The sequence below is a fragment of the Chlorocebus sabaeus genome, chromosome 24 (genome assembly GCF_047675955.1).
Source record: "Chlorocebus sabaeus isolate Y175 chromosome 24, mChlSab1.0.hap1, whole genome shotgun sequence".
In the NCBI taxonomy this organism is placed as follows: domain Eukaryota; kingdom Metazoa; phylum Chordata; class Mammalia; order Primates; family Cercopithecidae; genus Chlorocebus; species Chlorocebus sabaeus.
Genome location: NC_132927.1, coordinates 31,018,359 through 31,285,808, shown reverse-complemented (window position 1 = coordinate 31,285,808; position 267,450 = coordinate 31,018,359). Strand labels below are relative to the sequence as shown.

At 43.4% G+C, this 267,450-nt stretch overlaps 1 protein-coding gene and 1 long non-coding RNA gene across 6 annotated transcripts; one reads left to right on the top strand and one right to left on the bottom strand.

Annotated features, from left to right (window-relative positions):
- Positions 1 to 36,418: 36,418 nt before the first annotated feature.
- SAMD4A (sterile alpha motif domain containing 4A) lies at positions 36,419 to 264,014 on the bottom strand. 5 transcript variants are annotated; one of them, XM_007986735.3, is made up of 13 exons: positions 263,740 to 264,014; positions 261,935 to 262,551; positions 126,482 to 127,000; positions 91,287 to 91,550; positions 79,605 to 79,714; positions 76,716 to 76,802; positions 68,813 to 69,146; positions 64,994 to 65,079; positions 59,317 to 59,435; positions 54,418 to 54,619; positions 53,002 to 53,128; positions 45,064 to 45,147; positions 36,419 to 40,843 (listed from the first exon to the last, which is right to left on the bottom strand). In XM_007986735.3, exons 2-13 carry the CDS (start codon positions 262,128 to 262,130, stop codon positions 40,815 to 40,817), a joined length of 2,157 nt encoding a protein of 718 aa, XP_007984926.1. In that variant the 5' UTR covers positions 262,131 to 262,551; positions 263,740 to 264,014; the 3' UTR covers positions 36,419 to 40,814. The 5 variants fall into 5 exon arrangements, with proteins under 5 accessions (XP_007984926.1, XP_037839927.1, XP_007984932.1 ...); XM_037983999.2 differs by lacking the exon at positions 263,740 to 264,014 and adding an exon at positions 262,693 to 263,697; XM_007986741.3 differs by lacking the exon at positions 91,287 to 91,550 and having other exon boundaries at positions 263,740 to 264,005.
- LOC103229022 (uncharacterized) lies at positions 174,858 to 177,999 on the top strand. Its single transcript, XR_005235360.2, has 3 exons — positions 174,858 to 175,046; positions 175,708 to 175,851; positions 177,563 to 177,999. It is a non-coding gene; the product is annotated as an uncharacterized lncRNA (long non-coding RNA).
- Positions 264,015 to 267,450: the final 3,436 nt, after the last annotated feature.

Sequence of the window (267,450 nt, the reverse complement as noted above, 5' to 3'; positions counted from 1 at the left end):
ATAAGTGATTGTCTCTTTAAGAGAGGGGGTGGGAAGGAGAAAGACGAAGAACTCTTGCTTAGATTATAAAACTTCTGTTTGTCACTATTTGATTTTTAAAAGTTAGGTGCCTGTATTTACTTTGTTAAAAGTAAAAACATTTATCTACATCTACATATATGGGAGCCAAGAGAATAAGGGTAAGTAGGATGTCTGTAATGATTATTTGAAATATCCTTGACTGTTACAACTAAAGTGATGTTTTGGGAGAAAAGGATAAAAGTGAAGTACAGTTATGTGTTGCTTAATGACAGGGATTCCTTCTGAGAAATGCATCGTTAGTGGATTTCATCATTTTGTGAACATCATAGATTGTACTTCCACAAACCTAGATGGTATAGCTCACTACACCTAAGCTGTACAGTATGGCCTATTGTTCCTAGGCTACAAACCTGCACTGAATACTATAGACAATTGTGATACAGTGGTAAGTATTTGTGTATCTAAACTTACCAAAACAGAAAAGGTACACTAAAAATAGGGTGTGGGACCCTATGAGACCGCCGTCATGTATATAGTCCATTGTTGACCAAAACGTCCATATGTGGCACATGACTATATATAAATTCTTAGATGAAATAAAGGAATCACTGCTCTCACTAACCTTATTTGGCCTGCATTTTGCATCTTTATTTTTCTGTTGTTCACAGTGTTTGGTACTTCAGATTGGGGTTGGCAAACTTTTTCTGGAAAATGCCTGATGGTAAATCTTTTAGACTTTGCAGGTCACGGTTTCTGTTATAACTTCTCAACTCGGCCATTCTTGTGTGGAATCCACAATAAACAATATGTAAATGAATGAGTGTGACTGTGTTCCAATATAACTTTATTCATGGACACCAAAATTTGAATTTCATACCATTTTTGTGGCCGTGAAATATTCTTTTTTTTTTTTTTTCATTCATTAACAATGTAAAAAGCATCCTTAGCTCATGGACCATACGAAAACAGATGGTGAGTAGGATTTGGCCAGCAGGCCGTAATTTGCAAACCCCTGCTTCAGATCTAACACATTTGTGTGGTTCCCTCCCATGCATAGCAAAGAGCTCCAGCCATCTGGGCTGTAAAGAGGAATTTACATGGAGCAGGTAAGCATCAGTTCCCCCACCATTTGCAACTATGGAGATTTTGTCTTAAAGGGCTTCAAGGTCTTGATGGGCTCTAAGGAGTTAAATTTCATGCTTCTCCTTTTCCCCTACCCTATTCTTGTTTGTTTTTACTATCTAAGTATAGGAACATCCCTAAGAAGCTCTATTTCAGTGAGTATTACATTGTTGGAAATTTCATTACCAAAGAAAAAAATAATGTAGGAGGTCATAGACATAGAGATGTGGGCTCTGAGTTGGGCCCCTTGGCATCAAAAGAAGCTTCTGAAGGGTTGGACATAAAGGAGACTTCATGAATGTCAGGCCCCTGTCTCCACCCACAGGTGACCAGGCCAGGTGGGTCCTGGAAGTGAAGTCCTGCCTGCCCTGAGAAGACTCCCCAGAAGACAGCACCCATAGCTTCCTTCCTTGTCACCAGTAGTTGCCATTGATGGGGAGAACACAGATCTTCCAAATGGCTTTGTTAAGGCTTTGTTTCCTTAGGTTTAACTGTGCTGCATGCTGGCGTAAAAAGATGAGTGAGACTTCCCTGTGCTCAAGTCTAGGGAGAGATATATGTAATGTAAACAAATATTTCAAGCACACTGAATAAAAGCTCTAATATAGGTGGATCCCATGTTGGAGAGGGGAGTAGTGGCGATAGAGAGCTGACGAGATAGGCAGAGGCCAGACGACAGAAAGTCACACATATGCCCTGCTCAATAACTGATATTGAAGCTGCGAAAGGCTGGCGGAAAGATTTCAAGCAGAGCATTGTGGATTATAATCAGAGTTGGAGGATGGACATCTTAGGAGGCTATTGTATTAATTCAGGGGGGATAATGAGGCTGAAACTAGGTCAGTGGCAGTGGAGGCTGAGACAAGGGAACAGCAGAGAGATTTAAGAGGGAGAAGCTGAAGCGTTTGTCTACAACTGGGTGAAGATTAGTCCAGGACAGCCCCCAGTTTGGGAGTCTGGGAATCACAGCAGCATTGACCACTGAGATAATGATAATGAGAGAAATGGGCATGTGGGAGGTCTTGGAGGGAGTAAGGGTGAGCAGGGGAGCCTTCGGTTTCAGACATGTTGTTTGAGGTCCCTGTGGGATGCCCAAGTGGAGACATCCAGTAATTAGCCAATGCTTAGGAGAGACGTCTGGGCTGGAGGCAGTGATCTGAAGTCAGCTGCAGACCAGTCAGTACACACATGGTGCTTGGAGCTGAGGTCAGCTAAGGAGACAGTGAAGAGAGAGAAGATTGGAGAAAAGATAACTCTCCAAAGACCACCTACAATCAGAATTTGGGGAGCCATGAGAGATGGGTGTGCCCAATGTCAAGAGTGTTGTTTCCAGAAAGAGAATGTGGGTGAATCAAAGTGGATGTGTGTGCACATATGTACCTATGAGAATGTTTATTCTAGCATTGTTAATAATATTTAACAGTTGAAATAACTTACCTAACAACTGGAATAAATTACGGTGTGTCCATGTGAAGGAATAAATACTATGCAGCCATTAAAATGTAAAAAAAAAAAATTCATGATTTATTAGTGAAAAGAGTTATTATTTAGAAAATATTTATTTAGCCACTACTTTTGTCAGGCACCATGTTAGGTGGTGCTTATTACAAAATTGTGTGTATGTGTACATACATATACACCTTGTTTTATATACATATATACATTGTTTTATATATACACATTATTATATATACACACATTGTTTTACATATATATACACACACATTGTTACATATATATACACACACATATTTTTATATATATATACACACACACACACTCACACACTTTTTTAATATATATAAAACAATGGCAACAGTCCAGGCGTGGTGGCTCATACCTGTAATCCCAGCACTTTGGGAGGCCAAATCACTCGAGGTCAGGAGTTCAAAACCAGCCTGGCCAATATGGTGAAACCCCGTCTCTACTAAAAATACAAAAAATTAGCTGGGTATGGTGGCAGGTGCCTGTAATCCCAGCTACTCGGGAGGCTGAGGCAGGAGAATCGCTTGAACCCAGGAGGTAGAGGTTGCAGTGAGCTAAGATTGCACCACTGCACTCCAGCCTGGGCGACAGAGCAAGCCTCTGTCTCAAACAAACAAAAATCAATGGCAACAAATAACATCAAAATGCATGAGCAATAGAAAATACTCTTTTAGGCTGGGCGTGGTGGCTCATGCTTGTAATCTCAGCACTTTGGGAGGCCGAGGCGGGGGTATCACAAGGTCAGGAGTTCGAGACCAGCCTGGCCAACAGAGTGAAACCCCGTCTCTACTAAAAATACACAAATTAGCTGGATATGGTGTCAGTCGCCTGTAATCCCAGCTACTTGGGAGGCTGAGGCAGGAGAATCACTTGAACTTGGGAGGTGGAGGTTGCAGTGAGTCGAGATCACGCCACTTTACTCCAGCCTGGATTACAGAGCTAGACTCCATCTCAAAAAAAAATAAAAATAAAAAATAAAAAATAAAAAAATAAAATACTATTTTAATATTTATTATTTAATATTTATTTAGTAGTCATGTAAGTTTTCTTATTTGCCCTCTCTCTTTCCCAAATTCTATACAATGAGCTTGCATTACATTGGTAAGAAAACCCATCTAAGTAGGTAGGAAAATACCAGAGAAATGCCATTGAATTTAGGAAATCATTAACCTGATAGTGCCAAAGCTACTGGAGGAATGAATGTTCCCATTCCATTTTTTTTTTGTAATATTTCTACTTGCAAGAGGAAGTAGAAACCACAAGTTTAGACTTTTCCTTGAAGAAGACTGGCTACAAGAAATACTTAAGAAGTCCTACACCTCCCTGGGTACCCCATGACCCACTCAAATAAAAATTGGTTTAGTAAAGTAGATTTTCCTCCCTAGTGTGGTTGGGCATCATCCAACCCACTGACGGCCTGAATATAACAAAGATGAAAGGAGGAATTGCCTCTTCTGCTTCCTGAATGCGTGCTTAAGCTGGGACATCTCATCTCATCCCTCAACTGGGATTTACATCTTCAGTTTTCAGGTCTTCAGACTCAGACTGAATTATATCACTGGTTCTCTTGGGTTTCTATTTTCCACATGGCAGATTATGGGACTTCTCAACCTCCATTATTGCATAAGCAATTTCTCATAATCAGTCTCAATCTCTGTCTGTCTCTACACACACACACACACACACACACGAATATGTATTACATGTATAGGAGTGTGTGTGCATGCATATGTCTTTCAGTTTCTCTGGAGAACTGGTACTAAAACAATATGATTTGATTCTTTTCTCTTTTTTGTAACTTCTATAGGTATTTCCTTGGGGCTTATCTAGAATATCTTAAGCTGATAACAACTTAAACTCAATTGCATACAAAAATCCTACACTTTTAATTCCCCTCCCACATTTCATGTTATTGCTGTTACAGTTTACATCTATTCACATCATGTATCCTTTAACATACTTTTAGTTAGTTATTTTAAATATTTTTATCTTTTAACTTTTATGCTAGAATTAAAAGTTATATACTCCCCATCATTACAGTAATTAAGTATTCTGTATTTGTCTGTATATTTACTTTTACCAATGAGTTTTAAACTTTAATATAATATTGTGTTGCTGTTTAGCATTCTTTTGCTTTAACTTGAAGAATTCCCTTTAGCATTTCTTTTAAGGCAGGTCTAGCAGTGATGAACTCCATCAGCTTTTGTTTGTCTGGGAAAGTATCTCGCCTTCATTTCTGAAGAACAATTTTTCTGGGTATTCTTGATTGTCAGTATTTTCTTTTGGCCCCTTGAATATATCATTTCACTCCCTTCTGGCCTGTAAGTTTTCTGTTAAAAATTCCACTGATAATCTTATAGAGGTTCCCTTGTATGTGACAAGTCACTGTTTTCTTACTGCTTTCAAAATTCTCCTGTCTTTGGCTTTTGGCAATTCAATAATAACATATCTCAGTGAGAGTTGCTTTGGATTAATCCTGCTTGGTGTCCTTTAGGCTTCTTGGACCTGAATGTCCATTTTCTTCCCCCAAATTTGGAGTTTTCAGCCATTATTTTTTGAGTAATATTTCTGGTCCTTTCTCTGTCTTCTCCTTCTGGGGCTTCCATAATGCCTCCACTAGTCTGCTTGATAGTGTCCCATAAGTTCAGCAAACTTTCTTTACTCTTTTTCATTCCTTTTTTAATTTCTTACTCCTGACTGAATTATTTCCAGTGACCTGTCTTTGAGTTTGCCGATCCTTTCCTCTGCTTTATCTGGTCTGCTGCTGAATCCCTCCAGTGAATTTTTCAGTTCAAGTGTTATGTTCTTTAGCTCCATTATTTATGTTTGGTACTTTTAAATATTTTCTATCTCTGTTGAAATTCTCACTTTGTTCATGCATTGTTCTCTTGACCTCACTGAGCATCCCTATGACAGTAATTTTGAATTATCTGTCAGGTAAATCATATAACTCCATTTCATTAGGGTTGGTTTATGGAGATTTACCTTGTTATTATACTTTGAAACATCTTTGCCTGACTCTTCATTTTTTCTTGACACTCTGTGTCAGTGTCAGGGCTTTAGACAAAGCAGGCACCTCTCTCAGTCTTCACAGACTGACTTTGTACAGGAGAAGCAGACTGATCAGAGCTTCATACACCAATTAGCCCAATCAGAGATTCTGGGGACCTTTACCAACTCTTTCCTTCTCTGTGGAGAAGCAGGTGTCTGTGGTTATTGTCTGCTCACTCTGTGCTGAGCCAGTGGGGTAGAGAAGGCAGTTATGGCATCTACCAGGCCAAACTGCCATCTCTCTTTTTCCCCAGGCAGCTAGACTGTGCCAGACCCATCAGAGCCCCTGGACTGGCAGGACAAATGCCAATTCTTTGGGCAGCCCTAGAGAAGTTGGGGCATAGAATGCGTGGATCCACTGTTCCCGTTCCCAGGGGGAAGCTGAAAGCCGGGATTTTTTGTCCGTTCACTCTTTGCTGAGCATGGAAGAGAATCTATGGCATCTATCAGTCAAAACAGCCATCTTCATTCTTCTCCAGGGGGCTAGACTGTGTCAGACCTGTCAGAACTCCAAGACTGGCAAGATAAAAGCCAGACCTCTGAGGAGCCCTCTCAAAAAAGCTGGGGTGATGGACATGTGAACCAACCCTTTCCTTCCCCTGGGAGAATCTGGGAGCAGGAAGGGAGTCTTTCCCTGATTATATGGCACTGTGCCAGTGATAAGAATTATGGCAAGAAGGTGTCTCAAATCTCCCTGATGGCTTCAGTGAGTTTGGTTTCATGTTTGCCTGGGGCCCAGGAACATTTCAATTAGTTTCTGGATTTCTTTCAAATGGAATTTATCTGTGAATTGTTGCTGAATCAGTGTATTTATGAGGGGAAGGAGGGTCCAGGGCATCTTACTCTGCCATCTTGCTGGTGTCACTGTTGCTTAGACTTCTTTAAAAATACAAAGAAAATCCTCTTCCATAAATTACAGAAATAATGATAAAACTTATTGCCTTTGTCTCCCACTTCTATTTTACCTCCAACTGCCCCAGAATATACCTCTTCATAATCCCAGCTGTCCCCAAATACCCATTTTCTGCTGCCTGTCTCTTACTCCCCTCAACTCCATTTCTCTATTATGTCACTTGACTTGTCTTTCTTCAGAAGAAAGGATCCTCCCTCTTTGGGAAGAGGAAGAAGAAAGGAAAATTAGACTGGCAATTACAGGCTTCATTTTGGCAGGCTGACCAAGGAGGCAGGGCTGTGGACACTCCCATAATAACGATCTGTGCCATCCTCAGAAGAGTAGCTGAGGGTGAGACAGTAGTAGTGAAAGGTGTGTCAAACGTAATATCTTTCTCAACAAACATTCAAGGAAATATATCAACTTGAGAGTTATGTGACAATAATGAAAAGATGTTGAGAGAACAAGACTTGGTGGCATACAGAGAAGGTAGTCAAATGGAGATGCCTTTTTTGTTTTTTGTGCTAGATCCCTCAGCAAATAACAAATGGCCCAGCTGCATTCCCCATCCCTTGCATAGAACTGGACTACACCTCTGAGTACCCTTCTAGAACCTCTTCTCTCAACCTTAGTGTTTGTTGGAACTTCTAGTTGGATGCTTTTCCCTCCCTTGCATGTGGCCATCCTCCCTTCCTGGGTATTCAGCTTTGGAATGGGCCATCCTGGCATCCTAGCATACTCTCTTTGTTAAACTGGAGCATTTGGTGGCTAAGAAAGGACAAGCATCCAGGGAATCACTTGTGGCTAATCAGGCAGGCCCTGCCATAGAGCAAAGTGTGTCTGGATCCTGCTGGGAGCTGATCATACTGTGCTGGGTGTGAAAGACCCATGGTATCCTTGGAGGGAACTTGCACTCAATCATTGCAGCTATGTCCAGATTTTATGCAGGACCTGGATGGAGTTGAGATCATACAGCCAATATTTCTCTGTTTCTGTCTACATGAAAAAAACATGAGGAACTCAACCATATCTACCTTCCTAGGATATATGTGCTTTCAAATAAATACAGAAATAAAAATTGCCTGGTATGGTGGCCCATGCCTGAAATCCCAGTACTTTGGGAAGCTCAAGTGGGGGCATCACTTGAGCCCATGAGTTCAAGACCAGCCCAGGCAACATAGTGGGGCTCTGTCTCTGCAAAAAATTTTAAAATTAGGCACACATGATGGTGCGTGCTTGTAGTCCCAGCATCTTGGGAAGCTGAAACAAGGGCATTGTGTGAGCCCAGGAGGTTGAGGCTACAGTGAGCTGTGATTGTGCCACTACACTCCAACCTGGGTGACAGAACAAGACCCTGTCTCAAAAATAAATAAATAAATAAATAAATAAATAAATAAGGCCAAAGAATCTGCAGATAAATGAGTAAAGCCCTTTTATCCAGTCTTATTTATTTATTCATTCATTTATTTAGAGACAGAGTCTCACCCTATTGCCCAGGCAATAGGGTGAGCTGAGAGTGCAGAGCTGAGAGTGCAGTGGCGTGATCTCAGCTCACTGCAACCTCCGCCTCCCAAGTTCAAGCAGTTCTCCTGCCTCAACCTCCCGAGTAGCTGGGATTATAGGTGCATGCCACCACATCCAGCTACATCCAGCCTTATAATTAAGGATTAAAATGGTTCACCCTCACACAAAATCTGCCACCTCCTATCAAGACTAATTATAAAACTCATCAGCCTCATGACTGAGCTGTTGCTGTATCCATCAAGGGCAAGACACCCATAAATGATAAGCTACTACTTGATACAGCAGGTAGGTGAGAGAAATGATTGTCTCCTTGTCATTTTTCACCCAGTGATCAATACAGAATGATACTGCACTCACATTGTTAAGCCATGGCCATGGTGCAGGTGATAATAGCTAGTGGGGAGTACTCCTCTCTCTCAGGTGCAGATGGAGTAAAGAGGAAATAGGGCAAGTCATGTGCAACATTCGGAGAATGGAACTGTCTATCATAAGGCACGATTGTGTGGACCATTCTTTATTTAACAAATATTTAATGAATTTTGGCTATGTACCAGGCACAGTTCTAGATACCGGGGATACAGCAGAGAAGAAAACAAATTCCCTACTTTTATGGAGCATACATTCTAGCTGGAGAAGAGAGACCACAAATAGATAAGTGTATGCTGTGTGGCAGAGATGCTTGGTAAGGGAAAGGAGAGGGGGAGTGATTGGGAGATTACTAGTTTGGATAAATTGTCCAGGAAGATGTTTCTACTTCAGTGGAGACTGAACAGAGCAGAAGAGGGCAGAAGTCAAGAAGACAGTGGAGGGGAGGGTTTCTGAGGGAGCTGCGAGTGCCCAAGGCCTGAGGTTGGAGCATATTTGATGTATCTGAGCAACAGCAAGGAGGAAGCCGAATGTCTGTAGTGCAGGGAGGGAAGCAGAGAAAGGTGGGAAGGGGCCAGGTCATGAAGGGTCTTGTGGGTCATTTAGGACACTGACTTTCACTAAGTGAGGTGGGAGCCAGTGGAGGGGCTGAGCAGAGAAGCACAGGATCTGACTTAGGTTTTACAGGGGTACCCCAGTTCCTCTGGTGAGAACAGGGTAAGGGAGAAAGTGATGTCAGCTGGCGGCTCATGATATCCAGGTAAGAGATGCTGGTGGCTTGAACCAGGGTGGCCGTGGTAGGGGTGTGAAAAGTGGAGGGATTGTGAATACATTTTAAAGGTAGAGCAGACAGGATCTGTTGACAGATTATGTGAAGTGTGAGAGATGGCAAGGAGCCATAGATGACCCTAAGATTTGTAGCCTGAGCAACTGGAAGAACAGAGCTCTCACCGAGGCTCTGGGAGGAATGCAGCTGGAGGGAGGGTGAACAAAGGGCTGGGCCACCAGCAACTCACAGAAGCCAAGCTATACAATTGGAGAGTATTTATTGATGAACATGCTTACTTGTTTGAATGAGGTGGAGATTGCAAACTGGTGGCTCAGGGGCCGATTCTGGCTGGCCAATCTGTTTGGTTTGGTTCTCACAATATTTATTAAACAATTAAATTAGTTGTTGATGTTTAAAACTCATGGCATTTTATATCAAAATCTGGATTTAGGGCATCTTTTGGAAAAGTGAAAGATATGGCAATGCTAGGTGGTGATGAATAACAGTGCGGCTCTTCCGTAAAGTGTGCTGTGCTCAGTGGGCCGTCCAGTCCCCTACTTTTTCATTGTCTTACAGCCAACTGCTATCCTGTCTGTGCCCTGATTTCCTCATTTGAAAATAGGAGTAATAGTAGTTCCTACCTCCCGGGGTTGTAAGGAAAATTAACAGAGACGAGTTATGAGTGGTACTTGAATAGCATTCAGAAATGTGAGCTATTATTGTTATTGCTGTTTTTATTGATATTGTTATTATTTATTACCTTGCCAGGCTTTGAGTTTGCGTGAGGATTTCAGAAAGCTGGAAGATGATCGTAACAGGGGTTGAAAGGTGAGTGAAGCTTCCCTTAATCAATGATGGCACCAAACCAGAAAGCAGGAGAGACGGAAGCACAGCTCACAGACACTTAGAAAATTGCATCCGCCTGAGCGGTATCAGCCCCACAAATCAGAGTTAATTTCTCTTCTTCTGCAGAGCCCGGCACAGTGGCCTGGATCACCCAGTGACTCATCTAATAGCCCTGTGAGTTTGCCCAGCTTGCAGCATCACAAATTACACTTGCAACCCCCTTATCAGGCAAGCTAGGAAATTAAACCTAAATGGCTATGGTGTTGCTAAGTAATATGGCTGCGTACACAGACACCCGAAGCTGAGACCATCACAGGCCCATTAACGCATCATTTCCCGCTGTGGCTAATGAGGTTTGAATCCTTCAAAGGAAACCTGCTGTTCTTTTTTAAGGTCAGAAAGTGGGGTAACTTGGTTATAAACGAGAGATAGAATTTCCTTTCCTAGATGCTAGGGGTGTGTGTGTTTATGGGTATATATTGGAGCTCTATGGTCTCATGGCTGGCTAAGTTGGGGGGGGTGTGGGAGAACACAGACAGCCATCCTGCCCTCCCTGGACCCCTTGGCCCTGGGCCAGGAGGGGCCTGGCCAATGGTACTCAGGCCGTGTTAGCTGAATGCCTATTGGCTTCAATCTGGGAAGCTTCTTAGGAATATGGGGCAAAAGGGGGGTGACGGCATTCCTGGCATTTTCTTCCTCAGGACAGTTTTTTCTTTAGGGGGCTTTTCTGTTTCTACAACAAAGTCCTAGAGCCATGAATGGGGCTCCTGGCCCCCAGGATGCTTGGGCAGCTGAGCTAGACCTGGAAGTGGACTTCATTTTCCCATTTCTTTCCAGTCAGACCATCCAGGTCCATTTCAGAGTTTGGTTCCTCATGGACACGCAAAGGTTAGAGCCTGGGGCACAGCCCCAGTGAATAAGGCAGTGGCTATATGTGGCCCCCTGAGTTCACTCAGGTAGGGACTGAGCATGTGTGTCACCAGCCCAGTGTGATGCTTCTGAAGCTCCACAGCTGTGCAGGCAGTTAGCAGTTTAGTAAGTCAACACACTGGGGCTGCGTGGTCAGGGGTTGGGGGCCTGGAGCCCATGGGTCTGCCCCAGCTCCCCTCTGAAAGGATGCTCTCTACCTTCTCTGCTCTGGGCTCCTGAGATGGGTTGGAAGAGTGAATTACCTCCCCTTTAATTAGTATCTTTCATTGCATCTTCTCCACAATGCTGATGATTATTTTTCAAGACTCATTCAGGTGGGTTGGGTCTCACATCACTTCTGCATGGTGACCGGCGTGTGGGGCTTACCGGCTGCCTGGAGGACAGTGCCTGTGGTACGGTGGGTGTGTTTGTCCCGTCCAGGTCTGAGCAAGCCCTGATCCTCATCTGCTGGGAGCTTTTGATAATCTGGCCCAGCCAGTCCCAGTCTTCATGAAAAGAAGAATATGGAGGAGAATTCCAGAGCTGCTTTCTGGCATTCATTGTGTGATGGGAGACATGGCTGTCCCCAGAGGAGGCAAGTACTTTTAGATTGGGGATGTTTCTAAATCAAACTCTACATAATCGAGTGCATTCTTTGCATTTTGTGAGCTCGCTGCAGGCCTGGACCTCTCTCCCTAAGGAAGAGCTGTGCTCTGCTGGAACCGGACGGACGTGTGGGGACTCACAGGCTGGTCACTGATCTGACTGTATTTCCTGTATCCCCACACACCATCCTCACAGGGAGGATGACACATGTCATGCCATGAAACACTTGACCAAGCACAGGTCAAAGCCACCAACACATCTCATTTTGTAGTGCCTTGCAAATCTTGTGTAGCTGTGAGCTATGATTTATTTTGTGTAGGGTACTGTGGTGCTTGGGTCCTAGTGGTTACTTTTCATATCATTATTTTTACCAAGTGTTTTCTTTCCTAAATTTGATTAAAAGCTGTATGATTTCTATCCCCTCTACCACTGTTTCCATTCAAGGAAGGAAATGTTGGCCAGATTTAGAGAGTGCCCGTTTCATTTCTTTGGCGGGCCATCATTTGCTTGGTTGCATATGTGTTTTTCCTTGGTTGGTTCTTTTTTAAATTTATTACTTTATTTTATTTTTTTTTTAGCAATATTCCTACCTCACCCTCCCAAGTAGCTGGGACTACAGTCATGCGCCATCAAGCCTGGCTAACTTTTAAAATTTTTTGTGGAGACAAAGTCTCTCACTATGTTGCTCAGGCTAGTTTCCAACTCCTGGGCATAAGTAGTCCTTCTGCCCTGGCTTCCCAAGGCGTTGGGATTACAGGTGTGAACCACCATGCCTGGCTTAAATTTTTTGGTTAAAAACAAAGACGTAAACACACACACTAGTCCAGGCCTACACAGCGTTGGGATCATCCATATCACTGTCTTCCATCACCACATCGTGTTCTGCTGGAAGGTCTTCACGGGCAATAAAACGCATGGGGCTGTCATCTCCTATGACAATAATACTGGAGTGGACCCTGATGGACCAGCCTGAGGCTGTTTTACAGTTAACTTTTTTTTTTTTTTAAGTGGAAGTACACTCAAATAAAAAGTGATAAAAGGAGAGTATTGTGTGTGTGTGTGTGTATAAGCTAGCAATATAGTCATTTATTATCAAGTATTCTGTACATGCTATACTTTTATACATCTGGGAACATATACTTTTTTTGAAACACCAGCATCACCACAAACACACTAGTAATGCATTGTATTACCACATATGTGGCTCCAACATCACTAGATGATAGGAACTTTTCAACTCCATTATAATCTTATAGAACCACCGTTCTATATACATATATATGTATTGTATGATCCCAATAATGGGATCATACAATTTTGTACCCTACTTTTTCCATTTAACATCATATTATAAACATTTTCCCATGTCATTAAATTATTCTACATCATCACTTTGATTGCTTATAATTCATAATATGGATACATTCTAATTTATTTAACCAATCCTCTGTTAAGTGACAATTAGATTAATTCCAATTTTTTTTTTTTTTGCCATTATAGTCATTGCTGTAACGAACATCCTTGAGGTTCCTCTTTGCAGCAACATTTTTTGAAGCACATTTTTAAGTCTTTGATATTGCTACATTCCTTTTGAAAGGCTGTACATATTTCTAACCAGCTGTGTATGGATTCTTCTTGTTGCAATTTAAAATATATTTGTCAGTTCGATATGTGAAGAATGGGCATCTCGATGTTGATTTTAATATCTTGGATCATGGGAGGTTAAACATTCTCCTTGGGGGTAATTACTAGAAGGGATATTTTGTGCTCTCCTGCTTCCAGATGGGGGAGGTTAAGTGTTGTTAGTGATCACTTAGGAAGATGAAATTGAAGCATGCTGCCAGGAAGCTGAGGGCAGTTCAAGTAGTGGCTATCAGTCTTCAGAGCCCAAAGCCAATCTTCCTGAGCGTCAGTTTTCAATCTCCTTGAGTGGGCCTCCTAATCTGGAGGAATCTGGCTTGTGCAGGCCTACAGCAGCGCAGACCTGGGAGGAGTATGCGGCGGGACCCAGGAGGCTTGGGGTGGCGTCAGGAGGCAGAATGGGTCTGGCTACCTCGTAGATTGATTTTCGATGCCTCCAGGCTTTCCCCTCTGCTTTCCCCTCGGTCATGAAGATAATCAGGTATCAGCAGCTTTCACTGGGTTCTGTGGCTTCTGCTACCTTCCGTGAAAGCACAGCTAGAGTACTTGGTGCGGGTGGGAGATTTTGAGTGTGAGGTTTGTGGCGAATCTGTTGAATGGGTGGTTTAGGACTGTCAGTGCTGCCAGGCTCTCTAGGTGGGGAGAGAGGTCAGAGCTGGGACCTTCCAGTGAGAAGGCCCAGGGAAGGATCTGATCCCAGGAAGACAATATCACCAAGTGTTTTTGCCAGTTTTAATAGCTGGGTTTATGAGGAGAAAACGGCGTGAGGACGATCTGGGAAGTGGTGGCGTCGGAAGTCAGGGAGGCAGCTGGCAGTGTGTGCTCCTCCCTGGACGGCCCCTTCCTCATCCAAACTGGCAGGTGCTCCCAGAAGAGCGGTCAAGGTATGACAGAAACTGCTTCATTTCCTGGAATGTGGGAAAGAGAGTGGAAGTTTAATGTGTAATTTGCAGTCCTTAGAATCCATTATGGGCATGAATAAGCCCAGAGAGGCTATGGGCAGGAGAATTAAACATGAATGCTCACCGAGACCGAGGTGCTGGAGACTGAGAAGAAGTTCAATTGCCAACATCTTTCACTTTGGGTATTGACTCTGAAGTCACTTGGCCAAAGCCAACTGAAGTCAGTTGATGAAGAGGACCCTGGAAGGTAATGTAGTGCCACAAAGATTTCTCACAACGGAAAAACCAGGTTTGGCACCGGTGAGCTCTAAATTCTTCTGAGGTGGTAAACCTGGACCCTCCACAGCTCTTTGAGAGCTGCTGGCTAAGAAAATCCGAGAATGGGGTTTACATCAGCCCTCCTTGCTGTGAAGGAACTTGGGTGTTTTGGTATTGAGTGCACAGTGGAGTCAGAGGAGAGGATGTGGTGGGGGCAGCGGCACACACAACTGGCTGCCATGGAGAGGAGAACTGCTTTTGGAAGAATCTGGAGGCATTTAGTTGAATTTAGTGGTGCGCCTGCATTTATTATTAATCATGGTGACTCTGCTTTGTGTTTTTCACAGTGCATTCTTATAGATCTGATTTGATTTTCATAACATAAAATATTTTCCACAAGTTTATTGAGTTTTAATTTTTGGCAGTGTTTGCCAGTGTTTGAACAACTGCTCAGCCTCATGGGAGGGTGGTTTTATAAGCTTGTAGAGGAAGCTAAGTGTGCTTACAAGCCATGGTGGCACATTTGAGGGGTCAGGCATGGACTCCCCCAGTCCTGACGGGGGTGCTGTGGGGCAATCGTGGGCTGAATGTGGCTTAGTGAAAGTCCCACGTGAGACCACAGTAGACGCCATTGTGGAAGCTTAGCTCCCACTCCACCTTGGAGGTGTCCAGGCCTTGTTTTCTGCTCCCGGATCTGTGTGTAACTAGAGCAGGAGATCCTTTTACCTGAGAACTGTTGTCTTTGCTGTGTGATCTTTGGCAGGTTATTTAAGCTCTCCAGTCGTTAGTTTTCATTTGTAAGATGAGATAATAATAGCTTCGATCTCAAGGAATTGTGTGAAGGTTAATTGAGTTAATGCATTTTTAAAAAGAGAGAACACTCAATGGGTATAAACTATTACGATGACAAGAGTAGTAATGACCACGCATATTGGACTTCATAGATGGAGGAAGCCCAGGCTGGTTGCACAGCTTCCCGGTCTCCCAGCAAGGTTTTAACAAATCTAACAAATCCCCATTCTCCACCTGGGTGGCCTTGCCAGGGACGTGGTGACAAGCATAAAGAGGAGGAGCTATGGTTCTTCAGGAAGGTGTTGATGGAAGGATAACCAGTCCTGTGCTTTTATGAAATAGCAAGCCAAAATGGGGAACTTGACCTAGAAAATTTGATTAACCTCTTCAACTACATCAAAGGCGCAGTGAAGCAACTTCTCTAGTGGGATGCCAAGAACTGAAAGAGTGTGTGCTGTCCTCTAACTCTTGGCCCTGGCACTTACCAGCTATATAACCAGGGCCAGTTACTTAATCTCTCTGAGCCTTAGTTTCCTCATCTGTCAATGGGAATGGTACTATTTTATAGGGTTGTTGTGGTTGCTAAATCAGGTGATATCTGTAGAATACCTAGCAAGTTGTTAAATTCTTGGAACCAGGTGAAGGCTCAGTAAAAGCCAATCCTTATGTTCATTACAAATCCTCTTATTACGAGCTACCTTACAGCTTATGATTTACAACTGAGGAAGCAGGTTATTTCATGGCAGGACTTGTCCTGTGATAGTTCTCTTCCTTGCCATGAAAGATACCAACAGCACTCATCGGGATTCCCCCATCTTGGCTGGACGTATCTTCTGGCCTTGGTGGTTGCCCCATGTGAAGATTGGGAGAAGGTGATGTCCTTCTGGTTGCCCAAGGGCTGGGTCTAAGTCATCCTGTCTCTGTGTGTATCTACAGCCCTAGGAATGGGGAATAGCTCATGGCTCCTATTGCATGATCAGGAATTTTGAGGATATTTGAGGTGTCCAGATTCAAACCTTCCTTGTCATTACCTCCTTCCTAGCTTTTTCCCTCTACCTAACAATTCTTCTTTCTCAGCTTCTCTTGAATGTGTCCCCCTTTTCCACGGCCTCAGTTGCCTCTCACTCCCTGCCTGTAGCCTGCTCTGTCTTTGCCCTCTTCTGCACCCTCCCTGGAATTGTTTTTGCCTCTCCAGCTCCCCATTCCTCGGATGACAGCACCCAGACTTTCCTATGCGGATGGATAAGTTAGGAATGCATTCAGCTGTAAATGATAAGAAAGCTGATGCACAGTGGCTGCAACATAAGGATTTATTTCATTCACGTAGCACTAAGTCTGAAGGTAGGTGGTTGCCTGCTTTGGTTCAGTGTTTCTCTCCTCATGCTCGCAGCTCCGGCATCACATCTGCACTCAAGGCAGGATGAAGGAAGGGAAGAAGGAAGCACAATTTGCATTTGTTCTTTTTCTTTTTTTTTTTTTTAAATCAGAAAAGCCAAAGTTTTTCCAGTTGTCCCCACCATACTTCCATTTATATCTCATTAGCCAGAGCTGTGTTAAGATTCTCTCTAGCTGCAAAGGAGATGGGGAAGGCTAGCATTTCATTTTTCTAGCCTCCAAAATGGAGAAAAAGAGAAAAGGAACTTGGGGGTGTGGGGTTATGCAGCCAACGCTGTCTACTATAGAAAACTTCTCCCCAGTCTCAGCGCAGGTAGTGGAGTTGACTCCCACTCCAGGCATGTCACTGATGACCAATCAGAGCATGGCATCACTCTGGCCACAGGGATTGTTTCATGAAAGGGGATGTGACTAAGTTGGGGAAATTAGAGATGATGAGACTCAATTTCAGGACTTCAGCTGAAACTATTGGGAAAGAGAATTTGGATTTAAGTAAGGCATAAACTGCTGAGATCCTCAGGCTACCTCTTAAAGAAAGCTGACCTGAGATGGTCCCAACCCATAGGAAAGCAGGGTTGAGAGACAGGGAGCAGTGCTGATGACATGGATGGAATTCCTGGATCCAACTGTACCAGATGCCCCCATGAACTTTCATGTATGTGAGCCAGTAAATTTTCCTTTTTACTTAAGCCACTTGGTGTTTGGTGTCTATCACTTCAAGTAAAAGAATCTTGGATAATACGTGCCCTTGGAGGCTCTGCTTGAGGCACCAATACCATTTGGTTTTGTTTATGTGTTTACATATCAAGATCTCTCACCAGATGCATGCTCTGCTGGCAGGGGTTTTCTTTGTATACCAAGGCCCCCCCCCACTGGACGTGACACATGGCAGGTTCGCAGTAAAGGTTTAATTAATGAATGAGCCATGTTTTTCCTCTGCTCTCCATGCCTGCCTCATAAATCCAGCCTCTGTCATCTGGCACTCAAGGATTTCCGTCATCCGGCCTCCATAATGTCCTCCCATTACTCCCTTTGATGGATTTACCATTTTTCTTTCCTTCCTTCCTCCCTTCCTCCCTCCCTCCCTCCCTCCCTCCCTCTCTCTCTCTCTCTCTCTCTCTCTCTCTTTCTTTCTTTCTTTCTTTCTTTCTTTCTTTCTTTCTTTCTTTCTTTCGCAGTGGCCCTTCTCCATCTGTACATCTCTTCATGCTGGCCTTTCTGCCTAGAACACGGCTTGCTCCATCTTCATCTTTCAAAACTCTATATACTCAAGACACAACTAAAATGTTGCTTCTTCCAAGGAGCCTTCTTTGATCATCTCAAGTCCTAACCCCTGCAGCTCTTGCTGATATTAATGAGACACCTGTCACGTCGCCCTGTGGTGGTTGGTGTGTCTCTTATCTCCCCAATTAAACCATTAGCTTTGTGCCTCTTCCAGCACGTAGCAGCATGCCATTCATGTTGTGGGGCTCAGGAGACACAGATCGTTGGAAAAAACCTGGTTTGGGATGAATTTCTGTCTCAGCCCCTGAAATTTTCTTTTCCTGACCACATTTTGTTAAAGCTATTTTTCCTATTAAATTTTTTTTCCCCACAAATTTGTTGACGTACAATTGATGTAAACTTCACGTATTTAAGGTGTGCAATTGGAAGAATTTTGAAATATGTATATACCTGCAAAGCTGTCCCCACAATCAAGATAGTAAACATATTCTTCACCCCTGAGCAGTACCCACACTCCTTTGTAATCTCTACCTCCCTTTTCCCCCCAGACAGACTCCAAAACAGATCTGCTTCCTGTGACAACAGTTGATGTGCATTTTCTAAAATTCTATGTTGATGGAATCATATGGTTTGTATTTTTTTGTCCTGCATCTTTCACTCAATAGAATTACTTTGAGATTGGTCTCTATTATTGTGTATATCAACAGTTTTTTCTGTTTCACTGCTGAATAGTGTTCTCTTGCATGAATATACCACTATGTATCAGTTCATCTGTGGACATATGGGTGGTTTGGGTCGAGTTTGGGGGTTTTACAGATAAAGTTGCTATGAACATTTGTGTATAAGTCATTATACGAACATATGCTTTCATTTATCCTGACAAATATCTAGGAGGGGAATGGCTGGATCCAAAGGTAGGCATGTATTGAATTGTTAAACTCTTTTATGTTGCTGTACCATTTTACATTCCCAGTGGTTCTAGTTGTACATACTCCCTGGCCACATTTTCATTTCTTCCCCATATCTCAAAGTCAGTGCTTTTCAAACTTTAAAAAATTTGGGTTTGTTTTTGTTTTTGAGACAGGGTCTTGCTCTGTCATCCAGGCTGGAGTGTACTGGCATGATCTCAGCTCACTGCAGCCTCCACCTTCTAGGGTCAAGTGATTCTCCCATCTCAGTGTCCCAAGTAGCTGGGACTACAGGCACGTGCACCATCATCCCTGGCTAATTTTTGTATTTTTAGTACAGATGGGGTTTTGTCATGTTTCCCAGGCTGGTCTCAAACTCCTGGCCTCAAGGGATTTGTCTGCCTTGGCCTCCCAATGTCCTGGGATTACAGGCACGAGCCACCTTGCCTGGCCTGTTGTGATTTTTTTTTTTTTTTTTGAGATGGAGTCTCGCTCTGTCGCCCAGGCTGGAGTGTAGTGGCACGACCTCAGCTCACTGCAAGCTCCGCCTCCCGGGTTCATACCATTCTCCTGCCTCAACCTCTCCAGTAGCTGGGACTACAGGCGCCCGCCACCACGCCCAGCTAATTTTTTGTATTTTTAGTAGAGACGGGGTTTCACTGTGTTAGCCAGGATGGTCTCGAACTGCTGACCTTGTGATCCGCCCACCTCGGCCTCCCAAAGTGCTGGGAGCCACCATGCCTGGCCAGCCTGCTTTTATTTTTTGTTTGTTTGTCTGTTTTAGAAGCAGAAACCTTAAAAAATGAAAAAGGCCATACCTAGATCCCTAGTGCGTAAAGTGCATAAGGAGATAGATGCTTTGGCTGAAGGGTTGTAGGAGACATGTGGCGCCTGAGACCCTGGGCCACCTCTTCCAGCTCTGGGGCCCCAGGAACACATACATGTAGAACACCCGCTCTAGGTGACAAGCGTGACTCAGATTTGACTTCCACTTAAGTTCTGGGCCGCAGCACCTGCCAGCCATGCTGAGAACCTCACCTCACCAGGGCCTCCAAACTGATGAGCCTTGGAGGTGGCCCGGATGCAGCAGCCTGGACTAGTGGGTGATATTTCTCGCTGGATGGAATAGGTTTTTCAGGATGTCAATGCTACCTTTCCACCACCATGGCATGTCAGTCAAACTTCCTCCATCTCCAAGACAAATATCAGACACTGCGTGACTCCAGATACCAGGAACAAAGAAACAAATTGGGAACATCGTGCACAAAAAAAGATTTTAATAAAGATTCAGTCGGCTCCGTGCGTAGATCCTGCCACGCTGCTTATTGTGATCTCAACAGTGATGCTGGGTGACAATGAATAGACTATAAGGCCATTCATATTCCTGGCACTGACGAGCCCAGTGCAGTCTAAATGATGTCTGACTATAGACAGGGACCCTTTACAGGGGCTGCTCCAGGGGACCTCTGGCTTCAACCTCTTGGGCTCTGCAGGCTCTGGGACCCTGAAGATGAGGTTTCTCACTGGCCTGCAGGGAGCCTGAGAAAAGCAGATTCCGGGGCCCTCAACCTTCATTCGCCCTCCTGGTCCGGGACCCTGAAGAATTGAGTTTTACCATGCTCTCTGTGTGTTTCTTCCCCCTCCTCATTCTGCTTTTTGTTATAGAAAACTTTAAACATACACAAAAGTAGACAGGATAGTATAATGAACCCTATGCACTCACAGCCTGGCTTCAATAGTTACCCATAGACGGCCAATCTTGTTGCATCTCCTACTCACTGTCCCCAGTATTATTTTGAATCAAATCCCAGACACTAAATTATTTCATCCATAGACAGGTCCCCCTATCTAAACCATAAGCGGATCTTTTTAAAGACATAACCACAATATTATTATCCCATCTAAAAATGAGCACTAATTTCTTTCTGGTGTCTAGTCAAGCGTGAGGACCATGGTCCTCAGCTCTCTCAGCCAATGGGGAGGTCACTTCCTCCGGTAGTGGGAGCTGCGCCTGTGTGCCTGACACGTGTTGCAAGAGGGTGTGCAATTTGAAAGGAAGCCAGCAGGAGCTCTACTTCTGGAAATCCAAGCCCGTAAGAGAAAAACAGCACCAAGTTACGCGGACCATCTGTTTTGCAAAGGGGGCCTTGGGTCCCAGGCAGGACCATTATCTAGAATCTTGTTGTCCACGCCTTCTATTTATTTTTAAAGGCAACTTTGCATTTTAACCTGAGGGGTGCAGGGAAGCCACTGTCAGTTCCCTATGGAGTAGTTCCTAAGGGCTTACCAGTATTATGTCACTCTGGGCAGTCTTTGAATATCCAGTCAGACCCCCTGGGTTTGATGTGTGGCTCTGCAGTTTATGCACTGTGCATTAGGAAGCTGACACTTCCTGTAATCGGCTGGCAGGGGTGTTTTTTGAGATCATGACAGTAGATGACATGCTGATAAACATGCTGGATGCTGGAGTGTGTGGTGACACAGATCACCCATCTTCCCCTGTGTGCCCACTGCCTACCCAGGAGCCCATCCAGATGGTTTTCCAGGCCCTACCTTTATCCCAAGAGCTGGATTCATGGTTTCTTGCAGGTGCCAAACAGGAACCAGCTGAGCTTCCCAGCACTCGGAACCCCCAAGGTTGGTGGGCAGAGCAGGCCCTGCTGGAGCTCTTGCTCCAGCTGCCTGCCTTGGAGAACACTCTGCAGTGTGCAGCGAGGCGCTCCTGGGCTGATTGTCTTCCAGCCCTTGCTCCTGAAGGCACCATTTCCCACACATCTAAGGCCCCTCGGAACTGAGATGGCCGTGTCCTTGGCTGACCAGGTGTCCTTTGATTCCGGTGAGGAGCAGGAACATAGGAAAAGGAGCTTTTTTGGTGGAGGAGTCTGCACAGGTAGCAGTGGGATGCCAAGCTCTCCTATTGCTGTCCGTCCTCAGGGCTGAAGGCTGCTCAGTAGGAAGCAGCCAGAAGGTGGGCTCATGGGGGCTGCACCCAGTGCAGTGGGGCCAAAGTCTTAAAGGCTCCCCAATAACGGGACCTATTCCTCTAGCGGAGGCCAGAGTGTGTGCAGATTGCTGGACGGTGGACAAAGGATAGGTTATGTCTTTGAAGGCCTAGGAGTCAAAGCTACTCTGCCTCCTTTAGCTGCTGGGGGTTGGGGGGCTGAGGAGTGTTCCATGAGGGCCCAGTCTGTCCAGGAGCTGCTGCCTACTGGCTGGATGGACACAGCTTGGCTCACTCATGCCGAGAGACAGAGAGAGAGAGAGAGAGAGAAAGTTAAGCTGCTGACCCTAAAGGCAAGGGAGAGCTGGCTGTGCAGCTGTGGGTGGGAGCTGGACTAAGCAGCTGAGACAGGACAGACAGTGTAAGAAAGCTGTTGATGAGAGACGCTGCTGAGTAAAATCTTATTTTACCTGTCTACGGCCCCCCGAGCGTTCTTTCTGTTCATCCACCCACTCCCTTTGGACCTCAACATGACATTTGGCATAGTCATGAACCTGACAGGGGGAGACAGCCTTGACTTTGGAGTTAGGAGGTCCTGGGTTCTACTCCCTGCAATGAGGGGGTCAGTTGGTACAACCATAATAGGGGGAAGTTTGATGGCATCTTTTAAATTCACAAACACACCTGTGTATCCTTTGACCTAGCAATTTCACCTGTGCAAAAGGGCAGGTGTACAAGGAGGTTCACTGCAGTGTATTTGTAACTACAGAAGACTGGCGACATCTCAATGCTCATCTGTAGCGGGCAAGTTTAATAACCTGTGGTTATTTCATGCAATAATCTCTTGAAAGGAATGAGGCAGTTCCACGCACTCATTGCTACAAAACGATTGTCAGTGATATTAGAGTGAAGCTCTACTTCTGGAAATCCATGCTCATAAGAGAAAAACAGCACTAAGTTGGGCTGACCACTTGTGTTGCAAAAGGGGGCTTGGGTCCTAAGGAGGGCCATTATCTAGAATCTTGTCATCCAGGCCTTTTTGTGTATATATGTATGTATGTATTTATTTTGCGACGGAGTCTCCCTCTGTCGCCTAGGCTGGAGTGCAGTGGTATAATATCGGCTCACTGCAATATCCACCTCCCAGGTTCAAGTGATTCTCTTGCCTCAGCCTCCCAAGTAGCAGACATGACAAGTGCCTGCCACCACGCCCAGCTGATTTTTGTATTCTCAGTAGATATATGGTTTCACCATGTTGCCCAGGCTGATGTTGAACTCCTGACCTCAAGTGATCCACCCTCCTCAGCCTCCTGAAGTGCTGGGATTACAGGCGTGAGTCACCGCCCAGGCCATATTTATTTTTAAAACTAACTTTGCATTTTGACCTAAGGGGTACAGGGAAGGTGCAGGGGTGCAAGGCTGGGAGCAGTGTATGGTATGCAGCCTCTGTGCTTTTAAAAAAACTCCCTTTATACCCATGGGAGATAGTTGAACGAGTTCACGAGAAACTAAAAACGAAGGTTGCTCACGGGGTGGCAACCTGGCAGAACAGTGGTTGGAGGGAGATGTTTTCATTATAGAATCCTTCAGAAAATTTGAGTTATGTGTTATTTATATGTATTTAAAATAAAGTAAATTTAAATAAAATCTCTGGCATCAAATGGGCTGTGTGACTTTGGGAAAGTCACCTAGTTGCTGGAGCCTCATCTGTAAAACCAGGTAAGATGAAGGCACAGAGTTGCTGTAAAGGTGACAGCTAGTGGATACTAAGTGCCTTGTTCAGGACATGGACTTAGCGGGGATTCAGTAGGCGGGGCTCCATGATCGTTTATTGATTATGTTTAACTTACTAACATCATGATACCAGGGCTGGAGAACAATCCCAGGCTAGAAGACACAGTGATCTGAGAGATTATGAGCACCTCGAGGGCCAGGATGGCATCCTTCTCATCCTGGTTCCCTACACCGCACGTGGCACGGGGCATAGCAACTTGTGCAGATTTGAATAGAGCTGTTCTGGTGCCGCCTCCCCAGAGCAAGCGCTGAGTGGGAAGACACTGACCACCAGAGGGCGCCAGCTGCGCATGGCTTTCCCTCTCCCTTCTGGAACCTCCTGGGCCGCCAGAATGTGTCAGATTTGCGGGGGATGTTTAAGGTGATCCTTTCCCTCCTTGCTAAGGCCACTAAATACATTGCTTAACTGATTCATCTTAGGGCTAGAGGGATTTGTAGTCACCAAAAGTGCTGCAGAAACGGCATAACCACCCTGGGGATGGGTGTGTGGTGTGCATGAACCTGTGTAGCGCACATGTGTACATATCAGGCTGTGCGGTGTGGCTAGAGGACATCTTGTCTCAGTACACCCTGTGTTGCTTATGGCTTCCGAGTCTTGGATCCAGCCTTCATGCTGGGTGCTACGGCAAGGGCTGTGGGTCCCAAGCGGAATGGAGAACCGTCTGTCTACAGGATGCCTGATTTTGTGGTTGCTTCCAGGCTGGGGAGAGTGCTGGGAATTGCCCGAGGGAAGACTTTGTAGCTAATAACTCCTGTCATCGACTGACAAGGTGGGGACTGGACAGTGCTTGAGGCTTGCAATCACGATGACAATACCCGCTGCTAACACTCAAGAGCACAGCCTATGTATCAGGCTCTGTTCCAGGTGCTGTGCACACATCAACTCACTTCACCCTCCACGACGCGCCACTGGGTTAGTACCCCTATTGCACAGATGGGGAAATGGAGGCACAGAGAGGCAAAGTAATGCACCCAAGGACACCTAGCTGAGCTGGTAAGCGGCAGAGCTGGGAACTGAGTGGAGGAAACACAGGCTTGGGCTTCAAAGCCCCAGGGATTTGAAGCCGGTGCATTTAGGCTTGCAGCACATTTTCAAGGTACCCAGATGGGAGAGCTGCCTGTTTTAAACGTGAAGGAAGGTGGATTTCAAAATGAGCCCCTGCTTCCAGTTTTGAGGTTCTTCCCCAGCCTCCTGGGCAAGGAATGCTCTGTTCAGTATAAATATTAAAAACGAAGGCTGCAGGAGTGGCAAAGCGGGGAGGGGATTTTCTGCTGGGGAGCCAGGGCCCAACCCCTTTCCATACAGGTGCAGTGAGACCTCGGAGGCAGGGCCAGGAAAGGGGAGTCCTCAGCCCATTCAGCTCCACTGGCTGCAGGGAGGGCGGAGCGGAGGCTGCTTCACTCCTGGCGCACCGCGGGCGGTAGGCCGCTGTGGGCACTTCTGCTACTCTTTATCACCTATTTCTTTTTATTTTCTTTTTTTGAGTCAGTCCCTCAGACAGTCCAGTTTGTTAGCTTCCTGCGGGCTCTCCACTGAACCCAGCCTTTGAATGGGAGACTGAGTCAGAGCAGCCTCCAACATCCCCTGAAGGCGAGAGCCGCTGTGCATGAAAGCACATTTCAGAGCATTACATTTCCCTGCTTCTGAGTCTTTGAACCAGGAGTGATCCACAGGTTGCAGCCCAGCTGGAGGTGGATGATGAAAGAAACTGGCCCGCTCAGAGTCAGGTGGGAGCTAACAGAGAAGGAGAGTTTGATGAAGACACGGCTGGGCTTGGCCCTGGGACCCTGGTGATCTTGCAGCACAATGGGAGCAGAACAGGAGGTCACCCAGCCACCCAGGACATGACCTCATCTGATGATGCCACTTTAAGCTCCTCCAGACTTTGAGGGCCTGAAGAGAAGCAGCAAACCCAGGTAAAGTGACCAGAGTTTGTCTTTGCAACAGGCCCACATCCCTCAAAAATGGGGAGGGGCATTGGCCGGATGGGGACCCTAAGACCTTAGCCGTCTTGAACATTCGTTTGTGCTCTGCTGGGGGGGCAGCATGCGGTGACAGGGTGGGAGACATTGGCGCTGTGGTCCAACCCTGTCTGTGAGTCCTTTGTGGCAGGGTAGGATTGTACTTCCCAGCTCCACTGAAGTTAGATGTGGCCATGTGACTGGCTTCGGCTGATGAAGTGTGAGTGGAAGTGACACATGGCACTTCTAGTGGAAGGCATGTCCTTTTTTCCCTCTGCTGTGGCAAATATCAGTACTCCAGTAGGTGGCAGCTGTGCCAGAGGCTGGGTTCCGGAGGAAGCTGTAGAGAGCCGATGTCCCTGATGACCTGTGATGGACATGCAGGCCAGTCTTTGTGGTTTTAAGGCATTGAAGTTTTGGGGAGTATCCGTTAATGGGGTGTAACCTAATCTGCATTGACAAACAACCCAAAACTATGCTGGCAGATACCTGGATAATCAGGCAGCTGAATTCTGGTTAATAGATCACTCAGCTGATAATGCTATGCAACTGTATGGTAGATGCACCTGTGCACGGCAGACACACCTGACAGCGATAACGTAAGCAGTCCCTGAGACTCACCGTGTATGGCAGATGCACCTGAATGTGTGTTCAGCGTTCCAGCGTGGCCAACCTGGAGATTCATTCCTTATCTGTGAGGCGTATCTGAGGCCCCATCCTGCCCTGTCCCATAAAATGTGGGCCATACAGAGTACTGAGGCCCTTTGTTTTGGGTTAAATGAAGGTTGCCAGGTGATGGTTGCTAGGAGGAATGTGTTAAGTGAAAACGTTGTATCAACTGCATGCTTTGATAAGTGGTGGTTCTCCTGTCCAGCCCCCACCACTGGGCTGCTCTGTCTGTAAGTTCCCCTCAGTAAGCCCCACGTCTCATCTGCTGGCTGTGGGTCTCTTCTTCAGCCTCTCAAGCCTGGTGCCATCCCTATTAGAGGTGATAGGTGTCTGGCATGACAGTATCCCAGGGAACAATTCATCAACTTAATTAAAGTACACGTAGCTTACAAAACTGAGTCTTTGCGGTAGGCATTGCAAGCACCATTGAAGCCAGTGGGAAAGAAATTTGAGAAATGACTGGGAGGGTGCTGAAACCCCACTGCTAATGCTGCCTGGCTTAGAGGATTCCCACAGGTGAGTACCCAAGGCACTGGATGGGTCAGGTGCTTGCTCTTAGTTCTGTAATGAGTCTGTGGAAACAGCTGCCTTTTGCCCTTACCTACCAAGGCTGCAGATGCACTTAGCCTCGTACACCAGTAAGTGAGGAGACGCAGTTTCCCTTGATGTGCAGTTTTCCCACTTGGCTGCCCATTAGAATCACCTGGGAGCTTAATAACCTCATGCCCAGTCACGCCCCAGAACAACTAAGTCAGAGTCTCTCGGGATGGACCCCAGGTATCAGTAGTTGGTAAAGCTCCCCAGGTGATTCCCATATGGAGTCAGGTTGAGAACCACAGCCATGTCGGCTCTTTCAATTAGGGGCTATATTTAAACAAATATCTCAGGATGGTCATTTTGCAGAATTCTGCTGCCTACAAGTAACCTCGTGTCTCAGGCTGCAACAGATGTTGGAAAGGGAAGGCCTGGAGGTTCATCACAGTCTCCTTACTGTGTGTGCTCATATGGGGTCTCCAGAGCCTAAGACAACTGGCCATTGTCATCTCCTAGCAATATTTAGGGTAGACAGACCTGGGTTTGAGTCTTGTTGTGGAGCCTCATTCCATAACAATTCTGTGATCTTGGACAAGTTGCTTAACATCTCTGAGCCTCAGTTTTTCCATCTGCAAAGTGGGGGCTAATCTAACAACACATGTATCAGCTTAGCAAAACAGTGTTTAGTCTGGATGAGGAAGTGGGTTATGTAACATAACGAATTTCATGCCCTTACCCCTAGCCCTATCCTTCCCCAGCGCCTCAGCTGGCCAAGCAAGACACTCTGGGAGGCGTCCTGGACTCATTAGTTTCTTCCCTACAGCCCAGGTCTGATCCATCAGCAAGCACAATGAGGCTATGTCTTTTTTTCCTTGTTGATATCTGGCTTTATTATTTTTTAAATTTTTTGTTTCCATAGATTTTGGGGAACAGGTGGTGGTTGGTTACATGAGTAAGTTCTTTAGTGGTGATTTGTGAGATTTTGGTGCATCCATCATCCGAGCAGTATACACTGAATTTAATTTGTAGCATTTTATCCCTCACCCCCCTCCCACCCTTTCCCCTGAGTCCCCGAAGTCCATTGTGTTTTTTAACTTTTAAGTCTAGGGGTACATGTGCAGGTTTGTTACATAGGTAATTGTGTGTCACGGGGATTTGTTGAACAGATTATTTCATTATCAAGTTATTAAGTCTAGTGCCCATTAGTTATTTTTCCTCATCCTCTCCCTCCTCCTACCCTCCACCCTCCCGTAGGCCCCAGTGTGTGTTGTTCCCCTCTGTGTCCATGTGTTCTCATCATTTAGCTCCCACTTATAAGTGAGAACATGTGGTACTTGGTTTTCTGTTCCTGCATTAGTTTTCTAAGGTTAATGGCCTTCAGCTCCATGTTCCTGCAAAAGACATGATCTTGTTATTTTTTATGGCTGCATAGTATTCCGTGGTGTATATGTACTATTTTTTCTTTTTCCAGTCTATCATTAATGGACATTTAGGTTGATTCCACATATTTACTATTGTGAATAGTGTTGCAATGAACTTTCACGTGAGTGTGTCTTTATGATAGAGCAATTTATATTCCTTTGGGGATATACCCAGTAATGGGATTGCTGGGTTGAATGGTATTTCTGTCTTTAGGTTTTTGAGGAATTGCCACACTGTGTTTCACAATGGTTGAACTAATTTACACCCCCATCAACAGTGTATAAGCGCTCCTTTTTCTCCACTACCTCACCAACATTTGCTATTTTTGACTTTTTAATAACTATTTTGATTGATGTGAGATGGTATCTCATTGTGGTTTTGATTGGCATTTCTGTAATGATCAGTGATGAGCTTTTTTTCATATAAATGTTGGTCACATAGTATGTCTTCTTTTGAGAAGTGTCTGTTCATGTCCTTTGCCCACTTTTTAATGTTTTCTTTTCTTGTAAATTTGCTTAAGTTCCTTACAGATGCTGGATATTAGACCTTTGTCAAATGCAGAATTTGAAGAAATTTTCTCCCATTCTGTAGGTTGTCTGTTTACTCTGATAGTTTCTTTTGCCATGCAGAAGTTCTTTAGTTTAATTAGATCCCATTTGGCAATTTTTGCTTTTGTTGCAGTTGCTTTTGGCATCTTTGTCATGAAAGCTTTGCCTGTGCCTGTGTCCTGAATGGTATTGCCTATGTTGTCTTCCAGGGTTTTTATAGTTTTGGGTTTTACATTTAAGTCTTTAATCCATCTGGAGTTAATTTTTGTATATGGTATAAAGAAGGGGTCCAGTTTCAATCTGCATATGGCTAGCCAGTTATCCTAGCACCATTTATTGAATAGGGAATCCTTTCCCCATTGCTTGTTTTGTCAGGTTTGTCAAAGATCAGATAGTTGTAGGTGTGTGGTCTTATTTCTGGGTTCTCTATTTTGTTCCATTGGTCTTTGTGTCTGTTCTTGTACCAGTGTACCATGCTGTTTTGGTTACTGTATCCCTGTAGTATAGTTTGAAGTTGGGTAATGTGATGTCTTCAGCTTTGTTATATTTGCTTAGGATTGTCTTGGCTATTTTGGTTCCATATGTTTTAAAATAGTTTTCTTTAGTTCTGTAAAGAATGTCAGTGGTAGTTTAATGGGAATAACATTGAATCTATAAATTGCTTTGGGCAGTGTGGTCATTTTACCAATATTGATTCTTCCTATATATGAGTATGGAATGCTTTTGTTTGTGTTATCTCTGATTTCTTTGAGCAGTGGTTTATAGTTCTCCTTGTAGAGATCTTTCACCTCTCTAGTTATCTGTACTCCTAGGTGTTCTTTTTCTGGCAGTTGTGAATGGGAGTTCATCTGTGATTTGGCTCTCATCTTGACTGTTGTTGGTGTATAGGAATGCTAGTGGGTTTTGCACATTGACTGTTGTATCCCAAGACTTTGCTAAAGTTGCTTATCAGCTTAAGAAGCTTTTGGGCTGAGACAATGAGGTTTTCTAGATACAGGATCGTGTCATCTACAAACAGGGATAGTTTGATTTCCTCTCTTGCTATTTAAATGCCCTTTATTTGTTTCTCTTGCCTGATTGCCCTGGCAAGAATCTCCAATACTATGTTGAATAGGAGAGGCTACATCTTATGAATCTCACAGATCTGTCCAGTTCTCTCTGTCCCTGCTGCCACACCCTTGAGCTTGTGAACTGTCTGGATCATCTGTCCCCTGGGGCATCCTCACTCCTCCACTTGGGCTCTCCTCTAATCCATTTCCCAAAATGCAGTCAGAGTGACCTTTCCAAAATATAAATCTCCCTGTTAGGTATTAACCCAAAATTTAAAATTAATAATTAAAATAGTGGGAGTGCTAGTACATGAATAGACAAATATATTGATGAAAAGAAAAATAGGAAGTGCAGAAATAGATCTAAATACATAGAGGAAGTTGCTATGTTAAAGGGGTGGCATATCAGATCATTGGAGGAAAAATATATTAGTCAATAAATAGTGTAGGCACAACTGGGTACCCACCTTTACATAGAAATACAATTGGTTCCAAACTTCATATTTTATACTAAAAATGGTTCAAATATATATAAATATAAAATGAATCCATGAAAGTACTAGTGGAAAATATAGCTATCTCAAAGTGGAAAGGGTCTTTTAAAATATGATTTGAAATCCAGAAGACATAAAAGATGAAGAAATTCAACCACATAAAAATAAAAATAAGTTCCTTATGACAAAAGACCAGCTGGGAAAAATATTTGTAACTCATATCACAGACCAAAGGTCAGTTTCTACAATATACAAAGAACAGCTACAAAAATAAGAAGAGGACCCACAGCTCAATGATAAAATGGGCAAATATATGAACACTTAGTTCAAAGGAAAATATAAAAGACTATTAAGCATATAAAAATGCTCAAACTCAATTTGAGAAATAAAGGGTGCTGATAACATTTTTTTCATGTATTAGATTGGAGAATATACAAACGTTTGGTTTATGAATTGCTGACAGTATAGGAAATAAAGCACTCTCACCAATTGCTGCTGGAAGTATAAATCTATGAAAGATGACTTGGCAATAACTAGCAGGATGACCAATGGTACTTGTGATGATTAGTTACCTGCATCACCTTGGCTAGGCTATAATACTGTTATTTAATCACACACTAATTGATGTTGCTGTGAAGGTATTTTGTAGCTCTGATCAATATCCACAACCATTTGACATTAAGGAGATTACCCTTGATAACCTAGGTGGGCCTCATCCAATCAGTTAAAGGCTTTAAGACCAAGAACTGACGTTTCTGAAAGAAGTTCTATCTCAAGGCTGAAACACCAACTCCTGGCTGAGTTTCGAGCCTGTTGTACAAATTTCAAACTTGCCAGCCCTCACAATTGAGTGTTTCCTTAAAATAAGTATCTCTCCCCCTCCCTCTCCCTTCTACCCCTCCCTGAGACTGGATCTGTTTCTACAGAGAACCCTGGCTGATATAATCTCCTTTAATCCAGCAATCCTGCTTTCTCACAGTGGGAACCCTTGCATGACACACACATAATTTATTCATCAGAGCCTTGTCCGTAATAGGGTAAAGGAAACCTGAGTGTCCATCAGTAAAGAGCTGGTTAAAGGAATTCTGTTCATCCACAGCATGGAACACTGTGTCGCCGTCAACTAATATAGAATGGTCTCCAAAACTGATTTAGTGAAAACAGAAAAATGCCACACCATGATGAACAGAGTGTGTGGTATGCTCTTGCGTGTGTACAAAGGGGGAACAAAATATAGATCCATGTTTGCGAATGGAGAGAACATCTCTTGGCGGGTACACAGGAAGCCTACACTGGGGGCCTCCAGTGAGGGGAACTGAGTGACTGGGACATGGGACAGAAGGGAGACTGTTCACTTATGCCCTTCTCTTCCACAAGACAACAAAAACCCTTCCAGCTGATGATGCCACTTGCCAGCAGCACAGCTATTGTCCTTCAGGGACAGCCTATACTTTTTGCCATGGCCCTTTAGTACCGGCCCTGCCTCCATCCCCAGTCCCCACTCCTACCCACCCAACACCTCCAACTCTACATTCTCTGCATTCAGAATTCCAGCTGGGTATTTACTTATTTCAGTTCTTCCAGTTCACATGTTCTTTCTTGCCCCTTAATCTGGACTTTCCCTGAGGCTGTCTCCAGGAATTCCTGCTTTTAGTTCTTCTGGTGTTGCTTCCTTTCTTCCGCAGGACCTGGGTGGCTTGGGTGGTGTCTACCTTCCAGGCAGTGAGCCATGGGCGACGAGGCTTCCCCAGGGAACCCGAAACCGGGGCAGAGCCCTGCCCACTGTGGGGGGTGTCCGCCTCCTGCCTGGGGAGGAGCGTAGCAGGCTTTATTCTCCCTCCCACCTTCTTCTAGGCATGCTGACTCCTGGGCTCATATCATTCGGGCTAAGAGACTGAAAGGGCCCCAGGGGCCTGTGGGGGCATCTCATGCTTTCTCAAGTGGCCTTAGGGAAGATGCCTCACTGGAACTCTGAACTTCGCCTCCCATTTGCAGAAGGAAATTGGTGCTTGTGTCCTGCAAGGTATCTTCTATTTCCAGACATCCAGTTGGTTAGCACCCTGTCCTCATCAAGCCCTGTGTACAAGGAAGATAGCCTGTCCCCTTAAATCTTTGTGTTTTGGAGGATGGGTTGGATATAAACACTTAAGATGCATATCTGGTCAGGTATGATGGCTCACTCCTGTAATCCCAGCTACTCAGGAGGCTAAACCAGGAGGATTGCTTGAGCCTGGGGGTTCAAGACTAGCCTGGGAACATAGACCCTCATCTCTTTTTTTCTCTTAAAAAGGCACACACTGGGTAAACTCAGTGAACTTCAGGTGAATGAGGGCTTGGATTCTGTGTCTTACAAGAGAAAAATGGCTAAAAGATGAAGTAGTCCAGACCCCAGAGCACAGGAACAAGAGAAAGTACGTAGAATGTGCTCACTGCCCTGGAATTGGATTGGCACAACTGACAATGGATGGGGGGGAATGATTCATCACATATGCATTTTCTCTCATCCACAATTTGCTGTCTTTATACTCATCCATCTTGGATGAGTAACAATCATAGGAAATCAATGTTTAGCCTCTTCTCAGTGAAGAGATCTGGGATAAATATAACAGAAAGCAAATTACTGAGGTCCAATTGGACAGATTTGATTTGGGTTTGTATGTGCTCCTGACCTCACTTAAATGAGGCTGTTTTACGGGGCTTGGTGTGGTGACTTACATCTGTAATCTCAGCACTTTGAAAAGCTGAGGTAGGGGGCTCTCTTGAGCTCAAGAGTTGGAGACCAACCTGGGCAACATGGAAAAACCTTGTCTCTACAGAAAATAAAAAAATTAGCCAGGTGTAATGGTGCGTGCTTGTAGTCCAAGCTACTCAGGAGGCTGAGGCGGGAGGATCACCTGAGCCTGGGGAGACTGAGGCTACAGTGAGCTGTGATTGTGCCACTGCACTCCAGCCTGGGTGACAGAGACCCTGTCAAAAAAATTTTCTGACATGGACAACCAGAAATATGTCCCAAGGACACTGGAGAAAGCCGAGGGACACCCAGGCCTGGCTGTGGTTCCTACAGGAAGATTTAACTGGAGCCTTTTGGCAGTCCCAAGTTCCAACAGCTCTGGTAGGACCATTTCACTCACCAAAGCTCCAATTTTGTTTCTCCTGGATTAGACTTAAAAAACAAAACCTCAAAAAACTGTGCAACACACTATTTAAAAACATGCACTCCAAGTCAAACGTAAACAAAAAGGGATATTTTATAAAGCACAAGTTTTATAAGGCTGCCAGAATGTTTCTCTGTTGGTTTCAAAAATTGAAGTAGAAACCACTTAAGAGTGAAAAATATTCCATGGAGGAAATTCTTGGACACTGAATTCCCAGGTTTATGTCACAGAGAAGTCAATGTCTGTGGACAAGAGCCCCATGGTCAAGGCAGGTTGTGGGAAGCCAGTGGGCTGGGTTGAAGTTTGGGAGGACACTGTGTACTGTGAATAATAATTTGCTCTAGTGGGGCTCCAGGTTCCTCAGTGATGACTGAGATGTCATGCTTAAGTTTTGCCAAAGCTTCCCAGTTTCCCAGTCGTGTCTCCCAAATGTACACACACACACACACACACACACACAGACACACACACACACAGAGTCATTCTCTGTTCTTAATCCAGCCAGAAACTGATAGTGGGAGGTCTAAAGGCCACAGTCTAAGGGTGGCTCTGGAAACCACCTCTAACGATTGACCCATTTCCAAAGACTTCCAGTTCAGGCTCTAACCTCCCACCACCAGTCCTATTACCTCCTGGACCTTCCTCTTCCTTCCCCATGTGCCCTTTCCCAACTATGTTGCTTTCAGCTTTTAGAAATGATGAGTGAAGAAATCAGTCACCATTCTTGGGCCAACTTTGAGGCACCCCTCTGACCTGATGGGTCCCTCTCTATTGTATTGAGGGCATTCTTGGCCTGGTTAGGGGTATGTTGGCATCAAGATTTCCATCATCTCATCTTGAGAGCAATCTCCCACACTGAATTTTGCAGGTTGACCTCAGAACTTAGGGAGCCAGAATAGAGCTACTTTATAGCAATTGGACGGAATACTTTTGTCTGTTAAATAAGATAGTAGGGGAGGGAGTTTATTTTTATTGTGTTTTACAAAAGAATTGGACTACGTAAATTGGAAAAAAAACCAACCAGTGTCACAGCTAGAATTCACAGATGGTTTGAGACTCACTGGATAAGCTAGGAGGACCTAGAGCTACTGCTAAGGGTCCAGAGGTTGAAGGGCCCAGAGAAGGGGTGGCTTTCAAGTGTTAAGAAGTATGGATGGAAAATAGCAAACGTGGAAGTGCTTACAGAAGCCTGTGGAATGATATCTGTGAGATCGGTGCTGGGGTGCACTGTGGGGGAAAATGGCAAAGTGTGGGCTACCCCAGTGGTGCTCCTGGGTTGGCCAGAGCCACCCTAAAGGCTCCATATTTTCCTAGAGAAGGATTAAGTGCTGGTTAGGGATGACATTTTCACTGATGAAGGTGCTGTCCCCCAACCTTCCCTACAACCATTGGGGACAGAAGGTCTTGGGTTGATTATGAGTCAGGGCCAGTGATAGATGTAGTGACTGTCCAAGGGAACAAGGAACTTTCATGAGAATTTGAATTCCTGGCTTGTGTTGTCTCTTCAGCTCCTGTCGGTGTTAGCACATGTAGTATGTGTGGATAAGACCCAGCTCTGGACTCCTGGATTAAACTCCCTGCAGCCTCTTCCGAACCATTGTGCTATATACATGTTCATTCCCCTCTAACAAGTGGCATTAAATCTCACTTTGGAATGGTGAGATTGAGGGGCATCCCAACTGCTTTACTGTGTGGGTAATGTTTTCTCCAGGAATGAACATTCTATAACAAAGATCACTGGCAAAGAGCTACAGCTTTGCTGATAAAAATCACTAAGCAACCCCACTTCAGACACCATGCTGAGCTCTTCATGGTCCCTCTCCTTTAATCTCACAACTCTTACATTTACCCTCATTCCACACATTTCAAAGTGAGGCTCACATTTTCTCTTGCACACTTCTCTCTCCTTCCTTTATAATACTGCAGTCATACTGAGATATAGCTCATCTGGGTTACAAGGATTCAACTTTGTGAGGAATTATATTTTACATCTCAGCCTGTGAGAAATTTTGTTTCCAGGGACCAATTTCGATTTTACATGTCAGTTGAGCAGCTGAGCCTGATGAAAAGGGAGTCACTGTGTGGTCACTGTCATAATGTCAAGCTGTGGCTGCCTCTCAGAACTCTGGGGTTGTGAGGTGGCAGTAACCTCTCTATTAATACGGTTTTTGTTTTCACCTTTTATTAGAGGTTTAATTATATAAACTTTGAATATCATAAGCCAAAAAACAAACCCAAGGCTCAGAGACGTCAAATAACTTATCTAAGATCACACAGCTAGAGAATGCTTGAGCCAGAATTCAAAACCAGGTGCATCTCTCCACTCATATGCTTAACTGACACAATAGTTAGAATACATATCATACTGGAATTAGAAATATTAGAATGAGATTTAAGTCATGGATAGGTAAGCTCCAAAGAGGCTGCTGTTTCTTGGTGCCATGATTAAGGTATGAAATATTTCAAAGGCAATGAGGGGAACAAGCTATAAATAGGTTTGTATTTAGAGACATGCCCCTAAGTCTGGTGACACATTTGTTGGCTATTATGGGCACAGATGAAACTGCATAAAGAAACCCCTCTCTCCATATTTTTGTTAAAAAAAAAAAAAAAAAAGCTCATAGCTGAAGATGTGGCATGTGCAGAATGGCAAGGTGTAGGAATAGTTAATGGAGATCCCATTCTGGTTTTTCCTTGAGGGGGCTATTTGACTCAGATCTTCTTTTCTTCTTCTTTTTCTGATCTTGTCTTTTTTTTTTTTTTTTTTTTTGAGACAGAATTTCCCTCTGTTGCCCAGGCTGGAATACAGTGGCGCCATCTTGGCTTACTGCAACCTCTGCCTTCTGGGTTCAAGTGAGTCTCCTGCCTCAGTTTCCCTTGTAGCTGGGATTACAGGCGTGCACCAGCATGCCTGGCTAATTTTGTTTTTGTATTTTTTTTTTGTATTTTTATTTGTATTTTTAGTAGAGACAGGGTTTCACCATGTTGGCCAGGCTAGTCTCGAACACCTGACCTCAAGTGACCAACCTGCCTCGGCCTCCCAAAGTGCTGGGATTACAGGCATGAGCCACCGCACCAGGCCTCAGTTCTTATTTTCTATTCAATCATGTATGTTGAAAAAAAAACAGACACACACCAGTGTTACAAAACCTTGTATTAATCATTTCCCTTCACTTTCAATATAACGTTGATATGAAATATAGCCATGATTCTTAGTTACATGGGAGGAAATGAATAATAAATACATTGTAGCAAGTTTAAACCACAAGGGTGTTTCACTGGTAACAACATTTGAAAACTGTACACTTGCAAAGAACAGCATCTTCAAACATTAGTATATCTGTATATCAGTAAAGCTTTTACATGTAACAAACATGCTCTTTCCATATATGACAAATTTAAAAAATATGCATTGCTTGGCAACATGAACTAGGCAAAAATATTTCTTTGTTCACTAACTTTATACAGGAAAACAGGACGAAAGGCATGCATGTACAATACAGATGCCTGCACAGGGCATGCAACAAAAGAAAGCTTTTTAAAAGTCAGCTTACATTAGGCATAAATACATGAGGATTATATATTAATAAGGGAGGAAGTTTTCTGTTCGACATTATTAACATTCCTGTTTTCTTCCTATTCCTCCCAGAGGAATACACATTCACCTTTAAGTAAAGATAAAGGAATTACAAAAAAATAAAACTCACTTTGCAAACATCTCTGATGACTTGTAAAAAAAAAAAAAAAATCAACATTAGTGTTATCACAGCTCCATGTGCAAATTATCCTTCTGCAGGTTCTTCTTGTAACAGGCACACCCGAGCGCCTTGGTCAGGCTGCTTCCCCAGGTCCAAGCTGGAGCTAACTGCTATAGACATCTCCAGGGACCAATGAGACCGGGCCTGCTTTTTGTCCCCTCGCCTGCCTTCTGGTTGCATGCCTTTGCATTCAGCCCAGCTCATCCCCCCAGCCCAGGCTCCTGGGGAACACACATCTACAACCTTGCACCGGCAGTAGCTACAAGAGGTGCAGAAGAACAAAAGACCCGGAGAAGGCTCCCATCCCGTAAAAGGCAGCCAAGGACACCTCAAAAGAAACCCTTGTTTCCCTCAGTGTCTCTTCAAACGAATGGGAGAGAGGGGGGCCCAGCTGTAGCTCCAATCCTGAGTACCAAAAAGGAACCCTCAATACACAGGATTTGAGAGCTCGGTGCAAAGAGCCGCCCCAACAGGCAGACCCAGCCACGTCTATTTTGCTTGCTGGCTCTCGTTTAAAAAGTGAAAACTCAAAAGCATGTGAAAAAACAACAACATATCAGCAGCAATGTTTCATGTCTTGTACACAGTTCATGTGTTTCTTCCTACTGTTTCTGGTAAGAAGCCACTATGAATAAAAAGCACCAATAAAACATACATGATAACAATATTGTAGAATACCACTGTCCCTAGGACAATGTAGAGATGCCAAGTACACACTGCTTAAATCAGAACAAGGGGGAAAACATGTAGTGAAATAGATTTTACTCTGAGATTTTAAAATTGTTACTATTTTCTTAATATAAAACAGTTGCATTTGGTGGGGGTCAATGGGTAAATACAAAAAAAGGCACTGCTGCTTTTATTACTAAATATCTGACTTCACAGCCTTATGCATGCAACTGTTTGATTCTTTTATAAATAAAATTCTTTTGCTTTAGGATTTTTAAATTGAGCTGTATACCTGTAGTCAACACAGGACTCAAAACAAGGTGGGGACAGGCTCTTAAAATTTATCAAACACTCAACTTAAAAAAAAAAATTAAAACACTAATAGCAAAACACAACTAAGTAGATAAATCTATACACTGTCAATGAAAAATAAGCTTTTCTTCTTTAAAAAAAGAATTATGTTGTTATTAATAACAGACTTTATCATGGTTACCAGCCATAGCAAGTTAATTAACATATCCAAAATAATATCTCTAATAATCAGATAACCATTGTTTCTATATTCAGTGAAGGAATAAATAGAAATTCAGATTTGCAAATACTTTAAGGTCTTCTTCCTTTTAAAGGATTCATGCGAATGTGATTGTGTTCACAATCTGTTTTCTGAATAACATGAGTCTTTATGGATATATGTGTTTTTGCAGCAGATCCGAATGCTTTCCTTTCTCAGCGAGATGTGTAACACCATGGTTTTTTCTCCTCTTTATTCGCTTTCTCAGTATCCTACAAATCCACATTCACAAACCCTCTGGTCTTACCTTTGGCCTTCAACCTTTGACCTATTCTTCCTGCCTTACATGTGATCATCCATCCCAACACATTCCCCAAGTAACACTAAGCTTGTTTAGAAAAGGGATGTGGGGGACGAATGTTAATGGCACTTGGTTAAAAATAATCAACTAAAAAATGCCATCTTTTTCTGCACATGGATTTGCATCTTTAGAACTTAGTCACCCAAGGAGAGGTCTGAAACTTTTTTTTTTTTAATTCATTGCATGAAATTGTGGCTTCAAGCCTTCTATGCTCACGAAAGGCTTTCTATGGTGACATTGTTCTCACCTTCTTAGACTCAAATTGACTTCAAAAACCTGGTGGCGGCATCCAAGACTGGGTTGGGTGTATGTTTTTGATCTTGAAAGTAAAAGAAAATTGTTCAGATTTCATTAAGGCCTTTTAGGTCTATATGTAGTTCATTAGCTTTAAAAAAAAAAAAAAAAAAAAAGTGATTTCCATAGTCTGATCTTCTGAATTTCAACTGACTTCACATACATACACACACATACACACAAACACACACACACACACAAAAGAAAGGCACCCGACTCATCCATGTAACAAACAGGTCTTGTACCATCTCCCTGATCTTGCCTCTGGCCGAGCATTCATACCTTCATTTACACAACCTGATTTTCCACACAGTTAACTCCTCTTTGATTTCCTCTAATACCCTCCACTGCGTCAAATTCTGAAATGTAGCCTTTCTTGCCCTTCATAGACAGAGCTATTACTTTGTGGTAGGTACCATAGTTTCTCAATCTCCCACCAAGTAACCAGTGTCTTTTCCCTCCCCTCTGTGTGGATGGATAAATCAACCAACACAGCAAATCCCTAATTCATACTGTGCGGATAGCGCTGTCATTCCATCGTGAAATCAACCTTTCCTACATCTTTCATCGCCCACCGAGGATGGTGGGGCTGCGCCGTGTGGGCCAAACATCTCCCTTCCTGCACTCTCTGGCACTTGCTGACGGACCCTCTGTACACTGTTGCTGGGCCTTTCTTCCCTCCTTTTCCTCAGCAGTGATGGGTGAAGTGGATGCGGCCTCCAGGCTCGAGTTCCTACAAGCGATCCTAATGTAAAGGTTTTGAGCTCGTTATCTGGGTATCAAACCTCTCACAAGGGGAAAAAGTCCATCCTTGCCTCTTCTCCTCCAGTGGAACTTGTACCCACCTGTGTGTGTGTGGGGCAAGGCTGAGAGTGACAGGATAATGCCCCATGGGTGGGGAGGAAAGGGAGGGAGGCCTCTCCATGACATGCAAATCCAGCACAGAAAGAGGCTGCAGGATTCTTTGAGAATCTCTGGGTGCCCTGCGAGCAAACCCATAACTGATCACATGATGTCCTCATCCTTGTGCACTCACCCAATGCTGTGCTCATTCTGGCCACGTCCATGTCCTTCAAGTCCACCCACACGCTCCTCCCGCCTAACGGTGAAAGACGGACAGCTCAGGCCTACGTGACTGCATCCATCTTCCCAAGAAACAGAGCTCAGCAGCCGTTTTAAAAAGACACTCTGCTGCTCTTACCAAAATAGAGGAAAAAAATGAATCCATAACAACAACAGATCCTTTACAAAAACCATAGTATGAAGAGAGGTTCTATCCAAACTCTTTACACATTATGTACCCTTTAAAATGATTATGTAAACAATACACAAATCAAAGTTTAGCTGAAGTTTTGTTGGAGGGAATTTCTTCCTTCTTTCCCCCGTTGCCATGGGCCCTCTCCTATGGCTGCTTCCAGCAGGGGCCTCAGGGAAATCTAATCAGGATTGGATTGGATATAAAAGGCAAGCCACTATCTTTCTTTGGGTGCACATGCCCACGATATCCTTCTGTGGCCTGCCTGTGAAGCCAGGCCTTCCGAGAAGCCTCCCCAGGGCCAGGGCTTCTGCCGTCCTCTTGTGTGTCTCCCATCTCTTTCATGGCAGTACTCCTTCCCCTGCCCCCTTTCCATCCAGGGAGCTACCTGCATTCCCTCCACTCCCTCCGCCCCCCTCCCAGTCTCATAATTCCCTAGAGACCCCTCCCCACCCCACACACCAAACCATCCCATGACAGAAACAAATGACAAAATAACCAACCCCAGGTCTACTGATATGTTTACGAGGATGACCTACGCTCTCACAAAATCAAAACGGGAGAGGGACCAGGGGAAAGAAAGGCTGCAAAGTATCTTGGAGGATTCTGTGCAACCCTGAAGATGGCGGACACTGGACCCGCAGCAGTCGATTTCACGGCCAGCGCGGTCACTCTCATCTTCAGCTTCTAGATTGTGGAGGTCCGGTCAACCCCGTCTGGGAGAGAAAGCAGCAAACAAAGGGCACAGGTGAGCAAAACAATCCTGTTCGTGCCCACCTATGCCAACACCATGCATGGTGGGCCTCCCAGCCTCTGAGGGCAGAGAAAGGCTCCTGTGTTCATGTGTTCATGCATTTATATGCCCACCCACACAACATCTGGGAAATAGCTATTTTTGCCAGGAACCATATTGAACCTGAGAACCAAGATGAAAATATCTAATCCTCACCTCCCAAGTACTTATATTTGAGGGTAGACACAGACATGTAGCCAGACAATAATGCTGTATGTGATCATTGCTATAATGATCCAAGATAGCAGGAACATGAAGGAAGGAATGATGGCTGCCCAGTCGGTCTGGGAAGTCAAGGAGTTTCAGAGAGATACAAAGTGACTTTTGTAGCTGGTGCTGGCAGAAGAAGGAGGAGGGTGGGGATGGCGTGCGGTGCACACATAGGCGGGATGGTAGGTCATCCAGTGGTGGAGCTGAGGGTGCGTTGGAGGTTTAGGATGAAGGGTGAGGAAAGGAGTAGAGGAGATAGGGTGAAGAGCCAGGCAGGGGCTGCGACAGACACGCAGGTGGACTTGTCTAGCTCACATCCCTTTCTTTGGCAGCCTCTCCTTCTCACCCCATGTCTCTGATGAGAGACTGGGGACAAGGTAGCTGTGACGCTGTCCACAGCTGAGCAGACCATGAAGGATGGATATATCTGACCAAACAAATCCAGATTCTCTGTCTCGAGAATCTGATCAAAGGCAGAGATGTCTGAGGTAGGTGCTGTGGGCACTTAGAACTGAACAGTCTCGGGGAGGTGGGAGAGTGCTGAGGCCGCCCAGAATCTGCCACATCTACATTTTGGAGAAGTGGAAAACCCAAGCTACAGAGAAGGCAGGTGATATACCCATCAGAGGTGTGAGGCCTGCCCGGTCCCTTTTTGGCTATCTGCTTACACGTGGGTTCTAGGAGGGTCCCCAGGAGCAGACCATAGGGTCTTACATACCATTAACAAGAGCTTAGAGGTAGGTAGTTGGGGAATTATAAGCAGTAGAGTAATCAGATTTAATTTGAGAATGGTTTATCTGGTAGTTGCATCAGATAACCTGAAGAAGGATAAGGCTGGTGGCGGGTGGACCAGTTAAGAGGCCCCTATAATGGTCTGTGCCAGAACTGACAAGGGTCTTTTCCAGTGAGCAGAGAGAGGCATGGATTAGCCATCACAGGCGGTAGAAATAATGGCATTCAGTGACCACTAGATGTGGGTGAGACAGGGCTGCGGGGTGCCTCCCTGGCTTTGCTGATGTCTCAGTCCAAGCCCCAGTATCACAGAACTGGTCCACCAGATGCAGCATCTCTGCTTGGCAGAACTCGGGTGTGAGAAGGGAATGGTAGTGTGTTCCAGGGAACGCTGGAGGACCCAAGTGATAGAGGGGGCATGCTGAGGCCACCACAGGGGGTTCCTGGCCTCCTCGTGGATGCAGCCAGGCTGGCAACTCTGCCAGTGGGGCCTTGGAGGAGAAGCACTTCTTCAGTCAAAACTTTTGAGATCACTGTAGGTTCATATGCAGTTGTAAGAAATAGTCCAAACAGACCTAGTGTACTTGTATATAAGTTCTGTATGATTTTAGGGGAGATTTTAAAGAAAGGAAGCAATGGTCCCTGCGTGTGTCAGTGGTGTCAGATCACCAATCCTAGAGGCCAACAGATGTGAGCCTCTCTTCCTCCATCCCTGAGTCGCAAGCATCCGAACCTCTTTTACTGTGCTTTCCTCTCCCTGCCCATTCCTCTTCCCATAAAATGACTTAATTCATTGGCATACTGTCTCCAGCAAGGTCATCTTTCCTGGCATCTGGAAGGGGTCGGCCAGGAGAGAGGCTCTGTCATATTGGGAGGGCACACTGCCACTGTGCCCAACTAGGCCACCCTGAACTTAATTTGCATTCTCTGCTCAGGAAACTGCTTACGAGGCTTCCCACCAGAGGGGATTATTGGGAAAAAACACAGCAATAAAAAGGCTTAGGAGATTAACACGATGAAAACATGAGCAAAAAACCCATCAGTTCAGAGAGGTTTTCTGTAAAAATAGAACAGACTGAAAAAAATGAAGTCTTTTTCAATGAAAACCTTCCTTTAATAAAGAGCGTTTGGTATTCTTGCTGCTAATGATGATAATGTTAGTACTTAGCAGTTTGATATGAGCCTCCAAAATGCCAATTGTCTGAGATGTATCAAGCCCTGGGAGAAAAAGTCAGTTCTCCTTCTTCTCTGGTCAAAACCAGTGAAAGACTGAGTCAGTCCCCCACCCAGCTGGCCACTGTAGAGCAGGGGAGCACAGGGACTTCCCTCCCCGTGTCAGAACTCTGGCAGGCGCCAGCTCAGGGGACTCACTCACCAGCTGCCATCCTAACTCTGGTCCCAGGGAGACTCTCATTACTACTTTTAATTGAGATATTTGCATATCATAAATTTCACCCTTTGAAAGTACACAATTCAGTGGTTTTTAGTACATTTGCAAAGCTGTGCAACCCTCACCACTATCTAATTCCAGAATATTTTCATCCTCCTCCCTTCAGCCCCTGGCAACCACTCATCTACTTTCTGTCCCAGTAGATTAGTCTATCCTGGACATCTCACATAAATGGAATCATAATGCTCTGTGGTCTTTCATGCCTGGCTTGTTTCACTCAGCATGTCAAGATTCATCCACTGCGTTGCATAGGCGGTACTTGTTTGCTTTTTAAAGGCTGAATGCTGTTTCACTGTATGGCTACACATTTTCTTGAGCCATATTCATCCTTTGGTGGACATTTGAGTTGTCTCCCATTACTCATTAGGGGGCTGCTGACCCAGTCTCCTCTATGAGGTAAAGATGAGCTGGTGGCACCTCCTGCCAGAGGTGCCAGGGATGGCCCAGTGATGTTCCTGAGATCTGAATGGCCAAGGCAGAGAGCAGTGGTTCGCAAATGAGGCTCTTTATAGAGCCCTGGGGGAAGTCATAGAAGGGGCTGTGTCTTCCACCATCTGTTTGGTGAAGCCCTGTGATGCCCTTGGAAGGCCTTCAGCTCCCCCTGGTATGGAGGTCAGGTGGGTGTGGTCCTGGCCCACCCCTCTGCTCCATGCAGAGCATTGATCTATTTCATATTTGGTTTCAGGATAAGATTGTGTTTGCAGAGACTAAACATCTAACAACCTTAGGTCTGGAGGACAAGGCCCTCTGAAGCAGCAGAGGATGGCAGTCTTTTCCTCACACTGCCAGGGGTGGTGCACATCTTGGCTCTAGGTGTGCAGACAGCCCTTCTCTGGGTGGGTAAGTGTGTGTAGACTGGATAGGGCTATTGGAAAGGCTCATAGGAGGCCTCTCTGTGGCATAGAGCCTCCCAGGAAGCTGGCAGGAAATGGCAGGCATCTCTTCTCTCCTCTGCCTGCCAAGCATTGTAAATATCCAGGCCCAGAGAAAGGTGCCCGCCTAGTACCAGGAGGGAGCTGAAGGCCTCCCAGGGCTGCTCCCAAGCATGGCTTCCAACCAAACACATGCAGGAGCACGGCTGCTTCTGTGAGCTGCGTGTGGAGCTGCAGCCCTGCACAGCACAGCCCCCATTCCTGGCTTGGGCAGTGGATGTGCAGGCCCCTGTAACTCAACCTGTCCCTGTCACACAGGAAAGGACACCTCAGCCTGCTTTGGGCTCCAGGTGTCAAGAAAGCTGTTTGCTACTGGGAGATACACAAACAAGCTGGGTTTTCTGTTTTTCAAAAATTCTATTTTTAGGGCAGCTGGGCTACGCTTGGACCAGGCCGGGGGATCTAGTGCAGAGAAGGGAAGCATCCAATGTTGTACAGGATATTCCCACTAAAAGCCATGTCTCGTGTCCCTGACTCCTCCAGGCCTGGCACTTGGCTGGGACAACTGCTGTGGTGTGATTCCCATGTGCACTGGGAGGTGGAGCTTCTGGGGACAGAGGGACAGCTCTGATCTCCAGGTCCCTGACTCACCTCCCAGAAAAGGAGGAGGAACAGGGCACTGACCATCTGGCATGGTGCTGCTGGAAAAGGGTCCAATAGTACCCTAAGGCCACTCTTTCTCCCTGTCCCCTGCCTATCCCTCCTTGTCCTCCCCCAGTTCTCCTGAGCTCCTGCCACAGTGTAGACAGCAGATGGCCAGAAGTTCTCCCAGGCACGTGGTAACAGGGACAAGGGGACATGCAGGAAGAACACACTCACCTCCCAGGGCGTGTTCGGTCATACTGAGGCACAACGACTCCAGCCTGTTGTTGATGTCAGGTTCGGTCACGGGAAGCTGGAATTCTGCAGGGGATAAAGGGTTATGTTTGTGACAAGGAGGAGATAAGCAGGGTGCCACCTGGTTCCACCTGCAAGAGAAGGGTCTGGTGTGCCTCCCCGGGAGGACTTGGGGACTGTCAGCGCTGGCATGGAAGGGGCTCCACTCAGGCTCAACCAACCTCTAAGGTCTGTTAAGCACAGTCCACTGTGAACTTGGGAACCTGAAACGAAACAGAGACTAAAAATAGCTGGTCATGTCACAGTCTGTGCTTCCTCTGCTCAGAACCCTCCAGCGGCCTCCCATCCTGCAAGGCCCCGTGTGATCCAGGCCCTTGTTATCTCTGTGCCCTCACACAGCTCTCTCCTTCCTCTACTCTGCCCCAGGCCCCCTCCTACCTCAGGGCCTTTGCACCGCTGTTCCCTGGAGTGGTTTCCATGGCTCTCCCTGCCTTTACATTTCTGGCTCTATCATCTCCTCAGAAAGGACTTTGTTCCTTGTATGAGCCATGCCCCCACACTATCCCTTTCCCGTGCTTTATTTTTCTTCATAGCCTTCGCCCACAGCTATCATATTTGATATTTATATTCACTTTCTACTGTCCCCCTCCCCTGACCCCGCTGAGTGCCCACCTCATTGGAGCAGAACTTAGCTCTGCCCCCTGTGCCTAGAGCAGGGCCTGGCCCGCATCTAGAGCGGGGGCGGAAGGCCAGGGCCCGGCACACACCTCTTCTGAGTGCGAGACCACGTGGGGGGCTTTAGGTGTGTGGGCTCCTTAATCCACCCAACAAGCCCAAGTGGGGTTGGGAGAGGTGAAGCCACGTATCGGTTACCCAGTTCACATGGAGCTGGGGCCAGGCCGCCTCTGACTCCAGAGCCGGGCTCTGCCACCTGCCACAGCAACTGCAGGTGGCGGTCAATGCCCTCAGCCTTGAGGGCCTCTAGAACCAAGGGCTGAGACACCCACTCTGCAGGCAGTAGGGTCTCAGCTCCCACTGCCCGACAGTGCTGTGCACATTCTTACCGCAATCTCCCCTCTATCTCCCCAGGTTCCAGTGTTGCCTGTCGTGAGCAGGAGGCAGCCCCTGGGAGCCGCCTCCTCTCCCCTGCTGGAGCTCTTGCTGTCATCACCTCCACAGGCCTCATCCGGTGGCGACTTTAAATGTCCTCGACTATCTGGAAGTGCCTTGCGGACAGTGATGATGCTTCCCTATCTCTCTGAATCTCCCTCAGCGCCTGGCCCTTGCCTTCTGCCTCATACATGTCTACTGAGTGAAGAAAAAGCGAAAGAAGTAGAAGGAAACTCTGACAGCTAAGAGTTGTGAAATCCCTTTTTTTTTTTTTTTTTTTTTTTTTTTTTTTTAACATTTTGTGACACTAGTTTGAAAAGAATTGCAAAATCCTACAGGGAAAGGCAGAAAAAAAAGTCCCAGAGGCGGTGTCCAGAGCAGGGTGTGTTCCAGGTGACCGAGAAGTCTCCGTGTTGCCACCACCTTCCTCCATGAGCCTGGGAAGCTGTTCCCTGCTGAGGGCCTTAGCTCTTCTACTTGTCAAGTGGGGAAAGCATTCTGGGGTCCCACTGCAGGCCACCTGCCTGCTCCTTCATGTCTCCACCAAGGGAGCACATGGGCCAGAGAGAGAAAGAGAAGTGAAACGAGGTTGGTGGCTTGGCGGGATAGGAAACTGAAACCAGTGGTTAAACCAAAGTTTTGTTTTCCTTGATTTGCTATACATTAAGATAAATCTCTGCAATGTGTGTTCCCATTGTCAGCTAATTCAGAGGCAGATGTTGCTTCCGTTATTTAAACATTGCAAAGAGAAGGCTGGCAAAATGGAACGCTATGGAAAGCACCAGAGAGCTGACTGTGTTCTTCCTGACCCACGTTCCGGCGTCGATGGGTTTGGAAGACAACCGTGCCAATTCGTGAGCAGACGGAGGCTGACTGAGCTTCCAGGGAAGTGGGGTGCCGCAGAGAATGGCAGGAGTCTCCACCGCCCCCACCCACTAGTTGCTGTTAGAGTAGGGTCGGGGCAATTAGACAATTCCAGGGGGAAGAGATTTTAGTATTTTCATCCATTCATGTGAAAATCATATGCATGCAAAAATTAGCAGTCTGCAGGGTGTGAAATCTATAAAATAGAAACACAATTTTATATATAGCGAGTTAGCAAATACGAAAAAAAACAAACCTCAGCAATTATAGCCATCCATATGCTCATTGTAAGATTTAGTTTACTCTCCAGCGCTCCCCTTTAAACAAACACTGTGGAGAGATTTGGATAAATAAAGATGCTCGACATTTGGAGAGAAGTGTTTCAGCTGCAGGATTTCTTGCCAACACGCAGCAAAATGCCATTTTCCAAGCCTGGGATTGCGTGTTCCAAAAAGGGGGCTGAGAAACGCAGGGCTCTCCACTCCAGAATCCCCAAACCTTCATGGCTGCTCTTTTAGGTGGGAAGTGGGGGTGTTCGCTGCTTCTCTCCAGCTCTTTGCTTCCAGGCGCTGGGGAGCCATGACCCCCACCACTCTGAGTGGCTCTGAAAAATTCTAAGTCTTGGGAGAAGCCCATATGTTCACACTGCAGAGTTTCCTAATAGTGTGACTTTTTAATTGTGTATTTGATAAAAACAGATCCATGCCATCTCGCCGCACGTATAAGACAGAAAGACCAGTTGGGTGGAAAACAGCTTCCATCTCAGGCTAGGAACCCTCAGCTGCACGGGGCTTGGTGCCCCAGAGGGGCATTCGGGCAGCTTTTGCCCCACAGACCAACGTAAACCACCAGGCCAACCCTTGCTGTGGCTCCTGTTAACCCTGAGGGCCCGTCTCATTTATCCCAGGCCCCTGCCCCTACCAGCCACAGACCAGGCAGATGGAGATCTGAGTCCTAGGAAGGCAAAAGTTAAGACCCCTTTTTAACTGAGCCTCCTCTGCTGTTTCCCAAAGGGGGCATGTTTCTTCAGCTCAGATGGCATCTCTGAGGACCGTTCCAGTATTCAGTAAGGACCCCCAGTTTTGGAATCCCCAAGGTCTCGGCTGACTTGAAACGTTAATTGTATCTTTTCAGAAGTCTCACATGTATGGAGTAGTCCTGTGCTCAGGCCCAGGGTCAAGAAGATTCCAGAAGAGAACGCTACCCATCCCTAATGAGGTGTTGCTGTAGCACCCCCCTGAGGAGCCCACAGGGCTTGTCCTTGGCAGTAACCGTCCATCCCTACTGGGTCTCATGTGTGGCACCCTTGGTACAACTCTGCAGTGCTCTTTCTCCAAGGCACTGAGGGTAAGGAGCCAATTTCTTTAGGACTTTAGAATAAGAAACAGGCTGGGGAATTCCAGGAAAAATCTGTAGAATCCCATTTTGCCAATGACAGCTGAGGCAACTCTGTTGGATAACTAGAAAGGTGTGGAGTCTGGTTCACTGAGGAGCAGGGTTGCTAGGAGGAGAGAAAGCAGGGAAGACAAAAAGGGACAGAGAAGTGGGACCTGGACCACTGTGATGAGATGAGTAAAGAAGAAAGGAAGACAAGGGAACTAAGAAGAAAGGGGGAGGATGGTAACAAAAGGGAAAGAAATGGCACAGGTAGGGAAACAGAGGGGCGGGGCAGCAGGCAAGCTGAGGATGGCAGAGACGGCCATGGAGGGTGGCAGGAGGGTATGAGTAATAAATGGCATCCCTGAGTTGGCTATGGGAACACACCTTTTCTCTGGTGGCCTCTTAACATTCCTAAGCCTGCAGAAGAAGGTCAGTGCCTGTGGAGGTCCTCTGGGACCAGAGATTTCACAAAAAGTGATGGGTACATGGTATAAGATGATATTGTACCATCTTGCCCCAAGTTGATGCTCAGAGGGAGGAGGCTGTGGGCCCAGCTGGGTTCTTGGAATTGATTTATCAATCTCCCTACCCATTGTCTGCCAGTCCTGAACAGGGATGTCTGCCTTGATTTATTGGAAGACATGGAGGAAATATTTATCCAGTACTGTACGTGGGTCCCTGTTCTGGTTTCTGCCTCTGCATGGCAGCCCCTTCTACTCCCTAATGGACCCAGTGCACCAATAACTAACTCTCTATTCTTTCTAAAGGCAGTTCTCTGGAAGGAAATGAAAAATAACAGCCTGGAGTACTATGATCCCGGATATATGCCGAGTGCTTACGGTAGAAGAATCCCAATTGTGAGCTGGTGCTTAGAGGAGGTTTGCTGTGGTGAACAGGTAAGTCACACCATGAAATGCTGCCACGTGAGGCGCCACTGGACCCAGCTCACATCCAGCTGGTTCACTACCAAGGGTAGTTTGCATGTGGCTTTGGGCAAGGGAAGGATGAGGTTTCCAGAAGGCTGTGCAGCCTACCCTTCTGAAGGTTTTCCTTTGAAAACTGCTATGGGGTTCCCTGCCATTTTCTGTTAGGCCCTCCAGTGGGTAAAGAACCTCCATGATCTCCTACTGTTGAGCCAGAGCCACTGCAGGATCCTCTCCAACTGGTCCCAAGGACAACTAAGCCCGGGTCAGTAGGAATTAGTTGCTTCCAAAATAAAAGATCCCTCTCCAAGCAATTGCCAAACCAATTATCTAGTTGAGAACACACCCTGCCTCCATGAAGAACGTGACCATTTGCACAGGTGCCACACTTGTTTTCTGGTGAGCGTATTATACCTCGTAGTGTTTCTCCGGCAATAGCCACCTGAAGGCTCTCCTGGCTGGTCCCAGGAAACAGCTAAAACTTGTCCGTGTGGAGGTGGAGTTTGCAGTGAGCTGAGAGCGCGCCACTGTACTCCAGCCTGGGCGACAGAGTGAGACTCTGTCTCAAAAAGAAAAAAAAATTAAGAAAACTTGTCCGTGTGGCAATAACATGAAACACCACTCCCGAGGGGCCTCCAAGTGCCCGTGAATTGTGTAGAACCAGGAACAAGGGAAGTGTCCTGTAAACCCGAGCAAGGTGACTGATGAACTGATCCGCAACTTGGAGGTGGGTTCTAGCCCTCTGTCTTCTCTGTATGAGACGTTTAAAGTCTCCCATCAGTAGAGTTATTTTAGGTTTACAGAATCAAAGCATCCTTCAAATGCATTGTAGTCTTCAAGATTTGCCCAGTTTACAATGGATTCTCTGAAGACATCTAACAGCCAGGAGGAAAACACTGCATTCATTGCATGATAACAGTTTTCTGAGTATTTACTTTTGGGCTGGTTACACATCTCAATTTCATTTTGTGTTCGCTATTACTCCTGTTCATGTACAGATGAAAGCCACTTTCTGACTTTCTGATTTTTGCTGTCCTGACATGATATTTGTAGTCTAGTTTTAACGCCTGGCCACAAGCCCCGGAAGTCTCCATAGCGAACCAGATTGTACTGCTTCATGTGGAAAGGCCCATCTGCAGAAGAGGCTCTGAATCCAAGATGAGGACCCTGACTCTAGGATGAGCCTTCGTTTGGACCTGCTTGGAGGTCAGAGGTGTTGTCCCTGGGTAGGAGGCTGCCTCCTTGGGGGGAAGGAAAATTCACTACAGTGACCCGTGGCCTTGACAACCAGCATTTGATTGGCAAGGGCTGGGGAACCGCAACCCTGTGCCCTTAAGCAGGGACCTTCTGCAGCTTCCTTCCCCTTCAGCGAGGGATCCTCAGTCCTGGCCAGGCCCTGCCCTGCCGTGCCCTTTATGCATGTCCTGGAAGAGCCACCCAGCATGGTGCTGAGCGTGCTGGGCAGGCCCTAGGAGTGGCTCCTGTCCAGCGCTCAATGGTTTATTTGCAATCAGGAAATTTAGAGCGGGCTTTTTCCTGTGCTTTGGCTGTTATTAAAAATGCTGTGTGAGGACCTTTAAGGCCTTGCTGGAAGTGGGTTTGTAATACTTGAGAGATTAAAAAGAACACGCAAAGGGTTCCAGAGTTTTAAGTCCAGTATGCGAAGCACATTATTTAGAGACTTGTAGGTAACTACAGTCTGCTTAAAGGGGTTGTGCCTGTGGGCTAGGAAGGGGAGGGGAGAGGGACAGTCACTTTTGCTTACAGGCCCTTCTGTATTATTTGATTCTTTAGCCACAGGAACAAGAGGCTTCATATGAAGAGTAAAAATGATATTAGGTTCATAGTTGCCCTGAGCACAAGCCAGCCACTTGGCACTGCTGTGAAATAGTGGAGCGGAAACAAAGGTATAGGTGGAAGATTCTATCAACAAACCCAAAGTGCTCCGGGACGACCCAGCTCTTAGAAGGGGGACTGTCTGGACCTAGTCTTCCCAATTAAGATGGAGAAAGCTCAGGGAAGATTCCGTATGAACAAAGAGGAAGGCTGAGAACTGGCAAAAGTGGCAGGAAGAGAAAAAATCAAGAAGGCCTTGAGAAGGTATAAAGAATTGAAGACAGCGGTCACTCTGCTGGTGACACTGAGGCCAGGGTGAAAGACCCATTCAAGGTGAAAGATCTCCTTGTGTGCAGGACCTCTTCAAATCTTGTCCAGAATCTCTTTTATTGGGAATGGATTCTACATAATTCTGTGTGAAAACAGAGGATGGGATGAAAGGACCCCGGGCAAAAGCCTTCACAACCCCCAAATGTTGTCATGTTTCTTCCCAGGAAGAAAAATAGCTACATGTATAGAAATGGAGAAAAGGAGCTTTAAAACAAAAGTGAGCAAATAAGAGTTTTGGAAGTCAAGAAGCAATGTGAGCAGGCTTCTGCACTGTGGTGGCTGTCGTTCCCCTCCCTGACATGCCGTTCCCAGCGGTGGGTCCTCTCCTTCAGTGTCCTCCTCCTCCCTGGCCTCCCAATTTCAGCCTACCTCCCTTCCATCCTGCATCCTCCTGCCTGACTTCTACTCGGAATCCCCCACATGGAGGAATCCCCCCAGGGAGAGTGGCCAGAGTCCAAGCTCCTCAGCTTTGGATTCCAAGTCCCCCACCATGGGCCACAACCTTTACAGCTCCCTGGGTCCACTTTCTGCTACCTCAGCCAGACCCTTCAGCCAGCCATGGCTTCTGGGCCACGCTGTGGTATTCTGGACCTTTGTGGTCTTGCTCCTGTGTTCTTTCTGCCTGTAACTCTGCCTTCCCTCTCTCTACCCTCTGCTGTGCCCTGAAGCTCAGCTCCAATTTCAAGAAGCTTCCTTGCCTATTGCAGGCCACAGTGACACTTCCCTTCCTTAAACTCCTATAGATAGGACTTACTAGACAGAGCATTTCTACTGTCCAGGGCATTTTCCTACAGGTATAACACATCTCTGGTTTGCCTGCCTTGGGTGGGGGGTCCATCCAGATAGGTGCAGTATAATTGCCTGAGTGGCTTGTTATTACCCTTGGAGTCTACAAAGTCTACAAGATCACTGCCTGCATAGAGAAAGGGTTCAAGTATTCATTAGCTGTGCATAATTCCAACCACTCTGTTTTAGGAAGCATGATGAAAGCTGAAATTGACTTGAAGTGTGCTAAATTGCGCTTTAACCAAGTAAAGGAAAGATGGCTGGTACAACAGTCATCACTTTGAAAGAAAAAGCCCAAACCAGGGGGAAGGTCTCAGCATCAACAGTTTTCTCTTTCTCTGTCTCACTCTCACTTTCTCTTTCCACACACACACACTACACATGGAGCCCTCCCACCTCCCCACCACCAAAGCCCTCTTGTGCTATCTCTGGTTTAATCAATCTAGAAATATGACTAGTATCAAAAATATCCCCATCAGATTGCAAGCAACTCTGGGGCTCCACGTGCTGGCTCTCAGCCAAGCCGCCGCTATTCATGCTGGCAAGGCACAGTTTAAAAAAGGAAAGGCTTCTATAAGCTCCAAAGAATGCACGGTGACAGTCAAGGCTAAGCACTTTCTGGCTGGGTTCGCTGGGGCATCTATTTTGGCCTCCCCTCTGTGTCAAGGGGACGTGAAGCGCCGGGCCCTACCTGGCTGCTGGAACATCAGCATGTTCTGTGGGGAAGTGTGCACGGGCAGCGAGCGGGTCCTCTGGACTGAGCTGTGGGTGCGGCTTGGCATGCTATTGCTGCCCCCGGGGTTGGCAAACCACAGGTTCTAGTGAGAAAAGCAAAAGGGGAACTCGTTAGTTCAGCCCCGCTGGGGTGGACAGCAGAGCCGCCAGCAAGAATTTGGGAGGCAAAGATCCCAGGAGAACTCTAACTTCTAGAAAAGGGGCTTGCAGGCCAGCGCTAGCATCTGCATATTTACAGAGAGAGGGTTTAGATTCCATTCACTGTAATTTCTCTTCACCTCCTCAGTGCTGGCCTTGCTGTAAGCCTCAGCTTCATCTGGACACCTCTCTCCCTGTCTGCAAAACTCTTTTTATCCCAGTTGTTGCTTTTGCTTTTTCCCTGCCACTCTTCTAGGAAATGGGGGAGTTCTATAAATGTATGCAATGAAGAGCACAAACTATTTCAGGGCTCTCATTTTGATTTTTTTTTTTTTTTTTTTTTTTTTTTTTTTTTAAGATTCTTACAATGTACTTCAAAGCGAGGGGGAGAGAAAAGAACCTCTCAGCTGGCAATGAGCTGGCACAGCTTAGCTTGTGTGTCCCAGCAGTGACGTCTTCTTGAACTGATCTGGGGGCTGGGGACAATGGTCAGAAGACAGGGCTTTCTGGTACCCAGGGGAGTGAATCCTGCCCATCTTGCCTGAAGCCCTTTTCCTGTTTTTAAGCTGATCTGTCATCCCTTAGTTTCTCCTGAGACCCCAGAACCTCAGACCTACTTGTGTCCCACCGATGCTAATCCCCACCCACAGAGCTTCGAGCAGCTCTGGACACGCAGGCAGAAGGCACTAGGCAGGGGTGAGGCCTGGGGCTAGAGGGGTATGAGCGACGGGCCAGAGAAGTCAGCTCTAAATTGCACAGCAAGAACCTCTGGGCAGGCTGATAATGTGTTAACTTTCCCCCTGGCGCACACTCTCAGACTGTGTCCTGTGGATGCTCCACCAGAGCTGGGACTAATACAAGGGAGCTTTTTGCCACAGATAAAAAGGGAAGGAAAGTTCTCTAAGTACCAGGCTCTCCTGGAGCCCAGATTTGGGAGGTAGAAGGTCAAGCACGGGGCAAGGAAGAAATAGGTCTTGCATTTCTTTCCAAAGAGCCTCTTGTGCAGGGTCCCCAAGGTTAAAGTGGTCCTCTGGGCATCCTAAGCACAGCTATGGGGTTGCTGTGTCTCCCAGAGAACAACGCAAACAATGCTGTTACCTCTGAGGAATGGTGGCAACTGCCCCCAGCATAGTCCCCCTTGGCTTCTCTCCCCACCCTGGGGTCACCTGGGGGGACATCTGCAGCCTCAGGCCTTGGCTTGGCCATCCTCCTCCCTCCTTGGGGCAGAACAAACCTGTCTTCCTTGTTTCATGATGGTGGGGGCAGCTGTGGTGTTGCGCTGGTTGGAGCTGACGAATCCACTGGTGCCCAAGAGGCCCAGGCGGGCGGAAGGGACGTTCCGAGAGGGGATCTGGTACTGGCGCGGGTTCCGTCTGCCCATGCCACTGCCCATAGAGCCAGCCGTCGGGAGGGAGTTGGACTGCCCAAAGCCTCGACTGTGAGAGCCAAGAGAGAAGGAAGAGACGATCAGTTATTATTCAGCCCTTTTCAAGCCACAGGCTTCCCATGGGATGCTGCCTTGGGGGGTCTCTTCACATTTTTTTTTTTTTTTTTTGAGGCAGGGTCTCACTCTGTCACCCAGGCTGGAGTGCAGCAGTGAGATCTTGGCTCACTGCAGCCTTGACCTCTTGGGCTCAGGTGATCCTCCTATCTCTGCCTCTGGAATAGCTGGGACTACAGTCATGTGCCACCATGCCCAGATAATTTTTTTTTTTTTTTTTGGTAGAGATGAAGTCTCACTACGTTGCCCAGGCTGGTCTTGACTTTTCAGGCTCAAGCAATCCTCCAAACTCAGCCTCTTGAGTAGCTGGGACTACAGATTTTTATATTTTTGTTGGAGACAGGGTCTACCATGTTGCCCAGGTTGGTCTGGAACTCCTGAGCTCAAATGATCCTCCTGCCTTGGCCTCTGAAAGTGCTGGGATTACAGACATGAGCCCACCGCGCCCCGCCTCTGCTCATACTTTGATAGTTGTAAGGCCTACAGGGAGCTCTGTGCCAGCGAACAACTAAAAACAGCAGCTAACATCTGAGAAGCTATATCACATGCAACTTCCTGGGACTTCGACATTATTTTTCGATCCTTGCAACAACCCTATGAAGTAGGTGCTCTCTCCTTTGTAGCTGGAGAAGTAAAACTGTGTGTAATCCTTGTGCACAGGCCACACAGCCAGCAGGGGGCAGCACTGGCACGCAGGCCCAGCAGGTTCACCAGCACTCTGCCTTCTTCCGCCTCCCCGCCGCATCTTCTCCAACCCATCCTGCTGCAGATGAGGACACAGGTCTTGAACACTCACATGCTCTCGAGAGGCCACATAGCAAGAAAACAGCAGAGCCAGGGTCAGAACTGGGTCTGACTCCTGTCCCAGTGCTCCCTTCTTTAATCCTATCATTGTTTCTCCTCAGCCTGTGTGGCAGACGTGGAGAAGCCTGTGAGGCCCACCCGGATGTAAGCTCCATGTCTGTCCTCATCCATCCTGCATGTCCGGTGCCTGAATCAGTTTCTGCACAGGGAATGCAGTTAAATGAAGGAACCAATGAGTCTCTGCCATCATGATGCATCCTCGAATGGGAGAGCCAATGCCACCTGTGGGGCGAGGGATATAAGGTCGGAGAAGATGTTTGGGAATGTTCTGGAGCTAGGACACAAATTGCCTTCACTCCACAGGCTCTCCCTGCAGAGTGGGCCGCAGAAAGGCCAGGGCAGGTCCATGCTTCTCCTGGGTCCGCGCAGGGAGGCTGCCAGAGCCCCTAGCATCACATGCAGATGCCGGCGCTCCCGTTTGGGTTGGTTGACCTCAGCACTGAAGAATGCATCCTCTCCGACACGCCTCAGGTCTGGGAGGTTACACAGCAGCCGGCAGGGTTTCAGGAACCAGCACATTCTTTCCAAGAAGAGTCAGCTTTAGTCATTCACGGATGAAGTCGAAATGCATTACCTCCAGTGGCCACAAGATGGAAGAGATCTGCTTTTCCAGCGGGAGGTTTGTACCAAGCCTGTGGGGAGACTCCGGGAAGCTGGGCTGACGTAGTTTAACCAGTTGAGGGTGATAGGGGCCTGCGAGCAGTCATTTCCTGAGAAGCAGAGCTGTGCCTGGGTGTAGGGGGAGGGGCATCTGAGCTAGCAGTGCAGATCTCAGAAAATAAGTTTCTCTTCTCCCCAGAATTCCTAAATTTCCCAGGGGGAGAAGGGGCAGGAGGGAGAATTCTGGGCTTGTGCCTTTCTACTTCCAGGCTTTGGTGGCCATGGAAAGAGTTCTAGATTCTGGTCAGAAGTTCATTTAAAGGTGGTGAGGAGGACACTCACGGGTTCTTGGTATCTTTATCTTGGCCTTTCTTCCTTTTTTCTCCTATTTTCCCCTTTTAAAAATTTCGTTTTTATTTTTACTAAGGCTTAAGACTTTTTGGTTTGAAAGAAGAACTCAGGGCCAGGAGGGGTAGAATAAATTTCACAGGATGAGAGACCTCCTTTGGTGGAAGGACAATCTGACTGTGTGAGGTAGAGACAAGGGCTGAGTGTTTTTTTTGTTTGTTTTTAACGATGAAAACTAGTCCTTTGAGTTCTGAAGTCGGAATTTTGGCCACCTGGTAGATGATTCAGTATTGTGCTATGATCTTTCCTTATTTAGTGTGGATAGCATTTTCTCACTTTCCTTTTTGGTTGGATTTTTAAAAAGTTATTTCATATGCAAAATACAGAGTCAATGAGTGATGCTAAAATGATATGTGCTTCCAGGAAGGCAAGACTGTATTCTTAAGCAATGTAATCTGGGCAGAGGACTCTGTTATGGGATACTTAGTCACTGGAGAAAGGAGGGATCCAGGGACTCTTAGGACTCAGCTGTATAGGGGAGGGGAGTAAAGCGAGAGAGTAGGACCCGTCATGTCCTACTCTCACGCTTTACTAACGATGGCCTAGATTGGCTAGGCCATCTTTCTCCTGATGGTAGGACCCTTCGAGGGTTGTTACAAAGCCAGCTTTGCAGAGGGTTGCCACTGCTGGCAATCAGAGTGAATGCTTGGATTACTTAAGATTGCTAAGTTTAATGAAATCATCGATGCTTTCTGGGGAGAGAACAAAGTGACAAAAGCAAGTTTTCCTTTCTCATTATTTTGCCTTACATTTCTAAATCTGATTTCATTACATTGAAATGTTGAAATGCATGAAAAGTCTTTGAGAAAGTAACATTAATAAGAATCAATTAATTTGGGATTTATAATAATCCAAGCAGGGGCTGGGTTGCAGTAAACTTTGTATTATTGGAGAAAGAGGTCTTCAAAGCAAATTAATAGCACAAAAAGATCCCAGAGGAAATACTTATGAGTATAAAACATCTTCCAGCATTTTGAATTGAATTCCAATTCCAATTGAATATCCACAAGCAATTCATTCTTATCTAATCAATAAAAAGATGTCCATTAGGACTCCAACCTGGCAAACCTTAGGTTAGCCCAATCCAAGTGTTACTAACACCCTGGAGAGGTCAAAGTTCATGCCCCCTGCTCCACCTCCAGAAGGCTCTCAGATGTGGACCAATGACAACACAGGGCTGACAGAGGCCAGGGTGGGACTTTTGGAGGAGCAGCAAAGAGCTTAAAAGCCCCATCTTCATCTCCAACCTCCAAATGCCTTCTTCCTCTTGGAACTTGTCTCCCAAGGGCCTGGTGTTGCAAGAGGAGTCTGGAACCTTTTCACCTGGGAAAAGTATTGCTGCTCTTAGAGAAAAGCCACTTGGGATGGGGGTAGGCCCCAGGGCAGGAGGCCAAGGAAGCAGACCTTGCCTTTCATCTGGGTCATTAGGAATCCTCAGGGCAGAGATAGTCTAGTCCAAGAGCTTGGGGCCAGGGAACTGGTCCTGAAGTGTCGCTTTGCCTGAACCATCTTTTCCACTCATCAGCCTGAGACCATGAGAGTTGTCTGGCTTCCACAGGGTTAAGAGCATGGAGCTGGAGCTGGTGCCAGCCTGCCTGGTTCAAATCCCCAATGCTGCTGCCTACGAACTTGTCTGTAAACTGGGGTCAACAACAGCAGCTCTACCTCACGTGGTTGTCACAAGGATTAAATGTATTAATATTCTTAAAGTGCTTGGATACCACTTGGCATATGTAAGTGCTAAATAAATGTTTGTTTAATAAATAAGCGTTATATATGCTGGAATGTGATCACACTTCAATTTTAAAATTAATCTTTCATGAAGTCTTTTCACAAACTCCAACTGGCCTCATCTCCCTTAAATACAAAACAGTGATGTTTTAAGGCACACTTATGCAAATAAATGCCCCAAATTTTAACACCACGGGCAAAGAGCTTCTATACATGCACGGAGAAATGAAACGAATTCAGAACCTTTCAGGTGCAAGTGAAGACATTATCTGCTCATGTTTTAAAAGTGTAAAATAGAATGTTAATTTTTCAGGATGTTTACATTCTCATTCCCTTATGTCCCAACAATTCCCTATCAGTGTTTAAGGCTTAACCCTTCCTCTACCCTTAATTTTCTCCCACAAATTGTCACTGTAGTTCATCTTTAATATGCATTTGGATTCCTCAATTTAAAACTATATTAAGGTAATGGGTTCTAAAGTACAACCAGGCTTATTTTTAACTGCGTGCAAGAAGCTGAAGTACTATGAAAAAAATCAAGAATTGTACTGCTCCACTATGAGACTGCAGACCAAAATAGACTAGCCCTGGGCTCTTCACCCTGCCACCAACTATAATTAGCTTGTCTACAGCTAGAAGGGGGAAAAAAATTACCACGTAAGGTGCTGATAGAACAACCCATTTTTATCCTTTCAGATCCTCCTTTTGTGGGTAAGCCATCCTGTGTTTTGCCTGCATTTGTTAAATCATACCCACTCTCCCCTCTGATACCCATCCGGACTATTACCATCATTTTGACAATGCAAACGGAGTTACAAAAGCTCACATTCAGCTCTTCCCCTGGGAGTGCTCGCTCTTACAGCCTTTTCCCAGCCCCACCTGTTTAAGTAACGCAATTTGGAACTCGCCACAGGGCATCTTCATGAACAAGGAATGGTGCCCTGCCATATTCCTGCCCCAGGAACTGAGGTAGGCAAGAAGGTGCCAGGGGAACCACCGTGCATTACAAAGAATGAAATCCCAACATACTTTCTTTGCTGTCGATATCCTGATATGTCTAGAAGGGTTTTCCGAGGGAAAGACCGAAAGAGCTTCTGCACCTGCTGTTTCCATGACAACAATCTTTTTTTCTGTGTCTCTGTAAATGCCTGCAAAAACAAACAGGACTTTTAAATGGGTGACACAGCCTGGCATTAGAGGGAGAAACATGCAATTAATAGGAGAAAACATTGAAGTCTCTGCAGTTGCCATTTCTTCACCTGTTTCTAACCTGGTCCAAACAGTAGTCAGTTTAATTTGGGAGCTGCCTACTTTGAAAATTTAAATTATCTGACATTGGAGGTGCTTGGTAAGGTACATGCATCAAACTGTTGATAACCCTTATTTTTGGTTATATTTCTGGCAGATCCATACCCACATTCCCCCTCCCTCCTGACTCTACTCCGGACTCTATTAACCAAGAATGAATTGCAAAATTGATTGGTGAATACTCTGGGTTTTGCAGACCCCCCTGCATGTTCATAATCAATGAAAATTCTCAACCACTCCAAAAATCAATCTGCTTGATGGTGTGTGGCCACCCTAGAGTGGTCTCCAAGGTGTCAGAGAATGGACTCTATTCTCTGTGTTTCAGGACTTTGTTGAGAAATCTCTAGTTAATGGGTCTCTTGCCTTACAAAAATCCCAGTGTGCCAGTCCTGACTTAAACCTTCTCTAAAGTTTGGGAAAATATGTAGGTCTGATACCTTCAGAACTCTTTTCTAGTAAAACTGGTGTGTGTGTTTTGCCTACTGCCCTGTAACAAACTCTTATCTATGTTATAGTTCCTTTTGCATTTAGCTTTTGTACTTGCCACAGACTAGGAAAGGACTTTACGTGGGTTGGGGTCTCCAAGGCAGGAACGCTCAGATTCATGATATATTAGAATTAGCCAAGGAGACAGTCAAAATTCAGATACATGGGCTCCCTGCCACAGGCCCAGAGCCTGATTTAGTAGATCTGAAGGGGTGTCTAGAGAGTTTGTGTTTGTAGCAAGTGCCCCGGTAATGCTGCTGCAGGTAAAGCATGAACATCGGGTGTTCTAGGTGGTGAGGACACCACGTCACATATGAATCCCCTGCCAAGTGCCTAGAACTGTAACTTAGAACACGTGCTGTTGGAAATCCATGTGATTTGATTGATTCGCAGTAACAAGGATGGAGAGAAGATTCCGAAGTAGTTTTGTCAATAAGCCATGAATTCCTTTAAGTAGTCATAAAATATTACTCAGTAACAGACTAAATGACCAGTTCCCATAAAGGAAACATTCCTTAAATGGAGAAGAAGAAATGACAGCTTAATTGTCCCCCAGTGATGCTTAATCTTTAAGGACCTAAATACCAGGAGAGCTCTGTGGACAAAAGCAGAAGAATGTTAATCATGTGGCAGAAACGTCATTGAGGACTTACAAACCCCTTCTTCCCGGGTGACCTTAGCCAGATGCCACTAAGAATACGCATCAAGGCAGGCTAGGAGGCGAGGGCGTGGCTCTCCTCCACAGTCCTGCCCATTGGTTGGTGATGCTCCCCCTGCGTGTCCTGCTACACATGAGGACCTCTGAAATGGGGCGAAAGGCGAGCGTTTCTGCTGGACTCACACCGAGAGGGGATCATTTCTGCTTTTGACTGGCTTATTCAGCCACATGTTGTGTGAGGATACGTGGGCATGCTGGTCAGGGTGACCTGGGGAGGAGAGTTGTGGGCCAGAGGAAGGCTGTGGATGCAGACGGGCAGGGCTCGAATCCCTGCACGCCTTTATGCACGCCCCTCTACACAAGACTCAGTGCCTACTAGAAACTGAGGATAATCTCTCTCTCAAAAGGATGATGTGAGAATGAAATAACACATGAAAAACACTTAGAATACCTGGAATGTGCCTCACTCTTAATAATGGTTCAACAGATGCCACTCACAGGTGTCACACTGGGGTTTGGTTTTGGACTGCACAGACCGGCCGTTTGGTGGTGGTAGACGGTTGTTCATCACATTAGACATTCAGTATGACCTTGCACTCCAACAACAGCACACAGCAAATGACTTCACGGTCTCTAAACTATGATACTGAGCTGATCTGGAGTCAGCCTGAAGGACAACTGGTCTGAGTTTGCAAGAGACAAAGGAGTAAAGGGCTCATTTCATGGATGTGCTTCCTAAGACACCATTATAGACATGACATCTTCCCCGGTGGGAAACAGCACCCGAGAAGGTGGGAATGTTGGTGCCTCCACAGGGAGGGCAGCGCCTTCCCTGAGCACCTCCGTGGGCGGTGGGGTTCCTTTCCTTCAGAGCTGCAGATGGGAGCCAGCCCCTTAGCAGTGCTGAATGAGAGTGGGGGCAGTTCTCAGTTGGGGCTGTGGTGCTTGGTCGTGGCTGGCTCCAGGAGTTTCTGAACACTGGTTCCTGACCTACAGAGGAGTGCTCAGTTACAGGCGATCGGCATTGGCTATGATGCCCAATATCTCACTGCAGCCCCAGGCTGGGCTGGGGAGCAGCTTCCTGAGGGGCCTGGAGGGGAAGGGAAGGCTTCATGCCCAACAACTGCCCAGGCACCCCTAGTCGCCACTCCAGAGTTCTGGCCCTCTCAGGCCTAGACCAATGCCTCTGTCTGGAGGAAGATGGCTATGGTATCCCAGTGTACGTGGCTGGATGAAAAGGCTCATAAAGAGGCAAGAGCCATTCTTCCCAGAGCCACCTCAAGACACAGTGAAGTGCCCAGAGGCCTGGGATTATCACTCAGGAGTCAAAGTGACTGGCCTCAGAAATAAAATTCAGAACTTCCCTCTCCTTCCTTTCATGACTCTGGGGACTCGGTCCCTCCATCCTGGGGAGGAAGGGAGGTGTCCTGGCCCAGTTAATACCTTCCCTGCTCCAAGCCAGCTAAGGAACAGCATGTCCGGGCTATGAAAGGGCGTCCTGTCTCTCTGCGCCCGGGTGAACCTTCTTCCAGGATGGAGGCTGTGCGCCTCCACGGGGCCTCACAGGCAGGGCGTGTTCTGCCCACACAGAATAACCAGAGGCTATGGAAAATTATTCAGACGCTTTTCCTCTCTCTCAAACTAAAATCATAAAAATCCCTGAACAACATTTTCCCTTCCAAAGCGGCACGCAGGCCCCTCCATCCTGACTTGAACTTAGCAAGCAGACACCTCACCAGCAGCTTCCTGCCTGGGGCCTCCAGCCATGAGAGGCCCCTCTGGGCAATCAGAGGAGATCACTTGGGGCTGGGAGGTAAAGGGGAAAAAACAAAACCAGAGCCAGGATACCCAGGGAGGACACGCAGGACGGCGGGAAAGCGATAAGCGTCAGGCCAAAGTTTCAGGGCTGGCGAGGGACAGTTAGGAAGCCTGTGGATTGTTTGGCATGGGCGGATGGAGGACTCATTATTTCTGTCTCAGGGGCTCAGCTGTCTTGAGGCAAGGTGGACAGTACCTTGTCCTCCAATATCAATGCTGAGAGCAGGCGTGGGAGAGGAAGCAGAGTTCGGGTTCGCTTTTATCAGAGGCTGAAATCCTCCCCATGCTGTCTGCCCCAACCCACCCACAAATGTCCTACTTCCCAACAAAACACGGAGCCCTGCAGACATCGCTCTCTTCTGCCTCCTTACGAACCGAGTCTCTACCACCAGGACTCTCGCTTGCCTTCCAGGTTTCAGTGTGGAGAGGATTCCTCCATGGAAATGCCCTGTTCTGGCTCCAGGTTTGGTGCCCGCTGCTGCTCCTCTGTGCTCCGGGGAACGCAGGGATGACCTTACCAGAGGCCTTCTCATCATGGCTGTGATGGCCTGTTGCTTTCTGTCTCACCCCTTCTCTCACTACTGTAACCTGCCTAGTTCGGGACAGGGACTAGCTGCTCAGTAAGTATCTATGGAATGAACGAGTTGTAACATTCTTCACTGTGTTCTTGCCTTCTCTTCCTTTGTCGCTTTTTCCTGGCCAAAACAAGTCCAGTGTCAGGACTGGAAATAGAAAAGGATTACTCAAGGCTTGTGGGGAGAAGGCCTTGTCCCTGAAACAAAGTCACAGATAAGCCTTCAATACAGGCTTTTGACAGTGTCTGGGTGCTCTAGGGAAGCCATTAAAGAGGGAAAAAAACATTTTTATTTTCAGTGAAAAGTCTAGTACTTTGGTATAGTTGAACATTTCAGAGGATGGCATGTCTGAGCCCCCAACCTAGGCGGCTGGTCACCGTCGTCACACTGACAGCTTTGGCCAGAGCCGCTTGGGCACGTAAGAATCCATATGGCCAAGAGGAGAAACTGCAAAAATGAGGGTCTGGGGAAGTGGGGAAGGGGGAGCTGGGATGGAATCCCAGAGGACAACTGTACCCTTGAATGTGAAGTGTGGGTAGCAGATGAGGGCCCTGAGAACTGAGTGAGACCTTCAATAGCCCAGGGCCCATGCAGCAGCTGGGAGGGTGAGAACGTGAGAGGGAAGTGGAGAAGGGGCCTGGCTGCTGTGCTGGGCATCTCCCTTCACCGGAGCCCACTGGACTCCTGGAGTACCGGCTGCCAATGCAGCAAAGGTGAGGAGGCCTGGGGCCTTTATTATCTTTTTTTTTTCCCCCTGAGACAAGTCTCACTCTGTTGCTCCCACTGGAATGCAGTGATAGGATCATAGCTCACTGTAGCCTTGGCCACCTGGGCTCAAACCATCCATCCTCCCACATTGGCTTCCCGAGTAAGCTGGGATTACAGGTGTGCACCACCACACCTGGCTAATTTTTTTTTGTTTGTTTGTTTTTGTAGTGACAGGGTCTTGATATGTTGTCTAGGCTGGTCTCAAGCTCCTGGCCTCAAGTGATCCTCCCACCTCGGCCTCCCAAAGTGTGGGGATTACAGGCATAAGCCACCGCCCCAGCTCCTTTACCATCTTATTCTCCCATTGAAATCCTACAAAAAGACTTCGCCACCATAGGTTTATCTGGTCCCAAGTTTTCTCTAGTCTAGGCCTTGCCTCTGTAGCTCTTTGTGGGGAGGGAGGGGTGCCCAAGGAGCCACTGGAATTTCAGGTCTGAGGTGCAACTCCCTCTCCCTACATGCCCCTCAGGGACAGCCACCGGTGCAGATGGCTGCCTAGCCCCGCCATGCCCAAGCATCTGTCTCACTCTGTATATGAAGACTATGCCTGAGAGTCTGGTAGGCACACCTGCAGCCCGCCTCAGGCCTCCTCCAAAAGGATATATAGCAAATATGATTCCTATAACAATCGCAAGCGCGCACACACACACACACACACACACACACACTCGTTAGTTCTTTTATGGGCTCTCTTTCTCCCTTCCTCTCTCCAGTTCCCTGAGCTAAAAGCCAAGAGTTCAACACAAGATTTTTAAAAGACTTGAAAACGCCCAGGGCCAAGCAGCAGGGCTCGTGTGTTATCCTGCGAGGCTTGGCCACCCGGGGCTGCTTCCCCAGCCAGAAGTCGTCTCAGGCGTTCGCTGCACATCAGAGCACTCGGTCTGGGCAAATCTTTGGACACCAAAGTAATGTTCAAGCTGTGTTTGGGTTTGAGGCTGTCATAGCCTAGTTCTGCCTAACCTATTATTAATAACTGTCCACCACTCAAAAACAAGTTGTTGGAGACTAAAATGATCACATCACAGAAACTCTGAGAACCTTTTCTAAGCAATAAAAACAAAAAATTGGTTTTGTAAAACCTGTCACTACTCACCTCATGAATTAGACACTTGTCTATGAGCTGTAAATAGGAACTTATATTTTCCTCATCGGGTCTGGAGACCAAAAGCTGTGTGCACACTGTAATTAAAAAGAAAAGATGGATTAGAAAAATGCACCCCTTTCTAATCTCTGGGACCTGACTCTCATTTCCCTTCAGGACCAACACTCTGAGAGGTATGTGTGTCTGCAGCTTTATGTAAGGCTCACAAAAAACGCCAAGAGGCTCCTCATTCCACAGAAGTCAAAGGCTCAGACACCGTGGGAGCCCTTGCCTTGAGAAGCCCCTTGGGTTAATTCCAGTTGTGCCATTCTATGTGAAGCCTTCTGCAATAAGACACTTCGTGAGAGGAAGAACACAGCAGTGAATGGTGGCGTCCTGAGCTCCATCTTTGAAAGTGGCTCTCTGTGAGGGGCTTCAAAAGCATCCAAGACCCTGACACTGTCAGAGAGAGCAGCCTCCGTGATTTTATGAATGAGCGCGCACCCCTCGCCAGGTGCAGAGGCAGTGGCGTTTGTGTTTGGAGGAACGAGCTGGCACCTCCTGGAGACGGGGAGGTGCGTGGGTGTGCACATGTGCAGGAGGCCTGCTACTCACTCCTCGGAGGGTTGCTTTCTCAGAGTGATATGCACATTTATGCACACATAGGCGCAGGCTCACCTACACACTCAAGTCAGTGCTAATGAGGATGGAGCAGAGTTAGTCTGCGGGTAGAGTACACACACGCACTGGCTTTCTCACCGCTACGTTACTGTGGCCCATTCTGGTCTCATCATATAGGTGACGATTCCCCGACTTTCTTAGTCGTGTTTACAGGGCCATGGTGGAGATGGGTGGACAAAAGGAGTCAACCAGAGAGTAAAAAATGTCTGACACTCAAGGAGACCAAGCTTGAAACCTGGCATCATACTTCATTCCTCCCTGTCCCTAACCCTGCATGGCCGTTCGGTCACACAATCCCATTTATTTCTTGCCTTTGCATGTACACTTTCAGTATAACATTGTTTGTCATAACAAAACCTTGTAAACCACCTCACTGCCTATTAATTGGGACTTTGTTAAATACATTACGGTTTATGCATACAGTGGAATAGTATGCTGCCTTTAAAAAAACTTTGAGATGGTGCTATTTGTATTGATAGAAATATTGTAAGTATATATACTTTTAAAATTTTATTCTTTTGTTTTGTTTTGTTTTTGAGAGACAGGGTCTCACTATGTTGCCCAGGCTGATCTTGAACTCCTGGGCTCAAGTGATTCACTTCAGCCTCCCAAAGTGCCGGGATTACAGGCATGAGCCACCGTGCCCGGCTATCGTATTTTTCAAAAACCCATCAGCCTGTAGAAAAGAATGTAAATAAGGTCTGCGTGTGTATAAAAGTGAATATTCATGTGCTTATGTATGATGATGAAGTTTCTGAAAGGATATCCCAAAACTTAATAGTGACTATCCCTGGGAATGAGGATGGCAGGGTTTGGGGTAGGGGGAGGGTGGGTTTCCACTCTCCACCATTTTGTTAATTGGAATTGTGTATGCTGAGTGTGGATTAGGGTTACAGTTTCCTTTAAAGTAGTTAAAATATAAAGAGGCAGTGCCACAGCAGTGTGGGTCTCTTAAGAAGTAGGGCAATGTACCGCGTGTTCAGTAGCTGTTCCACTTGGGCTTGGCGGAGCTGTGTCTTCACCCATGGGGAAATCTGTTCTGATCCAACACAGCTAAGGGGTGGGTGGGGGAGAGTGAGGGCCCACCCTGGCCATCAAGCTCCAAGGGAAGCTGTGAGTCATCTCTTCCACCAGATTACTATGAATTTAAGTCTTTTTTTAGGACATGCCTTAAGGTGGGTGGTGGAAGGGTGGGAGTTGCTCTTACTGCAAACTGGGTTTTTTAAAATGGTCTGAAATATTGGACAATAACAGAGAAAAAATTGTTTTCCCCTTCCAAAGGAAAAGTGCTGGCATTACCACATGTTAGAAAATAATCAAGATGTCTTGTAAGACACCAGATCAAGCATAAATTATTCTAATGGTGGATATTTTCGAGGATATGGAAATAAGGGTCTGCCCCAGAAAAGGCAGAGGGTAGCCCAGGTAGAAAGGGGCACTCTTACCCAAAGGACCATGCTGTGGATTCTACCCTCCCCGACAGGCGTGCACCCAGCATGTATGCTTGGATGGTCTGTGGGAAGGCCTAACTTTAGATACTGGTGTCATCACTCAAGTTTTGCACCACCTACTTATGAGGCATCTACTGTAAGCACTGTGCTACAAGCAGGGTATTGAGTAGCTATTAAAAGTGGTCTGACTGTGCTGCAGACTAATGAAGATACAGTCAAGCAAACAGGCAATTACAGTCTAATGTGAACTGGGCTAAGACAAGGAAAGTAAAGGGGGACGTGGGGCAGGTGAGAGGGGGTACCTCACCCAGCCCAGTGGATCAGCAGGCTTCCTGGAGCATGTGAGGACTTGGCTAAGACCTGGAGAAGGAGGCTTGACCCAGGTGAAGGGAATGGGGTGAGGAAAAGAGTGTTGTAGGCAAGGCTGTCCCATGTGGATGTGCAGGCTGTGCACTACACAAGTGCATGCCAAGGTGAGTGCTAGCAGTGCCGTGTCCACCCAGACAGGGCACCATCTTGTAATTCACATGAAGGATGAAGGCTTTGTATAAACTAGTAGGGGCCTAGGTTCTAGGCAGAGGGGAGATATGTACAAAGGCTCAGAAGCCAAGAAAATATGCAAACTTTTGAGAACTCAAAGATACCAAGTCTCAAAGATATAAAGTCTATATCTTTGAGAACTCAAAGATATAAAGTCTATATCTTTGAGAACTCAAAGACATAGAACTCAAAGACATAAAGAGTATAGAATGGAGGTGGTAAGGGCTGTGGAGGTAACAAGGAGACACCAGATGACACATGACTCTTTAGGTTTGGATTTTGTCACCTAAGAGCAGAGAGAACCATCACATGAAACTCTACCTTGTTCTATCTTGAGCTGATAAGAAGGCACAGTGGTAACTATGTGCATGATGGAGAGACTGCAGGGTTCAAATTCCAGCCCTGCCATCAGCTGTGTAAGCTCAGGTGGGCTAATTAGCCTGTGTGCCTCAGTTTCCTCCTCTGTAAAATGGGATAACTTGGGGATTAAGTAAGCTCTATAGGTAAAGCATGTGTCTGCTACAGAGGAAAAGTTAAACAAATGCAAGCTATTCGTACTAGAGCATTTCACACGGCAGGCCAGCCGTGAAGAGAGAATATAAACGCAGACACGGGAGAATGAGAACAAAACAGTTCCATGCTGGGAATTCTCCAAACCCTGGCCACATCTGAGAACACTTTCAGTGGTGAGGACAGAGGCCACTGCTAAGGCTGGCATCTTTCTGCACAGGGAGATCTTTGGGCTCTGGCTAAAGGCGTCTGTGCCCCTTCAGTTTGTCACTCATTTTCTGCCACTTTTGCTTTGGGGAGAGGGTGAGATGCTGAGTGAATGGTTTGGTCCCGAAATCATCTTTTTCGGAGTCCTTCCCACCTTCCTCCTGCAGGGGTCCACTGGCCCAATGAGCACTGTCATAAAAGGGCTGGCATCCCCTGGTCTGAGGGAGTTGGGAGAGAAAGGAGCCGGGATTAAGGAGCAGGTCTCTGGGGGTCACAAAAGGCTTAACCTCTCTGAGCTGCACGTTCCCTATCTGTAAGATGGAGCTAATGATGTCTACTTGGACAGGGAATTTATCCAGCACCCAGGGGAAGCCCCCAGGAGCCTGTCGCTCTGGTTAGTGGGATCCGAGAAGAAAAAAGAAATGGGCACATCGGGCTCTACCTTTCCCCATGACGCGTGTGAACTGCCCGGGGAGGTCCCCCTCCGGCAGGGGGGCGACGGCCAGCTCCCCATCGCAGCTGCTCAGCTGGTGCGGCTGGAGCCCCCCACTGGCCCCGGCCGAGGGAGTGGCCGTGGCGCCAGTGGCTGTGGCCCCATCTTTGCAGTCGGGGCTCTGGCTCTCGGGGCCCATCAGTGAGGGCTGGCGCGGGGCCTGGGGCTCCCGGGGGCGAGCCTCGGGCGTGGTGCTCGGGGAGCCGTAGGCCTTGATGGGAGTCAGGATCATCTGGTGTAGTTCCTGGAGCGGGACGCGCAGGCTGCCCCCCTCGATGATGTCCTGGACGAGGAGAGCAGGAAGACCTCCGTTAGGCTCAGGAATAAGGGTCGTCCACCCCTGTACCTGTCCTCCCCTGCCCTGAGCTCGTGGATTGGTGGCTGCTGGTACCCTCATCAGGATGTTTTTGGGAAAAGGGACCACTTCCATTTCATCATTCTAATATTGGCCCAGGTAGAAAATTGGAAAATACAGACAGGTGTAGTGAGGAAAATACACACCATCAGAAAATCCCACTATCTAGAGATAACCACTAAAACAGTTTGGTGCATTTCCTTTTCTGCCTCCCTCGGTGCATTTCTGTAAAATGTGGTTATACATTTTACAGTCACACGCTTTGGAAGCTGTACAACAAAGTTGGGTGACATGATGGCTTTGTGTCCTGTGTATGCTTTGTTCTGGATGAAATAGCCTGTTCACACCTTCACTTAGTCCACGGCACAAGCAGCACAGGGTAGTGATTAAGAGCAGAGACTCTGGGTCAGAAGCTGGGGTTTGGATTCTTGCACTCCCATGTGACCCTGGGCAAATGGCTTAACCACTTTGTGCCTCAGTTTCCCTGTGTACAAAATGAGCATATCGTAGCTGCCTCATTGTCTTTAGGGTTCCCCAGGGAGTTGACATCCAGCAACGAGATAACTATACCATGCCAGGGGCTGTGGTATGGGCCGGGGCTGCTGTAAGGGGAAGCTCCTGGAGAGGGTGACACTGGTGCAAGGACCCAAATGAGCATGGGCATGAGGATCCTGGGGAGAAACGCTCCAGGTGGAGGGCACAGCAAGGGCAAAGGCTCTGAGCGGGGAGTGTGAAGAACAGCAAGGAGGCCTGCGATGGAGCAGGTGGGCAATGGTGTCCCATCAGCCACCTAGGCCTGAGCCTGGAGGCCTTGGGCCGGGGCAGGGATGTTGGAATCTAGTCTAAGATGGGAAACCAGGGAAGGTTTCGAGCAAGGGAGTGCCAAGTTTTACAAGAATCATTCTGGAGAGGAATATGTATAGAACTGTAATATAATATACACATGTCTTTATGTGTTGTATAATAACATTGGATCATTCTGCACATATAGTTTGATATACTGGGCACTACTTACTAAAAACAGAAATAAAAGTTGATTCTGATAGGTATTTCTCTCTGTGCCAGATGCTCAGAGGCCCAAACACTGTGGCTTGGAGCATGGCTGGGGCTCGGGAGCCTGGGACCCTGCCTGGCATGGTGGCTGGGGTGGACCCTCTGCAACAAAGCTGCTCCCCCTGTGTTTGTGCACATCAAGGTCTTCCTAGGACCTGGAAAGGACATTGACAATCAGGGTCCCAATTATTTATGAAGTATTTAATTTTTCTTTCTTTTTTTTTTTTTCTTTTTGAGACAGAGTCTTACTCTGATGCCTAGGCTGGAGTGCAGTGGCATGATCTCGGCTCACTTCAACCTCTGCCTCCTAGGTTGAAGTGATTCGCCTGCTTCAGCTTCCTGAATAGCTGCGATTACGGGCACGTGCCACCATGCCCAACTCATTTTTGTATTTTCAGCAGAGACGGGGTTTTACCATGTTGGTCAGGCTGGTCTTGAGCTTCTGACCCCAGGTGATCCGCCTGCCTCAGCTTCCCAAAGTGCTGGGAATAGAGGCGTGAGCCATCGCACCCGGCCCAAAGTATTTAATTTTCTGAGAGCTCAGAATAGCAAGGACATTTAAAAAAGCCTGATGCATGAGTATCCAATCCATTCCTGGGGTCCTCTCTTACACTTGCTCGATGGTGTCAGGGAATGCAAACATATGAAATGTGATAATTTCTGCACCCAAACATTTCCAATCAATCCATCAGAAAAAGGAAAGCTGAGGACGGCAGCCTTGGATGTGCCTGTTTCAACTGTGGGCAGCGAAGAACACCAACAGCCACACCCTGTCGTTGGCAGGAACCTGCTTTGTTTGGCGGGGAGGGGTGGGAAGTGGAGCCTGGATTATGCCTTAGCCTAGTTGGCACGAAGGGTTTATGAAGGAAGTGAAATTTTAATTAGCCACCAGAATTGTCTCTCAAACCTGGCCAGGGCCACTGTTCAGCCTATTTTAGGGGAGAAAGTCCCTTTTTCTCTTTGGAGAGTTTCGCGTCTGCCACCTTCCTTCTACACATGACAGATGTCTCTGCAGCAGTCAGGCATGCTCCTGATCACTCCTTCCCTGCTGCCCACAGTAGACCCGGCCCTTTCCCAGCATCTAGACACCATCATGTGATCGGCTTCCTTGACTTGACCTGGTGATGTGACCAGGGCAGGCACAGGAAGGTGAGCTAGCTGACCCATGCCAGGAGAGCACCTACCACCTTTTCTGATCAGACTGCATGCTAACAAGGGGACCCCTGGATCCAACCTTGAGGTCCTTCCAGTGGCCCAACCAGCCCCTGGGTTGTGGGGGACACTGACCTCCTTGTCCAGCCCCTGACTAAGGAGGGGAAGGGAAAAGAGGGATGAAGTTTCCCTATGAAGAGGGGCTAGGAAAGCCATGCTGGGGTGATCACATGGATCCCTGCGGTGCCATCCCATGCAGCTGCTGTCAATGGGATGAGCAAATGCATGCTTGGGACACTCTGTCAACTGCACCAAACCCCTGCCTGCTCTTGTCACATGGCAAGAAGGTTTCTCCAGCTAGTAGTGAGAGGAGATTTTGGATATGTGAAGAGACTTCAAACAGGAAACATGCATGCTCCATTCAAATCTTATCTGATTCTTCTATTGGAGGCAACCACACCAAAAATCAATCAATAAATAAATGAAAACAAAAATCAAAAAAGAAACCAAAGACATAATGAATAATGTTGGACACTTTCTATAAAATATAACTTCCCAGGAATCATGTAGAATTTTGTTTTTCCCTCATAGACATCAAGCCATTGTCTCAAAGATAACACTTGGCTTACCACCAGTTAGTTCATCCCCTGATCAAGCTGGCATCAGTAGCATGGCACTGTGACTCAGGTCATGTTCCTGACACTTAAAAATGAATTCCTGAACTCAAAACAGAGTGCCCAAATTGAGAAGGAACAGGGAAATGGCCAGAATGGAAATCAATCTAGCACCTTTGACTAACTGTGAGAATTAATTCTCCACGTTGACCAAAAAATGGGGAATCCACCCAAGTCTTTACTGATCTTTCATACAGAAAATATAATCCCACATGATAAACACAAAGAGGCACAGTGAAGCTGTTCATTAACTAACGTGCTGTTACAAAGCTGAGGAGCTCCTTTGAGATCAGACAGCAGGAAGTCTGGTCCACCACTGACCACAGCCATCACTCAGGAGACAAGCAGGAAGGAAATTACTTCCTGACTTATACCAGCCCTGGTGTGGCTAACTTGGGTCTCGGAGGAAGGTTGGTTCAGTGCCTTTCCTGGGCATATGACAACAACAAGCTGCAAACCATCTGGAAAAGAGAGTCTTGAGCAGCCGAAGTGTCCCCAGCACTCATGTGGTGTCTCTAACTCCATCCTTCCCTTTGTGTAAGAAGAATTGGGATTCTCACATAATAGACAGGACTCCTGTATCTAGCGCATTTGTTCTTTCCTCCTCTCATGCACCCATCAGCTGCTGAGCCCTGTCATTAACCAGGCACTGTTATACACTGGGGATATGAAAGCAAATTAAGTCATAATCTTTGCTCTAAGGTGCTTACAGTTTCTGGAACCCACATGGTATGATGGGCATCAGGGCAGGGAGCTGTGGGAACATATAAGAGGGACCCCTGACCACCACTGCATGTTTCAGGAAAGGAGAAACAGCAGGAAAGGAACAAAGGATGAAAGGACGCTGTACATGGCCGAGCAGGGCTCATTGAGATGAAGCTCAAGAGCTTTTCCAAGTCCTTAGGAACCAACTTGCTAAGGAATTTGGACTCACTTGAGTTTCTTTTTCTTAAAATCAGGATACCAGCAGCTCTCCTGATTACCTTAGGAAGTTTGCGGTACAGGCCAAATCCACCGATAGGGGTGAAACATTTTTAAAAAGTATACAGTGTATCTTACTAGTATAAGGCATTATTACCTCGGAAATATTTAGCATTTAATATTAAGTTTCTCTGCAGCTTCTCTGCAGCACTTGATGGAATCGGGGGTCTCAGATCTGAACCCAAGAGGACAAGATCTGGATGTGTCTGAAGAAAAGGCACAGGCTTACAGAGAAGCATTTTCTCCTCCTGTAAGCCGCAATACATGGAAGTGAGGTGAATGCGTGAGTGTGTGTGTGTATTTCCTTCCTCCATGCCAGGGACCCAGGCTCAGAACATGGCTTAGCTTCACGGTTTGGAAGTGAATTGAAAAGCCAGGATGGTGAATAAAACCATGTGGAAACATTTTCATTACTCAAGATAAATGTTGAAAAATCTGCTCCAGTGACCATTCTAATTTCCCTTTTCCACCATGTACCTTGAGAAGTCTACAATTCTGTACCCCATGGCCCCTCACCCGTTCACACCAACTGGTTCACAGGCTTCTGCTTCTGTTTCCTCCCATTCCTCTGAAACCCGTATCATCACGGCACAGTGACCTGCTGAGGGCCAATTTCAGAGGACAGTGTTTTGTCTCCATTGTACGTGACACTTCCATGGCACCTGGCGGGATTCCTTCCTTCAAACCCTCCCGACCCTCTGGGCGAGCACAGCCCGTATTATTGCTCAGCCCCTCCATATCTTACAGTGCTCCTAAGGGCCTGTCCATGCTCTTGACACACACTTCCCGGGAGCACCTATTATCAGTTACACTCAGACGACGCACAATCGGTCCTTTCAAACCTTGTGGGTCTCCTGGACTGTAGGCCTGCTCTCTGGCCACTGACTTGCCACTTCTACTTGGGTGTCTCACAGGCACCTCACACTCAACCCTTCCCATGGACCTCCATTTCCTGCCCCTACTTCTCCTATCTTTTCTGTCCCCAAATGCTGTGACACTCAAACCCAAGCCTCGTCACAATCACTGGACTCCCTCTAAATGATCTCTATCCTCCTCCTCCATCCTCACTGCCTCTATTTTGGCTCAAGGTCCCATCAAGACTTGCTATAGTTTCCTAATGAGTTTCCCAGCCAGCATCCTGCTCTTCTGAAGGCTTCCCACCTCATCACTGCACAGCGGTCTATTTCACCTCAGGAAGCTTCCCCACCTGCTATGGTGATGACGTCGATCAGACTGGGTTATGAGATAATATGGTGCCATATATAACTGTCCCAATGCACATCCCCAGCTTCCCATGGCAGGAGCCCTGTATGACTCACGGTTAACCTCCAGTGGATGGGGCAAATTGAGTCCCAGGCAGCTGCTTGATAAGGGTTCAGTAACTGAACAAAAGAGCTCTGCACACAGAGCTCAGACAGCCACCACTGATTATGAACTAACTATGGGCGGGGCCCCAGCTATCTCCTTAGAAATCTATGTGAGGTAAGAATATGGGAAGCAGGCAGGGGCAGATGACTCTTTTCCCAACAGCATCATCAGCCCAACGGTGTCTGGGAATGCCTGGGAAATGGCTGATTTGAGTCTGCCACTGGTGCCGTCAGTGGTAACAGGTTACAAACAACTCACTCCCTTGCAAAGTAGGAGTTAGGGGTTCCTGAGAAGAGAGGAGGGCCAGGGGATGAGTCCTCAGTGGATGCCTGAAAGAGATTCCCTCCCGCCCCAGCTCATCAGCTTAGGCAGGGACAACACACAGGATGTCCAAACATTCAGGTATTCTGACTCAAGCTCAACCCAGTCATCTGACACACATAAGCTCTCCTCTCTCAAAGAAGTCAGACTCGATAAACTCCATTTCTTTCCACTCGACCACTGGCTGCCATCACACTCGGCTCTGTAGGTGGCACCTTTTAACTTTCCCATTCCAGCGAACAGGGGAGTCACTATTATTCTAGGTGCAAAATCTGGGACACAGAAAACATCACTGACTTATCAAAGGCTAGATGGAAAGTCAATGGCATGTCGGGGTCACCCTTGCTACTGGGCTGCCAGAGTGTTCCCCGTGCTGACTTCTGCCAGGCTGCAGGGAATAACGCTAACAGGAATTTGTCTCCCAGGTGGGTGCGCTTCCTCAGTGATGGAGGATATGAATGAATCCTCAAGGCTGCTCCAGAAAGAAGGGAAAAAATCACTCTTTTACCATAACACTTAGCAATCAAATCCTTATGCAAAATGTTTTCTGCACTTTCTAACAAAGGAAGAGTAAATTGGCCTTTTGAATGTTCCCCCAAAGAGAATGGTTTCTCAATTTAAAAATGGCCATAGTCACTTAGACAAACTGCTTTCTAAAGTAGTATACAATTAAAAACAACAACAAATAAACCTCAGGTTCTACTGGATATCTCACTTGTAATCTGTAATTCACTTTAAGTAAGAAGAGGTCTTTAATCACGGATGTGCACGTGAGAAGCCTCTGTCTGTCTATCTGGCCAGAGGTTTAAAAAGAAACGTTCCTTACGAAGTTATATACGTATATTCTATATATATATATAACATATATGCATTGAATGTAACTTTATATAGTCTATATAAAATTATACACACACATCTTTGTGTATCCGCTGAAAAATTACCACTCCATTAAATGTTTATGTGCTCACAAAATTTGCTTTATCCCTACCTCCCTCAATACTCTGTCCCTTTCCAAAATCCAAAAGCTCCCTAGAATTACTAGAAGAGGTTACCTCTAAAGCTCTGCAGGCTACAAATAGCCACAGAACTTCCCACCCACCACTCCTGCCTCCCAGTACTCATGCATAAGAATGCCAGCCCTGAGGCAGAGGCAGTGCTGGTTCACTTGTGTGAGGCACGGGGCCTGCCCTCCTTGGGATCTTAGATGAAATCATGTCGTCATTAAGTCCTAAAAATGACCTTGTTACCAGGGCAGCATCCAGACACAAAGGTAAGAAGAGGACCTGTGTAGGCAGCAAACAAAATGGGACAGTAGGCAGCTGATCACTGCTTTTCACGTTGGAATAAACTTTTTTCAGCATTTAGCATTTTTGAGATGGTTCCTATCAGAGTCACAGGGACCAACTCTGTTGTTAAGTTAAAGCCTGAAATGATTCTCTTGAGAGCCAACTATGTCTGCCTGCCAAATGCTTCTGACCGCCTCTATCTGCAGCGTACCTGTTAGTATTCACCACGCCGGGGGCAGCTTTTCTCAAAACAGACTCTCCCCTGGGAGGACAGTGAGACCAAAGCACACTGCGCATGCCCTGCCCTGTTTTGCCAAGATTTCAGCCTCTGATTGTGAACTGGTCACCTCACTGATCTCTACAAATGTATACGAGGCAGACACACAAATGCATATAAAAAGGGTGCATTTGAAAGCACTTCATCAGGGCTCTAGATGGCTGCGCAAGGCAGCCCCGGCCCAGGGAATAAGCACACTGAGGCATCAGAGAAGCACGTGCAACCGAGAGGTTTCACTTCAAAATCATTCTGTTTTCTCTGACTTTGGGAAGGAAACCGCATGATATGCTCTAGCAGGTCTGTCGATGACACTTCCAATGGAGAATTTTCCTTAGTTCACTTTCCCATAACAAAAGTGGAAATGTTCCCTCATCCAATAACGTACCCTTTCCAAAGACTTCAGGAGATTTTGTCTTTCTTTGAGCTTCTGAATACTGATGACAATTTTGTGTCTTGCACCTTTGGTAACATTCTGTAATTAAACAACAAGTTACATTTAAATGTATATTTAAAAACATATTTTTAAGAATCAGCTTACAGGTTCTTGGAGGCTTTTACTGTCTTCTTTATTCCTCTATTTTCACGGGCTCATCAATATCCACTTACCTCTTGCATTAGTACCCATCGTCATAAACCTCTTCTTACTAAATATTATTATTATTTGTTGAGACAGAATCTCACTCTAGTTGCTCAGGCTAGAGTGCAGTGGCGCCATTTTAGCTCATCGCAACCTTCACCTCCTGGGCTCAGGTGATTCTCTAACCTCAGTCTCCCAAGTAGCTGGGACTACAGGCCGCCACACCTGGCTAATTTTTGTATTTTTAGTAGAGATGGGGTTTCGCCATGTTGCCCAGGCTGGTCTCAAACTCCTGGGCTCAAGCAATCTTCCCGCCTCAGCCCCCCAAAGTGCTAGAATTATAGGTGTGAGCCACTGTGCCTGGCCATCTTCTTAATTCTAAATCCATCTGGCTACACATTTGCCTGTGTCTTTTGACCATACTTTTTATCTGTATTTGTATCTTTCTGTATCTTAGAGAGAGATGCGGAACGGCCAATTATTCTACTCAGCATGAAATTTCTTCACAGTCTTAGAAGATAATTTTTAAGTCATGCACTCTTCCTTTTCTCCAGGCTTTATAATTTCAGTTCCCCTCAGTTTCCCTGAAGGTCCCAACCCCATACAGACATTCATGGCTTTCTCAAACCCTCCCTGTGTTTTTACCCATCTTGAAAAGATGAGCAGCCCAGTAGAGTCCACATGAAGTGTCATAAAACACGGGGAATTTCTGCTAGGTTGCAGCCTGTCTTTTGTTACTCTAAGGAAAACTAGAATAGAAAATTACTTAAATTCATAATTCAGTCATCTCTTCCGGTAAATGATTAGGATTCACAGTAAGAGTTGTGGATTTTATCTTCTTAACTGGGTAGCAGTGGTGAGCCTAAGGATTTAAACAGTTGTTGATAATAGATACTGCAAATTTCCTGATAGACAGCCCTTTCTCAAATAAGGTCTCTAACTCAAATGTCTAGCAACTATTCCATAGAATTCTTCTTAAAGAAGGAAAAGATAGGAATATCAACAACATCTTTACTAGAAAAATAAAGACTCAAATGACAAGTGAACTCAGTCTCTAAGATGAAACACTAGGGGTATATTTCTGTTTACCCTTAACTTTGGGTTCTAGTGAATTAAATTACTCTGAAAAGTTTGTGCTGGCCTCTGGCTTTGCCCTCAATTATTTCTTGTTTTTTTCCTCAAGTTGAACAACTGATGACTTAGATTTTTTTCAACTCTGACCCAAACACAAAAATGCTCTTAGAAACAGTTCTCATCAATCCCTGGGATTTCAAGGAGCAATCAAGATTCAAAAAGAGGTGGGAGAAATGTTAGGAAGTTGAAATGAGTGCCTTTCATTCTCTGAGAATGTGCAGTGACTTTGGGCTTTGTGTTGTGTCTCCATACTGGGAGTCCGCCAGGCCTGCAGGGTTAAATGAGGGTACCGAATAAGCACTGGGGAGCCGGTGATCTGCGGGGAGGTGTGCATCCAGACCAGCCATGCCCAAATGGTACAATCTCCTCTTCCTGCAAAGGAAATATTTTTAGCCTATTCAGACCATCGATTCTTTTAAATCATTGCTGAAAGGAAACTGAGGCCAATGTGAAACATGCAAATAGCATTTTAAACAAGGGAAACAAAGACATTGGTCAGATCCATTCACCCGAGCACAGCGTAGCAAGAAACATGCTTAGTTTCAGGGGTTCTGTTGACTGGCCTGTGGCATCCACACTGGGGAAAGATGCCTTAGGGGAAATGAAATCTGAGACCTATGGAAATCTCATTCTTAATGATTGTCTCAGGTTAGAAGAAAAAAAGTTTGCATAATTTTCTCCAATCTCAACAAAGACTGGCATGGACATGGCTTTTTTTTTTTTTTTTTTTTTTTTTTTTTGAGACAGAGTCTTGCTCTGTCGCCCAGGCTGGAGTGCAGTGGCCGGATCTCAGCTCACTGCAAGCTCCGCCTCCTGGGTTTACGCCATTCTCCTGCCTCAGCCTCCCGAGTAGCTGGGACTACAGGCGCCCGCCACCTCACCTGGCTAGTTCTTTGTATTTTTTAGTAGAGATGGGGTTTCACCATGTTAGCCAGGATGGTTTTGATCTCCTGACCTCATGATCCACCCGTCTCGGCCTCCCAAAGTGCTGGGATTACAGGCTTGAGCCACCGCGCCCGGCCTGGACATGGCTTTTTTAAAATGTTGGGGTGGGTCTGAGGCATGACCTGGTGCTTCTACTCAGCAGTCCAGTTAGAAGCTGGCTGATTTGTAACTGGACTAGACAACAGACAATGGATCTGTCACTTCCCAAACGAGCCAAGCCCTGCTCGGGTGGAGGGAGGGAGAGAGTGAGAAAAGCAAAGGCAGGGATGTAGATTCTTTGTGGCATGGTCAAATGTTACTTCTCCTAGGAAATTCCACCGATTCCTCCCTAGCACCTGGAACTTTCGAGTGTGCCGAGATTATGCCTTTTCACACCACTTGATCTCACCCTCACGACCCTGGGGTTATCTGCTTGTCTTCCATCTCCTATTGGACTCTGAAGGCAAGAATCCACTCAGTTTTGCTCACCATGGAATCCTGGCCAGCACCCCACAGTTCCCATGACAGGGCAGGTTACTGTGTGGGCATAGGTATGGGTCCAGACAAGGTTGTCCAGGCCTTGAACTTCAGGTCCCGCCTGGGGCACCCTCTCAGGGAACGGTCACCTCAAGCACATACCTGCGCCTCCAGCTGGCACTCGGTGAGGGCCATCATCTCCTCATAGGTCATCTGGGAGAAAAGCGCAGCATATTTGTGCAGGCGGAGGCTTTTTAGCCAGGCTGGAACATCTGTGGTGCAAGATGTGCAAGAGATGGGGAGAGAAATGAGAGGGAATGAGAAGAGATGACAAGAGATGTAGGAACAGAGAAAGGAAAAGAGGGTGATGGTCAGAGGAAAAAAAGGGAAAAAAAATCTTTATGTTACTACGTATTTAATTTTAGCTAAGATGCAGAAGTCTCAGGCCAGCCCTGACATTCCTACTGGTGGGCTCCTTTACTCTACTTAGACCAGGAGAACTAACTTGGGGTCCATGAGCTTCAGGGCATTCACAAATCCCCTACAATTATATCCCAATTTGTGAGTAGTGGGGAAGTTTTCTGGGCAGAGGGCCATCCATAGCTTCTATAAGATTCCCAAAGGGGTTCATGAGCAAAAAGATGGCAGGGAACAACTGCATTAGCTGGACCGCTTCATCATTGAGTTGGAAAGAGCTGGCTTCGAATGTTAGAGCTACATGAGCAGACTACAACCTCAAGATAATTTTTGTACATTCAATGTAGATTTTCACACACTGTTTCAGCCACTCCCACAGTGATAGAAAAATGGTGGAGTCACCCATTCCTAGCCTGATCTTTCCCCACGAAAAATGCCTCCCTATATATACCTGAATGGGAAAAGGGGCATCCTGATTCCCAAAACTGTTTCTGTTGTGGGGGTGTGTCCACTGACCATTTCTCCAAGCCATGAAATGTATCCAGATGTATCTTTGACTTTTTACTTGATTGTCAACCAAAAATATATCAGGACTTGAAAGGCCCAAAGATTGGCTAGGCCATAGGATAATGGAAGTTCTAAAGTGCATCTGAAATAACCCCCAAGTCTGAGATTCCAAAGTTAAGAAAAGTAAATGGTAACTGTATTGAAAATCCACAGGAGAACTATTACCTTGTTAAATAAAACCAAAACAAAGTATTTGCCCATATTCTTTTAGTCAGAGTTTTTGAGCTGATAGGATCTTTGGAAAGTTTCCAGAATCATCTTCCCTCATCCCTGGATCATTCTAAAGATGGCGAAAAGAAGTCATGAATCCTAGATCAGAGAGCAAGTGTATGGTGAAATGGGAACCAGAACCCAGATCTCCTGATTCCTAGCTCTTTTCTACAATGTACCAATTCTTATAAAATAAGGACCAAACAGCCTATCAGTGGCTGAAAAACAGTGACAGTAAAGTACTCTGAAATGCTAAAGCATTGGGTAAATGTTATTCTTGTTTTTCATGAAGTATTATCCATCACCAACCATGTTGACTGCAGGATTCTATCAATTGCTAAATGCTTTATTCTGAGGCACTGACCACACATATTCCAAAACAAGTGAGAACCTTCCAATTTTTCAACGTTTAGAGTAGATAAATGTTGAGGTTGATGAAAGAGGCCTGGACTATTCTGAAATCAGGTCCTGCTTCCTGAGTGAAACACCTCTAGGTTTAGGGAATGCGGGTGTGGGATAATCTCCTGAACTTAAAAGACTTAGGTGGGGATGATGGGCCTGGTGAGATTACTTGTTGATTTGCAGTAAGGAAAAGGTCAATGAAGGGGAATTTCTGGAGAATTGAAATTGGACAGTCAATGGCATCTTAAGAACAGACTCAGTTATCTCAGGCTAGAAATCACTCCATTCTGTGCTTGAAAGCCCTTCACTCTACTATGACAATCAAGAGTCCCTCTGTTACCATTAATAACCACAAACAGACAAAGCTTCCCCAACACATCATACTAACCCCTTACACCATCCTCAACTCAAACTGCAGTTGGATCAAGAGTCTGGGACATGGGAGCTCAGGAGTCTGGAACCTTCCATCCTGCAACATCCTGGAGCTATTTTACCAGACTTCATTTTCCACCATGCTTTTATTTCTGCTGAAATAACGCTAACGCTTCTGCAGAGTGAGCGGCACTGATTTTAATTACGGCTTTGGCTTTCAGGCCAACGGCATGTTACCACTTTGTCACCAGGTTTCACGTTTGCTATTTACATCCTGAAAGTCCCAAGTCACTGCTCAGAAAACTCAATGATCATGATTCAGAGAAGCCTGGGTAACCCAGTGCTGCTCTTGGGCACAATTCATCACAAAAGAGAAGGCAGCAGTCTCTTGGAGCAAATTTTCACTGGGTGCCCTACAGCTGAACCGTGCAAAATCCACTGATGATGAACAGAATCCTGAGCTATTGAATCGTGTTGTAAACATGGTGCTTTATAAGCCAAGGTGATAATGTGGTGTTTTAAGAGTCAGAAATTGTGGGGTGGGGTGCAAATCCCAGCTCAATCAGTACTAGCTCCTTTTCTATAAAACTATTTTGACAACTTAGAATTGCCCTGGTTACAGGAGTGGAAAAGCCGGCCTCCCTCATTTAGTCAAAATGGGAGCCTACTCCATTGGGAGTAGGTTTCGTAAAAAAGGCTCCTATCCAACCTCAAAACATGATGAGTTAGGCCTTCCTGAAGAGTTACTTCTAGATGCATTCCTGGGCAATGTAAGCGCCTTTTGGCCCTGTGTTTCTTGAGGCAGGTACACATGGACACTGTTTTTAGAGCAAGCATTGTCCTGTCTCAGTGCCATGTGCTCAAAGAGCACTCCCTCCTGTAAGGAGAACAGATAAACAAAGAAGAGGAAATCCCAGTTCTTAAGAGCATAGCCTACTAACCTTTCACCCTCTGGATTGTGGTGAGGCACCTTTCCTTGCCAAGGATTAGAACAAAACTGTTAAAAGAGAAACAAACCAGAGAAGCAAGAGCCTTGACCATTTCATTCCCCTGAAGTCAGGAATTCTAATGACTTGGATGCTGGGTTCTGTAAGCTGTTGGCCAGGGATAGACTCAAACTAAAAGCTCACGTCCTTTCCCGTGGTCCAGATGCCACATTGTTGGATGCAATGCTAAGAACCACCTACTGTAACTTCCCATCTACCTTTTACATTCTGTGAAGCTGTGGGCTATGGCTATGGTTGGAAAATACAGACAAACAGGGAGAAGCAGAGCTGTGTCCTGCAGAAGCTGATATGTGATTGAAGGCATGCATGCCTCTGGCTGGCACACAGCTGTTTAGCTTCCTTGGATGCTCCTGATGGACATGCCACTGGGGGTCTCAAACTAGAAAGTCATTCTCTTATGCAGTGTGAGAAAGATAAAGATGCTTTTGCTATATGCTGGGCTGACTTCTTTGCCAAGTGTGGGAATCCTGATATTTGCTCATTCAACATTTATTGAATGCCTATTATTCAATATTGAATACTGAACAATATTCAATATTCAATATTCAACAATATTGAATGTTTGGGGTCCAAGCTCTGTGAAGACATGACCCTTCCATTAAGGAACTTCTAATCTAGAGAGAATGGCTGACTTACACAAAAATTATAATAGCAATAGGACAAGCGCTGAGTATACACAGTGTTCTAGGAGAGCACAGAACGATAAGCCTTTTGGTTTGCCATAGGGAGTGAGGGGCAGCTTCAAAGTAGAATAACTTGGAGTCTCCACTAGGATGGCCACAGTGAGGAAGCCATTTCAGGAAGCAGGAAGGAAACGCAGAGTCAAGAGGGCAGAGCAGGGTAGAGCAGACACATGGGTGGATGGGGGGAATGGCTAGAGACAAGGTGGGTCAAATAGGCAGGGGGTCAAATGGCTGAGATATGCAATACTGAACAAAGAGAGTAGACTTCATCTTGTGGGTGGCAAGAAACTGCTGAAACCTGAGTAGCAGAACACAATCAGATGAGTGTGCTAGAAAGGCAATGGCTGTCAACGTAAAGGCTGGCCTGGCGGATGGTGACGGTGGAGGCCAGGACATGAACTTAGGAAGATTCTGATGGTGGCTTGGGATGCATGACAGAGGAGAAAGAAAGAATGGAAATTGACAGTACTTGAAGCTCAGGGAAGAGCAGGGGGTGACAGAGACAAAGTAGCTGGAGATGACTCCTTTGATTCAGGTTTGGTGCGACACAGAAAACAGGGCAGCAGCAGGTTTGGGGTGAGAAGAGAGAGGGTAAACTCGATTTGAGATCAGCTGGCTGTCAATGCCTTTGGGTGATACAAGGGGAGAAGTCAACCAGTCAAGGTCTTGGAAGAAAGGTCTGAGCTGGAGAATAAGTTTCCTTGTCAGTAGCTCATGGTGGTTGTTTTAGCCACAGAAGTGGGTGAATCTCTCTGGCGAAGAGCATGGGGTGAGCGCCACAGTAGAGCTCTGGGAGTAGCAGACTTTCAGGGGGAAGTGCAAGGAGAGAATGCCAACAGGTAGGAGGTTTCTGGGACAAAGCACCACCATGTATGTGCACATCAGTGGGTCTCATCCCACAGTCTTCATCCTTCAGAAAGCTCCTTCTAGACCTTGCTGCAGTCCACACTGATTTATCTTCTCATGGTCATTCTTGATAATAGTGCTGCACCCATCTTGTATATGCTCTATATTTGCCTGCTGGTCTTTACCAGTGGGATCCAGTTTTAAATCATGCTGATTTCTATTTCCTTTTTAGAATTCAGATAAATCAGCCACAGGGAGGCTGTGTGGTGTGTACAACAGTTTACACAGAAGCGGGGCTCCAGTTAGAACTGGGACTGCTTGTCTCTAATGCATGCTGCAGAAATGGCTGCAAATTTGACTCAGATCAACAGACCATGCAGCACCTGACCCACAAACAGGGAAACCCCAGAAGAGAGAAAGATGGAATCAGTATTGCTGAAGAGCCCAATATCGAATGCAGCATGAAGGGCAGGGAGAAAGGCATCTCTGGCAGAGAGAAACATGAACAGCCTTGTTCCCACGCAAGGGCTCACATAGGGGCGGTCCTGCTAACTGCAGATGGAAGATCAACTCCCATTTGCCACAGCAAGCCAGGCTACTCTCAAAAGCTCTTTCCCTCCAAGATACGACTGCACCCTTGGTCTCTGAGGGGGAGAAGAGGAAAGCCAACTGAGGGGTAAGAAGGTACCCACTCTTCACGTTCCTTTAAAAAATGAAGAGAAGTTTAGCAGCACCATCAAGGTTACAGAAGCTTCTCTTTATTTCTGGCCAGAGCAGAACAAGCAGCTCAGCTCTGTTCCAGCCTCTGTGCAAAAGAGAGCAGGATTGGTCTCAGGCCTCGTTGGAGCTGGATCCTCCTCAGTGTGCTCCTTGATGCCGGGAAATGTCCATGGAGGCCTCCGGGGAGTCTCCAGGCTTGCGGGAAGCATATATGGGTCCTGGAAGGCGAGAGGTGGCCTATTTTGGAGTAAAATACCCACGTTGACATGTTAGATACAAAGAGGGCCTAATTTTCTCCCTGCAGTTTCCATTAGAGATGACAGGTGAAAGTGCTGTTTTAAAGCAGCCTGCTTTGTGTCATTAAACAGTGGCTGTGTCCATATCAAAGGCTGCCCTCCATGTGCCTGCACAGTCCTTAACACTTCAGAGGAAAATATATGCTTGGTAAGGAGTGAAGGTTAAAAGTCTCACGACTTTTCGAATTTGGGGGGATCCTGAGGATTTGCTTCTCAAAGACCTCAGGGCTGTCAGCCTATCTGAGAAGAGTTAGCACAATTCCTGGCCCAGGAGCACTCATGCCTGTGGGCCATGTCTTGGCATTTGGAAATTAAAAACAAAAATAAAGCACATTTATTCAATACTGGTCTTCCTTTAAGTGAATTCAAGCAGGCAGCTAGAAAGTCAACATCAAGAAAATAATGACCAGTTTCAATGGCAGCCATGCTGAAACAAACATGTCCCAGCCACTCATGGGGCTGTGCCACTCCCACTCCATCACTCAGACCTCTATGACCCTCGGAACTGCTGTATTTTCAACCCTTCTTACAAAGGTTTCTGACAGGTTCCTTTTTCTTAAAGAGGATCTCACCTCTCCATAACTTTTCCATTCTCATTCTGGAGAAGCAGAGGTTCAAAGGTCTGCATTTCAAAAACAACTGAAAACCCCAAACCGGCTATTTCAGAGTAGACAACATATTTCCTTTACTATGGAGAGAAGAAGTTTATCTAAGTTTCATCTAACAAAAGTCTCCTTAGAAAAGGCAAACAACATATTTTCACAGTCAATGGCCCCTTTACTCCTAATTGCTATATTTCCAGCAAGGTTCCTGGAGCCAGTTGTTTCTTATTCTAGTTTTATCATGTCTATATACAAATGATGCATCAGTTTCAATGACTTCTATATTCGTGTGCTAACGTAATGCCACACATCATAAGCATACCCGGTTGGTGTTGCTTCGTAACGGTGAGGCTGAAGCTCACAGCATGAGAAACAGAGTGCCAGTCTCTACCCCTCTTCACACAGGCAAGTACAGCAAGAAAGTCACAGAGCTCCTTGCTTCCTAGGAGCCCACATTTATGGTTTTTTCTACCCAGCTATCTGGAATGAAGTCCCTCAGATGAACTTGGTTTCAGGTAAGTGTAATATTATGCTGAAACTGCAGGTGAGGAGAGGAAGTCGGGGCTGTTAGCAAGGTTAAGCCAACCAAGAGCATGGTGCACTGTGGGGCCCATTAAGGGGGTTGCACACCTCCACTGGCATGTTCTACAGTTCCCACACTCACCAGGCCCCATGCTGCCCCCCCATCCCCCATTTCTGTTTCTCCTCCTCTATGCCCTTTGCCTCAGACAACACCGTGGCTTATCCAGATGTTCCAGGCAGACACCTGGGCATCATTCTAAATTTCTCCTGCTCCATGCCTGTCTATTCAATTGGTTACCAAGCCCTCCCAGCTCTATCTCATGAAGAACCCTGAATACTCCTTTGTCTCTATTCTCACTGCTGCTTGCCTTGGTCCCACTTCCTTTCCCCTCTCAATTACTGAAACGTCCTCCACCTCTCTGCTGGCCTTCAAATCTGGAAGCCCCTGTCCCTTCCACACTTTGATGTATATTCCACTCTGCTTTGAAGGTCATATTTCTAATATGTAGACCTAAGCAGGTCATTCTGCTACAGAAGTTCCTTCAATAGCTTTGGGATAAAAGAGAATGTCCTTTGCAAGGCCCAGGGTCTGGTTTTTCCCTCTCCAGACCCCTTTTTCCCATGTGCCCTTAACACTCAAGCCATGGGATCCACTTGGTCAAGTGCCCTTGTCACTGTGATTTCATGAATGCTGTTCCCTCTGCATAGAATGCCCTTCCTTCACTTACTATTTGGCTGACCTGTAGTCGTGCTCGGAGACTCAGCTCTAGGCCTCTCCTCCTCTAGCAACTTTCCTTGACTTACCTCCACTACTTTGAATGAGGGTAATTCATAGTGCCTGCCCTGACCCCCAGGGCAAGTCTTTAAGACAGCATGTTTTCACAGCAGGACACTTGCTTTTTTTTTTTTTCTTATCTGATAGTGATTCGCTTCAGGCAGGAACAGTATCTCTCACCCCTGTCTCCCCAGAAACTAGTTAGTACAAAGTTTCTCTCAGCAGGTGCTCAAAAAAGTCAATTGACTTGAATGAGGACAAAAGTAACCTGTGAATCAGTCATTTCCCCCTCTCTTTGCTCCCATATAATGCAGCCACATCATTCATCACAGCTGTGGCATTTTGTTAAGTCATAGGGTGTTGGGTTTATGCACCATCTTTGAGAACATGGTGCGCATGTGAGTCTTCTGCCAACTGACTTCTATACTTTCTCTCCAGGAACTTAAGAGAATGTCTTTTCTCTCTCTCTGAAAGCCTTGTATGAGACAAGAGGCAACAGAGCACATTCCACTCATGAGTTGCCCAGGGAAAGAATGGTATTGCAGTTGAGTACCAACTCACAATCAATAATCTTTCCCCTGAGATGAGTCATAGTGAAGTTTTTGAAATGAACAAAGACACCTGGATGTAGAAACCAAACCAAACCAGCCTCCTTAGTCCAAACATGTATAACCAGTAGCCTCCACAGGGAAGGGTAAAAAGGGAAGAAAGTTCGTATTTCAATTGTTTCCCACTTCTCTGGGTTAGTTTCAAGTTAAATGGCGGATCTCATTTTTTCTTTAGCTAGAGATATTAGCGTGAGATCTTTACCTCAAGAGACATTTAATCTGTACTTCGAAGTCTACTTAAACCATAAGGATGGACATTTACTAAAGAAGGAAAACCAAAGCACTGTGGGCAGATGTGTTAATCCTTTCAGAGCAGAAGCTGGTCTGCTTGGAAGAGAACTTAGTGACAGTCCCTGGTAGGGAGTGCTAACACCAAGACGAGAAGGGGGCTTGATCCATGCATGTGAAAAATGCAAAGAGCAAGAATGCTGGACCATGAGATTTATTCCATACCCTTGACCCAGGAGGTACACTCCTAAGGGAGGTTATGTAGCCAGACCTGGCCAGTCTAGCTGGATGAAAGGAAAGAATGGATGAATACCACAGTGTTTCAGAGAGATATTCACAGCTGTTGGCCGTAAAGAGGAATTCACACTAAATCAAGTTCAACTATAATAACTTTTTATTCTTTTCCCAAGGTGCAACGTGAGGGCAAGACACATTCCATATGGATTTGAAAACTCTTCCAAATTCTACTAAGCTTTCTTGTTGTTCTTCTAAACTGGATGTTTGACTATTAGAAAAATAGCTTTAGATGATGGCACCCCAAAGTGGACCAGCAAGTACTTTAAAACAGCTGCCACTCCTGCCAAAGGGCCTGGGTCATAGAAAAGAAAGATTGTAGAGCCAAGAGGAAGAGTCAGCTCTTTTTCAAAGCACCTCACTTGGTTTTATATCTCATTTCTTTATTTTTATTTTTTGTTTTTTTTATTTGAGATGGAGTCTCGCTCATTCTGTTGCCCCGGCTGGGGTGCAGTGGTGTGATCTTGGCTCACTGCAACCTCTATCTCCTGGGTTCAAGTGATTCTCCAGCTTCAGCCTCCAGAGTAGCTGAGATTACAGGTATGCGCCACCACACCTGACTAATTTTTGTATTTTTAGTAGAGGTGGGGTTTTGCCATGTTGGCCAGGCTGGTCTTGAACTCCTGACCTCAAGCGATCCACCTGCCTCAGCCTTCCAAAGTGTTGGGATTACAGGCGTGAGCCACCACACCCGGCCATATCTCATGTCTTTAAAAGTGTGAGTTATTTTGAAAATTCAAACCAGCACCTGCTCTTAGACATGGAGATCAAATGACAAAGCCTTGGGTTATGAGCCGAGCTGCTTCTTGGGTGCACTCCTAGGAAGACATTTCGAAAAATATCTGGTGGCAGAAGAGTCCTCAGGGTCCTTGCAGCAGTGGCATCTTGCAGCAGGGCTGGGGAGGGACATTTGTATTGAACAAATACTGGCCCGTGACACTTCGGAATGCTAGTGTTTTTGGGTGTGGACATTTTTTCTGTCTGACCTGTCAGCTAAACTGCAAATATACTTTTCCCACAAATAGAATCCTTCATCATCTATAATGTTTCTTCCTTCAAACTTTTTTTTTTTCTATTTAACTTGCTATTGACTTTATACTTGGAATCCCAATCCAGTTCTTGGAAGAAGGGAAGTTCAGTAGGTCAGAGAAGGTGGAAATACATCAGGCCATCAAATAGCCTGTTTTCTGCCTGCACTCCTTGGGCCTATAAAGAAAATCCTGGATATGAGATCTTGTCTGTGTCACTTTTCTGACTGAATTGGCTCTGAAGAGACAGTTCTCACCAATTCTAACGAAAGGACTTGAATAGGCTTAGATATGGTATATTCCTTAACCTTTGCAATATTTTGGCTTTTGTCCTAAAATGGGGATAGGGCATTTATTCAACTTTTCTCTCATTCCTCTTTAAAAACCTGTTATCTTTATTTCTCACCTCAAAATGGCAGCACTCAATGAGCATACCTTGACCTACTTTGGGAGAATGTCAAAAGTGTGCATAAGGGCCTCAAAAAAAAAAAAAAAAAAAAGAAAAAAAAAAAAAAGGAAAGAAAACAAAGTAGAAGGGAGAAGAATATATATCCAAAAACAAGACAGTGGAATCAGCATTCTTCTTTGGGCGAGATCTTTCTCCTGGTGAATGGCCCTTCTCTGGGATCCTCCTTGCTCTTCAAACACAAAGGCCAATGCTTCATCCCCACAGTTATCAACTAGAACCGCAACATAGGCTTTCTTGGAAACTGTCCAGACACTGAACTTCACCTGGAAAGAAGCTAGTTAAAAGCAACGGCTGTCTCAGCCTCCCTTGGTCTTTCAGCTATTTTGATGCCGATTGACAGATGCCAAGCCAGGCTTACCTAGAGCAGGGTTGAGCCTCACTTGCTATGCACCACCTGTGGCTCAGCTGCTTGAACACATAACCATGTAGCATAAACTCAGAAATTAGTTTTGCTAGTGCTCCAAAATTGTGATACAGTCCCCTGAAAACTCTGAAGTAGAAAGAAGACACACATCCCCTTCGCACCCAAGTGACACATGGCTTTAGCTGCCTGTTACACACCTTTGAAGACCCATTTGTATCACCATTAAGACGCATCCCCTCACTCTGGGCACTCAGCGCTGGAACCACCAATGAAACGGGCATGGGATGGAGAGGGCGCAGGCCTAAGCAGGAGGAAGATTCAAGGAATGTGCCAGGGCAGCAGCTTCTTGTCAGCCTCATTCTCAGAGTTGACAAGCTCCATTTTTCAGCCTGGTGCTCCCTTATAACCGGTAGTTGGGCAGTCATGGGCATACTTTCTGTGCCAGGCTTCCATGAAGAGAGGGGAATCAGTACAGGGCTTCCTATGTCAACAGTGATCATTTACAAGGGGAAGATCGGAAACAGCAAAACCTCAGGACTACTCTACTAATACCAGCAAACAGGCTGTTCTCAGAGCCTCCCCTCAGCATGCTAGTCCCCAAAGCATGAGTGGTTACTGTTTCACCATCTAAAATTGTCATTAGTGTGTCTCTGATGCGCATCTTTGCCTAAGGGCTTCCCAGTCCTTGTACAAGTGGAGTTTAAAAATATAGCATGCACGTATCCTCTTTGTACCTATCATAAGTGATTTGGAAATCTATCTCCTGATGAATATCTTTAGAAGAGGATAGACTCACAAGGCAATGGAGGAATTTATTTATGCTGCACAAAAGGTCTTTATCACCTGTATGCAAATCTGTTATCAGGATTAAAACGCTGTTAGAGATTCTCAGTGGTATTTTCATGTCCCTTAAATAGATGCAGAGGAAAGGGTTTAAAGGTTTCTTTGGATATCAAAGAGAAGAGGAGAGAGAAAGGAAGCACTACTGCAATTCTGCACTAAGATATATTTAAAAAGGAAAAGAAAAATCCCGTGGTTTGTTTTTCTGAATTATTGACAGGTCCCTGGCCACAGCAATGAGGTGGAAGGTTGGAGCAGCTCAGTAGCTTTACAAACAGAAGATCCTATCACTGTTAGCTGTGACTCATTTAATGGTCTGCAAGTCACTGCAATGCAAAACAAAACAAAAAAAAGAGTGTTGACTTCTCTTACTCTGGTTCCCATTTGCCAGATTTTGGCAAGAAGCACTGGAAGGGGAATCTGAGCTCTTTCTGCCATGGTCAACCTGGAGTTCTTGAAGGGACAGATCAAATGCATAAGCCTGGGGAAGGGGTGGGGTCCTTCTCTCTTGTTGACTACGTCTCTTTTTTTACCCTCTGGTCTCCAGTAAAGGGAGGGGCTCTGTCCCCAGTGGTTTCTCATTCAGTCACTCACCTTTCATACCACTACCTTCTTCTTGGAATGTGTTACGAGCAGTGGTCTGATCTTCTAAGTGTTCACTCCCACCACTTCCTGAAGAGGCTACACTGCTTTGTGGAGACAGGGGGGCATGATCGGATGGGAGGCACTGGGGTCCTCTAGCTCGTAAGTCCTCATGAGACATCCATCCATGTCCTAGAGGCTGGTTTGGCACATTCATGGGTGGGGTAAGGGACACAGATCGTTTCAAAGGGCTGTGGTGTGCCTGGCCTGAGAGAACTGGAAAAAAAAATAAAATGAAATAGGTTATTCCCCCCCCTTTATCCTGGGACGCCGAAGAACCCACAATACCTCTTAACCCTGAGAGATACCACTAACTGTCTTACAACTCCATCCATGGTCACAGCAGGTTGAATACAGGCCTGGCATGGTCGTTTTCTTCAGGCAGTTTAAAAGGATGCTGTCTGTCCCTCTCAGTGGGTTAGGCTTCTCCAAGGAGGCCAAACCTATAGTGTCCACACATTGATCCTTAACCTTTGTGGGTCTGGATCTGGTTTGGGTTCTAACTCTAGAAATCAGGATTCACAGGAGTGGGCCCATAAATCAGGCAAGGCTCGATAGCCATCTGCCAAAAGCAAAAAGAACACGTGCTGGACAAGTATGTTGCTGTTGTTTTTTAAACAGAAATTCTGACATTACCCATGTTGTTCAGGAGGACATCTTAAAGGGCAGCCAGGCTGGCCATTGTTTGGCATCTTTGCAGGGCTGAACCAGAAGAAGGTAGACTAGTCTTTCCAACCAGGATTCAGGGAACTATGGCCTCTGAAGGGTGGTATGGCTCAGCAGGGGCCCCCGTACTAACATGACCTCAGGGTATGGGGCACTGCAGCTAGCTGTGGGTGAAAGGGCTGCTTCTTCTAGGGCTGATTCTTTCCCTTGGCCTCACAGGTTAATGCCAAACTTTGTATTGCAAACACTTCCAGGTAACAAGGCTTTCATTCAGAAGCCAGTGGGGTCCTCTCAGGAAGCTGGGAATGGTTTTTACCAGCATGTTCAGCCCTTCTGCAGAGTGGACAACATCCGCACAGCCCCCATCTTTAATTTCTTTTCCAGAAAACTAGGAAAAAGCAACATAACTCATATAACTAGCCAAATTAAATTGAAGTCATTCAAGGGAGGGATTTAACAAAAACCAACGCTGAGGGAGTCGATGTTACCCTTGGTTGGTTTTTCTGGGTGTGTAAAGTGACAACTTTACAAAATAAGTCTATTCATAACATTCTCTCAGCACCAGTTCCTGACAGGTCCGGTTTATTTTGACTGCTGCTGTACTAACATGGAATTGAGCCACATGCATTTTTAAACATTTTTCAGGGAAGCCATTAAATTCCATCTCAGGCTCTATCCCCATCAATGAGGCATTTGCTCTCCCAAATTTAGATGAGCACTTCTTTGTGGGTGTTAATCTATGTTTTTCAGTAAGCAGACCAGGCATCTCAATGGTGAGAGGTCCTGCTTTTGGTTAAACTGCGTTTCTGATGGGGCAGTCCTGACATAAAGGCCTGGGCAGATTACTGTGTTCCCTACTTCAAAAGATAAAGACTAGAGTCAAAAGGCTGGATGTTTCCAGAAGTGTGTTTGGGGCAGTAGTGGGCTGGGTAAGCTGCTGCCAGGCAGCTGGCAGTCACCAAGCCTGAGAGTCATGGAGCTCAGGCATCTGTGGTCAGTGTTTCCATTTGGCCTTGTGTGGCCAGAAGGGCAGCCTTGTATGTGAAGTGGGGACAATCGGAAGGGCTAGAAGCTTCTTTACGAATGAAAAGGGAGGACAAAAGAGGGCTGCCGAGTTTAGTATTTGTAACCTGAGAAATTTCCAATTTGGGTAGACTCTATCAAAGGCAAGGAAATATCATCTAACTTAAAAATATGCAAAGGGAACATTGTTTAAAAAATATTGACCCTAACAGGCTTAAATGGCTTGCATTGCTACTAAACAGACTAAGGAAGAAACTATTTAAAAAGGCTCCCTGGAAAATGCATTGCTACCTGGTTGGACCAGAATTAGCAAGAGAAAAAGGTTTGGGGGTAGGGGGGAAGCAGAGAAAGAAAAAAAATAAAACGAAGCAGCAGCAAAAATGAAGAGAGAAGCCAATAGGAAGAAAAGCCAGACATCCAGAAAATCCATTTCATGCCTGTCTAAGTATTTATATAAAATTGGGCAGACTTGTTTAGGGCTTCCCTGAGTGCTGGGACATTCCAGCTTAGACATCTTTGCTTTCTGGTACTTCTGCAACCATTTCAGAGTATCTGGTGGATGCTTTGACTGGTGCCTGCCAGGTGTATCCCAAGTGGAAGTGGGGGTTCCTCCATGTAGCCAGGAGTAGTCAGTCTGAAACCACAGAAACAGGGCTTGCCAAAGAGGAGCACACAGCTCAGAGACAGTGGAACCCTTAGTACCTGGGCTGGCTGGAGGCCATAACTGAATAGGAAACTAATCGCTAACCACGGGAGGTTACTGCTAGGACAGTCCTCATCTTTCGTATGGATGCTGAGAACAATACAATACGTACACTGTAGTTGAATTCCATTATTGCATGGAGCCAATTTGCTTCTTTCCATTTAATCTATTTTTTAATCCATGCTATCTCCTCCACTGAGGGGCATCCTTGGGGAAGCTGTCAGTTATCCAAGGACTTCACTGGCTATTGAGATCAGAGCTAAATGTTTACCTAACTTAATGGACTTACAGGGATTTGTACATAGAAACCCACACCCATTTCTTCACACTTTTCTGAGTTTAACTGCAGTCATAAGGGATATGATATGAACTTGGCCTGTGCCTCTAAGGAAACATCAATTATACCTGAGGTGCCAGGGTCTTTTCCTGATGACTTTCTATAAAGGGCTCATACCCTTTATATCTGAACAAACACTGCTTGGTTCCCACAGCTGCCACCAAATTCAGGAATATCTCCGTAGGAGCCAACGTGCTGTGGTAACCAAGCACAGTGTCTCACACTAAGCTTCTGATTTGCAGACAGGGCCGTGGGTTTAGAGCCAGGCTGAATGCCACACCTCAATCAAAAGTCGTACTGGGTAAATGCCTCTGTTCTCCAAAAAGAACTGAGGCCCGGTGGCAGTACAGGCTTGTCTTCTTGTGGGAAGGAGACTAAAGCAGGTGACAGGTGCCTTGGCAACAGTGCCACTTTGGGGTGAAGACAGATATTCAGGTTTAGGCAATAGTGACCACAAAGCCGATTTTGGTGTTACCTCTTGCACTGGAGCACTTTGTTTGGCATAAAATGGCAGAGGAAATGCTGTCATGGGCAGAAAGAGGCTACAAGAAAATAGGCCATGCAGTTGTGGAATTGATGATGGGGCCAGTGGCAGAGCACCAGTGGTTGTTTCATCCCCAGCCCCTACCCTTTTTTAACTAAGAGATCTCATTTGAACTGACAACATTCGGGCAGATTTTTTTTTTTTTCCTCCTATGAGTAGGGTGGGAAGAGCAGTAAATACAGACTTCTGAGAAGCTTTTCAGCATGGTGCTAGCTGCCCCAGCATGTCTCTAGCCAGAGGCTTCTAGATGTTCTTGTTTGTGGACTGCTGTGCAGCAGACAATGGCTAACGATTCACTCAGACCTCAGCTACCCAGAAGTCCTATTCAAATGCTGCCGAATTAAGTATACCTTAAAAAAAAAAATCTCAACCTAGATTAGAAATTGGCAAGTCCAGCAGAACTGAGGTCCTCAATTTATACTGCATTTGTGACTTTCATAATAGTGCGGGTAGAGGGACAGCATATTTCAGGATGGATTCATTATATTGAAAAGTATACTGAAAATTACTCAGGGGAACAAAATTGTGCCTTCCCTTTTTTTTTTTTTTTTTTTTTTTTTTTTGAGATGGAGTCTTGCTCTGTCCCCCTGGCTAGAGTGCAGTGGCGCAATCTTGGCTCACTGCAAGCTCTGCCTCCCGGGTTCCTGCCATTCTCCTGTCTCAGCCTCCCAAGTAGCTGGGACTACAGGCGCCCACCACTGCACCCGGCTAATTTTTTGTATTTTTTTTTTTTAGTAGAGACGGGGTTTCACCATGGTCTCGATCTCCTGACCTTGTGATCCGCCCGCCTCGGCCTCCCAAAGTGTTGGGATTACAGGCGTGAGCCACCGCGCCCGGCCTGTGCCTTCTTACTCTTAAAACATGGAAACCAAAATGTAATAATTGTATATAGTATGGATCCAAAATTGTTTGTATTTTTAAAAACCTCTATAAAAAATTTTAGGTCTGTAATATACACATATGTATGCCAGTATGCATGCATACATACATCATTAGGACACTGTAATTTTTGAAGCTTTTTAAATTCAAATGAATCAAAAGTAAATAATAAGTATTAACTAAGTCTAGTTGAAATATAAAAACAGCAGTTAAAAGTAATCTTGCTACAGCAGTCGGGCAGTGTGATGGGAGTCCAGAGGGTCTTATAATCTTGTTATAAACTTGGTCATACTATCAGGACCAGTCAACTTTTCTGACCTCATCTAACCTTATGATTTTTCATCTCCTAGCATCTTTAATGAGATCCCTTTCAGCACCTTTGAAGGGGAAAATATGATACCTGGCTCTGCATTCTGTTCATTTAAGTAATTTCTTTAAACCCTGGGATTCAGATTTCTTTCCTATTTCCTTTGACTAACTTTGACTCCATCTCGATTTTATTTATTGAAATAAGAGTCAGAAAAAGATGTTTCAGAATATTTAGTACTCTTTAAGGAAAATTAACTATAACTACCTTTTTCTGCCTTCTAATATGAGAAATAAGGGGGTTTATGGATGGAAGAAAGTTTGGGATACTGGCCTGACTATCTCCTTGGTTCATTGTTAGGTTAAATACATACCTCACTGTCAAGGAGAAAAGTGATCCATATATGCTTTAAAAATTATTTAAAGCATAATTTTAAATAATTTATAATAAATTAAATGATTTAAAAATTATTTAAAGCATGTTTTAAAAATGTTAGGAACATATATTCCTAGCATTTTAGAACCGGAAGTCTTCTGAAAGAATATAATTCAGTAATGCCTAATCTGGGAGCTGTGGGTCCCTGGGCAGTAGAAAGACCCCCAAATCCCTACATACACCAAGTCTTGTTAGTGGATGAAATACTATGTCATGTATGACTTTTCTACATATAGAGAGGTTATTGGAATTAATACAACATAAATTAATGTAACATAATTTAAACATATGCTGAGTACATAGACCTTTTGTCTTTTTAAAAAAAAATCAGATTTGAAATACAATTGTGGTTTAAATGGGGACCCCAATTTTTAAATATTAGTTATTAACTTACACAGTTCATATGTACTCTTGATCTAGCACACTCATTTGACAGAGATGATTTGTTGCTTTATGCTGTCTTTGTTGAGTGAGCCTTCAATGGGCAGTCTGGGTAGCCTCAGGAACTTGTGTGCTGTATTACCTTCAATTGGTCGACTATCTCTTCAAATTCAAGCCAACCATTACTTTCTTTTTTGCTGTCACTATGTGTTTCGAACTATTTCCAGGCTTAGCATTTTGTTTTAGAGTCTAGAAGCTGAAGCTGCTGAAACTGCCAGAAATTTGACTTCCTTTTGAATAAGGGCATTAAATATCCCTACACTCCTAGTATCATTCTCTATACCAAACCAGATTCCCTGGGTTCTCAACCCAAGGTTGGGTTCTGTGCTCTCATCATGCCCTGTGAGTCCAGCCACATAGAGATGATTTGCAACTTTAATCTTTTTTCCTTCTAAACTAGTCTCTCTTCATTTTTAATTCAAGAAGCTGCCTTTCTCATAGAAAAACATACTCTTCATTAAATTTTCAAATTTCTAGATGCTCACATGATAGAATTCAATCTAAATAGTTAGCACAATTAAACCTTATAAAAATAAGTCATTCCAATTTAGGGGTTTTAAAAGGTAGAATGAGGATGCCAAATGTTTGCACATTATTTTAAAGTATCTTATATTCTCCTTGAATTAAGAGGTCCTGGCCAATCCCCTGTGACTCAGGTGATGTATGCTGTGTGTCCACATACTTAGGACAAAGCAGGGCAGAATTTTACTTCTATGTTGCTAATTTTACTCATCTGTTACTTTAACAATATTTTCTAGGCTCATTCCCAAAAGAAATTCAGAAGTATCAGTAGAACCTTCGCTGTAAACAAAAATTTGAGGCTTCACAGCATACAATTCTTAAGTTTTGCTGCAGGAGATGGTTTGATACTTATCAAGTCTAAAGAAGAAAACAGCTCAGCCCACTGCCAGCTACAAAAAGGTGATTGTTTCAAAGGAATTGGGAGGCGTTGGGAGTTTCTGTTCATTTTGTTAGGTTTCAGCCTGCTTCTCAGGGATATTTCAGTTCCCATCCCACAAATTTTTTGGATAACACCAGTTTCAGAGCATCTAAGAACTACTAAAGGCTTTCAATTTTAAAAGAATGCTCTGCTAACACCACTTGTATAAATAATTCCAGGCGTTTGCTTAAAAAAAGCCAACATTTTAAGCAAGGCTCAATGGTGAAATGACATTACACCCTGGATTCCTCTTCTTTAGTTGGTTTTGTGGTGTCACAACCAGTAATCTGAAGCGCTGTGATAGGAATCTTTGGAGAAGAAAAGATTAATAGTACTTCAAGAATACATTGTGAAACATACAAAACCAGAGTATTTGATCAGTGACATCATGCAAAAAAATAAATAAATAACACCAGATTTGTGTAAGTGGGGTAGAAGGGAGAGGAAGAGAGGGGAATATTAATCACTAAGGTTAAAAATAACATGCTCTGTCATCACTGCTTCAGGGAATAGATTAAAAGCCAATCTGAAAGGTTAAAAGCCTCAACTCTGCATGCTTGCTCTCTGCTTCTTGACCAAAGGTTTGAAAAACCAGTGCTTAGAACATCTGGACATCAGAAGACGATTCTCCTAAAAAGACTTTGGACTCCACCTCATTCCAGGGGAAGAAGAGAGAACATGCTACAAAGCAAAGATGTGGTTGGTGGACGGGATGTTCCTGACAAGCCCAAGGAGGAAGCCACACACTTTCTGTGAAAAGAAAGTGTATACTTGCCTATGCAAATCAAACCAAAAGGAGACTCTAGAAGAAGAAAAAGCTGCAAAGAACATCACAACAGGGATGACAAATACACACAGCTAACTTTCTCTTTCCCCCATGACATCTCGTTTTTATACAGCACTGAAATGAAAGTATTCTGATGCAGGGAAAAGCACCTGGGGAGGCATTCTCAGTACCATGAGTCCTTGTCACTGGTGTCAGCTCTTACTACTCTACAGATGGCTCAGTTTTCGGGCAGAGCAAAGATGTATGTTTCTGCCTTCACATTATCACTTAAACATTTGAGATTTTAAGAAATAAATTAGAATGTTTCTGGCAGACTTTTATTACCGCATTAATCTTTGGTACATTTCATCTGTCCTCTTTTGTCAGCTTCTATAATGGCAAAACTGGGTGTCATCCAGTAGAAAATCTATTTTAGATAACGGCTGTTTGACTTTACATTGTCATTATTTATGAAATACCTTAGATAAGAACCCAATATGTATATACTTTAAATAGAAATCAGTAAATTTCACTCACACTTAACTTCAAATCAAGCAATCCTAAAAGGACACTACCTCAATCCTTACATTCCATCCTATCAAAACCAATGACAACTTTCATCATCTATGAAAGCAATTTTACACCTTTGAAGCAGATGTGTAGGCTAATTCAAGAAACGATGGGATCAACTCAGCTATTTTGAAGTTTCCTTCATACGGGTTAACTTCTACTTTTCTGTACTGCTTCTTTTTGTATCTACCATTATACTAAACCCTTAAGTTTGTCCATGAATTTCTATTCACATAAAATGAAGAGATTTCTAGAAATGAGTTTAGAAAGAACTGTAGAATTTTATTATTTCACCAAGTAGGGAAAATAGAGTTAAGCAAGTGGCCAGGAGTGAATTTAAGCAGGTATTTCTTTTTTAATGTTCCCATGTATCTGTAAAAATGCTCCAGTCACTATGTGTAGAGAAACGAGATAGAAGAGAAACTCAGGAAGCTAGATGTTTGATGACAAAAACTTGCCTCCTACCCTTTTCTCAAAAGATAACTCTCAAATTGTAAGTGCTGTTTCATCAGCTCACATGCCTATGCAGAAGGTGCTTCTGAGGTTTATGCAATACAGCACCCATCCCGCGCTTAACAGCACCACCCAGACTGCTACTGAGTGTGGGAATCAGCAAGACCATCCAAGTTTGGAACTTCAAATAGCCAGGATTTCATGACTGAGCCAGCAAGAGCCTCTCAGAGCATCAGTCCCAAGGAGATGGCCAGAGTTGCTGAACACATCATCAGGGTGTCCTTTTTCACCTTGTTACCACCAGCACTTGTCAAGAAGAGCAGTGAGTAAATTGCTTGAATGGAGGTACCAAAGGATATTTTAAAACTGTGTCTACTAACTCCTGTCTTGAGCTGAACCACAGGCCAGGTCTTCCTTCACGGCCGCTGAAGCTTAAAGGCTCACAGGTAACATGGAACAGTGGCTGTCACTGATCAGGTAAGGACAGGCATCATCAGAGGATGCCTAAATCCTATGGCCAGCAGGGCCTTGCAGCCACATGCATGACCAGGATTTCTGAGTATGAAACCCTAAAGTCTGCCTTGATCAAACAGCATTTTTTTCTTTTCTTTCTAGTTTTAGGAGAAGGGCTGTAAATAATTAAAAATGTATTATGTAGCCCTGACTAATTCTTAACTTAGGTCCTTGATAAAAGGAGAACAGCAGATTCTCAGCATGGCAGCGAGCAGGGCAATTTACTGATTAGGGAATTGGTTCTTGTTTTCATTAAAGCATTCAATCTACATGTCAAATGCAACAATACACATAAATGACCATTCAAAAAAAACACACAATTTGAGTTTACACTACTAATTAGATGATTTTTTTTTGTTGTTAATTAGGAGAAATTGGATGGTTTAGGCTCTCCTGGCTCCTTAATTATATTTGATTGAATCGCCATGTGATTCAGACAAGCTCTGGAGGCTCCACAACACCCCAATTCCCACTTTCACTTCACCTTCAGCCTCTTACCAAATTCTAAATCATCACAACCTTACCCTGTGGGTGTTGGAACATGGTGAGATTGGTACTGTGTTTGTAAAATTGATTTACTGTGGTCTGTAATTACACATAACGATTTGAATTTTTGACTTGGCACTGCATTTTTCATTTAAACCGTACCGTTCTTCTCTGCCCCAGAGAAACAGCATTTACGTAATTGCTCTCAACTCATCTACTTGGGTATTATAAATCAGTCGTGCAATAAAAGACTTCCAGAGACACAGCAAGCTCGAGGTTCCTCACATAATTCAGCACCCAGGACTGTTCCAGCTTAAGGACAGGAATTGAACAGCATTCATTTCTTATTGGATACGAAATTGAGAGGGTTGTCTGGAGCTACAGACCCCGGCAGCAAAAAGAACAGGCTGTGAGGGCAATCAGGAGGGCTGGGCTGAGCCCAGATGCCAGCTCAGATCCAGAGGTTGGGCTCTCTTTGCTCTTGTTTACTGCTGGTTCCCCCTCACCTGTTATACAAACTAGGTGGGGGGTGTGTGTGTGTGTGTATGTGTGTGCATGTTCATCTACATGTCTATATACCATTGACCTTTATTATTCATGGATTCTATATTTGTAAACTCACATATTGCTAAAATTCATTTGCAACCCAAATCAAAACTAGTAGCCTTTTCAGGGTCATACACAGACACAAATACAGCAGCCAAAAATCCGAGTCTCCCCACACACTTGCTTCCAGCTGAGGTGGAGCAAAGTGAAGCGCTGCTTTCTTGTTTCAGCTCTCTACTATAAACAAGTGTCCTTTTGTGGTCTATTTAGTGCCATATTTTTCACATTGTTGTGCTTTCTGTTGACAATTTCAGTATAAAATGGCCCCAAGGCTGGGCATGGTGGCTCACACCTGTAATCCCAGCGCTTTGGGAGGCTGAGGTAGGTGGATCACCTGAGGTCAGGAGTTTGAGACCAGCCTGGCCAACATGGTGAAACCCTGTCTCTACTAAAAATACAAAAAATTAGCTGGGCATGGTGGCAGGCACTTGTAATCCCAGCTACACGGGAGGCTGAGGCAAGAGAATCACTTGAACCCAGGAGGCAGAGGTTGCAGTGAACCGAGATTGTGCCATTGCACTCCAGCCTGGGTGACAAGAGCAAAACTCCGTCAAAAAAAAAAAAAAAATGACCCCCCAAGCATGGTGCTGCAGGGATGCCTAGTGTTCCTGAGAGCAAGAAAAGAGGGCTGTTGGGGCCAGGCGTGGTGGATCACACCTGTAATCCCGGCACTTTGGGAGGCCGAGGCAGGTGGATCACCTGAGATCAGGAGTTGGAGACCTGCCTGGCTAACATGGGGAAACCCCGTCTCTACTAAAAATACAAAAATTAGCCAGGCGTGGTGTTGCATGTCTGTAGTCTCAGCTACTCGCGAGGCTGAGGCAGGAGAATTGCTTGAGCCCAGGAGACAGAGGTTGTAGTGAGCCGAGACTGTGCCACAGTATTCCAGCCTGTGCAACAGAGTGAGACTCCATCTCAAGACAAAAAAAAAAAAAAAAAAAAAAGGAAAAAAAGGCTGTTATGATAAGCTTCATTTAGGTATGAATTATAGTGTTCTTGGTTGTGAGTTCATTAATCAATAATATACATGAAATAAACAATCTTTAAACAGAAACACACATAAAACAACATTATGTACTGATAAGTTGACAAAAATATTGCAACCAAAGGCTTGAAGGAACCCAGCTCTGTTTTTCCCCTAGGAGCAATCATTCAATATTCAATAATTCAGTGTTCACAGCAACTTTATAGAATGCAATTACCCTGAATGAGTAACAGACTATTTGTACACATAAATACAAACTCTTCACTTTACCTTCCATCTTGTGACCCACCACATTTTTCTCCTAGACTGGTGGTTCTCAACCTTGGCTGTACATTTCAACTTCCTTTGGGCCTTTTAAAAAAAAAAAGCCCCGATGCCCAGGCCTCATTCCAGAATAAGTCACTGAGAATCCCTGCAGCAGGGTCAGAGCATTTGTACTTTTAGATGCACAAGATTGTGCTTGGTGGCTTTAGTGGATAGCCAGGGTCAAGAACCACTGCACTGGGCTGCCTTCCTGCCTCAGTACTTTCCCCCAAACTTTGTCCCACATCTTGGACAGTCCAAACCTCCTCATATTGGCTGGTGCTTCTGCCTGGTCTTAATAAGATGCCTCAAAAGAATGGGCATCTTGTTTTGTTTTCATGGAGCTTTTAAAAGACAAAATTCATATCCTCACTTTTCCCTCAATGATTATCTTATTTGCTTTGGATTCCCATGCAAAATTCTGCTCAGGTTCTTTAGCTCAGGGTTTATCATTCTTGCCCTGCTCTCTAGATAAAGTAAATGATATTTTGAATCAGTGTTCCAATCCAAATGATAGCTGGGCAGGAATGCCTAAAGACTCCCTAGACAAATATTTTGACTCCTGGGCAATAGTGCTTGCCTCTTGTGGTCATTTTCACCCTTGTAAGTAGGAAAGAGAGGGTCAGGGGTCAGCCTCAGGCCCCGTTTGAATGTGAATCAGCTACAGAAAGCTCCAGGCACATTTTCTCTTAGTCTGGAAATTCAGCTGGTGAGAGCATAACCAACTCACAAATAGTAAAAAATTACATTCTAGATCCATGGACCAGTAGCATTGGCATCACCTGGGATCTTGTTAGAAGGGTTGACTCTTGGGCTTCACCCCAGACCTCCTGAACCAGGATCTGCATTTTAACAAGACCTCAGGAGATTTGTGTGTACATTCAAGGTTAAGATGCACTAACTACATATGCAGCTCTTGCTGGCTGATACTTGTTCTGTTGATGTTGGGGTAGGCATCAACCAAAACAAAAACGGACTGCTGAAGGGAGAAGAATTTGGGATTTGAGGTGGAAGTCATGTGACCCTTCTGTACTTCCGTACCTAAAGTTTTCTCCATTAGTAGATAACAAAGGCTACATTATGTGATTATTGGAAAAAAATCTAATCATTTAATGCACATTAAAATGTTTTGCATATTGTAAAGTGCTCTAGAAATATTAGTTGTTAGCTGTTAGAGTAAGAATATCTTGGTATAAACCAACACTGCTAATGGAAAAAGCATCTCAAAGTACTAGCTAATCTAATGACATTCATGTAGCATTTTCAGCCCATTACATGTGGCATGAAAAAAATATCTCTGATTACTTGATAGTGTTTCACAGATTTACAAGAGGTAATTCTCCATCATGGTCTGTCATACTGAAGAGAAAGTCACCTCGCTCTTTCAAAATCTTTACCTATACCGACAAACTTCTGCTTTTCCTGGTAAGAATCTTTTTCCTTTCATTCAGATTCAACTTGGTTTTTCCTTTCCTCTCACACATTTTAAGTGTCCACATTTCATGTGTATTTTATGGAGGGTCAGGGGATGTGAATCACCTCCTTTTCCACTAAATTTCAGTGCCCAGAACTCTTCATGAGAGCTTGTCTTTGTCCTGACGTTTGTAAGCAATACAGATTGACTGAAATCCTTATTAAAGATTCTAAGTACCTCCATTATATTAAGAAATTCAGGCTGAGAACCTATTATGTAGCTGGGTGACATTGGGTTCCTCATATGCAAAGCAAGAGGCTGGAGCAGATGAATTCATTCATTCATCAGATATTTGTGGAGTGCCCACCATGTGACATGCCCTAAAAGCTGAGGGCACAATGTTGAAAAAGGCATTACAGCCCAGTAGATGGTCTCTCAGCCCCTCCCAGAGCCAGTCTCCTGTGATACTGTTAGCCTATTTATGCACTGCAGTTCTCTCTCATACCCCAGCTCATTTGGATGAGATATTATTGTCCCCACATTATTTCTCCATATTTTAAAGTCTGCCTTATGATACCAATGGAACAGCCAGCTAGGGTGTCAGGGTAAAGGAGCTAGCTGTTCATAAGGGCTGGATTCTGGAGAAGGGAATGCACCAAATTATACCATTCTTCCCTGTTCCCAGCTCTCCTAATGCTCTTGTTTTTCCTGTATATTTAGGCTCTCATGGAAGGGTAACTGAATGAATGAACTCTCTTTTTGCTGTTTCCTCCTTACGTGCCCTGGGCTGGGGATACTGTACTGCTATTTTCCCAAATGCAACCCAAAGACCCACCCGTGAGGCCCACTGTTCCCAGTCCTTTGGCCTCCAAAGAAGAGGCCGCAGGAGAATGCACACAATAGCATCAGCTACCATTTGCCAATACCGACTATGTATCAGCTTCTTGGCTAAATGTGTATACACGTTGTTCCATTTAATCTTCATTTAATGCTCTCTGAAGCAGATCCTATCATTACCCTCCTCCCACCCCCATTTCACAGATAGCAAGCTGAGGTGCAGAGAGGATAGCTGACTTGTCAAAGCTCAGATAGCTGAGCAGTGGAAAGACCCAGAGTTCAAAATCCAGGGTTCTCTCACTTGCAAGCCTGTGTTCTTAGCCTGACACTGTGCTGCTTCTCATGGCAGAAAGAACTCTGGGCTTAGCTACTGACCCTGACTCTGAACAATCGATATTCAAAACCCTGAACAAGTCCACTAGGTTTTCAGGGCCTCAGTATGCTCACCTGGAAAATAATTATGATAATGGTAATACCTTATTCCATCTACCTCCTGGGGTTGCTGTGGGGGTCCTATGAATGGATGCGTCTTCCTTCCTTCCTTCCTTCCTTCCTTCCTTCCTTCCTTCCTTCCTTCCTTCCTTCCTTCCTTCCTCCCTTCCTCCCTCCCTCCCTCCCTCCCTCCCTTCCTTCCCTTCCTTTCCTTCCTTCCCTTCCTTCCTTTCCATCCATCCATCCATCCAATATTTGCTGAGTACTGCCTGGTGTTGGGCATATACTAAGCACTAGGAAGGATGATAATGAAGGCCAACTAAGATGATGTATGGGAAGATGTTTTTTGGAATGAAAAAATGATAATTGTTATCTTCCTGGAGAGTTAAGTTAACCTCATTCACTCATGCAACAAACAGTGAGCATCTCTCTGCATAGATACTGTACTAGTCACTAGGGATACTGATGCCAAAAAGAGTATTAATAAAAAACAAGGCTGCACAGATGCAAACAGTATTTTCTATCATTTATTAAGCCATCACCTTCTATCATTCAGAAACATGCAGCAGCTAGAAGCCACAGGCAGTGTTAATATTCTAAGTAACATGAAGGTGAAGAATTGCTGGAGGATGTAAAAATTTTAAGTGATTTCAATTTCAATTAATTTGCCACAGTATCTCTAGGACTAATGAGAGTTTCTGAGGAGCTGGTAATGCACCAAGACCAAGATGCCTCTCTGAATTCTCCATTTTAGAGGGACAGTATCAGGGGATCTATAAGAAAGTCAAAAAAACCGTTCTTGCTTCTGTGGTAAACATATTGTTTCCCTGTCTGCAAGTTGGCTATTCCATGCAGTCATTTACAATTCATGGCTCTGAGCAGCATAAAGATTCCCTATAACTGAATTAGAAATCACCTGTCCAACCACATGGAAAGCATCTCTTTTTCATTTGGACTTTCCCCAAATGGTGCACAAAGCTTATGGTTCTGCTCTTCTGTGGGTGTTCTGAGGGCAGGGTAGGCAAGCATCTACACAAAAAATCAAACCAGAATCTTTTAAATTCAAATTAAATGCTGGAGGAGCAGCAGACCTAAGAGAAACACCTAGATGGGTTTTTTCCCTCTTTAAAAATATAAGATAACCATAATGTCTCCCTGAACGAAAAGCTGTGCTTCAAGAATGGTTCTCCCAGAAATGAACACTGACTCACAAGGTGCCAGATGGGGTCGGTACAGAGCTTTTCATTCCTGAGTCAGGCTCTCAAGGTAATTGGCAGAGAGCAATGCCAACATTTTATTGAAAGTAGAAGTTGTTGCTATTGTGTATGTGTCCAATAGAGTTGGCCCTGAGGGAATTTAAATGATGGTGCTACATTTCTTGATCCCTTCCTCCAAGAACATTATTTTCAGAAGACTGGAAGGTATAAGTAACACTGCAATTTGTCTCCCTCATGTATTTACCCCTGAATTAACTCAAAATCCCAGAACTTTAAAACAGGAAGAAACATTAAATATATGATTAGATGAATATCATCTAATCCACTCCCCTTGCAGTTAAGGAATCAAAGACCTAGAGAAATATGGCAATTGCCCAAGATCACTCAACAAAGTTGATGTTGACGCTAAGACTTAGAACCCTAATGTTTTCGGTCTTCATCTTTCGTAGCACATCAATGGTCATTAGTTTTCATATCAATATCTTTTTGACAAAGAAGGGTAAAAAAATAAAGTCGGTGATCTAAAGCAGATAATTCCTTATTTAACACCAGAGCTATACATTGCAGGACCCAAATGTTGAGGCCTATAGATTTGTACAACAGCTTGAACAGCATAAAGACAGCAGGAAGCAGGACATCAAATAAACAATTGTATGCCAGTGGGGTTGTTCCAGAACCAGAGCTGTCACATCTTCACTCTGGGCTGGGATTTTCCAGGTCTGGGCACTCTGAATACCTATCTTCTCATATTAGCTGTCCACCACATGAGACATATTATGGGACCTTCTCATTTTTGCCTAACTGGTGAGAGGGACTGCCACCGTTGATGTGAAGTATTGTTTGTGGACTGGAAAAAGCAACATCTTCTTCAGCCAAAGCTGAAGTCACCATGGAAGACTTATTTCCCCATTAATACTTAATCTTTTTAATCAGTTTAGGTTGTATTTATTTGTGTGATTTTTATTATGAAAATACATTTATGCAGAGGTTTACAAATGGGATATTTATATGTAGACTGCTAGAAGCCATCATTTATCTACAAAATTCTATAATAAACTGTCCAATTTGTCATTTAAAAAGACTGGGCATTTTCACAAGGATGTCACTATTTCTAAGACCTAGGCCCTAGAGATAGTTATTTATTATTTGCTGGCACTTTACAACTAAGCACAACAGTAGAATCTCTTACTTTAGAGCCTGAAAAAAGTGACAGGCTAAAGGTACCATTGCCAATGAGAAGAACTGAACTCTAGATCTAATCTTCTTCCATGTGGAAATGTGATCTTTGGGCAGCCCCTTACCTTCCAAATGCAGCCTTCATTTAACTATCAGAAATAGGCAACATCCTATTGATAATGAGAGTTATGGGGGAAGGTTACTATCAAGAAAAGTAAGAGCTTAAAGAGGAAGCTCTTGAGAGGTAAAGGCATTTCAAACACTCCCCAGTAAAGATTTCTATTTAAGAGAGACAGGTTTATCCCTATTTAAAATAAATGGCTCTGAGTAGCATAAAGTTTGGTTTCATTATCTAATCCTCAAAATTGAAATAATTATGGATAAGATAGTTATTATTTATTGGGGTGTAGGGACTACACAAAGGGATCTAAATACATGCCATTCATTGATGTGCACATTCACTCATTTATTCATTCAAGAAGGATTTATTGAAAATCTACCATATACCAGCCAGAGTTTTAGACAATGGAATGCTGTGGTGAACAAGACCAGGTTCCCGACCTCTTAGAATTTATATTCTAGTGGGGGAGATAGATAATAAACAAGTAGACAATTAAAATAGCCTATTTATGCGAATGTTATCTCTGTTCCTTCTGAAAACTCACAAAAATGACAGCAAAGGCACAAGCTCAGGAGGACAAAGAATGCAGGAGAGAAGATAGGAAATGATAAGGTTATCAGATCACTTGAAGTCAACAAAGTGTTGTAAGCTGGGAGACTGAAGGACATGAGGGAACTGACTCAGAAGACCTGAGAAAGGTGGTGTGTATGCCCACAGCAAGGGAAAGCATGGCAGTTTATGTGGTAGAACTTCCAAGAAGCCCAGGACTTGGAGAGCAGGTACCTCTGAAGGCAGGGGTACAGGGAGGGACTGGAAAATGGTGGTTTAGGGAACCTGGTGCTAAGCCATTCATAGACAACCTGTTTTTGCTTGGGTTTCAAGTGCAGGCAAAAAAAATTGGTTTGTTAGAATTTATGTTTAAGGTACAGAGAGACCCTCAGATTCTCCCTTCTACCCTGCTCAGCAAGGCAACTGTCATCTTAGCACCTTACTCCTAACAGGCCCTAGGACCCTCACAGTAAGGCTTATATCCCTCAGGAGGAGGCTGGTAATGGGTTTCTTTAATGGTAATGGACTAGTCCATGAGAAAAGAATTGCAGATAGTGATATATGTGAGTTTCATAAAAACAGGCAGGTTAGGTTCCTATCTGATCTCTCTTGGTGAAATCTACACACACAAGGTTCTAGTCCCTTCCTCTTAAATAAAAGGAAAGCCAAGAATCAACAGATAACTGAGGATTGCTTCTCACTTGAGAAAGAGTCCAAAACAAAATGAGATAACAGAAGAGAAAAAACTCCAAGAAACACAGACAATATTGGGAGCAGAAGAGAACTCCAAAAATCAAATGTGATATCTTCAGAGACATTAGAAAAGATTTGGCAGCCATGAAACAAGAACAGAATGCAATACAAAAAGGAACCTTAAAAAGACAAAAAAGAACTCTTGGAATTTGAAAATATGATAGCAGAGATTTAAAGTTACATAGTGTTTTAAAGATCAAGTTATATGAATCACCTAGAGAGTAGAATAGAAAGATTAAAAGTAGAACAAAATCGACAGGAGAAGAAACATTAAGGAGATTAGAAGATTAATAGAGAAGAGCTATTATCTAATTTGAAATTCTTTAAAGAGCAAGGAAGAAAATTAATGAGAGGAAATTATTTTGAAAATTCAAGAAAATTTTCTAGAGCTGAAGAAGCAAATATTTTAGACTAGGAGAGCTAGACTGAGGGTAACTGACACAGATGGGAGTAGGAGAATAGAAGGATGTCTTCAAGAAAAAGATTGTATGTAGACCCAGAGAGGACTTTCACAACCACTTGTGGGTGGCATTTAGTACTCCTTTTTAATTTGAGGAAATCAAGGCCAAGAGAGGTTAAGGTATTTCTCCAAGGTCACACAGGTAGTAATCAGTGGAACTGGGACTCAAACCCAGGTCAGTCTCATGCCAACATGTGCGCTCTGAACCACAACTTGATATTGCTCAAGACCTTTCTGGACTCTGATTCTGCCGTTCAGTATACTAGCAACCCTGCCAGATATGTGTCATCAACACATGTTCTGGAATGAAACAGTGTGTCACAAAGAAGGGAATGTTGAGAAATAAGGGGTCATTTGTCCTAATTCTCCCTTCAATCCTAGAAACCAGGCCACCCCCATTGCTAGATTTGGGAGTTGTGGATCAGAGCTGGAACAATTTGGGAGTCAGACTCAACTTTGAATGCTAGGACTTGAAGAAAAGCAAACTTCTCCAGCACCAAAGGAAGCCTTCAAGTCTACTCTGCCATGGGCTTAGGGCTATGATTCCCAGTGGGACCCTCATGACCATCATGGACCCATTTTACATTCATTGTATAGACTTGGCAGTGGGGTCTACTCCAATTGTGTAGACTTGGCAGTGGGGTTAAGTTGAAGATAAATCTGGATGTCAAGCAGGTTTCTTTTCCTCTAGAGTTCTGACAGCCCAGCCAAAGCCCCATTCAAATCCTTGTCAGTCTGGAGGATTCCAAGAGGCTGAGTCTAAGCTGACTGTTCTAAAAGAAGGAAGTGGAATGGGAAAAGGTGTTCCTTTGAACCCTTCTTTCCCAAAGTCAGGATTCTTTTTTTTTTTTTTTTTTTTTTTTTTGAGATGGAGTTTTGCTCTGTCACCCAGGCTGGAGTGCAATGGTGCGATCTCAGCTCACTGCAACCTCTGCCTCCCGGGTTCAAGCGATTCTCCTGCTCAACTTTCCAAGTAGCTAGGATTACAGGTATCCACCATACGCCCAGCTGATTTTTGTAGTTTTAGTAGAGATGGGGTTTCACCATGTTGGCCAGGCTGGTCTCAAACTTGCGACCTCAGGTGGTCCACCTGCCTCAGCCTCCCAAAGTGCTGAGATTACAGGCGTGAGCCACAGTTCCTGGCCCAAGGTCAGGATTCTTAAGGGAACTCTCCAGGACATGCTTCGTTTCTCTCAGTCTGTGTCATTTAGGGTGGGAGTATGGTCTCACAGGGTTAACATCTCTGGAAGTAAACCATTTACCCAATATGATGTAGTGGAGTTAAAAACAAAACAAAACAAAACAAAACAAAACAAAAAAACAACTAGCCTGCAGGCAAAAGCAATCTGGGTCAAAGAGTTTCAGCAGGCCTTTTACTAAGAGTCACACTATTTTGAGAGTCCAACTCTTGAGTGTATAAAGCTTCTTGCTCCTAAGCCATTGCTGGAGCAGCCAAAAACACAAAGCCCTGGTTAAGGAGAGGAACATATCCTTTCTTTCATGGCCACTCTGTGGCTCTTGTTCCAGTAGTGAAGCCTCAAGAAGTAAACATGAAATCCTTTCCTTGCTCTGTTCTTTAAGAAAAAGCATTCATTCCTTGTGTTGACCTTTCTAAAAAGTTTGTTTATGCAACTGCAAAATAATGGAAGGCAGCTCACACGCAGACATGCAGTCGTGAATGGGGAGATGGTCACGAGCGTGACCCCAGCTCTATCCCAGTTGAGTGCTTAAAGAGCTTTTCTCTGGACAACTGCTTCTCTAGCACCCCATAATTAGCCTGGCCTCTGAATTGCATATAGATTGAATAGCTGGGGGAAGAGGAGCAAGAGAATAGCTCTAGAGGCAAATAAAAATTATGCAGCTGTCTCTAGCGAGAGAGAGAGAGAGAGAGAGAGAGAGAGAGAGAGAGAGAGAGAATCACCAACAGAAAATTGGGAAAGAACTGTGACCATACACAGTTTTAAATTTTCTTTCACAAATAACATAGATTGAAAAAAAAAAAAAAAAAAAAAAAAACTTCAAGCAACACATTTGCTTGCAAGACATCTCCTTTTTTTGAGTATTGACCATACTCATTCCTGAACAACAGTGAGGTCTGCAAAGATGCTTACCTTGAATTTAGGATCTGCAGTTCAGATCTACTTTCAGGGACTGCCTAGCCTCAATTACATTGTCAGTCTCACACCCAAAGTAGAGACACTCTTGGGCATCGAGGACTCTCAGACTTTGAAATTTAGCACACAATATTTTGAGATTCCAGGTGAATTTGGAGCTACATTGCCAAAAGTAAACAAATCTATAAATGTGGTCATTTTTACCCAAAGATGCCATTATGGACTTTCAGATTAATACTTGTATGCAACAATGTGTTGGGGTATTAACATTATGCTGCTAAATCAAGCAGAATAAATAACAACATTGTAGGCATGAAATAATTTCTTTTCTTTCTTTTTTTTTTTTTAGAGACAGGGTCTTGCTCTGTAGCCCAGGCTGGAGTGCAGTGGTGCAATCATAGCTCACTGCAGCTCAAATTCCTGAACTCAAGAGATCCTCCTGCCTCAGCCTCCCAAGTAGCTGGGACCACAGGTGTAAGCCACCATACCTGGCTAATGTCTTATTTTTTTTGTAGAGATAGGGGTCTAGCTATGTTGCCCAGGCTGGTCTTGAACTCCTGGACAGGCAATCCTCCCTGCTTGGCCTCCCAAAATGTTGAGATGACAGGTGTGAGCCATTGCCAAAATAATTTCTTGAATAACGATGAATATATGTGAACAATATCCTTTCTCACAATGTAGCTCTCTAAGGCCTCATGACTACACCCAAATTCTCCCAACTTTGCAAGCATGCTGCAATCTTGAGAATTCTCCCAATACATGCATTGGATGTAGACCCAGGTCAAATCCTCATGTCAATGTCTCTCCTCAGCAAGTTCTCTAACTCCTGATGTATTTGGGAAGCCTACATCCTCTGCATTTAGAAGCACCACTGAGAGGGGCATTGTAGTTGCCACCTGTCCTGCCCCCAACTTCATATAAATGTGACTTGTTAAAAACAACAAAAGCCACTTAAATAATCCCAACATACAATCAAAGAAGAAGAAAACATACTTAATACTTAATAATCCCCACATACAATCAGAGAAGACTGTTAGACACACAGACAAAAAAATCATCTATAGAAATCCTTTCAGTATTTATTGTTTTAAATACTTTATATTCACTTTGTTAGAGATTCTCAGGAACTGAGGACCTTACCCCCATTTAAGAGTTCCTGCAAATGAAGATTAGCAAGCAACTAAGAAAATTCATATTCTGAATCACAGTTTTACTCAATGGGAAAATAATTTGATTTAAAAAAAGGTTGTTTCAACAACTTTTTGGAAATATATACACTGTGCAAAATGAGACATCTCTGTAATATATGTTTTGTCTCCTATGTTTCACCTGGATACTAACAAGAGATAAGGAGAGTATATTCAGTTTCTTAATACTACTTACCCTCTCGTCAGCCCTTGTCTTCTGAGAAAGTTTAATTTCTAGGCTCTGTAGGACAGCGTTGGGTGCTTTACCTATTGATTGATGCTGGCCTCTCAAGAAACTGGAGCTGAGGAATATATGTCTGACTTTGTTTTGACTTGGGTTTAGCAAAAGTTGTTTGTTTTTTTTAACCGAAAATGGGTAGTTTTTGAGACAGGGCAAAAGCTGAGTGTCCCCGCTTCCACTGTGAAAATATTTGATTTAGTGGTACTTGAATAAGACCAGTAACATGCTAAATATTTATCAGATCTCTTAAAACAAAGAGCCTTCAAAGAGTCCACTTTTCTTATAAAAGAATCCATCTTGATGAAACTACAATCATCAAGCAAGAATGGCTTTAAAGTGGCCTGTGATTCAGGTGCCAAGCAACAGAACTTGGTGGTCCTCTGATTTTTTTTTTTTCTTTAAGATAAGAAAGGATAAAGAATCCACATTTATAATTGTAGCATGCTCTGAACTTTCTTCATCACCATGACCTTAAACAGTATTATTTTTGCCAATTTTCTTTTCTTTCTCTATGGCAGAGACTAAGGAACTCATGATACTGTGTTTCCTATTAATAAACTCTAATACATTTCTAAATTATCAGATCACTCCTTATTTAGCATTATTATTCCAGGCTGAATCATCCTGTTTTTTTATTTTAGGCTATCCTCTTTTTCCCCTCTTTCTTCACTAACATCTTCATATATTTCTCATTTTATATATTTTTAATAGGCTATACATGACATTAATATGGTGCTTACTTCAAACAGTAGGATGAGAAATAATTCCCCCACCCACCCCTGTCCACCAGACTTCCCTTCACACTCCAGGGAACAGTTACTGATTTTTTTCACACTCCTTTTTAAAATTAGGGGGACCAAAACCACATTAGATTTTTCAGGTAGTATGTAGTTAATGCTGAATATAGCGGGAGGCTGTCTTCCTGGCTTTGACGCATCCCACTTCTCCTAGACATTTCATCCTCCTCCCTCACCCACCCCAAAATGAGTGTTATAGACTCATCAGCAGCACTTTCTGAGTTGAAGATTCTTCTACTTTGGAAGCAAAGAATAAAAGTGCTAAGAAGGATCCTTAGGGGTCATCCAACCCCACACCTTCATAAAGAAGTGAGAATCCCTGTGAGTTTAAGATCACACACTGAGTTGGAAGTGAATTCACTATGGCACATTTTTTTTTTTTCTTTCAAACACTCTGCCCTCTTGGGACTGGCCACACTTCCCTGGCCTGAATGTGGGTGCACAGCCTCATTTATTCCTATTAAATCCTATTCTGTTACTTAAGGATAATTTTTTAAAGTGTGAATAACATTCTTATCATTATTACTAATTTAAAAAATTATTCCTGTTCATAAGGGATCCCAAAGAAGCACAATTTTACCTTACTCTTTATTCTTTTAAAACCTGGTCCACTTTAAAGTATTTAGTAATATATATCACTAGAACAATCCTTAAGGGAATAATGGTATTTGCGGAAGGCTGGCTCTTTGTAGAACAGATTCAAAGTATCTTGATTTCAATTTAGCATAATGGGATAGCTTTGTCATAGGGCTTCCCCAGGGATCCTATTCCATCACAGTTTACTGCAGAGGCTGGGCTGGTGGAAGAAGCACTTACTATTACCAGCAGTAATAACAACAACAATAAGGGCTATCTTACTGGCAAGTGCTTCACACACATTTCTCATGTAATCCTCACAACCACCCTTACAGGCTCTCTTAACTCATCTTCACTTAACCAACTTGCTGGACCAACCACTACTCTCCATTCCCTCTAAACTACTTATTGATGCTACTGCTCACTGACTCCCCTAGCACTTTAATTTACTTGTGCCCTTCTGCTCCCACCAGCTGACTTGTAGGTGCACCAAGGGTCAAACAGGTTGTTCCCAAGCCTGTTTATGTCAGATGTGCTTATTGTAAATATGTAATTTTAAAACACATCACAGAAACAATGACACACAAGTTATAAAGTTAACTGCAATAAAACTTAAATGCTCTAGAAATATCTGTTATTTTTGCTTAAAAATCTACTGTTGAATTCAGTGTGAGAAAACTATAAGCTAAATTGTAAAAAGAAAAACTAGAATCTAGAGAGAGTCTATGCTCTGATGTTTTTGCAAATGCCTTTAGATTCCAGCTCCATTTTAAAGAAATCAAAGACAATAACATATTAAGGGTGTGATTTATGCAGGAAAGACATAGAGCAACCTGTCAGGAACCCCCTTCTTAGAGAAAAGGCTATCATGCTATACAAAAGACTGAAAATGGATATAGATATTTATGTTTTAGGATAAAATTATACATTTAAAGTCTTATTTGTTATGATTCCCTTACAATGAATGCATCAACTACCTATCCGGATCAAGTCAATGAAGAAGCCTTCTGCTGAAATTTATTCTCATTTTATAGATGAGGAAAGGAGGCTTAGAGGTCAAGTAACCTGTCCATAACCATACATCTAGTTATTGGAAAAACTGGACTTTAAAACCAACTTGTCTGACTTCAAAGCTGTTCTTGATCAAGACTGCCTCATTGTTTATGTCCCAACTTGAATCTCTAAAACACCATTCACAGCCTTATAATTAATTCCTTTTATACAGCAATGTCTTACTGTGCAAAGCAGGAGACTAAAGCATAAAGTAATCCATTATAAATCTTTTAGCTCCATATGGGTTTTGCTGGGCTTTTCCAAAAGGATGCATCTCAGAAAGGCTGGCTGTGAAACAAATCTCTAAAGCAAACCCTGTGCTCCCATTGGCTTCACTGTCTAGCTCTAGCCATGGAATTTGTCTGTGGAAATGGTCCAAAGTTTCAGCAAGGAATGACTACTCTGGAGTATGTTGGGAGTTTTAGCCTTCCTCCAACCCACAAAAACCCTTTATAGCATTTTCCAGATTTTGGAGCCCCCTGCTCACCTGGCTTCCCCATCTCCACACCCTGCTCTTAACTGACTGACAACTGAGATTTCCTGAGAATATATTTTACCTAACAGAATGTTGACAGCTGGTGTGGGGATGGGGGATGGCTGGAATGAGATTTAGTGTTTAACAGTTAGAAAATACACCCTAGATTGACAATAGTTGATGTCACTGAGATTCACCCTCACCTGAGACCATGAAATTCAAGGGTTTAATTTTTTGAAATTAAAGATATCAAAGACATGTGTAAGCTACAGTCATGAGATATCTTTCTTTAGTGTAACCTCAGTTTACCCAGGATATCTTCGGAGAAAAAAAAATCAGTAAACGCAAATTTAAAAGTTTTCTTGTCTATTTGTTTGTAGAACAGCTATAGTTAGTCTATTACTCTAAATCTTGTGAAATAATAGAAATCATAAGACTATAGGGCTCAAAAAGGGTCTTACAGAAGACATCCTGTTCATCTCCTCTTTCCTCCTCCCCTCTTCCAGGCTAGTCCAACTTAAGCCATTTATTCCAGCCAGAATCCATCCTATTTTTAAAGTCTGGTGGGGAATGAGAACACAACTGTCTTCCTCTGTGGCTCATCTAGTGTTTAATAACCCTCACTGTCATTGAAGTCTAAAAAAATCTTCCTGGATGGGGGATGGAGAGCACAGCCTCATGACCCAATGTGCACGCAGCCCATGGAGGTCTCTGCCTTTTTCCAGGCAGAGGGATCTCCAACGCACGATCAACTAGCAGGCTTTTCACCCACTACAGCATTTTTCTGATCATTCTTCCCCAAGCCCTGGAAAACAGACACTAGGCATGACAAGGAAAAACACAGTCCTGTAAAAACTCTGGACTCTTAGAAACAGGAGAAGGATCAGCCAGTGGCAACATCGAGTCCTCTGAGATATATTGAGTCATGTTTACAATGTAGTATGTATTAGGAAGGCCAGTGCCATACTAAAAAAAGTTTCCCCCAAAGGGGAAGGAAGCTAAAGCTAAAAATATATCATGCCAGCTGTTATAAATGCTTCTCAAAGAAAGCAAACCAACTCTTTCATTAGTTACCTCTTTGAAGAGCAAATGAGGGGTTAAGGAAATAATGGAATTTTTCAGTTACATGCCAGGTTGGCTAGATTTTTGGGAGAGGAAAATTTTCCACTGAGAAAGAAAGTCTGCTGGTAAAAGTCAAAATAATTCCATGAAAATTTCAAAGGAACTCCAGACTATATCAGCAGCTCCAAAGGCTTTGGGTGGGGATGACCTGCAGCCTGCAAGATAGAATCAGGGTCTCCATGCTTCACTCTTCCTTTTCAGGTTCCAAGAGGCCATATGCAAAGGCCTCTTTCCTTGCCAGACCCATCTAGAACTGAGCTGCCTGGTATCTCTCCCTCTTTTGAATATCTATGTTCTGATGGTTCTTACAGGCTGACTGAAATGCATTTGAAGTGGCTTGTGGCCTTGTGAAAAAAGGTGAAGGGCAGAAGGAAGAGGAAGGACTTCATGAGCAAAACAAGAATCTTTGAAATCGCTGGCTCTTGCCGCATTAGGGGCTGAGAGAAAGGAGGTTTTTTTCCAGTTGCAGATCAGGGGCTCCTAAGGGAGCCACTCTCCCTGAGATTCACTCCCACTCTTGTCCTCCACTTTGCTTGCGGAAGTTGTTTAGTTTCAGATGTTGGCTCTATGAGGCCTAGCAGCCATCCTTTCCATAAATGCAAGGACTTCCTCTACCCCTCAGGAAGACCAAGAACAGGGACCAAACCAATGTCCTCCCCCAACCCCCTCCAAAATCCAGGCACTGAATATCCCAAGTAATTTTTGTTTTTTAACTTTTAATTTTGAAGTAATTATAGATTTACAAGAAATTGCAGGAATACTACCCAGAGAGGTCTCATGTACCCATCACCTAGCTTCCCCCAAGGTGACATCTTACGTATCAATAGTGCATTATAAAAATCAGAAGCTTGACATTAATGCAATACAACTAACTAGACTACAGGCCTTATTCAGATCTCAGCTGTTTTTGTGGTCACTAATTTTTTTGGGAATACATTTGTAACTATGGCAGTTCATCACATGTATAAATTCATATAACTACCTCTATAATCAAGGTGTGTTTTCAAAAGTCTTAGTATTGAAACTGATTTGGTCAAATAAGTCACAAAAGGAGCAAGAGTAACAATAAATGTCACTAAGATGATTATGACAGAAGGCTAAATGATCAATATTATCACCAAATATTTAGTGAAATCCTAGGGACATTTTCTTGTTTATTTTGGAAATTCATTATTTTCATGAACATCTGCCTAGTGAGCTCAGGAATTTATTAAGTCCCTACTGTTCAGCAAACATTTATGGCAGGGTGAGCAGACAAGCGTCAGCTCACATGCCATCTCTTATTGAATTATAGTGGTTGCCTAGAGGGGTATATTGAGGAGGATTCAGAGGCCACATCTGGGCTTAGCAAGCGACGGCCTTCATCCAACAAGGTGCTCTGCCACTGCAGCTGAATCTGTGCCAGGAATTTGACATTTCCAAAATTTCTGTGACTTTTTGAGGCACACATTATCCCAGGTGCTGGGAAATAGGGATAAAGAAGATACAACCCCTATCCCCAAGGAACTCACAGTCGGGAAGGATAGGTGAACATGGTGACCAAAAACTGACACAAAATGCTAAGAGCCGACACCGAGGTGTGTGGGTTGATGCAAAGACTGCTCCCTGCTTCAGAGAGTCACAGAGATGAGGCAATTCAGGCAGGGTCTTACACCTGTGGGCTGTGGAGACCACAGAAGCTGGAGGGTCTGTATGGGGCCAAAGCCAGGGTCAGAGAAAAGCAAGAGTCTGCTAGCTACTCATGGAATCAAACTCTGAGGATAGGATTAGGAGGGAGAGGCAAGTAATAACATCGATTTCCAGAGGCCTCACTGCCTAGGTTCATATCCCAGCTCAACTACTAAGTAGGTCTGTGATGTTGGTCACATTACCTAACCTTTCTGTGCTCCAGTTCCCTTAGTTGTTAAATGGGGAAAACAATAATATCCACCTTCATGAGGTTATGAGGATTCAATGAGTTAATATTTATGTAAAGGGTTTTAAACAGTACCCAATATATAGTAAACACTATGTAGGTGTTTGCTATCATTGTTAACTTACTTTTTATGTTCTATGGTACCAAACACATTATTTTTATCACCAGAAAAAATCAAGATTAATAAAATACTAAGATTCCACAATGTACCATGAATCTGTAGAAGTGGACAGCTTAAATGGAGCATTCTGGCATAATTTAGGTATCCAAAGCTTCTGAGTTCTTACCTCATGTTGGGCTAACAAAGGCCAGCACGCTTTCAAATTCAAATGTCAATAACGCAAAGAAAGTCAAGTGTTGCAATTATTTGAATAAAAACAAGTTTCATTTGTAGCTGTAGCACAGAGATTTCTTCTAGGTCCAGGTCCACCAGTGAAGAACAGACAAGGGTCAGAAAGGCAGTCTGGGGCAAGTGAGGTAGCACTGACCACCACACAGGGGAATTCTGTAGGCTCTTAAGAAAGCCAGGAAATACTTATTCTTTGTCTGAATGGTTTACTTTTTTTCTATAGCAGACCTTAGACAGGAAGCAAACCTAGATATGCTAATCCCGGTTCTATGTGCCTATATTTGGAATTGCTCTTGATGGGTGAAACAAAGTTGACCAAGCCTTGTGTAAGGTTTGTCACAGCCAATACCTTGGTCCTATCTGGTCCTACAGGCTCAAGGTGAAGAATGTGCACATTCTTGCTCTTAGTTAGCATACCCTTGGGCGGCCTTACTAGAACAAGGTACTAATAAATACATTCTTCTCTTTCTTCTGAAGCGCTCTGATGCGATCCAAAAGGCTGCATAACATTTTTCAACCTATCCCAACCCACTCTTCCCTTATCTCATGGTAGAAAAGGTCCTTGAGATGTCACTTGATTTAACCTCTGCAACCAATAAAAGATACTCCTGCCTCTTGATTAATTAAAATAGGTAGATTCTCATTAGACTAGGACTTAGTTTTTGGCTCCTACTCAGCCTTATCCTAATCCCGTCCCTCAAAACTCTATAGCACCTATTTTTTTTTTTTTTTTTTTTTTTTTTTTTTTTGAGACAGGGCCTTAAAAATTCTGTCGTTCTGTCACCTGGACTGAAGTATAGTGGTGTGATCTCGGGTCGCTGCAACCTCTGCCTCCCAGGCTCAAGTGATCCTCCCTCCTCAGCTTCCTGAGTAGCTGGGACTATAGACACACACTACCACATCCGGCTAATTTTTGTATTTTTTATAGAGATGTGGTTTCACCATGTTGCTCAGGCTGGTCTGGAACTCTTGAGCGTAAGTGATCCACCTGCCTCGGCCTCCCAAAGTGCTGGGATTACAGTGAGCCACTGCACCCAGCCTCTATCACCTATTTTTAATGCCTTCTAAACATCACTTTTCTCCATCTCAGCGCTCCAACATCTCAACATCAACATACATCCAAAATCTAGCATGTGACCGTTTGTCTCCCTCTTACCTCCAATCTCTTCGGAGCCATTAACTTTTTTCATCCCTCAAATACCTACCATGTGCTAAGTGCTCTCACTTTTACCTCTGCTATCCCTCTTTGATAAATCCAGTGGTCAATCCTTGGTCTTCATCTCATTAGCTTATCTGTAACATTTTACTCAGCCGATCACTCTTCTCTCCTGGAAACATTTTTCTTTATGTGCCTTGTAAGACACACGCACTTCAGTTTTCTCCAACCTCAAGGGTTTCTCCTTAGTTTATTTTACTGCTTCCCCTGCTTTTCTCCAGCGTTCAGGTTGAGGTGCTCAGGCCTGGGGGCCTTGGCCTTCTTTATCTACAGTCTCAGCCTTTTCTCTCTGCCAGTCTCTGGCAATTTCATTTAGTCCCAGCATTAAATACCACCCCTGTGCTACTAACTCCCAAATGTCTATTTTAGACCACTTCACTCTCCCAAACTGCACACTCATATATCCCACTACCTACTCAGTATCTCCAACAGACATGCCAAACTCATCATATATGACACTGAACTCCTGAGCTTACTCCAAATCTTACTCTATCTGATAAAGACTTTCCCTGTCTCAACTGACAGCAACACCCAGTTGCCTAGGCAAAAAACACTGGAGTCCTCCTTCGATCCTCTCCTTCACACCCTTCATTTATTCTGTCAGGAAATCCTGTTGGCTCTACTTTCAAAATATATCTAGAGCCTGACTGCTTCTCACCCTTCTACTGTAGCCATCCTGGTGTGAGCCATCTTCTCTTGCTGGATTACTGCAACAGCCTCTTAACTGAGGTTTTCCTGTTTCTGTCCTTGCCCTATCTATTCTTAAGACAGCAGCCAAAGAGAACCTTTTAAAATATGAGTTGGATCATGTCACTCTCCTGTTGGAAATCCTCCAATAGCTTTCTGGTTTACTGAGAGCAAAAGTCCAAGTCCTTGCAATGACCTACGATGCCCATTCGGTCTCTAGCCTCTCTGGCCACTGTCTACCTCGCTCACTCCCTTTCGGACACCACACTTCTTGTTTTTCCCCTGGCAAGTTAGGCACTGTTTTGTCTTGGGATCTTTGCTCCAGCTTTATCTCTGTTTGGAAAACTCTGCTCCAGATATCCACTTGGTTAACTCCCACTCCTCCTTCAAGTCTCTGCTCATACCCGACTTTGTCAATGGGGTCTACCCTGACCACCCTGTTTCATGCTCTAATCACCTCATTACATAGGCCTGATCCTACCCTTGTTCTTATTTCCATATCACCTACCATCTTCTACCACACATATACTTTACTTACATACTACAATTTGTATACACTAGACTGCCAGCGCCCCGAGGGAAGGCAACTTTGTCTTATCCACTATGCATCCCAAGTGCCTTGAGCAGGCAAGACACAACAGTAGGCACACAATAAACATTTTCTAGGTGAATGAATAAGTAACTCAATAATGTATGTCAGGCTGGGTGTGGTGGCTCATACCTATAATCCCAGCACTTCAGGAGGCTTACGCAGGAGGATTACTTGAGCCCAGGAGTTTGAGACCAGCCTGGGCAACAGAGGGAGATCCTGTCTCCACAAAATATACAAAAATTATCTGGGTGTGGTAGTGCATGCCTGTAGTCCCAGATACTCAAGAGGCTGAGATGGGAGGATTGCTTGAGCCCAGGAGGTTGAGGCTGCTGTGAGCCATGATTACACTACTGTATTCCAGCCTGGGCAACAGAGCAAGACCCTGTCTCAAAAAAAGAAATTTTTTGTCCATACCAATACTGAATCCTAATCCTAATAATTCCACCTAGGAACATTTCTAGTATCCATTCCTTCTGCTCCATAGGTGCTGCTGTCCTAACGATACTTTTATTACTTCACAACGTTGAAACTTGCTGACTCTGCACTTGTCAATGCCACTCATCTGGTTTGCTCACAGACAATCCATTTCCCCATACAGCATGTCACTCCTATGCCTAGGGTGTCAATGCTTGGCCTCTTTGGGGCACTCAGATCCCTCCCTCAGCCTACTTTTACCACCTGCCTTCACTACCTCTCCCTTTGTGAACCTACCCTTCCTCTTCCCTGTCTTTCATCCTGCCTGTACATTGTAACTCCCGTCCCTTTGCTCTCAGTGCACATTCCTACCCAGGGGCCCCCTCCCCTCCAGATTCTCCTTCCTCTTTCCATCTTAGCTCACTTTCCATTTCCCCTGCAACAGCTTGCTTTTTCTTTTCTCTTTTTTTTTTTTTTTTTTGAGACAGAGTCTTGCTCTGTCACCCAGGCTGGAGTACAGTGGCACGATCTTGGCTCACTGCAACCTCTGTCTCCCAGGTTCAAGCGATTCTCCTGCCTCAGCCTCCTGAGTAGCTGGGATTACAGGCATGTGCCACCATGCCCAGCTAGTTTTTGTATGTTTAGTAAAGACAGGGTTTTACCATGTTGGCCAGGCCGGTCTTGAACTCCTGACCTCAAGTGATTCGCCCACCTCAGCCTCCCAAAGTGCTGGGGTTACAGGCGTGAGCCACAAATGCCTGGTCTTTTCCCTTTTTTTTTTGAGACTAAGTCTTGCTCTGTCACCCAAGCTGGAGTGCAGTGACATGATCACAGCTCACTGCAGCCAACTCATCAAGCTAATATGTTGTTTTTTTTTTTTTTTTTGAAGAGATGGGGTCTAGCTATGTTGTTCAGATTGTTCTTGAATTTCCGGCCTCAAGCGAGCCTCCTGTGTTGGCCTCTCAAAGTGCTGGGATTACAGGCGTGAGCCACGGCACCTGGCCCAAAGGCTTTCTTGACGCTCCAGTTCACAAGGATCTCTCCATTCTGCACATTCACAGCACTTATAGGATAGACCTACATTCAGCTGGCACTTCATCCTATATGCCTTGTGGCAGCTCTTAGAGTATGATTTTACTGCACTTTTATATAACTCATGAATTGTTATATGAAATTTCTATGGATGATAAGTCCAGCAAAAAGGAATATTTAATTTTTAATTGTGATACTGATTCATATGTCATATCTCTCCAATTACAGGCTCCTTGGAAGTGTTAACTGGGTCTGCAGCTTCCTGGTATTTCCCATGGACCTAAACACAGTGCTAGGCACACAGAAGATAGACAGGAAGCATTTACAGGGTAAATGACTGGGAATCCATACAAGGAGGAAGCCACAAATGTTAAGGCACTCTGTTGAAGGCACAATGACTGAGGCGTAAAACAGCAGTGGAATAAACCAAGGTTAAAAATAAAAATAAAAACTAAGGAGGTGGCTTTCTGGTTACTTTTCATTCACCATCATTAATGTAGCTGATAATTTGAAAATGTGTAGTACTAATTGATTTCTGTTTTTATCACCATGTTGTCTTATGCAGATTGTTTTTCCACTTGGAAAGAGGTAAGAAGTGTAGCTCGTCAGTGCAGTAGAAGAAGCCTTAAGTCCAACCCAATTTCTATTGCCGTGGAATGGCCAAAAATCACAGCATATTCAAGGCCCCTTAGAATACTCTGCATGGCTCTGGGCTTAGGGTAAGGTGCTTATGTCAGGCACCCATCAGAACTGAAAATGAGGGCACAGACTCTGCATATCAGTGTTAACACTTAGCTCCTCACCATCTTTCCCAGTTTCTTTCATTTATTTATCTAACAGGCACCCCTGGAGTGCTTACTGTTGCTGCTCTAACCAGGCTGGGCATTTACATAATCGTGTTTACCTTCACTACAGCCCTCAAAGGTAGATATCATGAATGTTCCAGTTTTACAAGTGGGCACTTTGATGGGAGAGGTTAAATTACTTGGCCAAGCTGTAGTTAGCAAATTGCAGGTCTGGGATTTGGACCCAGGAGGCGTTGATGCCAAAGTCCTTGTTCTTCCCTCGGTCAGGCCGCCTCCCAGGTGCTCAGGGTTTATTGATAGAGGCACGAGTTAACAAGTGACCCAAAGGCTTGCGGTTTTGACTCACACAATTGAACCACCATAGGCAATACAGAAGAGTACAGCAATGACATTCACATTTTCTTAAACAGATATTATTGACATACAAGTGTTGATATGGCCATGAGTGTTTGAATGAAACTTTCTGGAGGGGAGATCTGAGCCCTTTGATCTTCTCTGGTGCTCTGGAAGAGGGCTCCAATGCCTGCCTTCTTCCAGAGGTATGTCGTCTAGTCATCTGGTTAAGCCTCCAAGTCCTTTTCACTCAAGTATTACATAGGGCTTCAGAGGTCAGTAAGGCCATGACAGTCATCTACAAATTTTCTACGCTCTATGGGGCTGGCTGGGTGGCCACAGCCAGAAACAAGTGCTTGTTGACTACAACCTGATAACTATCTTAAATGTACTAAATGTCAAGACCTGATCCTGAATGTATAAATCAGTGGACAGAAATATATAATGACCCAAGCCTAATTTCGAGACAAATGACATAAAACTCAACCCTTTAAAATACAAAAGACCACATTTTAAGAAGGCAGGCAGCTTACAGCTCACATCTTTCCCAGCTATTGAAGAGTTTTGTAACAATAGCTAGATTCTGTTGCCAATGCAGAAAACTTAGACCAAGAGACTGTCATCTGCCTGCATGTGTCTGCTTTAGAAGTCACAGCCATCACTCCCTATCATACAGAGGCGAGTGAACAGTTCCTGCTGGATTACAGTCTATGAAAGATACTGTCATCAGAACCTCTTATATAATAAGTTAAGAGGCAGTAATCACCTAATTCCCAAAATGTGCAAGTGACCCATATCTAAATGTAAAAGCAGAAACAAGAATTTTTAAAAATCCCATGTTGTAGCAGTATCAATGCAGTATCTTCAGTGTTCGCTTGGTTATTCCACTGAGGTACTGTTTCAGTTCATGTAGCTGTAATTCAACAATCCTACCTATTTGAGAAAGCCATTTAAAGAGGCCTGGTAACCAAAGATCCAAGTAGGGACAGATGCCAAGAAAGCATCACTGCCAATTCTTTTTCTTTTTTTTTTCTTCTGAGACCCACTCTGTTGCCCAGGCTGGAGTGCAGTGGCATGATCTCATCTCACTGCAACCTCCGCCTCCTGGGTTCAAGTGATTCCTTAACCTCAGCCTCCTGAGTAGCTGGGATTACAGGCATACACCATCATGTCTGGATAATTTTGGTATTTTTTGGTAGAGACAGGGTTTCACCATGTTGGCCAGGCTGGTCTTGAACTCCTGACCTCAAGTGATCTGCCTGCCTAGGCCTCCCAAAGTGCTGGGATTACAGGTCTGAGTCTCTGTGCCAGGGCCCCAATTATTAATCCTCTCGTATCTTTTAATTGGGGGTTCCTGCATGAAGACAGGCACATCAGGTCTAATTGCAAAAGCATTCCTTCAAGAAAGTTATCTTGGCACTGTGTTCACGGACAGGTGTAAACTAGCACTAAGGAACACTGTTTGAAGACAGGGTGCATTTCCACATCGCTGCTTTATATAGGCACCAATGGTGTGTTTGTCACTTTACTCAGCCTCAGTGGGGAGACAGAGAGAGGACTCCCAGCCCCAGTGCCCAGCTGAGGGTGCAGTACTTTGCTTTAGTGGTCAAAAGAGCAGAGAGCTGTCCTCCACTCTCCCCACCCACAAAGCAGTTCCTGACCCACCTATCCTAAGGTGTTGGACTGAACGAGAGGAAGTCCACGGCATTCTCACCAGGTCACAGCACACAGCAGCATTCTCAGTTAGCAAACCTGCTCCCACGGTCAGGAAAAAAGTGCCCCGACAATTGGGGATTAAAACCAGAAAATGCAAAGGGAGGAAACATTCCAGGGTGAAATTTAAGAAAAAAAAAAAAAAAAAGAGAGAGAGAGAGAGAGAAAGAAAGAGGAAAAAATAAAATAAAGAAAAAGCACAAAGCCCATGAGGCTGCCTGGTTAACCATGGGTTAGAATTAGGTTTAGAGAATCACACAGTAACTCAGTGCCTCGGCAAATCCAAAACCCCAGGGTGAAAGACATGGGTGAAATGCATCTCTGTGGAAATGGGAAGTTTCCTTCTTTCCTTTATTCTCTATTTATTTTTGGTCTGTTTATAACCCAAATTTGGACCATCAATCACTTTTACCATCCCAGTATTTTCATCTTTGCAGAGTCAAAGAGCAACAAATATGGGGTCCAAAGGACCTTTCCCACAGCCAACTCCAATCAGCCCTTCTCTCCCAGGGTCACAGGGTGCACGGAGCAGACACTGTCAGCGGGACATGCCACATACACAGCAAATCGCCAAACCAGACTACATGACAGGGCTTCCAGGGAACTTACTTGTACTTGTGCTGGTTCCAATCGTATTGATTGTGGTGGGGACAGATGAGGAGGAGTAGAGGGGCACATGACCATTCTCACACCCCATGCTTTTGTCCTGCCAGTTGGAGGCATTGATGCAAATCCCAGAATCCCGAGAGTTCTGCCACCCATTGAGCTTGTCGTCGGAGTTCTGTCTTTGGTGATAGTAGTGTGTCTGTCCATAATCCACAGAGTCTGAGCGGCCTCGGTTCTGGCCACCAAAGCTGGTCGACGTGCGGTCCTCCAAGTGATTCAGCCACATGGCTAAAGCACTACGGTCTTCCAACGAAGTGGCTGGATGTATCAAAGCATAGGACAGCAGCTGCCTGCTCTCCTCAATGTGCTGGTTGTGTTCAATAGAGTGAGCCAGGATTTTGGGCAGCAGTTTCATATATTCTACTTTTGCGTCGAGGTTTCCTGGCTTCAGCAAAGGCAGATGAGTTAACAGGAGGGAAATCACTTTATCCTTGGATTCCTGTTGCCATTGGTTAATGATTCCTGAAAAGGAAAATATACAGGGCAAATAAGCAAATACACCCACAATGACTCTAAACAGATACTCTAAAGAGAATTTTTATGGATTAGGGTCCCAGTCTACATACCCTGGCTATATTTTCTCCAAAGAGCCTGTGCATCAGATTGGTTAACAGGCCCCAGGTTTTCAAGGACCAGAGACTCCAGTGAAACACAGATCAAACATTCTTAGATATTGAGTACTCAATCAAATTCTCATTCATGTTTCCAAAGAAGCTACAACTACTTTGGTACAATTGAATAGAATGTACAGCTGTTTTCTTTCTGAGAAAGGTCTAGCCCACCCCCTGATAGACATGGGGCTAAGACTAAGAAGCTCTCCATAGACAAGTGAGTATGAACAAAGGTCCTATTCCAGAGTCCCGGGGGTGAGGCTGCTTCCCCTCCCCCAGACAGCTCCCCAGACATCTGTTGAAAGTGATTTAAATCCTGGCAAAGGCATCTGTGTGAAATTGGAAAAACTTCCTAGATGGAGAAATTTGTCAGGGAAAAAAAGAGCTCCACTCATCTCTGTGCAGTAAGCCTGTACCTTTCTCATGAGACGCTAACTCAGAACAACTATGGGCTCAAAGCTAGAATAAGCAATGGACTCAAGACTTGGCTCCTGGGGCACCTCTAATCGCTGTTTTTCTTTATGTAGAGATCAGCTTGTTTTTATTGTGGTAAACACACATAACATTTACCATTTTAATCATATTTAAGTGTATGTTCAGTGGCATTAGGAACTTTCACAGGCTGGGGGTGGTGGCTTACACCTGTAATCCCAGCACTTTGGGAGGCTGAGGCAGGAGCATCGCTTGAGCCCAGGAGTTAGGGATCAACTTAGGCAATGAGTTGGTCCTCATCTCTACAAATAATGAGACCTCATCTCTACAAATAATTAAAAAAAAATAGCCAAGTGGGATGGTGTGTGCCTATAGATCCAGCTACTCTAGAGGCTGAGATGGGAGGATTGCTTGAGCCTGGGAGGTTGAGGCTGCAGTGAGCTGTGATTGCACCACTGTATCCTGGCTTGGGTGACAGAGGAGACCCAGTCTCAAAAAAACAAAAAAAAAAACAAAAAAAAAAAAAAAGAAAAAAATTCACCATTTCATAACTGTTCAACTATCACTACCATCCATCTCTAGAACCCTTTCATCTTCTCAAACTGAAACTCTAACTACTCTAGGTACCACAGAGAAGTAGAATCATACGGTATTTCAGAACTTGTCCTTTTGTGACTGCCTTACTTCACTGAGCATAATGTCCCCAAGTTTTGAGCTATGGGAAGATCTGTTTTTAACACACTCAGAAGTATCCTTTCTGTCCCCTCTCACTCAAAACACAAACAATGCACTTTGCCTTGATTAGCCTTTAAGAAATAGCCTGTCTTGGGATTGATAGTTATTCATAGGCTCTGGGCCAGAGGAAAGAAAGCTTATTTTCAGAGAAATCATTCCTGACACCTGGAGATCTCAACACTGGCCCACTGATGACCCTACAAGGGCTAGGGCTGGACAGTCCTGCTGGCTTTTATGCTGTATCTGGAGGGTTGGAAGGGGTTTCTGGAATTTAGCAGAAGGGCTTAGCAATTCTAGCTAGGTGCAAACATAACAAGCCCAGTTATCACTGTTGACCATAAGCTACAAATGCATCACCCTGTACTGCAATGCCTATCAAGACTACAGGAAAGAATATCTCAAGAAAAATACCAGCAAAAAAAGAGGCACGGTATATAACGAAAGAGCATAAGCTTTGGAGTCAGGCAAAGCCGGGCACAAATCCCAGACATGCCACTTAATTTGTGGTAGAACCTTGGTAAGTTACTTAACTTCTCTGAGCCCCAACCACCTTATCAAGAGTGGTACAAATAGCATCTGCCCCTCCATGTGCTGTGGGATTAAATAACATAAAGTAGCAAAAGGACCAGTCAAGTACTTGATGATGGAGATAATTCCTTCCGCTTGTCTCTGCATAGTCGGACTCATGTTAGAGCAATGTGGGTGGTTTGGGATACCAAGTTTTTAAAAACAATATAGAGAAGATGACCCAAAAGAAGTCATTAAAAATGATCAAGGGGGTAGAAAGTCAAAAGGTGAAAAGAAAATGCATTTACTCTGCTTACAACAATATGAAGAGATGCTTGACTCACTTCAAGTGGGGATTTCATAAGGAGATGCCGAAGAGTCAACTATTTGAAGTAGAAGTCTCCAAACCAAAAGCAGGAGAGATTAAGATAGGAGGTGGAGAAGAACAGAATTGCCAGAATAATGAAAGACTCAAAATCACCAAGGAAGGCTTTAGAGTCTCTGCCCTGGGGGTCTGAATAACAGAGTGAGATAATCTTGAGAGCACTGTCCAACACTAATAAAACATAAGCCACATACAATATGCTAAACTTTCTAGTAGCCATATTAAAGAAGAGACAAAATAAACAGGTAATGTAAATTTTAATGATATATTTTATTTAAATAATCAAAATATTATCACTTCATTATCAATCATCATTAATAATTTCATAAAATTATTAATGAGGCATTTTTCCTGTTTTTTGAATTAAGTCTTTAAAAATCTTTTAAAAGTCTTAAAATGTCAATGTATTTTATCATGGACAATACATCTCAACTTGGACCAGCCACAGCTGAAGAGCTTAGAAGCCTTATGTGGCTGGTGACTACTGAGCTGGCGAGCACAGGGCTGGAGACATTCAGATGGGGAAGGCTGGCGGGAGGGCACAGATGACCTCAGCAGGTCCCTCCCAGCCCCCTGACTCTATATTTAGCTAACTGCCACCTGACACAAGACAACTCTCACGCATTCCACTAGGTATAGCCTCCCTTTTAAAGTAGCGCTGAGAGGTGAAGAAAATTCCATTTCTAACTTTCCCCTCAATTCATCTTCAGCAAATACCAGGCATGTTTTAAATGATGAATGTGCTTAGCGTGAAGATAAAAACTATTCATTAAGCCCAAGAGGCACTGGAAAGAAGCAAAAGGGGCCAAGAAGCAAACGCGGTTATGTTGTAAGCCTACTGTAATCAGAGGTGGTTAGCGTACATCCTTGAAAATGGACATTTAAAGATAAAAATTAGGAATGGCCTCTAATAAAAAATTCATGAGGCTGAGGAACTCCCTAGCTTTCTGCGAGGTCATTTCCCTGTTTGGATATGCTACCCTTCCACAAAAGGTCAGCCTAAAGAAAAAAAAAATCAGCAACAACAACAAAACGTAAATAGGAGTCATAGTACAAACTAAACATGTTATCTCCATGTAACCGCTCTCTGCCGTGGATTAACCTGGGATTCAGAGGAGGAACAAGCGCAGCAAAGAGGAAGGAAAATGAGAGGCTGCTGGCCCCGGTCCCTTTATCCTCAGAACAGGGCTTGGATGGTGGGACCAGGAAGACAAGTATGGCTTTTGTTTACTACCACTGGGAACATGGAAATCAGATTGCTCTCTGAGGGCTAACTACACCTACTGGATCAAACTATTTCTGCTACCACTCCAGCTGCCACCGCTGAGAGCCAACAGTATTGAATGTTTTCGAAGTGCCAGGCACTCTTCTAAGCCCTGTGCATTTAATTACTCACTTAATCCTCCCAAGAAGCTTATGAGGTAGGTCCTATTACTAGCCTTCTTTTACAGATGAAGGCACAGGGGCACAGATGGGCCAAGTTACTTGCCCTGGCCCCCTGCTAGTGAAGTGGCAAAATGGAGGTAGGCAGGTTTGATATTAGATACATAATGGCTGTCCTGCTACAACGGCGTGGCCATAAGCCAAATATACTGATATTTATAACATAATTAGATGTTCTATAGTTATATATGATATAGAATTACATAAAAATATGTAATAGTTATAAACATCATATAAATGTATTAATAGAGTACATGGATCATCAGAGGAGTTGGTGAGCAACGGAAGTATAATAAAAAGGAGTTACAGAGACAATGTAAGTGATACCTATTATGGTTTAAAATATGTTAACTAATTCTTTGACAAACCTCTCTTTGAAAGGCAGAGCCTAATTCCCTTCCTTCTGAGTGCAGGATGGATTCAGTGAGTCACTTTCAGTAAATAGAATGTAGGGGAAGTGGCGGCATGTGACTTTATGACTTTATGGATTATGGTTATAAAAGACACTGTGGCCTCACCTTGCTGTCTCCAAGTACTCACTCTAGGGAAAGCCAGCTGCCATGTTGTGACATCATTCAAGCAACCCAATGGGGAGGTCCTTGTAGTGAGGAACTGAGGCCTCGTGCCAATACCTAGCACCAAGTTGCCAGCCATATGAGGGAGCCATCTTGGAAGCAGTTCTCCTAGCCCAGGTAAGCCTTTCGACGACTGCAGCCCACATACCATTTTGAGGAATCCTAAGCCAGAGTCTCTCATATTTCTGACCCACAGAAACTGTGTAACATGTGTATTGTTTTAAGCTGCTAAATTAATTAGTACACTATCCAACCGCCCCTCTAGGTAAAAGGAAGTTTTAGCCACTTGGTTTTGAATAGATCAGTCTTTCTGGCAAAGTCATTCCCATTCTGGCACGGACCCATGAAGTTCCTGTTGCCACTAAACATTTCCCTCCCTCAGCCTCCCCTGTCCTGATTATCCACTCACCAAACAACCTTTGGACCATGATTTAGCTCCTCAGTTACCCTCAGGTAGAGAATGAACTGATCATAGAGACTTGAGGTATTTCCAAAATCTGTGATAATGATTTTTCAGAGCAACTTAATACAGAGTTTCTGATTATGATTTGGCTTCCTGTGGAGGCCTGCCGACAGGGACAATGTGTGCTGATTATATGGACTTTGAGTATGTCTGGTCTCTCTGATGATGGTTCCTCGTAGCAAATTAACCAGCCAGCATTGCTGTGCCTACCTCCCTACTTTCTAGTTAGCATGAGTCAGTCTTTCAGGACAGTATCCCCAGGGTGCTGACAAGTGTGAACATCTCCACCTTCAAATGGAAGCCAGACCCTACATGCAGGGACTTGGTCACACTGGCTAGGTCCTGTCCAACTGCCCACTGGCCTTTGTGGCATCCACACTACCCTCCAGAGAGCAAAGAATCTCTTTGCTGAGATTTGTATTTAACAAATTCTTCTCCCTGGGGAAGATTCAGGAAGCCTCAGAATTTTCAATTACTTGATCACTTCTGAGATCCAGGCTCTACCATTACTCACCCCAATTATCACCTGATTCAGGACACAGTGGAAAACTTAAGTGCGAGAACTTCAAGGTTTAGAGATGTCAGCTGACCTCTAGTATGTTTTCTGAATATTTTCTTTGTTTTTCTCTGTATAAGGAGCAGAGATGTAACAGTTTGCTGGATGTTTTATGTGGATAAAAGTTAATGATTTATAATTTGTAAGCCAGTGACATAGAAGCAGTAAAAAAAAAAAAATTAAAAGAGCTATAATTAAAGACCATGAGGATTAGGAAACTGTCCCAATGATTTTTGGAGTGACAAAGAGTGTGTTTAAATACCAAGTCTGTTATTATTACTACACAATGGTATGTCAATGCTTAAGGGCTCTAGTTGTTAGTAAATTACCCTTAAATTGCTATTTTATTATACCCTTGTTTTCAGTTTAATAACGTTTACCATAAAAGGGTTTCTCACAAGCGCATTTAGGCAATTTGCTCATGCAAGAAATGGCTAGGAATTAAATGCACACACAGAAGAAGTACTAGTGAAATGAATGTGCTAAAAAGGAAGGAATATTGGTGGGTTTTACATGGTCAAAGGCTCCTTGGAAGAATGTATGTTACAAAGTCAATCCTAGACACATCATGTACTAAAGGCTTCTAAATATAGTGCAACTCTGCACAACTCAAAAGTGGATAACAACACACACCATGTATTTATTTGGTAGGGATGTGAGCTGAGCCCAGGGCACCTGAAAAATCAGGGCAAAAATACCAACATGGCAAATGGTGGGATTCCTGTGTTGGCATGGCACTTGAATTTGTCTCCCAAGGTACCCTCTTGAGCTAGAGGTGACCAGAGAAGAATCCCCATAATTTGGTGGGAGCCCTGCTAGTGGTATGGATTCAACCAGTTGTGATGGGGAACCCAGTCTGGAGTTATGAGCCCTTACAGCTGCAAGTGGTGCTTTGGAAAGGTACAAAGGATTGAAAAGACATAAACCCTCCCCCTACTTTCAAGGAAGGTGATTGCGGGCTTCCAGGGTGGCCTCCATTGATCCTAGACTACTGGTATTCACCTATGTGCTTTTCTCCCACACTGAATGAGAGTTGGTCTATGTGACCAACAGTGTGCAGTGGAGGCATTCTGACTTTAGGTCACAAAAAGCATTGCAGCTTCTACCTTGCTGTCTTGGTTCATTTGTTCTGGGAGAAGCCAGTCACACCAATTATGAAGATGCTCAGGCATCCCAGGGAGAGACCTATATGGGGAGGAGTTCAGGCCTCCTGCCAACAGCCAGAATCAACTTGCCAGCCATGTGAGTGAGCTTGGAAGTGGCTCCTCCAGGTCTAGTTTATTTCTTGACTACAGCTTTGTTGGAGACCTTTAGCCAGAGCTACCCAGCCAGGCTGTTCTAAATTGCTGACCCTCAGAAAACTGAGAGATAACTTGTTGTTTAGTCATTAGGTTTTAGAGTAGTTTGTTACACAGCAATAGTTAACGAATACAGAGAGCTTTTGGTTACTTGGTAAAAATCACTTCAACATGCTACTGTCCCTTGGATTCACTAGAAAAGGCAGGGATCTATGTAGCGGACTGTATAGACCACTATGATCATTTGTCTTTTCTGACAACAGGAAGGTCAGGTGCTGGTCATTCAAAGGCATCTGACCATCCTTAAACGGCAAGAACCAGGTACCTCTTGCCCTAGCAGATGCTTCCAATGAACCCTTCACCTCTCCGGAGGAGAGATCTGGTCATCTCTTTCATGGAGACTTTCCATCTGTAGTTACTTTTTCCCCAGGTACCGGCACAGCTGGGTGCTCCAGGAGTGCTCCTTTACTCCTTAAGGACCCAGGCCAGCTGGAAACTAGTCCTGAGATCTCGGCCAAGGACTCAAATTAGGGTTAGGATTCACCTTCAGGTTCTGACCTCCTCCTAGCCATGACCAGTCAGGAAGTCTGAGGCTGGCCATTCCCAGAGGGCACAAAAACCAGGCCAGCTCCCCCAGCCACCTGCCTCGATTCTGACCTCTGGGCCATGAGTATGCAGACAACTCCACGTTTGTATTTCCAGCCCAGGTTTCTCCCCTGAGCCCCAGATTCACATTCCAACTGCATCCTCTCCATGCTCACTCAGATGATCTCAAAGTCAACATGTCTACAACCCAACTCTTGCTCTTACTCTCACCACATCTGCTTCTTTGTTCTTCTTTCCTATCTCAGCAGATGGCTTTCCATCTTTCCAGTTGCTCAGGTCAAAACCTTGGAGTATCCTTGACTCCCTTCTCTCATATCCTGCATCTAACCTATCCATAAATCCTATGGGCTGAATTTTCAAAATACATCTGGAATGTGACTACTTCTCACCATGTTTCTTCATATCCCCACCCTCTCCAGTAGTCTATTATCAACCATAACAATCATTTCTAAAAGGATCTTTTAAAACTAGAAGGTAGGTCATGTCACTCCCCTGATCAAACATGTCAATGGCTTCCCATCTGAGTAAAAGCCAAAGTCCTTATGATGACCTGTTAGTCCCTCTATGATCTAGCCTCCACCCTTACTACTGACCCTCTCCTGTTTCAGTCCATCCTGGCTGCTGTGATGTTCCTTCAACATATCAGTCGTGTGCCTGCCTCAGAACCTTCACACTTGCTGCTTCCTCTGCCTGTAACACTTTCCCCCCACACCCATGTTTGCCTCTCTCAGCTCTGTCTTTGCTCAAATGTCACCTTCCTACCTTTAGACAGACCTTATCTGTCTACACTATTTTAAATTGCCCACCCCACTCTCTCAGCTTACACTCCCTTATTCCCAGGTCATGCTTTGTTTTTTCCATAGCACTTAATACCATGTGACCTGCTGTACAGTATGCTCATTTCTGGCCCCTCTCCATTAGAATGCAAGCTCCATAAGGGTAATGAGGGTGTCTCCATTTTTTTCATGCATTAATATTCCTTATTAATTACAGGTTTTGTTTTTTAAGACAGGGTCTTGCTCTGTTGCCCAGGCTAGAGAGCAGTGGCACAACCATGGCTCACTGCAACCTTAACCTCTTAGCCTCAAGCCATCCTCCCACCTCAGCATTCTGAGTAGCTCAGACTACAGGCATGTACCACCACACCTGGCTAATTTTTGTATTTTCTGTAGAGATGGAGTCTTACTTTGTTGCCCAGGTTAGTTTCAAATAGATCCTCCTGCCTTAGCCTCCCAAAGTACTAGGATTACAGGCATAGCCACCACGCCCAGCTAATTATGGCCTTTTGTTTGATAGTGTTTTAATAGCCTTTTGGATTTCTTCAAAATGTTGGTTATTTCCTAGAAGTTTCCTTTAAATGGAAGGCTTAAGATAGAATAGATGACCATGACCTATAAACAATAGTAGGTACCAACTGTCACACACAAACTGTTCAATCACCCCTTTCTCATTCAACTTTGTTGTATTCTGATTATTTTTAGTTTTAACATCAAATAAAAACAGGAACATGGAAAAGAGGAAAATAAAATGATTAGCTCAATTTTCAAAATCTTTACTACCTCCCCCTTTTCAATATTCTATTTAAGATGGAAAGTTTCCCCATTGTTTTTTGCTGGAAAACAAAAGCAAAATGGGTGCTTTTTGTGATCGTAACTGACACCAATTAAAGTAATCTTCATGAAAAAGATTTGAGAGGCTGAGACAGCAGAATGAAATGTATTTAATACAACTCTTGCAAACATCTGTTGAAGAAGGAAAGAAAAGCAATGTCAACAGGGTTTAAGATGGTTATATGTCTGATTTTTTGCGGCGGGGGGGGACATTAAGTGATTATGTTTTAATAAAGCCTCATAGGAATGGGTCTCCTAAGAGTTATATAAATTAGAGGTGAAAAAAATGTTACTTCACTCGAAAAACACAAGACACATTCTTGTAAACCACACTCGACTGGTTTTTTACACCAAAAACCCCTCAGAGGAGAGGCTGGAAGTGTTCTAAACGCAGGAAGCTTTCCCACTCTCTAATCTTCAGCGCCGCCCTCACACTCCAGACCACCACTGCCAAAACCCCACATACCACAGAGTGACACTCCAATAGTATCTTAAAATAATGAATTAGCAATCCTTATGCCGACCTTGCAAAGGAGAAAAGTGTGCTTTCTGCTTCTACGCTTAGATTTAGGCCTTGTTGCACAAGAGGTTCTAGACATGAGGGTCCCAAAAGAAACACACCATTGTCCACGTAGCCTAACTGCAATCATATTTCACAAAGAACTCCCAGGCCAGCATCCTTGGCAACATCCAGACAGTCAACAGAGGAGTATCTTGGGAGGAGTATAAACAGATCGAATCACGAAAGAATATTTCTTGCTTAATTCAGTGGAGCAAATGGAACAACAGCCATGCCACACAACAGGTTTATACACCTCAGGAAATATGGGAAGGGCTGGAGTGCACACATCCCACCCCTGACACCAGGGAGCCATTCTATATCTTTACATGACTGTGAAGTTATGGGGTCCCATGTTTTCTCAAATAACAAGGAAGTTGCTCAACAACTTATAGACAAAGTTTCCCAACTCAAGAGATAGGATCCAAAGTGTAAGTGTGAATGCAAGAGCCATGTAAATATTGTCACCAAGGAACAGCATATAGATATTCCCAAAATATGCATGTTAGCAATGTTGATAGTGAAATGTATATATCACTCATTTAGATATGAAATATGAAATAAAATACTTACATGCACGAGTCATCCAATGGGGGAGAGGATGAACAATTTTGTGGAGGCAGGATATTCGAGTCCATAGTCACAAATTAACTGATACTCTTTTTGGAAAGAAAGGCCTGGCTAACTGTACAAGGACAGAGTTGGGTGACCCTGGAACATAATCAGCCCGGCTCTCCTGTCCTCCTGGGGCATGGCCCTGTAGAGGGAGCTAGAGACACACCTCCCTTCCTGCTTCCCCTCCAGCTGCCAGCCAACCCAGGGAATTTCTGCAACAGTAAGCAGTAAAAGGCAGCTGATTTTCACCTGCTACTTGTGCACCAAACGCGTTTTCAGGTTAGTAGGTCTACTGATGCAATCAGAATAAGATTTTTCAGATTTTTCTTTTTCCTTTTTTTTTTTGAGAAGGGAAGCTACTTTTTCATTGCTGAAGTCCTTGGGCAGTGGGTAAGGAGAACAGATAGGAAGGACGATGTTGAAGAAAGCAGTTCTCTAAATAGGAATAAGAATGGCTGAGGCCATTTCCCTCCTTCTCAGCGTCCTGCCATGAAATTGAGTAGACCCAGGGCTCAGTGGCTGGACCAGAACCAGGAGGACTGATCAGATGAGGGCCCTTGGCTTTGGCCAAATTGGTGGGGATGCTATGGAAGGAGATAAGAGATCAGAGCTCATAGGGATAACGTCTCCAGACAAGGGCCTCATCCTTTCCAAGTTGCAGGCATGCCATCATCTAGAATTCTACAACAAAGGCAGGCACAAAAACAGCAAGAGGGCTCAGGCAGGGAAAGGTAAGGGGGAGGAGAAAGGCCCACTAGGACAGAGAGGAGCAGATGCAGAGGCAGAGTTGAGGACCGGTTCAAGCCTTGTCTACAGACCCACACAGCCTGGCGCAGGCAGGCCTGCGGGCTGTGTTGTAAGCACCTTGCACTGCTGGGAAGCTGGAGAGAGGAGCAACCTGGCAGGAAGGAGCTCCTTCCTGGAAACAAATCTTCTAAACTCTACAGAGGAAGGCAGGAGGCAGCAAGGGGCCCTTATGTCCAGGGAGTTTGGAAACTAACCATTGTCTGCCCTCCCTCAACTCTACCCCGGGGTCTGAGACACATGGCCCAGTGAGCAGAAAGACAAAGCTAACTTCTAGCCACACTGGTTATGAGCTGGGAGTGACAGCAGTGGCCTACTGTGTCATTTTAATCTAGCTTCATACCATCACCTTTGGAGGTGGTTGTATTTATTAATCCATCAGATATCTATCTTTGGTTCCTATCAATGTATATGGCCTCGTGCTAGGATCTGTCCTTTTCAATGACATTTGTGGTGTCAGAGATAGCCATAGGGAAAGTGTTTTTCCCATAGAAATGTCTGTAACACAAAGAATGTGGGGGAGAATCAGACCAATGGGGTAGAGAAATACTTGGAGAAGGGCTCCATTTCTGGAACCAACAGGCAACACTGTAAGGAGTAGAATCCATTTTCTAAAGTACTCCTAGGCCCTCCAGCCAGCACCCAACACATTATTTGGCACAAAAAAAAAGAGCTTAGTCTATTATCACTATACCAGTGGAGACTTAACCTCCAGCTGTTTGAATCTCACATGAGATCACTATTATTTATCATTAAATACTCTCTGCTATAGATATGTCTTGGACACATCTGAACCCTCCCCCTCCTGCTTCTATCATCATCTGTGATGTAGTTTAAGAATCCACCTCTCTCCCCAAATGCCATTTACCTACTTGGGCTCTCATTGCCTTTTCTCTACCACAATTGAGCTCAGTGACCTGCACATCTGTATGACCCTCCTTTCCCTTCACCCTCCTTGAGGGTGGGGACAGTCCTTCCAGTTCTGTGTCTCCTACTCCCTCACTCAGGTCAGTGCTGATCACACAGCCTTGTTAGACCAACCTGGTCAAAAAAAGATACATGTCCTTTTTCTATTATGGCTGATGACATGGCACATCTGTTCCTCCTCACCTTTGTGTCTCTCTGATAAGTATCAACAGCAGAAATCTCTGGACCAGGGTAGAATGGTGAGGGGACACTGAGGCTCCAGCAGAAGGGGAAGGCTGGCCTGTCTTCACAGATGATGTCCCCAGCATCTTCACATCAACACCCCTCCCTTGGCCTTCACCAGGTCACATATCCAGTGTCTTTCTGCTAAAAGCCCCCCCTTCTTGCCTCTACTCAGTCACAGACACAGGTAGGGTAGCCGAGTCACCTGGACACTTGGAGCCCAAGGTGCTGGTTGTTAGTGCCTAAGACGGGTTCAGTTGTCTTGGGGGCTCCTTTCTGAGGTATTCACTCCCAAGAACTGTAGGAATAGCAGGTGCTCTAAGTGACTTGGGGAAAACAGAAAGACAATACGGCGTGGGGAATGAGAGCACAGATGCTAGCCATGTTGTCTGAGCTTCCACTGATTGAGCTGTGTGAACTTGGGCAATTCACCTAATCACACTGTGCTTCAGTTCCTTCATCTGGAAAATGGGCTACCTCCTAAGATTGGTGATGTTTGAGTTACTTAATCTTTGTAAAGCATGGGACCATCATCTGGCCCATAGTGAGTACTATGTAGTTGTTAGCTGCTTACCATCAATCTAAGGGACCAGGATCACGCTCCATGGGGCTCTCTCCTACAGGATGGGGACAGGAGAAGGAGACCCCAAAGCCCTAAGGCACTGGTTCACAAAGTGTGGAGGAGGGGCATGCCCAGAAAATTGTTAGAAATACAACTTCCGGGCCGGGCGCGGTGGCTCACGCCTGTAATCCCAGTACTTTGGGAGGCCGAGGTGGGTGGATCACCTGTAGGTCAGGAGTTTGAGACCAGCCTGGCCAACATGGTGAAACCTGTCTCTATTAAAAATACAAAAATTAGCCAGTTGTGGTGGCAGGCACCTTTGATCCCAGCTACTAGGGAGATTGAGGCAGAAGAATTGTTTGAACTCGGGAGAAGGAGGTTGCAATGAGCCAAGATCGTGCCATTGGACTCTAGCCTGGAAAATAAGAGCAAAACTCCATCTCAAAAAAAAAAAAAGAAAAAAAACAAACAACAACAACAAAAAACTACAACTACTTCTGGGACGCTCTGTATAGATCTACTGAATCAAAAACTGTGTTTAACAAGCCCCCAGATGATTCTGATCCAGGTTCACGTTTGAGAACCCCAGAAAATCATGGCCTCCAATTGATAGCATTTGGAGGATCGAGTAAGGCTGATGTGAAACCAGGTGGGAAACATGATTTCTTACCAGGAGAAAGGCTAGGAGAAAGAGGTTCAAAGAGTGGCAAGGACCTATTTTTAGAGGAAGTTGTTGGATTTTTTTTTTAAGTCAACAATAAATAAGCAAAATGTCATAATATTTCTAAGACAGGGCTGATCTCTCAAGTTTTCTATTCATAGCAATCTAGCCAGTTAAAAGCAGCAATCACTGCATCTAAGGATAGACAGGGAAGCCACGATTTGGCCCGTTTGGGTTTGAAGAGTGCCATAAGAATAAACAAAGTCTGGCCAAGCCTGTGCTGGCTCATGAGTCGAATGAAGGTGAGAATTTCAGTTTTAACGCATCTTTACCACAGGCTCACACCCTCACAAACCACCCCCACACAATCCCCAGAGTTCTGTGCTGCTCCAAGGAGGAGAGTTGAGTCTGCAGAAGCCCAGAGAAGCCTGGGCGTGACAGCCAGTACGTTACCTCTAAATGGTTGCTCCGGAGAGCCGTTTGGTGAAGTTTGGTATCAACTCACTGGTCTGACGATGAACCCACAAGACATGCAGGAACAGGAGCAAAATTCTCTTGATTAGAGGACCATAATATTTTGCTGAGTTTGGGGGTGAGGGCACAGCTGCTGTCCAGGTTATATGGAGCTGAGCACATTACAGTTGAACCAGGTGTTAGGTGAAAAATGTGTGAGTTGATGGAATGATCACATAAAAGATTGCTCCATCTCCTCCCTCTCCACTTTGTCCTTTTCCTTTTCTTCCCTCCTCTGGTGTCCACTGGGCACAGCTCATCATTATTGAGTGTCTGGCTGGGCATTGTGATGTCACAGGCATCAGCCACAGAGGGCAATGCCTGAGAAGGGACAGCAGCCCAGCCCCATTTGGGGACACGTGGCCCTGATTTGAGCTCCTGTGACATCACACTCCCTCCAGTTATCTTACGTCTCACATCTCAAACATTTAACATCTTACATCTCAAACATTTCTTGAGGTCCTTCCCTTCCGGATCCCCCAAATCAATAACTTAGGGGACACCAAGGCACAGAGAAACTTGTCCCAAATCATGCGTAATGCCCTGGTGCCGCCACCGTGAACAGTGCTGGAGCTTCCTGACCCCTTGTCCAGGGGACCTGGCTGCCTTTTATAGAAAGTTTCCATACACCTTCTATTCCTAACCTCGATCACAAGCAGTGCCGGCCCAGATGCTCTGTGTCACCGGCTTAGTAACATACCCCATTTAGGAGCATGAGCACAACTTGTTTGCACTGGGAATGAATTAACTGAATTCTAGATATTCTTTTTTTGTTTGTTTTTTATTTCAAACACAGCTAACTCATCAAGGCTGTGGACACCAAGAAGGCCAACTTTGATTCTTCAAGGAAAATCAGCAGCTGACCACACGCCACCCTTCCTGGTCCTCCCCAAGATGCCCCAAACATCCAAAGTCTGCAGTTTTGGGGTAAGAAGAAATACTTGGTTCATAACTGCCCATGGAGGGGCAGGATCCATCTTTTCTCGTTCTTATTTTGCAAGACGACATTAAGAGGAACAGTGCTGAGAAAATGGAAGATAATCTAAAAAACAAAGATCATCACTTCTTTATATAATGTTAGAAGTTTTCTGGATGTCTTGACCTTGAGGTCTAAAATGGGTAGAGCCTTTGGAGAAGAGAGCAAGCCCCTTGGGGTCAGTCAGGTGAAGGGCAGATGTATAACCCCTATCACCGGGTCAGCTCCATGAATCATTGCACAGATCCCACTGCCAAAATCAAGCCCTGAAAAGCACAGAGATGGGAAGAACTGGCTCATTTATCAAACAACTGATGGGTCAGGGCAGGGAGGAACTCCCAGCCAATAAGTTGACTTGGTTTCTCAAAATGACATAAGTACATTTCAACTGTGTAGTAAATAAAACAAAATTTCATTGTAAAAGGGCTCCAACCATCCCCCATGTGATCTGCCTCTGCTGCCTCCTCATGTGACTGGCCTCCCAATTTAGCGCGTAACCAACTCCCAATGACCTGTAATAACACTATTCCCAAATTAGAGCTCTCAATTGGACTTGGCTTCGGTCCCTCCCTCAAAGCAAAATAAAGCATCCGTTTTCTTTTTTTCACATTCATAATACTCTCCTTTTGAGTTGCCAACTCAAACCCTGTTTCAGTCAGATTGAGCCCTTCCTCTTTTTTTTTTTTTTCTGGTTAGCCAAAGAGCCCGATGGAAAAACACCAAGAGACAAAAACAAAAACAAAATCAGACAAAAATTCCAAGTAAGTGACATTCAGCTGGAAAAGCTATGATTCACATGCAAATAAAAATCTCCCTGAATTCACTGTTATATGACGCAAGGCCCTGGCTTCAACATAAAAAGGGCAGAATGAAATCACCCACAATTAAACTTGCTCTGGAATACTGGAATTCTCTGGCTAGGCCTTCCCGACTAATGATAAGAAAACCCCCAACTGTAGCAGAATGAAGCTAATTGTGTTGGGAGCCAGGGCATCCCCACCTCAGCTGACATTCACTCCTGAAACTTCCCAACCCAGCACTCCCCATCTTTACCTACCCCCTCACCTGCATTCAGAGTAACCTGCATGGGGACAGGGCTCGGGTCCCCTAAAGGCATCCCTTCTTTCTAGGCAGACATGAGGGATTTGTGCTGAGAAATCTGGACTCACCACCCTACCCACCAGGAAGCTAGAGTACAAGAAAGCTTTCACTGGAGCTCTGAAAAGATCTCCCTGAGACGACACAGGACCTTTGTATGAGCTTCACAACAGCATCAGTTTCTGATCTCAAGTCCAGGCCAGAGATAGTTTAGCAAGCAACCTCTCCTGACTGGTAGATAATTTACCATCCCACTTCCCTCCTGTCTCCCTCAGGAAACTGAAGCTGATCTGACACCACTTCCTTTTTCTCCAGATGTTACCCTTCGGATGCATACCTTAATCTGCCTGAAAATCATAGAATTCTGGAGATGGAAGGGACCTCAGAGATTTTCTGGTTCTCTCTGTTCTGGTGGTAAGTGATCTCACCACACACCACTCCCAACCACGGGAAGCCTTTCCACCACTGAAGAGAGCTGGGGTTACTGAAGCCACAATCAGCTTCTCTGCAACTTCTAACCATTTGGCTAAGATCAGTTTTTCTGAAACCACAAAGAAAAATATCTATGAACAAGTACTAGCATACCCATGTTCACAGTAGCATTATTCAGAAGTCATAAGGTGGAAACAACCCAAACGTCCATCAACAGACGAATAGGTCAACAACATGTGGAATATACATCCAATGGAACCCTCTTCAGCCTCAACAAGGAAGGAAATTTCAGCACATGCTATAACATAGATGGACCACAAGGACACTGTGCTAAGTTAATTAAGCTAGACAAAAAAGGACAAATGCTGTATGATTCCACTTATATGAGGTCCCTTGAGTAGTGAGAAAGCAGAGTGGTGGCTGCCAGGAGCTGAGGGGGCAGGAAGAATGGGGAGTTATTATTTCATGGGAACAGGGTTTCTGTTTGGGATGATGATAAAGTTCTAGAAATGGATAGCTGTGATGGTCACACAACATTGTGAATGTAATTAATGCCACAGGACTGTATATTTAAAAATGATTAAAATGGCAGATTTTATGTATATTTTACTATGATAAAAAAATACAAAAAGATAAATCTACTTTCCCTTTAGGGGAAGATAGCCATTCACCTAAATCTTTTTCAGGCTAACAGTCCCCAGTCTTTTCTAATAATCTTTAGGTGGTATGATTTCCAGCCCCCTGCAGCTTCATGACCATCCTCCTCTGCTACACTTAATGCCTCTTTGAAAACCTGATACCCAGAACTGAATGGTGGACTGCGCTCAGTTCCTCCTTCCAGGTCCTGCCCTGAGGCACCCGGCTTAACCCCCAAGTCAAATGCAGCACAGAGCAGGTCTGCTGCCTGCCCGCTCTAGAAGAATAAAAAGCATGCCACCACCCTACTACCCAGCTGCTGCTCCATCCCCAGACAGCTGTGGGCAGCTGCAGCTGAGAAGTGAAACTAGCGACAGCATCTGGGGGAGGGGGCGGCACCCAGCTGAGCACACTACGCCCTTTCCCCCTTTCCATAGATTTCCCATTTCTTGGGGGCATCTGGCCAATGGAAACAGGGCAGGCCCTCAGGGATGCCTCTTATCAGTAACCCACCACAAGTCTGTAACTCCCTTCATGGTACGGTGTGCAGGGGCGGGACGGGAGGCGCAGCTAGATGTGTGCAGCCCCAGCCTAAGCTAGGCCTGTTGGGTACCACAATGGGCTCACCCGCCTCCCTCAGTCCATCTGGAAAAGGTTTGAAAGCTTGAGGCAGGAAAGTTCCCTTTTGCATTTTAAAGTGTGTTGAAACTGAGTAGCCTGGGTGTTGGTCTCATTCCACAAGTGAGTAATCCATTTCCTGAAAGTAAGCTGCTCCCCCTTTGGAAGTGGCCCAGCGTTTTGGGGGTGCTATTAGAGGTGTCACTAGCTCGGTAAATATTTATTGGCACAAGCATGGAGCTTTTCTAGGAATATCAGTTAATTTGCTAAACTAATGGCTTTAAGGTAGCACCCTTGAAAAAAATTAATTCCTTTCTGATGGGTGAGCAGTTTATGCCTGGGACAGGGCACCAGACGGGGAGTGTGTTTCACTTACTAGTTAGAATAACCACAAATAAATTAAAACCAGGCCTGACTTTAAAATCCCTACCTTCTTCCTTTTCTTGACTCCTGATTTTCTATTAATATCTGAGCCAGTAATGGATTGACTTTGGAAAACTCTTTTCTATGGCAATATTTTGCTGGGAGTTTGAAATGATGGAGTTTGAAAACTCCCTTTCATGTGAGTCTTTTGGCTTCTGGGATCCCATACGGATGATCTCATATATCCACCCCTCACTAAGACTGTGCCCACCTGGATCTAGCTGGAGACATGCCTCCTGTTCTTCTGTGTAGAGCAATTTAGACTTTTATCACCTGGCTTGAAAAACCCTTTTGCCTTGAAGAATAAAAACTTGGTTTCTTTATGGTTCAAACGATCACTTTAAAATCCTTTTAAAAAGACTCCTGTGCCACCTTCTGCTCCTTCATGAGACAGGCGGTCCCCAGGAAGGAATCTACACTTTCTGATCCAAACTATGGAGACAGAGGAGTATACTCAGAGCTCTGCCAGGAAGGGGATGAGTTTGTGTGTGTGGAGGTTCTGATGTAGGGATACATCAAGCTCAGGAGTGATTCTCCATGAATGGATCGTTACAGATCTGATAGAAAAAAAGTCATTCTGGACTCCTGATCTCATGACCAGCATTTTTCCTCAACCCTTCTTGGAACTAGCCCTTTTAGTCATGATCTTAGAAATCCTATGTGACTGCCTTGGGCTCCAGGCATCACTGCCAACCACTTGGGTATTCTGAGACAGAAACGAGAGTCTTCATGACTCTCACTAACCCTGGCATAGTCCTGTGGCTCGACACTATCCTGTCTCACAATGACTTGCACCTGCATTTTCAGCCTTCCCTACAAGGATCATCCTGAGATCCAATGCCACCCCTTATTTCATCCCCTTCAGGGGTACCTGGAAAGGAGACAACTGCGAGATGATGGCCCTCCCTTGGTATCCTGCAGACTTGTACATAATGGAGCCCGAGCCCACGAAGCCCAGAGTGCCAGTACACACTCTGTCCCTCAAGAACCAGGCAGGGCACCCTTGGGGCACACAGCTTTCCAGGGAGGGCCCCCTCCGGCAGCACATGACGGAAGCACTGCACAGCAGCCAGCACTGGGAGAGAACAATATACTGGCTGGGGGGAACACAGGGTTGGTTATTCAGGTACCAGTAACACCAAAATCAGTGTTTATCCTTGTTCATTCATTTCCTTTCTTTCAGCAAGCCTATTACATATGGCATTGCATAAGTCACTGAATGCCTGAAAAACAGGACTGGCCTATGTTGATAGTGTAGGAATTTGGCCTCTATTTCCTTTTATGCTTTAATTTGGTACATGTTTATCTTCCATTGCATTATCTTTTTACTGTTTTGAGGACACAGCCATAGTCAGAGTGCAGATCCAGAGCAGAACACCTTGGAGACTTGATTATGTGCTCAGACACTCCCCTCTTAAATACTTTTTGGAACAAGCTGAGGTATGCGTAAGTAAATGCTTCAAATATGGTATGGACAAGGATTAGCAACTATTATTATCAATGGGGTTATCAGGAACTGGGAAATATCAGATTCACAAAATGAGCCTTCAATGGGATGTGTGCATAGAGGAGCACTGGTTGAGAGTTTGGGACCCAGATGGGGTGGTGTGCTTGTCACGTGGCTACCATTGGTACCAGTGTTCAACGGCCACAGGGAAACCTTATTATTCTGTGACTGCCTCCTACATAGGCATGGTTCAGGGAAGATAGAAAGGTCTCAGAGGAGTGAAAATGGAAGGAAACAGTAGAGACAGGAGGCTGACATGGAACTGAGCAAGTTCTGGCTACTTCTGTTGCTTTTTGATTCAGGGGAATGTGACGTATGGACTCTTCCCCTATAAACTCATACCTCAAGATTCTTCCATGCACACAGCAGACTCCCCACAATCCCAAACATTAAAGGCCACAACCCAAACATTATGGGATAAGAACAGGGCTGCTTCTTCATCCAGAGATTCCTGAATCACACACTACTTTAATGAAATACCTACTTCAGGCACATGTTCATAATATTCATCCTTACACTCTGTAAGGCCAGTCCTGGACCCAGGTACTGCATGTTAGGATAGCGTAATTATTTTGTGGTCTGTCTTCAATGGCTCTGTGTTTCCTCCTAAAGTGGGATATTGCAGCAGTCATAAATCTTTCCATCCTCCGGAGCAGTGGTCTGTCACTGCTTACTCACACTGCTTATCTTTTGGGAGCGTTCCAACTCTTATTGTGTTTAAACTTAAGCCCTGCTAAACTCATCTCCCTGCATATTTTTCATTTGGGGCTCTATCAAAAAACTAATTAAAATAAAAAAGTTTTCTAAAAGGCAGGGCTTGGTGGCTCACACCTGTAATCCCAGTACTTTAGGAGGCCAAAGTGGCAGGATCACTTAAGCCCAGGAGTTTGAGACCAGCCTGGGTAACATAGGGAGACTGCACCTCTAGAGAAAATTTTTTAAAATTAGCTAGGCATAGTAGTGCGTGCCTGTAGTCCCAGTTACTCAGGAGGCCAAAGTGCGAGAATTGCTTGAGTCAGGGAGTTCAAGGCTGCTATGAGCTAGGATCACGCTACTATACTCCAGTCTGGGTGACAGAGTGAGTCCCCATCTCCAAAAAGAAAAATAAATAAAGTAAAATAATCAGTGTCTCATGAGCATAATGATCAATGCATACATACACAATCACATTTACCTACTTAATCTCTGCTCTCACATCTGATTTATTAGTATCTATCATCTGTGGAGTACTTTTTTTTAAAAGGTGTCAAAATCTCTTTCTAAACATTATCACACCTCAAATGCAAGACAAGTGGGACTGCGGTGAGGAAATTGAGGTTCCTCGTGGTTAAGTGACACATGGTGGTTGGGAGGTTAGGGGGCCTGGGGGAGGCCTTTCTGTAGCCTAACTCCTGGTTCCCAGCCCAACAGCTGGTCCCCCGTCAGCTCACTGCTGAGGCTAAGCTGATGCTTGCTGGAAGAAAGGTTTGCACAGCGAAGCCTGACACTTTCCCTTATGTTCTTGGTTCTCTTACAAAGGAATCTAAACCTTGATGGACATTAGAAATTTAATAATAGTTTAAGAGCAAATCCCAGCATGTCTCCAAAGCAATACAGAATCAAATTCTGAAAGCAAATAAGATACTGCTTTATTCTTCTCTCTCTGGCTCCGCTGGCAGGGTGGGAGTGAATTGGGTGTGTCGGGTGAGGGGAGAAGAGACTCCAGAACATACCATTATGATTATCTAACAATAACAACACTCTTACTGGCAGTGTCCTCTGAAAAGATTAACAACATAAGGTTTCTTTTACTCTACATGGCAACAAGCTTCTGAAGAAAATAAAGTAAAAATATAAACTGCTTTATTAACTACCAGTGATGCTGGTTACTTTAAGCTTTCTTAAAACCTTAACATTATAAACTGAGGAATGTGCTGAAATATGCTGGAAGTTTCTTGATCTTGTTTCAACTAATAGTAACTTTTCAATTTCTCAGAAAAGGATATTTAACAAATATGGCCAAACTTAAGTAACTTAAATTTCATTAATTTTCCCTTAAAACAAACATATCAAAAAGTAATGACACAGAAAAAGAACAGTCCCAATACCCATATTGCAACTGTAAACATCATCTATTCACAGTCCAGAAACGTACGCAATCTGGTTTTCAGTAGCAGACCTGAAAATCACACCACATTGACAAGAAGCAACTCTGCTGCAGATGCATTAAAAGATGAGTGGCAATTAAGGCCCAATTCACCATGGATTGTTCTAATAATTTTTATTTTCTGAGCAGTGACTTTTTTCAAATAGAAAATCTGGCAGTTGTATTAAAACCAATACTGTTAATTTTTACTTGTATAGTTCTTAGTCTACAACTACATGAAACCTAAGAAAAGATTTCTGTATAAAGAAAAATGTAGTGACCTCAGGCAAGCCAGTGAGATTTTTCCAACAGACACAACAAGGGAATAAATGGTGGGGGGAACAGGGCATGAGCCACCCATGGTCTGAAGATGAGGGAGTGGAGACCCAGTAGGACTGTGAGCACACGTGCTCCATCTTTTCTTGATGCACACACCTGTCCCACGATCATATTGCTTCCAAATCCTCGAGGTCACTATCCCATCATGTCCTATCTTAGGCCCAGACAGAATCCTCTTGTCAAATCTTGAAGACTTTCAAACAGAAGTATTACTGTATACACATTCTGAAATGGATTTGATGAGCAGAGGGAAGGGTTACTGTGCAGAGACCAGGAATGCAAAAGGGGCCAGTTCAGAGTTGTTTCCCAACTGCAGACAGGACCTCAGGGACACAAGCACTAGGCTCTAGCTCTGGGAATGTAATCTCTTATGCCTCAGTTTCCTCATATTAAAAAATACACATAATGCTCTTCCATCACCCGCCACTTCCAAAGAATGACATGGAAAACATCTAAAGACTTAGCACTGGTACAACAAGAGACATTCACTTTAGATGCCCTTGTTTAAAGACCTTCACTCCTATAAGCTAAGGCCTTCACTCCCATGCAGGTGTCAGGGTAGCGACGGAAATTTGGTCTTTGCCTGGCATCCCGCATCATCTGGAAAGGGGAGAAGGTGCTTACACGTTCTTGGTTGCAGATTGGTATTTTCAGCATTTTTAGAAAAGACTAAACTGTTTTTCACATAATTCATTTCTCATAATATTAGCACTTGTGTTTTAAGAGCACATAGCAAGGAGCTATTGTTAGAGAAGCCAGGATCAGAATCAAGTGGCTAAGTGATAAGGGATACTGCTCATGTTCTTCTCTTGCTTCTAAATGTCTGCTTTATAGCAGCTCCAGAATATTCCTGGTCCAATGCATTGTAGACACATTAGAATCACCCAAAACAACTTTAAATATTTGACCTCCTGCTCCAATCTCCAAAAATGATAGAAAAAAAAACCCCAGCGTATCTGCAAGTTTCCCCAAAGTCCTACCAGTCTGTCATACACAAAAATCCAAATCCGAGTCAATAAAACATAAGTGTTCTAACTGTCTGTCTTCCTTGTTTCCCCCACTTCTCCCTGCTGTCTATCTCTTGGCTATTTACTATTTTTAGACCTTACACAGCACAGAGAAAGAGGAATGGCATTTGAATAAAGTTTGGAGACAAGAGTGAGTCCAGAAGAAGGTAGCATAAAAGGCTGCGATGAAGCAGGGTTTCAAGTATCCATGTTTTCCCTAAAGATCATATATTCCACATCCCTCCCCACCTGACCTACACACACACACACACACACACACACACGCAATGATAAATGGTGATTACCCAAAATACGACACACTGGTATTGGAGAAAACAGCAGAATTAGGAAGGTCATTTTTAAACTCTCCTCCCTTCTCCCCTGAGGCAGGTCCTAAAACCTTCATTCTAGAGGTACCCTCCCTATACCTGGAGGAAAGGAACATCCTTATTTTTAAAGACACAGAGATGCCAAGAAGAATCTGAACAAACAGGCCTTGCTAAGTTCCCCTCAGTTTATTACCATTAGATCACATCCTTTTGTCCCCCAATCATACTTCTGCACAACTGTGCATTCTTTATCAAACCTAAGCATAAAAATATGCAGATTTCTCTGTTTCTTTGGGTCTTCTTTTCTGAAGTGTCCCATGTCATGCAAAACTTATATTTAAATTAATTTGTATGCTTTTCTCTTGTTAAAATCTGTCTTTTGTTGTAGGAGCCTCAGCCATGAACCTAGTGTTGGGAAAGAAAGATATTTCTTTTCCTTTACGATTGATAGACAGAAAGAATGAATGCAAATTGCTGAAGAACATTAGAAGCTATTTAGAAAGGATTCAGATACTAGTGTAAACCCCAAAAGACTAATTCAACAGACAAAAATGCCCTTTTAACAAAACAATTCCAACATAGGAGAGAATTTTCCTCTTTCTTCAAAGCCAAATATTTTACTATGCTTTATAAGGCTAATTAAAACAATATTGCGCTATTCAAGCATGTGTGGGTTATGGAGAGGAACAATCTGCCCCACAAAAATCTTTGTTTCATCAAGCAAACACTGCATCTATGGGGAGAGTTCTGCAGGATCCTCGGAGACTTTGGCTTTGTTTCATTAACATTCACATATCCACTTGGTAAGAACTGTAGCTTGGAACTACGATTTCCATTACAAAGCCTCTGAAATGCCAGGAATGAGTCATGGCATTGTGCAGCCTGGGCAGTGCACTGATTTTCTCCATTAACCAGGCGTACATTCTGACAACTTCCAGGAGAAAAGCTGAATGAGTCAGTTTCAGGAATAAACCACATTAGAATACTATGTCCGTGGAGGAGTTAGGGTAATAGGGATTGTTTTTTGCTGTTGTTTTGTTCTTTTAAAATAGAAATATTCATAAAATTCATTTCTCTGAAGATAGCAAAATAACATAGATCCATCCAATTATAAGGATTCTAACACCATGACCAATTTGGTTGCCCAAACATTACAAAGTGTAGTAAAACTGCTAGGATCAAAAATAGCTTTTCAAGGACAGTTCCACAGCCCCCTTAACACACAGAACACTACCTCTGAACCACTTCCAAACACCTTCTCCTTTTCTGATTTTCTTCTTTGGGTGTCTTACACCACCTGACTTTCATAGAGAAATGGGAAGTTAGGAGATAACAAGTTAGATAACGAAGCTACAGAAACACATGGCCAGAATTCAGGCAGAGCACGTGCCGTGTTTCAGCAGGAACAACAAACCTGACTATAAAAATGGATCTCTGGCTTCAGTGGGAAGCAAAATGCATAATGCAGGGCTCCAGACTGCGGGGATCTCTTCTGCATCCTGTCATGTTCCCTGCTGCCATTTCGGTTTTGGAAATTGGAGTCCAAATCTCTTTAACCCTACACGTTCTTGAGAATTGCTTACTGTGTTTACGAGATGAAGGCCTAAAGCAGTGTCATCCTGGACCACCTACTAAATAAAGAAATCAGCAATATTAGAAGGCTAGCAATTTCCTGGCAAGGGGGAAAGACTGAAAGTACTAAAAGCAGGCTAGGCACAGTGGTTCACGCCTGTAATCCCAGCACTCTGGGAGGCTGAGGCAGGCGGATCATCTGAGGTCAGGAGTTTGAGACCAGCCTGGCCAACATGGTGAAACCCTGTCTCTACTAGAAATACAAAAACAATTAGCTGGGTGTGGTGGCTCATGCCTGTGGCCCCAGCTACTTGGGAGACTGAGGCAGGAGAATCGCTTGAACTTGGGAGGCGGAGGTTACAGTGAGCCAAGCAAGATTGTGCCACTGCGCTCCAGCCTGGGTGATAGAGCAAGACTCTGTCTTAAAAAAAAAAAAGAAAAAAAGTAAAGAAAGTACTAAAAGCATCAAATGGTTAACATCTTTTTAGAACTTCTGATCTTGTTTGAAACCAATACCATACAATGATTTGAAAACTGAATGCAACCATGAAAAATGGAGATATCTGAATATGCCAAAGGCACTTTTAATACCAAAATGAGAGGCAAAGTACCTAGGGTGACTGTCAGGAGCCAGGATATCTCAGACCTAATACGGAGCTGCCGTGGTATTCAGGGGCTCCTGAATACTCAGTTGTTCAGGATCATACTCAGTTGCTCTCCATCTTTCCTAGTATCGAGCTGCAGCCTTGCTTTTTCTTTTTTTGGATTTGGCCTCTAATGTTTAGGCACGAGTCAGCACACACAGATGAATAGATTAACTGAGCTAATTTAAGGGAGCCCTCCCATGGAAGGATTCTTTTTTAGCCTTCTATATTTAGGCTAAGGTTTGTGCCTGTGCAAGACACCGACTGAAGAACTGAGTTTTCCAAACCTCACGAGCAAGGATTCTCTACCATGAGATCTTCCTAACAAACTACTCACTTGTTCGCGGGAGCTCTGATGTCACCATAACCACAGAGTATTAAAACAGGCCAATTAAGGCAATCTTATTTGTACTGCAGGGTGACTCTCACCTCACTTTCAAAAATGTGGTAAGCACATACCGTGTTGATATCCAGGCTGGTGAATATCCCTATCTGGTGAAATTTGATAAAACTTAATTTGATATAACAACTCTATTGAATTCCACCAGAAGCAATCATTTCAATTAAATCACACAGTTCCTAAATCTCACAGTTAGTAACAAATTAAAGACTTTGAAGCTCTCCACTGCTGAAACATTGGTTATCATGTTCTTAAAACTATTGCTTAGTCAGACCTAAAGCATGGCTAAGGAATAAGTTTAAAGTTTGACTCTCAAGCAAAAATTTCAAAGATTCTGTGACTTGTTGGTCATCAAATAAGCTGCTCTCCACGGTAGGGGATTCTCTGCCTTTTTTTTTTTTTTTGAGACGGAGTTTCGCTCTTGTTGCCCAGGATAGAGTGCAATGGCGCAATCTCGGCTCACTGCAACCTCCACCTTCTGGGTTCAAGCGATTCCCCTGCCTCAGCCTCCTGAGTAGCTGGGATTATAGGTGCCTGCCACCACACCTGGCTAATTTTTGTATTTTTAGTAGAGACGGGGTTCCACCAAGTTGGCCAAGCTGGTCTCGAACTCCTGACCTCAGGTGATCCACCTGCCTCAGCCTCCCAAAGTGCTGGGATTACAGGCATGAGGCCTGGCCTTCTGCCTTTTTAAAAAAAATCTCTCCCTACTGGGCCAGCCACAGTGGCTCACATCTGTAATCCCAGGATTTTGGGAGGCTGAGGTGGGATGATCGCTTGAACCTGGGAGTTTGAAAGCAGCCTGGCCAACACAGTGAGACCTCATCTCTACAAAAAATAAATTTCAAAATCTGCTGGGCATCATGGCACGGGCCTAATAGTCCCAGAACTCAAGAGGCTGAGGTGGGAGGATCACTTGATTCCTGGGAGGTTGAGGCTGCAGTGAGCCGTGATCATGGCACTGCACTACAGCCTGGGTGACAGAGTGAGACCCTGTCTCAAAAATAAAATAAAATCTTCCCCTAACCCACTTATTTGAGTATCATTTAGGGCATAGGTAATGCTAAGGGATCTACTATATTGTCACAATGATAAGAATGTCAATAGATTCTCTTCTCATGTCTTTGACATTTAAAGACATCTGCAGAAAGGTAGACACCATCTGTGTCCTCCTGCTGGCAGAGACTAAACACCTGCACGGTAGAAACCACACCAGTAACTACTCAGTGTCAGAAGGGCCTTTAGAGAACAGAATCAATTATCTATTGTCTTTCTCTTTTGTTTCACAAATTATTGGGCGGCTGAAGAGGTCAAGTTTTGAACAAGCTGCTTTTACAGTCTTACTTTTTTAGAGAACCTCATGCAAAAAATGTAAAAGCAAAAAGCAACTTAAAGGAGCAGCAAAACTCCTGCCCTTCTCTCCCTAAAAATGGAATAAACTTACTTGGCAGTATCTCTGCTGCCACTGAATATATTTACTTCTTAAATGAGACAAACCTCTTGCCAGGCTTCTTGCCGACTCTGCAGGGACCTAGGCCTCCTTTGCATAAACACTTCTTTCCAGAGAAAAGAATGAGAACACCACACTTTAATATTTTGGCATTCCTTGTTGGATTCAAGTGGAACGCTAAAATGGAATTAGGTCCCAGAGGAGAGAAGTGAATGAATTTTCATCTCTCCCCTGACTTAATTGTATGTGCCCCAAGCGTGGCATCTGATGACTCAGAGCAGGTTCTATGCTCAGATAGAGGCATCAAACGCTTCAGAAAGTAGGGAAGAGTGGCCTCCAGAGTTCAGCTCTCAAAAATAAACCAAACCAGATCCATGAGCTGAGGTCTGAAGTTTAAGACCGATGGCCATTACTGTTTACACAGACAGAAGACCGAAATTTGATCTCCCTTCAGCTCAGCCAATAAGATGACTGGGAGAAGTGCTAGGCTACCTCTCCTTAGACTCAGCTGCCTAAGGCTCTGTGGACGGCCTGCTGGGGCTGGGCTGCTGCTCCCTCCTAAGGGCTGCAGGGCCCTCCCACCCCTGCCCACAGGACCCAAGGGCCTCGATGTACAGCTTTGTCTCAATGATGCCTGGGTATCCTGATAGCAGGTGAGAATTCACTGGACTTCCAGAGTGTTCCTTCTAAGCAGCTGAGAGGTTAAATGAAACCAGTCCAAACTTCCAGTGCTAAAAGCAGCAGGCAGCCCGCTATGCTGACGCTGCCGTCACAAAACCCATGGTTGAGTACAAGGCAGCCATTATTTATTTGTGATCCTGAGAATGTTTTTATTGCCTGTATTGTTTTCTAACTTTGGAAGCACCAAATAAGGATGACTTTTGGTGCAAGGTAGGAGCCAGGACTATTTATATGATCTCATTCTTTCTTACATAATATATTAAACAGGCCCTTTAGGTCTGAGTGTGAAAAAGCCAAATTATGCCTCTGGACAAACATGTGCTGCTCCCATTGAAATTGGGGTGACTTGGATGTCAGACAGCTGTGGGGCAAACTTTACTCTTCAGCAAGGATATGATGGATAAAGAATTGTTTCCAAGCATGGAATACAGTGTTCTGGAAAAGAGCCACAGGAGGAATATGAAAACAAATCCCTTTAAAGCCCAAATCAGCAAATACTTCCCATCATTTACAGATATGCTTGTCTACCTTCCAAGCCTGCAAGGTAACCTTTGAGAAAGGGCCCCAGGTACCTCTCTGGAGATCATTCAAGATCTCTTCTGGTGAGCCTCTAATGCTGGCAAAATGTAGCTTGGGCAGAAGATCACTCTCCTAACTTAATACGGTGATATTTCGCTCTTAGCCACTTCATGGGAAGATGCATAGCTGGTTTCAGAGCAACAAATTACTTTGTAGCTGCACTTCATCATTCGTTGTTCCCATGTTACAGACAGACGTTTTATGGTAATTGATCTTGATTTAGTACATATACAGACTTATTTATGCGCTGCCTTGTTCCAAAAAGAATTTTAAATGACTTACATGTGGCCTTAGAAATTGCCCTACATCCTTATAACCCTTAAAAAATAATACTATTCTCGTCTAATAAGTTAGATTTTACAGAAATTCATCATAACCTTTATGCAGCTAAAGTTAAAAGCAGATCAAACCTAGTGTTCAAATCCTCCAATTTTTACTTTGGAAAACAAGTCCCAGGATGACAGGGCACCCTCTTGGGGGACCTGTGAACCTTGGTCAGCCCTTTCTGAAGTCCTACAGAATTCCAGCTATAGATGGGTAGAAGAGGAGGCAGAGAGTGACAGATTCCACATCATGACAAAGTGAGACGTCTGCAGATGACTGAAAATAGTCTCCCACGGTTAGTTTTAATCTTCCCACCTTCCCTCCACCCTCATACACCCTCTGCGCTTAGGAAGAGTAAAGATGACTGCATTTAAGTGACTGACAGGCATCACAGGGATCGAAAAAAAATTAAAAGGAAAAAAAAAAAACAAAAAAAAAACAGCTGGATGTGGTGGCATACGCCTGTAGTGTCAGCTACTCCAAACGCTGAGTTGCTTGAACCTAGGAGTTCCAGGCCAGCCTGGGCAACATGGCAAGATCCCATCTCTAAAAAAATAAATTTAAATTAAAAACAAAAACAAATTCCAAAACAGAACAGCTGACTATACCCTGAAGAAAAAAAAAAACTATAATCAGAAAAGGAAGCAGTAGATGGGGGTAATGGTGTGACATTTTCCTTCTCCTCATCTCTCCATCTCCCCATAACACTACTCCCCATTCCTGCCCCCACCCCAATGCCTCTGCAGCACATCCCCTTCTCTTGCCCCATAGTTCAGCTTCCTGCTAGGGCCCTGTCGCACCTCTTCCCTGAGGTGTCAATTCAGGCCTATGCGTTGAGCCCCGATAATCCAAGCTTTGATTTCATGCCTGCTGGCAACAGGTTCATTGCCACATTCACTGGCACTGAGATGTAGAAACCTGCTTTGAGACAGGTTCAGATTCAGGCTTCACACACACAGACTACAGCATTCTAGAAGACTGAGTTCATTCCATGTGTTCAGTAAAGTCCAAGATTCGAGGCCTGACACTCAAGACCGGCCACACTCTTGTCCCAAGCTGCCCTCTGTACCTCTCACCTTCTCTAACCTTGTGCCTCACTCAGCCCAGCCTCTTCCTTGGCTGTGCTTCCTCCTGGACAAACATTGCCCTCCTCTTCTTGAAAGGCAAATCTATACCTGTCCTTTAACAAACTCATTTAACCACCACTCCCATTGCACTCACTAGGTGCTGTTCTAAGCACTTTCCATATCTCACTTAATCCTTACAACAACCCTAGGTACTATTATTAACCAAATTTTAAAGATGAGGAAGCAGAAGCATGGAGATGGGACCTAGCTTGCTCAAGAAGCCAGGACAAATAAGTAGTAAAGCCAAGGTTCAAACCCCAGAATCTGTATTCCTAACAGTGATGCTGCTGGGCTGAGCTGCCTCTTCCATAAAACTCCCATGTCCCAACTCCAGCTAAAATTAATTTTTCCTTCCAAGTTCCAGAGCCCTTCAGTGATCTCTCTCTTACAGTCTAACCATTTTCTGCCTAACTTTCGCCATACGTATCTTTCATTTTTCATCTTTCCTGGCAGATGGTAAGTTTCTTGAAGACAGAATCCATGTCTGATTCAACTTGGGTCCCCTCAGCCACGCCTGAGCTCTGCACATGCTCGGTGGGTGCCTATCAATATTTGTGGGTGGAAGGAGGGGAAAAAGAATTCACTCAGCTAAGGGATCTCCTGCTGGAGTGAGGAACACTTCCTTCTTTGTGTTCATCTCTATGTGGGTGCAATGTTTATATTTACTTTTGTTGTTTTAGGAGGAATTTTAGTTGCTCTTGGTAAGGAAAGCAGGTAGTCTTGAAGGTGAAAGCTATGTCTTATGAGCATGGGAGGCAACAGCAGTCAAGTCCTCCTCTGTTCCTCCCACATACAAGAGCTACTTGTAGAGGTGGTAACAATGATATGAAGACAACAATTGCAGCAATAACAACAGCTACCATCAATCACGTACCATGTGCTAGGCACTTCATATCCTACATTTGTAATTCTTTCAATAAGTCTGCAAGTTAGGCTTTATTATCCTTATTTTTACAGATGGGAATTGTGATTCAGAAAGGTTAAGTCATTTCGTTAAAGTCAAAAGCTGGTAAAACATAACGCTGAGGCTTGAACCCAGTTCTGCCTCCCCCAGGCTTGGTCTGGCTCCGTCCTCTACACAGCAATGCCTTTCTTAACCCTGAAGGAGCTTAGCTTTCTGTAGGAGTTAAGAAAGGCAAGTCACCTGGGTCCATTCATTCTTGGCTTCCTGGATTTTCTGTGGTTTTGGTCTTTTATGTGAAAAGCTACCCTTACACATGCACATTTCTTCCAAGAAACCAGATGAACGGTAACCTACTTTCACAAAGCTCAGAGAGTCCTTAATGACTAGGAACAGACTGGATGACAATCACAAAAATGTACCAAGAGATTTACAAGAGGGTGGTGCAGATGGGGGCAGGGAATGAGGGATGGGGCCAGACAGACTTGCTTGGAGTCAGACAGGCAGAGTGAGAACTAAATGTTCTGTTCAGAAGAAAGGATACATCACTCTTCATTAATCTATAAAGTTGTCTTAGTCGGGCCACAACAAACCCTCAGTGCGTTCACAACGTGGTCACAAAAACATTTTACTGGTCTGGGTGTAAACGTTTTTTCTTCACACAGGAAAAGCAGTGCTTTTCACCCCGGGTGGTGGTGGCGGTCGGGGGACAGAAGGGAATCCCTCAAAATGCAGCACACACTTAAACATGATTCAGCTCTGATTCATCGAATCTGGAATATTATTCGATTCACTCCGGGATTCTTGGTGCAAAGCGTCCCCTGCATGCTGGCAACGTCATCTTTCCATGCTACTAAGCGATAGACAACTTTCTTTAACATGCTCTGAAGCTCACAATATGTTTAAGACAGACTTTACCGCGTGTAAGAGAAAAGAGGTGCTAATTATAAGCAGAAACAGCAATACCTAGTGGGGGCCTAGTTAAAAACCAACACTATCAGTGGACTAGAGAAAGGAGTGCTAGCCAGGCATAGTGGTGCATGCCTGTACTCCTAGCAACTTGGGAAGCTGAGGCAGGAGGACTGCTTGAGCCTAGGAGTTCAGGGCTGCAGTGAGCGATGATCGGACCACTGCACTCCAGCCAGCCTGGGCAACAGAGTGCGATCCTGTCTCTCTCTCTCTTCAAAAAAAAAAAGAAAAGAAAAGGAAGAAAGAAAGAAGTGGTACTTCTAAAAATAAAGCTCTCCTTAAATATTGTTTATCAGCTTGTTTCAGCCAAACTTGACACATTCGGTACACATTTCAGCCCTGTGACTTTTTTGTTTCCTGAGCATTCCATGGAAAGCAGGTGCTCAAAGAGAGCCTCCAAGGAGGACAGCAGCAGCCTCCCCTTTTCTAATGGGCTCCAGGCTGGGGCATGTGAACCACTGAACAGTACCTTAGCTACGTCTCCTCTAATGAGTAGGATGTAAGGGAGAAAATGTGGGTGAAGTGTTCAGAGAGCTTCATGATGATCCAGGCTGTAGCCACTGACTCCACGGCCCTGCGGCTGCACCTCCGTCTCCCACGGATGGCTTAACGGTGGTATTTCTCCTCAACTTAAATTAAAGATAAAGCATGGTAGCCTAACCTAAATGTCCTCTGCTCTGTGGCCTCCGGTACTGATTGGAGGTTCAACCTTCTTCGTGAACATTTCAGAGTTCCTGTCTGTCATTCCTTCTTGACCCTGCAGCATGATATGGTGGAAAGAGAAGAGCACGGACTCAGGAGTCAGACTCCCTGGCTTCACACTCAACTGTGTCACTCACCAGCTTTGTGACTTTGGGCAAGTTACTGAACCTCTCTTGCCTCAGTCTCCTCACCTGTAAAATGGAGATGATGAGAATAGTATCTATCTCATAAGGATGTTATAGGGAGAAAACCAGGAGGAGGATTAAATTAAAACAGTAAGTGCCACATAGGTATTAACTAGCATTTTTTTTTCCTTTCTATCTTCTTTCTTTTCCTTGGTTTCTACAAATGTTTATTGAATATCCACTAGCCAATACAAATAAATACAGGCAGGATGCAGTCCTTGCCCTCCAAGTAAGGACAGAAATAGAAAGCTACAGTAGAAGAAAATCACCAGTCTGGCATTTGGGGACACTGGATGCTGGTCCCAATACTGTCATTAACCCCTCTGTGGCTTTCTCACCTGGAAACTCCAAGATCCTTTTAGGGGATCTTGACAGATAGAAAATGAATTCACTGCCAGGCCTCACATACCATGCCATCGGAGTGATTCTACGACAACCGCCCCTAAACTCCAAGAGGAGAGAAATGGTTTCGAGTTGGGCCAGTCCTGGAAGGCATCAGAGACCCAGAATTTGTGCTCGGCCCTCAAGGATGGCTTGGAGATTGGAAGACGGAGGTGAAGAGAGGCTGTTTCAAGTGGAGGAAAGATACTGTGCAAAGGCACAAGTTATATGTAGGAACGAGGCCACAGAACATGGGGCTGTATCTGAGAACTGGTTTTGGGAAAGCAGGAGGGACAAAAACCCACAAGGTCAACTTGTAGAAGGCTGGTGAGTTATAAAACAATGGGCAGTTTTTGAGGTGGAAATCTGATCAGAATGGCAGTGTGTGGAGATGCATCTGGTGGTGGCCTGAGGGAGGGCCGGGGTGGAGAGAACAGTTGGAAGACAACTGCGCCAGGAAGGCATGAGAAACAGAGGGTGAGGGCAGAGCCCTCAGGGCTCCCGAGGCAGGCGGGCCCACTACTGAACAGCTGTCCAGTCTGGGGCGCTCACATAACCTCTCTTGTCCACAATTCTCTCCATTTAAAAAGAAGACAACATAAGCAAAGGCTAAGCATGAATGCGTGGTGCATGGTAAAGACTCAGTAAGCAGGACTCAGAAAATAAAGTAATGGGTGTGAGACAAGCTGTGATTGAAAAATTACCATTCACCTGAGTTACTGGTGAAACAAATCGCACGTGACAGCAAGAGAGAGAGGGGTTCCAAAGAGCCATCCCCCCAAGTCACTGGCTGTGGGTGACAGGGAGAAGACAACAGAGAGGGCTGGTGATCCCAGGTAAATAGCAGGATGTGAAGGAATGACATTTGCCTCTCCTTGGCTCTTCAATGAGATGACCCAGGGTAACTGGACACCGTGGCTGACTGTCCTGGTCATCATGTATAACAAAGGCACAGACACAGGAGAGAGCAAAACCAATGCCTTCCCTGTACCTGGAACTTTGACCTACAAACACGGAGACCCCTGCGGAAGAAAAGAGAAGTTCCACCCTCAAACTTTCAGCTCAAAGCCACCAATCATAGATACTGTCACATCTCATAAAGACACAGTAAGCATTATCATTTCCATTTTCAAGATAAGGACATTGAGCTAAGGTCACTTGCAGAGTTGGTAACAGCTGAACCCTGAGCTGAGGACTTTGTCTTGCACTTGAAAACCTGTTCCCCTCCCAGCTGTCTCTTAGGGCTGTTTTCCCCTCAACCCGCCCTCAACTCACAAGCTGACCTAAAATTGCTCTGCAAAATACAAGAGCATGAAATTAAAAATTAAATAGGTGCTTCTACATCTATTTAAATCCCATTTATTTTTAATAACTACTGAGGTTAGGCCTTGCACAAAAGGTGAGGAGTTGGTTTAAATCTCGATTTATCTCTTGGTAGACTAGTAAAATATTGTCATTCTGCTCAAGTGAAGAAAAGGACCATCAAAAATGTTACACTTATTTAACTTTTCTTAAAACTAAGAGTCCATCTCCTGGGCACTTTCTTCTAGGGTCTTAAGCTCCCGTGATTTGACAGTGTTTGGTCTGGTAGCTTGTGCCATTCCTCCAAAATTTGGGGGTATCTATGTGTCTATAGGCTTATGGTAATCAAAGGACTATTGCTCCCTGTCAATTGCACAAAAATTCCCATCCTAAATGGGAATGATTTGTCTTCTTAGTTAAGTGTCTCTGACAATACATGCTATTTATAAGCTGATGGCATCTGGCTCAGAATGGGAGCTAATACAATTATAATCAAAATAATAATATAAATTGGTTAGCAGCAGAAAGGCCAGGATAAGCAAAAACAATTACAGTTGACTCTTGAACAAGGGTTTGAAATGCACGGGGCCGCTTATACTCGGATTTATTCAATCAAACACAGATTAAAAATACAGTGTTTACAGGACGTGAAATCCATACAGATGGAGGGCCGACTTTTGCTATAGGTGGGTTCTGCAGGGTCAACTAAGGGACTTCAGTGTGTATGGATATGGGTATCCAGGGGGTGCCAGAGCCAATACCCTGGCGTATATGGAGGGACAACTGTATGTCACTAAGCCTGCCCTGATATGGAAATAATGAGGAATATCAAGCCACTAATCAAGACGCCCACACAGGCATTGTTTTAAATCCATGGAGCTTTGCTATATCCAGTACTTCCTGTGGGTCCCTCCTTCCAGTGATCTTGGGGCCCTCTCTTCACCTCAGTGGCCCAGAACACTTCTGGGGTTTCCCCACAATCATGAGCTTCTTCTTATGCCTCATTCCCATAGCTGGGGTGACCCCCTAACTGTCACTCTTGCTTGGTCAAGGATGGCTTAGAGTCTCTTGCCAGACAATCTAAGAACCAAAAAGTCTCTCTTTTACTAGGTTTTACCTGAACAACGTAGAAGCACTTTGTCTCTTAAACACTCTCCCTGAGCTTTGGGGTTCACATCCTGCCCATTTGTGTCTCCTTATTATCAGAACAGAAAATCTATGACTGTATTGCTAAATGTAAGGAAAATGGGGTTTCAGGTTGAGACAAGCCCTTTTCTTCCAAAGGCCTGAAACATCAGGCAGGTAGTTATTTTATCTGTTCTGAGTTTAGTCAGCACATCTTGGTTATTCTAGACCCAGAAAATCCTCAGAAATCAGGGTTCATTAGGGATGGTTAGGGAAGATGAAAATGGATGACTATCAATCAGGAATTAATGAGGATTGAGGAAATCCAACCAATTCTACTTGGAGATCTCTGTGGCCATCCATCTTTCCCACCAGCAGCTCTGAATTTGGATCTATGCCCTGACAGGCAAAAGACAAATCTATCCTTCTTAGAAGTCCACTCAGGTAAAATGCCATTTAAATTGTGGTATTGTCCAGAACTGCAGAGAGGAACATTTCTTTTCCAGTTAATCCGGCAGCCATCAGTTGTTACCCATTAACTTGAGAAAAGCATCTAGTTTATGCTCTAGAATAAAACACCTCACATCTATCCAAATTAAACCCTGAAGAGCTATAACTGAAATGAAGGACAGTCTCTTATTTATTGGAGATGGGTGGATTCCTGTTTTCCCACGAAGTTCATGTTCCAGCATACTTATCTTTGGGATCTGCATTCCCTGGGTGACTAGGAATCCAATGATCATACCTGTTTTATGATTTTAAGCATTCTATGTTAGCCTAAATTATAGCACATTCATATGGCTTTTATTGTTAAAGATAACAATCATCTCACTGTAAAATATTATTCTTCCTGAGGGTTCTTAAATACCTCTGTTAACATGTTCCAGTATCTACAGGCATGCTCACATTTTTTCCTGCAGTTGTTTGTGCTCCGCTATAGAATCTAGACACGACACAGAGGCAGAGGAAGGTCTTTCCAAAACGTTTTTGGACCAAAGAGAACAGAGAACAACTTAAAACACACTGTATTTTAGGACACTTCAAATAAGATTTGTTTCACTACAACCTGATCTCACTTTAGGAGAAATAAGTATTTTCCTGAACTATCTAATGTTAAGTCACACTTAAAAAAAATTAAAGCTTATTATTTTAAGAAGTGTGAGTGTGTGTGAGAGAGAGTGTGTGTGTGTGTGTGTGTGTTGGATTCACATGATTAAACATATTCAAAACCTTTTAAAGTCAAAGATAAGATCTTTCATGGAACAAGTACTTTGAAATATACTCTGTCGGTCAACTCCAAATGGTTTCTCCCTGCTTATTTCAGAGCCATATCATAGGAGCATTAAGTTCTTTGAACTCAACTACATTGTTTAGGGAGTAAGAAGGAGAGAGAAGAAGGGGGGCGTGGGGGAGAGGAAGAAGAGAAGGAAGCGGGGAGAGAGGTATGAAGTACATTTGTGAGAAAGTATAAAGATGGTTCTGCCCAGTTTCCCTCAATTAGTCTGTGTCCCCCATGAGCATGTTGAGGGCGATGTGTGTCTGTGCTCTCCTCAGCCTGGCTCAGTTCTCTGGTAACCTGTTGAGTGAGAGCATCTTTATATGCTCACTGGACAGGTATACTTTATACAACGCAGCTGGTTGCCGCCACTACAAAAGACATCCTTTAATCCAAACTATGAGTGTATACTCACCTCAAACTTGGTAGAGGTACAGGGGCCATGCCTTATCTTTGAAGATGGGTCCACTGTCTGGAATTCCCAATTATCTTTCCTGTATAAACCAGGAAATTTGCTATGATTTTCAGGTTCTCTTTCTTTAAAGAAGATTAAAAAAGAAAAGAAAAGAAAAGAAAACAACCAAAGGCAACTGAAAAGCCATCTGACTGCAGAATCTGCCTAGATTTTTTACTTTCTCCTTAATCTTTTAGAGTTATCTTGTTTGTATTTAATTTGGCCTCAATTTATTTTTTAGCAAATTCATCATTAACAAGTCTTTTCAAGGCAACAATGTAATTTTCAAGACAGCTCTCCTTTTCACACACATATTTAATCTGTTTAAATACTTAAACTTAGCTACATGTCTTAGAATAAGTACAACTAGCATACATAGGTTTGGGAGCACATGCTCTCACCAGGCCCCCAGTTGAGCTGATGGAATGGGTGGGGTGGCTCACTGGAGGGCAGCCCACTAACTGACTGCCATAGATAGAGGTTGGCGTGTTCATTCACAGGGGAGAGAGAGAACAGGTTAACTGGCAGATGGATTAAGTGAGCTCCCACAGTACCTCCCCTAGGTTCAACCAAAGAAACAGCTAATGATCTATTCCAATACTGTAGGGGAAAGAATGACCATGTGAGACCGAACAGTCCTTAACCTGATGCCTTTCTAGGGATTGGAAGAGTAATTTTGTCTGCTAAGTTTTTGTCTCACTGACTATTGGATAAATCCCCTCCTAAGGTTCAGTAACAATGCTATAAACAGGACAGGAAAAAAAAAGTAGTCAAGCTAAGCAGAGAAAAACTATGAGGCAGAATGTATGCTTACCTGATGGAACTCATGCCTCATGTGGTGCGAAGGTTCACGTTGTGTCTAAGATCTTTTGACTAAAAAACTTTAATCCCTCAAGTTCAGGCTAGGTTGAAAAATCAGCCTAGTTGCCTTGGTTCAGTACTTTAGACCACAGTCTTTCATTCTACTCACTATTGCTATTCTACAGGGCTTGGATAAAAATATTTGGATGAAAAGTATCTGAGGCTGGATCCACTCTCAATATCGAGCACAAGTTGGCTAATTCCACCTTGAAACATTTGCATCTGTGAGGGATGGTATATTTAAAGGACCTTTATTTAGCTCTTACATTTTGTTTATTTATAATTTATTATTTACATCCTGTCAACTTCCGTGAAGGATTTGAGGCAGCTTAGCTCTTCAGTGAAGCCCATTCTTAATCAGTTTCAGTCACTTCTCTCTCATCCTGCTACGTCCAACTTCAATGGAGTAGTTTCCCCAGTGTGATTAATTAACTTGGACCCCTGTGGTCTGGGACTTCCACTGTGCAACAAAGGCTGTGCGTCTGCAGAGTCTGTGACCTTTGGTTTACTGCCCAGGGCAGGGAGCGGCCCAGCAGCACAGGAAACCCTGGCAGAACTTCCCAGGGCATCCCCTTTGGTGCCCAAGACCTCTCTGGGGGACAATGTGGGATATGCAGACCATGTAGGATTCGCAGCGCCACAGCAGCCCCACACCCTGTGCTGAGGGAGCCAAAGGTGGCCACAAGGACCCTCCCTTGTGAGGGATGTAAGACATCAATAAGTGTCCCATCCAGGCCAGGTGCAGTGGCTCACGCAGTAATCCCAGCACTTTGGGAGGCCGAGCCAAGTAGATCACTTGAGGTCAGGAGTTCAAGAACAGCCTGGTCAACATGGTGAAACCCTGTCTCTACTGGAAAAAAAAAAAATACAAAAGTTACCCAGGTGTAGGGACATGCACCCATAGTCCCAGTTACTTGGGAGGCTGAAGCATGAGAATCGCTTGAACTTAGGAGGTGGAGGTTGCAGTGAGCTGAGATCGTGTCACTGTACTCCAGCCTGGGCAACAAAGCAAGACTCCATCTCAGGAAAAAAAAAAAGAAAATAAAAAAATAAGCATCTCATCCAGTAGGAGTCTTTGCCAATAAGTACAATAATCATACGCTCTTTCATGTGAAACAAGAGAAAGGCACAGCCTCAATCTCAGCTCCTTGTGGACCTCTATCCCTTCAAGTCTCATCTAAATGGAGCAAAATATCCACAGGTGTTATTTCAATCTGCCATTGATCTCTGGGCTGACTAGGTCACCTAACTTAACCATGTTAGAGTTTTCCATCTGTAACTCAGTGATGAAAACCCCTTCCAGAGAGAGACATGTTTGAAGAACATCAGGTGAGAGCTCCCACATGTAGCTGCTGTAAAAAGGCCCTGAGTGTCCTTGTGTCCGACAGTCACTTCTATCTGCCAAATCTGATCACCTTCTCTGGCTCCCAGCCCCTTGCTCTGGGCTCTTCTTTGTGTGAATGGGAGCTGCCAATCTCAATACCTGCTCAACATGTGTTTTTTTTTTTTTTTTTTTTTCTTCCAGATAGTGGATAAAGCACTGCTTTCAAGCATATATTCCTGTTACCTAGCCTACACACCTGTAAGTTCTGCTCTCTCAGAGGATAAACATTCAGCACCTGGTAAACAATTATTAATGTAAAGGGCTGTCTTCAGAACAGAGATGCTTCAGACCATGTAGAGGTGTTTCTCCAGTAGTGGGGATGGGTTTGGGGCAAGTCATCCACACCTTCTCACCAACCTTTTTGCAACCAACATCAGACATCTGGGAATAGTTGGTTGAATCCCTGGGTGTGATCTGTGACTGTGGAATAGTCACAAAGCCAACTTGCATGCACAAAGAAGGAATTCATAACCCACACTAGAAGGTTCAATAAGGATGGAGGTTAATGCATAGACCACAGATCCAAGTGCTGGCATTAACTAGGATGGGAACTATCTTCACAGAATAGGAGACTCTGGAATAGCAGATTCCTCAAGGGTCTACTTTAGGGGCTTGCTTTCATCTGCCTTCTGTTCTAACCATCTGACTAACCAGTCACAGACTTATAAATACAGCAGGTGCACTAGAGGCACAGCTTCGAACTCTTTGGGAATAAAAAGGCATCAAAGAAATCTATATAATCCACATTATGTATCTAAAATATAGGTATGAAAAAGAATTTTTGTTCTACATTATTTTAATCTAATAGGTCAAGGTAAGTAAAGTTATATCATTGTCCTAGATATAAAAATGCACGTGGACCAAAAGATGACATTCGAATCACACTTTTCTATTTATAAAGCACTTCCAAAATTCTTAAAGCTACATTATGATCTTGTTTGACAGATAAGGAAATTGAGGCTTGGAAAAAACAAGTGATTTGCCCAAGGTCAAGAACTTTGGTGTTCTGACTCAAAGTCTGCAGTGCCTGTCACTCTGTTATGTTCACACCATTCATGAAACAGGACTTCGCTGATCAAGTCCATAGGTGGAAATACCCTCCAGAGAACTAAAAAGATGCCTGAATAGTGTATGATTAACTGGCTTCCCTGAGCTCTCAATGATTACACACAGAAATTCAGATGTTAACAGGCAAACAATTCTGTGGCTGACAGGACTGCAGGGATATATGCTTGGATACCAAGTCTAATGGAAGCCATCCAAAGTTGGTGGTGGAAAATTATGCATGGATCTCACTTTGTAAAATAGCTGTATAAATGTGGTTGAAGGGGACTGCTGTAAAAAGACGTAATCAGATTCTAAACAGTCTCTCTCTCTCTCTTTTTTTTTAAACTTTCAAGTTGATGTCTTCTCCAGTCCTTCCATCCAGAGCACAGCAAATGTCAAAGTCAGCCAAGCTGGAAAATGAGTTGTGATAACTGGATTCTTCACCACTGGTAGCATCAAGAAAGTCTGTCTCCAGCCTTTCCTGACCTCTCATCCTCCTGTTCTGGAAACTCAAAGCTCCCTGGACTCCTGCTCCCCACAAGGGGATACTCCTCAGTATTAGGGGAACCTTTCTCTTTGCACACTGAAGTGACTTTGTGACAAAATTTTATGCTGGGGCAAATGGACCTCCAGAAAAGCGGATGGTTGAGTGGCAACTGCCTGGGCTGGCTTATGTCCCTGGCCCATTACTCTCTGGGACAAGCTACCCTACCTAGTTTCTCAGAGGACTCTTGGTTTCATCAATTCAAATATGGAGAAAATAAAAATAATGCCTACTTTCCACGTTCCTATGAGGATGAAAGGAAATAAGGCAAGTTGTGAACAACACAGCACCGTAGAAAGAGGGCTTTAGGTATCATTGATGTCCGGGAGATTAGATACACCAAGCCCCTGGAACAAGAGAATGATGAGAGACAAAAGGCCCTTTTTTTGTTTTGTTTTTTGCCTTTTTTTTTTTTTTTTTTTTTGTAGACAGAGTCTTGCTCTGTTGCCAAGTTGGAGTGCAGTGGTGCCATCTCAGCTCACTGCAACCTCCGCCTCCTGGGTTCAAGCGATTCTCCTGCCTCAGCCTCCTGAGTAGCTGGGATTTCAGGCATGCGCCACCATGCCCAGCTAATCAAAAGGTCTGTTTGACTTCTCCCTCACCACCCAGCACCAAGCCCCCCTGACCCGCAGTGAGGACATCAGGCCATAGGCCACCAAAACTCTGTCTCCGCATGTGCCATTGTACAGGGTTCTGAGGTTGGTCAGGTAATGTTGCAGCACGGGTAGTTTCCAAACTAAATTTCCAGAGTTCAGAGACATCCCACACTCTAACAGCTGGGCTCCTTGGTCTTTTCCCCCTCATTTTTAGGTTTCACATTATGCCTCATGACTATCAGCACCCAAGGTTGGGGAGGAGGGATATTCATCTACCTTTGTTCCCCCAAAGCACCAAATAGAATAACCACAGTAAATATTTGCTGAAGAATGAGACACAGGATGAGGAGTCATCTGATGACTGATTATTCATGGTCCAGGTAAAAGAAGGTTATATAAGAGCAATAAACAATCAAAATCCCTCAGAAACCAAAAACCAAAAACCCACACTGCGAAACCAAACAAACCAAAGAGAGAGAGAGACGGACATGTGCGTGCGCGCACACACATGCACACACAACACACACACAGAGACAGAGCTCTGATAAGAATGAATGGATACCACCAAGGGAAGATGGCATATCTCTCAGGAACTGTTAGACTGAGTCCCCAACTATGACATATTTCAAATGCATTCCACACCCACAGAGATTTTGATCTCATCAGTCCTCATGCAGCTGTGCAAGGCCCAGGATAGCCGGGTAACCCCAGTGTGTTGAACACATGTTAGCCTGTGTCTGGGCATAAAAAAGGCTAGCAGAAACCTCTGTAAGGGACCAAGAAAACACATATCCTTTTAATATTACCAACAGTCAGAAACAGGATGTAGTACTGGATTCCAGGTTTTGTCTATTTCCTTCCTTGCCTGATTTCTTCCTTATGACGTCAAGCTCTGAAGTGTCCTGTGAGCCAGGCATTCTTGGTTTACAGGTGTGCAAACTGAGTCTCAGAGAGGCCAAGTGACTTGGCCAGGTTATCCTGCCTAAGTACAAGCCTGGCCCTGATTCCTCTGCCCCCTACAAAGGGTGGAGAAGGTGCCCAGCCAGGGGCATGCTTGAATCCTCAGCCTGACTTCTAATGAGTGACAATAATAATATGAGGCTATGCAAGAGCGTCAAGAGTAAGGACGTTAGGATGGGAAATGAGTAGAGAGGCTTGGAGGAACACTGGGGAGATGGAATGACCCTCATTTGGAGACTGAGTGGACACAGTACTCGGAGAAGTTCCAAGATGCTCAGCCAGAGTGACTGTGGGAATATCCCAAGTGGCACAGAGAAGTCAATGAAGTGGCTGAGTAAGGAAGAGGCTCTTGTACAGGTTGACTGTGATAAGGCCAGATGGCTACACGGAGTAGGATGTCAGACAAGCTTTTGGACATACAGGTCCCAAAGGATGGGATATACTCCAAAGGGTGACATACATCCCCCTTAGGATGGGGGCCTAGCTAGAGGTGGGACTCAGTGGTCATTTGTTCAGAAAAGAAGGTCAAAATTTTGAGGCTGACTGAGGCACTGCAGGAGAATATAGCACAGCACCTGTCTCACAAGGGGGTCACTGAGCCAGTGTGAGGAGGTCTGGGTGGTCTGATACCTTGGCCTAATACAATTATTTGGAAAGCCAAATAGTTACATTCTCTTTTTATTTTTTGAGACAAGGTCCTGCTCTGTCACTCAAGCTGGAGTGCAGTGGCATGATCTTGGCTCAATGCAACATCCACCTCCTGGGTTCAAGCAATTCTTATGTCTCAGCCTCCCAAGTAGCTGGGATTATGGACACCCGACACCACACCCAGCTAATTTTTATATTTTTTTTCTTTTGTGGAGACAGGGTTTCACCATGTTGGCCAGGCCAGTCTCAAACTCCTGCCCTCAAGTGATTCGCCTGCCTCGGCTTCCCAAAGTGTTGGAATTACAGGCGTCAGCCACCACACCCAGCCACATTCTCTTTTAAAACTTCTCTAACATCTACTTCATGGAGTTCAATTCATGAATATTCTTGACTACAAGGTCCTAGAACCTAAAGTTGAGCTGCTCTGTGGCTGTTAAAGGTATTTTTACACCTACAGCACCTCAGCTCCTGGGATGGATGGGATCTCACAAACAAGTAGTCTTTAGACTATCCAGGCCCAACAAATGCAAAGTAGAATCCAAAGAGGACGGTCTACCTCCAGGGGATTAGTGGAAGGGTGACTGGCTCTTCATTGGCTGATGTGGACAGCCCCTATATTAGAATCTTAATTTCCACTTACACAGCACAGCTGACCCCTAGAAAGGAGACTGCTGGTCATTTTACATGGACCACATCACTGCAGAAGACTGGAGAGATATCCATACCTCAAGCAGAAAACCCAACACAGTCTTGACAATAGGCTGCAATACTCTTTAGTAGAAAACTGTGACTGCAAAGCTGTAAACAGTCAGTGCTTCTAGCCTACCACCTCTTCTCTTCTCAGAAACTTAGCATCTCTGACTTCTCATCTGGTGATGAACAACAACAACAACAAAAAACTAAACAGCCCAATTACATCATTAATTCTAGTTGTCCTGGAAAGTGAGACAGGAGTCAAGGAAGAAACACCTGTCCTTGAAGAGATGGGAAGGCAATGGAGCTTTAAGAAAAAATTCTTTGATGTAGGAATTGACAGTGTCACTTATAGAAGGAAAGTTTCAGCTGATTATCATTTTAAATTTCTCATTATGCCACAGATAGGTGGTAGGTGGATTAATTTGCTTCAGTGGCCAAGGTACCTGGAATATTTTACAGTAGAATATTTTAATGGCCAATATTAACTAATTTATCACTGCAAGTTTAGTGAGGAAATTGAAAAATGATCATATTACAGGTGTTAGACATATCTACAGATAAGATGGAATGCATGCCTTCCTATAAAAGGCATCCTGAATACCAGTCAATTTGCCATTGGCTTCCACTGTAAAATAGTTGTTAAGTTTCTCCGGCGGGGTGGAGGGGGGAAATTAAAAAAAAAAAAAAATCACGTCAGTGGTTTCTTTGCCCTATAGGTTTGGCAAAATATGAGAAATCACATAAAAAGCTAGTTTCGTGGCTCACACCTGTAATCCCAGCATTTTGAGAAGCCATGGCGGGCAGGTCACAAGGTCAGGAGATCGAGACCATCCTGTCTCCACTAAAAATACAAAAAATTAGCAGGGCGTGGTGGCTGGTGCCTATAGTCCCAGTTGCTTGGGAGGCTGAGGCAGGAGAATGGCGTGAACCCGGGAGGTGGAGCTTGCAGTGAGGCGAGATCGCGCCACTGCACTCCAGCCTGGACAACACAGCGAGACTCCATCTCAAAAAACAAACAAACAAAAAAACTAGTTTCAGAATCAGCTTTACTATTATTTGTGCAGCTTATTATTTTAAAGAACACCTGTGTAAGTATCTCGGCATCTCTCAGTATCTGGCAGACAGGTTGGTACTTGGTATATCAAGAGCCATGGGGCTTCTCTTGCCACTACAAAATAAGTAAAAGTTCAAACTCAAGGGGTAAAGGCCAAAAAAGGTGGTGACCTAGAAAGAGAAGCTGACATGCGTCCACATACCATGACTAGAAGCTTCTCCAAAGATGTGAGGTGGAGAGAGAAACCTTTGATGGTTTCAGATCAGAGCATCTCTCCATATGTCAACAAGGAATAGTCAACTGTAAATGTAATCATTAAAGAACAATCTAGACAGAGTGACGCAGTTGGAAAATCCACTGAAACAATGAAGAATAACAAATGGAAACCATAGGTTAGTGGAGAGTGAATTCTACAATAAGGAAAGTTAAAGGGTAAGACTCAAACCAATTCTGCCTGTCTGATTTGTGTTCGTTTTTCTACGTCCACCACAAAACTAGCTTCCTTGCTAATATTAATAATAATATTAAATATTAATATTATGTGTTAATATTTAATATTTATTGCCATTATATGCCAAACACTCTTTAAAGCACTTTCCATGTATTAACTCCTTTCCTCACCAAAACAAACCTATGAGGCAAATATTATTATCCCCATTTACAGATGATAAAATGGTGGCACAGAGTGGTGAAATAAGTTGCCCAATACCACAAAACTAGTAAGAGGCAAGGCTTGAATTTGCATCCAAGCATTCTGACTCCCGGATCTATATTCTTAACCACTATGTTTTAATGTCTCTCAACAAAGAGAAAACAATGTCAAAGAGGTAGGATGGGCTCTTCCTTAACCTAACTGGAATAAACTCAGTCACCCAATTGCCATTGCACTGATTCTGTGTTCTTCAAGGAAAGTGTGCACCATAACCACTGCCCTCGCATCCACTCCCTGCCCCCAGCTGTGGGAAGGACATGGGATTGGAGGCAGACTGATCCATCAGTGTGGCCTCTGAAAAAGTCTATCTTTCATCCACAAAATAATGAGCTGATATTTTTGTTTATGGGGTAGCCTCCTGTGAGCTTGGATGTGTAAGTATTTCTAGGTCATCCATAAAATACATGATACAAATCCAGCTTCAGATCTGCACAGCTGAGGCTCAGATCCTAGTCTCCCGTGAAAAATGCCAAGGAAGAGCTGTGTCCCTTGAAATCCAACCAGAAATGGTCAAGCAGCCTAATTAATGTCTCTGCTATACCGACTATCTAAGAGAATAAAAATCAACACCATTTCCTGAGCACTGATGACATATGAGCCAGGCACTGATGGGCTGTCATGCCCTCTTCCTCATGCACACTGCTCCTGGAGAGGGGCAGGGACGCACCAACCACGGAGTGAAGGCTGGTGGTTCCCAAGTATCACAGACCAACACTGCTTCTGTGATAGAACTTTTGCTGACCTGTGGCTAAGTAGGAAAAATCTGGATAACACAGTACAAGTTTTTCCTGAAGCTACATGTGTACAGGATAAAGGACTAGCCTTCATTCTGAGATGTTATTCTTCCTACTTCTGATGCTGAAGTGCCTGTTCTTTCATGAAAGGACTGTAACATTACATGACAATTTCAACATTGCTGTTTTTAATATCCTTACTTCTCAAGATCAAAGCTAAACACTATGTTAAACCTCCTCCATTAGAAACAATTTTATTTTTAAAGGTTAAATCAAAAAATCCTAGTGTGGGGTCACTGGCCCAGGGGGTTGCTATCCTAGATTTTTCCTGACCTCAACCAGGGAGGGAGTTTCCCAAACAAAAAGAGAACCCTAACAGCCTGAATGTACTCTGTGCTGCTGCTGTCTTCCTTGATAAGCTCCCATCTGACCTCCAGTCACTCCCTCAGTCCCCAGTGGCTACTACCAGTAGGAATTCCCTGTCCTTCCTGGCCAAGCTGACATGCTGGGCAGAGTTCAGGACACAGCTTTAAATGTGGTTTCCTGATTAAAAGGGAGACTCCAGTTAGACAGGAAGGAGCTCAAGCTTGGGTATTATATGTCATAGTCATCTACCGGTTCTGAAGAATGAATACGTCAACTGAAATGACTTGGAGCAAAACATAATTCCTGAGAAAATCCCTGACAGCCCAGCCAGAGATGCTTACCATTGTACTCCTTCGTTTGTGTCTTCTTTTGGCAATAAAGCGACACGCTGAAGACTCAGTTACTCTAAAATACTTTTATACTGAACGGTATTTGCAAGGGCAAACGGTGGTTGGAAGAAATGAACACTAGGAAGCACCAGATGCAACATCTGTAAGACTCCCTGGCTAAGACAGAGGGTAGTAAGAGGAGAACCACACAGTGGGAGGGGGAAGATGTGGTGGCTGACTCGGTCCTGCCACTCCATTGCCTTAGAATCCTAGGGGACATCATTTTCAGGTCTTCTGCTTCCTCGCCTACAAAATAAGATGGCTGGTCATGCAAAAATCCTAAAATTCTGGTCCAATTATTGCCTTGAGAGAATCACAGGCTACTTTCATGTGTCAAGAAGGATGGTGAAAAATAATATTAAGAGAGGCCAGGTGCGGTGGCTCACGCGTATAATCCCACAACTTCGGGAGGTTGAGGTGGGTGGATCACTTGAGGTCAGGAGTTCAAGACCCGCCTGGCCAACATCGTGAAATCCTGTCTTTACTAAAAATACAAAAATTAGCTGGGCATCAGGACGCATGCCTATAATCCCAGCTACTCAGGAAGCTGAGTCAGAAGAATTGCTTGAACCCGGGAGGTGGAGGTTGCAGTGAGCAGAGATCATCACGCCACTGCACTCCACCCTGGGTGATAGGGCGAGACTCTGCCTCAAAATAATAATAATAATAATAATAATAATAATACTATTAAGAGGAAGTCTTGAGAGCAAAGTTGAAAGTTCCTCAGAGGCCTCAAGGCCTTGCCTAGACATGAGTGAAAAACAGCTGAGCCCTGGAAACATCTCCAGGGGGGTTCTCTGCAGGGTGAGCTTCCTAACAGAGTGCGGAAATGAAGAATTGGGCCTACACTGCTGAGAGCAAGGAAGAGAAGGTAAGAGGGAAAGAAGGAAACAGGAGAGAAAGAAATGTAGAAAAAGCAAAGGCCAAAAATAAATGGGATCTGACAAGCAGCAGGGAGCATGTGAGAGGGCATGAATGAAGACAGGGCTACGTAAGGTTCATAGCAGACGGCTGGAGAGGCGGGGAGGAAAGAGAAGGCTCACAGAGGGAATGAGCAGACGAACAGAGAAAGAGCAAAAATGGAAGAAGAAAAGAGAATCAAGATTCTCATTTCAAATAGAAACAGGATTACTTAACTCTCCCAATATCCATTCACCAAAACAGTTACCAAATGCGAGGTCTCGTGGCATCCTGCCAGCTGTGTCTCCATGAAGAGTCCGAGATAAAGTAGAGAAAACCCACACTCTTTAAGAGAACAATGGAGTACCATTTTCTGCTGTGTGAACACAGATGCAACCCATCTGCACGCAGATACGAAAGGAAAAAAAACTGCACAAAGGGTCCGTAACCTTTAAAAAAAAATGATTCTGGGCTAGGCTATCCAGAAATAGAACATTTTGATTACAAAATAAAAACTAGGTCAATAAGATAATGGACATGATTTAAATGAAAATCACAGTATTTGTAATGGGCTAAAAATGGTATCAATGTTACTGCAGAGAAGGAATATAATTAAATGTATTTTTAAACAGCAGCTCCCCGCCCCAGTCCTACAAGTCCCAGGCCAGCCACCAGTATTCCTCCATCTCATCGGAGAGGAATGTGCTGGCATGCCGCAAGTTGGTCTGAAGAATGTGGAGTTTCCGTACTACTTCAGAAGATCCCAAATGACACTGGTTAGCTACATTCTTTCACTTTTAGATCACTGTTATTCATTTATAAAGCAAAGGAATGGAAAGGTTAGGGATTTGACCATATAAATCTCTTTTTACCATTTTTACTATATGGCCAGGAAACACACAAATGCAGATATAACTGCCATGATTCCCAGGCTATTGAAACAAAAGATTTTGGGAGAATTCTAGATGGTTATGTGGGGTGGAATGTAGACAGATCCTAAAAGGCTTTAAGTACAGGCTAGGAATTAAGATAAAGGGTAGAAGTGCAAGGTTCTGGTGTGCTTTCTACAGCCTGTGGTCTGATCTGGAGAAACCTAACTCTTGAGTATAATTCACTTCTAAATCCTCCCTTGGAAAAGAGGAGCAAAAAGGAGCAAGATAAATTACGCCTAAAGGATACGGTTCCGGATGCTTTACAATTACCAAAGTAGGTACAAGAAAGTTGCCATAGCATTTCCTCAAATGTCTATATAAGAGTCATAGCCAAGGAGTCTATGAAACATCAATGGCCCTTCCAAATTTGGGATGCCTTTGGGGGCAAATGGAAATAGTGAGACATTATCTACGATGAGTATATCACTACTTTGGCTCATATATATTATTCCTTTATTAGAGGAAATTGCATTGACATTTATACCCCGAAAATCTCAAATAAAATATGCACATGATTACATATAAATATTAATCATTCAAAAGAGATTATTCTAAAAATCTCTTGTGGATAATGTGTATTTACTAGTAAGTTCTTGAAATGAATTAACTCTTTAATATGTTTAAATTCCAACATATGACCCATTAGTTGCAAAGCATTCATTCATCCATAGAAAGTATAAGTTTACCTCCCATGAAGCAAATCTGTTAAACGACAACAGAACTTGTCAAACAAAAGAGAAGCAGGAGACTTACTCACTGTATGAAATCACTAATGTCATGCTGAACTCCCTAAGTGCAATTAAGTGTGTTTGTGTAATATCATTAAGTTAGTGCCCACATCACCTCCTCTTTACTTGGTGCATTACAATAAAAGGTATTTCAATAAACAGCAAGTTGATAGACACCATAACCATGGGTTCCTTCTGTGACTTAAGGAGCACCAAACCCCTGGAATTCTGAGTGAAGTAAAAAAAGTCACTACAATAGGTCTTGAGGAATTCTAAACCAAGAAAAAGGCCAAAGGGTTCAGGATCATCTGAGCTCCTCCTAACATTTTCAGACCATGCTTATTTACAGTTCCTCACTATCACCAGGGTATCTAAACTATGAAGTGAAAATAGTGAAGAAATGTGTGGCAAGGGTCACTGCAGACTGGGGAACCTCTGCGAATATCTAGAAAGCGAGGTGCTCAGTTTTCTGAAGAAAAGCATTCAGTTGATATATATTTTTAAAACTCTGACCTTCCACGACCTGAGTTTGGAGACCTCGGTAGGGATGAAAGAAAATAACTAAAAGGTCAAGCAAGTAAAGAACACTGAAAGAATGCTCAGTGCAAGCATACAACGCGGGGCACGCCTCTGTTCCGTGAGTCTGGTGGGAAAAAATAGATTATTTATAGGGAAAGGGAAACAAGATGACAGAATAAGCTCTTGACAAAGAGGAGAAAAGCTTATGTTGGGAACATCTGGGTGGGAGGGAAAGGCATTGGAGTCATTTGCACTGTCACGGGATGGAACTGGTCTAGCAGTGACTTTGGTATATTTTGGCTTCTCAGCAGGGAAGAACCAGTTGGGGGCTGGGGAAACCAGTGTTTTTTGGAGAAAGAGAAACAGCTGTTTAAGCACGAGTGTCGGAAGGAAGTCCTGTTCCCTACTGCCAACCCACGAGGCATGACCACAGTCCAGTCACAGGAGCTGCTATAACAAGACGACAAGGAGGCAAGACTGAGCCACTACTGATTAATGCCTGTTGATCTTCAACAATGGGCGATTCCGACAAATGCAAGAAAGGAAAAATCACTAGCCAATAACATGGGGATCCTCTCCTATAAACAGCAAGGAATCCCATGGAAGGAATTCTAATTTTATCCATTTAAGCAACTATTGGTTACTCATGCAGGTTCAGAAACAGAGGGGACTATGAGTTGATAAATAATGTAAAGGTTTATCAACTATATGTAAATCCTCTATCTCAAGTCTTTTATCAGAATTGCTAACAAGTTGTGAGTCTGATTTAATTTCTTTCATTCACTTCCTTTCTGTTGACTTTGGCAGGTAAGGATCAGTGAATTAGAGGAGGTAAGTGGAATTCAAGACAATACTCTCTGGAATATGTATTCCCTTAGAGTTCTTCAAAAGCCCTTATCTTGCCCTAGTGGTATATCATAAGTCAGTAACAATAACAGAAAATCTTGTTTTTTTAAAACTAAACATTCCAATGCCTAAAAGTCTAAACAGACTAAGAACAAATGCCAAATAAACCAAGATGTGCCATTTTAATGGGAAAAATATGAAATATGACATGTAAATAGAAATCCCACATTTATAAAAGCAGGCAAATGATAATGTGTGACAAATACTTACAGGCAAATGAGAAAAAGTAGAAAAAGTTCCTCCTTCTAAAATAATCTTTTTACAGCATACAATTCTCTTAAATTCTGACACTTATGCCTGCTTGAAAAAACAATTTCAGTCAACACTTCCCACTCTGTTATTCAACCCCAAGGCATGCAATTTTTCTTAAATGGTCCCAAAATACGTTCATGCACAAGAAGCAGGCATCAATTGACTTGCAACATGACAAAGTCATCCTACAGCTTGACTTCTACCCAGTTGCTATGTCATCAGGTACTAAACCTCAAATTCTCTGTGGCCCACTCCTTCTCTCCTTCTCCTTCCTTTGAGGACTATCACAAAGCCTCTAAGTGCGGGATTCTTTCCAGTGATCACCGCCTCACACTATGCACATCCCTTCGAAAGACAGCTTTGCAGCTTCAACGACAGTATACGCAGAATGGCGTGTTCCTCTCCTGGGTCAACTCCTCCATTCCACAACAGGATCCTGCAACTTCCCACTCCCTAAAATCTCTGTCTCACTCTTGAATACTTTTGTCATTTAGCTTCTCTTTCTCTTCTGGCTCCTTCCTTCCTTTAAAAACCTTAAGTCACAACTCACCAAATCATGAGACAACTCCAGGATCACATGCTCAAATCTTACTTGACAGCCTCACTAGGCCATCTAAAGGGCATGTCTAGCTTATGTCCAAAACTTGATCTTGTTTGGAAACCTGATACTCATTCAGTGTTCCCATCTCAATCAATGATACCACTCAAATGGCTCAGGACAAAACTTTGGAATCATCCTCAATTCCCCTCTTTCTCTCACACCACACATCTCATTCAACAACAAATTCAGGCGACTCTGCTTTCACAATTTATCCAGAATCCAACCACTTGTCTCCACAGCTGCCACTGCTATCCTGTCTGAGCCACCACCTCTCCCACCTGGCATACTGAAACAACCTAAATGAACTCCCACCTCCTCTCTTACTCTTTCATTACTCTCTGTGCCGCATTCAGAGGGGTCATTTTCAAAGGTCTATGAAGCTCTTTCATTCTCCTTCTCAATTTTTCCAAAGGCTTCCCATCACATCTAGAACATAACCCAAAGTTTTACATGACCCACACAGCTCCTAGAAGCCCCAGAGCCTACAAGGTCATCTCCAACTTCATTTCCTACCACACTCTGCCTTGTTCAATCCATTTCAGTCACACTGACTTTCTTACTATTTTTCAAACACACAACTGTGAATATCATTGGTGCACATGAATTAAATACTACCTCTCTGCAAACATTAAATTGATCCATCTACCAACCTGCTTCTCTGATACAGCCTCAGGATACACATTCTGTCTACAAGGTGTCTCAAGCTAGATGTTCCTATGCCAGCACAAATCAGACAATGCAAAAAGGAGCTGCTCCCCCATCACGAGGCTGGAAGCCTTGAAGTAGCTGCCAACCTTCACTGTACTTCAACCCACAATAAGTTGGCTGCCAAATCCTCCCGTGTTCCCCAGCGTGAAGTCTCAATTTGCCCTTTCCTCTTCCTTCCTCTATTCAGAGTCCTGTGCTTGTCCTGGTCATCTCCTCACTGAAACCCCACACCTCTTCCAGTTGCCCTTAGTTTCCTCCTACGGCTATAACAAGTATCCTTCCAGAAGTCTCACAAAAGATTCTGTCTATATCCGTGTTCAGGTGCCAGGGAGTCAGCCTCCATTCCCCTCCCACTTAATCCTCCTATTGTCTTCTACTGTCTACATGTGGTTACTGCAATTAATTAAAAATCCAGTTCCTCAGCTGCACTAAGCATATTTTGAGTGCTCAAGGGCCGCAAGTGGCTGGTGGTCACCCTACTGAACAGTGCAGCTGCAGGGCATTCCACTTTAATGCATTTATCCCCCATACATTTATCAACTCAACATTTTATACATTTATCAACCCAACACTTTTATCAACAGTGCAGCTGTAGGACACAGGAAGTTCTATTGGATAGTACAGAACCTATCCCCTCTGGCAAACCTATTCAAGTCCCACAACAAAATCTTTGAGAATAGATCCCATACCCAATCAGCCCTTTGAACCTGATTTTTTACTAAGACCTCATGTTTCAATTTTAAGGAAGTCCTAAAATGTTCCTCCCTGAGATCCGTCCAATTTTAAAGGAAAGGTATATTACACACCCATCTCCCTATCCCTCATAAACATGACTTCCCTTTCATAAAACTTCTCTTCTATGCAGAGTAAATATTTACATATTAATATTCAATGTATACCTTTTCCAATTCTACTCAGCTGTTATGCGTGAGTACATAGTAAATGTGCTCAACATGTTGACTATTTTAGACAGAATGGTTTTGGGGGCAGAATCAATATTGAATGGTGCCAAGCACAGAAAGCTCTTTAAAAAGTGTGTTTTCATAAGAGTGATGACATAGTGGGGAAGCAGTTAGGCTTTGGAGTTGCCCAGGTCTAGAACTGTTCTGCCACTTACTAGCCAGGGACCTTGGACAAGTTATTTAATTCCTCATCATCCTCAGTTTAAGTATTGGTAAAAGAGAAAATGGTAACTGTCCTCCTTATAGAGAAGTGACAATCAAACGTGATCACACCTGCAAATCATAATGACCACTCATTAATATTAGTTGATGATAATAATCATTTAAAATCATTATAAACAAGATAAACTTAAATAATACTTGTGGAAGTTAAAAGCAAGATGAAAAGATATCCCAAATGTAAGTACTTGTCTTACAGAATCAAATGAATGTCTTCAGATACAATGTAACAGATATTACTTAAATATCAAACCTTGGAAAATAGGTTTCAAAGTAACATAAATTTGAACATTTCCATTCTGTTTCTTGTATAAAAGCTGCATTGAGTTTCCAGTCCTTTGGAAAATTTGTCTCAGGGATAGTGGAACCTTGCTTGGCAGGTTGAATAAGTTTCCATTAGTTAAATGCAAGCAGGATGATTTCATTTTAAAAGTGAAATGTGAAAGTGGTTAAACAGGCAGGATACAACTAATCATACTAGTCTTTTTAAAAATTTGAAAAACAAAACAAGAAGATGTCTAATTCAAAGCACATGTGGGCATTATTTTGCATTAGTGCTTAAAGGCCCATTCTCCCAGTGGACTGATAAAATAGGCACAAACAGTCCACGCATTTGGAGCATGAGATCTTTCTCCCTACCTTCAATAGCTGAAATTCAGAGGTGGCTACACGGACTCAAAAGTCAAAGCCAGTACTTAATTTTGCCTAACTGGCCATGCATTTTTCTCTTGCTATGGCTTCTAAATGGGCCAGTGGTTCTTAATGTGTGCACCCTGGATCAATAGCAGCAGTATCTACCTGGGAACTTGCAAATGCTTGGGCCTCCCAATCTACTGCATCAGAAACTCGGAGGGTGGGGCCCACCAATGTGTTTGAACAATCCCTACAGATGTTCTGGTGCCAGAGCATGGGAAGTACACCTGGGCTGCATTTATGCCCTCTGTTTGGGGGCAGCTTCCGCAGAGAAGCCATTAGGACTCTTCTTAGGTAGTAATGAGAAAGCTTCCACTGGCTCTCATTCGCACTGACACATAATATGGACTCAGCCTTCCTCACTATAACTCAGTTCTCTGATATGAAAATTAATGGAATCACTTATAATGTTCAGCAGTGCCTAGGAAGTAGGGCCTCTGTGACAAACCTGGGCCATGTGGAGAAAGCAAACCCTAATTAATTCATTTTGTCAATCACAAAGAAAACTGGCCAAAGAAAACTCCTGGCCCAAAATCGTATGGTTTAATTTCTTCGCCTCTATAGGAAGAGTTATTGATCCACAATGAGAGATGGAATAACTACATAAAAGATGGAGTATCGCAGTTAGTTTAGGAAAGCCTCTAACACTTCCTTTTTTGAAAAAAAAAAATTTTGCAAAGCAAAAGAATCACAGAATTATATGACAAATTCCCACTGACTATATAAAAAACGGCAAGGAAAGATATACAGGCAACCCTCTTCAGATGTTTTTCAAGACATAACATTTCTTAACAGTCAAAACTCAGAGGGAAACAGAGAAGTATTCTGGATCTCAAAACGTGAATAATCACGCGAAATGACTTATAAGCAACAATGCCTTAAATGACTTTTGTTGTCATGTTTTAAAAGATCCAAAACAAAATGAAAGCTCATTTTAATACTTTGATGCTTCCATAATGTTGACAGTTATATTTTCACAATTCAAATATATTCTCCAGCAGAGTGCCTTATTCATTTTCTAGTGGAAGGAAATAAAATTCAATATGCATAAATTTAAGGTCTTATGCTTTTTAAAAAACAGGCTTTGAAGTATTTTTTAAACAAGCATCCGTCACATATTTTTGTAATTAAGATAATTTAGAGAAACGAGCAGTCTTTCATAAATTAATGTAAAAGATACTGCATAGTTATATATGGCTCCAATTTCTGAAAGGAGAACCTTAACAGTAGTTATGTCTGAACAGTGGGATAGAGATAGGCATGGTAGAGAAGTAAGACTACTTTTAAAAAGTAGTTTTTTTTGTAGAGATGGGATCTTACCATGTTGTCCAGGCTGGTTTCAAACTCCTGGGCTCAAGCAGTCCTCCTGCCTCAACTTCCCAAAGTCCTGGGATTATAGGCATGAGCCACTGTGCCTGGCCAAACTTTACCTTTTTCACTTTAAGTCCTTGGGTCCTATTCAAATTTATTTTTGTACATATTTTGTATAATTTTAAAAACTACACCAGTTAGAAATAAGTTAAAAATAATAAATCCATATTATTACACCATCAACCTTTGGTACACATTACGCTGAATGTCACTTAAAGACTTCAGGTTGCCATTTCAGATAACTTTTTTTTTTTTTTTTTTTTTAACAGTTTGAGTACACTATCACCAGATACCAGCAGATTCTCATCTGGTAGTGGTAGAGGTTAGCCACATTGCAAATGAAGAAATGGAGGCCCAGAGAGACTAAGGGATCTTCCCACACCATGCAGTTTACTGATACTGAAGGCAAGGCTTGCCCTCAGTCGTTTGACGTCTCAATTTATGCTTTTTAAAAATATCATATCATGTTGCCGTCACATGTCCTGCAACACCACTTACGTTTAAGATCTGAATCATACTAACTTACTACAGGTTTTACAAAAACATAACTCCATTAGAATTAAAGCTGAACACTAGAATCAAACCCTTCCCTTACCAAGGGCCATGTAGAGGCTCCGCACAGAGGCAGTGATGGAAGGGTCTTGGACTTGGGACTTTCTACCTGAATCTGACTCCTCTGATTACTAACTGTGTGACTAATTGCATGTAGCCTCTTTATGTCTTCTTTTCTCACCTGTGCTGTGGTGATTAAAAACATCTGCCTACTTGTTGTGAAGGTGAAATGAACTAATTTCTGTCAAGTACATAGCCAGGTGCCTGGTACACAACAAGTGCCCAATAAAAGTCAGCTATTACCCATTTAAATTAATAAACTACATGCAATTTAGAATCTCTCTCATTTCTATTTTAAATCTATTACAAGTATGGTATTTAACCCCCAAATTTGATGAGAAGTGCCCATCTTTGAGAAGATTTACATTTACCACAAGTTAGTAACCTTAGACAAGATACACCTTTCTGTCCCATTCTCCTTAGCAGTAAGGGCTGAGATGCTCAGATTCAAGAAATGTGTGTGAAAACGCTGGAAAATGGCAGTTACCTAAACAAAACGTAGACTTTGTTTTTAGCTTACCCTGAATCACAGCCGGTAGTCAAGAGGCCTTCTCAGTGGTTTTCCCTGAAACTTCCAGATCACCCAAATGACCTTTGACTGTTTCTCCCAGATGTCCGCAAAGAGCATTTGTTCTACCAAGTCCCTCCTGCACCTCCAGTCTTCCCCGCCAGTGTGAAGCCCTTCTCCCCTGCCTGCCCTACAGTAGAGCCCCTCTTTTCTTCTTTCTTTGGTGGAAAGGCGTCTCTTCTCCAGGCTGAAAGCACACACAAAAAACCTGTGACTAATTTCTTTTCAAATCTGAAGGCAGTCTTCCACTATTCTCCTCAGGCAGGGAGAAGTCGTCGAATCCCTGTGACTTCCTTAACAAAAACATTCTTTGAAGGCACAAACAGAATAAGCAATAACTGACAATTTAAACATACCTAGAATACTTTACCACACATATTTCTTGAATGTCTTATAACACCGGCAAAACTTCAAAGAGCATACCAACTCTTGCCTACCGGCTTAAATGGAAATATCTAGGCCCATTGTTGAGGCATTTCCGGGATATTTAAAAATGTTTACTGGAACTGACAACAACCACCTATTGAGAGCGGGCTGCTGTGAATCTCCCGGCCTAGGAGACCTCCTAGCTCGAGGCTGGTACTTCCATAAAAGGACTGACATTTGCCAATGTGGTTTAGCAACAAAGTCAAAAGAACAGCTTTGGATTTTTGAAACCGAAGCATCAAAGATGGGAGGTATGCATTTGCTGTCACCAACAACTGGGTGGAGGAGAAGCTTCCCAGGCAGTTTGTTTGTATTGAGTTAGGCCCATCATGAGGCTACTCAGTGAGCTCCATATCAGGGAAGACCATTCTGAAAGGTGCATGCTTTTTCTGTCCCCCTCAGAGTTCTTTTTCAAACCAAGATGTTTTGAAGAGAAGTAAATTGAGTAAACAGCAGATGGCGTGCTTGAAGTCAGGTTCTAACTTCCCAGCCCCTGCCTGTTGTCTTAAAGACTTTCCCCCTCATTCCTTGTTGATTCAACTCTTTATTCTTATTGAGTATCTGCTTTTCTATCCAAACGTTAGAGGAAGCAAAGACGGAGCTGAATCAGCAAATTGCCTTGAGACCTTTGAGGAAAGGGAGTTTGTTTCCCCACAAAGTCCAGGGCTTTCCAAGCACCATTACCCCACATATTGGGCTCACTGCTGAGTTCTCTGTCATCCAGGGGTTCTGGCGAACCAGGAACACTGTGTAACGCAGCTCTCAGCGTTTATAAATGTTCACAGGCTGATCACACCGTGTTCACGCATGCAGGGTCTGCAGGTTGGGTTATAGCAGACTTGCTTCCTCTTGACTAAGAACGCTTTTCTCTTCGTCTGACTCTCTATCCCTTCTGCTTCCCCCAATCCCCTCAACCTGATACCAGGAAGCTGGATCATCCACTCAACAGGATCTTTCATTCCTGTTATCTCAGTGATGAACACAGTACCAGGCACATAGCTAATACTGAATGAATCTCCATAAATCAGCAAATGAATGGATAAATGAACTCAGTGCCCACTGCTATCCAAACCACATTAAAAGGCAAGGATTTGCCTGGAGATTTGAGGGCAGAGTCAGGGACAAGTTGCAGGTCAGGATGAATTCAAAATAATTCTATGGAGAGTCGATAGCAGCAGTTTACTTCAGGTTTGCAACACCAGCTTCCACTTTTGTGTCTCCTCTACCCACCCACCAATTCCCAGAGTATACATTGTAACCCTTCATTGAACAAAGTCCCCTTCAGTGAACACAGTAGTCCGTGCTCCCCTAGGACCACTTTCCCAGTCTAGAGAAAGCCTCCTCCACATTATCATGACCTCAGTCTCCTGCCCTCAGTGAGGTCAGGAAAGAAATCCAGTAAATCAGTTCAAGCCATCATGCTAGTACATGACTAGATATAAGCATTTTAGTGAGAGACCTAGAACTAATATCTACCTTCCAAGAACTTAAAACTTACTGACTTCTGGCCCAGCGTAGTGGCTCACGCCTGTAATCCCAGCGCTTTGGGAGGCCGAGACAGGTGGATCACTTGAGGTCAGGAGTTCAAGACCAGCCTGGCCAACATAGTGAAACCCAGTCTCTACTAAAAATACAAAAATTAGCTGGGCGTGGGGGCGTGCACCTGTAATCCCAGCTACTCAGGAGGCTAAGGTAGGAGAATTGCCTGAACCTGGGGGGTGGAGGTTGCAGTGACCCAAGATTGTACCACTATACTCCAGCCTGGGCAACAGAGCAAGACTCTATCTCAAACAACAACCACCTTACTGACTTCTTGATAAAAGCCTATGTAGAAAATTAAAGGTCACTGATTCTCCACAGAAAAATGGTTCCACATAGAAAAAAACTATACTGGACTTGGAGTCAGAAGACTTGAGTATGAATATTGGGTTTGCCTCTTAATGATGGGTTGTCTTAAGCAAAATATGTACTCTCTGGGTCCATAATGCTATCATATGTAAAATGCTCCATGTCTCATATGTTGCTATGTGGACCAAATGTAACAAGGTTTTTAATGCTGCTTTGTGAAATCTAATGTAGTGAATGCATGAGTATAGTGAAGCAGTAAAGAAAAAAGACACAAGGAGATTATTCTTTGAGAATCCAGAATTAAGATAGGAGAGGAAATTGGCATCACATTAAATGAGTTTCAGAGAAGACTAGGTTGTGATCTGTAGGGCTAAACACACACTCATAACACCGAAAGTACAGGTGGTCCCTGCTTATAGACCCAGTGTATGCCTAGAGATGTTGGTGATGAAGAAGAAACTGATGGGAATGCCTTTACTAAGTGATAACTATGTATCTGGCATTAATCTGAGCACTTTATGTGTATTATCTTGTTCAACCTGACAATAGCCCTGAGAGGTGTGTAATACCATTATCCCCATTTTACAGATGAGAAAACAAGTTAAAGTCTAGAGAGTTCAAGTCATCATTAAGTGGAATTCCCTCTGAGCGCACACTTTTCAACAGACTGCTGAATGAGAGGATAAAAGCATTAAGGAGGAACAGCCGAGCTTTTATTCCGCAAGACTGAAAGCGTGAATCGGAGAGAGGTGAAGCTCAAGAGCAGGAGGTGGAATGAAGTTACAGACACTGAGAAGAAACCTGTGAGACTCCTAGTGTGAAACACCAAAAGGAAACTCTTGATAATGGAAGACAAAACGCAGCCTGTGTGTAAGGGGAAGGCCAGTAGGAAGCAGGCAGAATGTAATTGTTGGGAAATCAGTGGAGATATACCACGGCATTCTCTCTCCCCACGGCCTGCCCAATGCACCAGGCACACTAATCAGCAACGTTCTCATTCTCGGAGGCAGAACCTGCTGCTGTGACAATCGAGGGCTGGAGTGAAGGCATGCTGATGAAGCTGCTGCCATCCCCACAGCCTCGTGCCACCTCTGAGCATTCAGCGCCATTCCCGTGAGCAGTGACAGGCAGAAGCAGCTAAAGCTAGCTGTTACCACCAGACTGCTAATGAAAACCAGAAAGTCTGCAAACAAAACTGCCGGCTTCTCCAGAATCGAACCAGAATGGTATCAATTTGGAAAAGGAGCCCTTTCCACTGGGCACAGGTTTCCCCCGCGGTGAGTCCCATCAACCAAAATGAGATCTATAAATCCTGACAATGTCTCTGCGATTCTGCATTTTTCTTCGTCTAAATCAATAAATAATTGATTCTGTGTCAATAGGGACCTCTTATATCCCAAACACAGATAAGAGATTTTAGAGATAAGCTACAGATCTTTACAGTTATGAAACAGATTTACAAACCCAGAGTAAAACATAGAAATCTCATAGCATGAAACTTCCAGGTACTGTTGAGAGAGAGACATGAGGGGGCTGGGAGTTGAAGGACGAGGGAAAACCATTTCTGGGGAAAGAGTAAAGGCCTGGTTATTGGTTTGGTTTTGTTTTTTCGGGGAAGGCAACAGAAGCTACTCTTCCTTGACTTGCTTGGAGTAACAGACTTGCAGATGGTGATTTGAGGGCACACTGCAAACAAAATTCCAAGGCTATTTTTTTTAATCAAACATAATTAGCCAATTAAAGCAGACATTTTGGCTAGACATATCCTATTGAAAATAAGCAGAATGACAAGGATTTGGCATTTTAAAAAGGAGTAGTTTGTCAATGGCAGAATGTTAGACTGCTTCTTTATATCCTTGTCTATGAGCCAGACATAGCAGAACTAGTAACTGGTGGCATGTAGGGGGGTGTGTGTGTGTGTTTCAAGCAACACTGACTTGACATTCAGAACATCTGCTCGAGGTAGGCAAGTAGCAGGCATCCCTAGAAATGAAAGTACAGTGCTATGAGCTGCCATGTTTGAAATCCCAAAGCAAAGGAGAAACACCTTAAACCCCAGGGTTGAACATGGGATGAAGGCTCCACATAAAAGTGCTGAGAGATTCCGAAGGGAGGCAAAGGGAAATGCTGCCCGCTCTAACAGGCCACCTGGGCTGACAATGCTGCGTGTGGCCCAGCTGCTGGCGGCTGTGAGGAGTCGCCCCCACTTGTGAGGCTGGTTCCCTTCCTCCTCCCTCCTTTGCCCCCCTCACTCCAACCCTGCTGCCTTAGCTAAGGCAGAACGCTGGGTTAGATGAGGGCAAGGCATTTTAGACAAGGGTGTGAGACACATACAAGAAACAGAGATGCTGAGAAACTTCACCAAGCTCAGTCACCACGTTTCTTACATCTCCATGATTGCAGACTAGAGGCGATCATAACGACAGCAGCAGCAGCAACAATAACAGCTGTCGGTTATTTCGTGCCCCCATGCAACAGGCACTGTGCTCAGAACTTTACATATAATATTTTATGGATTCTCATATAACTCTGTGATGCAGGTTATTTTCCCCACAACAGAGACGAAGAAATAGAAGCTTGGAGGGATTAAAGTAATTTGCTGGGGTCAATAAGTACCAAATGGCATGGTCCGTGGATCTGCTAAACCATGTCCTTTCTCTCTAGCATGCCAACCTTGCTCAGGCATCTAGTGAGACAAATAAGTTTCTGTGCCCTAAGGTTAATAAACCTAAACTTAGTCAGATTTCAAAAAAATAATAAATGCCAAGGGGCAAAACCAACCTGTTTAATTTAGGTAGGAAACCCTCTTCAACAACACTATTTAAAATAGTACTAACTGCCAGATGTCCACTCTCTGAGAACATCGGTATACACTGGATCCAGGCAACAAAATGAACTTTTCCATTTCTAGCTATGCCAGAAATTATTGTAAATAGTTTCCATGATAAGATAAATTAGTTTGGGTATTACATTGTAACTCAGAGTATTCTCTTTCCTGAAACTACATAATAAATGACTGGCTTAATCTCCTAGAGAAATGTCTCTTGTTGCTCAAAAAATAGCAACAGAAACTGTTTTACTTATAGACAAACCTCGTTCCTTGTTGATTCTTGTTTTTAAACTGAGGACTCATAGAGGAAGATGCTTTTAAATTAGGGAATTTAACAAACAGCCTCTTTGATAACTTATCATAACTTCTCTTTTTCTTTCATGTTTATTTTGTTTAAGATGACAATATCCACAATGCTAAAAGTTTACAATATCCACCACTATTCACCCTCAGAATGCCAATATTGTAGAATTCTGTTGCTCTGGCTCAAGGGAAAATATTAATGCACACAGGGATTTGTATAGGATTGACAGAGCCAACTCAGCATGACAAATGGGAGAAATTCCATGTGCAACATTTATGGGAAACATCAGGTTAGTATGCTGCTAAGACCAGCTGCTCCGTGTGCTGTGGCTCCCCCGTGCAGTCCCCCATGAATCACGCAGCCACACAGTTGCCCTAAGCCTGTGGCATCTACTGAGTGACTCGCTTAAGCAAAGACAAGACTTTTCTTCTGCTCCTGGAGAGTGAGGACTCCATATGTTGTGCCATAATCTCCTTGTAGCAAAAATAGTCATAGAGATTTCTATCACTTATAGGAAGGAAGGATGTACAGGATGGTGACCCTTTGGCAAAAAGCTGGCAAGGTTGGGACTCTGTGCAATAATTGACTGACTTTGATGCTGGAGCCCTTCCTTATATACAAGAGCAATGTGTTAGCAGAGAGGCTATGGAGTCTGTGCACAAGTTGTTTATCGGTGTATGAGGCTTTCTTAATAAAAATTTCAAGAATTCAAAAGATCCTGAGTGGCACATGAAACAAAGGAGAAATAAATTTCATCAACTGGGGATTCTGACAGGTCATTTAGGACTGATTTAATGTAACTAGTATCAAAATAGGGTCAGAGGTACATCACTGTGTCACTTAAAATCTACCTTCCACCCCTGCTCATTCCTCTCTGTCTTGTGAGGCCAGACCTGATGGAGGAAGATGCTTTCCTTTCCTTCTGGGGCTGCTGTTGGCAAGCTCTGTGTCCACGAGGCTCTTTCTCACTATTCCCTGTGCTGACACATGGTATGGACTCCCAGGTCTCTTCTCCAGGTGGAAAGAGGTCGGACTCTTCTTGCTTGGCCTCTCAGACACTTTGGACACATTTCATCACTTTCTCCTTCTTAACACTCCTTCTTCACCTAGCTTCTAGAGCTCCACCCTCTCCTGGCTTTCTGCCAACCTCACTGGTGTCTCCTTCTCTTCTCTTCTGCTAATTCCTACTCTTCTTCTTGCCTCTTTTTGGAGATGGAGTTTCGCTCTTATTGCCCAGGCTGGAGTACAATGGCATAGTCTCGGCTCACTGCAACCTCCACCTCTGGGTTTCAAGTGATCCTCCTGCCACAGCCACCCAAGTAGCTGGGATTACAGGCGCCTGCCACCATGCCCGACTAACTTTTGTATTTTTAGTAGAGACAAGGTTTCATCATGTTGGCCAGGCTGGTCTCGAACTCCTGACCTCAGGTGATCCACCTGCCTCTGCTTCCCAAAGTGCTGGGATTACAGGCATTAGCCCAGGCCCGGCCTGTTCTTGCCTCTTAATGTTGAAATGACTCAGTTCTTAGTCTATGTCTCTTCTTTATTTGCCGTCACTCCCTTGGTGAGCTCATGCAGTTCCATGCCATATAGTTGGTATTTAAAGTAAACTCCCAAATGTGTATCTCCCCTCTTGATCAGTCTCTCTTGAATTCCAGACTTATATATCCAACCACCTAGTCAACAATGGGACTTGGAGGTATAATCAATATCTCCATTTCAGCATGTTCTTAACCGAATTCCTGAGCTTTGCCCCCAAGTCCAATGCCCTCCCCATCTCTGTGATGGCATCTCCATCTTTTCAGTTACCCAGGTCAAAAAGCTTAGGATAATTCCTGACTCCTCTCTTTCTCTCTCACCCTGTATCCGATCTGCCAGGAAATTCTGTTGTCAGGAAATCCACCTTCAAGATGTACCCAAAATATATTCAGAGCATGACCACTTTCACCAGTTACACTGCTGTCAGCTAAGTGTGAGCCACCATCATCTCTTACTCTACCAGCCTTCCAACAGGTCTTCCTGCTTTCCACATCTGCCCTCCTCAAGTTTATTCTCAACATAGAAGCCAGAGTTCTCTTTTTAAAGTATAAGTCAGATCATGCCACTTTTCTGCTCAAAACCTGCAATGTCTCCAAAATTCATTCCGAGTGTGGAAGCCAAAGGGCTTACACTTAGCCTACAAGGCCCTGCGTGATTCTCAGTGCACGACTCCCCCACCACCACTTACCTCTTGAGGTTTCGCCTCCCACTACCCTTCCTGTTGATCACTCCTCTCCAGTCACACCAGCCTCCTCCTAAGGGCTTTTGTAATGGCTGTTCCCAGTGCATGAAACCTTCCCCTCAAATGCAAATGAAAACTGCCTTCCCTCCCTAACATCTCTTTTCAAATGCCACCTTCTAGCTGAGGCTCACACCACACTATATAAAATCACAACCCCTGGCAAAACTCCAAGCAACCATAGCTTGCCTGACTTTTCATTTTTTCCACAGGACTTATCAGCTGTAACATACTCTGTGATTTACTTATTTTACGCTACGTACTGCTTCTTATTGTCTGTCTGCCCACCTCCCCCTATTAGAATGTAAGCTCCACGAGGGTAAGGATCTTTGTTTTGTTATTCAATGTATCCCAAGAGTCTAGACCTGTGTCTGGCACATAGCAGTTGCTTGATAACTATTTCTGGATTGAATAAATGAATGCTGGGCTGTGGTGTGCAAAAATAGGATCACTGAAATTTCAAGTCCTGGTGGTTTAACTTGCAGTGCTGATGTTATTTTTCTCATTTTTTGGATAATTTTTTTTTTTTTTTTTGGGACAGAGTCTTGCTCTGTTGCCCAGGCTGGAGTGTAGTGGTGCGATCTCAGCTCACTGCAACCTCCGCCTCCCGGGTTCAAGCGATTCTCCTGCCTCAGCCTCCCAAGTAGCTGGGATTACAGGTGTGACCCACCACACTTAGCTAATTTTTGTATTTTTAGTAGAGACAGGGTTTCGCCATGTTGGCCAGGCTGGTCTCAAACCCCTGACCTCAGACGGTCTGCCCACCTCGGCCTCCTAAAGTGCTGGGATTACAGGCATGAGTGATCGCACCTGGCCCGCTGGATAATTTTTTATTTTATTTTATTATTTTTTGAGATGGAGTTTCACTCTTGTTGTCCAGCTGGATTGCAATGGCGTGATCTCGGCTCACTGCAACCTCTGCCTCCTGGGTTCGAGTGATTCTCCTGCCTCAATCTCCTGAGTAGCTGGGATTACAGGCGCCCACCACCATGCCCAGCTAATTTTTTTGTATTTTTAGTAGAGACGGGGTTTCACCATGTTGGCCAGGCTTGAACTCCAGTCGTCAAGTGATCCACCCGCCTCAGCCTCCCAAAGTGCTGTGATTACAAGTGTGAGCCACCGCGCCCAGCCGGATAAGTTTTGAGATTGTTTTATGTCTTACAGGCACTGCTCTTAATTATAAAAGTGACTTGTGAACTATTAAGAAATGAGATTCACTTTTATCTACAAATGTTCTTGAAAAACAAGTTCCTGGGTTCAAAACGATGTAATTGATGTGCCCTGGATGCACAACAAGACACAGAGACCAAGACCTGCAGATCCTCAAACTTTAGTTCTTGACTTGTGGTTCTGGGAATCAGACCTCAAAGACACATTTTAACTTAAAAGTCTTGCTGATACTGCTAAGTTTATTACTGCATTAGTAGATTTTTAGAATTTATTTTTAACTATATAAATAATGCGTGAGTATATTCACACTATTTCAGAGATGGATGGATGGATGGATAGATAGATAGATAGATAGATAGATAGATAGATAGATAGATAGATAGATAGATTAAGGGGTCCCCAACCCCTGGGCATAGATAGATAGATAGATAGATAGATAGATAGATAGATAGATAGATAGATAGATAGATAGATAGATAGATAGGCAGGCAGTCAGGTAGGTAGGTAGGTAGATAGATAGATAGATAGATAGATAGATAGATAGATAGATAGATAGACAGACAGACAGATAGATAGATAAAGGGGTGCCCAACCCCTGGGCCACAGACCGGCACTGGTCCACAGCCTATTAGGAACCGGGCCGCACAGCACTAGCTGAGCGGTGGGCGAGCATTACCACCTGAGCTCTGCCTTCTGTCAAAGCAGCAGTGGCATTAGATTCTCATAGAAGTGCGGATCCTATTGTGGACTGTGCATGTGAGGGATCTAGGTTGCGCACTCCTTATGAGCATCCCCATCCCCACAGCCCCTACCCTGGCCCGTGGAAACTTTGTCTTCCATGAAACCGGTCCCTGATGCCAAAAAGGTTGGGGACCGCTGATGTAGATCAGGTAAAGCTATCCTTGTCAATCACCCAATCCCATTCCCCTTCCAGTGGGTCCTATTTCTATTCATTCATTCATTTTATTCAACAATACTTCCCCCAACTCCCACCCCACCCCCCCAAGACAGAGTCTTGCTCTGTCGCCCAGGCTGGAGTGCAGTGGCATGATCTGGGCTCACTGCAACCTCTGCCTCCTGGGTTCAAGCAATTCTCCTGCCTCAGCCTCCTGAGTGGCTGGGATTGCAGGCATGCACCACCCCTGGCTGACTTTTGTATTTTTAGTAGAGACAGGGTTTCACCATCTTGGCCAGGCTGGTCTCCAACTCCTGACCTCAGATTATCTGCCCAACTCATCCTCCCAAAGTGCTGGAATTACAGGCGTGAGCCACCGCACTGGCTGAATATACATAATTTTAATCAGCAATACTTAGCAACTATCTATTATGTGCCAAATACTCTTCCAAATGCTGAGGATACAGTAATAAGACAGACAAGAAGATCCCACCTCCAACATTTCCAGTCTTCCCCATCTCAATACGTAATAAAAGCTGATATGTGTTTAGCATGTACCAAGCATTTTACATATGTTAAGTGATATATTCATAACCACCATATGAGAATGTGACATTATTCTCCTCATTTTATAAAGGATAGTAAAGCAGAGAGAGGAGAGATTATTGCCCAAGGTCATACCTCTAGTAAATGGCAGAGCCAAGAGGGCACATAGTCCTTGAGTCCTAACTCTCCCTGTCTCCTCCCGCCCCCTCCCCATCCTTTGTATCCATCAGCAAAACCAGCAGGCTCCACCTCCTCCATCCCCACTGCCCCCCAGGCACCAGGCTCACTGGCCTGGCGCACTGGCACGGCATTAGCTCCTAACCAATCTCCCTGCCTCCCTCTGCTTGTCCCCAACTACTCTCTACCCCCCATCCAGAGTGATCTTACAATGTTCAGACCCCCTAATGGCTTCCATTTCACCTAGAACACAATCCTAAATCGGGTCTATATGAATCCTGCCTTCCTGTCTACTCACAGCCCTGCACTCTCCTCCTTACCCACCAGTCTCCAGCCAAACCGGCCTGCTTTCTAGTCCTTGAACACAGCGGGGTTGTTTCTGCTGTGGAGCATAGCCCCAGCTGTTGTGATCCCAGATCTTACATGGCTGACTCGGTTTCATCATCTAGGATTTAATCCCAATGTCATATCCTTGACCACCCAAACTAAAATAATCTCCCAGCCTCCACTCCCCATGCCCACCCTTATACAATATGGTTAGGACTGCAGGTTGGTACAACCTTTTCAGACAGCCAGCTGGCAGTTTCCATCAGAACCTAAATCACATACCTAGCTGTTTGACCCAGCTATTCTACTTCTAAGAATTTATTCTAAATATAAACTTGTACATGTGTGAAATGAAATATATTACAGGATTATTCACTGCCGTGATGCTTCTAAAAGCAAAATGTTGACAAAAACTTCACTATCCATCAATGGGGCCTCCTTAAATAAATTATTGTACATAGTGACAGATAAAATACATTAGGTACTTTCTATGTGCCTAACAACAACCTTATGAGTTAAGCACTGTTATTAAGTCCTATTTTAGATAAGAAAGCTAAAACAGAGTGTTACTTAAACTTACCCAAGATGCATAGCTAATAAGTGGTAAATTGAGGATTCAGACCACAGGTTCTTGGTCTCTATGCAATACTGCCTCCAAGTACACATTCCTGTGGTGGAATACCACGCAGCCAAAAAAGGAATGATGCATTATATACAGAATGATATGGGCTGATCATCAAGGCATGCTGTTAAGTGAAAAAAAAAAAGTGAAGTGCAGAACAAGTGGGTAGAGCTTAATCTCTTGGAGTTTTGGGGTGTTTCTAGGAATACAAATATATATGTTTGCATACTTCTATGCAAAGACATATAAGGAATAGTGGGAAATTATGTAAAAACAGTGGCTACTCTGGAAAGGGTAACTATAGGTGGCCAGGGCAGGGGTAGGAGATTTACATTTTACTGGGTATTTTTTTTGTCCCTTTTGGTTTTTGTTGTGTATGCACAAACATACACATACTGACTATTTAAACACTTACTATTGAAAAACAACAAGATTACCAGATTGAGATATTCCCAAAAGGAAAAAGGATACAGCCAAATCATTACCATATAACCATTTGTATTTTCTTTGTATATCTAATAGTAAGTGGTTTATTAGTGCATCTGCATCTTGACTCTAGTGTGGCGAAGGCAATGCATGTTTATTGTACTAGCTTTGTAAGCTCACTAGACCCCACTAGAATGTACGCTCCATGAGGGCAAGGACTCTGTGTGTACAGTTCAGTGCCATAGCCCCAACATTTAGCACCCTCCCTGCTGTACAGTAACTCTGAATGAATGAATGATAGTGCCCAAAAATCTAGGGTGTGACAATCAGAGAGTAAAACTGTAGGAACTTTCTTTACCAAAAATGCACAAAAATTATTAATACTTTAGACCAACACTTAAGTTTCTCAGTATAAAAAAATTAAGATCTTAGTTTATAGAATACTTCTATACTTTTTTGTTTTGTTTTGTTTTTAGACGGAGTCTCACTCTGTCGCCCAGGCTGGAGTGCAGTAGTGCAATCTCAGCTCACTGCAAGCTCCACCTCCCAGCTTCACACCATTCTCCTGCCTCAGCCTCCCGAGTAGGTGGGACTACAGGCGCCCGCCACTACACCTGGCTAATTTTTTGTATTTTTAGTAGAGGTGGGGTTTCACCACATTAGCCAGGATGGTCTCGATCTCCTAACCTTGTGATCTGCCCGTGTTGGCCTCCCAAAGTGCTGGGATTACAGGTGTGAGCCATCGTGCCCGGCCAGAATACTTCTATACTATTAACACCAATACTCAAAGTCAAGATTCTGAATAAGTGATACTCACAACGATAAGATATATGTCCCAAGGGATTTCACTTAGGCTTATACAGGGTCAGAAAAATGCTGATAATGGGCAAGAAGCAGTGAGGTTATGAAAGAAAAAGCAAACAGCTCAAGGCTTAAAAAGCAGGAGAGATTTAGAAAAGCTACATGGACATGTACAAAGTTTCAGTTACTATTTTAGTAATTTGGGATTATAAAAATTATTGTTGATTTGGTAAAAGGAAAACTCCTTCTTTGAGGCTATATCATGCTAAGGGAAACATCTGCCCTAGAACTGACCACCTGGAGCCCTCCAAAGTTGCTTTGTCTTGTTATACCTTCACATGAAAAGGAATGAGCTCAATAACAGACTTGAACCATAAAACCTACAGGAAAATGATGACCCTGAGAATGTTCTTCATCTTCAAACTAATTAGCAGAGGCAGAGGAGGAGAGCATCATTTGTTAGTGCTGCATGATTGTTAGTTTTATGTGTCAACTTTACTGAGCTACGAGGTGCCCAGATATTTGGCCAAATGTTATTCTGAACATTTCTATAAGGGTGTTTTGGGATGAGATTAACATTTATATCAGTGACCTGAGTAAAGCAAGCTGCTGTCTATAATGTGGGTGGGCCTTACCCAATCAGCTGAAGGCCTGAACAGAACAAAAAGGCTGATCCTCCCTTGAGTACGGGAGAATTCCTCCTGCTTGGCTGCCCTTGAACTGGGACATTAGCCTTTTCCTGCTTTGGACTCAAATGGAAACATCGGCTTTCCCCATGTTTTGAGCCCATCAGCCTTTGGACTGGAACTATACCATCAGCTCTCCTGGATCTCCAGCCTGCTGGCTCTGCCTGAGCTCTTGTCAGCCTTCATATACATGTGAGCAGATTTCTCATTTTATATATATATATATACACACACACACACACAAACACACACAAGATTTATTATATGTGTAATAAATATAGCTATGTAATTATAAATATATAGTTATATTTATTATAAAATATACACATATATGCATACACACATTCTATTGGCTCTCTTTCTCTGGAGAACCCTGACTAATACATGTTGCTTCCTCTGTTAGAAAACTCACCAGAGTGAAATACTCCTTGATACAACCTATCACTAGAAGCCTGATAATGAGAATACAATATCCCCATGACCACCACCATGAAAGCATTCTCAGCTGATGCAGAGAGAAACAACAGCTTAAAAGCTAAAGACTTATACGTATATCTGATAAGGGGTTAACACCCAGAATATATAAAGAACTCCTACAATGCAACAACAAAATACAATCTGATTTTAAAAATTGAGAAACGACCTGAATGAACATTCAGAGAAGATACACAAATGGCTAATAAGCACATGAGATGATGCCAAACATCACCCATCATTCAGGAAATGCAAACTAAAACCACAATGCAATATCATCTCATATTCATTGGGATGGCTACTATTAAAAAACAAGACAGAAAATAACAAGGGTTGGCAAGGATATGGAGAAATTGGAACCCTTGTGCATTGCTAGTGGGAATGTAAAATGATGCAGCTGCTATGGAAAACAGTATGGCAGTTCCTCAAAATATTAAAAATAGAATCACCATATGATCCAGCAATTCCACTTCTCGTTATATACCCAAAATAATTGAAAGTAGGATTTCAAAGAGATCTTTGTAAACCCCTGTTCATAGCAGCATTATTCACAACAGCCAAAGGGTGGCAACAACCCAAGTGTCCACTGATAGATGAGTGGGTAAACAAAATGTCATCTATACATGCAGTGGAATATTATTCAACCTCCAAAAGGAAAAAGATTCTCACATAAGCTACAACATGATGACGCTTGAGGACATTATGCTAATGAAATAAACCAGACACAAAGGGATAAGTCCTGTATGATTCTACTTACATGAGGTATCTAGAAGAGTCAAATTCATACAGACAGAAAATAGAACAGTGGGTGCCAAGGGAAGCAAGTAATGGGGCGTGAATTGTTTAATATACACATACGGTTTCATGTTTGCAAGATTAAAAGAGTTCTAAAGATGGATGGTGGTAACGGCTGTACAGCAATGTGAATGCACTTCATGCCACTGAACTGTGCACTTACAAATGGCTAAGGTGATAAACTGTATTTTACCACAATTGAAAAAAATTTTTAAGCCAAATACTTAGAGATCTCCAGGATATACCAGTAAGTTTTGAAGAAAAAAAATAGAAAATACATATAATATAGGTTCAGTATATAAAAACTAACATAAATATACATGCATAGAGAGGAGACAAATTGTCACTAGCAGTTACCAATAAGATGGGAAGGGACAGATAAAACGAAATGTTCATGTATCACTCTGTATGCCATATTGAGGCTTATTGATTGAATCTGGTACAATAAAAACATATCTATATTAGCTTCCTAGGGTGACTGTAAAATACCACAAACTGGGTAACTTAAAACAACGGAAATTTATTCTCACAGTTCTGAAAACAAATCAGGTTGTCCGAAATCAAGATGTGTTGGCAGGGCCACGCTCTCCCTGAGACACTGAGTAGAATCCGTCCTCACCTCTTCTAAGCTTCTGGTGGTGGCCATCAATCCTGGGCATTGCTTGGCTTGCAGCTGCCTCACTCTAACCTCTGCCTCTGTGATTATTAAAACCTGGCGCTCTTCCTGTGTGTCTCTCTTCACATGGCATTGTCGGCTTCTTACAGGGATACCAGGCACGTTGGATTAGAGCCCACCATCATGTCATAACTTCATCTTAACTTGCCTACATCTGCAAAGACCCTATTTCCAAAGAAGGTCACATTCATAAATACTGGAGGTTAGAACTTTGACATTCTGGGGGAGGCAGGACACAATTCAACCTATAACAATATTTGTGTTCAAAACAAAACAAAACAAAACTACAGTTAAGGTTCCTTGAACACTCTATTTATGAGCCCATATAGATCCATTAGAGACAGTACTATGAGAATGAAGAACCTGGATTAAGGAGCCACACTGTAGAGGTTCAAATCCCAGCTCAGCCACTTACAAGCTACATAACTTTGAGGCAGTTCATTAACTTCCCAGTGCCTCAGTTTCCTTATCTGTAAAATAACAGCACGTAGGTCAAAGGCTTGTCAGGAGGATTAAATGAGTTATCAAGTGCTTAGCACAATGCCTGGTAATGCAGTAAGTACTCAATCAACATGAGCAATTGTTGTTATGATTATCACCATTTTCAGCAACCCAAAGACTCCCCTAGGAAGCATTCTTGGGGACAGAGCACTTACAGAACCTACTCAAGGCCTATTTCCATAGTTGCTTCCCCAATAATCTCATGCTTGACTTTCAGAGCATCAGCAATTTCATCTGATACAGGGTTACACTGCCGCAGTAAATATTCTTCATCCATGCCGTTATTCAATTCCCTTCCTGGGTGCAGCCCCCTGCGCAGCATGGCAGTCAAGCTCATGAAGGCCAGCGGAGTCTTCTAGCAGTACCACCTAGACCATCCGGGCAAAGCGCCTGTCACTTCACATGCAGCACCAGGGAGGGACACAGAGCAGTCTTCGGCCTCAGTCCTCCCACCTTCTGTGATCAGGGCCCTATATTTGGATTTTGATCTCGGCCTGACTTGCTGCTAAATCCGTAACCAGTTACTCTTACAGGGTTGTGGGGGAGGAGTCATGTTGCTATGGCAATCCAACAACTCTGGGAGAAGGAGAGGAGAGGAAATGGAATTTCAGGGCCCGAGACCACCAAGACTCAGAAATACCCATTTCTGCCTGTGTGCCACAGAAATGAATCTTGATATGCTAAAATAAACAGACCTCTCTTCTCTTTTTCCCAAATTTCCAACCATTGACAAAAATAAAAGCCTGCTTATACAAGAACTCTATTCACATGTCATTTCCTAACAGGACAGAAACTAAAACTCACACTTCATTCAGCAAGTCAGGAAGTCAGCTGATTTCCTTTAAAACCCTCTCTCTCTCTCCATGAAACGAGCAATTGTCTGGTCTGGATTTTATACATAATATTACTTTTTGACCTGCAGTTTACAAATAAACTAACAGAGAGACATAGATAAAGCTTCGGCTTTCTCATCTCCCACTGGTTTAAAGGAGCAGGAGGAGGGCAAGGAAGGATGAAAAAAACTGCCTGGTAACTGAAAGACCTCATCTTCAACAATGACTTCTACCCTGCCCACGCAGTAACAGCCGCTGACACAAAGCTAAGCTGACTTGTTAGGGTCTCACACCACTGTTTTCCTGTCCACATTCTGGTAGAGCTTCTAAGGAATCTATCTGAAAGGCAAATCAGAGTCAAACACATACACAAACACAAATCAGGGATTAAGACTGTGTGCTACATATTCAGGAGCTAGATCATCGAATGAATGGGCTAAAGAATGTTCTGGTAGGCTAGTCCAGGACAGGATCAGCCAGGGAGCAGCAAATGGAATGGACAAGCTGCATCTTTGAAAAACTACTCTGGTTAACCATAGTACTCACATCTTAGGGGAGTTGTATGACAAAATTTCCTTTAAAAAAAAGTCAGAAGCACCCCTCAACCTGATTCTCTTTACTTTCTGTCCTTTTTACCTCTTTTTCCAAGACAGTTTTTCTGAGCTTGAGCTAGGGTAGGGTAAGTACTGAAGGAAAATTTAATTCCAGAGTCTGGGGGTTGGAGGTAAAAAGGTAATGAGTTAATTGAGTTATAGTTATGTAATTTTTCCTAATTTTTAAGGAAATAGCAATTTCTTAGAATTATAGAATAAGATTATATGGATGAACAGGTCAGAGAAATAAGATGTAATCGGTAGAAAAACCCTAAAGCAAGAGTCAGAAGATTCCAGTCCTTGGCTTGGCTCTCCCACTTACCCAAATAATCATAGACAAGCTATTTAACTTCTCTGAACTTCTGTTTCTTCAGCTCTAAAATGGGTATAATAATGCCTGCCCTGACTTCAATTATGAGATCAAATGAAGTCACATATGTGCAAGTCTTCTGTAAACTATTAAGAACTGTTCAGTGAATGTATTGCTGTTCTACCAGAATCTAGATGTGTTGAACAGAGAATCACTGTTCTCCTGCTTTGTATATCCCTCAGCCTCCATGGGAGTTCCTTATATCTAGTGGGAAAAACAAATGCAACTGGAAACAAACATGTGCTAACTAAATATGCATATAGGAGGGGTTTTTAGAACAAGTTTCCAAAAGCAGGTTTAAGGGAGACCTGTTCAACTTGGAAAGTCAAAGCTGGCCATCACCTAGCAATCAGCAATGCATTCACAAGGTACAGAACACCTGTGGGCAAAGCCACTCTCTCTTCCTGAATGGCACCTTCATAATGAGAACACTCACTGTTGTGCAAGAGATAAGAAGTTTTAGTTCATAAAATTCTAGTTGGTAGCACGCCATGTCAATTAGCTTCTTACTCCATGTTCACAGCATTGTCACTAAATTAGAACTAAGTACCATCTCAATTGACAATTTAGAGGTCATTAAAATATAGATTAGCCTGAAAGAAATACAGTATCCTGTGGAAAGGGAAATTCTGATGGAGAAGAGATAAACTCTAACATCTAACATTTAGTGTGGTAATGACCCTGTAACTGGTGCTAAAATAGGATGTTAAAGTACAGCCACTACTTTTCCTGACCTCTTGGAAGCTAGAGTCTGAAAAAAACAAGATCTCTCTCTTTCTGTCCCTCACACATGCGCGCGCACGCGCGTGTACACACACACACATACACACAACTAGCAGTAGAGCTGCTATTCCGTAAGTATGTTCCACAGTCAATGTCAAGCCTTGGTCAGGCACTAAACACAGACTTTGCTTAGTTGTTTGCTTAGGAAACAACTAAAAGCTTTGAAGCAGAAGTCAAGAGATAATTAGAGTGGGACAATTTAAAGGTACAATGCATGGGGGAGATGAAGTAGGGAAGAAAATAGACAAAGTCAAGTAAGAGTGACCATTAGTCACGAGCTGAACATGCCCCATGAGCAAAGCTGCACAGCTGAGTTCAAATTTTTGATTAAAAATTTTATTATAAAGCTCTTTTTCTTAGGTACTTTCTAAGTACTTTACATTTCAAACCAGCAACTGCTTAACTATGTGGCCCTTTCTCCGAGAAACTTGCAAATACGGGGACACGTTTTTAAAGAGGTGTGGAGGGATTTAACATTTCATTTTGTAAACGTCACCTGGAGATCCGAAGAATCACAGTTTGTCAATAAACAAGCCCCACCTGGGCTCACAAACGAATCAAAACGGCTTTGCCAGGTTCTGGAAGGAAACTTATTCTTGCTATTTTCACTGCTGAATTTTCGGGCAGCTAATCTCAGAATGACAGTGTTTACATTTCATTCCCTACAACCTCACACCTAGTGCAGGGAAGACTAATGACAGAATGTCACAAAGCAGAAATGCAGAAACGTGGGAGTAATTGCGCAGCAAGTCAGAGAGCTTTCGATCTGAAGGCATGCAACAGCAGGAAAGCCCATTACTCCAACTGCTGAAATTATGTCTCACTGGAGTCAAGTCTACAGAAATATTTATAGAATTAGCAAAATACTATCATTGGCAGTTTTGGGGGTTGCCTAATCTCCTGAGAACCTTTTATGGGGTGTGGGGAGAGAGCTGGGGGGAGGGGGACATAGGAAACCATCCACCAAAAAAAAAAAAAAAAAGGCTAGGTGTTAAAAAAAAATGATCATTTTGCCATATAGTATACTATTTTTTGTTTGTTTGTTTATTTGTTTGTTTGTTGAGACAGTCTCTCGCTCTGTCGCCCAGGCTGGAGGGCAGTGGCGTGATCTCGGCTCACTGCAAGCTCCGCCTCCCGGGTTCACGCCATTCTCCTGCCTCAGTCTCCCGAGTAGCTGGGACTACAGGTGCCCGCCACCACGCCCGGCTAATTTTTTTGTATTTTTAGTAGAGACAGGGTTTCACCGTGTTAGCCAGGATGGTCTCAATCTCCTGACCTCGTGATCTGCCCGCCTCAGCCTCCCAAAGTGCTGGGATTACAGGGTGAGCCACCATGCCCCGCCAGTAGTATAGTGTTAAAGAAAGCATGGGAAACAAAATCCAGGTCATAATTCATCCTAAAGCACAAACTGACTGACTATTGCTGTCATTCCAGATACGTATTTCAAAGACTTCTATTAGTGACAAAACCTTTACATTTGCAAAGCATCCTGAAAGGTTGTATTTATTTTTCTGATACTTAAAAAAAAAAAAAAAAAAAACAAAAAAAAAAAACCTGTATATCTGTGCTGTATCCTTCATGATTTAGTTATTTATGGCCACTTCCCTCCAAAACAAAAAATCTCTTTTCCCCAGGTTGCCCTTTATATTACAAAGTAATTATGGTGCTCATCGACTGAATTTAGCAATTCAGGATAATTGTACAGCCATATAAGTAAAACTCTTTGCTTTCTTGCCAATTTGGTCAGTTCTCAGTCTATTAACAATCACAAGCAGCTCAGAGAGAAGATAGCATTTACTTTTGAGTCTCAACTACATGCTTTTTACCAAATCTCAGTCAGCACATCATTTGTGCTCAGTTAAACTGGTTGTTGCTGAAATTCCCTGCTAGCATTGAAAAAGATGTCAGGGCAGGTGGTCTTCGAAAGTTCTTAGATCAGCACTGTTTGGGCTCCTTGGCTCAGTCAGCGTTTGTGTAATAAGGGTCATTGGAGGTGGTTCCGAAAGAGAAATACAGAGCCCTTCCGTGATGTTTGATGCCTTCTTTTTCTTTCCCACATCGCACACTGACATATAAGTTATCACGTGACCGGAGAGGGACTAATAGAAATTAAATAAGAGTGGACTGGGCGCAGTCGCTTGCGCTTGTAATCCCAGCACTTTGGGAGGCTAAGGTGGGTGGATCACGAGGTCAGAAATTCGAGACCATCCTGGCCAACATGGCAAAACCCTGTGTCTACGAAAAACAAAAATTAGTTGGGCGCGGTGGCAGGCGCCTGCGCTCCCAGCTACTCCGGAGGCTGAGACAACGGAATCGCTTGAACCCAGGAGGCGGAGTTTGCAGTGAGCCAAGATCGCACCACTGCACTCCAGCCTGGGCAACAGAGCAAGGCTCCATCTCAAAAAAACAAAAAACAAAAAACAAAACAAAACAAAAAACCAAAAAAGGAATTCAATAAGAGTGGATGAAAGCAAACCAGTTCCTCTCAGACACTGTCTGTTAGATTGTCCCCTCACACCAACTTATGAAAACAGAACCATTCCTCTTTTTTCTTTCTGGTTAAGTTAGAGGAGAAGGGGCCCTGGGCAGCCATAGTCCACTTCCTTCTAACGTTTCAGGAAGAATGGAAAGAATGAGAACATTCTAGGTCAAGAGACTCTAAAAGAAGTTTTGTAGTAATAACTGGGACCGCCCATGTTGTTATCCCCCCAGCTACATTCAGAACGTTTCTACATGGATGCCTGTCCTTCCCTCGAATTCAGCAAGTGCAAATTAGGCACATCCTTGTCCCCACCCTCCCCAACTGATCCCTACCTTGGCTTCTTTATTTCCACCAACAGAATTGGCCATCATTTTTCCAGTGGCCAAGAATTTTAGAATAATCTTTTATACCTTTCCTCCTTTTTTTTTTTTTTTTTGCTGATGTCCAGGTTATTTACTAACAGAGGGGTCATCACAGTTGTTGGTTATATTCACAGACTTAGCTGTGACTATAAATGCTCTCCAACCTGCTCAGGGTCTTTAATAAGTGGAAGTGGGCTTTGTGAGACTAAAAACAATTTGGAAAGTTCATGAGGATTACACTGAGGCTCTATTGAGAAGCTAGAAGTGGGAGCAATAAGATGACCCTCTGAGAGCAAAAACATAGGAGAAATACCATGTATAGATGGGCAGACCAGCAGAGATGCCTCATGGGACCACAGAGCAGCAAGGCCATCAGGGTCCCAGAAGAAAGAGAGCTGGCCTGACATGGGAACAGGGTGAGGAGAGTCCTTGGGGGATACATTGGCAGAACCCACAGAAGCCCTGGCAGGGCTGGTGCACTCATGGGAGCTGGGAGAAGAGTGCTAAACCAAACAGGTCCTGCCCTCACAGGGCTGACAGTCTAGTGAGGGCAATGGAAAACAACCAATCCTAGAACAGTTTAATTTTCTTTCTTTTTTTTTTTTTTTTTTTTTTTGAGATGGAGTCTTGCTCTGTTGCCCGGGCTGGAGTGCAGTAATGGGATCTCGGCTCACTTCAAGCTCCACCTCCCAGGTTCACGCCATTCTGGCTCAGCCTCCTGAGTAGCTGGGACTACAGGCACCCCCCCACCACGCCCATCTAATTTTTTGTATTTTTTTTTTAGTAGAGATGGGGTTTCACTGTGTTAACCAGGATGGTCTCGATCTCCTGACCTCGTGATCTGCCCACCTCAGCCTCCCAAAGTGCTGGGATTACAGGCGTGAGCCACTGCGCCTGGCCAGAACACTTTCATTTTCAGGTGACATTCAGACCCATCAGCCTAAGATGGCTATAAAAAGTGCCTCTCAGACTTTAACGTGTACACCTGGGGTTCCTGCTGAAATGAAGGTTCTGATTCAGCAGGGCTAAGGTGGGGCCTAAGAATCTGTATTTCTAACACCTCCCAGGTGATGCCCGTGCTGATGCAGAGACACCCTTTGAGGAGCAAAACTCCCCATGCCCATGCTGCACGACAGATGAGTCAAATCAGAACCATGAGGGCTGAAACCAGAAATTAGTGATGTCAAAGCTCCAGGAGGATTCCTAGGGGAGCCACAGTTGAGATCCATAGGCCCAGATGCGTATCCAGGGGCAGGAGTCCTCTCTCAGCCCAAATCACTGCTCTTCACATTCAGGAACAAATCAACAACGCTCTTTCTACAGAGGCCTGGGCTATTTCTATTTTTTCAAAGTTCTTCAGTGCTAAAGCAGAATTACTCAAATGTGGCACATTTTAAATGTTCACATTTATCAAGTCAGTGCCTTTAACACAAAGCACAACTTTATGTATAAGCCCATTTGAAGATAACATCACATGCCTGCCTCTGAGGCCCATCATAATCCTACATCCTGCTTCGCTAGATAGGCCCTGAACAGTCCTTCCATTCGTTGCCTGGTTATCCGAGAAGATTTTTCTCTAAGAATGACCACGTAATAAGAACACAAATGGAAGAGAGACATTTATAACCACTGCTTTCCAGTAAAACATCAAAATTGGTGTAACAAAATAAACTCTAAATGATTAATTTCTAATTTATACAAAATATAACATTAATATAAAGAAAAATGCTTTTCTACCCATTAACAAGCCTTATCCTAGTGTCACTACCACAAAATATTCCCATTCAAGAAAATTCATTTCTTGAGTGAAAATCATCGAGACTGTGAGTAGGTAGGACATTTTTATACATGAAAAATCAGCAAAATACTTCCTTTGCTCTAGAGAAAAATGTTTATTATTCTAGTCCTAAATTTCATATAATTTGACTAACACAAAATACACAATGAGTAAGGATATTTTTAAAAGATGAGTTGTTTCTCCCCAAAACACTGCCCCCTCCTGCTTCGCTGGCATAACAGAAATGCGTCTAGTTGAACTTGGACACACTTTCCAAAACCAGAAGATTTTGCCTTTTATCTCTCAGATAATGCATAAGAAAGCATCAATGTTCTGTAAATATTAGGGGACAGATTTATTTTCTTTGGGTAAAGGAGACCAGGAAAGAAAGGATCTGGTCTAGAATATGGGAATGCTTATGTACATCAAAACTGCATTCTGAGCTGGGCACAGTGGTCACCCTATAATCCCAGCACTGTGGGAAGCTGAGGCGGGTGGATGGCTTGAGCCCAGAAGTTCGAGACCAGCCTGGGCAACATGGTGAGACCCTGTCTCTATTTAAAAAAAAAAAAAAAATTAGTCGGGCATGGTGGTGCCTGCCTATAGTCCCAGCTACACAGGAAGCTGAGGTGGGAGAATCACTTCAGCCCAGCGGGTGGAGGTTGCAGTGAGCTGAGATCATGCCATGGCACTCCAGCCTGGGGGACACAGAAAGACCCTGTCTCAAAAAACAAAACAAAACAAACAAAATATGTTCTGAGAACAAACACATACAAAGCAGTCTTCAGGCGTTTTTAACCAGGAGGGTCTTGCTTTGTGACATCTGGACTGTCTGTGGTGAGTACTAGCGAGGGAAGACTACTCTGTGATTGTCATGTTTGAATTCAAGAGTTGCTATTTGAAAAGTTGAAAGAGGAAATCAGGGAGTTGAAATGTACAAAACCTTCGCCTTAAAGGTCATGCCTACCAAACAGCCCTAAGATGTCAGCCCTTCCTCTCTCCTTTCTCCGCCTGCTCGAAAGCAAACTTCAGTGGCTCTCACGCCTATAATCCCAGAACTTTGGGAGGCCAAGGATGGAGGATCACTTGAGGCCAGGAGTTTGAGAGACCAGCCTGAGCAACACAGCAAGACAAAAAAATGTTTCATCTCTACAAAAAAATTTTAAAATCAGCCAGCATGGTGGTGTATAGCTGCAGTCCCAGCTATTTGGGAGGCTGAGGCAGGAGGATGGCTTGAACCCAGGAGTTCAAGTTTACAGTGAGCTATGATTGTGCTACGCACTCCAAACTGGCAAACAAAGTGAGACTCTGTCTCTAAAATAAATAAATAAATGAATGGAGCAATGATTTTTTTTTCTAGGTTCAATTTTAAATTGCAGATAAGTTTGCTCAGAAAACACCATAGTTTCAAACGCATGTCCCTTACGACTTCTTTCCTGCCTGGTTTAATTTTAATTTTAAAAAAGGATCTCAGACCTAAAAACAGTCTAAAACACTCTGCCCTATACCATGAGAAGCCGTTCCTAACCTGACAAGGCAGGGCCAGAACCATAGAAATCTGTGGCATTTATTATCATTTGCCTCATTTGGAGATCTGGGTCTACAGCCATGTGAGCGGGAAGGAATGCCACAACTATTCTGTTCACCTGGCATTTTATGCAGGCCTTACCAGCATGGCTGTGGGGATCATACTGACCTATTTTTGATGATGATGATGATGATGATGATGGCTCCAACATGGTGCCTATTTTTGTTGGTGACACTGTTCCGGACAGTTTCTGTTTGCTTTTTCTTTCAATCCTCAAAACAACCCTATGATGGGGGTACTGACACTAGGCCCCTTTGCAGATGGGTTTTGGCTCAACAGCTGCTAACTGTGAGACCTGGGGCAAGTTAGTTAAACTCCCAAGCCCTCCGTTTCAACATCTAACAAATAAGAGTTATAATAATGCCAACCTCATGAAATAATGTATATAAGGCTCACACAGGCCTAGAATGTATGTAACACTCACCCAAGAGTAGCCATCAGTTTTAGTTGGATGCCTGGTAGAAGAAATGCTAAATTTAAGGTCATCTAGATGATAGCAGTTCCCCTGAGATTAATTAGAAGAAAGAAAAAAAAAGTCAAGTCCAAAGGAAAACAATACTTTAAAAAATGAACTGACTTACCTGACTCTGTTTTTGTCTTTCAGTTAAAACAAAATAGGCTGAGTACATATACACCATGGAATACCATGCAGCCACGAAAAAGAACAAGATCATGTCCTTCACAGGCACATGGATGGAGCTGGAGGCCATCATCCTTAGCAAACTGGAACAGAAACCAAATACCGCATGTTCTCACTTGTAAGTGGGAGCCACCTGCTGAGAACACTTGGACACACAGAGGGGAACAACAGACATTGGGGCCTATCAGAGTGGACAGGGTGGGAAGATCAGGAAAAATAACTAGTGGACACTAGGCCTATATAACAAAACCTGCATGTGTACCCCTGAACTTAAAAGTTTAAAAAATTAAATTAAAAAAATAATTAAAACAAAAAAGGTTATCCCTAGCCAAGGCACAGTCCCCTCCCCAATTTCTTTCTTTCTTTCTTTCTTTTTTTTTTTTGAGATGGAGTCTCGCTCTGTTGCCCAGGCTGGAGTGCAGTGGCGCGATCTCAGCTCACTGCAAGCTCCGCCTCCCGGGTTCACGCCATTCTCCTGCCTCAGCCTCCCGAGTAGCTGGGACTACAGGCGCCTGCCACCACGCCTGGCTAATTTTTTGTATTTTTAGTAGAGATGGGGTTTCACCGTGTTAGCCAAGATGGTCTCGATCTCCTGACCTCACGATCTGCCCACCTCAGCCTCCCAAAGTGCTGGGATTATAGGTGTGAGCCACCGCGCCTGGCCCCCTCCCCAATTTCTTAAGGTGCCCTTGGTTAAACTTGTGATAGTCATTCCCTCTGAGTATATGTTACACAGGGAAAGAACACCTGCTGTGTAAACTGTACTGAGCACTAAGTTACAGCATATAGACACAGTCAGGAAAGAAAAATGTAGATGAGAAGGCAAGAGTTCAAGATTACCCCTCCTACCCCTGAGGGATTAAAGAATTTTAAATAGAATTTTGGATATGATGAAAAGAAAGTTATCATTTTCAAAGTCTTGATAACAACCATATCTGAACTAAGAAACTGATTTTGATTAATTAACATTTTGACTTAAAATAATGACCTATTAGTTGTATCAGGAGATTATTATTCTTCGCAATTTTCCCACTTACAGGTCGTTCTATTTTAAATCATTGTTAAGAATGCATTTGATGGCAGTTGTCTACACATTGGAAATGATTCTATAAATCCACCCTCAAAACATATTTAAAGGGACATATATTTGATTAATAAAGGGACTCTTTTTTTCTTTCTATACAAAAAATCAAAATTTCGGCATTTTTAAAGACATGATTTTTTATGATGCTAGTCCTATTATATAGTTAGCCTTAGGAGAAAGTATATTCCTTTTTCAGAGATCCAATAAATATCTGAAGTGAAACATTTTTCTTTCCTGCCCAAGATATCTTTGAGTAAGTAATTTTTCCAAAATACAAGTGTTAGCTTAAAAATAAAACAAACGACAGGAAAAGGGGAAAAAAGAAAAGCATCTTGTCAGTGATTGGCCAACTTCTCTGAGAACAATGCAGCCCTGAGGAAATACACCTTAGTAACTTAGTAACTCTCCAAACTCTAGAAAGACCTGTCCCCAGAAGGATCTACTAAATCAAACAGACATTTAAAAATATACTCAAAGACATATTTATCTATTCTAAACCTGACTTAAATTCTCTGGTTGATTTTCAAGTTTGAAGAGAAGTTTGATAAATGCTTAGATGGAGATGGTTTGGCTAAACCTGTGATTTCTTAAAGTCGAAGACCTTAACTTGATATTTCCTTTGTGATTGCTTCTCAGTAGATACTGCTGAAACATCTAAAAACTGTAAATTTATTATCTCTTGGTTTGTAAGCAGTAGTGTGTTGGTAAATATTTTAACAACTGGTTCTCATGGGGCAGAGGGATGGATTTGTAGCATATGCCAATTTCCTTGGTGTAAATACTCCTAACATGGTGAAAGCATAGTTGGAAAAAGCTGTGCATGATCAGCTCGCAGAAGCTGGCGGGAGCTGGCTCCAGCACACCACTGGAAATAAAGTACATCAACAATACCATATACTCTATGCCAATTTTAATCTGAGTTGCACCAGAAGCCACCTTACTCAAGTTGAGAGTATTTAATATTTTATTCTTACAAAGTCTGTCAGCAAAAGATTGGTAATTTTGGGCACCATCAGTTGCAAACTCCTTGGGGCAAAAACATGGTAATAAATAGAATGGCTTCTTAAAGAACAAATTCTATCACACTAATCTCCACTAACTCAGGGCCAGGCCTAAAAGGCATTATCCATTTTGATGTCAGGAAGGCTTTGAGTTTTTTTTCCAACCAGTGTAGTTATCAATAAAGTTGTGAAAACAATTTATATCATGGCTAAAAGAAGGCACCCAACTTTCAAGAAATTCACAAGCTAGGCATGGTTATGAGTGCAGAGAAATGAATTGTTGTGGGAACACCTGTTAAATGGTGATCCAGGTTCACTTTAAAGTTGTCATCAGTAGGGCCTGAGTACTAATTCTGTAGTGGGAGTAGTGGCAGTGAGAACTCCAATGGAGGAAGAGGTCGAAAGATTTCTTAAAATTAATCATGAAATCTAATGACTCATCAAACTGACTGCATGCGATATCAGTACATGGAATACAAGACATTTGTTCATTTTCTCAAATTCAAAGAAGACAAAAATGTGAAGCCACTAGGGACCTGGCCAACCTAAAATATCTTCCTTGCTCCCCGACTTTTCTCTGAAAAAAAAGGGAAGAATTCTCTCCTCCTTACAGATTCTTTCTTACAGAATTCTAGCAAACCTACCCTGAACTTTGACTGAAGAAAATGGTTTAGTGCTTTCAATATTAATAGGAATTCACATATGCATGTTCTTGTATATAATTTATTGATCATTTGTATGTTTTAATGTACAGTTATATCTACTTTTGTTGAAAGAATCCAGTGTATTTGGGGAGTCATGATCCTTCCATATACAGTTGAGAAAGAAATATCATATTTTATCCTATGGAATATATTATTTCAAGAAAATGAAGAGCCTTCCATCTTCCTTCCTTTATTCTCATAGAATTGTAAAGAATATTACCATATTTAAAACAAACACACTAATTAAATATTTAATTTTGAAACCTTTAAAAATCCCATGGTTTTTAAATACATATTTGTAATTCATCGGTGTTTGAATAAATTGTTTAACACATAAGTAAAACAAGAATAAATTTTACCCTCAAAGGTAAATTGGCTGGAAATAATTTGAGGTCCTGGCTTCTTCAGCTTTCACTAGTTCATATTCAAAATTCTTATTTTGTAATTAAAGGACAGTATTTCTTCATTACTACCCATAAAATGGAATTTTCCATATTTTTAAATTCAGAATTCCTGTTATGTACATTGCTACTTCAGAAAATTGGAGTGAAAATAAAAACCACAAGTTTGGTGACCAGATAGGCATTAAAAGACTTTAAATTGTCCAAACAAAATAATTATTAATAAATCAATAAGTTTAATTCTGATGAAACATAGCTTAACCAAAGGAATTCACAACCATTAGGTTCCCATATTATTAAGTAATGGAGTGAGCCAATAATGGCAATTATGACTATATCTGGTTATCTAAAGATAGAACAATTTGTTTGGGATTATGTGGGATACCACCTTGCCAGCTTGGGGCCTCAACTAGGAGTGAGCCTTCCCACGTTCCCATGCTTTAAATTAAGAGTACTGACGGACACAACCATCAAGACATACACAGCTACATACAGTGACACGGAGTCCTCACTGGCAGAATAGGCTTCTAATGCAATGAAAAGGCAAATAAAAGTAGTGTATTAGTATGTGATTTTTTTTCTGCAGATGTGCCTGTTTTTGAAAGTTTTAAGAACTTCTAAAGAATCAAAAAGAAAAAAAAAAGGCATTGTCGAATAATTCAATAGTTATAGAAAGTATTTCCCCCAGATTATAAGAAAGTATGGGGTTAACGCTGAACAGTTTTAAAGAGAACAATAAAGACAGGTATAAAATGTGCATGAGCAGAGGGAGCAAGGCAATTTATAATCTTTCCTATGGGAAGGTTTATGTTTCCATTCTTGAGATGAAACTTAAATAGAGGAAGCTATCTGCCTATAGTTATCTTCTCTAGAAATAGTGTGTGGTTTTATAGAGTCACATGGGATACACCACAAATTAGATAGCCACTTATAAATACAAGTAAATTTTACCTGAAAGGGGATGGAATACAGCAAAATTTCATTTTTACATAGGAAATTTCTGGTAAGAGAATTTTTCCCACTCACTTCTATTTTATAATTAAATCTGTCTTCTATTAGGGGAGGGGAGGCTTCCTATACATAATAAAATAATGAAGTAAAGCATTTTTAAATATTGTATTTTTAGAGCCCGTGCTTTCACTTTAAGTAATATTTTAATGCTTAAAATATTAGTAATATCATCTATTTCAAGAAAGTCACAAAATAAAAATGGTAAACATTAAAATAGAGTACATTGAGTAAATGCAGTTAATTTAACAAAATAAAAAGAATAAACTCAACAATAGAATGATTTGTGTTCTAAAAGTTCATTTATAAATAGGTTGTGTGGAACCTGGAACACTCTTTTAAGAAATCATGCTATAAGAGGTGATCAGGGACCTAGGTCAACCCACAAATAACTATGTAGCCCAGGATGTTCCTGAAACATAGTACTTACAGTGCCATCAGTCCTAAAGGACCACAGGTATTTCCACATGAAATAATTCAGAGTTGCAACTTGAGGAGTCAAATACATCTCCTGTGCTCTGAACATGTATTTTTCGTGGACCAAGAGACTGTGGTTCATGTAAACATTGGCAGAGGTTTTGTATTGTTAGGAAAAGGAATAGAATTAAGTGTCATCACTTAATGATCACATAATCTCAGGTATTTCCTCAACTGCAAAATGGAAGTAATGACATCTGCCCTACTTACTTTAAGAGGTTTGCTGTGAGAATTAAATGAAGTAAAGCAGCCAAAAATTGCCATGTAAATTATAAAGCCACATCCCATCTCTCCAGGTGGGTCAGTCTTCAATGACAGATGACCAAGAGCACCAGGGAGGCCGGGCAAATTTCCAAGGTTCCAGGTGAACTTGTGAGAAGCCAAGAGAAGGAGTCAGGACTCAACTTCTCAATCATCTCCTCTTCACTAGATACATAGCATCTGACCACCCTTTTGGTAGTTAATCTTCATTGCACACACACTGGGCATACTACTAAAGAAAGAAGGTGCAGTAAGAATGGCACATTTCGAGATGATTAAGCTGAACTCAAAAGAACCAGATCCCATCCTGGTCTCCCCTCTGACTTGAGGACTTCGTTAGACAATCACAGAGCCATTTCCCATGTCACAGGTCTCTCTTTAAATCGAGAGAAACTAGTGGGCTTCTCCAGTCTTCCTCTCAGGAAGCAGGTACTTTGGCCTTTATTTTATAAATAACTGAGAATCAATGAAATTTTTGTTGTAAAGCTTTGCGTTCCTTAGGCAAAAAAGGGCAAAACCATTTGCTTTTATTAAACTATTATAGGCAACCTGAAACATTTTATGAAAAGAAAATAGAAAGTATTTAAATGTTTCTCATGTTTATAGAAAGAGGAGGGAAAGGTGCCCACCACTGGCACAGAAGAAAGAAGAGGCCCAGATAAGTGCTTCTTAAAAGTCCCTTTTGTTATCAATACCCAAGTTTATGGTATGCATTTGTGTCTTTAACAAACAGAATTTTTCCATTATCCAAACAAATGCTTACTTTAAAGCCCTGGTCCTCCAACTTTTTAGTCTTTAGACCCATTTACACTCTTAAAAATTACTGATAACACCAAAGAGTTTCTGTTTATGTGGATTAAAACTGAGATTAACCATATTACAAGTTAAAACCAAGAAACTTAAAAAATATGTATTCATTAATTTATTTTAAAATAACAATAACCCCATTAAATGTTAACATAAATTACATGTTTTATGAAAAATAATTATCTTTTCCAGAAAAAAACTTTGTGAGAAGAGCCACAGTTTTTAAATTTTTACAAAACTCATGTATCTGTTAATTGCAGTCAGCTAGATTCTCATATCCCCTTCTGTATTCAATCTGTTATGATATGCTCTTTGGTTAAAGTATATGAAGAAAATCCAGGCTCACAGAAATGCAGTTGGAAAAGGCAGCAGTATTTCGATAGCCTTCTTAGACAATTGTTGATATTCTTTGATGGACACTAAAACTTGACAACTGGTCACTTCTTAAAGGTTACTTGTGGCATGGAATCTAAAATCTTACGGATGAACTTGTACTCTGTACATTCATGAGATAACATAAGCAAAAAAGGACAAACAATGTCTTAGCATTATTGTGAAAATGGGTTTGACCTTGCAGATCCTTTGAAAGGACCTTAGGGACCTTTGAGTCCACACCACACTTTGAGAACCTCACTTTAAAGATACAAATTGTCTTATGATGTGTAATCGGTGGAGTAAAAGCAATACCATGTGAAACTTAAGGAACAAGGTGAAATAACCTTGCAAACAAGGGATGGAAGAAAGAACAAATGCAAACAAATCATTCATCCCATCGTCTATCTTCATATTCTGGGAACTGGAAGACAGATACTATATGTCAGGAGTGCAGAGAAATGGCCTTAGCTGGAGTCTTGGAATAGTGGTTGCACCATAATGGCTCAAACATCTCAGAGAAGGTAACTTTTTCAACAATACGTGAGAACCCTTAAGTGAATTGTCAAGATACTTTTATTATATCAGGACTGTTCATAACCAGCCCTAGCTCTTTAAACCAGCCTGGCATATCACGCATAATGAACCTACTTACCAATAGAGGTGATGCCTGCTACCTACTTCATTTCACCCTAACCTGCTCCTACCTCCCTCTGGTCTCCACCCGGCCCCTGCACCAGGCCTCTGATCCTGCATGCATTTCTGTTCTTGTCAGAATCAGTGAGCATCTCTGCTCTCCTTGGCTTTACTTTCTTTTCTTTCCTTTCCTTCCCTTCCCTTTCCCTTCTCTTTCCCTTCCTTCCCCTTCCCCTTCCCCCCTCCCTCCCTCCCTCCCTCCCTCCCTCCCTCCCTCCCTCCCTTCCTTCCTTCCTTCCTTCCTTCCTTCCTTCCTTCCTTCCTTCCTTCTTTCCTTCCTCTCTCTCTCTCTCTCTCTCTCAATCTCTCTCTTTTTCTTTCTTGATGGAGTCTCACTCTGTCACCAGGCTGGAGTGCAGTGTCGTGATCTCGGCTCACTGCAACCTCCACCTCCCAGGTTCAAGCGATTCTCCTGCCTCAGCCTCCCGAGTAGCTGGGTCTACAGGTGTGTGCCACCAAGCCCTGCTAATTTTTGTATTTTTAGTAGAGACAGGGTTTCACCATGTTGGCCAGGATGGTCTCGATCTCTTGACCTCAGGTGATCTGCCCGCCTCGGCCTCCCAAAGCGCTGGGATTACAAGCATGAGCCACCACGCCCGGCCGGCTTTCATTTTCTATGAGGACCATGGCTCTTTCTGCTACTGACTGCCTTGGGTAGTCTTTCCACCCATCCTCTATGCCAGTTTTAGCCCCTTACACCCAACCCTAGCACGCAGATGGATGAGGGTGGGTGCAACTGCCTTGAATGGGTCATTTAAAAAAACAGATGTTTTCAGTCTTCTTGTATGAATTTTTCTTTTTGCCTGTTTCTTAGCATAGCACAACAGAGAACATGGAAATAAGTCATTTTCATGCTATTAGCACATTTAGGAAACAGGCTTCTACAGTAATTAAACTAATGAAGATGACCCTAGATTGAAGAAACGGCAATTAGAATTGACTGAATAGGCATTAGGGGAAATGAAGACATTCACATTCAAAAAAAGATGAGATTTTAAAATAAGAAATCAAATTAATAATAGTCCAAACTCTATCAAGCAGGAAAGAGCTTCTAATGACTCAAAGAAGACTTGGAGACATATGTAGATTAGTCTATCATATTCAAGTGAATACAAAAATGATGGTATCCTATCATGAAAATAAGGACATTAAGGGACAGACTGAAGGAAAGCAAAAAAGTAGAAGAAACTGGCTAACTATATACAACCTAAACCAAAATGGAAAGTCTTTTCTTTGAAAAAAAAAAATTTCCCCATGTAAATTTTTAGTTGTTATTTTCCAAACATCAACAACCAGCTTTTAAAGTAGCAACTCAAATCCACTGCAATAAATAAATGCAATTCAGAAACAAACAGAAACTCCATTCCAGTAGTACAAGGCCCCCATCACTGCCCATCTGGCCCCCTTCAGCAAAGAACTGCAGCTCTGGTGTCAATCAGGGTGATGGCATGATCAGAGGGTTTCTATCTGCAGTTTGAGTAGATCTATCTATGCTAATCAGTAGCAATGATAACAGTTATTACTGGCTTCTTCTCTTTTCTCTCTTTTTTTTTTAGACAGAGTCTTACTAGGTCACCCAGGCTGAAATGCAGTGGCACAATTCCATCTCACTGCAACCTCCACCTCCTGGATTCAAGTGATTCTCATGCCTCAGCCTCCTGAGTAGCTGGGATTACAGGCATTTGCCACCAAGCCCGGCTTATTTTTATATTTTTAGTAGAGATGGGGTTTCACCATGTTAGCCAGGCTGGTCTCGAACTCCTGACCTCAAGTCATCCGCCTGCCTCAGCCTCCCAAACTGCTAGGATTACAGGCATGAGCCACGGCACCTGGCCCCAACTGGCTTATTTTCTATCAAACTCAGTGTGCTGGCAGAATCTAGTATGTCAGGTTCTCTTTTCAACCTTACTGATTTGAGACGCCACAATGGAGGGGAAAAGGCTAGCATAAGGAAGAGTTTCTTCAAATGCCTTCTCTAGGCTACAATTTTTATGTAAAGACTGATTAAGTGGTTTGCTGGGACCTGGAGTTGCCCGAGTAATTTCTGCCCACTCGGAAGGCCACTGGTGTCCAGAGTGTTGCTCATTCACCAGAAGGAAGCGCTCTGTGAAGCTGTGAAGGCCACTGGTGGGGGAAAGAAGGAATATGCTCATTCTTGTTATTGCTGTTGCTATTAATAAACATGGCTTTATGGATTAAAAGGGGAGAGAGCTATGACATTATTAACATTAATTCTTCTTAACTAATCTTTGAATTTTTAAGTTTTTTTTTCTTTAGGATACACAAGCCCAGGCAAGATTCAAAGGCTTCTTTTTATAAACTAAAGTACAATATTTCTATGTCATTATTATATGCAGCCTTGAGTAATCACAATTAATATGATTTTTAATGCACAAATTAAACATGCCATAAACTCTAATGGTCATCGTGCAGGATTTTGATCATTATTATTATTAGGTGAAACCTTAAAAAAAAATTAAGCCTATCATGAGTCCTAACAGCTTTTTATTTTAATTCTACAGATTTGGGCATATTGGCTGTTCAGAGAGAGAAAACCAAAACCTTCTCTTTTTCCATCTGGCTATGAGTGCTTTTCATAGCTTATTTTTTCCACACTCACCCCTAAAAAATGCACTGGAGCTGAGCTATTGTAAGAATGTGTCAGATTCAAATGATTATATCATTGACTATCTGCTATTTCACAGGAGAACTGAACTGTCTGACTTTTTAAAAAACTCAGCATGGACTTTTATAGTAGCAAGACTTTATCAACAGTGACTTAGTGTTACAGGCGACTAGGCTCATAAAAAATTAAAAGCTTCAGAAATTAACTTTATCACAGAAAACATTTAGTCGTAAGCAACCCCCAGCTGTAGAGGCAGAGAACCAAAGATCAGAGAGATGTGCCAAAAAATACTTTTCAGACCCCGAGCAAAGAGAATAGTAAGAGCTGGTGTCAGCCCATTGCGGTGCCAGGCCGAGCTAGCTGGTAAGGTCTCTGGTAAAGAAAACGCTTTTCTGGAACGACTATAATGGGCACTCTGTGAGCTCTGGGGCCTGAAGTTGCTTTTCGACAGATGACTTTGTTCCTTCTTTACATTGTAAAGTTCAGTTTATATTTTTATAGAAATACATTCTTGACATTTACAATGAAAATGCTGACTTGGCTGCATTTTGGTTTCATCCTAATTGGAAGAAATGAGCCCTCACTTGTTTGGAAGAAAAAAGGCTACGAAAACTTGTGTTCGTTTTAGAAACTTTTATTAAATATTCAAAACAGAATGAAAGTGATCTAGTTCTGGAAAAGCGGCGTCATATTTAGAGTTAAAAACAAAAACCAGGTTGCAGAGACATCAAAAGACAAAAGGAATTCACTAACCAGATGAAAGTTAAAAACACGGCATATATAATAACCTCACCACCTGAGGTACGCTGACTTAATATCAGCAGTGCCAACAAAGAAAAGTAAAATCATAATGGGCTCCCACCTCTCCAGAAGCAAATCAATGCCTCATTGTGAAAAGAAACCCACAAAGAGATGGTGATTTTACTTTTATTTCAAAGACCAAATAAAGTATTTGGTCCTGTAAGCAAGTTTTAATACTGTAACAAGATATTCTGAATGATCTTGCTAACTTCTGCTGTCAGTCTGACTCATAAAGGACTTAATTACTTTCTTCGACAATCAAGAAGGGTCCACTCAGTGGAATTGTGTGGCAGAGAAAAAAGGGCAATGTGGCCAAGAGAAACCTATAATGATGCACTCGTCAATTACAGCTATTTCTTTCAAACTTGTCTTGTTAAATGTACCTTCCTTTCCAGATGTCATAAATTAGCCCTCCATTAAAGCATCTGAATGCCAAACAGTACATTATTCTTCACAAGGTGACCATCAGGAGCAGGCTATGCTGGAATTGTATTCCTTTCCAATTGGCTGCTGTAACAGATTACCACAATCTTAGTGGCTTAAAATAACACACTTTTATTATCTTACAGTTCTGAAGGTCAGAAGTCTGAAATGGGTCTTACTGGACTAAAATCAAAGTGTCAGCAAGGCTTCACATCTTTGGTAAGCTCTAGGGGAGAATCTCTTTCCTTGTCTCTTCCAACCTCTACAGGCTGCCTGCATTCCTTGGCTCATAGCCCCTTTCTCCATCTTTGAAGTCAGCAATGGCTGGTTGAGTATTTCTCACATCACATCTCTCTCATTGACTCTTCCTCCTCCCACTTCCACTTATAAAGGTGCTGTGATTACATTGAGCCCACTAAGATAATCTGGGATAATCTTCCTATTTTAAACTCAACCAAGAACCTTAATTTCATCTGCAACCTAAATCCCCCTTCTCCATGTAACATAACATTTTCACAGGTTCTGGAGATTAGGACATACACATCTCTGAGAGGCTGTTATTCTGCCTACCACAGTCACCAATAATAAAATGAACATTTGCCTTCATTAATTTTCAACAAAAAACATTCTGACACATGAAAAGCACCTTTTACTTATTCTTGTTAAGTGACTTTAACATCATCTCAAAAGATCTGGACTCATAGCTCTCTTTGGTGCTAACTGTCCAGCCATGGTTTCTCCACACCCTCACCTTTAAAGTGGGATTAGTATGGAGACCATCCTCTTGCTTCTTCTGTCTGTTCCACCTCTATATCTATGATTCTTTTTATATTCTTACTAAGAAAGTCAGAGCCTTCTTCTCCCACTAAAAATACACACTTGGGCTGCTCTGAATGTAACTCCCTTTCTCCAGCTAGTGTAAATGCAAAATCCATTGCTGAATTTGGCGAGACCTTCATTCACCAAATATTAACTCAATACCTACTATGTGCCAGCACAGCATGTCCAGTATTGAACAAAAGTGGCATACTTCCTGCTCTTATTGGGCTTAGCATGGCATTTTCCAATATTTCCTGTGGGGATACAGAGGCAAGCTATTTTCTATTATTTATGCCCCATTTCCTTTCAATACATATGTGAGAGCACATGATCAAAAACATACATGCAACAGGAATATTTACAATTAGGCAGTACATAATAAAAAGCAATTGTTATTATGACAGGTGAGGACCTGGACTCAGACAGAGAATGGAGGCAGATTTTCTATGTTTTATACAGGACACCACAGAGCTTTCCAATACACCACCTCCCTGATCCACTTACAACTGGGCCAGGTATGGAAAATATTATGATCATCCCCAACATGCAGGTGTGAAATTCAAGTCCAAAAAGCTCCAGTAACTCAGCTAAGGCCATAAAGTAGGTAGCAAAGCCCAGGACTCAAATTCAGGTCTTCTTAGTCCAAACAGTTTGCTCTCTTTGCTTCTATCCTCTCAATACTAGTGGCTAAGGGTTCTCCTCTTCTGGCTTCTGGGATGGCATGCTACTTTTCCAATTTTTTTTCTTTTTTTGAAATGGAGTCACCCAGGCTGGAGTGTACTGGTGTGATCTTGGCTCACTGCAACCTCTGCCTCCTGGGTTCAAGTGATTCTTCTGCGTCAGCCTCCCAAGTAGCGGTGATTAGAGGTTTGACCACCATGCCTGGCTAATTTTTCTATTTTTAGTAGAGACGGGGTTTCACCATGTTGCCCATACATAATAGTCAAATACCAAATAATGGAGCAACACATAAATTATTATAGCCATTAAAATGAGACCTTGAACTCTTGACCTCAAGTGATCCACCTGCTTTGGCCTCCCGAAGTGCCACTTTTCCTAATTTTTGACTCCCCTTCCATCCTGTATACTTCTTACTATCTCCTGACTAGAGGCATTTTCCAATACATTCCTGTCTTCTCACAGCCTTAACTAACTCCCCTTTTAAAATGAAAACAAAATCTACCTGCCATGATCTCTGGATCTTCATTCCTCAGAGGGCCACGTTCCCATCTCTCCCCAGCAGCGCATCAGGAATGTCCTCCCTCCATGGGAATGACACAGCCCATGCTGTTCTGCTCCATTCTCTGACCTCAGCTGTATTCCCTATTTCCCTCCCTGTCACTGCTTTCCAACCTGATAACCTTGAAAGCACTGAACTCCTGTCTCTCCTTTATGCCCCGTTCAGCCAAGGCCCCATTCCAAGTCCAGTGGTAATCCCAGCTCTGGTGAGGCCACTCCCTGAGAATCTCCACTGGCAGGCTGCACCCTGCTCTCCAAACTCCACCTCTGCCTCCTCACCAACCAAGAGCCATGACACAGCCCAGTGAAGATCTTCCCTCCAAAGGGAGCACCGAAGACTGTGTTGGCAAATAAGCGAACATGTGTTGACCACAAAATTTCCACAGTGAATAAGACAGGCAATCTGTAGATTCTTCTCAGCCACCAAACTAAAGGAGGGGAGTATAAAATACTTTTAACTGCCACATACCATGTAGCTTGCTAAATTAAGAACTCTCTGAGTCACCAAATCTCATTGGACTTTGAAAACTAAATCTTTGAAATATACACTATATAGAGACATTTCCTAGAAAACCCCAAAGAAAGGTGCTGAATGAACATGGTGAGACCCGGTGACGATTTCTAGAACATGGAGACCAAACAGGGCCCCTGTGCCCTTCATCTTCCTGAGGTTACTGTGCCTGCCTCAGACAAGTGGCCTGTAGCCTGACAGTGCAGGGGCAAACTCCTCCCGCCCCACCCAGTCTCAGCTCTGCCTCCCACAAAGGACGCGTCGGAAGCAGGCATATCAGATTAGGCAGCACCAAGCAACACTTTGCAAACAGCTTGTAAACATCAATGCCATATGAATCTGTGATGGCCAATCAGGATGGCAGGGTGCTCCGCAATCTGGAACTCTTGTTATTGGAAACCAGATGAGGCAGACCCGTGGCAAGGAAGTAGCATTCCAAAAATGAGTGTACGCGTGCGCACGCATACATACACACACACACACACACACACACACACACAGCCCAGAAGTAAGGCATAGAGGTCTGAGTTCTTTTCCTTGTAACAGAAATAACATGCTTCATATTTTCTAAAAGGTAGGGCTGCCCCTTAAGCTTCTTTTTGCAACTTCCTCACTTTCCTAGTACTTAGAACAATCTGAAGGTAAAAATGGGCACCTAATAAATACCTGTTGAAACAGGTTGATTATTGTTTAATTCTAAGTTAGGCTCCAGTCTGTCTCTACTAGGGCAGTCAGAGGAATAAGGATAAATATTGACTATTTAACAAGGATGTTGTAAATATATGAGTTCCTTAAAATGTCTGTAATGGAAAGTGATCATTCTGTAAAATAATTTTTTAAGTCATATACATACACACACACACACACACACATATATATATATGTAGGTATGTTTAATGCCCCAATATGTTTGAAGAAAATACAATTTTACACACAAATATGTTTATGAGAACATTAATTATAATAGTTAAATACCAAACAATGGAACAATACAGAAATTATTATAGCCATTAAAATTATATTTATAAAAAAACAATGCCTTTGGCCATAAGCGCAAACCTAGCAGGATGGGCATTTGACAGGGCCTCCTGAGAATTGTCAGTTTAGGTATTCTCATCCCTGTGGGGTTTCCCTGCTCATTCTAAAATAAGGCAATTTGATGGCTACTGAAAGTTTTCTACGCTTTCAAAACTTCGCTTTTCACCAAAGCACATATTTTTAAAAATATATACATCCAATCTTGGATCTCTGGAACTTCAGATGGCAACATATAATTCACATCAGAAATGAAAGCGTAGTACTTCAACGCCCCAATCATGTACCCAGGAAATACTGCTGCCTCAACCAGATTTAACGTTCATGACTTAAAGATAGTTTCCATTAGTTACGCTCTGCTGGTTTTTTTGCTTTCTCCAGGGCCTGAGTGGATTTTCGGTGCACAGGCAGCTTGCCTTCTGCACAGCAGATACTCAAGCTGACTGATCCTCATCCTGTGCTCAGGGAAGCTACCACTGCTATAATTGTCAAGTAAAACAGGGAAATAAACATCACGAACTACACTATTATTTTAAAGCAGGAAAACTAGCTTGTTAAAGATCAGTTTCCAAGCAGTAAGATTTAACTGTTCTTAAGTCCAATATCAGACAGATTGGAAATCTGAAAGGAGTTTGAGCATAAGGTAAAAATGGCTGAGCCACTCTCACTTGGTATTCACTGATATAACTGCTCACAAATAAAACACTGCAATGCACAAATCCAATACATTAAAGCAGTCTAGAAATGCACAGTAACAGAGACAGCTTCAAAGACACTGGTTATGTTCTGTTTTTTTAGGCTGGGTGGTAGGCACAGGGGCATTCATCTCATTAAACTTTAACAATATATATTAATAACTTATATACTCTTTTGTATGTATGATAGGTTTTATAATTTTAAAAAGATCAGAAGTGCAATGGAAACTCAAACTTTAAAAGTGCATATTAGATAGAACATAAATTTAAGGCAGGGAGCCCTTTTTTTCTTCATTTAGGATTTGTAAGCAACATATATAAGCATTCATAAATTTTCAGAACTATAAAAGATTGAAGATCATCTAATATAATGGTTTTCCAAAGACGTCCCAGGAATAAAATTCTACCTTGCATAGACATGCCATCAACTCCTTATTCAGGGCTGCGAGTTTTCTTAGCACAGGAAGCTCATTTTGTATGGCAGAAGAGTGATCCTAAATCTCTCCATACCTAATACCACCACTCCTGGTTCTTCCTTTCTTTCTTGATTCAAGAGCCTCTTCCCATCACCTGAATTGCTTCAATAAAGATATAGACTTATTTTGTGTTTCTTCAATAAATTCAAACAAGAGTTACAATGTGCATTGAAGAGACATATTCTTGTTAAAAGGCATTGTGGGAAGCCACCATTCTTGCTGGTGGATTCCAACACCTTAAAACACCAAAAACTGGAAGAGCAAAGCAAGGAGCCAATGGCTAATTCTACCGCAGACAACTATGCTCAGCAAGGGCGAGCTAAGGGAATTAAGGATACAATAAAATAATGGAGCCGAGTGTGGTGGCTCACGCCTGCAATCCCAGCACTTTGGGAGGCCAAGGTGGGTGGATCATGAGGTCAAGAGATCAAGACCATCCTGGCCAACATGGTGAAACCCCATCTCTACTAAAAATACAAAAATTAACCGGGCATGGTAGCGCACACCTGTAGTCCCAGCTACTCGGGAGGCTGAGGCAGGAAAATTGCTTGAACCCAGGAGGCAGAGGTTGCAGTGAGCCAAGACCGTGCCACTGCACTCCAGCCTGGAGACAGAGTGAAGACTCCATCTCAAAAAAACAAACAAATAAATAAAATAATGGATATACAAAAGTTCTTCTTTTATTTTTATTTTTTAAAAAGGCCTTCGAGGATGCTGAATGCACCAAATGTAAAAGAACTATAAGTGTCCCTGGGAATGAATGACCCACGTACAGCAGTCTTGAATGGTCTAACTACTTATTCATAGAGTAGTACCAAAACAAGACTCACTTGCTCACTCATTTCTTTGGCTATAGGCCAAATGCCTGTACAACCATTTAAAAAAATCAATTTCACAGGCTAATGGGCATGGTGGGAGCCACAGCTATTCACACTGGACTCTGAACAGAACTGGGCACCATAAGCTTTATAAGCCGATCAGTTCCTACTAGCTTGAAGCAAGAGGAAGCTATTGTTAAGTCACTAGACAGCTTATTTAGGTCAGAGTTAAAATCCATATTCATAAAACTGCCTAAATTATACAGAGTCTACATATTTTCGGGTTTAATTATCTTTGGGCTAATAAAAAGTAACATATAAATAAAATGGGGACATACTAAAATAGTTGTGGCACTACAACTAGTTTTGTTTTTAAATAAATTATGAGATTATCTATTCACTTTGTCTCCACAACTGAAGACTACCAACACCCTTGATGGAAATGCTATGAGCTAAAAGAAAACCCAGCAGTCATGGCCGGGCGCAACGGCTCACGCCTGTAATCCCAGCACTTTGGGAGGCCGAGGCGGGCGGATCACCTGAGGTCGGAGTTTGAGACCAGCCTGACCAACATGGAGAAACCCCACCTCTACTAAAAATACAAAATTAGCTGGGCGTGGTGGCACATGCCTGTAATCCCAGCTACTAGGGAGGCTGAGGCACGAGAATCGCTTGAACCTGGGAGGCGGAGGTTGCGGTGAGCCGAGATCGCACCATTGCACTCCAGCCTGGGCAATAAGAGTGAAACTCCGTCTCAAAAAAAAAAAAAAAAAAAAAAAGAAAAGAAAACCCAGCAGTCTTAGATTATGTATAAGATGTACCTCTTGTGGCCCTAATATGTTCATGCCAAGTCACATGGTCCGGCCCGCTCCCCCATCCACCACTGGGGTGGGCACCTAAGTAAGGGGAACAACTCTACAAGTAACCAGAAACCTACACCAGTGTTCCTCAAACTCTAATGTGTAAACAAATCACCAGGGGGTTCTGTTAAAAGGTAGGCTGGGATTCAGTAGGTCTGCAGTGTGACCTGAGAAGCTGCATTTCCAACAAGATCTCAGGTGATGTCCATGATGCCGGCCCCAGTGTGCACCTGAAGTAATGAGGATCCAGACATTTAGCCTGACAGGCATGAACTGAGAGAGAATGCAAGAAAGCGAAAGTCTTAAGTCGCCAAAGCTTCCCAATCCTAGCCCCCATGGGGCTGAGGTTTCTGTCCATGGGGCTACTCATGTCATTCACACAAGAACATTTTTATATTCTTGCAATAAAGCTCCATCTCCTTAAGCTAGCTTGTACTAGTTTCTGTTCCATGCAACCAGAAGAGACTAGAACAGACAGAAAAGGAAGTATCTTCATCCCTGAAAGCCACTGTCTGTGCTATCCTGGTGTTTCTAGTGCGTGTGTGTGTGTGTGTGTGTGTGTGTGTGTGTGTGTGTGTATTTTAAGGCAGTCCTCTAGCAATGAGAAAATACATTATTATGGGTTGAAAATAAGGAAGCAGCCTATTGGTATGCTTCCTCTTTGTACAGTGATTTCCCAGTTAATCCTAAGGAAATAATCCAGACTTGGAAAGATGTCCCAAGTAAAAGGGCATTGATTTCACTGTTATCTAATCCATGGCCAGACAGTCCCACATTCCTCTTCTAAACCAGAAGCCCTGTCTCTGAGGCTAGACCAAGTGTGGGAAGAAAAGTTGTTGTTTCTGGTACCAGGTGGATCCCAGGACCCTGCTGTTTCTGTCCTGCTTTCTCCTTTGTTTCTACATTGCTTCCCTCAATTTTCTCTCCATAATGGTTGCCAGATGTCTTTGGAGTTTTCTTCTTTCTCTAATGACTTAGCACCATCAACTTATCCCAAAGTCTTTAAGTCATTCTAGCCAGACTGTAGTTTTACAACCCTAATACCCATATTAGTTCTTAGGATAGTGATATAAAAGTGTCTGACGGGTTAGAGTATTCTGTCCAAGTCATCAGCCTTGGTTTCTGCCTCAAACAGCAATTCTTTACACACAGACACAAGATTCAATTAAAAAGCTCTTTATCAATTCCCACACTGGAGCCTCCAGGGGAGGCCCTGGCTATGGAGTCCACTGTTTAACCGCAACAAATTCCACTGATTACTCTAACCCTACCATACCTAAGCCAAGTGGTGGCCCTTTGATTTACATGAATATAAAAATATTTGTACCATAGGCATTAAAACTTTAGGCTTTAAAATGCTGCTGCGTTTCTGTTGAGACTCATTCCTGTTTTTCATCCCCACCCAATATGAATGAATCAAAAAGGATAAAGGAGAAGTCCAGAAGGAAACAGGAGACTAACACCAAAGATGAACCAATAATGTGACTGTGACAATAATACAAGTGATACCATTTTATTTACAATCTGGACTCTACCTACTTCCATAATGGATTTTAAATGGCTCAAAATAATCACACGGGCAGGATAGTTGAAATAAAGAAAAAAAAGAGCTAATCCACATGGAAGAAGGGGGAAACAACTACCAGGAAATAGAGATGAGAGTTATTGTAATGAAGCACTAATTTTGGCTTCAAGCTTTAGGAAACCAAAGCTAAAAAGGAAACAGGATAGGTTATGAATTCTCAATTTCATAAATGAAATTGAAATGTGGAAGCAGATGGATTCGTCAGGAGGGACCGTCCATTTTCTACTGCTGAGCTCGAAGAGGAATTTATGGTATAGTCCCCTCCATGAAATACACTAAGAAACAAGGAATGGCAATTTCAGCTGAAGCCAGATGGCCATTTCTCCCTTTAATTCTTGGTAGAAGCCAAAACCCAGATACTGAAATGCAGCTCAGTAAAGGCATAGCTATGCATAGCTGAGTTGATGTAGTCTAAGCATGCTGTTTGCTGGTGCTAATATGATAAAATGCTAGCTCTTGGAGAACCTAGAGTAGTTCATGACTAACCCGCCCTGCAGATTATCTTCCCCAAGAAGGGATTAAGGTTGTTGGTGAGCATTTCAAGTGCAGTGTGTCAGTACTGTTGGCCAATATTCTGTCAGAAAATCAAAGGATCCAGCCTCCCGGTAAAGGGGCTTTCACCTTCAACAATGGATCCTACTGACAAGACCCATATTATTTTTCAATAGCAAGCTCTCAATATGTTTTCCATCCTAAACAGTTACTTGGGAGATGCCAACTCAAAGTTCTGGACAACAAAGAAAACAATTTCAGTCTAGAAAATTGAGGGCAAAGGTTATCTGGTGGCTAACTCAATCACAAAGACACTGCAATGTAGTTCCAGTAGAATAACAAATTCTGAAAGAAATTATATTCTGTTGACAGTTCACTGAATTCCAAGCAGCTGGGTCAATGGAAGCACTGGATGAACTTAATACAAATCTGTTTTAGGAATAAACAGAAAAACAAAAACAGTAACAGCAACAAAACCCTGGATAATGCCTTCCAAAGATGCTAATTTCAGGGGTGGGGCAGTTAATGGCGGAGTATTATTTCTTCAGCAGCTGCCTCACCAGACTGCCTGGGTTTATGACAGTGACATGCTCAGGAGAAGGTGCCTGGTTTTCGTTTGCTCTGGCACAACCAGGCATCTCACTTGCCCCCAAACAGAAAAGGACATTTAGCTATAATTTAAAAAGAAGAAAGAAAGGCCAGGACACAGCTTTGCTTCCTGAATTCTAAAACTGAAATTTGATCTGCCAAAAGGTTGTCATTACTCACTCCAGCCTGGCAGTAGGAAATGATGTGGTACAGGGTTTGGAGTAGAATTAAAAGTAGGATTAATGATTTGGGTGTATACAGGAATACATGTCTCTTCTCTCCAGGATCCAAGACTACAAATCTATAAACTGTCTCGAAATTTTTATTTCAGATGAAGAGATCTCAGTGTTTTAAGAAGAAAAGAGGATCAGAGGTTTAAGAGGATGTCTACCCAATCAATTAGCCTGCAGTATGAAGAACAGTCAGGACTATACTACAAAAACTTCGGAATAGGGTTGCTCTTGCTACCAATGATATCAGCTTATCTGTGTAACATTTTAGTTTACAAAATACTTTATATTTTCACCTATGGTATTGTCTCATGTAATTCTGACAACAGTCCTGTGAATAGTGGTGCTGTCTCCACTAAATGGATGAGAAGATTAAGACAAATTAACTGACCTGTCCAAGATCACAGAGCTAGACAAACAGCTGTGCCAAAATTGAAACTCAGGTCTTCTAACTCCAAATCCTTCATTATAGATATTAGGGTCCATTTCTTTTGATGCAATTGAAGCAGTAAAATATTTTTTAAAATCTTCTCATAGGGCAGAGAAAAAAATATTTCTCATGAAAAATTTGTGGGCCTCGGGTATCCTACCTAGAGTTTAAAAAGAAAAAGTAAGGTGCTCAGATTACTTATAATGGATGGCACCCACAGATAAAAAGTTATCAGTCTCTGTCAACACCTAACAGGTTGTCTTTATGTTGGGTTACATATAATCTTTTTTTAGTCCTAATTTCTTTAAATTGTGTTTATTACTCCATATATAGGGGAATTTGACAACAGGAATTAAAGGTCTTAAAAACAGGTATAATATTTGGGACTGTCTATCAAAAATTTAAATGTGCATTATCCCAGCAATTCTTCTCTTGGGACATTTTTGCTAAAGAAATAAGGACAGGGCCAGTCACACTTGCTCATGCCTGTAATCCTAGTACTTTGGGAGGCTGAGGCAGGAGGATCGCTTGAGCCCAGGAGTTCGAGACCAGCCTGGGCAACATGGTGAGACCCCATCTCTACAAAAATACAAACATTGGTTGGGTGTGGTAGTAGATGCCTGTAATCCCAGCTACTTAGGAAGCTGAGGTGGGAGGATCACTTGAACCTGGTAGGTTGAGGCTGCAGTGAGCTGAAATCACACCACTGTACTCCCGCCTGGGTGACAGAGTGAGACCCTGCAGAAGAGAGGAGAAGGAGGGAAGGGGAGAGGCCACAGAAATGTAAATAACACATGTTCCCGATAGTGGTGTTTATACCAATAAATAACAGATTGTCTATTTTATTTTCTACTTTGTCTTTATTTTCTGACTTTTGTTTTTTGCTGTGAGCCTATGTTTCCTTCAAAACCAGAAAAATAAAGCAATTTTTTAAAGGGGTGAGAGAAAGGAATAGTAACTTTTGACACAGCAAATCTACTTTTTCCTAAGGAAGAGAGTCCAATGAGTGTTTTAAAATATGTGCACAAAAGAAGTGCATTACAATATTTTATAATAGTGAAAAGTTGGAACAAAACTAAATTCTTTAATCAAAATAATATCTACCAAGTGTGATGTGTTCATAGGATTAGCTATTACACAGTTATTTAAAATGTGATGCTTGCTTTTGTTATTGAGATAAAGACAACCAATTATAAAATAGGATGCATACAGTATTACCTCATTGTATATCTGCATGTAACTACCTGCATATATTTGTAGAGGAAAAAGATTTAGAAGGCTATGGCAATATAGGATTAGCTTGGTGGATAGTATAACATAATAGCTATGTTACGCAAGGACCCACAAACACACTAAGTTTGAACCCTGACTGTGTCATTTTCTAGATATTTAATCATAACCATGTTAACCATGTTTGTGCCTCAGTTTTCACATTATTTATCTCTGTAAAACCTTCTAGTTAGTCTAACAAATGCTCAGACTGTGTCCCCAACAAGATTAGTCTCCCTGTCTCTTTCTTCCCTTTGTAGAGAAGTGCAACTTCCAAGACAGAACTTACTCTCTTTCTAAATTAGCATGACTCATCTGTCCTTCCTTCTCTAAACTGCTTTATGGAGACCAAGGATCATAAACTCAGATGTCTATCACGACCAGGCAGAAGCAATGTGTGCTTAAGACCACAACAGGGGGCACTAGTGTGATGGCTCACGCCTGTAATCCCAACATTTTGGAAGACTGAGGTGGGCAGTTTGCTTGAGGCCAGGAGTTCGAGACCTGGGCAACATGGCAAAACCCTGTCTCTACAAAAAATAAAAAAATTAGCCAGGCATGGTAGCACATCCTATAGTCCCAGCTACTCTGGAGGCTGAAATGGGAGGATCGCTTGAGCCTGGGAGGTCAAGGCTGCAGTGAGCCATGATCATGCCACTGCACTCTAGCCTGGGCTACAGGGTGAAACTGTCTCAAAAAAAAAAAAAAAAAAAAAAGATAGAAAGAAAGAAAGGCCGGGCACGGTGGCTCACACCTGTAATCCCAGCAGTTTGGAAGGCCGAGGTAAGTGGATCACTTGAGATCAGGAGTTCAAGACCAGCCTGACCAACATGGAGAAACCCTGTCTCTACTAAAAATACAAAATTAGCCGAGTGTGGTGGCGCATGCCTGTAATCCCAGCTACGCAGGAGGCTGAGGCAGGAGAATCACTTGAACCTGGGAGGCAGAGGTTGCGGTGAGCTGAGATCACACCATTGCACTCCAGCCTGGGCAATAAGAGCAAAACTCCATCTCAAAAAAAGAAAAAGAAAGAAAAGAAAAAGAAAAAGACCACAATAGAGAGATAGAGAGATGTGGGGATTGAGGCAAACTGAAGCATGCCTACCTGTCTAACAGGACAGCTCCTACATGTTAAGCAGATTGTACACACATAGGAATGCATATTTGGTACTGCCAAACCTTCCATTTTTCGAAAAAAAAAAGACACTCAGATTTTGAGGTGTCACTCCCCAAAGCTAATACAGATATATGGTGTTTTGTTTGCTTTCTTTTTCAATAAAATGCAATGGGCATGAAACAAAAACACTTCTTCATGGGCTCCCTTTCATGAGATCTGATTTAGAGGTCTGGATACAAGCAACAGAATCCTAACAAATGAACACAGGAAGGCTATGAACAGAGAAGGCTACTTTTCAAAACCTGAAGCTTTTCTCTCCTGGCTAGATATTCTGCATTTACCCCCTCCCCCACCAAGAACCATTCTCCACCCTTCTCACCCTGATGTGTGCCCTGGAAGGCTGCTCTCTCAGACTACATCTCGTGGTTCTCTGGGGTTCATTTGGGTCCTCCAATGGGATGGCCAGCAAGACCCTGAGGAGAGAAAGGCTGGGGCATCTCCCACTCGGCTCCCTCCGTGGCAGGGTGCTTTGTCACAGCTGATCTTCTGCCTAAGGCCTCAGCTCCTAGGAAAGAAGGCCCTTCCTACAGCTCTTTCATTGTTTCCTTTTTTGTGAGATGCAGTCTCACCATATCACCCAGGCTAGAGTGCAGTGGCATGATCTTGGCTCACTGTAACCTACGCCTCCCAGGTTCAAGTGATTCTCCTGCCTCAGCTTCCCAAGTAGCTGGGATCACAGGCACGCACCACCATGCCTGGCTAATTTTTGTATTTTTAGTAGAGGCAGGGTTTCACCATGTTGGCCAGGCTGGTCTCAAAGTCCTGACCTCAGGTGATCCACCTGCCTCAGCCTCTCAAAGTGCTGGGATTACAGGCATGAGCCACCACGCCCGGCCCCTTTCCTTGTTTCTTTAGGACTAGGAGTGGTGATGGCTTTCTGTTGTTGTTATTTCTGGTATGCTTTGCCAACTCTTGTTGATTTCCCTGACTCCTGCCTACATCTTTGTTAGTAACTCCTTTATTTAGGTCTTCTCAATTACCTCCTTTGAGGATACCACCTCTTTCCTGCCAGGACCTGACTGATACTCTTCCCACACCACATACCATGATCTAGTTACCACACTAAATAGACAAGACCAAGATCCTTCTCTTCCAGACCTGGGAGTCTAATTCCACAGAGGAAGAGATCCACTAGTGAGACCACTTCAATTCTAATTTTTCTAGGTTGAAAAGATACTATTTCTTGAATCTTTCATGAACTCTAATTTCCAAATCACAGTTCTGAATTACTAAGATCCTTAGACTATCAGTCCCACTCTGGAACAGTTAAAATGAAAGGCAAAAAACTAGTATCATCCTATTAAAAATAAAATTTGGAAATCATGTATGCTCCATGGGACAAAGACCTTTTTCTTATGCTTTCCTAAAATGCCCACATAAGAATGTTAATAATTTTTTTACAATTTTTGAATGAGAAATGCCACTTAAATATGTTATATTGAAGCTTTTCCTCTCAGTTAACCCCATTCAACACTTTCAGTACCCTGCTTAATCCAAGTATATCTAAACATCTAAGTATCATAAACTAAAATTCTGCATTAAGAGGGACACTAGAGTGAACCTCTTCCCCTCTGAAGGCTGTTTCTTCTTTCCTCGTATTGTAGTTAGGAGTGTAAGGACGTTAGTTCACCTTACTAGATTTTTTTAGTTCATTTAATCATTTATTCAACATATACATGCAAGTATATATTATATATATTTATATATATTATAATATATATACACATATATAAATAAATACATATATATACACATATATATATGGCACCAGCCCTGTACCCATTTTGACTCTGGAGCTATGACGCTAAGAGGACTCTGACCTCAAGGAATTCAACATGTATGTTATTGTATACGTATAAGATAGTAACATAAAACTCTAGTGAAGAGGTCTTCAAATGTGAGAAGAATATCAATGAGATTTGCTAAGACAGTCTGTAGAGAGAGCTAAAATGGCTATACCTGAGATGTGACGTTGTGTTGGGAAATGAAAGCTGAGAGAAATGTGGTCAGATAGAAGAGAGGAAGGTGTTCCAGATGAATGGAAAAGCATTTGCGAAATACCAAAGAATGACAGGTCCTGACATTCATGGCACAGAGTAGGTATGTTTTCAATGAATGAATAAAATGGGATTTCACATGCAAAAATGTCACTGTCTTCATTATTTAAAGTCCTGTTAGGGTAGCAATATAATTAATCATTCATGGTTGGCCCTAAACTGGAAAAAGGCCTTGTAAGATGTATTATTTAAAGTAGTTCCAAAATCAAAAGAAAAAAGTGTTAACGTCAGCCATGCATATTTCCGTCACTTAAATTCCAACGCAAAAATTACGTACCAATAAGTTGCTGATATGTTAGTATGGCTGAGACTAGTTTAACATTTTAAATTCATTCATGATTTAGTCATCTTGTAGTAGTGACTGTTTTAATGTGTTCCCAAGGGAAAAAGTACAACCACCAATTAAATCCGATTCAGTGATAAAAATTTAACCTCTGAATACTAATAAAAATTTGGGCTTTTACACCTCCTTTTTCTTAAGTTTTCCCTTCCACTACAATTTCCATATCCAACAAGTTCTGTCCTGCTGTTTGTACTTATCATCTTACTTCTAGCCAGGAGAAACTGCATGTGGTCTGTATACTTCAAAGGTCTGAACATGCACTGATTATCTAATTAACACTTGCAATTTTAAAAGTAGCTTTTTTTTTTGAGAGAGAGTCTTACTCTGTCACCCAGACTGGAGTGTAGTGGCATGATCATGGCTCACTGCAGCCTTGATCTCCTGGACCCAAGCAATCCTCCTACCTTGACCTCCCAAAGTACTGCAATTATAGGCATAAGCTACCGCACTCAGCCAAAGAGTGGCATTTTTGTTCTGTACCTTATGCAGATAATATACACTTAATAGGTAAAAAGAAAACCAAGAAGAGCATAAACAGAGCTGTTAACAGTGTTCATTTAGTGGGGAGGGCTTTGGTCATGGAAGACTCTTACTTTCTATGTTATCTACCTCTATCATACATTTATGAAAATCTACTTTTTAAATAGCAATCATATTTTGCTTCTGCAATAGAAGAAACAAAGACTTTTTCTTAGAGTAGGTAGGTAGGCATATGAGTCATCTTCCTGTATATGATCTGGTCTGAAACTTTCAACAAATACTGCAGAAGAAATCCCATCAGAACTAGGGCAACAGCAATCCTTCCTTCCTTTTCACAAGGCATCAGTAATACCACCGCTCTGATTCTCCCCCACTTGGCTCATCCTCCCATTCCTCTCTCCTGGCCAGACCTAAGAAGGCCATCTCTCCCCACTGCCTGAGAATGCACCTCCTTAAAAGAGGAGCTGCTGGGTGTTTTTAAATACCAAATATACTTATCAAAATATACATTTAAATCAGCTTGAGAAAAACACTCGTACCTATTGGTTTCAAGTGCACTTTAGCTTAGAGAGTGACTATTCCAGCCTTTAGAGGGGGGCCATTTTTCAATCAAAATTAAGTGAAACTAAGCATTTGTAAAATCATTTTTCATAGGGCAAAGATGATAATTTATAGGATTTCATTTCTCCTGAAATCATTTCCTCTTTCCTTCTTGTACTTGCCCCTAAATCACCTAGAAGTAAATATCATCTTCTTACATTGCCAGTTTTCAGTTTGATCTAAAAAATGAATAGAAAAACCTGTTGTTGTAATTCACTGAGACCCATTCTGGCTAACAAAAGAAACAGGTGATGGATGGAGAAAAGAAAATGACAAAGAAACCAGTCACAGATATGAAATACAATAAAAACCCCAGAATACAAAACTAATAATAATCAAGAATTACTTAATGATGAAGAAATTAATTAGGTTCTCCAGGAAGCAAGAATAGTAATTATGACCAGAAAAACAAAAACATAAGCATCTGTAATTATAAAAAACTAGAAATCATCTAAATTTTCAGTAACAGAGAAATGGTTAAATAACTTATATATTTTCCAAACAATGAATGGCATGCATTCATTACGAATAGCATATTCAGAATGGCAGAATGCTGATAATTACTGAAGCTGAATGTTGGGTATTTAGGGGTTTATTATATCATTCTATTTTTTCTATGTCTAAAATTTCCCATAAAACATGTTTTCTAAGACTATTTAGTGACATGAGAAAATGCTCATAATATAACATTAAACGAAATGTGAAGGAAAAGCAAAATACAAACTGTATAAAGTACATGATTCCTACGTTGTTAAAAACACACATAAACATAAAGATGACGGCCAAGAAGGAAATGCTCTAAAATAAGAAGCAATGAGTGGCTCTGGGTGGCAGGATCAATGATGACGATTTTCTTCTTTTACTTCTCTGTATTTAAAAATGTGTTAACAATAGCCGGGCGCTGTGGCTCACACCTGTAATCCCAGCACTTTGGGAGGCCAAGATGCGCGGATCACAAGGTCAGGAGATCGAGACCATCCTGGCTAATACGGGAAAACCCCGTCTCTACTAAAAATATAAAAAATTACCCGGGCATGGTGGCGGCGCCTGTAGTCCCAGCTACTTGGGTGGCTGAGGCAGGAGAATGGCGTGAACCCAGGAGGCGGAGCTGGCAGTGAGCTGAGATCGCGCGGCTGCACTCCAGCCTGGGCAACAGAGCGAGACTTCGTCTCCAAAAAAAAAAAAAAAAAAAAAAAGACACTGTTTCACTTCAGTAATAAGCAGAATGATAGACATTAAAGGATACATATTTGGGGAAAGAAAGAAGAGAAGAAAGTGCAGACCATGTGTGTGAGCTTGCCAGATGCACAGTGTTTGTAGACGCTGCATGGGATGAAAAGAAGACTAAGACAAGTTTACCACAGGAAAGGAGCTTACAAGCCATTTGAGGAGACAACTTAAACATACGGTACTCAATGCTACCAGGCTGCATATAGATAAGTGTTGAAGGAGTTCTTGCAATTGCTAGGGTAGTTCAAAAAAATAGAAAGTCACAGAGCTACGGTGGTCGACGAAGAACGAATGATGACCTCACCCAGCTGCCAGGGAACAGGGCTCTGATGGATGGCTGGGATGCCCATGGTGAGGGGAAAGACGGGGGGAGCTTTGAGGAGGAAGGGCAGTTTAAGCTTAAGGCATGCACACATGGAGGAAAAGGGAAAAGAGCACACAAAGCAAGTCACTTTGCCTGAAACAGGGTTCATGGAGAAGAGTGGTGAGAAATATGGCTGCAAAACTAGGTTAGAGCAAAGGCTTTCAGCCCCATCAGACTCCAGGCCTCCTTTGCAATCCTGAAATGAGAAATCACAGACAATATAACCTAATCTGCATATAATTTTAATAAATCAATGCTATGACCTAGTTGCAATATAAAGGAGAAATAAAAGGGAAAGAACTTATAATGATACAATATACATTACACTATGTAGATGTTCAGGCATAGGAGCTGTAGAAAACACAATGAGGTGGTCAGCTTCTTGCCCCTAGGCTACAATCACCATGAATGGGGCAGTTACACATGCTGACTGATAGGCCAATTTCAAAACCACAAGTAACTATACCAACATGGGAAACAACTCCTGGTAAAGTCTCAAGAAAAAAAAAAATACAGGATTCCCTCCATTTAAATTATGCAAAAAATACCTTTTGCTTATAGAGATCATTTAGGCTCTGATGACTACCAATAGATTTTTCATTTCTCTGTTGCCTGGCAGGCATTTGAAAGTCAAATGGGATGTGGAGCAATTGCCCTATACATTGCTTGATTTCTAGCACCCTTGGCACCACCCACTAATTGCCAATGGCAAATCACCCCCTTAATACTGTGAAAACCACGAATACACCACAGAATTCTAAAGTACCCGTAGAGGCTAGGAACACCCTTGCTGAGAACCCCAGGGATAGAGCTAGAGTCAGCCTTTCTCACCAGGGGGTACCACTATCATTCTGGGCAGGGCAGATGTTATGTATTCCACAATGTATCCCTATCGTTCCGTGCTAAAAGCCAATCATGGTGACAGCCAGAAAAATAGCCCCTCATTCATCCTCTTTGCATGCTACTTCTGAGAGACGGTGACCAAGATCTTGGAAGGCTTGAGTGACAAGCAGCTTCAGCAATTGAGGGTAAAAGTCTGAGATAAGAAACTCTGATTTTAAAAACTTTTAAATCCCTCTATGATGCAGCTTTCAGAGAGATAAGCTTCAGTATCATGTGATTGTTAAAGCAGAAAAAGAAAGCTATAATAAAAGCACCCTTGAACATTTACTAACATTTGACTATTTCTCAAACCCAAAGGTGGCCTTTGGCTACTTCTGAAAAAAGCTAGGTGCTGGAAAGCATGCTACCTGGTAGTCTGGGGAATATACAGCTCATGTGTGGAGCACATTTGGGTTTTCATGCCACTCATGGGAAGGTCATGAAAAGAATGCAATGTCACTCCTTAGAAGGACTCAGCACAGCTGACAGAGAGATTACCACCAGCTAGGAGAGAGAGGAGAGGGAGGGATTCAAAGACACTCAGGAAAGAGAAAAGGGAAGATAAAGCTGCCTACATAGCATCTTCCCACCTTTTATAACCTAGGCCGTCCTTAAATATTCTGTTTACTTTTTGAGAGAGGGCCTCATTCTGTAACCCAGGCTGGAGTGCAGTGGCACAATCTTGACTCACTGCTGACTCGACCTCCTGGGCTCAGGAACATCCTCCCATCTCAGCCTCTCAAGTAGCTGCGACTACTACAGGCGCACGCCACCATGCCCAGCAAATTTCGTTTTGTTTTCCGTAGAGATGAAGTCTCACGATTTTGCCTAGGCTGGTCTTGAACTCCTGGGCTCAAGTGATCCTCCTATGTTGGCCTCCCAAAATGCTGGGGTTACAGACGTGAACCATGAGAACTTTCTGTCCTTTCCCCTGCTTTATTTTTCTTATAGCACTTATCACCATCTACAGTGCCAGACACATCACAAGCATGCAAATATTCAGTGAATTAACTCATTCAACAAATATTTATTGTGTGCCTACTACATCCCACAAACTATTTTTTGATGCTAGAGAAAAAGCAGTCAACAAAATCGACAGCACCCTCATCTCACAGACCTTACATTGTAGCATACGGTTTGGATGATAAACAGATATGTAATGTAATGTGCCATGTGGTGATAAACAGCATGAATAAAATAATTCAGGGCAAGAGGTTTAGAGGGATAGTTGGTAACGCTTTTCTGAGGAGACATATAAGCAGAGACCTGAAGTATGTGAAGTAAACCACACAGACATTGAGGCAGTCAATCAGAAGGAAATCCTGCCTTATATGAAAATTAAAGTAAAGATACTATGATTAACAAATCACGCAAGATAAATCAGGGCAATGGACTTTACTTTCAAACTAGGGAAGGGACTGTGTCACGTATACAGCTGGACTCTCAACTTCTAACACAGTATATGTTCTTATGAAAAACATAGTTCCGTATAGGCACAAAATAAAAATTAGTGAATGAATGAATGAGTGAATAACACAAGCCACCTTGTTCCTTCCCCAAAAGACATATGTGTTTCCCACACAGAGAATCACTGGCTCTAGTAGATGTTAATATCACTAGGCTTATTAAATAATTTTGCTCATAGTTGAGTCTTGCTACTTATATTGCTAACATAAACTTGAGGCAGAATGGTCCAAAAAAATCAACATGGAAAATCCAACCAAAATATCTATATCACACATGGCCATAAAATTTAGACTCATGGGAGTAAAAACATGAGGCTTTTTGACCCATTAGGTGTCTGTGAATCAGAGAACTATCAGCTTTGAATAACCCATAGCAGTCACTGTTTCCATCCTCATCTCTAGGCATTCCTGATAGATGAGCATGTAAATTACTCCATCTTCGGAAAATTTCACCCACAATGAATCGTTTATCCATTTTAACTCTTGTCCCACCTCAAATGTGTCTTAAGTTGAAATAAAATAGACCAAAATCCAAATGTAAAACTTTCTAAGAGTACTAATTTGAGCTTTTTGACATACTGTTTAAACAGACAATGCAAGTACAAAAGTGTTATAATTCTTAATATATATGTTATATACATTTTAATAACTTAAAACTCTTCTGACAGGATTAAACTAAAATTGAGCAGTTCCTCTTCCTTCCTTCCTTCTGTTAAACTTAACAATACCACCCAAGGGAAGAAAATACACTTTTAACAGAAACATCATTTGCTCTTAAAACTCCTTTCCCTGTCAATAGACTGCATAAAAATGTAAACTTCCAAATATCAAATATACAAAATGGGGGGAAATCCATATATATGACAAAGAGCACTAATAAATTAATAAGAAAAAACAAATGTTTTCATGGAAAAGGAGACAGAAGAAAAAATAAAAATGACTAGACCATAAATATATGAAAAACTATCACCAAAGAAATGCATCTGAAAATAATGAGAGTCTCTTCAATCAACAAGGGTTTCTTTTGTTTGTTTTTAACAATACCCATTGTAGAAAAGAGTGTAAAAAAAAAAATACTTAAATGTTCACAGGAGCATTCATTGGCCCAGTCTTTCAGAAAGATGTCATGGTTAGCATTAAATGCCTACATCAAAAAGCCTGAAAGAGCACAAATGGACAATGTACGGGCACACCTCATGGAACTGGAGAAACAAGAACAATCCAAACTCAAACCCAGCAGAAAAAAAGAAATAACAAAGATCAGAGCAGAACTAAATAAAATTAAAACAACAACAACAAAAATACAAAAGATAAATGAAACAAAAAGCTGGTTCCTTGAAAAGATCAATAAAATTGATAGACCATTAGCGAGATTAACCAAGAAGAGAGAAGATCCAAATAAGCTCACTCAGAAATGAAATGGGAGATATTACAACTGATACCACAGAAATAACAAAAAATTATTCAAGGCTATGAATACCTTTACAGGCTTAAACTAGAAAACCTAGAGGAGACAGATAAATGCCTGGAAATATACAACCGTCTTAGATTAAGCCAGGAAGACACAGACTCTCTGACTAGACCAATAACAAGCAGTAAGATTTAAATGGTAATTGTAAAAATTGCTGACAAAAAAAAAAAGTCCAGGACCAGACAGATTCACAGCTGAATTGTATCAGGCTTTCAAAGAAGAATTGGTACCAATCCTATTGCCACTATTCCAAAAGATAGAGAAAGAGGGAATCCTCCCTAAATCATTTTATGAAGCCAGTATTACCCTAATACCAAAACCAGGGAAGGGCATAACAAAAAAAGAAAACTACAGACCAATATCCCTGATGAACATAGACGCAAAAATCCTCAACAAAATACTAGGGAACTGAATCCAACAGCATATCAAAAAGAGAATCTGGGCCAGGCGCGGTGGCTCACGCCTGTAATCCCAGCACTTTGGGAGGCCAAGACACGCGGATCACAGGGTCAGGAGATCGAGACCATCCTGGCTAACACTGTGGAAGCCCGTCTCTACCAAAAATACAAAAAAAAAAAAAGAAAAAAAAAAACTAGCGGAGCGAGGTGGCGGGCACCTGTAGTCCCAGCTACTCGTGAGGCTGAGGCAGGAGAATGGGTGAATCCGGGAGGCGGAGTTTGCATTGAGCCGAGATCGCGCCACGGCATTCCAGCCTGGGTGACTGAGCAAGAATTCGTTTCAAAAAAAAAAAAAAAGAGAGAGAGAATCTACCATAATCAAGTGGGTTTCATACTAGGGATGCAGGGATGATTTAACATATGTAAGTCAATAAATGTGATACACTACTTAATCAGAATTAAAAACAAAAATCACATGATCATCTCAATAGATGCAGAAAAAGCATTTGACAAAATCCAGCATCCCTTTATGATTAAAACCCTCAGCAAAATTGGCATAGAAGCCACAGACAACATTATACTGAATGGGGAAAAGTTGAAGGCATTCCCCCTGAGAACTGGAACATGACAAGGATACCCACTTTCACCACTTCTATTCAACATAGTACTGGAAGTCCCAGCTGGAGCAATCAAACCAGAGAAGACATCAGGGCATCTAAATCAGTAAAGAGGAAGTCAAACTGTCACTGTTTGCTGATGATATGATTGTATACCTAGAAAACCCTAAACACTCATCCAAAAAGTTCCTAGAACTGGTAAATGAATTCAGCAAAGTTTCAAGATACAACATTAATGTACACAGATCAGTAGTTCTGCTATATGCCAACAGTGATCAAGCTGAGAATCAAATCAAGAACTCAACCCCTTTCACAATAGCCACAAACAAAATAAAATGCTTAGGAATATACCTAACCAAGGACATGCAAGATCCCTACAAGGAAAACTACAAAACACTGCTGAAAGAAATCACAGATGACACAAACAAATGGAAACACATCCCATTCTCATGGATAGGTAGAATCAATAGTATGAAAATGACCATACTGCCAAAAGCAATCTACAAATTCAATGAAATTCCCATCAAAATACCACTATCATTCTTCACAGAATCAGAAGAAAACAATCCTAAAATTCATATGGAACCAAAAAAGAGCCCACATAGCCAAAGCAAGACTAAGCAAAAAGAACCACAAATCTGGAGGAATCACATTACCCGACTTCAAACTAGACTACAAGGCCATAGTCACCAAAACAGCATGGTACTGGTATAAAAATAGGCACTAGACCAATGGAACAGAATAGAGAACCCAGAAATAAAGCCAAATACTTACAGCCAACTGATCTTTGACAAAGCAAACAAAAACATAAAGTGGGGAAAGGACACCCTATTCAACAAATGGTGCTGGGATAATTGGCAAGCCACAGGTAGAAGAATGAAACTGGATCCTCATAACTCAAGATGGATCAAAGACAAATATAAGATGTGAAACCATAAAAATTCTAGAAGATAACATTGGAAAAACCCTTCTAGATATTGGCTTAGGTAAAGACCTGATGATCAACAACCCAAAAGCAAATTTAACAAAAACAAAGATAAAAAGATGGGACTTAATTAAACTAAAAAGCTTCTGCACAGCAAAAGAAATAATCAGCAGAGTAAACAGATAACCCACATAGTGGGAGAAAATCTTCACAATCTATACATCTGACAAAGGACTAATTTGCAGAATCTATAAAGAATTCAAACAATTCAGCAAGAAGAAAACAAACAATCCCATCAAAAAGTGGGTTAAGAACATGAATTCTCAAAAGAAGACATACAAATGGCCAACAAGCATATGGAAAAATGCTCAACATCACCAATTACCAGGGAGGTGCAAAGCAAAACCACAATGTAATACCACCTCACTCCTGCAAGAGTAGCCATAATAAAAAATAAAAATAGATGTTGTTGGGGATGTGGTGAAAAGGGAACACTTTTACACTGCTGTTGGGAATGTAAACTAGTACAACCACTATGAAAAACAGTGTGGAGGTGCCTTAAAGAACTAAAAGTAGATCTACCATTCGATCTGGCAATCTCCGGGTAGGTATCTACCCAGAAAAAAAGAAGTCATTATAGGAAAAAGATACTTGCACATGCATGTTTATAGCAGCACAATTTGCAATGGCAAAAATATGGAATGAGCCCAAATGCCCATCTATCAGTGAGTGAATAAAGAAAATGTAATATATACATCATGAAATACTACTAAGCCATGAAAAGGAACTAAATAATGGCATGTGTAGCAACCTGGATGGAATTGGAGACTATTATTCTAAGTGAAGTAATGTAGGAATGGAAAACCAAACATCATATGTTCTCACTCATATGTGGGAGCTGAGCTCTGAGAATGCAAAGACATAAGAATGATATAATGGACTTTGGGGACTCGGGGGAAGGAGTTGGGGTGATGAGGGATAAAAGAGTACACATTGGGTAAAGTGTGCACTGCTCAGGTGATGGGTACACCAAAATCTCAGAAATCACCACTAAAGAACTTATTCATGTAACCAAATACTACCTGTTCCCCAAAAACCTATTGAAATAAAAAAAAATTAAAAATGTTTAAGAAGAATGATGTCATAGTTAAAGTATTATATATGCTAAATTTTAAAGAAGCATGATCCAGAAACTACACTTACAGGCATATAACCTGAGGTCAGAACCGTGCTTTAAAGGATGTTTACCACGGCATTGTAAGAAACTGGAAATTACCTAAATGTCCAAGTGTAAGGGTTTGGTTTAATAAATTATGGCACAGCCATATGTAGAACGCTACATGGTCATTTAAAATACTGTTATAAAAGAATTTATGATGGTGCATTAAAATATTAATGACACAATAAGTTTAAAAGGCAGGTTTTTTTTCACCAAGTGGCGCATATATATGTATATATACACACACACACACACACACACACCACTGTACAATATGTTCAAATGGACCTAATTTTGTATATTTGTGTAAAAAAAAACTTGTATATGGTAGAAGACACTAAATATATCCAACAAAATGAAAAACAGGATTGTAAGTGTTATTTATGTAACTTTCTGTTTTTAAAATATTTCCACAATAGAAATACAATCCTTCTAAGAACATTGTCTTTTTAAAAACTCTTCTACCTGCTTTGCTAGAACCTGATTTGGACAATTTGATAAATTTTTTTAGGCACAAGAGAAAGTATACTTAATAAAGTAGACTTCTAAGAAATAGCCTATGTGTAAAATTCTATTTCAACTATTTAATGCTTCTAAATCTTTATGCTATAATCTAGCATAAACTTAGATAAGAACATTTATTTTAGTCAGAAAACATGTTAACAATTGTGTTGCCAAGCAATTCGGTAAAGGGCAGGAACTGAAAGATCGTCTATTTCAAGTAATTAAATCATATTTAATATTAAACAATAACCCAAACAATAATTGTCTAGTTTATTCCATTGAACAAATTTTACTTTGTGTACCTACTGTGTGTTAAGCACTGTACTGATGGTGAACTTGACAGAGTCTTCTTTAATGCTTTGGATTTGAGATCAAAGAAAATTCAAGTCTAAGAGGTTAATCTGAACAGTTGTCCCTAAATCTAAAGCCCCGTAGAGCAGCAGCTCCTCCAATAGAAATTCCTCTGATGCATAAAGAAGACCCTGGATGTTTTATGCCTCAGCTGCTATGTCTTATCTGCAAAGCTCTCCTACTCCTGCACGTGCAAGACACCCCATCCTCAACCCAAACCTCAACACTGAAATGCAATGTGCCAAAAATGAAGTCAGTCTAGCACATAATCATAATTCCAAAGGTAAAATAATGCAATGCTTTATTTGAATCAAATTTCAGTGAAAGTAAGCCAACTAAAGCCACCTGTTACATGCATAGAACCGTCTTTTAGCAGTTCAGCAACCAAAAAACTAGAGATATTCATTCTTTATGAAATTACTGAAAGGTTACTTTTAAAGAGAAGGTTATCTATGGGACAGCTGGCAATAGACTAGTTGTATTTAAAGACTCTACACCTGCATTTTAGAAGGCACTAGTAATTGAGAACATTGTAATGTACTATTACTACACTGGTGAAGAAAATTAATGAAAAATATTACTAGGTGTATAATTCTAAAGAGCATTACATTTGATAATTTAACTGTGAAAACCAAAATCATTTAGATTCTAAAAAACACTATTTGCTTGAACAGTCTGCACACCTTTTCAAAAGGTTCATTAAATAATCCCAGTGTTACAAATAACCTCCTTAACCTCCTATAACAACAGAATAGATGTTCAACAGCTGTCAAAATAGATTCCAGTATCCATTCTATTCAAGTGTGTTAGAAGAAGATCTTAAAACTGTCAAGGAGTGTCAGAATGTGGGTAACTTAGTAAAAATGTAACTGAGCTGATTCCACCAACTACAGAGAAAAGGGGAAAGCTCAAATCAGCTCAAAGTAAAAGATCAATCAAAGGGAGAAGGATAAGAGAAGATCATATCCAACTACAGGTAATGTCCCAACTCCATACTCAGATACAAAGGGTTTTCTCTAATAGAAGACTGCAGAACAGAATTCTGAAGAGGCACCAATCATTCCAAATAACAGATAAACACCTCCTACAGGCCACCCTGCTGCTTCTTGGGGCACTGCTAATTCGGGACAAGGTTGCCAGACTCAGCAAATAAAACTATAGGACCCCTAGTTACATTTGAATTGCAAATATGCCATGAATAATTTTCTAGTATACGTGGTATTAAGTATGCCCCATTGGCAGTTCAATTTAGCTGGGGTTCCTGTCATTTCTCTGGCAACCCTACATGAAGGAGATAAAGCACAGTGCCTTCCTTCTGGAGTCAATGTTCCAGTGTAGGATTTGTTAAAAGGTAAAAAATTTATATTTTTATCCCATCTCTACTAAAATACAAAAAATTAGCCAGGTGTGGTGGCACACACCTGTAGTCCCAGCTACTCAGGAGGCTGAGGCAGGAGAATCACTTGAACCAGGGAGGCAGAGGTTGCAGTAAGCCAAGATTGCGCAACTGCACTCCAGCCTGGCAACAAAGAGAGAATCCATCTCAAAAAAAAAAAAAGAAAAAAGTTAAGCTATACAAAAGTTAAATTAGCAACACACTTTACGCTCATAAACTTTTCACCAAGATTCACCTACTCTTAATTTGTGTCACCTTACGTATAAACATTTGAGAATAAGCTGCAAGATGCAAGAATTAGATGTAAGTCCTCATCCCTAAAGACTTCTGCATGCATCTCCTAATAAGGACATTTCCTGGTGTGACCAAGGTACAATTATAACAGAAGGAAATTTATAACTGATACAGCATTATCCCCTAATATATAGACTACATTTAAATTTCACCAATTGTCCCAATACTGTCCTTTAGAGCAACGTTTTCTTCCCAATCCAGGATCCAATCCAGAACTTCATGTGGCGTTTAGCTATCATATTGCTGTGGATTCCTTCGCTCTGGGGCATGTCCTCACCTCACCTAACATGGCAGTGTCAATCCAGTGTGCTAAGTGCTGAGCTGGTGATATGCAGATGCCATGTGGGAGCTTAGGGGATGATGAGGCATCTTCTTCTTTGTCTTCGAGGCATCTTCTTTGTCCTCGCACAAACATATCTGCTCTGTTCAAGGACTGAATAACAGCTGATGGACACCATTTGCCAGTTTAACTTGTGAAGTTCAACAAAATACCCAAGCACCTTCTATTTTAACTCTGGGCATCTTTCTCTCTCTCAATGAGAAAGCAGGAAGGTCTTTTTAAAAAAAAAAAAAAAAACAACAAACAACAACAACAACAACAAAAAAACCAGCAGCAGCAATTCTTGTCCGAATTATTCCTATCTAAAATGTTGTGAACTAAACATACATACGCCACAATTATTTCCAGAAAGCCTATCAGCAGCTTAATATCAGAATCACACAAGGCTCCAGTTTGACCTTATAGCTCAGAATTTCAATATTTTAACTGTGCTCAGATCATCTGCAAATACCACAATAATCTGGAAAATGTGCTAACACAGCTCATTCTGCCACAAAAAGAAAATGTGAAAATAGGGAGGTTTTGTTAAAATAATAACAACAAAGAACAATGACAAGAAAGCCTTCTCTTTTTCCAGCTAACGCTTGTTCAGTGAAAGGTAAAAGTGGAAATAATATTAAAGAGCAAAAAGCAAAGCATAATTATTTTCTTGTTTAGCTGAGGTATACAAAAATACTCAAAGGTTTTGCACTGAATGGGTTTAAGTTTAATAATAATTTTATCCAGTGTTGCCTCTTTAAAAACAGATTATCAGAAATTTTTAAAGAATCCATACTATCAAAATAGGTATAGAATCCCTGTGGCATGCTTTGAATGGCTCCATGACCACTCATACTGGAATCTTTACAGGCAGGGATACAGAGGTCACAACACAAGATTTTATGTAACTTTCTCCAAAAGAAATTATTTAGCATGGACACCTGAGTCCTTCATACTTGAAGAGAGTACATTCAATGATCTAATCAATTAAAAGGATGAAAGTGAACACAAACTTAACTTTGATGTTATAGACAGTCCAGCCTGCAGAAATCAGGGCCACAAGGCTTAAAGTCCCAATTGAATTGGATCATCGGATCCAGGCCTTAGTTCAGGCCCAGAGGGGCCTGCTGTTCGCCAAGAGAACCATGTGTTTATTTCAGCTCTTGCTAACTGTGCAAAAGCTCTGAAAAAGAAACCATGGTCATCTTTTCCTGGACCTTTTAAAACCCACATTCCTGAATTTGTATCCCATTGTTTCAACTGGTACTTTTGAGAATAATGTCACTCTGCTTTTGTATAATATGATACAGTTTACAAAGTACTTTTACACATCCATAATCCTGGTAACTATTTCACAGATGAGGAAACTGAGACTCAGAGAGCTTAAATAATTTTTACGAGGTAACACACGTGATGACACCAAGACCCTAACCCAGGTCTTCTGTAAGGGTCTGAGGGGAAACGAGCATCTATTTCCTCTGGCCTTTATCACATATATCTTGGTAACAGCGTGAGGATTATCATCTTGACCTGTTTTGTTAATCAATCTGTATGCACTTAGATTTATCTCACAACCTAGATGGTAAACCCCTTGTGGATTACGGATGTCAGTTAAATTTTTTTTAATTCATTCACCCGCTCTTTCAACAAAAACGTTCTGAGATCACCTATGTGCTAGACACACTATCAGGCACTGGAGGATAAAAGTGACTAAGGCACAGGGTAATCAGATGGTGAACAACACCAGTAGCCTGTGACTAGTGCTATACAAAGGTATCAGCAGGGCACCAGCAAGCCCTGAGAGACTGGGGAAGACCCTCAGGAAGAGCTGTCGTAGACAAGGAGACTCCTGGTTGGTCCACACCACCATGCACATTAACACCCAGTAAGGAACTGTTTAACCAACGAATGAATGAAATTTCTCCCCACAGGCAGTGAGCAGTCATGAAGGACACCCAGTGCTCCACTAGGGTTTAGGGCAACTCCAGAGTAGATTCTGCATAAACCAAGAGGACATTGCTGGAACAGTGATTATAATACGTTTCCTACATTGTAACACTCTGCAATTTCAAAATATTAGTGCTAATCACTTTCCAATCCAAACAAATCTGTGCTTTATCATGAGTAAAGAAACAGAAAGCGGTGGGGGAGCCTGGAAATGACTTTGAGGGGACAATTTTAATGAATGTAGTCTTTGAAATTCAGGTAAATAGAGCCTCTCTCATTTCCAGCACAAAAAGTCATTCACTGTGGCAGCCAAGTCAGCCATGAGAAAGTTGTGATACCAAAGTCTAGGTCATAGATGGTCAGGAAGCGACTGGATGTAACACCAGCCCTTCCCCTATTAACAGGTGCCCTTAGTGGACCCCAGTACACCTCAGCCTTCTCAAGTTTTCAACAAAGGGGCTGCAGTACGTCAGGTCTCTTCCACTTCCTTAATTGCATGTTGCTAGTAAATGAAATAAGTATAACTCACTCTTACACCAACTGTAATATGTTTTCCTAAACTAATGTTCTGAAATTTTCCACCACTTACAAACAACAGGAGAGCTCATTTTAACTTACAGCCCTCAGATTGGTGCTTTGCCTAATTCCAGATCCTATGGAGATCCTGACCCAGCACATCAATTCCTAGTTTGTCAAAGTCAAGGACGTCATGAGCAATTAGATAACATATTCCTTAGGCTTTCTTTTCTGCAGCATGCAAGGCCTGTTTCCCTCCCCAAGCCCAGTCCATTCATGCAGAGGCCACAGAAGCATCCATTCCATGAGTCTTCCTTGAAGGAAGAGAGATAGTTAAATCAATGCCTTTCACTTAATTTTTTTTAAAGCCAGTGGAAAAACAAAGCTAAGCCATACCAAGCTATGGAGAGTTAAAATGTAATAAGTAAGAGGAATATTTAAATGGACAAGCTGAAAAGAATTTTTCCAAGATGAAACATATACGATGTTACTGTGAATTATTAAAACTACCATTAAAAATACATATTTTTCGTTCAATTGCCAACATTTTCATTTACCTAAGAACTGGAATCTATCTTCAGCATTCATGCAATAGCAAGGATTCAACACAGGTTTTGGGATCAGAAAGATGTTGGTGACATTAGGCACATTTCCAACCACTGTAAAACTAAGTTTCGTCATCTGGAAAATGGAGATAGTATCTACATTGTGGGATTTATATAACTTAGAAACCAGTGATTAAGTACTTACAGTGTGCTTGACTCTGAGAGGTCAGCCCATTATCTAATTATTGAAATATATTGCATTTAATTTTCACAACCACTCGTTCTGCTTCTTTGTATCATTCATCCATTCAATAACAGGAGATAGTGTTTGTGTATGTATGCTGCTGTCTGCACACTGTGCGACACACAGAACATGCTAAGAAAAAAGAATGGACGCTCTTACCATTCAAGGAAGAGCATATGGTCATTTTTAGAACTACACGGAGAGAACAAAAAAGACACAGAGATTTAGACCGCAATTCTGAGTTACTTTTGTTAATAAGTGCCTAACACACTCAGCACTTTTCACTGTTTTTGCGTGACCCAAAAGAAGCAAGATTCAATTCACTTCATTACATCTTTTTCTTTCTTTCTTTCTTTCTTTCTTTTTTTTTTTTTTTTTTTTGAGATGGAGTCTCGCTCTGTCGCCCAGGCTGGAAGTGCAGTGGTGCGATCTCGGCTCACTGCAAGCTCCGCCTCCCAGGTTCACGCCATTCTCCTGCCTCAGCCTCCTGCGTAGCTGGGACTACAGGCGCCCGCCACCTCGCCCGGCTGATTTTTTTGTATTTTTAGTAGAGAGGGGTTTCCCCGTGTTAGCCAGGACGGTCTCAATCTCCTGACCTCGTGTCGCGATCCGCCCGCCTCGGCCTCCCAAAGTGCTGGGATAACAGGCGTGAGCCACCGCACCCGGCCGACATCTTTTTCTTAAATGTGGAAGCCCTACTCATCACAGTGATCTAGCCTTTGACTGTCTACTATCATAAAAGAACTGAAAATTAATCTACAGGTGTATTTCATAAAAAGTCACAAATCTGTGGTCCAAACAGGCCAAGAAGTGTGGGAGGAATACACTGGAAATCAAGAAGACTTTTATTTTTATTTTTTATTTTTTTAAGATGAAGTCTCACTCTGTCACTCAGGCTAGAGAGGAGTGGTGCGATCTTGGCTCAACCGCAACCTCCGTCTCCTGGGTTCAAGCAATTCTCCTGCCTCAGCCTTCCGAGTAGTTGGGACTACAGGCACACACCACCACGCCCAGCTAATTTTTTGTATTTTTGGTAGAGATGGAGTTTCGTCACATTGGCCAAGCTGGTTTTGAACTCCTGACCTCAAATGATCCACCCACCTAGGCCTAGCAAAATGCTGGGATTACAGGCGTGAGCCAGTCGGCCCACCAAGAAAACTTTAAAAACTACCCTTATTTATTCACTCATTCATTCATTTACTCATCTTGTCTCTCTCTCTCTCTTTCTCCTCTGCTGTCAATAGTTTTGTGTTTCTATCTTCATTCCTGATTCATAGAAATCATAGAATCTTAAGGTCAGAAGGGACTTTGGAAGCCATCCAAGAAATCAGAGCTTCTTTTCTAAGCAAATAGACACTAAATCCCTATGGTAGAGAGGCACATGGGGTGGTTCCGAAGCCAGAGTGCTTGTTTCCTCCCTGACAAATGGAATAATAGCAGTTCCCACCTCATCTCATAGGGTCATTGGGAAGAATAAATGAGATCATGTTATGCAAACAATTGGCACAGAGCAGGTGCTCAATAAACAGGAGCCAGTCTTATTCGCAAGGATTATTCTGCTCAATGCTAAAGGCTTGTCCAACTCTGATGAAGCCCAGGCCACTGCATTGTTTGGGCAGCCCTAATCATCATAAAGTTTTTCTCCGCTCTGAGCTAAATGAACGGCAGCTTCCCACCCACTGCCCTCTACATGGACAGAGAATTTAACCCTTTAACTCCAAGCCAGCTTTCCGAGTAAGCAGTGACAGCTCTCTGCTCATCTTCTTCTCAGGTCACCCCGGCTTTCGAGTGCCCCCCACCATCCTGTCTTCTCTGGTCACATCCTGATTTGTCCATCTCCCTCAGAGTGTGTACCCAGAACTGCCTCCTGGACTCCAGGAAGAGTGCAGCTGGTAGCACAGACTTATTCTGAGTACAATGACTGTGTTACAGAGTTTAGTGGCTTTAGGGGCAACCACATTGTGACATTATTCATATGAAGTTGTTAAGTGCGTTAAAAGCCAGAGTCCCTTTTTATGCATGCTATTGAAGCACCAGGACTTCTCTAGCTTAGGTTTAGGGGATGCCAATGTAGGGGCTACACTTTAGTGCTTTATATATCATCTTGTTACATTCAAATATTTTGATCATGATTCTGTCATCAAGCCATCAGCTATCCTTCTAGGTTCATCCATAGATTTGACAAACACCTTCTCTGCTTGGATTACACTGAGGCCCTTGCTGTGGCCCCCAGTTTCACACAGGTATAACCTGACAGCATCCTGCCTTGGCTGTACCATGTCTTTCTAGCATTCTGCCTTGGGGCATCTTTGAGACACCTGCAGAAACATGTACAAACCTGAAAGTACAGGGACTCGGTACCTCCGGGACAACCCTTGGCCAAGGGAAGAGGGGAATAATGGATACATGCCTACCTCATCTGTCCTTCAGCTACTTCCTAGGCACATTCTGTGTGGCTCCTCAGAGGATCCCTGTGGGATTAAGCCCCTGCTGCCCACAGCAGTGACCAGCTTGGTAATGCAGGCTTGTGTTGACTCTTCCTCCTTCCTGTTTCTCTCTTTCTAGCCTCTTCTCCTGTTGCCTGGGATCAGTGCCCAAAATAAGCCACCTGCACACCAGCCCTTGCCTCAGGCTCTGCCTTCTTGGGGACCCCAGGCGAAGTCACACTCCATCAACACTAGTGATAATGTCCAGCACGTGAGCTTCAATGTACAGCACCAGAGATCTCCCTTCAGGCAGACAGTGGCTAGAGACAGGCCTGTAACAGTCACTGAAACCACTCTAAAGCCACACAACTAGATTCTCACCTACTGCTATTTCTTCATTAATTCATCAGGAAATAAGAGGCTTTGTCAAAGCCTATGCTGAAATTTAGAGATGGGATTCCCTGTGATCTGCCTGGAACACAGAAGTCTCTCAGCAAATGCTATCCCCCCTCCTTTCCCACTGCCCCATCAGATAAGAAACGGCATTAGTTCTCCATGGTCCATCCTCCCACTCATAGCAAAACCATGCTGGTTCCTATTTCTTCATCCATACGCTCACAGATCATGTTTTAAATATTCTTCTGGTATCTTGCACAGGCCCAACATTAACCTCTCAGATGCCTACAATGTACAAAACCTGGTTTCTCCCTCCTTTTTCCTTTTTCAAACGGAGACAAGGTTATTTATCTTGAGGCACATGGAGTGGTTCTGAAATCAGAGGGTTTGTTTCTCCCATTCATTTACCACTCTTAAAAATTTCAAAACTGGTTCAGCATTGACATTTTAGTCATGCATTTTAACTGTGTTTAAATCACATGTTTGGTGCACATACACAGATAGAAATGTATACAATGAAAGTCAATGTTGTGTATGTATTTATGCTGCACACACAGATGCTTGGATTCTATGACAGATCAGGATAAGCTGCTTCAGAAATTCCAATGATGGCACTTTACGGGAGTGCTCTGGGGAAGCAGGGGAAGAGATCTCTCCCATTCAGTCTCTGGAATGAACATTCCTGCTCTTTCCAGCTCAACTTTACAGCCCATAGCATCAGAAGAAAAAAAAAAAAAAGAAAGAAAGAAAGAAAGAAAGAAATCTTTCCCAGAGCCTCATTTTCCATAAGACACTGATCACTAGAGTGCCTGGAAATTTCAGCATATCCAAAAAGCTCAGGGAAATTCTCCAGCCTTCTTCAAACCCAAACTCAGTGCAGGCTGTGAGAGGTAGTTCAAAGAACCAGTGAGAGAATTATTGCTGAAAGCAGTATATAAAATTCTCAAATAATTTAATGAGTGACCATATTACCAAACTAAAAAGCGTATTTCAGTGCTTACATGCATAAGTAAAACTTGAAAAGATTTTTAAGTCAATAATTCCATCATATGAAACACACCTGTACCACTAGGATACTCTCTGACTAAAGCAATCCATGGGGATTTTCCAGGGCAAAGTGACCTCAAAGTGCCCATAGACACTTAGCATGCATTTTTGCACATTACTAGTTAGGACTGACCACAGTGTCCACCTTGTCCTGTCTTTCTCCTTCCCCTGCCTTCCAAAGAGGTCCCGCCACCAGAGCTAATAAAGATTTGCTTTGCTCTGCATGTGAAGTCAACAGAAAACTATAGAGAGACTCAGAAAATGACCTTCCTCATAGCAGCAAGTTCAAGGGCTCTAACAGGTTACTGCCATTTGATAGGGGCTGAGACAGGAGAAAGAGCATTGGACTGAGGAGAGTCAGATTCTGATCCCAGATCTTCCGGCCATAGCCTTGTCAACCAATGTCTTGTCTCAGAGCCTGGGAAAAACCACTGCCCTTGGTCAGATTTCCAAACTGCTCTCCTAGAACAGTTAGGTTTGGGCAGTAGGGGATTGGGGGGACATCCACTTCCCATAAGCCTTCATCTAAGTTCTCATTTGCAAACAAAAATCTTCTGACACATAGCCATAAAACTTGAAAGCTACTGCACCAAATTACCTCTAAATTACCTTCCATTTCTAACAGTCCACACTCAAAGCATGGTCTGCAGATATGCAGCATCAACATTAGCCGGGAGCCTGTTACAACCCCAGGTGTTCAGCGCCACCTCCCCAGGCCTCCTCAATCAGAGTTTTCAGTACAAGATCCCAAAGTGATATGCATGCAACTAAATTTTGAGAACTAGCCTACGACTCTTTATCTTTTCCTCTAACTGTTTCAGATGTTATTGCTCTACACTAGTTATAGTCAAAGCATCCTACAAAAATATCCCACTAGGAGAAGCCAAGAGAACTATTACTAAGTCTTATAATGTTATGCATACTTAAGTGGGATGAAAATACGAGGTGACCAGATGTTCCATTTCCCTATCTTTAAATATGCTGGAAATCATAGAGTGTTGGGACTGATTCTCCATTCACCAAGCAATCACTCATGATGGTGAATATCCCTCATGCTCCCCTCTCTCTACCCTATTGACACTCATCCTTCAAAGGCCCAGGAAGCCTGCCCCTTCCGTGGCACATGCACAGAGTCCCCGGCATGTGTGGTTTCCTTGATGAAACTGGTATTTGAGGTACTACAACAGCAAGAATCTTCTGAGCCCTAAAAGCACTTACTTCACGTGACACAGTCAAGTTTACTTCTTCCACTCAGCTTCTTCGATTGCCCAATCCACCCTGTTCTCTCCTTTCACTCAATTTCAGTTTTGTTCTCTAATCAGAACCACAGCACTTAGCAACTGTGTATAATCGAATTATTACATCTTTTCCTATGTTTGTTTCAGCTCTGCAACTGGAGTGTAAGCTACTTGAGAGGAGTAATGTGTATTTCAGCTTTTGACAGGGCCCTGGGCTCTCTGCCGGGGTATTTGGTAAATGTATACGTGCCGAGGAACTCAGTCCCACTTTCTTACCAGCTACACTTTGTCAGGTACCATTATAATAGCACTGTATTATCTACTGTGTAAAAGAAACCACTGAATCATTTGATTGTTTTTTCCTAGTAAACTAAGACAAGAAAGCTATTTTAAAATGTTGATAAGTGGAATGGGAACAAAACCCTAGAATGAGCTTCCGGGTTCCAGGGAGTCCCATGTTCCTACATAAAAGCAGACGGGTCCTCTGAATTCCAAGCTGACTCTTGGGATGCAGGCTGCAGAGCAAGGCCCAAGCCTGGACTCTCGGCCCCTGTTCTAACAGTTCTGCTTTCTTTGGGAAAATCCTGCCTCAGGCAGCTTCAATGGAAGCAAAAATAGCTCAGAAGAGATGTCTGATTCTGCATCTTAATCTATGTGAATTGGATGAGCTCAGTGAGGCCTTGGAAGGAATGATCAGGAGAGATGAAAAGGAAGAAACACATTAAAATCTCAAAGTAGTGAATGTATATTTTAAAAAGGAAAAGAAAAGATTTCTAAGAGCACCACACCTTTCCTAGCTAATGAGTTACACAAGGCACTTCACCCACAGATGAAAACCCCAAATTTCTCCTCGGGTCAAGGAGAAGCAATTTTTTCCTTCTTCTCTGGTGTTGTCAATTCTCTTTAGAATTAGACTTCTGTACGACAGTCTGGGAAGTTTTCAGTTACTTCTCAGCCCCTTCAACCGTCATCTTGTGTCCTCATTTGTTTACTTAAACAAAAACAAGCCAATTTGCTGTGAAGTTTGTCTGCCTTTTACTTGCTTTGACGGGGACTGTTTATAACGTATACTCAATTGTTGAAGGCCGTGAGCACCCAGGTGATACAACCAAACCCAAATTTTCACAACAAAGAGTACAAATATGTATGACCTGCTACAACTTACAATCAGCAGTAAACCGCAGGGTCATCCCAGACCGACCCAAAGAAAATTACAAAACCCTAAGTGAAAAGTGCTTCATATATAAAGCCCCTATATATTTCATTCAGCAAAACGATTTCTTCTTTTCACATTCACCAACTGAAGGGAAAAGTGTTGACAAGTTATTTGGGAAAACTGGGTCAGGGCTGCATATTTTTAGGAGAGACAGTGAAAAAACAAAGCTAAAACATAGAAGGTGGGTCCCAGTAGACTCATATCTTTTTAGGGTTCCAAGTCATCCTCAATCTCTTCTTCATAATCCTTTAAATGAAAAGATTTCTGATCATTTAGAATAATATTATTTATATCAATTCTATAGTAATTAAAGGCAAATTTAAACCTGAGGGATAGAATAGATCCTTGCTGGATTATTAACAAATAACTTCCGGGCAATAACAAGGTTTTATAATCACCATTTCTCAGATAAGAAAACTGAGGCTTAGAAATTATTTAACTAGCCCAGGCTGATTTAAAACTCTATACTCTAAAAATCTGCTACAACTTATGCCCTCCTATGGCTATAAGTAAGTGGCCACCTGGAGAACACTTTTTTCTCTATTTCCATCCTTCCTTCTCCCGCATATGCCAATGCGGACAGCAACCAAGCTGCCCTCAGAAGATAATGCCACCTTGTGGCCAAAATGGAAACTGTCTGAACTAAACTGGCCCGCCCACTCATGCCTCTCAGAGGATCATGCATGTAGGCCCATACATTAAAGGGGATAACACTATATTCTGCATGGGAGATACTTTCTTGCCCCCTCTTTACAATCCTTTTTATATTAATATATCGAACCATCTCCTATTCACCTCTCAGGACTCAGCTCAAACGTATCTCCTCCTCAGGGAGGTCTTCCCTGACTCCCCAGGCAATAAGCAACTAGGTTCACAATGCTCCCGGTATGCCTCTCCTGGTACTTTTTATATCTATGCTTCAGCACCTATGATTTTATATTAGTCATTTACCCTACACTGAGAATATCTATCATGTACTAGGCACTGGACTGGAGTAAGTTACTTTTGTATTTCCTTTGTATAACACTGGTTAAGGAAAATAGCAGGCAGTCAGAAAATGTTTGTTAAATGAATACATGAATGAAAAAACTACAAACAAGATCTTATCCATATCATCAGGAAAACCTCTTCTGCTGTTTTTCTTTTTATTCCATTTGTAACCTTAAAAAGTAATGCAGGGGCCAGGTGCGGTGGCTCACGCCTGTAATCCCAGCACTTTGAGAGGCCGAGGCGGGCGGATTACGAGGTCAGGAGATCAAGACCATCCTGGCTAACACGGTGAAACCCCATCTCTACCAAAAATACAAAAGTTAGCCGGGCGTGGTGGCGGGCGCCTGTAGTCCCAGCTACTCGGGAGGATGAGGCAGGAGAATGGCGTGAACCCGGTAGGCAGAACTTGCAGCTTACAGGGAGCCGAGATCGTGCCACTGCACTCCAGCCTGGGCAACAGAGTGAGATTATGTCTCAAAAAAAAAAAAAAAAAAAAGTAACGCAGGGTAGAGGATGGCATACTTGTACTACGGAAACCAAAACCATAAAAATCATGGAACCAACATACCTACCCTCTAATGACAGCGAATTTACACAAATATGGGGTGAGATTGACAGCCCCTCATCCCATTCTAAATGTGTTACACCCTATACACTGTGATTAAAATTTTTTTTTAAGTTAGAATTGTGTCTAGAATAAGAATAAGTACATTCTGAGAGGTAGTCTTCCATCTCCACAATTTTTTTTTGTCTCAAACATCACGATTTTGGATACTCTTTTCTCTTGTATTTAACTATAAGTATAGGAATTTATTGCCATTTACTTACCACAAACATACACAAATCGTGTATATTTTGTGGGTTACGTTTTTGTGGATTAACTTATAAATCTCTATGAAAAATATATTTCAAGTCCAAGTGACAAAAGCCATAAACAAATAATGCCACAAAACCTGTTTTTCTTTTGGAAACTTCAGGTAAAGTCAGTGGGTTGCATTTTTGCCACTTGTAGGTATCAAATGACCTGCTAGTCCCAGAATTGAGACTGGCCAGAAGTCTTAATGTTCAACTGGGGCAGTAGCTGAAGAGACTTATCTAAGGTTATAAGGATTCTGAAAACAAGACTGTACGAGAGAGCTGATCATGACTATATCTGTTAAAAGAAAAACACACCCACAAATAAATCCATAGGGATCAATTCAATTATTTTCTCAGAATCTCCAATGACCATGAGCCTGAGGCAAAGGATGAACCAGTGAATCACTAGATTCTCAGTAAATTTAAGAGAATGAAAGCACCAAATTACATCCCGTGGATCTCAAATGAATCATGTTTAATGTGCAGGATATCTCACTATTTATTTTTTTCTTTATTATACTGAGATCGAGTCCCAGATATGAATTTGGTTCCCATTCACCAAGTTTTAAAATCTCTGAACACTAGATGAAATGTGAGGGTTTTTAAATTGATGATTACAAAATAAAGTGATACAAGATGACTTCGGTACAGGAAATCTCAGCCATCCAATGAATGAGTCATTCTGCACAGCCTAGTTTTCTGAATTGGTAAGAGCCTTGCACATGAAAACAGCTCGGAGGTTAATTATTCTGGGTGTAAATATTTCCAAAGTATATTGAACATTTCCTTCTCTTCTTAAAGAGTATGTCTAAAAATGTATTCTTTCCATAGTTCACTGTTAACAACAGTAAATAGCAATTACTGGTTTATGTTATTATAGAGTGGTGCCTGCAAGGTCAATGGAGGGTTCCTACTCTAATATTCCCAAGCCTTCAAAGTTTCTGCTCCAATTCTTGCCTGAAGTTACAGTTTTTCTGTCTCTTTCCTAGTTGTCAGGCTGTCAGCGGTCACATTTTACTACTGATTACAGCAGCCCCTCACCCCATTCTAAAAGTGTTACCCCCAATACACTATGGATTATTTGTCAAATTTTTTAAATGTTAGGATTGTGTCTAGAATAAAAGTAAGTACTGAGAGAGGGCCTGAAATATTCTCTTGGACTTTCATACTATCTACTCTGGTTGCGAGCGGACTTTTTGCCCCCTTCCTGGTTCTTGGCTAGTTTCCGGATACGCAGAGAGCCACACTACAGACTCAGGTATGCTATGATGACTCCTGATGCTCTTTATGATCCCCACACTCCAAATGTAAACCAAATCATCACATGACCTAAGAAATTTCTGTCCTGGCCACACAACAAAACAAGTGCAAAGATTTCCTTGCAGGCGAAATGTCCAGGTTGAAGGATTAATCCAGAAACTGGAGAAGAGTTCCTATCTTACATAACGGTTCTATATTTTGTATATCTACATCATTTAGCAGCATGAACAGGTGGGTATCTTATACAAATAAGTATGGCCAAACATTTCTTAAGGGAAAAAATTACCAAATGACTTAAAAAAACTCACAGTTCAGTGTTTTAAACTATGAGATTTTTTCAATTAGGCCATCTCATTTTAACATTTAACTGTTTTACTTACTAACCTGGTGGCTGCTATATTGGGAAAAGTCATCTCCATTACTCAAAGAGAAAAAGTGCTGCTCCAACATTTCAATAACCTAAAGATGAGTTTGAACAGTCCCTACCAGCACTGAAATCAAGCATTCAACCTAAATGGCTCTACGTAAATCCTCTGCAATCTATAAAATGCAAAAGTTTATATAACCCGGTTTGTCAAACCTGAGAAAGTAAAACGGAGCAGGTAAACCAGGCTTCCCGCTGAAATTAAGAACACAAGCAAAGAGGGTGGATCATCAATTACCCTAGTTATGCTTCCACACCCCAGTGAAGGAGGCTGGCCCTGCAGCTATTTATAAACGTGGAGCTCAACCAAAGGGGGCCCTGTCATCGCCACACCAGTGAGTCTGGGTGTGAGCTGGGAGGCTCGGGCTCAATGGAATCTCCCTCAGTAGGGCCCTCCATACTTGGCCATGCAGGATCTTTCAGGTGCAGTCCTGTCTGGTGAGGAAAAGAACTGTGAAGATTTCCAGCGGTCACTTCCACCCTATGATTCTATATATGGAAGCATCCCATTCTAGTGTTTTCACCATCGTGCACACCATACTAGGGAGGAGGAATGAGTAGGCCGGCTCGCTTCTTGCTGCTCTGAAGGCACACTCACTTTAGTGTCTCCCAGGCCCCACTGCCCTGGACTGGACCCTGTCATCAAATGGCAGCCCAGACCTCTGCTGAGCTTTGCAGGCTCGCAGCTTCAAGATGGAACAGCTGGAAGAGGACCCTGTATTCTTTTCTCTGCATAAACACTGGGGGCTCTGTTCACCTTCCTGCAGCCGCATGAACTAAAGAATTTCCCCTATCCAAAATCACAACCATCAGACTTTTCCCCCATCCCCCAGCCTCCTCCTACCCTCCAGGATATAATTTCAGTCTGTCACCACCCACGCTAGCAAATAGGAAACTGCTGGACCTTTCGACTATATTCACTTTCCATACTAGTTGAGGTGTCTGTAAATACTAGCAGGGTAATATGAAATGATTCTGTTCTATTCAGTAAAGTTTCCTGACGAGAAGCATTAGGGAACCCACTGCATGCCTATCCTTTCTCCAAGACCCTTTCTACAAGATCTGTATCAATATGGATAATGTCACGAGCGGTAAGCTTAACCCCATAATACACATACTGCAAATGTCATTTTACTAGTCTGTAGCGTCACCTGCATATTATTCTGAAGACGAAGCTCTAAAACCAGAATATCCGTGGGGAAAACCGAATAATAAAATTGGATTTTCATGTACTCCCCACACAGCCTTATCCAAGCTTGTCTTCTGAAGGGCAGTCCCGGGCATCTATCATGTGTTGCTGAAATCCAGCGAGCCACGTTGCCCAAAAGAAGAAGGAGGAAGGAAAAAACACACACACCCAGAAAATCCAGACTCTACGTGACCTGACTTACTTATTTCCCAGGAAACTGCATGAGAGAAAAATCAATCATTCATGCTACCGTAGCTACCACACGGAAGGGGCTGATGGAGTTCACAGTGGGCAAAACCCCAAAGCGGCCGGCGGAGGTAAGTGGGCGGGGAGGGGGGAGGGTAAAGGAGGGAGCGGATTGCGAGGGCCTCCGGGGCCGCGCGGTCCGGGTCCTGGCGGAGCGGCTGGCGGGGGCGGGCCCCGGCCTGGCCCGAGGTAGGGAAGCGGGGGGCGGGCGGGACGGTGGCGGCCGCGCACTTACCAGGGCTGTTGGCCTCGCGTTCGAGGACGTGCAGCTCGGCGCAGTCGGCCAGCGAGTGCTCCAGGCAGAGCTGGAGGAAGCGGGCCTGGGTCTGGCTCACGCGCTTGAGCAGCGACAGCAGCGCAACAGTCTGCTCGCACTCGTTCCAGCCCTTAAACCAGCCCGCCAGCACCCCGACCTGGTCGCGAAACATCATGGTTAGGGGGCCGCCCTCGGTCTACAGAGCCCCCTGGGCGCCCCAGACCGCCCCGCCCGCCCCAAAGTTTGGCGGAGCCGCAGCCCCGCGGCCGGAGACGCGTTCCCGTTCCAAGGTGGCTCTGGTGCCCGGACGCTGCAGGTACTGCCTGGGCTCCTGCCTCTCTCGTCTGGTTTCAGTTACGTTCCGGTGGTTCTGGCTGATTTCCCCAGAGACGATGACAGACAGTAGCACGGAAATGTTTCTTTAAAAAAAATAACGACTTTTTAAAAATCCCCCACAAGGCACACAACTGAATGAAGAATGCTTTCTCCCCCCTTCTTGCAGCTTCGGGATGGTGATTTCCGGCGTCCTGGGGTCTCCTCCCCACTGGGCGGCAGCTCGGACCCTTCACACCCGCATTCCCGAGCGGCGATCACCACTGGAAGGAGAAAAAGAGCTGCAGTGAGACCTCGGCCAGCGGAGGAGCGCGCCCTGGGGGACGAGGGCATCAGAGGGGGCCGGGGGTGGGGGCGTCCCGCAGAAGGTTGGGTTCCCCGAAATCTGGCCGCCCCCTCCGCACCCGATGCGGGAGATGGGCTATTCCCGGCTGGGGAATAGCGAAAAGCCTGCTTCCCAGGTGCGGGAGGAGACCCCGCGGCTTCCTGTTGCTGCCGCTGCCAACGGCTGGTGCTCCCCTCACGCCCCGCCCGGGGTGGCCTCGGGCGCCGTGCCTGCGAACGCCAGCACCAGCAACAGATCTTCCCCGCGCAGAAAACTTGCAATGCGGCTGCGAAGGGGCGCGGGGGTGGGGGTGGGAGCTAATGCAAAGCAGAGGCGGAGGCAGCGGCAGCCCGAGTTCCTTCCTCCTCCTTTTACTCCTCCTCCTCCTCCCAGAGAAGCAGCCGAGTGGCTGCAGCTCCATCTACAGCAACAACCAGCATCTCCACCGCCAGGCGCCCCTCTGGATTTAGGCCGTGAGCAGCCGCGGCAGCAGCTCGAGACAAAAATAAACTCTCCCCACCCAAAGCTCCGCGCCCAGCGGGCGGCGGCGCAACCCAGAGCCCCGGCTCCCCCGCACCGCGCCGCGCCAGCCCACCGGGGAGGTCTCCCAGGGCCTGCTCCGGCCGGAGTGGTCAGTGCGCGCGCGCGTGTGCGTGTGTGTGTGTGTGTGTGTGTGTGTGTGCGCGCGTGTGTGGCAGGCATCCTGCCGCCGCCGCCTACGGGCGGGTCTGTCCGGCCCGGCTCCTCGCCCGCGCGTCGCAGGCCGAGGGTGGCACAGCCCCGGGCACACGCCGCGCGCAGGGACGGCCGGGGTCCGCAGCGCTACCCCCTTCGGCAGGCGGGGCGGCCTCGCAGGGAATGCGAATCGACGCCGCAGGCACACGCCCCCCAAAGACAGCAAAGAAGAAAGTTCGGCTGCGGGGTTCCCCCAGTCCCATCTCGGTTCTGGTGGCCGCCGCCGGCGGGGAGGAGAGCACAGCGGCTCAGCCTTCAAGGGGCGACTCGCTTCCAACAACACGCCGCTTCCGACTCCCAGAACTTCTCGGGCAGAGGGGGGAGCCCCCGGGGAGGGGACCCCAGTGACCGGCGGGTCCCCCGCCGAGGGCCGTAGGGAGGGAGCGCTCACCTCGGCGCGGCTCATCCCGGCGGCACGGGGGCCCTTGCGCGGGTCCGGGACCGCGGCGGCTCTCAGCTGGGTTGGGGGCGCCCGGAGCGCGGGCCGCGGGCCATGCCGTCGGGGCGGGCGGCGCGGGGAGAGTGCGGCGCTTCGAGTCGGGGCCGCCGCAGCCGCTGCTGCTGCTGCCTCCAGTGTCGGCTCGCGGAGGACTGAGCCGCCCGAGCCGGAGCTCCCCACATGCTACTGATTAACATACACCATTACATCATGGGCTTGGCAGGGAGCGCCCGAGCGGGGGGAGAGGAACCCGGGCGGCGGCGACGGCACGCGGGGGGAGCCGGGGGGAAGAACCCCGGACCCGGCGCAGGGAGGGGGGACGGATTCCTAAGTGGGGACCAGAAAAAGGGGAGGGGAGAGGAGTGGGAGGAGCTGGTGGCGCAGAGGGGTCGGGTAGAAGGAACCTCGGAGAGGAGCGAAGTTCGGGGAAGAGGACGGGTCCGGGTGAATTTCTTCCCGCGGCTGCCTGCGTATTCTGGAGGGGCTGGGACACTCAAGCCACTGGAGCCCCGACAGAAAGGGACCCGAGGGGGCGGGGGCGGTGCTGCCACCCGCTGCTCGTCCTTGGGAATGTGGTTCGTCAGCTCGGGTGATCCTCGGCCCTTCTGGGGCCCGCGGGTGGTGAGACCCGAGGTCACTGCAGCAGACGCTGGGATGGGTTCCGGGGGTCGTGGAGGCGAAGGGTTCAAGAGGCTGAGGGGCAATGCACAGGGTTGGACGTGCCCAGGCGCTGGGCTCCGTGCCGCCCTAGTCCAAGGGCCTGGCCCGGGTCGGGTGCCAGATGCCCTTTCCTCTGGCGCAGGCTCCTAGAGGCCGGCCCGGTGCCTGGCTGAGTCCCACTCTTCCCCGGGGAGGCGGCCCAACTCCTGAGACCTGTCGGGGGAGCTGTGCCTGGCGCGCTGGCTGCGGCTTCGGGCCTGGAGCGTAGGCGAGCGCCGCCCTGGGCGACAAAGAGGCGGGGCGAGGCCACCTGTCGGCGCTCAGGCGTCGCCAGGCCTCACAACCTTCACCTGGATCTGGAGAGTACGCAGGGCAGCGGCCACACGGGGGCTTCAGGTCCTTGCCGCGAGAGAGGCGAGGAGGGCGCGGAGCCGAGGCTGAGTGGTGCAGGGTGGGCTGCGAAAGTGCCTGATAGTCTAGCAAGTAAAGGTTTGGTTAAAAATACCCTAAACCCTAAAAACCTCTGTACCTCCTGATATGGGTTGAATAATCGCAAGGAGGACTTGATAACTAAATCTGGTCTATCTCCGTGATTTCAGAGGAAGCACTGCTCCCTCCAGCAACTTGAGGCTTTGTTTATACAGGAGTAATTCTGAGAAGGCAATGAAACGTGTGCTTCAGACCAGCCTTTCCTACTCCTGCTAATCCACTGTTTTGAAGAGAAAGTATCTGAGATATTATTCCACTAATTAACGCTTTTGTTTTCCAACTCCAGCATATGTCCCTGGAATTTCAATGTTTTCTTCCCTTCCTCCTCAAATTTAGTTTCTGCGGCGTATAGGTCGTTTCAGACACGTGACAGCACCTAACCATCTGTTAGGGTTTTTGAAAGGTCTTGTCGAGCTGCAAAAATGTGGATTTTTTAAAAAGTTCATTATTAACCATACAGGTAAAGTATCCGCATAATTTAATGAATATTTTGCCCTATTTAGAAAACAAGAAACCTGGAGTCAGTGTTTTATTTTTGTTTTATTTTGTTACTGTAGAGGCAGGAAGGCTTGATAGATTTTGTCCAAGAGATTACTATCAATTAGCTAATTCTTAGTAATAACATATCAGGAAATAGGGAGGATTAGAGTATGGTCAACTTCAGTATATATCTTGCTATAAATTGTAGGAAAAGCAGATGTTTTTACAGGGCTTTTGGAAGCTCCCAAGAGTGAATTTCTTTTAAAAGAAAGTGAAAGAAACAGAAATTTCATTAACATGTGTTTTCACCTGCAACTTACTAAAGGTATAGTAAAACTAAAAACAAAACAAAAGAAAAAAAAGAAAAACCCCAAAACACTTAGGTTGGTGAATGAAAATACTGCCATCTACTGGAAGAGTGTGGTTCTTACAACATTGTAAGAAAAGACATTGATTTATCTGATTTTTGAATTCTTACTGTTCAGGACACTCTGTAAGACAAATAAAGTTGAGCATGACCTGAATTGTCAGTACTCTTGTATTTGTTTGTTAACAATTCCTTTCCTCTGGGCAAAGGAAAGGCAGTATAAATGAAACCCAGGGATATGGCCTTGCTATTCCCCAGAGTGAAGTCATCACTCTAAAGGAAAAAAAAATACCATTCATTAAATATAAGTTATTGTATTAAGTGTGGATTTTTCCTGTGTCAATCTGGACCCAGTATTATTGATAAATAAGTGCCTAACATTTAGTAAATATTCACGTCACTTGAAAAATGAATGAAAATATCCTTTCATTAAAAGATATTATGTCTATGTTCACTATATTTGTATTTATTCATTTGAAAAATACTTATTGTGCCACCTTGTGCCAGGCACTGGGTTAGGCAATAAGTGCCCTGAGTATTCTGAGTACCAAGTACAGGCACTGAGTACACAATGGGGTACTAACCAAGAGATACTCTGTATGAATAAAACACAGATCAGATTATCAAATGAATTAACATTCCCAACATTATTTTGCTTTTCTCCTCCTTGGAATCTGGGAAGGGAAGAAATTGTTTTCTGAGTGAATAAAACTTTTGATCAAATAATTCAAATGTTCAGATGTTCCAAAGATTACTAATTCTAGATAAATCATTGACATATTTATAAATCACTGCTTAAGAGGATGTCTGGGTATTATTTGCATCAATAAGAAACCCCAAAGACTTCATGTTTATTTTAAATTTATATTTCTTCTAGAATAATCTAAAACAAAAGAAATGCATTAGATATAAAAACATTAGAGCTGTAAGCTTTAATTATTTGCTTTATAAATGAGCAAAAGTATTAAAATCTCTACATAAAGGGAAATGACAATGGATAATTGCCATTCATTTAATCATTTGATAAATATATAGAACACTTGTTCTGTGCCAAGTCCTCAAGATAAAATGTTAAGACATTTGGTATTTTTTATCTAACACAAAAGCCCATATAACAAACATATATATGCTTATATTATATATCAAGAAAATACATAAATAAAATTTCATATATTCATTACACATTTTTAAATGCATATATGTGCCATAGGAAAATGTGTGAAGAGATTTACACCAAAATGGTAACTAATGGTGAACTTCTCTGCATGGTAGGATTTCTGAGGATCGTTGTCTTGTTTCTCTATATTTTCTAACTTTTCTACTATGAGTAGGAAAACTAACACCAAAACACTACATGAGTTCAGGCCTACTGTCTAAAACTTAATTTTAAAAGAAACTAAAACTCTACTATAAAATTTAGGTCTATAACTCCCAAGAATTGTTTGAGCCTGTATCACTTCCTACTTAGGTCTTCTCCTTGACTCATTACTGCATCTCCCTTCCTCAGTTCTGATCTCTCCACTCTTTAGCTCAGACATTTTCTGTGGTTTCTAAATAGACACTGAATACATTCCAGGCTCTTTGGGCTGGCGTACAAAGACTCCAGGATTCAGATACTATCTGCCCTTCTGCACGTCTCTTCTACATTTCATTCACTGATTCATTCA

Bases quoted from the DNA above. Each gene is read 5' to 3' on its own strand.
- SAMD4A (XM_007986735.3), bottom strand. From the start codon at position 262,130: ATGATGTTTCGCGACCAGGTCGGGGTGCTGGCGGGCTGGTTTAAGGGC. The intron at 59,436-64,993 runs GTGAGTAGTGAC...TTGTTTTTGCAG, and splicing joins ACAAGTGTCTAATTCATGAG to GCATTTACAGAGACACAGAA. The intron at 54,620-59,316 runs GTATGTTGGGAT...TGGCTCTCACAG, and splicing joins GGATATCGACAGCAAAGAAA to TCGAGGCTTTGGGCAGTCCA.